The sequence below is a fragment of the Nomascus leucogenys genome, chromosome 17, assembly GCF_006542625.1.
Source record: "Nomascus leucogenys isolate Asia chromosome 17, Asia_NLE_v1, whole genome shotgun sequence".
Lineage (NCBI taxonomy): Eukaryota > Metazoa > Chordata > Mammalia > Primates > Hylobatidae > Nomascus > Nomascus leucogenys.
The window spans coordinates 89582741-89860688 of NC_044397.1; the positions used below are offsets into that span (position 1 = coordinate 89582741).

Below are 277948 nucleotides of genomic sequence, written 5' to 3' on the forward strand. Positions count from 1 at the left end.
GGACAGACCTCCACTTTTAGCTGGAGGCCACACAATCCCCAGAGCTGGGGAAGGAAGGGGAAAGAAGGGAAATGGACTCAGAGAGAGGCAAAGAGCAGCCCAATGTCACACAGCTAGGCAGGCCCTTCCAGTCAACCCAAGCAACAGACAGCCGGCGCAAGGGTGTGTATTTCTGGCACCTTCCTTGGTGATGCCAGGAAATGTTGCTCATTATCCTTCTGCACAGGCAACGCCCTGGCACCCTCACCCCCCTTCCCACCAAACTCTCCAGGGGACACCTGCCGGGCACACCCAGTCCCAGGGGTAAAAGCCTCTGTCCTACATAACTCCTGGTCTCAAAGAGTGGCACCTGAGAGATGAAGAAGGGGAGGGGGACCCTCTCTCCATGTAGGCATCTCTTCTAATCTTGGGGAGGCCTGGAATTGGGGCCTATCTTAATTTGACAAACTCCTACTCTACCCTGAAAGCCCTAGTTCCTACAGCCCCTCCACCAGAAACCCTTCCCTGCTACCCATCTTGGCCACCTCCAGCCATGGGTCCCTTCCTCTTGCCCAGCCCTGTGAGCATGGTGTCTGTGCCCATGACTGTCTTTGCGGGATGGGAGTTTCTAGAGGGACATCTTGGCCTGAGTTTTTGCAGGGCACAGGGCTGACTTCGAGAACTCAGTTTACAGAGGCGTGAGCTTGCTGCAGATCCCAAGTCTGCACACTTTTGCCTGTGGGGATGCTGCCCTGCACACACTTCTCCTTCCTCTCCATTTCACTCCTGGTCCTCCTGTGACTCAGTTTCCCCATATTTTTTTTTTTTTTGAGATGGAGTCTGGCACTGTTGCCCAGGCTGGAGGCTGGAGTGCAGTGGCATGATCACAGCTCACTGCAACCTCCGCCTCCCAGGTTCAAGCAATTTTCCTGCCTCAGCCTCCCGAGTAGCTAGGATTACAGGCATGAGCCACCATGCCTGGCTAATTTTTTTGTATTTTTAGTAGAGACGAGGTTTCACCACGTTGGCCAGACTGGTCTGAAACTCCTGACCTCAAGTGATCCGCTCGCCTAGGCCAAAGTGCTAGGATTACAGGCATGAGCCACCGCGCCCGACCAAACTTTTATATTTTTTAGTAGAGACAGGGTTTCACCATGTTGGCCAGGCTGGTCTCAAACTCCTCACCTCAGGTGATCCGCCCGCCTCGGCCTCCCAAAGTGCTGGAATTATAGGCGTGAACTACTGTGCCCGGCCTCCATCTGTTTATTTTAGAATAAAAAAAAAATTTTTTTTAATACAGACCAAGTCTCGCCATGTTGCCCAGGCTGGTCTCGAACTCCTGGCCTCAAGCAATCCTCCCATCTTTGCCTCCCAAAGTGCTGTGATTACAGGTGTGAGCCACCATGCCTGGCCTCCCATCTTCAATAGGGCACGAAGGGTGCCACCCAGCACTGTAGGAATGCCAGAGAGGACCTGGAAGAGCTTGACCAAGTGGCTCTTGGGCTCTTGCCACTGCCCATGGGTAGAGGATGCCAGGCCGTGAAGCCAGCACATGCCAGTGGGGAAGTGCCCGTGTGTGTGAACGCCATGGCATACACGTGTTTGTGCGCCTGTGCCTCTTGTTTTCCTCAAGTGCTGATAGCGTGAGGGCTCACGGCTGGGCCTGTTCCTAGGGCAAGACTCGGCCAGGGGTCTGGGCCTCTCGAGGCAAGACTCAATAATTCTGCAAAACGCAAAACAAATTCCACAGCCCACAAAAATGTGCCCCCTCCCTCAGAGGGCCCCAGGGCCTGGGCCCACCCCATGGGGGGATGAGGCGGCCAGGACAGCCGTGAGCTGGCGACACACATCTGGGGGCAAACCAGGAACATCTGGCAAGCACAGCTGGTTCTGATACTGGATCTGCGGGGGCCAGAGGCCAACCTAGGAGCGGCTTCATGTGTCAGGGGGTGCAGACACAGACACCCCCAGCCGCCCCTTTCAGGTCTGCCGGGGAAAGAGGTCCAGGTCCAGCCTCTCCTCTTCTTCCCCCAGCACAGAAGCTGAGTGCTGCCCAACTGCTAGAACTATCACTGGCTCCCTGCTACCCTGGGCATCAAGTCCCAGCCCATGAGCTTGTCTTGAGGGAATCTGGGTCTGTCTTTGCCAAAGTGAAGCTGAGGGCTCGATGGTCAGGGATAGTGGTTTCTGGGGAGGAGTATGGTGGCTCCTTTGTGGTAATAATAGTGGTAAAAAAAAGAAAATAATAATAATAATAATAATAATAATAATAATAACTGGGCCGGGCGCGGTGGCTCACGCCTGTAATCCCAGCACTTAGGAGGCCGAGGCGGGCGGATCACGAGGTCAGGAGATCGAGAGCATCCTAGCTAACACGGTGAAACCCTGTCTCCACTAAAAATACAAAAAAATTGGCCGGGCGTGGTGTCAGGCGCCTGTAGTCCCAGCTACTTGGGAGGCTGAGGCAGGAGAATGGCGTGAACCTGGGAGGCGAAGCTTGCAGTGAGCCGAGATTGCACCACTGCACTCCAGCCTGGGCAACAGTGTGAACTCTGTCTCAAAAAAAAAATAAATAAAATAATAATAATAATAATAATAATAATAACTGGGCCGGGTGCAGTGGCTCACAGCTGTAATCCCAGCACTTTGGGAGGCCAAGGCAGGCGGATCACATTAGGCCAGGAGTTCAAGACCAGCCTGGCCAACGTGGTGAAACTCCATCTCTACTGAAAATACAAAAAAAAAAAAAAAAAAAACATTAGCCGGGTGTGGTGGTGCACTCCACCAGTCCCAGCTACTCGGGAGGCTGAGGCAGGAGAATCACTGGAACCCAGGAGGCAGAGGTTGCGGTGAGCCAAGATCATGCCAATGCACTCCAGCCTGGGCAATGGCGAGACTCCGTCTCTAATAATAATAATAATAATAATAACTGAAACTAACACTCATAAACAACACTATTAGTGCCATTCTAAGCACTTTACCTGTAGTAACTTGTACCAAGGTATGGACTATTTTATCTCCATTTGGTAGGCGGAAAACTGAGGTCCAGAGAAGTGAAGTAACTTGCTCAGATTCAAACAACCTAAGTGGCTGAGCTGAGATTTGAACACAGGTGGTCAGCAAACTCCTACTCATTCCTCAAAGACTCACTTCCAACACTCCTCCCTCCATATTCTTTTTTCTTTTATTATTCAATCAATGGCTGCAAAACCTCTATTTTTTTTTTTTTTCAAGATAGAAGTCTCGCTCTGGAGTGCAGTGGCACCATCTCGGCTCACTGCAACCTCCACCTCTGGGGTTCAAGCGATTCTCCTGCCTCAGCCTCCCGAGTAGCTGGGATTACAGGTGCACACCACTACGCCCAGCTAATTTTTTTGTATTTTTAGTAGAGACGGGGTTTCAACATGTTGGCCAGGCTGGTCTTGAACTCCTGACCTCAAGTGATCCTCCTGCCTCAGACTCCTAAAGTGCTGGGATTACAGGTGTGAGCAACCGCGCCCAGCCTATAACCTATATATTCTTTTTTTTTGAGACGGAGTCTCGCTCTGTTGCCAGGCTGGAGTGCAGTGGAGCGATCTCAGCTCAGTGCAACCTCCGCCTCCTGGGTTCAAGGGATTCTCCTGTCTCAGCCTCCCAAGTAGCTGGGATTACAGGCACGAGCCACCATGTCCAGCTAATTTTTGTATTTTTAGTAGAGATGAGGTTTCACCATGTTGGCCAGGATGGTCTTGATCTGACCTCGTGATCCGCCCACCTCGGCCTCCCAAAGTGCTGGGATTACAGGCATGAGCCACTGGGCCCGGCCGTAACCTCCATATTCTTAACCACATGCTTGCTGGCCTCTCTAACAATAACACCACCAATAATAGTAACTCCCAGCAATGTTGGCTATTCCATTTATTTAGAGGCAGACACTGTGATGAGTGCTTTCCCCTACATTTAATTCTCCCACAGTCCCTGAAAAACATGTTATTATCATTATTAGCCCTGTTTTCCACGTAGGGAAACTGAGGCTAAGAGAAGTTAAGTAACTTGTTCAAGGGCACACAGCAAGTAAGTGGCTGAGGCCGGTCGTGGTGGCTCATGCCTATAATCACAGCATTTTGGGAGGCCAAGGTGGGAGGACTGCTTGAGGCCAGGAGTTCAACACCAGCCTGGCCAACATAGCAAGACTGTCTTTACAAAAAAAAATTTTTTTTTTTTTTTTGAGACGGAGTCTTGCTCTGTCCCCAGGCTGGAGTGCAGTGGCGCGATCTCAGCTCACTACAACCTCCGCCTCCCGGGTTCACGCCATTCTCCTGCCTCGGCCTCCCAAGTAGTTGGGACTACAGGCGCCCACTACCACGCCCGGCTAATTTTTTGTATTTTTAGTAAAGACAGGGTTTCACCATGTTAGCCAGGATGGTCTTGATCTCTTGACCTTGTGATCCACCTGCCTCGGCCTCCCAAAGTGCTGGGATTACAGGTGTGAGCCACCGCACCCGGCCAAAAAAATTGTATTAAATTAAAAGTAACAAGTGTCTGAGCTGGAATTGGAACCTGGATCCACCTCCAAACTTGTTCTCTCCCGGACTCCACAACTACTGCCTGGGAACCCGCTGGCCTGTGTTAACAAGAGGAGAAGAGGAGAGGTGAGAGAGGGGCGTAGGCCCTGCTGTTTGAGAGAACAGTGGCGCTGAGACCCAGGGAGGTATGAGATTTGCTTAAAGACACACAGCAGAGCAGATCCAGCAAGTAAAAGGCCCTAGTGGCAGAAAGCCCAGAGTGCCAGGCTGGGTTCCACCTCCAGCACACGAATTAACCTGACAAACACTTATTGAGCACCTACTGTGTGCCAGGGCCTGGCTGGGGACCAGTGACTCAGTGGTAACCAAGGCCACCCTGGGCCCCTCCCCAACAAACTCACCATCCAGTCGGGGAGACAGATAATAAATGTGAAATAAGGTAATTAGATGTCAAGAGCACATAAGCAACAACAACAAAAAACCAGGATGGGGCTGGGCGCAGAGTAGCTCATGCCTGGAATCCCAGCACTTTGGGAGGCTGAGGTGGGAGGATTGGTTGAGCCCAGGATTTTGAGACCAGCCTGGGCAACATAGCGAGACCCCCGTCTCTACAAAAATTTTTTTTTTTTTTTTTTTTTAGACGAGTCCCTCCCCGCCGCCCCCCCCCCCCCCCCCCCCCCCCCCCCCCACACCCCCCCCCACCCCTTGAGAAACGGTCACTGGCCGGGCCGATCCCCCGATCCCCGCCCGCCCCAGTGCGGATACAGCTACCACCGCCCAAAAATTTTAAAATTAGCTGGGCTTGGTGGCATGTACCTGTAGTCCCAGCTACTCAGGAAGCTGACGCAAGAGAATCGCTTGAGTCCAGGAGGTGGAGGCTGCAATGAGCTATGATTGCGCCACTGCACTCTAGTCTGGGCGACAGAGCAACGCCCTGTCTCGGAAAAAAAAAAAAAAAAAAGACTCGGGATGAAGCCATAGTGACTGGAGGCTGCTTCTAGACTGGGGAGTCAAGGAGGGCTTCTCAGAGGAGGAAGCATTTGAGCTGACACCTGGATGACAGTAAAGAAGTCACCACTGGCCGGGCGTGGTGGCTCACGCCTGTAATCCCAGCACTTTGGGAGGCCGAGGCAGGAGGATCATGAGGTCAGGAGATCAAGACCATCCTGGCTAACACAGTGAAACCCCGTCCTTACTGAAAATACAAAAAAATTAGCCGGGCGTGGTGGCGGGCGCCCGTAGTCCCAGCTACTCAGGAGGCTGAGGCAGGAGAATGGCGTGAACCCGGGAGGCAGAGCTTGCAGTGAGCCGAGATCGCGCCACTGCACTCCAGCCTGTGCGACAGAGCGAGACTCCATCTCAAAAAAAATAAAAGAAGCCACCATTGAAGATCTGGAAAGAGTGTTCCAGGCAGAGGGAGCTGCACGTATAAAGGCTCGGAGGCAGGACCGTGCCTGTTCAAGACGACCAGAGTGGCTGGAGTGCCAGGAGCCAGGGGACAGTGCAGGGAGATGAGGTGGGAAGTAATGAAGGCCCTGTGGCCTGCAGGGTCAGTGCCCCGCAGTCCCCCGCCGGCATCTGGAGCTCTCTCTTCCTGCACGCACCACCCAGCTGTGTCTGGGGAGGGAGGCTGGGGAGCGTGTGTGTGCCAGCTTCTTAGACCCACCGTTTCTGGCCCTGGCCCTCTGTGGTTGGGCTATAAAGTTGCCACCTTGACCACACCAGTCTCTTGGGGCTGGCCAGGCTGCCCCAGGGCTGGCCTCGGAGGCATCTGGAGCTGGCAGGAGGGGGGTCCCCTGGGTGGGATGACAGGATCAGCCTAATGAGGCCTGGCATGGCTAAGCAGCTGGCACAGGGCCCAGCGGGTGGCTTGAGCGACATGGTTCCTCCGGGAGTGGCTGGGACACCACAAGATGCTGGCCATCTGATGGAAAGAGAAACTGAGGCACAGACCCCAGATGAAGGTTAAACCCTAACACTGGGTGAGACTGGGAACCACCCTTCAGTTTCCCGGGAAACAGGTCGGCTCAATCATCTTGTCTTTTTGTTTTGAGACAGGGTCTCACTCTGTCACCCAGGCTGGAGTGCAGTGGCACGATCTCAGCTCACAGCGGCCTCAACCTCCTGGGCTCAAGAAATCCTCCCACTCCAGCCTCCCGAGTAGCTGGGACCAGAGGGGGATGTCACCACACCCGGTTAATTTTTGTATTTTTGGTAGAGATGGGGTCTCGCTATGTTGCCCAGGCTAGTCTGGAACTCCTGGGCTCAAGGGATCCACCTGCCTTGGCCTCCCAAAGTGTTGGGATTACAGGCATGAGCCACTATGCCCAGCCATCATCTTTTCCGTCTCCCCAAATTCAAATTTTGCCTTGGGTCCTGACACACTGCGCTATTTATGCATGAACAGTGCCCTCTCTCTGGGCCTCAGTTTCCCCACTTGGGAAGTGAGGGCCACATGCTGCAAGCTGGGCCCACTGTCTGATGTCTTCCAGGGCTCGCCCGAGGCCTGATTTCATTTGGATTTGACAGAGAGACCCCTCCATCCCAACATCATCATCTCCGAGACACCCTTCCTGCAGGCATGCCCCATTCACGTCCACTCCCTCTTCAGGCTTCCTTCAAGGCCATTATCAGCCCTGCAAGTCCAAGGCTGGTTTGGGAGCCTCCTGTCCATCTCCCAACCCCGACCCCCGGCCACCACTCCACCTTGAGGCCCCAGAGCCTCTGCCTCAACTTGAAGGGAGATGCATCAGCGGAGGAAACCCACAGCCCCCCAGCAAAGATAGTCCAGCCCAGTGACTCCAGATACATTAACAACTTGCGCCTCTCTAATCTGTGTATTCAGCCCCTACCTCCAGGGATGCAATCTTGAGTGCCCCAGCCCAGTTCTTCCTCTGCCAACCTTCTAGAACAGTCTCTCCCACACTCACCAAGGCGCCTTGACTATTCCATGCCTCCAGATCTTTGCATGCACAGTTCTGGCCACCTGGAATGCCTTTTCCTTTCCCACTTAGAAAACTCCTACTCATCCTTCACAGCCCCACCTCTGAGGCCCTTCCTCCAGGAAGTCTTCTCTGACCCTCCTACCCTGAGGTAGAGCCCTCCATCCCCACTCTGAGCTTCCCCAGCCCTGTGTCCCTGGGTCTAAATCTGGCTCCCTTGAAGGACAGCACCCAACAACCCTGACACCAGTCAACCACGCGTTTGTCATCAACACACATTTGTCAAAACAATCTTTTGATTGTGTTGTGCCCAGCTGCAAACTTTTTGAGTCCCTTCTGCCCAACTCTTGAAAGCTGTCTCCTCCATTCGCTCCCTGAAAACTGGGGCCTGAAACCCGAGGGGCCAGTGCTGATGGTGGAATTTCAGACGCAGTACCCAGCTGAAGAGGGGTTTATTTTCTTCCCTGAACCCCTAGAAGAAGCTTTTTGCAGCTCCCTGGGGATGGAGTTGGCTTCGGAGCTATGAACCTCAGGAGTCTTAGGATGAAGGGAGGAGGGAGGGGTGTCCAAAGGGCCCCAAGGCAAGAAGCTGGGGGTGGGAGAAGCCGGCAGTGTGGGTGGGATCATGCCCCTCACTGACATCCTCTGAGGCTGGTCACACCCCAGCCAGGCTTCCTCAGCCCGGGGCACTCAGAGACAGACAAAGAGGGCCATGGAACAGGGACAAGGATGTAGAGAACAGGGAAAGGGCAGGGGAGACAGGCAGGAGGGAGGAAAGTCAGGGGTCTGGCCTCCTGCATCCCCCTGCTTTAAGCCTCTGGCCCCGCTCCCCAAATCTGGACCAATTACCAGCCCTACAGGTAATCTCAGGCCTGTGGGCAGGTCGAATGCGTTCTGGGGAGAGGGCAGTGGTGGCATTCACCCTGGGAGAGCCGTTTCTCTCTCCAGCACACCCCCCTCCCCACTAATCTGTCTGCAGCCCCCTTGGGCCTAATGACTCTTAATCCGCAAACCACCTCCTGGGACAATTCCGGGCTATCCCCGTGCAGGAGACACCTTTTATAAAAAGCAGGAAAGGCAGGCACAGCCTCCCCCCACTTCGCATCCAGGCTTTGCCCTTAAGGGACCCCCACCCCCAACACCAAAGGGTTTCACGCCCTCTGGTGGCTGAACAGGCTGCTCCGGGAGCCGAGAGGGCCTGGCCCTCACCGGAGGACACCGTGTCCCCGGCGGCGGCGGCGGCGAGCAGGGAACGCGCCACTGACAGATGTTTACTTCTGTGCGCAGCTGGACCGCGACGGCAGCCCCCCGCCCGGGCTCTGCAGGATCCGGAAGCTCCCCAACGGCCCCTTGGAGACCACATGGCTAAAGGGGTGTCTGGGTCTCGCCCTCCTAGAGGCTGAGGGGATTCTGGGGAGGGCACTGTGCCTTCCTCAGATGCACACTTGGAGGTTTTAGGAGACAGGGGTGCGCCCGCCCCATCGGACAGGGACACCGCGGCCGGATTCGGGCTTGGAGAGCCGCTTAGGATCCGGCTTCGCGCCCCCGCCCCTCCCCACGCGCTGACCTGTCGTCCCCCTGACCCCACTCTCATACACCCGCTGGCTCTGCTGCAGGAGGGAATCCCCTTGTCTACTCGGAGTCCTCAGTACCCTCCATGCCCCGTCCATGGGGCGGGTCGTCCCCGTCGTACCCTGCTGCCCCCCACCTGCCCCGCCTGCCCCTCGCTTACCTGCTGTGGGCGCCGGACTACCCGTCAGTGGCGGCCGCGCCGGCCCCAGCCCCTGCCCCTGCCGCCGCGACCGCCATCCGGGCCGCCTGGGCCCGCGGTGCCCGGGGGGGCCCGGGCCAGAGGGGGCGGCCGCGGGCGGGGTGCGGCGCGGGCCGGCCCATGGGGCCCCCCCGGGCTCGCTTAGCCGCGGGCTGCGGCCATCCCGGCCCGGCGGGGGCTGGGGCTGGGGGTGGGTGCCCTGGACGGCCGGCGGCTCGGAGGGCGCGGGGCGCGGGGGCGCACGGACGGCGAAGGCGGCCTCGGCGTGCAGCGCGGGACTCCCGGGCGGCGGCGAGAGGGACCTGGGCACTCGGAGCGGCTTCACGGCGCGCTCTCCCGCCGCCTCCGCCGCTCCCGCCGCGGACGGCTCGGCCGGCGCGGGGCCGGGGGCGGGGCCGGGGGCGGGGCTGGGGGCGGTGGCTCGGGTTTCCCGGGCCCTCCCCGCCCTCCCCGCCCCCGCCGGAGGGTGACCGGAGGAGTGCAGGTGGCAGAGGCGCGGGAACCAACCACAGAGCCCCCCTTAGACGGCTTTCTTCCCCGGTCCCGGGGACCCCGACGGCTCCCCTTCGGGAAAGCCGGGACCCCAAGACACCCCCTCCGAAGGTGTCTAAGAGCCGCAGCTGTCCCGACCCAGTGCCTGTGGCCCTTGGCGTCCCCAACATTCTATCGAGGATCTGACCTTTCTGCCAGACCTCCCAAACCTGTCCCAGGTCCCCTTCCGGAGAACGAGGCGCCAAGAAGTCCCTTCACTAAGGAAGCCCCTCAAGGGAAGCCCCCAGAGCTGCGCCCCCCCCAAACTAGCTGTTTCCCATCCTCACTCCGGGGACCCCTGACGGCTCCTCTTGCCTAAATCCGGTGCCCCAAGACGCTCCCCCGACCCCTTCTGGCGAACTAAGACCCATGGCCCCCACCCCGACAGCTATGGCCCCCGCATACAGCTCCCCCCACCCCACTGAGGATTGGGGTGTCCCCCTCCAATCTTGTCCCAGGTCCTCCTTCCCCAGAAGCTGAAGAAGCCCCCTCCCAAGAAAGCTCTTCCAGGGAACTGAGACAGAAAGTCTTCCCCTCGGATGGATGACGACACCCGCTGTCCTCAGCGCCCCCCATCAAGCAGTAAGTCCCCCCAGTATGGCCTCAGAGCCCTGCAGGGGATTTCTCGCTCCTAGCTCCCGCCGGCGCCCCCTCCTGGCACCAAGGCTTGCGGGCAGGGGAGCCCAAACCCACCCGGTCTCCTCCCCGACGGCTCCGCTCTCCCACAACGCCCCCTGGCGGCGTCGGGCTAACTCGGGGGGCGGGACTGGGATGGGTGGGCGGGGCTGGGACTGCCGCGGCCCCGCCCCCGCCCCGCTGGGTGACCGAGAAACTCCCGCCTTGCAGACTCCTCCCCGCGCCGCCTGCGTTCTTGGGGCCCCCGTGCTCCGGTTTCTCGCTCCCGCCGCCTAGGTTCTTGGGGCCTCCTTCTCACTCCGGCCCTGGCTGCCTGCATTTTTCTGATTCTAGCAGCCTGGGGGTTCGCATGCAGATTAGGCCTTCCTGGAAGATCCCTAACCCCAACATATGCATGTCCCCACAAAGGGCCTGTACAACTTGCGGGGCTGTGCAGTGCGCGCGGTGATGGGGACACTCACGCAGCCTCTCCTCCTCCTGCACGCGGGCTGATGCACGCGGTGCTGTGCACGTGCGCAGGGTGCGTGCTGGAATGTGAGTTTGTGGGTGGGGGGACGAGAGAACGGGCCTATGTCAGAGAAGTGGCAGCCTGTTCCCAGATCTAGGATGGAAGATAACAGGGATCTGTGTTCTGTGTGGCCTTGGGCCTTCCCGCCGTGCCTCAGTTTCCCCACTTGTAACAGGGCATTACTAGTAGATCTTCACTGCGTTCTAGTAAGGATTGAATGAGGCTTGTGTAAGTAATGAGTAAATGTGAATAAGTGAGTAAGCCTGGCAAGTTGGGGTGATGTCCCAATGTCTGCCATTACTGGTGTTCCCAAATGTTCACTCCCAGAAACCCACTCCCAGTGACAAACACACGCTAACCTCAAACACACACCCTCAAACCTTTGTTCCCGGTGGGGTCACCCCGCTGCCATCTCTCCATTTTTTTATTTTTTTTTTTGAGACGGAGTCTTGCTCTGTTGCCCAGGCTGGAGTGCTGGAGTGCAATGGCGTAATCTCGGCTCACTGCAACCTTCACCTCCCAGGTTCATGCGATTCTCCTACCTCAGCCTCCCAAGTAGCTGGGACTACAGGCGTGCGCCACCACGCCCAGTTTAGTAGAGACGGGGTTTCACCACTTTGGTCAAGATGGTCTCGATCTCTTAACCTCGTGATCCGCCCGCCTCGGCCTCCCAAAGTGCTGGGATTAGAGGCGTGAGCCACCGCGCCCGGCCTATCTCTCCTTCTCACACATACCTAGACGCCCTAGTGAGCACAGACATTCCTGCACAGTCACACCCCGCCCCACCCGGGTCCTCACTTGCAGACACACGCTGACACAACCTCTCCACGAGTATCTCACAAGGTCGCGCGTACACTCTCCTGCGGGGGTCCTTCCTTACCCCACGCCCTTCTGAATGCACTCATGCCCACAGACCCGGGGTTCACTCAGCCCCTGACACACACACACACACATACACACACACACTCTCTCTCTCAGCAGATGCTTACACACCCCCACGCTGCCTGGCACTGGTTAGTACACACACACACACACACACACACACACATACCTCGGGCCCCGTCTGGGAGGCACAGCCACCCCTGCACACACACAGCCCGGCCTGGATCCCACCCCCACCCCAGCCCTCCATCATTAAGCTGTCACCAGCTGCCCCTCGGCCGCCTCCCGCTCACCCCACACCGCCTGTGCCCCCCTCCCCGCCGCGGCTGGGGGCCATGGGGGCGGGGGCCAAGCAGACACACGGGGCGCAGGACACACACACATGTGCCCACCATGTGGACGCTTGTAAAACGGTTGCCCCGGCAACAGCGACTTGAAAGAGTTGGTTCTTCCTCTGGGATTGGGGGGAGATGCTAGGGGCGGGGCCAAGGTGGGGGGCGGGGCGCAGGAGGTGGGGACGCGAGGACCCACGCCCAGCTACAGCCATTCCACTCAGGGACACACACGCTGAAATAACCACACACGTGGGCAGAGACCCCGTCGCACCGGGGGACAGGGAGACCCTGCCTTGCTCAGCCCTATGTGGTCACACCAGAAACAGTTCCTTCCATCCTGACACCCTCCCAAATCACCCGCACACTCTCTGTCACCAACCCACATGCTATCTCACCCCCTGTGACAGGCGGTGACAGACACCCTGTCACACTCGCTGACCCACACCAAAGCCGGGAACTGAGGTGCACAGGGACACACGGGCCCCTCCAGGATCCCTCCACCCCCTATCCCAGAAAGGAACCCCAGGGACCAGAACTCTCCATTAACACCCCTCTGTGAGCTAGGTGCAGTGGCTCATGCCTGAAATCCCAGGGCTTTAGGAGGCTGAGGCAGGAGGATCAATGGAGGCCAGGAGTTCGAGACCAACCTGGGCAACATCCTGAGACCCCCCCATCTTTACGAAATAAAACTTTTTTCAAATAAGCCGGGCGTGGTGGTGCACGCCTATATTTCCAGCTATTTGGGAGGCTGGGGCAGGAGGACCCCAACCCAGGAGGTCAAGGCTGCAGTGAGCTATGATCGTACCACCGCACTCCAGCATGGGTGACAGAGCAAGACCCTGTCCCCCCAAAAAAACCAAAAAACAGCCCTCTGATTTCCACCTCTTTCCAAGAAACTGTCTGGGCTTGGCTGCCCGGGAGGCCAGGGAATTCAGAGGCTGGCTCTATTTGCAGGAAACACGGGTATTTACAATGCTTTATTTTTAAATCTTTTTTGTCCCAGACTTGGGCTGCCGCAGGGCGGGCCGGATGTCGCCAAGTACTGAGACTCTCTCTCTTCAAGTGCAGCCCGTGGGTAGGATCTGTGGTCTTCCCAGAACACAGATATGGGGAAACTGAGGCTCAGAGAGGAGCAGGAAGGCACCCACAGGCACCTGACCTTTTTTTTCTTTCCTTCTTTCTGGAGTCAGGCTTTCTTGTCACCCAGGCTGGAGTGCAGTGGCTCCATCATAGCTCACTGCAGCCTTGACCTCCTGGGCTGAAGCGATCCTCCTACCTCAGCCTCCGTGTAGCTGGGACTACAGATGTGCACCACCGCACCCAGTTAATTTCTTAATTTTTTAGAGAGATGGGGTCTTGCTGTGTTGCCCAGGCTGGTCTCCAACTCCTGGGCTGAAGTGATCCTCCCATCTCGGCCTCCCAAAGTGCTGGGATTACAGGCATGAGCCACCGTGTCTGGCCCAGGCACCTGACCTCTTTGACTGATTCAAGCCTGCTGGCATCAGGGTCAAGGCCGAGGCAGGGGTGGAACCGTGCAGGGGCGGCTGAAAACCATATCCCGAAGCCTGCCTGCCCTTTCTGGTGTTTGCCTGGAAATTAGTTCCACTCGTTCACTGCCTCCACTCACTGCAACACTCACCCCACCTCCGCCTGCTCTGTGCCCACTTGGTGGTTGTGAAACTCAGGGATCAGAGAGGTCAAGCCACTAACCTAAGGTCACAAGTAAGGAAAAAGCTGCAGAGTGGGGCTGGATGACTGTACCACGCTCCGCCCCTGTCCTCCCGGAGGCTGGCCCCCTGCCCTCCCCGGGAGGCCACTGCTCCCAGAGGGAGTGATCTGTTCTTGGGTGGAGACTCCAGGGCAGAGGTTCTGGGAGGCCGGGGGCCGCTGGCCAAGACTCAGACTTGGCTGCTGGAGAAGTTTCCATCTTAGCGCCAGGAGTTGGGCCAGGTTCCGGGGGCTTGGGCTGCACCTCAGGACCCCCACGGACCAGCCCTGTGGGGGTGGAGGTGGCTGGATGCCCACTGTGTCCCCTGGCTGGAGCACTGGCCATCCTAGCACACTGAGCACCACCCCAGCCTCCAATGTGTTGGTGTCTGAGCTTACGGGGTCTCAGTTTCCCCATCTGCCAAATGGCTCCCACGTTTGTTCTGTGCCCAGTACTAGGCACGTAATATGTCATCAGAGGTGGGTGCTGTCATTCTCCCGTGGAGAGAGAAAGGGACTTACCCAGGACACTGGGGCAGCTCAGGGCTCCCCAAAAATGATGCTTTGGGGCTACCGATTCAACAGTCACTCTCACCCCAAGCCCGACCATGCCGAGCACACACAGAGGCCCCAGCTCAGGCGGAGGACACAGAGCTGGAGACACACTCCTGGGCGGGGGTCAGGCTGGCCTGGAGCAAGGTCCCCAGGAGCTGGGGTAGGAGCCCGCCAGGTGGGGATGGGAGCCACAAGGCCTGTGGGCGGCAGGAAGGGGCCGGCCCGTTCCAGGTGAGGATGGTAAAAACAGGGCCAGCAGCTGTCCCCACAGGGCCATTTACAGCCACAGGTCGCAGGTCAAGGGGCCCGTCCCTGGGGGCCTTAGGTCAGCAAGGTGGGAAAACCATCAGGCCCATCCAGGAGGCCAGGGCAGGGAAATGGGGTCTCGGGAGCAAGGTTGTGCAAGCAAGGAGCTGGGCTGGGGTTGTGCGGTCTTGTGTGGGACACAGCAGTGGCTGAGTGGCTCTTCTCGGGAACTCACAGTGGCACCAGCATTCATGCACACCCACCCACACACACACAGACACACACACAGAGTCATACACAGGCCACAGCCACCAAGGTATATACACAATCCCTCATGCACCTTCATAACACACTAGACAGACACACAATCACGCAGACACACAATGGCACACACACAGGCCTCCCCCAAGTCATGCATCCACGGCAGTCTGGCGCCCACACGCACACATACTCAGCGACACGCGCTCACACCCGGCTCCCCCACTCTCTGCCACCTCCCGCCCACCCGCCTGCCCTGCCACCTCACGTCCTTGGCCCGGGCTGCCCTAATCCCGGGCTCCTGTCCTGAAGCCAGGAGATAAGGAGCAGCTGCAGCCACAGATAAAGGAGTCACAGCCACAAATCCGGGGCGGCCGCGGCAGCCTCGGGCACTGAGCCCAGGGCCGCACCTGCCCTGCTGCTGCCACCCCCATCCGGCCTGGGCAGGCTGCAGGGAGGGCAAGAGGGGGACACAGAGTAGGGGAGAGACTGAGGAGCATGGAGGGAGGGGGAGCTAGAGAGAGAGAGAGAGATGCAGAGAAAAATTCGAGAGAGGTTCGAGAGGGTCACAGAGAGAAGGAAATACAGAAAGAACAAGAACTGTTTTCTGAGTTAGAAACAGGAAGAATAGGTTGGGCACAGTGACTCATGCCTGTAATCCCAGCAGTTTGGGAGGCTGAGGTGGGAGGATTGCTTGAACCCAAGAGTTTGAGACCAGCCAGGACAGCATGGCGAGACCCTATCTCTACAAAAAATACAGAAATTAGCCAGGCATGGTGGTGGGTGCCTGCGGTCCCAGCGACTCGGGAGGCTGAAGCGGGATGATTACTTGAGCCCAGGAGGTTGAGGCCACATTGAGCCGAGATCATGCCACTGCACTCCAGCCTGGGTGGAAGAACAAGATCCTGTCTCTAAAAAAAAAAGAGAGAAACAGTGGCCGGGCACGGTGGCTCACGCTTGTAATCCTAGCACTTTGGGAGGCCGAAGTGGGCGGATCACTTGAGGTCAGGAGTTTGAGACCAGCCTGGCCAACATGGTGAAACCTCATCTCTACTAAAACTACAAAAAATTAGCTGGGCGTGGTGGCGGGCACCTGTAAGCCCAGCTACTTAGAAGGCTGAGGCAAGAGAATCGCTTAAACCCGGGAGGAGGAGGTTGTAGTGAGCCGAGATCGCGGCACTGCACTCCAGCCTGAGCAACAGAGCGAGACTCTGTCTCGAAAAATAGTAATAATAAAAAGAATGAAAGAGAAAGAAGGAAGGAAGGAAGGAAAAGAAAGGAGGGAGGGAGGGAAGGAAGGAAGGAAGGAAGGAAGGAAGGAAGGAAAAGAAAGGAGGGAGGGAGGGAAGGAAGGAAGGAAGGAAGGAAGGAAGGAAGGAAGGATGGATAACGGGGAGAGAGAGAGAGAGGAAGACAAAGAACAACCAGCTGGCGACTGAACAAAGAACCACCAGCTGAGTCCCCAGGCCCTGCTCCACCCCTACCTGGGTGCTTCAGTCTCCCCACCTGCTCAGGGGCCCCAGGACCACCGACCTCCATCCTGCTTCCTCTAGGTTAGTCAAGGACAGTCCAGGCCTGGTCCAGGATCGGGGGGCATATTCCTCGGTGTCCCCACACACTGGACAGTGACACCAATAGCTTGAGCCAGGGCCATTGGGAAGCCCTCAGCCCCCTCCCTCAGCCTCAGTGAAGGTGGGATGCTCCAGGGCAGGCTCTGCACCCCTGTGCCTCAGTTTCCCCAGTCACGGTAAGACGTATTCACTCGGCAAGTGTCCACGGAGGACTTCCTGTGTTCCAGACCCTGTGCTGGGCCCTGGGGACACAGAGTGACTAAGCTAAGCCCATTTCCTACCCTCTCTGGTCTCCTTGTCCAGTGGGAAAGATGGGCATGTGGCCAGGCATCCCCAGTCCTGCTGGGGCCCTGATGGGGGGCCATTCAGAAAGCTGCAGAGCCCAAGCCAGGTGTGGTGGCTCATGCCTATAATCCCAGCACTTTGAGAGGCCGAGGCAGGCGGATCGCGTGAGGCCAGGAGTTCGAGACCAGCCTGGCCAACATGGTGAAACCCCATCTCTACTAAAAATACAAAAATTAGCTCGGCGTGGTGGTATGCACCTGTAATCCCAGCTACTAGGGAAGCTGAGGCAGGAGAATCACTTGAACCCGGTTGGCAGAGGCTGCAGTGAGCTGAGATTGCACCACTGCACTCCAGCTTAGGCAACAGAGTGACACTCTGTCAAAAACAACAACAACAAAACAAAGAAAGCTGCAGAGCCCAAAGTGGGCACTCAACCCACCCTGAGCAGGGGACAGTTAGGGAGGTTTTTTTTTTTTTCGATACAGAGTCTAGCTCTGTCACCCAGGCTGGAGTGCAGTGGCCCGATCTCAGCTCACTGCGGCCTCCACCTCCTGGGTTCAAGCGATTCTCATGCCTCAGCCTCCCAAATAGCTGGGATTACAGAGGTGTGCCACCATGCTCGGCTAATTTTTGTCGTGTGTGTGTGTGTGTGTGTGTTTGAGACGGAGTCTTGCTCTGTTGCCCAGGCTGGAGTGCAGTGGCATGATCTTGGCTCACCAGAACCTCCACTTCCCAGGTTCTAGTGATTCTCCTGCCTCAGCCTCCCAAGTAGCTAGGACTACAGATGTGCCCCAACCTGCCCGGCTAATTTTTGTATTTTTATTAGAGACAGCGTTTCACTATGTTGGCCAGGCTGGTCTCGAACTCCTGACCTTGTGATCTGCCCCCTCCTTGGCCTCCCAAAGTGCTGGTATTACAGGCATGAGCCACCGCACCCAGCATCCAACTTTTTTTTTTTTTTTTTGAGAGGGAGTCTTGCTCTGTCGCCCAGGCTGGAGTGTAATGGCATGATCTCGGCCCATTGCAACCTCCACCTCCAGGGTTCAAGGGATTCTCCTCAGCCTCTTGAGTAGCTGGGACTACAGGTGCGCACCACCACGCCCGGCTAATTTTTGTATTTTTAGTAGAGACAGGGTTTCGCCATGTTGGCCAGGCTGGTCTCGAACTCCTGACCTCATGATCCGCTCACCTCGACCTCCCAAAATGCTGGGATTACAGGCATGAGCCACCGCCTGGCTCCGGCCTCCAACTCTTTCTGCTTGATTGCTTGAGGCCAGAAGTTCAAGACCACCCCGGGTAACACAGCGAGATCCCATCTATAGGAAAAATAGAAAATTTAGCCAGGCAAGGTGGCATAAGGCTGTAGTCTGAGCTACCTGGGAGGCTAAGACAGGAAGATCACTTAACCTTAGGAGTTCGAGGTTGCAGTAAGCTATGATCCTGCCACTGCACTCCAGCCTGGGCCCTGTCTCTGAAAAAAAAAAAAAAAAAAAAAAAGGAGAAGAAGGAGAAGAGGAGAAGAGAAGAAGGAGAAGAAGGAGAAGAAGGAGAGGGAGAGGGAGAAGGAGGAGAAGAAGAAGGAAGACAGAAGAAGGAAGAGAGAAGAAGGAAGAGAGAAGAAGAAGAAGAAGAAGAAGGCTTAGAACGGGGCCTGGTATACAGAAAGTGTTCAGTAATTGTTCAGCTACTGGTAAACAATATTATACCACTCTAATAATATAATAATGGCCAGGCGTGGTGGCTCACACCTTTAATCCCAGCACTTTGGGAGGCTGAAGCGGGTAGGTCACGAGGTCAGGAGTTCGAGACAAGCCTGTCCAGCATGGTGAAACCCTGTCTGTACTAAAAATACAAAAAATTAGCCAAGCATGGTGGCACGCGCCTGTAGTCTCAGCTACTCGGGAGGCTGAGGCAGAAGAATTGCTTGAACTTGGCAGGCGGAGGTTGCAGTGAGCTGAGATCGGGCCACTGCACACCAGCCTGGGCAACAGAGTGAGATTCTGTCTCAAAAATAATAATAATAACAATATAATAATAATAATAAATGATAATATGTAACAGTAAACAGTGGATGTTATTTTATTCATATTAATATCATACTTAGCAATGGCCAATCCACAGCCCTCCTCCTACAGGAAGCCTTTGGGGATTGCCTTACACTGAGGAGGTGGAGATATCACAGGGCACAGCCAGGCAGCCCTGGGAGATCTCGTCTTCAAGACTGAGGCCCAGAGAGAGGAGGCCACATTCCTGAGGTTGCCTTTTGTGGGCCTCAGTTTCTGCTATCTGACAACTGTCTTCTCAAAGCTGTCTGGGGTAGTGGTGACATGATGAGAAAGAAAAGTGGGAGAACCTCAGAGGGGAACGGATGGGCACCCCTGGAGGGAGGAGTACCCATCCCTGGATGGTGGACAAGCCCAGCTGGACAAGAAGTCTCACCCCGGCCAGGCGCGGTGACTCACGCCTGTATTCCCAGCACTTTGGGAGGCCAAGACGGGCGGATCGCCTGAGATCAGGAGTTCGAGACCAGCCTGGCCAACATGGTGAAACCCAGTCTCTAATAAAAATACAAAAATTAGCCGGGCGTGGTGACGGGTGCCTGTAATCCCAGCTACTCAGGAGGCTGAGGCAGGAGAATGGCTTGAACCCAGGAAGCAGAGGTTGCAGTGAGCTGAGATCGCGCCATTGCACTCTAGCCTGGGCGACGAGCAAGACTTAATCTCAAAAAAAAAAAAAAAAAAGTCTCACCCTGACTGCTTTGGTTTCTTCTGGTTTTATTGATTTATTTTTAATTTTTATTTTATATATATATTTTTTTTTTTGAGACAGGATTTCACTCTGTTGTCCAAGCTGGAGTGGAGTGGCACAATCTCAGCTCACTGCAACCTCTGCCTCTCGGGTTCAAGTGATTCTCATGCCTCAGCCTCTCCAGTAGCTGGGATTACAGGCGCCCGCCACCACACCCAGCTAATTTTTGTGTATTGTTAGCACAGACCAGGCTGGTCTTGAACTCCTGACCTCAAATGACTCAACCGCCTCGGTTTCCCAAAGTGCTGGGATTACATGAGCCACCACACCTAGCCATTTATTTATTTATTTTTAGAGACAGGGTCTCTCACTCTGTTGCCCAGGCTGGAGTGCAGTGGCGCAATCATAGCTCACTGCAGCATCCACCTCCCAGGCTCAAGCAATCCTCCTGCCTCAGCCTCCCGAGTAGCTGGATCCACAGGTGCATGCCACCATGCCCAGCTAGTTTTTGAATTTTTTTTTGCAGAGAAGGGGTCTCCTCTCTAAGTGGCCAAGGCTGCTGGTCTGGAACTCCTGGCCTCAAGCAATCCTCTTGTCTGCAAAGGGCTAGGATTACAGCATTAAGCCAAGGTGCCTGGCCTTTTCCAGTTTTAGATTCCTGGGTTCCACCGTTTTATTCCCAGATTGTCCTACAGAGGGCAGCCAAGGCCAGAGATGGAAGACAAAAATGCCCGCTCTCCCCTCCACTTTCTCCCAGGTCCTGGAAAAGCAGGTTCCAAGCCTGCTGTGGCCTCGGACAAATCCCTTCCCTCTTTGGGCCTCAGTTTCCCCACCTGTTTTTGTTTTGTGTTTTTTTTTTTTGTTTTGAGACAGAATCTCTCTCTGTCACCAAGCTGGAGTGCAGTCGCGCGATCTTGGCTCACTGCAAGCTCCACCTCCCATGTTCAAGCCATTCTCCTGCCTCAGCCTCACAAGTAGCTGGGATTACAGGCGCCCGCCACCACGCCCGGCTAATTTTTGTATTTTTAGTAGAGACGGGGTTTCACCATGTTGGCCAGGATGGTCTCGATCTCTTGACCTCATGATGCGCCCGCCTTGCCCTCCAAAAGTGCTGGGATTACAGGCGTGAGCCACTGCACCCAGCCTAAGGGAGATAATTTTATCTGGCCCATTTTATTGATGAGGTGACTGGGGTATGAGAGAGGCTAAATGAGATGCCCAATGTTTCCAGCTGGTAAGCGCAGGGGCAGGGATTCAAACCTGGCTGAGTCCAGAGCGCTGAATTTCCTGTGCACACCAAAACTTCTCCAGGAATAAGGAGTTTTAGGGGGCACAACAGGGCTTGGTGGGGACTCTGGCAAATGCTGAGTCGATCCAGCTTTCCTTGGTGCACAGCCTTCCGTGGCTCTCATTCCCCTCATGTATGATGAAAGCCCAAGTCCTTCTCCAAGCACACTGGGTCCTGCAAAACCTGCACCTTTTCACCTCCCTTCCCTGGCCTCCTCCTTCTCACCCCTTAGACTCTCTGCTCCAACCACATGGGCCTCCTCAATGTTCCTCCAACATGCCAGGACTTTTCCTCCTGCCTCAGGGTCTTTGCACTGGCTGTTCCCTCCACCTGGGACACTTTTCCCTCTGATATCCCTACAACTGTCTCCCACAGCTCTTCCAAATACTCTCAAACATTACCTTCCCTAGAAAGCCTTCCCTGGCCAGCCCGTTAACAACTGCAACTGCAGCAGTGAGCTATAATTGCGCCACTGTACTCCAGCCTGGGCAACAGAGCAAGATTCTGTCTCAAAAAATAAAAAAATAAGTCTATTTTAAAAAATAAATAAGTAAATACACAAATTTAAATAAATAAATAAACTCTGTCTCTCAAAAACAATTAAAATTTGGCTGGGTGCGGTGACTCACACCTGTAATCCCTGCATTCTGGGAGGCCAAGGCAGGTGGATCACTTGAGGCCAGGAGTTTAAGACCAGCCTGGCCAACATGATGAAACCCCATCTGCACTAAAAATACAAAACTTAGCCAGGCATGGTAGTGGGCGTCTGTAATCCCAGCTACCTGGGAGGCAGAGTCAGGAGAATCGCTTGAACCGGAAAGGGGGAGGTTGCAGTGAGCCGAGATCGCGCCACTGCACTGCACCCTGGGTGACAGAGCGAGACTTCCTCTTAAAAAAAAAAAAAGAAAAAGAAAAAAATTCCAACAGCCAAGGGTGGTATTCCCAATCCGCCTTACTGCTTTGTTACCTCCTCACTTACGGTTTAATTTACTTATGTACAGTTGACCCTCGAACAATGTGGGTTTGAATTGCATCCATCCACTTATAAGTGGTCTTCAAAAAATAAAATACAGTTGGCCATCAGTATCCGGGGGTTCTTTAACCCCTACCAAATGCGAAGGCGGGATGGGAAAACTGCGGATACAAAGGGCAGATTTTTCCTATACAGGGATTCTGTTGGGCAACTGGGGGACTGGAGTATACGCGGATTTTGGTATATGCGGTCTTGGAACCAATCCCCAAAATTCCGAGGAGTATTATGTTTCTCGTCTGTGTTTCCGACTCCCAAGTTAGCTGTTAAAGGCAATGATTTCTCCGTTTTGTTTACTACCACACCCCCAGCATCTAGCACAGCATCTGGCATACAGATGCTCAAATTATTTGTTGAAACTAATGTCCTGCATAAAAGTAGTGTAATTTACTTTGGTTTTTTTTTTTTTTTTTTTTTTGAGATGATGTCTTGCTCTGTCGCCCAGGCTAGAGTGAAATGGCCCGATCTCGGCTCACGGTAATCTCCGCCTCCCGGGTTCAAGCGATTCTCCTGCCTCAGCCTCCTGAGTAGCTGGGATTACAGGTGCCCATCACCACGCCTGGCTAATTTTTGTATTTTTAGTAGAGACGGTTTCGCCATCTTGGCCAGGCTGGTCTCGAACTCCTGACCTCTGGTGATCTGCCCGCCTCGGCCTCCCAAAGTGCTGGGATTACAGGCGTGAGCCACGGCACCCGGCCTTATTTATTTATTTAGACAGTCTGGCTCTGTCGCTCAGGCTGGAGTGCAATGGCGTGATCTCAGCTCACTGCAACCTCCACCTCCCGGGTTCAAGCGATTCTCCTGCCTCAGCCTCCCAAGTAGCTGGGATTACAGGCATGTGCCACCACGCCCAGCTAATTTTTTATATTTTTAGTAGAGACGGGGTTTCACCACGTTGGCCAGGCTGGTCTCAAACTCCTGACCTCCGGTATTATAGGCGTGAGCCACCGCTCCCGACCCCTAATTTACATTTTTGAAAACCCTAGCAGGGGCCGGGAACCATGGCTCACGCCTGTAATCCCAACGCTTGGGAAGCCAAAATGGGAGAATCGCTTGAGCCCAAGAGTTCCAGATCAGCCTGGGCAACCTGGCGAGACCTCGTCTCTACAAAAAATTTAAAAATTAGCCAGGCCTATTGGTGCAGGTCTGTAGACGCAGCTACTCTGGAGGCTGAGGTGGGAGGATCGCTTGAACCCAGGACGACGCTGCGGTGAGTCGTGATCGTAACACTGCACTCCAGCCTGGGCGACAGAACGAGACCGTTCCAAACAGAACAACGAAGACAAAACCCCCAAAACACCCTAACAGGTAAATTTCCTCAGTCCAGAAGCCGATTACAGTCCAGTTTGCAATAGCGCAGGCTCTAGTTCATATAGGAACTGAGGCTCCACCCATGTGCAGGCACCGCCCACGTGGCGTCACGAGCGCGTAATGGCGTCATTGGAACGACATGAGCATGCGCACTTCCCCAGCACAATCCGGGAAGACACGCGTGACCCGGAAGGCCTTCCCGCCACACTCCAGAGCGGGCGTGAGGGGCGCCGATGGCGGAGGGAACGGCGGCAGCCCCTCTAGAGAATGGTGGTGGCGGCGACTCAGGAGTCGGAGCTTTGGAACGGGGAGTGGCGCCCATTAAGCCTCAGTGAGTAGCCGGGGCAGGAGGGAAGCTCAAGGACCCTTTCCGGCACCCATAGCGCGGCCCCAGCTGTGCATGCCGGGAGATTAGCAGCGGCTGAGGGCGAGAAGCCACCGGCTCTTCATTCTGGGCCGTTCTTCCGCCTGCAGCGTGGTCAGCGGAGGTACCTGAGATCGTGCACGTTGGGGACTGTCACATGCGCGAAGGACACCACGTGCATGCTAGGGCAGGTGGGATTTGAGGCCAGGCCCGCGGTGCATACTGGGGATTGTAGTCCCTGCATATGGACGTACGGCGCATGTGCTCTGCCAGCGGCCGTTACTGGCGGGTCTTGGGTTTGAAGCTAGTGCCGCGGGGCGTGCTGGGGCTTGCGGTGTTTGAAGGGCCGAAAGGCGTGCTGGGAAATGTGGTGGCTTAGACTCCGCTTCAAGGCATGCTGGGAATTGTAGTTTTTCCTAGCCTAACGAGCGCAGGGACGTTCTTGACTGAACCTGATAATAGTTTCGCGCAACGCTTTCGACAGTGAGGACCCAGGGACAAAATAGGTATTTTTTGAGGCCCTGAGGGGCTCCCGGAGCTGGCTGGTTCTTAAGTAGTGAGCTCCCCATCAGCAGAAGGATTTAAGCACGGGCAAGTGTTTCTAGCCTCCTTTCCCCAGTGTTTATTGACTCTGTGTCAGGAGGGTTTTCCTTTCCCTTTCTGTCGGCAGATACCTCACCACCAAGGAGCAGTTTCACCAATTCCTGGAAGCCAAGGGGCAGGAGAAGCCTTGCCGGGAAACCGAGGTAGGAGAACCTGCTGGCAATGACCTGGCTGAGCCTGAGGCTAAGCGGATCCGACTGGAGGATGGACAGACGGCGGACGGGCAGACGGAGGAGGCAGCAGAGCCTGGGGAGCAGCCGCAGACTCAGAAGAGGGCCCGGGGACAAAACAAGGGCCGGCCCCATGTGAAGCCCACACACTACGACAAGAACAGGCTATGCCCTTCCCTGATCCAGGCGAGTGCGGCCACGTGAGCATTCCTGCTGGGGCAGGCAGGAGCAGCGGGTAATTGTTAGAAAGCTCCTGGGCCTTCAGCAATGAGCAGTGAGCTTGCTCTGATGCATTCCGTCTTCATCCTCCTCGGGATGTATTGTAGGGCTTGTCATTGTTCTCATTGTACAAATGGAGATGCAGAGGCACGGTGAGGTGCCTGCCTTGCTCAGGGACACAGAGCCAGGAGGGATGATCTAGAGTTTGAACCCTGGATGCTGGGCTGCCCCGGGGTCTCCCTGTCCCCCCTCACTCCTTCCCTGTTTCCTCGCAGGAGTCGGCTGCTAAGTGTTTCTTCGGTGATCGCTGCCGCTTTCTGCACGATGTGGGGCGCTACCTGGAGACCAAGCCGGCCGACCTGGGCCCCCGCTGTGTGCTCTTCGAGACCTTCGGCCGGTGCCCCTATGGCGTGACCTGCCGCTTCGCTGGGGCCCACCTGGGGCCCGAGGGACAGAACCTGGTGCAGGAGGAGTTGGCGGCCCGCGGGGCCCAGCCCCCGTCCGTCCGCAACGGCCTGGACAAAGCCCTGCAGCAGCAGCTGCGGAAGCGCGAGGTCCGCTTCGAACAAGCTGAGCAGGCCCTGCGCCGGTTCAGCCAGGTCCAGCCGCCGGGCCCCACACCCGCTGCCGCTGTCGCCGAGGGTGCTCCCAGGCAGGACAACTGTGGCGCCCAGCAGGTCCCCGCAGGGCTGGGCACTAGCACCCCTCCCAGCAGCCCCGTGCGGACCTGCGGGCCCCTGACGGATGAGGACGTGGTCAGGCTGCAGCCCTGTGAGAAGAAGCGGGTACGTGTTGAGGACAGTGTCAGTAGCAGACCTGTCCATCTGGTGTTCATCTGTTAGGCAGCAGCTGTGTCCACGTTCCTGTTCTAGCTGCCTGGGAGTCAGAGGCTGTTCCTTGAAGGAGCTCCCGGCTAAGTCTCCTTCTCTGTGCTCTGTCCTGGGCCCAGCCCTCAGGAGGTTGCACTCTGGTGGGGACAGAAAGAGCTGGACAGGACCGGGTGCAGTGACTCATGCCTGTAATCCCAGCACTTTGGGAGGCCAAGGCAGGCAGATCATTTGAGGTCAGGAGTTCAAGACCAGCCTAGCCATCATGGTGAAACCCTGTCTCTACTAAAAATACAAAAATCAGCCGAGCATGGTGGCGGGCACCTGTAATTCCAGCTATTCAGGAGGCTGAGGCGGGAGAATCACTTGAACCCAGGAGGCGGACGTTGCAGTGAGTCAAGATTGTGCCACTGCACTCCAGCCTGGGCGACAGAGCAAGACTCCATCTCAAAAAAAAAAAAAAAAAAAAAAAAAGCTGGACACACTCTAAGTCTCAGAGGGTCAGGGTTGGGCAGCGGGGGACAATGTGGAAGGCTTTCTGGAAGAGGGGGCATTGGACTGGGTTTGGATGGTTAAGTAGAAGGTCTCCAGTGGAGGAGACTGAGGAAAGGAACATTCCTGATGAAGGGATTGATTGGCACATGCAGAGACTCAGAAAAGGAGCCAGGGCCGGGCGCGGTGGCTCAAGCCTGTAATCTCAGCATTTTGGGAGGCCCAGGTGGGCGGATCACGAGGTCAGGAGATCGAGACCATCCTGGCTAACACGGTGAAACCCCGTCTCTACTAAAAATACAAAAAATTAGCCAGGCGTGGTGGCGGGCGCCTGTAGTCCCAGCTACTCGGGAGGTTGAGGCAGGAGAATAGCGTGAACCCGGGAGGCGGAGCTTGCAGTGAGCCGAGATCACGCCACTGCACTCCAGTCTGGGGGACAGAGAAAGACTCCGTCTCAAAAAAAAAAAAAAGAAAAAGAAAAGGAGCCAGACCATTTGGGCCGAGTGTGTCCTAGACTGCGGGAGAAGGGAGGCTCCAGGGCCTCAGCAGCTGGGGTGGAGGGCCAGGCTTCACTTATGTGTATTCTTTTTCCTCCAGCTGGACATCCGTGGCAAACTTTACCTGGCCCCCCTCACCACGGTAGGACCTGGGTCAGGTGGCTGGTGGGGTGGCAGGGTGGCAGTGTGGTCATTTCAACAGGGCTTAGTGTCTGTCCCCACCTGCTGGATTGTGGGGCTGGGGCGCATATTCAGGGTCCTGCTGTGTCTGTGTGTGTGTGCGTGCGCGCGTGCGTGTGTGCATGCACGAGCATGTGTGTCTGTCCTGCTCCCCGCGCAGTGCGGGAACCTGCCCTTCCGACGGATCTGCAAGCGCTTCGGGGCGGACGTGACATGTGGAGAGATGGCCGTCTGCACCAACCTGCTGCAGGGCCAGATGTCCGAGTGGGCCCTGCTCAAACGCCACCAGTGTGAGGACATCTTTGGCGTCCAGGTCAGTGCCCGCCCCGAGGGAGGGAGAATGGAGGGGCCCTAGGCCGCCCTGTCTCACAGCCAGGTTCCAGGTCTGCCCTGGTTGCCTCCCCGACCCCCTGGCCTCAGCTATGGAGTGGGGGTGATACCCTGATCCACCTCTGGGGGCTGATGGCCGTGGCTGGGGACCGGTGCCTTGCAGACAGACCTTGGCTCCTTCCGGGGAGGCCCCGAGAGAGGAGGCTGCTGGCTCAGAGCCCCCCAGTGAGGAGGGAATGGCCAAGTGGGGACAGTTCGGACTCTCCCCTCACCCCCCCGTTCTGCTGCTGCCCACCACAGCTGGAGGGCGCCTTCCCCGACACCATGACCAAGTGTGCCGAGCTGCTGAGCCGCACCGTGGAGGTGGACTTCGTGGACATCAACGTCGGCTGCCCCATCGACCTCGTGTACAAGAAGGTAGCGGCCCTGGACGTGTGCCTCGGTTTCCCCATCTGGGCAGGGAGGCACTGAGCCAGCCGGCGATGTCCTGGATGGAGGGCCAGGGGTTTGGGCTCAAGTGTGGCCCTGGAGCCCCTGCCTTTCCTGCGGGTCGGCGTCTCCTGGCGGTGGCCTCCGGGCAGCAGGGGTGAGGGGTCTTGGGGCAGCCCACATCCTGCCCTCCCTCCACCCGCCTGTCTCTTCCAGGGTGGGGGCTGTGCCCTCATGAATCGCTCGACCAAGTTCCAGCAGATTGTCCGTGGCATGAACCAGGTACAGCCAGCCACATGCCCGCATTGACTCCCAAACAACTCCCCCGGGCCCTGCCTCCCACCACCTCCCAGCACCTCCCACCGTCTCCCCAGCACCTCCCAGCACCTCCCACCGTCTCCCACCTCCCAGTCTCCCCACCACCTCCCAGCCCTCCCACCGTCTCCACCACCTCCACCGTCTCCCACCCACCTCCCCACCGTCTCCCACCACCTCCCACCGTCTCCCACCGTCTGCCAGTGTCTCCCACTACCTCCCACCACATCCCACTGTCTCCAAGTGTCTCCCACCGTCTCCTACCACCTTCCACCATCTCCTACCATCTCCCACTGTCTCCCACCACCTCCGTCTCCCACCACCTCCCACCGTCTCCCACCACCTCCCACCGTCTCCCACCACCTCCCACCGTCTCCCACCACCTCCCACCGTCTCCCACCACCTCCCACCACCTCCCACCACCGTCCTGTAGGTGCTGGATGTGCCGCTGACTGTGAAGATCCGCACAGGCGTCCAGGAGCGTGTGAACCTGGCGCACCGCCTGCTGCCCGAGCTGCGGGACTGGGGTGTGGCACTCGTCACGGTGGGTCTTGGGACGCCTCGGGCATCGGGGCCTCGGGGTCGACCCCGCGTCCCTTCCTAACGGCTCCTCTCCTCCCATCCCTCCCTCTTCACCTCTGCACCTCCCTCTGTCTCCGCCTCTGTCTCTGTCTCTCTCAGCCTGGCTCTCTCGGTCTCTTTCTCTCTGCATCTCACTCTCTGCCTCCTACCCTGCGTGGCGGCTTCTCCCCCAGCTCCACGGCCGCTCTCGGGAGCAGCGCTACACCAAGCTAGCCGACTGGCAGTACATCGAGGAGTGCGTGAAGGCCGCCAGCCCCATGCCCCTGTTCGGTGGGTGTTCCAGGAAGCCACCTCCCTCCCCTACCACCCCCAAACACTCACACCTCTGAGCTGTTTGCCTTCCCACCTGGGACCTCCTCCTACCATCCTGATGGGAGCCACTGGGTCAGCTACAACTCCTGAAGGGCCGGTGAGCAGAACCCCAGGGTCCCGTCTGCCCGTGTCTCCCTGAGACCCTAGCCTCTGTCTCCTCAGGAAATGGGGACATCTTGTCATTTGAGGATGCCAACCGTGCCATGCAGACTGGTGTCGCCGGGATCATGATTGCCCGGTAAGTGCCCAGGGATGTTAGAGATCCAGCTCCAGCTTCGTGCACAGCAGCAGTGCCCTGAACCCGACACGCCATCACCCACCCCTGCTCTGTAGTGGGCTGTTGGTCCCAAGATGGGAGGGGCACAGAGCGATGTCAGGAGTTGCAGCTGTGTTGCGGCAGAGGGGACTGGAAATTGCTGCTGCTGTGGGATCTGATGATTGTGAGTTGAAAGTCCTGGGCTTTGGCCAGGTGCGGTGGCTCACGCCTGTAATCCCAGCACTGTGGGAGGCCAAGGCACGCAATTTGAGGTCAGAAGTTCAAGACTAGCCTGGCCAACATGGTGAAACATCTCTATTAAAAATACAAAAATTAGCCAGGTGTGGTGGTACATGCCTGTAATCCCAACTACTAGGGAGGCTGAGGCAGGAGAATTGCTTGAACCCGGGAGACGGAGGTTGAATAGTGAGCCAAGATCTTACCACTGCACTCCAGCCTGGGCAACAGAGCCAGACTCTGTCTCAAAAAACAGAAAAGAAAGTCCTGTGCTTTGAAGGTTGTGTGCACACAGCTGGGAGGCTTACTAGGCTTGTAGGTTTCGTGGTCTGGGCTCTGGCTCAGGCCAGGCCATGGAAGCAGAGGCCACACGATCCCAGGCAGGCTGGTGGCTGGGCCCACTGATCGTCACCCGTCCCACAGTGGCGCCCTGCTCAAGCCATGGCTGTTCACGGAGATCAAGGAGCAGCGGCATTGGGACATCTCGTCGTCTGAGCGCCTGGACATCCTGCGGGACTTTACCAACTACGGCCTGGAGCACTGGGGCTCGGACACGCAGGGCGTGGAGAAGACCCGGCGCTTTCTGCTCGAGTGGCTGTCCTTCCTGTGCCGGTGGGCACCAGGGCTGGCTGGGGTGGGTGGCGCATGGGCCGAGGTTGGCTAGGGCTGCCTCAAGTGTGTTATGCTGCCCGCCCACCCGCCCGCAGGTACGTGCCCGTGGGGCTGCTGGAGCGCCTCCCACAGAGGATCAACGAGCGGCCACCCTACTACCTGGGCCGCGACTACCTGGAGACGCTGATGGCCAGCCAGAAGGCAGCCGACTGGATCCGCATCAGGTGCCTGGGTGGACTGGAGTTGGGGGGCTGGAGTCGGGGGCCCTGGGTCATGGAGGGTACTTTGCAGGCCCTGGGCCTGACCTTGCTTTCCACCTGCCCTCCCACAGTGAGATGCTCCTTGGGCCGGTGCCCCCAAACTTCGCCTTCTTACCGAAGCACAAGGCCAACGCGTACAAGTAGTCTCAGGCTTTCCCAGGGGCACCATGGGGCGAGGAGAGTACAATAAATTTTATTCTTTTAAAATCCAGGCCTTTCTGTGACCCTGAAGCAGCCCTTCCTTGGCCCCCACCTTCCCCAAACCTCTTAGCCTCCTCCATGGGCCCTGCCCCAAGCTGGGTGCTGCTGGTACCCAGAGAGGCCTTGACCCCCAAGAAGGTAGCAGGTGCAGGACCCGGGGGGCCTCAGCCTGTGTGGGTGTGGATCAGGGCAGCCTGCCTGGAGGAGGCAGCCTCAAAGCTGTTAGGGGGGTGTTGCTGGAAGAGGCAAAGGCCTGGCCCAGAATCCTCCCTCCCATGGTGATGACCATCTCTGCCCGCCCCCAACACCCAGAACCCCAACCAGTGGGCAGGCTGCAGGCTGGAACCCGCTGCCCCGGGTAACCAGGCAAACAGAACCCCACCAGGTTCTCAGCCTGTTCTCTGGTTGGGCCACCTGCGCTCCCACTGCCGCCCTCCTGGCCTGTCTGGACCGGGCCCCTTGCTGCCCCATGCAGCACCCCAAACCGTTCTATGCCCCTGCAGCTCCCCAGGAAGGTTTCAGCCCCCAGAGTCTGGAGGGGGCCGAGGTGCTGGGCCGCCAGCCTGCTCCTACCTGCGCCGAGCCTCCTCCCGCTGTGGGTACGATCGGGTGGGTGGGGGCACCTGCTGGAGAGGGCTCAGGGGCCCACCCGCCTAAGGGCCCTACCCACCCGGGCACCTTTGTCCACAGGCTCCTTGAACCTGTATCATCCCCCAGACCCAGAAAAAGAGGTGTTTCCAGCCCCTCCAGCAGGTACCGGCCTCCCCCGAACCCTTGACGAGGCTGGGAGTGGGTTTGAGCGTGCAGGCCCATTTTGCCCCTGCCCCGTCCCTAGGTGGGAGCCCGAAGGCATGGCCTCTGCTCCCCATGCTTCACACAGGTTCCCCAGATGAGCCCCAAAGACAAGCTCTGTGTCATCCATCACCCAGCCAGGGCCCCAAAGCAATATCTATGTCGTCCCCCAAAGGGGCCCCCCAACGACAAGGTTCTCGTGGCATCTCCCAGACAGGCCCCCAGGCTTAGGCTGGGCCCCTCAGGCAGCGGCTGCTCTCAGGGCACCCGCCTGCCGCCCACAGGTTTCCAGATGGCCCCGTGCGGGTGCTTCTTTGACCCCCGCATCTATCAGATCGAGTGGACCACCCCCGACCTGGGCCAGTCAACCCTGTACAAGCTGGCGGCAAGCAGTGGGGGGCCAGCGGGGGTCCCCTCTGCCCCAGGCAGCTACCTCCTGGAGCCACAGCCCTACCTCAAGGCCCCGGGGCTGCCCCCATATCCCCACTGCCAGCTGGCACCCAGGGGTCCCCAGTTTCTCTTGCCCTACTTCCCGCCCGAGGGCCCCGGGCCAGAGGCTCTGGGCTTTGTGGGGGACGCAGGGTCCGCCGCCTTCGTGGAGCTGCCCCTACCGCCCCTAGAGGAAGGCCCGGCCCCGCCGCCACCCCCACCCCCCAAGGAGAACAAGCCGCCCCCTGTACTCATCATGCTGCCTGCAGAGCCCACACTGCCCCCGGACGCCTACAGCCACCTCCAGGGTTACCTTGGCCACTTCCCTGGGCCCGAACCCCTGGCCTTCCCCGTCAAGGAGCTGCAGGGCAGCGGGGTCCGACCTGGGGTGCCCCTGTACCCACCGGGCCTCAGTGAGCTCAAGGTGGCTGAGGTCAAGGAGGGGGCCCTGCTGGGGGCAGGCGAGGCCAAGGCCCCTGAGACGCCCAGAGCTTTGGCACTGCCTGACAAGGTTCTGCTGGAGGACGCCATGAAGCTCTTCGACTGCCTGCCAGGCGCCTCTGGGCCTGAGGGTTCCCTGTGCGAGGCGCCCGGGCCGGCCCTGCCTGACAGCAGTGGTGAGAACTCAGCCGATGACATCCGCTCGCTGTGCCTGCCGGAGGAGCTGCTGTGCTTCGACTACAGCGTGCCTGAGATCCTGGAAGCCGTGTCCAACGTCGACTACTTCAACTTCAAGGCGCTCGATGAGGAGCAGCCGCCCAGCCCGGGGCCCCCTGCTGCCAACACCCCGGCCCCCATTCTGCCCAGCAAGAGAAAGGCCTCAACGGCCAAGAAGGGAAAGCCCGGAGGGAAGGCCAGGCAGCCGGCAGGCCCAGCCAGCGCCACTGCCCCCGGGCCCAGGCAGGACCTGGGAGCCACCCCCCATTAAAGCACATTTGACCTTTCAGCTCCATGTCCACGTGGTGGCCTTGGGGATGGGGAGGGGGCTGGAGGTACACGCCTGGCCCCTCATCCCGTCATCCCGCGCACTGGCAAGACGGCGCCCGCGGCCTCACAGTGAGACCTCCAGAGCCTAGCAGAGGAGCCCCGGAATCAGGACACCCTAAACTCCTTGAGTCCCAGCCCTGGAAGATCAGACTCCTCTGGCAGAGGCAGTGGCCTCCTGACCCAGACTCAACGTGTTCTAAGGGTTTTCACCCCTTTGGTGGGGAAAAGCAAGGCTGCCCAGAGAGGGGCAGGAACTTCCCTGGAGACACACAGCTATCAGGGCAGGGCTTGAGGAGCAGCCTCCAGATCCCCACCCAGCCGCCTCCTCTCCCCAGGAAGCCACAGCCACTGCAGGCAGGGCGGGAAGGGCCATGCTCTTGTTCAGACAGACAGGTGGGTGCAGGGGCTTCACCTGAAGGTCTGAGGGTGGGGGCTGGGGCAGGGACCGGGAGACAGTGCCCACGCGTGAAGGAGTGGGGAGCACGTGGCCCCCAGGGGACCTGGCATGTTCACCTGAGATGGAGACAGGAGACGGCACCCGGAGCCCAGGAGAGGGTCAGGGGCCCCACCCGGCCGCACTTCGGGGTCCAGGGTGGCAGGGACAGCCCGGCTACCGGTTCCAAAATGGGATGGACCCAGCCTCGGAAGAACGACCTCCAGGGTGCTGGTTCCCGTCACCGCTCACCCACATCAGGGTCTCGAGAGCCCTCCTGGGGGTCCAGGCAGTGGCCACCTGTACCCTCCTCCCCTGAAACGCTCATAGCGGCCCTGGAGAGGCTGACCCCATTCCCTCAGGGACACGTAAGGAAACAGGAGGCCGAGTGCCGTCCAGCGCCTCCTGGGATGAGGACACCCCTCTGGGATGGGAACCTTCAGCCTACCCCTTCCCCAGGCTGCAGGCTGGATCTCCTGCGCCTCCGGAGTTTGGGTTTCAAGGTCGGCTGGGGGAGGCCCTGGGAGGCTCACCTAGAGTCCAGGAGGCTGATGGGTGTTTGGAGGCAGAGCAGAGATCATGGTCCTGGCCCTGTGCAGGGCACTGTGCCTTCTGCTCTCTGAAGCTACTCTCCCAGAAACCCTTATTCAAAACACTCAGGAGGAGGCCAGGTGCAGTGGCAAACACCTGTAATCTCAGCATTTTGGGAGGCTGAGGCAGGCAGATCACTTGAGGTCAGGAGTTCGAGACCAGCTTGGCCAAAATGGTGAAACCCCGTCTCTACTGGAAATACAAAAATTGTCCGGGTGTGGTGGCTCAAGCCTGTAATCCCAGCACTTTGGGAGGCCGAGGTGGGCAGATCACGAGGTCAGGAGATCGAGACCATCCTGGCAAACACAATGAAACCCCGTCTCTACTAAAAATACAAAAAAATTAGCCGGGCGTGGTGGCGGGCGCCTGTAGTACCAGCTACTCCAGAGGCTGAAGCAGGAGAATGGCATGAACCCAGGAGGCGGAGCTTGCAGTGAGCCGAGATCGCGCCGCTGCACTCCAGCCTGGGCAACAGAGCGAGACTCCATCTCAAAACAAAAAAAGAGAGAGAGATGGCTAACCCTAGTGCACTGGCCCATCCATAATCCCAGTACTTTGAGAGGCTGAGGCAGGAGGATCGCTTGAGTCCAGGAGTTCGAGACCAACCTGGGCAACAAAGTGAGACCCTGTCTCTACAAAAACTAAAAGTAAAATTAGCCATGTGTGGTGGTGGTTCCTGTAGTCCCAGCTACTCAGGAGGCTGAGGAGGGAGGACCACTTAAGCCTGAGAGTTTGAGGCTGCAGTGAGCTGTGATCACACCACCGCACTCTCAGCCTGGGCAACACAATGAGACCACACTGATACTAAAAAAACAAAAAACAAAAAACAGGCCAGGCATGGTGGCTCATGCCTGTAATCCCAGCACTTTGGGAGGCCGAGCCGGGTGGATCACGAAGGTGAGGAGATCGAGGCCATCCTGGCTAACACGATGAAACCCTATCTCTACTAAAAATGCAAAAAAATTAGCTGGGCGTGGTGGCGGGCACCTGTAGTCCCAGCTACTTGGGAGGCTGAAGCAGAATAATGGCATAAACCCGAGAGGCGAAGGTTGCAGTGAGCCGAGATCGCGCCACTGCACTCCAGCCTGGGCGACAGAGTGAGACTCCGTTTCAAAAACAAACAAACAAAAAAACGGTGAATGCCTACCGCTTCCTGCTATGTTACATTATACTTTATTTGAAGACAAGGGGTCGGGATCCTGTGGACCGGCCTCAGTGGTCAGACCTGCCTCCGTGAGGAGTTCGGTGGCGTCCCAGGGGCTCTGTGCCTGCCCTGGCTGTGGCCGAGGCCCTGAACTGGCAGACCGTCTGGCATCTCCTACACAGCTGTGCCGCAAACCTCTTGATCCTGCGGCCGCGTGCTGTGCATAGCAGCTTGGGGGTCTTGTAGGCCAGCCAAATGGACCCCAGGATGCTGGAGATGAGCAGTAGGATGACGACTCCAGCAGAGACCAGCTGCACGGGGAATGCTCCATACACGTAGATGCTAAAGATGGTCTCCAGTTGACAGTAGCTGCAGGGGGGAGGCGGGGAGAGGCTGTTGGGCGTTGCCTTTGGGGGACTTCGCCTTATCTCTGGCAAAGGTGTTCAGACCCACAGGAGGGAGAATCAGGCCCACAGCAGTGACCGGGTATACCCACTTCTGTTTCCAACCATTATGCCTTTTTTTTTTTTTTTTTTGAGTCGGAGTCTCTGTCGCCCAGGCTACAGTGCAGTGGCACGATCTCCGCTGAATGCAACCTCCGCCTCCTGAATTCAAGCAATTCTCCTGCCTCAGTCTCCCAAGTATCTGGGATTACAGGCACCTGCCAATCATGCCCGGCTAATTTTTGTATTTTTAGTAGAGACGGGGTTTCACCATGTTGGCCAGGCTGAAGATTCCTGAATATTTGAGAGTCTGCTCCTGGTGAGCCACTTTGAGCCAGCTCTAGCCCGCAGCCATCAGCACACCCTAGCCATGGGGAGTAGGAGAGGGCGACTCGGGTGCGCCAGGGCAGCGGCACGGCCTCCGGTCACTGCTGTTCCCCCAGCACTCAGTGCAGGACTCTGAAATGAGCATTTATTTCACACGGGAACAAATGTCACCCAGAACTTAAAACATCACTTGTCCTGGGGACGGCCTGGGCCGTTGGGGGAATTCAGGTTTAGCCAGGACCTGCATGTCCCCCGAAACATAGGTGACCGGCACCAGGCGTCCCCTGTCGTAGGGGGAAATGGGCCCACTCACCTGTAGTACGGATCCACAACAGAAATGTAGAAGACATAAAAGCCATTATTGTGGCCGAAAATGATCTGGTTTGCTGTCCGGCCGCCCAAGATCTGATACTGGACATCTGGCCACCTCAAAGGGGCATTGTTGTTGGGGTCGTGGCAGCTCACGTAGTTCTGTGGGGGACAGAGGCGTGCTCACTGGCCCTGGGGGCTGGGGAGGGAGCCCTGAGCCTCCCTCCTCCCTGCAGAAGCCCTGCACCCACCCCAATCCTCATTAGGCACGCATGGGTGGGACTCTGGGGCCAAGTGCCCATGGTGTGGGCAGGTTCGTGCTCCCTGCAGAGGAGAGTGGACGGAGGCTGCTCAGCCTCCATCTCACCTGCCTCTGTTGGAGGCCGAAAGATTGAGGGTCGTGATCAACTCAGTATACCACTGGAGGCTGTATGAGTAAACAGCAAACTGTTCTCATAAAAGCAGAATGTTGGCAAACTGACAAACTGCGTCTGCCACCCAGAAGGAATGCTGAGGGCAGTCACGAGCCAGGCACAAGTGTTTCTTGTGATTAGGTACATCTGAAGCCTTTTAGTAATAATATGAACCTGTGATCAATTAAGCGGCTGACCAATCGTTACCTCCTCCTCCCTGCTCTTTCTTTCTTTCTTTCTTTTTTTTTTTGAGATGGAGTTTCACTCTGTTGCCCAGGCTGGAGTGCAGTGGAGCGATCTCGGCTTACTGCAAGCTCCGCCTCCCGGGTTCATGCCATTCTCCTGCCTCAGCCTCCCGAGTAGCTGGGACTACAGGTGCCTGCCACTGTGGCCAGCAAATTTTTCTTTTTTGTATTTTTAGTAGAGACAGGGTTTTACCAGGTAAGCCAGGATGGCCTCAATCTCCTGACCTTGTGATCCGCCCACCTTGGCCTCCCAAAGTGCTGGGATTACAGGCGTGAGCCACTGCGCCTGGCCCCTCCCTGCTCTTTCTACCCAATAAATACAAAGGTCTGCGGAAGCCTAGGGGCGCCGCCTTTGCTCACTAGAAGCAGGGAGCGCTCTCTTCTTCGCCATGCCTCTTCCGTAAAACGGTTTCTTTTGTCTTAAGTTTTCATTTCTACATTGGTTCCCCCTTCGTTCAGTCTTGTAATGAAGGTCTCAAGTAGTAACGGTAGTAACTGTTGGAGTGACCGTCTCAAGCAGTAACGGTAGCAGCCTGCCACATGCCTCCTTTCAGGCCTTCCTGGGCTGTGGACGCTGGAGGCTTAATAACTCAGTCTGAGTGAGAGTCAGGCGCTGCCAATGACTTTTTTATTTTGAGACATTGTCTTCCTTTGTCCCCCAGGCTGGAGTGCAGTGGTGCGATCTGGGCTCACTGCAACCTCTACCTCCCAGGTTCAAGCAATTCTCCTGCCTCAGCTTTCCAAGTAGCTGGGACTACAGGTGGGTACCATCATGCCCTGCTAATTTTTGTACTTTTGGTAGAGACGGGGTTTCACCGTGTTGGTCAGGCTGGTCTCTAACTCCTGACCTCAAGTGATCCATCCACCTCGGCCTCCCAAAGTGCTGGGATTACAGGCGTGAGCCACAGTACCTGGCCACTCTTTATTTATTTTTTAATTTTATTTTATGTTATTTTTTTGAGAAACAGCCTCATTCTGTTGCCCAGGCCGGAGTGCAGTGGTGCAGTTTCGGCTCACTGCAACCTTCACCTCCTGGGTTCAAGCGATTCTCTTGCCTCAAGCTCCCCAGTAGCTGGGATTACAGGCGTGCACCACCATGCCCAGGTAATTTTTGTATTTTTAGTAGAGACGGGGTTTTGCCATGTTAAGCTGCTCTTGAACTCCTGTCCTCAAGTGATCTGCCCACCTTGGCCTCCCAAAGTGCTGGGATTACAGGCGTGAGCCACCGTGCCTGGCCAGGAGAACTTCATATTCTACAAAAGCAGCCACTCACCACAGCTGATGGAAAAAAAATAGTGATGGGGCCATCTCTTAAACGTACTCAGGCAATTTGCAGTGAGACAGCCCATATGAAGAATGCATATAGAAATACCAACAGAGCCGGCCGGGCGCGGTGGCTCACGCCTATAATCCCAGCACTTTGGGAGGCCGAGGTGGGCGGATCACGAGGTCAGGAGTTCAAGACCAGCCTGGCCAATATGGCGAAACCCCGTCTCTACTAAAAATACAAAAATTAACCGGGCGTGGTGGCAGGTGCTTGTAAGTCCAGCTACTCAGGAGGCTGAGGCAGGAGAATTGCTTGAACCCGGGAGGTGGAGGTTGCAGTGAGCTGAGATTGCGCCACTGCACTCCAGCCTTGGGGACACAGTGAGGCTCCGTCTCAAAGAAAAAAAAAAAAAAAAAGCAAATGCAAAAAAAGAGCCATGACACCATCTGCTGGTGGCTTTGCTGCATGCACTGTGTTCCTGATACAAAACATTGTGTCCCGGGAAGATACACGTGGACTGATGCAATCTCTTCCTTGTAGGGACAGGACATCACACTCCCATTGCTCCGTAGTGCATGCACCAACCCGCATTATAGAAACACACTGAGGCTGAGCGTGGTGACTTGTGCCTACAATCCATGGGAGGATCGCCTGAGCCCAGGAGTTCAAAGCCAGCCTGTGTTACACACTGAAGCCCTGTCTCTACAAAAAAAAAAAAAAAAAAAAAAAGATAAAAAAATTAGCTGGGCATGGTGGCGCACACCTGTAGTCCCAGCTAATTGGGAGGCTGAGGTGGGAGGATCACTTGAGGCTTGAGTCTTCAGTGAGTTGAGATTGCACCACTGCACTCCAGCCTGGGAGACAGTGTGAGACCCTGCCTAAAAGAAATGAAAATAAAACAGATGCACACTGAGTAGGACAGCCTGGGAATTCCATCCATCCCTCAGTCGCAAGCATTAGGATGGTCCCCAGGCATTTCTCATCATCAGCAAAGCCCCCTGAACACCTTGGTGCCTGCATTGCCCGTCCTTCGGTCAGTTCCTTAAATCCTCACAGGCCTTGTACACCCCTAAAAGGAATTGGAGTTCCCGCTAGATCCCTAAAGGACCTTCCAGTCTTTTGCAGTTGTGATCTCTGCTCACTGCAACCTCTGCCTCCTGGGCTCAAGTGATTCTCCTGAGTAGCTGGGAGTACAGGTGTCTGCCACCATGCCCGGCTGATTTTTGTATTTTTAGTAGAGACGGGGTTTCGCCATGTTAGCCAGGCTGGTCTCAAACTCCTGACCTCATGATCCGCCTGCCTTGGCCTCCCAAAGGCTGGGATTACAGGCGTGAGCCACCACACCCGCCCAAGTCTTTCATTCCGTACTCAGTTCCATGGCCACGCGGTATCCTCATGCACTCTCCCACCCCCTGGGGGGCTGCTGATTCTTCTGGAAATGATCCTAGGGTCCTGTTACCTCTCTGTTCCAGAAGAAGGGCCCTCCGAATTCCCTTATCATGGTGGTCCAGTTCTGCGGCTGGGAGGTGCACATTGCTGACTGGGCTGTCAGGGAATAGGAGTACGAGAACTGCCCGTTCACCTCCAGTAACACATACTCGGCGTCGACGACCTCCTGGAAACTGTCTTTTCGCCACCTAGGACACAGGCACGGGACAGGGCTGTGCGGGGAGCAGGGACAACCCAGGAAGACCCGGGCCACAGCCACCTGGACGGCTGCAAAACCGCTTGTGGGGTGGGAGGTGACAGAGGAAACCAAAGGACGCCTGCCACTCCCAGGTGAGGATGCCGTGTGTGGGCTGCGGGGAGGCCGGGAGACAGAGCTGGGTGGATGGGGAGATGGGCAGCAGCCAGCACTGAGCACTGATAACAGGGAGGAAGGAAAAGTCTGCTCGGAGCCAGGCCCGCGGCTCACACCCGTAGTCTCAACACTTTGGGAGGCCAAGGCGGGAGGATCACAAGGTCAGGAGATCGAGACCATCCTGACTAACACAGTGAAACCCCGTCTCTACTAAAAATTAAAAAAAAAAAAAAATTAGCCAGGTGCGGTGGCAGGCGCCTGTAGTCCCAGCTACTCAGGAGGCTGAGGCAGAAGAATGGCATGAACCCGGGAGGCGGAGCTTGTGGTGAGCCGAGATCGCACCACTGCACTCCAGCCTGGGCGACAGAGCAAGACTCTGTCTCAAAAAATAATAATAATAAAAAAAATTAGCCGGGCATTGTGGTATGCAACTGCAGTCCCAGCTACTTGGGAGGCTGAGGCAGGAGGACCGCTTGAGCCTGGGAGGTTGAGGCTGCAGTGAACTGTGTTCATGCCACTGCACTCCAGCCTGGGCAACAGAGCAAGACCCCAACACAAAAAAAAAGAAAAAAGGAAAGAGAGAGAGAGAGAAAGGAAGGAAGGAAGGAAACGAAGGAAGGAAGGAAGGGGAGGAAAGGGAGGAAAAGAAAAGAAAAAAAGAAAAAAGAAAAGAAAAAGCTATATGAGGTCATAGGATGTAGGGTGGGCCCTGATCTGATAAGACTGGTGTCCTTATAAGAACATGAAGATGGCCAGGCGTGGTGGCTCACACCTGTAATCCCAGCACTTTGGGAAGCTGAGGCGGGTGGATCACGAGGTCAGGAGTTCGAGACCAGCCTGACCAACATGGTAAAACCCCATCTCTACTAAAAATACAAAAACTAGCCAGGCATGGTGGCACGTGCCTGTAATCCCAGATACTCGGGAGGCTGAGGCAGGAGAATCGCTTGAACCCTGGAGGTGGAGGTTGCAGTAAGCCAAGATCATGCCATTGCACTCCAGCCTGGGTGACAGAGCGGAAAAAAAAAAAAAAAAAGAACAGGAAGACAGCAGGAGTGCACAGGCATAAAGAAAAGACCATCGGCCGGGTACAGTGGCTCACGCCTGTAATCCCAGCACTTTGAGAGGCCAAGGCAGGCGGATCATCTGAGGTCAGGAGTTCAAGACCAGCCTGGCCAACATGGTGAAACCGCATCTCTGCTAATTAGCCGAGTGTGGTGGTGGGCACCTGTGGTCCCAGCTGCCTGGGAGGCTGAGGTGGGAGGGTTGCTTGAGCCCAGGGGACAGAGGCTGCAGTGAGCTGAGATCATGCCACTGCACTCCAGCCTAGGTGACAGAGCAAGACCCTGTCTCAAAAAGAGAAAAGGTGTTCCAGGGAGAGGGCCCTGGGGGCCAGTGGGGCTGGGGCAGGAGCACGGTGGGAAACAGTGACCGTCATCATTTTGAGGGATCTAGGGGAGCCTGGAGGGCCAGGCTGGTACCCCAGTGTCAGGGAGCATGAGGCCCTTCCACCGTCCCCACCCTGCAGCACCCCCCTGGGGCCTTACAGCTCCACCACGGGCTTCCATGGGGTGTCATAGTAGACGAGGAGAGGACAGCCCAGCTGCTGGTAGGAGTAAAACACGTGCAGGTCCTCGGAGGACTGCTGCCCCTGGAAGCCGGGGTCGTAGAATTCCCTTCAAGACACCAAGAAGCAGAGATGGGGAGTCTGTGAGTTCCTGCCCAGTCTGCCAACCCTTCACAGCCGCGGTTTCTTTTTTGCAAATGGGGATCGTCCATGAGAGTGGGTGCAGGTGGCATCTGAGGTGGGCGATTGAGAGCCACGGACCAGATAATACTGGAACTTCCATTCTAGTTAATTTTTTGGCTGGAGCACAGTAATGCAATCATGACTCACTGCAACTTCCACCTCCTGGGCCCAAGCAATCCTCCTACCTCAGCCTCCCCAGTGGCTGGGATTACAGGCACGCGCCACCACACATGGTTAATATTTTACATTTTTGTAGAGATGAGGTCTTGCTGTGTTGCCCAGGCTGGTCTCAAACTCCTGGCCTCAAGTGATTCCCTCACCTCAGCCTCCCAAAGTGCTGGGATTACAGGTGTAAGCCACCAAGCCCGGCGAAATTTCTGCTCCTTAAATTAGATCAGTGCAAAAGTAATCGAGGTTTTTGCCTTTTTTTTTTTTTTTTTTTTTTTTTGAGATGGAGTTTCATTCTTGTTGCTCAGGCTGGAGCGTAGTGGTGCAATCTCGGCTCACTGCAACCTCTGCCTCCCGGGTTCAAGCGATTCTCTTGCCTCAGCCTCCTGAGAAGCTGGGATTACAGGTGCCTGCCACCACGCCCGGCTAGTTTTTTGTGTTTTTAGTAGAGACGGGGGTTTCATCATGTTGGCCAGGCTGGTCTTGAACTCCTGACTTCAGGTGATCCACCCACCGCAGCCTCCCAAAGTGCAGGTATTACAGGGGTGACCCACTGAGCCTGGCTGGTTTTTGCCATTACTTTCAATGGCAAAAACTGTAATTACTTTTTTTTTTTTGAGACAGAGTCTCGCTCTGTTGCCCAGGCTGGAGTGCAGTGGCGTGATCTCGGCTCACTGCAACCTCCGCCTCCCGGGTTGAAGAAATTCTCCCACCTCAGCCTCCTGAGTAGCTGGGACTACAGGCATGTGCCACCACGCCTGGCTAATTTTTGTATTTTTAGTAGAGATGGGGTTTCGCCACATTGGCCAGACTGCCCTGGAACTCCTGAGCGCAAGTGATCCCCCCGTCTCGACCTCCCAAAGTGCTGGGATTACAGGCATGAGCTACCACGCCCGGCCAAAACCATAATTACTTTTGCACCGACTAATAAATCACCCAGTTTAAGGTATTTTGTAATACAGCCCACATAGACTAAGATGACACTCCCCTCTGTCCTCCACAGGTTCCACAGTCACTGCCCCTTAGCAGCCCAGAAGCACCAGTTTAGGCCTCAGTTCTAAATGGGTAACTGACTCTTGACTTGCATTTGAGGGGTCAGGTCTTACAAATCACATGGAAGCGTGCACTCGCATGGCAAGGAGCTCCCCCATGCTGGGTGCAATGAGGGGCCTTGATATGGTTTGGATATTTGTCCCTTCCAAAGTTCCTGCTGAAACTGGATCCCCAGTGTTGGAGCGGGGGCCTAGCCAGAGGTGTTTAGGCCACAAGGGCAGAGCTATGAATGGCTTAGGGCCATATTTATGGTACTGAGTGGGTTTTCAATCTCAGCTTCCATGAGAACTGGTTGTTTAAGAGCCTGGCACCCCCTCCCCCCATTCCCCCCCCATTTTTTTTTTTTTGTCTCTAGGTTGCCCAGGCTGGTCTCAAACTCCTGGCCTCAAGCAATCCTCCTGCCTCAGCCTTCCAAAGTGTTGGGATTACAGGTGTGAGCCACTGCGCCCAGCCTCCTCCCCCTTCTCTCTCTCTCCTTTTTTTTTTTTTTTTTTTTGAGACAGAGTCTTGCTCTGTTGCCCAGTCTGGAGTGCAGTGGCTCAATCTTGGCTCACTGCAACTTCTGCCTCCCAGTTTCAAGCAACTCTCCTGCCTCAGCCTCCCAAGTAGCTGGCATTACAGGAGCCCATCACCATGCCTGGCTAATTTTTGTATTTTTAGTAGAGATGGGGTTTTGCCATGTTGGCCAGGCTGGTCTCGAACTCCTGAGCTCAAGTGATCTGCCTACCTTGGCAGGGATTACAGGCGTGAGCCACCGCTCCCGGCCATAACTCTTTTCTTTATAAATCACCCAGCCTCGGGTAGTCTTTTAAAGCAGCACAAATTGACTGAGGCCCAGACTCTCGTATCGGCGTGGCAGCACAAGCTCACTGAGCGGGACAGCATGTGGGACCAGCCAGCTGAGGCAAGAAGATCACTTGAGCCCAGGAGGTCGAGGCTGCGGTGAGCTATGATCGCATCGCTGCACTCCAGCCCGGGCCACAGGGCCAGACCCTATCTCTTAAAAAAATAATAGGCCGGGCGCGGTAGCTCACGCCTGTAATCCCAGCACTTTGGGAGGCTGAGGCGGGCGGATCAGGAGATCAGGAGATTGAGACCATCCTGGCTAACGCGGTGAAACCCCCTCTCTACTAAAAATACAAACAAATTAGCCGGGCCTGGTGGCGGGCGCCTGTAGTCCCAGGTACTCAGGAGGCTGAGGCCAGAGAATGGCGTGAACCTGGGAGGTGGAGCTTGCAGTGAGCCGAGATGGTGCCACTGCACTCCAACCTGGGCGACAGGCAAGACTCCATCTCAAAAATAATAATAATAATAATGATAATAATAATAATAAATAAATAAAATTCCTAATTTGCTCTTGGCTTTTGCAGGCCCAATGGTCGCCTTGGGTGTCAGGTGTTGCTGGCTTACTTCTCGATGATGAAGCTGTAATTGTCTTGCAGGGTCAAGGGGTCCAGGATGCCCTTGGAACAGGCAGAAACTTTGCTGCAAGCAAAAGTGGACATTGAGCAATTGCATGACCTCACAAGGAACCAAACCATTATGGATGGGGCAGAAAGGGAGGGGCTGGGCGTGGTGGCTCAGGCCCAGCACTTTGGGAGCTGAGGCGGGCGGATCACCTGAGGTCAGGAGTTTGAGACCAGCCTGGCCAACATGAGGAAACCCCGTCTCTACTAAAAATACAAAAAGTTAGCCAGGCGTGGCATCACGCGTCTCTAATCGCAGCTTCTTGGGAGGCTGAGGCAGGAGAATTGGTTGAGGCTGGGAGGTGGAAGTTGCAGTGAGCTGAGATCGCGCCACTGCACTCCAGCCTGGGTGACAGAGCAAGACTCTGTCTCAAAAATAAATCGATAAAAATTAAAATAAAATAAAAAAAGGAGGGCAGGCCGGGCGCGGTGGCTCATGCCTGTAATCCCAGCACTTTGGGAGGCCGAGGCGGGCGGATCAGGAGGTCAGAAGATCGAGACCATCCTGGCTAACACAGTGAAACCCCATCTCTACTAAAAATTCAAAAAAAATTAGCTGGGCGTGGTGGTGGGCAACTGTAGTCCCAGCTACTCGGGAGGCTGAGGCAGGAGAATGGCGTGAACCTGGGAGGCAGAGCTTGCAGTGAGCCGAGATCGTGCCACTGCACTCCAGCCTGGGCGACAGAGCAAGACTCGTCTCAAAAATAATAATAATAATAATAATCAAAATAAAGGGAGGGCACACCTTTGTGTCCAATGCATGAGCAGTTGCCAAATGAGCAGATATGGAAAAAAAAAAAAAACCTGACACCAACTCTGAGAGTGGCATGGCAGGAAATGGGTACAGACAAGGTTTCACTGTGTTAGTCAGGATGGTCTCAATCTCCTGACCTCATGATCTGCCTGCCTCGGCTTCCCAAAGTGCTGGGATTACAGGCATGAGCCACCACTGGTCTGGCTTTTTTAAAAATTTATTTTAAAAATTGTGTTAGGCCAGGCGTGGTGGCTCATGCCTGTAATCCCAGCACTTTGGGAGGCTGAGGCGGGCAAATCACTTGAGGTCAGGAGTTGGAGACCAGCCTGCCCAACATGGTGAAACCCTGTCTCTACTAAAAGTACAAAAATTAGCCAGGCATGGTGGTGGGTGCCTGTAATCTCAGCTACTCAGGAGGCTGAGGCAGGAGAATCACTTGAACCTGGGAGGCAGAGGTTGCAGTGAGCCGAGATCGTGCCACTGCACTCCAGCCTGGGCGATAGGGCAAGACTGCATCTCAAAAAAAAAGTGCATATCACCAGCAGGTGAAGGAGAGGAGGCTAATGTGCTGGAAACAAACTTAACCTATTAGGGTGAATCATTTAACTTTTTATTATGGAAATAGTAAATATATGCAAAACTAAACAGAATAATCGAAAGTCATCCACCTCAGCAATTGTTACCATGTGGCTAATCACGCCCCATCAACTCCCCTCCTCCCCTCTCCCCACTCCACTCCAATATCAACATACTTACTTCTTTTTTTTTTTTTTTTTTTTTCCGAGACAAGACTCTTGCTGTCTCACCGAGGTTGGAGTGCAGATGCAGTGGCTCAATCTCAGCTCACTGCAGCCTCCACCTCCCAGGTTCAAGTGATCCTCCAGCCTCAGCCTCCCAAGTAGCTGAGATTGCAGGTGCCTGCCACCATGCCTAATTTGTTTTTTCTGTTTTTTTTTTTTTCAGTAGAGACGGGGTTTCACCATGTTGGCCAGGCTGGTCTTGAACTCCTGACCTGAAGTGATCTGCCCACCTCGGCCTCCCAAAGTCCTGGGATCACAGGCGTGAGCCATGGTGCCGGGCCTCAACATACTTACTTCTGGATGACGATCTTTTTATCCAGGTCACAGCCAACTGAAATCAGTGTCGACTGCAGAGGAGAGAGATGGAAATGCGGACCCAGGTCAGTGAGGGTCACCCAGACACAATGAACCCTATACAGGGACACACTCCTGTGGGAATGGTTTGGAAACCATGTGGCCTGGATCCCAGTAGCATGTCCCTGGATGCCTGGGATGCACTGTAACTGCAGCTGGCCCTGCGGAGCTTAAGCTCTGAGAGGCTGGGCTATGGCTAAACTCCTGGTGTTGCCTGACGAGCTTTTAGTGGCTTCACGGAGACCAGAATTAACTTTTTCTTTTAATTAATTAATTTTTTTTTGAGACAGAGTTTTTGCTCTGTCACCCAGGCTGGAGTGCAGTGGCCCAGTCTCGGATCACTGCAACATCCTTCCCCTGGGTTCAAGCAATTCTCCTGCCTCAGCCTCCCAAGTAGCTGGGATTACAGGTGCCTGCCAGCACACCTGGCTAATTTTTGTATTTTAAATAGAGACGGAGTTTCACCATGTTGGCCAGGCTGGTCTCCAACTCTTGACCTCAGGTGATCCACCCGCCCGGGCCTCCCAAAGTGCCAGGAATACAGATGTGAGCCACCCTGCCAGGCCCAGAACTAATTTATGAGCCCAGCATGATCCTTGGTACACAGAGAGCATGGGGAAAAGAAATGCATGCACGCATGTATGAATGAATGAATGAATTAATTAATTAATTAATCAATGGCCTAGAATGAATAAACAAAAAGGAGAAAGAAGACAGAGAGAGCAATTGGGGGTTACTCTACAGCCTTAGGGACATGCTTCTCAAACTGCAGTGCATCGCACCCTCAGAGTTATACAATGGAGTCTAAAAGCCACAGGACCAAGGGACTTTTAGTATTTGAAAACTGTTTTGTATTGGCCAGGCACGGTGGCTCAAGCCTGTAATCCCAGCACTTTGGGAGGCCGAGGAGGGTGGATCACGAGGTCAGGAGATCGAGACCATCCTGGCTAACACGGTGAAACCCCGTCTCTACTAAATATACAAAAAAAAAAAAAAAAAATTAGCAGGGCGTAGTGGCGGGCGCTCCGAGTATTCCCAGTATTCCAGTAACCCAATACTCCCCGTATTCCCAGCTACTCGGGAGGCTGAGACAGGAGAATGGCGTGAACCCAGGGGGCAGAGCTTGCACTGAGAGGAGATTGCGCCATTGCACTCCAGCCTGGGCGACAGAGCGAGACTTCGTCTCAAAAAAAAAGAAAACTGTTTTGTATTAAGACAAACATGGGCCAGGCGCAGTGGCTCACGCCTATAATCCCAGCACTTTGAGAGGCTGAGGCAGTAGGACTGCTTGAGGCCAGGAGTTAGAGACCAGTCTGGGCAACATAGTGACACCTCGTCTCTATGAAAAATAAAATTTAGCCAGGCGTGGTGGTGCACGCCTGTAATCCCAGCTACTTGGGAGGCTGAGGCAGGAAGATCACTTGAGCCTAGAAGGTTGAGGCTGCAGTGAGCTTTGATTGTGCTACTGCGCTTCAGCCTGGGAGACAGCGAGACCCTGTATCTAAAAATAAAAAACAGCCAGGCACCGTGGCTCACACCTGTAATCCCAGCACTTTGGGAGGCCAAGGCGGGCAAATCGCCTGAAGTCAGGAGTTCAAGACCAGCCTGGCCAACGTGGTGAAACCCCATTTCTATTAAAAATACAAAACATTAGCTGGGCGTGGTGGAGCTTGCCTGTAATCCCAGCTACTTGGGAGGCTGAAGCAGAATTGCTTGAACCCAGGAGGTGGAGGTTACAGTGAGCCGAGATTGCGCCACTGCACTCCAGCCTGAGCAGCAAGAGCAAAATTCCGTCTCAAAAATAAATAAATAAATGGCCGGGCGCGGTGGCTCACGCCTGTAATCCCAGCAGTTTGGGAGGCTGATGCGGGCGGATCACGAGGTCAGGAGATTGAGACCATCCTGGCTAACACGGTGAAACCCCGTCTCTACTAAAAATGCAAAAAAAATTAGCTGGGCATGGTGGCAGGCGCCTGTAGTCCCAGCTACATGGGAGGCTGAGGCAGGAGAATGGCGTGAACCCGGGAGGCGGAGCTTGCAGTGAGCTGAGATCGCGTCACTGCACTCCAGCCTGGGCGACAGAGTGAGACTCCATCTCAAAAAATAAAAAAATAAAAAATAAAATAAAATAATAAAGCAAACCAAAAAGCAAGACAAACATGGATTTACCTTAGAACAGAATGCAAGATTCATATTTTAAAAAAAAAAATTGGCCAGGTGCAGGGGCTCACACCTGTAATCCCAGCACTTTGGGAGGCTGAGGCAGGAGGATCACAAGAACAGGAGTTCAAGACCAGGTCAGGCGCAGTGGCTCATGCCTGTGATCCCAGCACTTTGGGAGGCTGAGGCAGGCAGATCACTTAAGGTCAGGAGTTCGAGACCAGCCTGGCCAACATGGTGAAACCCAGTTTCTTCTAAAAATACAAAAATTAGCTGGGCATAGTGGCGCATGTTTGTGATCCCCGCTACTCGGGAGGCTGAGGTTAGGAGAATTGCTTGAATCCGGGAGATGGAGGTTACAGTGAGCAGAGATAGCACCACTGCACTCCAGTCTGGGTGACAGAGCAAGACTCCATGTCAAAAAAAAAGGAGTTCAAGACCAGCCTGGCCAACATGGTGAAACTCCATCTCTACTAAAAATACAAAAATTGGCCAGGCACAGTGGCTCACGCCTGTAAATTTGGGAGCTTTGGGAGACCGAGGTGGGCAGATCACCCAAGATCAAAAGTTCAAGACCAGCCTGGTCAGCATGGCGACTGCCTGCATTCAACTGCCTCAATCATCCCCTTCCTAAGCCCCTGACACCCCCCATCCTACTTTCTGCCTCTATGAATCTGATGACTCTAGGGACCTCCTAAGAGTGGAATCACACAGGATTTGTCCTTTCGTGCCTGGCTTCTCTCACTGTGTGGGATCTCGAGGTTCATCCATGTGGAAGCATGCGTCGATAAATTTTTTTATGCCATGAATGTTTATTTTTATTTTTAATTTTTTTAGTTTTTGAGGCAGAGTTTCACTCTGTTGCACCCAGGTTGGAGTGTAGTGGCAATATCTCTGCTCACTGCAACCTCAGGGCCAGGTTCCATGAGTCTTAACACTTACAACACCGAATATGGGACAGCAAAGGTTTGGGACCTACCAGTGGCTTGATATCCACACATGAAATTTCCTTGTTTGCTATGTCCACAGTTAAGGTAGACATGGTGGCTCTCTTTAAGCTGCAAGGCAACGGAACTTGTGTTATTAGAGAACAGCCCCCCTGTAAATGACACAGCTGCATTCCATTCATCCTTCAATCCATTCAGTCATCCATGCATCCATCCATCCATCCATCTCATCCATCCTTCCATCCATTCATTCCACTCACCCATTCATTCATCCATCCATCCATCCATCCATCTCATCCATCCTTCCATCCATTCATTCCACCCACCCATTCATTCATCCACCCATCCATCCATCCATCCACCCTTCCATCTCTCTACCCATCCACTCATCCATCTACCCATTTATCCGTCCATTCCATTCACCCACCCATCCATCCATCCATTCACTCATCCATCTATCCATTTATCCATCCATCCATCCATCTCATCCATCCTTCCATCCATTCATTCCACCCACCCATTCATTCATCCATCCATCCATTCATCCATCCATCCACCCTTCCATCTCTCTACCCATCCACTCATCCATCTACCCATTTATCCATCCATTCCATCCACCCACCCATCCATCCATCCATTCACTCATCCATCTATCCATTTATCCATCCATCCATCCATCTCATCCATCTTTCCATCCATTCATTCCACCCACCCACCTATCCATCCATCCATCCATCCACCCATCCATCTATCCATCCACTCATCCATCTACCCATTTATCGATCCATTCCATTCACCCACCCATCCATCCATCTATTCGCTTATCCATCTATCCATTTATCCATCCATCCATCCATCCATCCACCCATCCACCCATCCACCCAACCATCTATCCATCTCTCTATCCATCTATCCACTCATCTATCTACCCATTTATCCATCTGATATGGTTTGGTTCTATGTCGCCACCCAAATCTCATCTCAAATTGTAATCCTCACATATCAGGGGAGAGACCTGGTGGGAGGTGATTGGATCATGGGGGCAGTTTCCCTCTTGGTGTTCTTGTGATAGTGAGTGAATTCTCACAATATCTGATAGTTTAAAAGTGTATGGGGCCGGCCTCAGTGGCTCATGCCTGTAATCTCAGCACTTTGGGAGGCCGAGGTGGGCGGATCACCTGAGGTGAGGAGTTCGAGACCAGCCTGGCCAACATGGCGAAACCCTGTCTCTACTAATAATACAAAAATTAGCCAGGCATGGTGGCGTGTGTCTGTAATCTCAGCTACTTGGGAGGCCGAGGCACAAGAATTGCTTGAACTTGGGAAGTGGAGGTTGCAGGGACTGGTGATCACACCACTGCACTCCAGCCTGCGCGACAGGGTGAAATTGTGTCTCAAAAAAAAAAAAAAAATGTATGGCAGGCCAGGCGCAGTGGCTGTCGCCTGTAATCCCAGCACTTTGGGAGGCCGAGGCGGACACATCACCTGAGGTCAGGAGTTCAAGACCAGCCTTGCCAATATGGTGAAACCCCACTTCTACTAAAAATACAACAACAAAAAAATTAGCCGGGTGTGGTGGCACACACCTGTAGTCCCAGCTACTCGGGAACTATAGTCCCAGCTACTTGGGAGGCTGAGGCAGGAGAACCGCTTGAACCCAGGAGGTGGAGATTGCAGTGAGCCAAGATCGTGCCATTGCACTCCAGCTTGGGTAACAAGAGCGAAGCTCCGTCTCGAAAAAAGAAAAAGAGAACGTATGACAGTTTCTCTCTCTCTGTCTCTCCTGCCGCCATGAGAAGACGTGCCTTGTTTCCCCTTCACCTTCCGCCATGATTGTAAGTTTCCTAAGACCCCCAAGTCATGCTTCCTGTTAAGCCTGAGGAACTGTGAGTCAATTAAACCTCTTTTCTTTATAAATTACCCAATCTCAGGTAGTTCTGAAAACAGTGTGAAAGCAGACTAATACACCAGCCAGCCAGCCAGCCAGCCAGCCATCCATCCATCCATCCATTAATTTCTGAACACTGGCCAGGTGCGGTGGTTCATGCCTATAGTTCTAGCACTTTGGGAGGCTGACGCGGATGGATCGCCTGAGGTCAGGAGTTCAAGACCAGCCTGGCTAACATGGTGAAACCCCGTCTCTAGTAAAAATACAAACATTAGCCGGGCGTGGTGGCACATGCTTATAATCCCAGCTACTCGAGAGGCTGAGGCAAGAGAATCACTTGAACCCAGGAGGCAGAGATTGCAGTGAGCCGAGATCATGCCACTGCTAAGGCAGGAGAATGGCTTGAACCCAGAAGGTGGAGGTTGCAGTGAGCCAAGATTATGCCATTGCACTCCAGCCTGGGCCACAAGAGCAAAACTTCGTCTCAAAAAACAAACACACAAACAAACTTCACAAAACTGACTCAAGAAGCAGTGAAAACTCGATAGAAGGCTTTCAGTCAGCATTCAGACATTTTTTTTTTTTTGAGATGGGGGTCTCGCTCTGTCGCCCAGGGTCAGGGTCTTGCTCTATTGCCCAGGCTAGAGTGCAGTGTCATGCCCATAACTTACTACAACCTGAAACTCCTGAGCTCAAGCAATCCTCCTGCCTCAGTCTCCTGAGTTGTTGTGGATCTCCTGAGTTGCTGTGATTATAGGCATGAGCCATCACACCGGGCCCCAAATTTTCCATCTTAACCATTTTAAGTGCACAGTTCATCAATATTAACCACATTCACAGAGTTGTGCAACCGTCACCACCATCCATCTCCAGAATTTTCTCATCTTCCCCAACTGAAACTCAGTCCTCATGAAACACTCACTCCCCATCCCCCTCCCCAGCCCCTGGCACCCCCCATCCTGCTTCCTGTCTCTGTGACTCAGACCATTCTAGGGACCTCCTAGGAGTGGAATCACACAGGATTTGTCCTTTTGTATCTGGCTTATTTCACTGAGCATGTTGTCCTCAAGGTGCATCCAATCTAGCCTGTATCCTGCGTCAGGATTCCCTTACTTCTTTTTTTTTTTTTCTGTCACCCAGCATGGAGTTCAGTGGCACAATCTCGGCTCACTGCAACCTCTGCCTCCCGGGTTCAAGCGATTCTCCTGCCTCAACCTCCCGAGTAGCTGAGACTACAGGTGCCTGCCACCATGCCTGGCTAATTTTTGTATTTTTAGTAGAGACAGAGTTTCATCATGTTGGCCAGGCTGGTCTCGATCTCTTGACCTTGTGAGCCGCCCACCTCAGCCTCCCAAAGTGCTGGGATTACACCTGCCTCAGCCTCCCAAAGTGTTGTGGGCCACGGCCCCTGGCCTTTTTTCTTTTTGAGATGGAGTCTCACTCTGTCACCCAGGCTGGAGTGCAGTGGCACAATCTCGGCTCACTGCAAGCTCTGCCTCCTGGGTTCAAGCAATTCTGCCAAAGCCTCCTGAATACCTGGGATTACAGGCGCCCACCACCACGCTCGGCTAATTTTTGTATTTTTAGTAGAGATGGGGTTTCGCCATGCTGGCCAGGCTGGTCTCGAACTCCTGACCTCAGGTGATCTGCCCGCCTTGACCTCCCAGAGTGCTGGGATTACAGATGTGAGCCACTGCGCCCGGCCCAGGACTCCTTCCTTCTTAAGTCTGAGTCCTATTGTGATGTGCGGAGGGACCGCGCTGTGTTCATCCTTTCATCTGGTGATAGACCCGTGGGCTGATTTTTGCCTTTTCGCTATTGTGAATCCCGCTTCTATGAGCACAGGTGTGCAAACAGCTCCCTGAGTAGCTGGGATTACAGGCGCCCGCCACTACACTTGGCTCATTTTTGCTTTTTTTTTTTTTTTTTTTTTTTGACACGGAGTTTCACTCTTGTCGCCCAGGCTGGAGTGCAATGGCACGATCTCGGCTCACTGCGAGCTCCGCCTCCCGGGTTCAAGCAATTCTCCTGCCTCAGCCTCCCGAGTAGTTGAAATTACAGGTGACTGCCACTATGCCTAGCTGATGTTTTTTTGTATTTTTTAGTAGAGACGGGGTTTCACCATGTTAGCTAGGCTGGTTTCGAACTCCTGACCTCAGGTGATCCACCCACCTCTGCCTCCCAAAGCACTGGGATTCCAGGCGTGAGCCACCGCGCCTGGCTCTTGTAAAGTGTTTTAACCGCCTTGTTTTACTGTTCTGGAGCTGGGGGTCTGGTCTCAGCTCTGCTTCTGTTCGCTCCTGCTAAGGGAACCCCTGTAGGCAGCCCGGTCCCCGCCTCTGCCAGGAGACAACATACCTGGAAGTGAAGTTGGAGTCCGTCCTGCCCCAGTGCTGCTGCTGTTTTAGGAAAATATCCTGTGGGGTAAAATCCCAAATGTATCCGTGCAACACCATGGGCATCCCCCAGCTAACTCAGATCTCCGGCCACCCTCCCCGGGCTGGGTAAGGCTCCTCCCTGTCATGCCATCCGGGTCTCTCCCGCGTGACACTTTAATGAGGTCAAGCATGTGGGTGATGGCTGCCTGATCATCTTCCCACCGCGGGGCATGGCTAGGGGCTATGTACCCTGGAAACGCCTCAGTTTTTATGCTGATAAGGGAAGGAGGAAGAGGGGGCCCCTCAAGGGACAGGCGACAGGGTTTGGTGGGGACGCGACTCACCAGTTTGTACTTGGTGTTCCCGTCTAACGTGTAACCGCTCTCGTAGAAGGTGGCCTGGAACCCCAGGGAGTGGGGGTTGCTCACCATCACCTGGGAGTGGGAGAGAGCAGCTCAGGCTGTACAGAGCCAGCAGGCAGGATGGGGCGACAAACCCCCGCAGTGACCCCAGCACACCTTCAGATGAAAAATCAGGACCAGGAGTAGTGGCTCATGTCTGTAATCCCAGCACTTTGGGAGACCAAGGTGAGAAGACTGCCTGAGCCCAGGAGTTCAAGAGCAGCCTGGGCAACACAGCGAGATCCTGTCTCTACAAAAAAAAAAAAAAAAAAAAGTTGGCCAGGCGCGGTGGCTCATGCCTGTACTTCCAGCACTTCGGGAGGCTGAGGCAGGCGGATCACCTGAGGTCGGGAGTTTGAGACCAGCCTGACCAACATGGAGAAACCCCATCTCTACTAAAAATACAAAATTAGCCAGGCATGGTGACGCATGCCTGTAATCCCAGCTACTCAGGAGCCCGAGGCAAGAGAATCGCCCAAATGGAAACTCTGTCCTCATGAAGCAATAATTTACCTACTTTTAAATTTTTTATTTTTATTTATTTATTTATTTATTTATTTATTTATTTATTTTGAGATGGAGTCTCACTCTGTCACCCAGGCTGGAGTGGTCTCAGCTCACTGCAACCTCCACCTCCCAGATTCAAGTGATTCTCCCACCTCAGCCTCCTGAGTAGCTGGGATTACAGACATGTGCCACCACATCCAGCTAATTTTTGTATTTTTAGTAGAGATGGGGTTTCACTATGTTGGCCAAGCTGATCTTGAACTCCTGGCCTCAGGCAATCTGCCCACCCTGGCCCCCCAAAGTGCTGGGATTACAGGTGTGAGCCACCGCGCCTGGACAAATTTTTTATTTTTTTAAGAGATGAGGTTTTGCTCTATTACCCAGGCTGGAGTGCAATGGCATGATTATAGCTCACTGCAGCCTCAACCTCCTGGGCTCAAGTGATCCTCCTGCCTCAGCCTCCTGCCTCAGCCCCAAGTAGCTGGGACTACAGGTGCATGCCACTACACCTGGCTAATTTTTATTTTTTAAATTTATTTTTATTTATTTATTTATCGAGACAGAATTTCACTCTTGTTGCCCAGGCTGGAATGTAATCGCATGATCTCGGCTCGCCACAACCTCCGCCTCCCGGGTTCAAGTGATTCTCCTGCCTCAGCCTCCCGAGTAGCTGGGATTACAGGCATGCGCCACCACACCCGGCTAATAATTTTTATATTTTTTTGTACAGACGGAGTCTCACTATGTTGCCCAGGCTAGTCTCGAGCTCCTGGGTTCAAGCGATCCTCCCACCTCAGCCTCCTGAAGTACTGAAATTACGGGTGTGAGCCGCCGCGCCTGGCTCTCATGTAATTTATTGAATCCTATACTAACAGTGAAAAACAGAAAGGTTATATCAGTACTGGAAGTACAGCTTCTACTGAATGTAATCGGTTTTGTGCTGTTGTAAAGTCAAAAACTTGTGGGACCATCTGTACTTGCAATTAATGTCTAGGCTTAGACACTTGGATTTTGGATCGAGAAACATCCAAGCACTTCCTGCTGGGTGGGGGAAGGCCACAGGGGTCAGGGCTCTTAGCTGCTAGCAAGAGAAGCCAACTCAGGCTGAGTTCAGAAAATGAAGCCAGCAGGGTGGCTCACACCTGTGATCCCGGCACTTTGGGAGTCTGAGGTGGGTGGATCACCTGAGGTCAGGAGTTCAAGACCAGTCTGGCCAACATGGCGAAACCCCGTCTTACTAAAAATACAAAACTTAGCCAGGCATGATGGCATGCACCTGTAATCCCAGCTACTTGGGAGGCTGAGGCAGGAGAATGGCTTGAACCTGGGAGGCAGAGGTTGCAGTGAGCCAAGATCGTGCCACTGCACTCCAGCCTGGGCGACAGAGCAAAACTCCATCTCAAAAAAAAAAGAAGAAGAAGAAGAAGAAAACAAAAGAAAAGAATAGAAAATGAATTTATGGGCAGCTCAGAAGGATGGAGGAGCCACAGAGACAGCACAAGAGCGGCCAGGTGGCCAGCTGGAAAGCCACAGTCTCATCACGCCCAGACATGCAGAGGCTCTTCGAGGGGGAAGACACACAGAAATGGCTGGGCATGGTGGCTCACGCCTGTAATCCCAGCACTTTGGGAGTCCAAGGTGAGCAGGTCACTTGAGACCAGGAGTTCAAGACCAGCCTGACCAACATGGGGAAACCCCATCTCCACTAAAAATACAAAATTAGCCAGGCATGGTGGCACATCCCGGTAATCCCAGCTACTCGAGAGGCTGAGGCAGGAGAATTGTTTGAGCCCGGGAGGCACAGGCTGCAGTGAGCCGAGATCACACCACTGCACTCCAGCCTAATGGACAGAGCGAGGTTCTGTCTCAAAAAAAAAAAAAAAAGAAAGAAAGAAAGAAACATAGAGACAATTTCTGTGCAGAATTGTGAGTGTGTGAGTAGCGTCTCTCCTTGTGGGGGATGCCAGGGGATTTCCAGAATCTGGGAGTGGGCACCAGGCTGTGGCTGAGAATCCCAGATAGCAGAAACATCAAGATGTACTTACCAGAGGAATCAGGGATGTGCCTGGCTGCGGTATCAACGAAGCAGTCAATTCCAGCTGGCTGTGCATGTCAATGGTATACATCCTGTATATAAATTCTCCTGTCAGAACCTCTATCTAGTTAGGAAGGCAAAGAAGAAAGACAATCATGCTCCTGTTCCCAGAAAGAAAGGGCAAGGAGGCGGGAAGGAGGAAGGGACCGTCCTGGTGCTGCAGCCTGAATCTCCACTTGCGCCTCTGTCTTCCCCACTAGACTCTGTATTTCCAGATGGGCACAATGCCAGCCCCTCCCTTCTCTCCAGAAGTATCCCCCAACCCTGACATTTGCAGTAATTGCTTCTTTCTGTTCCTTTCTTTTTTTTTTTTTTTTTTGAGACAGGGTCTCGCTCTGTCACCCAGGCTGGAGTGCAGTGGTTTGATCATGGCTCACTGCAGCCTTGACCTCCCAGGATCAAGCAATCCTCTTCCCTCAGCCTCCCAAGTAGCCGGGACTACAGGCGTGCAACCACCATGTCTGGCTAATTTAATTTTTTTTTTTTTTTATAATAGAGACAAGGTCTTACTATGTTACCACGCTGGTCCCAAACTCCCGGGCACAAGCGATCCTCCCATCTCGGCCTCCCAAAGTGCTTGGGGTTACAGTTGTGAGCCACCGCGCCTGATCTCTTTCTGTTTCTTTCTTTTCTTTTTTTTTTTTTTTTTGAGACGGAGTCTGGCTCTGTCGCCCAGCTTGGGGTGCAGTGGCACAATCTCGGCTCAATGCAAGCTCTGCCTCCAGGGTTCATGCCATTCTCCTGCCTCAGCCTCCCAAGTAGCTGGGACTACAGGCGCCCACCACCAAGCCCAGCTAATATTTTTTTTTGTATTTTTGGTAGAGACGGGGTTTCACTGTTAGCCAGGATGGTCTTGATCTCCTGACCTTGTGATCCACCCACCTCAGCCTCCCAAAGTGCTGGGATTACAGGCGTGAGCCACCATGCCCCGCCCCTCTTTCTATTTCTTTTTTTTTTTTTTTTTTTGAGATGGAGTCTCACTCTGTCACCCAGGCTGGAGTGCAGTGATCTTGGCTCACTGCAAGCTCCGCCTCCCGGGTTCACGCCATTCTCCTGCCTCAGCTTCCTGAGTAGCTGGGACTACAGGCACCCGCCACCATGCCCGGCTAATTTTTTGTATTTTTAGTAGAGACGGGGTTTCACCGTGTTAGCCAGGAAGGTCTCGATCTCCTGATCTCGTGATCCGCCCACCTCAGCCTCCCAAAGTGCTGGGATTATAAGCGTGAGCCACCGTGCCTGGCCCCTCTTTCTGTTTCTTTAGAGTAGAGCTGCCCTAGTATGCATCTCAAGATCATATCTTAGTCTTGCCCCTTCCCCAACACAGGTATGCCTTTTAATCTTCTTTCAATCTACAGGTTTGTTGGCTGGGTTTAGTGGCTCACACCTGTAATCCTGAGGTGTAGAGAATCACTTAAGTTCAGGGGTTTGAGACCAACCTGGACAACACAGGGAGACTCCTATCTCTACAAAAACTACTTTTTTTTTTTTTGACATGGAGTCGCACTCCATCACCCAGGCTGGAGTGCAGTGGCTTGGTTTCGGCTCACTGAAACCTCTGCCTCCCAGGTTCAAGCGATTCTCCTGCCTCAGCCTCCTGAGTAGCTGGGATTACAAGCATGTGCCACCACGCCCATCTAATTTTTGTATTTTTAGTAGAGACGGGGTTTCGCCATGTTGGCCAGGCTGGTCTCGAACCCCTGACCTCAGGTGATCCGCCCACCTCGGCCTCCCAAAGTGTTAGGATTACAGGTATAAGCCACCACGCCCGGCCCCCTTTTCCTTTCCATGGATTTTGGAAGCCCCCACGCTGTTGGGCCTGTAGCATTTCTCAAAATCTGGATTTCCCTGGTGCAGGTGAACCCATTCCTCTGTCTTTTGTATTTCTGGCAAATTTGCATCTGGATTGATGCTCGCCTCATCAGATTGAGTTTGATCGTGTTGGCAATGGTCAATGGGTGATGTGATTGATCTCTTATTGGTGATGAATACTATCTTGTTGTCTCTTATTTTGTTAATTTCTTTTTTTAAATTGGTGTTTTAGAAATGGGGGTCTCATTTTGTCACCCAGGCTGGAGTGCAGTGACTCCATCATAGCTCACTGCAGCCTCGAACTCCTGCGCTCAAGTGATCCCCACACCTCAGCCTCCCCAGTAACTGACAGTACACACCACCAGGCCCAACTTATTCATTTATTTTTTTTTTTGAGACGAAGTCTCGCTCTGTCACCCAGGCTGGAGTGCAGTGGTGTGATCTCGGCTCATTGCAACCTCTGCCTCCCAGGTTAAAGAGATTCTCATACCTCAGCACTCCAAATAGGTGGAATTACAGGCACCCGCCACCACACCAAGCTAATTTTCATATTTTTAGTAGAGATGGGGTGTCACCATGTTGGCCAGGCTGGTCTGGAACTCCTGACCTCAAGTGATCCACCCGCCTCAGTCTCCCAAAGACTCAGTCTCCAAAGTCTCCCACCGTACCTGGCCAACGCCCAGCTTTTAAAAAAAATTTTAGAAATGGGTGTATGTTGCCCAGGCTGGTCTTGAACTCCTGGCCTCAAACAACCCTCCAGCCTCAGCCTCCTGAGCAACTGGGGCTACAGGCGTGCACCACCATACCCAGGTTGAATTTGTCTTTTTTAAAAAGTGCATTGAACATTGATCTAAACAGTTAGGATCACATACCTTGCACTTCCCAACGTGGAGTTCAGGGTCCATGAGAAGCGCCTGGATATTCACGAGGCACTTCTGGAAATCAAAAGCTGGAAAGGCTGCGTCACGCAGTGGGGTCAATATTTCCAGAATCCCTGGGCTCTGGAACATCAGGGCCGCCTCTTCTGACCAGATGTGTTGGTCTGCAAACTAAGAAGAAAATGATGCCTGAGGTCTAATCATTCTAATTGCTTTTCTGGAGATTTAAATTGTATTGCCGGGCGCGGTGGCTCAAGCCTGTAATCCCCCCACTTTGGGAGGCCCAGGTGGGCGGATCACGAGGTCAGGAGATCGAGACCATCCTGGCTAACACAGTGAAACCCCGTCTCTACTAAAAATACAAAAAATTAGCCGGGTGTGTTGGCGGGCGCCTGTAGTCCCAGCTACTCGGGAGGCTGAGGCAGGAGAATGGCGTGAACCCGGGAGGCGGAGCTTGCAGTGAGCCGAGATCGCGCCACTGCACTCCAGCCTGGGGCACAGAGCAAGACTCCGTCTCAAAAAAAATAAAAAATAAATTGTATTTAATGATGCTTTTTTTTTTTTTTTTGATACAGAATCTTGCTCTGTAGCCTAGGCTGGAGTGCAGTGGCAGGATCTCAGCCGATGGCAACCTCCGCCTCTTGGGTTCAAGCGATTCTCTTGAGTCACTGGGATTTACTGGGCTCACTGAAATCGCGCACCACCACGCCCGGCTAATTTTTAATTTTTTTTTCTGGAGACGTGGTCTCCCTATGTTGCCCAGTCTGGTCTTGAACTCCTAGCCTCCAACAGTTCTCCTGCCTTGGCCTCCCGAAGCTCTGGGATCAGAGACAGGAGGAACTGCGCGTAGCCTAATTCCTATTCACAGATTGTGGATAAGAACCTCTCCCCAGCGTACAGCCTGGCCCCACCAGAACGTCAGGGTTAAGGCTCCTAAGAGATGGTTCCTCTGTGCTCCACACCTAAATAATCCATCTTATTCCACTGTCAGGCAACTTCCAGGAATTATAGTGGCTGTAGGCTGTAGTCTAGCTGGAAAAACACTGAAGTAGAAGTCAGTAGACCCGGGGAACTCTTTTGGCTCAGCCACTAACAACTTATGTGGCCTTGGGAAAGAAAGAAGCTGGAGCAACCATGCCTATAATCCCACACTTTGGGAGGCTGAGGTGGGAGGATCACTTGAGCCCAGGAGTTCAAAGGCAGCCTGGACAACATAGCAAGACCCCATCTCTACCAAAAAAAAATTCCAAAAATTATCCAAGTCTGGTGGTGTGCCCCTGTAGTCCCAGCTACTCGGGAGGCTGAAGTGGGAGGATCACCTGAGCCCTGGAGGTCAAGACTGCAGCGAGCCAATATCACGCCACTGTACTCCAGCCTGGATTTTGAAGTGAGACACTGTCTCAAAAAAGAAAAAAAAATAAAAGCTGGAGCTTTTGATTTTCTCATTTGTAAATGTCTCCTTCACGGAGTTACTGTGAGGATGGAAATACAACTATTATTATTTTTTTCTTTCCTTTTGGAAATACAATTAGATAGGCACAGTGGCCGGGCGCAGTGGCTCACGACTGTAATCACAGCACTTTGGGAGGCCTAGGCGGGTGGATCACCTGAGGTCAGGAGTTGAAGACCAGCCTGGACAACATGGTGAAACCCTGACTCCAGTAAAATTACAAAAGTCAGCCTGGTGTGGTGGCATGCACCTGTAATCCCAACTACTCGGGAGGCTGAGGCAGGAGAATTGCTTGAACCCAAGAGGTGGAGGTTGTAGTGAGCCGAGATCGTGCCATGGCATTCCATGCTAGGTGACAGAGTGAGACTCCATCTCAAAAAAAAAAAAATTAGATAGGCGTAATGCACAAGAGGATGTCAGATGACACTTGTGCCACCACTTAGTACCACTTTGAGCCTGGACAGACGATTTAGGTCTCTGTGCCTCAGTTTTTCCATCTGTCAAATAGGGACGATATGAGGAGCTACTCCTAAGATGATGGTCAAGGTTAAGTAATGTAATACACGAAGGTGCCTAGACCAGCACCTATCGTATTTTAAATACTCTTCCCCTTTTAGCTGTTGTTGTTGTTGTTGTTATGATTTTACTAACTAGAGTGATTTCTAGCCTTCGAAAAAAGGTTCAGAAGTTTGTGAACAAGACCATTATTCCTCACCAACTGATTCATAACCCCACTTTCTTTCTTTCTTTCTTTTTTTTGTTGTTTTTGTTGTTTTTGTTGAGACAGAGTCTTACTCTGCCTTCCAGGCTCAAGCAATTCTCCTGCCTCAGCCTCCCAAGTAACTGGAATTACAGGTGCCCACCACCATGCCCAGCTAATTTTTGTATTTTTAGTAGAGACAGCGTTTCACCATGTTGGCAAGGCTGGTCTTGAACTCCTGACCTCAGGTGATCCTTCCACGTCGTCCTCCCAAAGTGCCGGGATTACAGGCGTGAGCCACTGCACCCAGCCCATAACCGCACTTTCTTTTTACCTACTTTGATTATGGAACTTGGCACGATGCCCAGATTGCCATAATACAAATTATCCTCCCGAGTTATAACTGCCAGTTCGTTTTCATCTAGGAAAAACAAAACAAGACAAAACGAAAATTGAAATGCTGGTCATTTCTGTGGACAAAAACAGAAGTATGGTCGGGTGCAGTGGCTCACGCCTATAATTCCAACACTTTGAGAGGCCAAGGGGGGCGGATCACTTGAGGCCAGGAGTTTGAGACCAACCTGGCCAACATGGTGAATCCTCCTTTCTGCTAAAAATACAAAAATGAGCCGTGCACCACCTGTAGTCCCAGCTACTTAGGAGGCTGAGGCAGGAGAATCACTTAACCCGGGAGGCAGAGGTTACACTGAGCAGAGATTGCACCACTGTACTCCAGCCTGGGCAACAAGATTGAAACTCCATCTCAAAAAAAAAAAAAAAAAGAGTAATATGACAGCTATTTTCTGGTTATAATCACAAAGTTCATGTGGAAAAGCCAAGCAATATGAAAAAAATATAGAGTTGAAACTTTTTTTTTTTTTGGAGTCTCACTCTGTCGCCCAGGCTGGAGTGCAATGGTGCGATCTGCTCACTGCAACCTCCACCTCCCGGGTTCCAGCGATTCTCCCTGCATCAGCCTCCTAAATAGCTGGGATTATAGTTGCCCGCCACCATGCCCGGCTTATTTTTGTATTTTTAGTAGACAGGGGGTTTCACCATGTTGGCCAGGCTGGTCTCGAACTCCTGATCTCAGGTGATCCACCCGCCTCGGCCTCCCAAGGTGCTGGGATTACAGGCATGAGCCACCGCACCCGGCTGATTTCATGTTTTGGCTGGGTTGGGTCTGGCAGGCCTATGGTTAATAAGCCAGGTCTAAATATTTCTAGGCTACCAGTGGGTCGGCTACGCACTGACAGCAATGCTGTGGATGGTGATCTTGGCTTCAAAAATGGAAGAAAACAAGGTCTGGTCTCCTTTTTTCACCCGGACGGTATCAACGAGCTGACCTAGAAGGTAACAGTACAGGTGCATGTACATAGTACGTGTACATCCTGGGAAAGGGGATGTCTACTACTGGGACCCCACCCACCCCGCCACCACCCAGCCCACCCAGCCAATGGCTCTTCGATGTTCCTTATAGCTTTTGAGAGGTTCGCTATTCAAAGGAGAATTAATCAAGGAAAATATAGCACTGAAACACAATTTTGTTAAGCATGACAAGGAATATGCTTCGGTTTAAGAAAACCCAACCCTTCTGCCAGGCGCAGGGGTGCACGCCTGTAATCCCAGTACTTTGGGAGGCTAAGGTGGGCAGATCGCTTGAAGTCAGGAGTTCGAGATCAGCCTGGCCAACGTGGCAAAACCTTGTCTCTACTAAAAATACAAAAAAATCTGGGCATGCTTGCACGCACCTGTAATCCCAGCTACTTGGAAGACTGAGGCAGGAGAATCACTTGAACCCAGAAGGTGGAGGTTGCAGTGAGCCGAGATCATGCCACTGTACTCCAGCCTGGGCGACAGAGCCAGACTCCATCTCAAAAAAAAAAGAAAAAGAAAAAAAAGAAAACCCGATCCCCATTAATCTTCTCTATAAGCAAGCTCAGAGGGATGGCCATTGAGTTTTTTGTCAACCAGGGGCTTGAACACAACGGAATGTCTTCTAATACAGGTGACCACTATAAGGAATGGTGACCACTATAAGGAATGGTGACCACTATAAGGAATAAAACAGGCCGGGTTTGGTGGCTCTCATCTGTAATCCCAGAACTTTGGGAGGCTGAGGCCGGAGGATTGCTTGAGCCCAGGAGTTTGAGACCAGCCCGGGCAACAGGTGAAACCCCGTCTCTCCGAAAAATAAGTTAGTTACGCATGGTGGCACACCTGTAGTCCCAGTTACTGGGAGGCTGAAGCAGGAGGATCACTTGAGCCTGAGAGGTGGAGGCTGCAGTGAGCCACGATTGCACCACTGCACTCCAGCCTCCATGACAGAGTGAAACCCTGTCTCGAAAAAAAAAAAAAAAAAAAAACAAAAACCATTGTGAGGATAAAACAGGCTGAGTACAGTGGCTCACAGCTGTAATATCCAGACTTCGGGAGGCCAAGGCAGGAGGATTGCTTGAAGCCAGGAGTTTGAGACCAGCCTGGGCAACACAGGAGGACCCAGTCTCTATAAAAAATACAAAAAAATCAGCCAGGCATGGTGGCACATGCCTGTAGCCAGCTACTCGGGAGGCTGAGATGGGAGGATCGTTTGAGCCCAGGGAAGGTGGAGGCTGCAGTGAGCCATGATTGCACCACTGCACTCCAGCCTGGGTGCAGAAGTACAATCAGGACTCAGCACAGCTTCCACCTCCACAGAGTGAGACCCTGTCTCAAAAAAAAAAAAAAAAAAAAAGGAGCTTTACTGTGCATGAACTAAATTCTCCCAGGAATACAACCATTAGCCTTCCCCCATGTTAAAGAAATGTTGGCCGGGCGCTGTGGCTCATGCCTGTAATCCCAACACTTTGGGAGGCCGAGGCAGGTGGATCAAGAGGTCAGGAGATGGAGACCATCCTGAGTAACACGGTGAAATCCCGTCTCTACTAAAAATACAAAAAAAAATTAGCCGGGCGTGGTGGCGGGCGCCTGTAGTCCCAGCTACTAGGGAGGCTGAGGCAGGAGTATGGTGTGAACCCAGGAGGCGGAGCTTGCAGTGGGCCGAGATCGAGATCGCACCACTGCACTCCAGCCTGGGCGACAGAGCAAGACTCCGTCTCAAAAAAAAAAAAAGAAAAGAAAAAAAAAAGAAAGAAATGTTAAATATGAAGCCTCCTGGAACTCTGGAAAAGCAGCCTCAGAGGTGTCTGACTGGCGTTTTTCCCGGATGCGACCTAAAGCTGGCGGAATAAACCTCCATGACGGAGACTCTTGTCACCGTCACTTATTTCAGTTGTCACTGTCTACCCAGCCCTAAGTATCCTGCAAGCCAGGAAGCTAGGGAGGATGCAGAGAGATCCACTAAGTGATTATGGGCTTGTGGTCCACTCTGAACATGGAAGAGAAAAAATAACCCAGTGGTCAAGGGGGTCGCTCTTTCCCCTCCTCTTATCCAGGCTGTACTCGGCCCCTCTGGAGGAGGCCACCAGGCGGCAGCCCCACCCTGGGCCCCTGGGCTCACCTGCATTATGGGAAAACAACAGGCTGTTCTCAAACCACAGGAGCAGGATGCCTGTCTGGCCGGGGGCGATGAGGATGTCGAGAGTCCCGTTATAGTCAAAAGACAGCCCGAAACTCCGGTTGAGGGGGTGCTCTGAGTACTTGAACATGCCCTGGGAGAGAAAGACACCACTCAGCCTCTCCCCAAACCCTACTGTGGAGTCCCACTGAGTCCTAATGAGGGAAGAGGAGTCCGGCTAGTAGGTGCAGGGGAAAGCAAAGAAAGCAAAGAAGCCGCAAGTCTACCTTTCTTTTTTTATTTTTATTAAATACAACTTTATTGTTTTGCTAGGGTTACATTTCAGTTTAACCATTGAAAATTTAGCTCTGAATAGAGAATTACTCTAAGTGTCAAATGCACAATGCATTTTGAAGATTTATTTTATTTTATTTTAATTATTTTATTTATTTCATTTCTTTTTTTTTTTTTTTTTTTTTTTTTTTTTTTTTTTTTTTGAGACGGAGTCTCGCTCTGTCGCCCAGGCTGGAGTGCAGTGGCGCGATCTCGGCTCACTGCAAGCTCCGCCTCCCGGATTCACGCCATTCTCCTGCCTCAGCCTCTCCGAGTAGCTGGGACTACAGGTGCCCGCCACCACGCCCGGCTAATTTTTTTGTATTTTTAGTAGAGACAGGGTTTCACCGTGGTCTCGATCTCCTGACCTCGTGATCCGCCCGCCTCGGCCTCCCAAAGTGCTGGGATTACAGGCGTGAGCCACCGCGCCCGGCCTATTTATTTCATTTCATTTCATTTCTTATTTTATTTTATTTTATCTTATCTTATTTTATTTTATTTTATTTTATTTATTTTATTTTATTTTAGAGATAGAGTCTGGCTCCGTTGCCCAGGCTGGAGTGCAGTGGCATGATCTCGGCTCACTGTCACCTCCATCTCCCAGGTTCAAGTGATTCTCCTGCCTCAGCCTCCCAAGTAGCTGTGATTACAGGTGCCTGCCACCATGCTGGGCTAATTGTTTTGTGTTTTTAGTAGAGACGGGATTTCACCATGTTGGCCAGGCTGGTTTCAAACTCCTGACCTCAAATGATCTTCCCGCCTCGGACTTCCAAAGTGCTAGGATTACAGGCATGAGCCACTGCACTCAGCCTCATTTTGAAGATGTAGTAGAGAAAAATGTAAACTATCTCATCCATGAGTTGTTTATATTGATTACATACTGAAATGGTACTATTGGGCCAGAAGCACTGGCTCATGCCTGTAATCTCCGCACTGTGGGAGGCCGAGGCAGGGTGGGGGTTACTTGAGGTCAGGAGTTTGAGACCAGCCTGGCCAATATGGTGAAACCCTGTCACTACTAAAAATACAAAAATTATCTGGGCATGGTGGCAGGCACCTGTAATCCCAGCTATTCAGGAGGCTGAAGCATGAGAATCACTTGAGCCCTGGAGGCAAAGGTTGCAGTGAGCCTAGATTACACCACTGCACTCCAGTCTGGGTGACACAGTGAGAATCAATCTCACATAAATAAAAAAAAGAAAAGATACTATTTTAAAATGGTTAAACAAAAATACATTATTGATGCCGGGCACCGTGACTTACACCTGTAATCCCAGGACTTCGGGAGGCCGAGGTGGGTGGATCACTTGAGCTCAGGAGTTCAAGACCAGCCTGGCCAACATGGTGAAACCCTATCTCTACTAAAAATACAAAAATTAGCCAGGCGCGGTGGCACGAGCCTGTAGTCCCAGCTACTCGGGAGGCTGAGGCAGGAGAATTGCTTGAAGTTGAAAGGTGGAGGTTGCAGTGAGCTGAGATCGCGCCACTGCACTCCGGCCTGGCTGACAGAGTGAGACTCCGTCTAAAAAACATTAAATAAATAAATAAATACATTTTTAAAAATGTGTGAGTTGTAACAAAAACCCGGGCTTGGGCAAAGGTCCTCTGAGTAGTTCTTCCCTTTGCAAAGTTACTTACCTTCCCTTGATCCACTACAAGCATCGCAACCTGTGACAAAGAAAAAAAGTGGAAGATTCCGCCTAAAGACCCAACGATTTCTGCCTATGAAACAAACAGAAAAGACTTCAGATGAATAAATCTTAATACACATGCGTTTGTCGGTTTAACTTCGGATTATCTATTAAGTTACAATGAAGGAAAGTCTTTTTTTGAAAAACGAATAATGCCCTCTGTGAAAATATGGCACTCAACTGGGCGCAGTGGTTCACGCCTGTCATCCCAGCACTTTGGGTGGCCGAGGCGGGCGGATCACCTGAGGTCAGCAGTTCGAGACCAGCCTGGTCAACGTGGTGAAACCCCATCTCTACTAAAAATACAAAAATTAGCCAGGCATGGTGGTGGGCACCTGTAATCTCAGCTACTCAGGAGGCTGGGGCAGGAGAATCACTTGAACCCGGGAGGCAGAGGTTGCAGTGAGCCACAATCATGCCACTGCCCTCCAGCATGGGTGACAGAGTGAGACCTTGTCTCAAAAAAGAAAAGAAAAGAAAAGAAATGTGACACTTGGGGCAAAAACTTGAAAGAAGACAGCTTTGGTTCGGGTGTTTGGAGAAAATGATATGACCCAGACTGCTAGAAGGCTGCCTGAGTCTTTCATTCCTGACTAGGAGTCCTCATTCCTGATTGTTGGCTGGACAGCAAAGTGTCTAGCAGCTGACTTGGAACATGAATCGGGGCCCCACCTAGGGACAGTGAGACAGATTTCCATAGCAGCCCAGCTGGCTACCTCCCACGTCTTGCAGAGACAGAGAGAGAGAGAGAGAGGAAGAGAAAGAGAGAGATAGAGAGACAGAGAGACTAAGACCGCTATCTTTTTTCTTTTTTTTTTTTTCTTTTTTTGAGATGGAGTCTCACTCTGTTGCCCAGGCTGGAGTGCAGTGGCACAGTCTCGGCTCACTGCAACCTCTGTCTCCTGGGTTCAAGCAATCCTCCCTGCCTCCCCATCTCCAGTAGCTGGGACTACAGGCACCTGCCACCACATTTGGCTAATTTTTGTATTTTTTAGTAGAAATGTGGTTTCGCCATGTTGGCCAGGCTGGTCTTGAACTCCTGACCTCAGGTGATCCGCCCACCTCGGCCTCCCAAAGTGCTGGGATTACAGCCATCAGCCACAGCGCCCGGCCTTGTTTGTTTGTTTTTGAGACAGAGTTACACTCTTGTCGCCCAGGCTGGAGTGCAATGGTGTGATCTCAGCTCACTGCAATCTCCGCCTCCTGGGTTCAATCTATTCTCCTGCCTCAGCCTCCCAAGTAGCTGGGATTACAGGTGCCCACCACCACACCTGGCTAATTTTCTGTATTTTTAGTAGAGATGAGGTTTCACCATCTTGGCCAGGCTGGTCTTGAACTCTTGACCTCCTGATCCACCGGCCTTGGCCTCCCAAAGTGCTGGGATTACAGGCGTGAGCCATCGAGCCCGGCCTCAAGATCCTTAATTTAATCCCACCTGCAAAATTACTTTTGCCATGTCAGGAACCATATTCACAGGTTCCAGGAATTAGGATGTGGACACACCTTTGGGGGTCTATTATTCTACCTGCCTTCAAGACCCTCCCTCCACCTATCCCATTAGGCAATTATGGGATCCATCTGGCCCTGGAAGGGACTCTAGATCCTGCTCCATCACTCCAACCAGTTTCTTTTCTTTTTCTTTTTCTTTTGCAACAGGGTATCTCTCTGTCCCCCAGGCTAGAGTGCAGTGGCGCAATCATACCCCACTGCAGCGTCAGTCTCCCAGGCTCAAGCAATCCTCCAGCCCCCTGAGTAGCTGGGACCACAGGTACCTACCACCATGCCCAGCTAATTTTTTTCAATTTTTTATAGATATGGGGGGCTAGGTCTCACTATGTTCCCCAGGCTGGTCTTGACCTCCTGAGCTCACGTGATACTCCTTCCTCGGCCTCCCAAAGTGCTGGGATTACAGGTGAGAGCCACTGTACCCATCCATCAATATATACAATTGATAGCAATAGGGATTGACTCTTGTCCTGGCTATAGCAATGCTGAGCTCGACTATTCTCTGAGGTCACCTCTCCTCTTGAAATGTCCATGATAAAAACAATTCCACCGCCACACACACAAACATACATGCACGTGCACACACATACACACGTACACACAAAGGCTATTTTAGTAATAATTGGGGATTTTAGTGATGCTAGGTTTTTTTGTTTTTTTGTTTGTTCTTTTTTTTTCTTTTCTTGAGACAGAGTTTCACTCTGTCACCCAGGCTGGAGTGCAGTGGCACGATCTGGGCTTACTGCAACTTCCTCCACCTCCCAAGTTCAAGTGATTCTCCTGCCTTAGCCTCCCAAGTAGCTGGGATTACAGGCACGCCAGGTGCCACGCCCAGCTAATTTTTGCATTGTTCAGTAGAGACGGGGTTTCACCAAGTTAGCCAGGATGGTCTTGAACTCCTGACCTCAAGTGATCCGCCCCCACCTCAGCCTCCCAAAGTGCTGGGATTACAGGCTGAGGCACTGTGCCTGGACAGCGGTCATTTGATTTGAAGGCCACCTGATTTCAATGTGACCTCATCCTAGCTTAACTGATTACACCTGCAAAGACCCTACTTCCAAGTCAGTTTCCTGCTATGATTTGAATGATGGCTTCCCCTCCAAAATTTATGCTGAAATCCCCAGTGTATTATCAATGTATGCTCTTTGGGATGAGCATCCTTATAAAAAAGCTCTGGGTTGAAGGGGGCACGGTTTGTTGGTTCTTCCGCCTTCCGCTGTGTGAGGATGCGGCTTTCGCCCAGAGGACCCCCCAACATAGGCACCATCTTGGGAGCAGAGTGCAGCCTTCACCAGAAAGCAACCTTGCTGGCACCTTGATCTTGGACTTCCCAACCTCCAGAACCATGACAAATCAACTTCTGTTCCTTATAAATTACTCGGTCTCAGATATTTTGTTATAGCAGCAAAAATGCCAAAGACAGTTAGAGTCTGAAGTTCCAGGTTGAGATAAATTTTGGGGGGACATTGGTTCAGCCCACTACAGTTTTCTCATCTGTAAAGTGAGCATGGTGATGAACTTGATGGTACCAATCTTCAGGTGGGCATGTGGATGTGTCATAAATTAATATGTTGCCTTTACTAGGGCATTAGCTTTTTTTTTCTTTTCTTTTTTTTTAAGACAGAGTCTCACTCTATCGTCCAGACTGCAGTGCAGTGGTGCTGTCTTAGCTCACTGCAACCTCCACATCCCAGGCTCAAACAATCCTCCTGCCTCAGCCTCCCAAGTAGCTGAGACTACAGGCATGCACCATCATGCCCGGCTAATTTTTATATTTTTGGTAGAGACAGGGTTTCACCATGTTGCCCAGGTTGGTAGAGACAGGGTTTCACCATGTTGCCCAGGCTGGTATTTAACTACTGGACTCAAGCGATCCACCTGCTTCAGCCTCCCAAAGTGCTGGGATTACAAGTGTGAGCCACCATGCCCCTACCCAGCTGGGCGCTAGCTTTTTTTTTTTTTTTTTCTTTGAGACGGAGTTTCTCTGTTGCCCAGGCTGGAGTGCAGTGGCGCAATCTTGGCTCAAGCAACCTCTGCCTCCTGGGTTCAAGCGATTCTCCTGCCTCAGCCTCCTGAGTAGCTGGGATTACAGGCATCCGCCACCACACCCAGCTAATTTTTGTATTTTATTTTATTTATTCGTTCATTTTTATTTTATTTATTTTTTTGAGATGGAGTTTCGCTCTTGTTGCCCAGGCTGGAGTGCATTGGTGCAATCTCGGCTCACTGCAACCTCCGCCTCCTGGGTTCAAGCGATTCTCCTGCCTCAGCCTCCCGAGTAGCTGGGATTACACGCATGAGCCACCACGCCCAGCTGATTTTGTATTTTTAGTAGAGATGGAGTTTCTCCATGTTGGTCAGGCTGGTCTGGAACGCCCGACCTCAGGTGATCCGCCCACCTCAGTCTCCCAAAGTGCTGGGATTATAGGCATGAGCCACTGCACCTGGCTTATTTAATTTAATTAATTTATTTATTTACTTTGAGACAGTGTTTTGCTCTTGTTGCCTAGGCTGGAGTGCAATGGTGTGATCTTGGCTCACCACAACCTCTGCCTCCTGGGTTCAAGCGATTCTCCTGCCTCAGCCTTGCGAGTAGCTGGGATTACAGGCATGAGCCACCACGCCTGGCCCATTTTGTACTTTTAGTAGAGACGGGGTTTCTCCATGTTGGTCAGGCTGGTCTTGAACTCCCAACCTTAAGTGATCCGCCCACCTCAGCCTCCCAAAGTGCTCAGATTACATGCGTGAGGCACCGCACCTGGCCTGTCACTAGCTTTTTATAAGCACTACATAAACGGCATGAATGGTGCCATGATTTTGCCTGACCTAAAACTTTTTGTCTCCTTTCTAACTTTCTAGGCTCCTGAGCTGACTCCATTGACCTGGAATTTTCTCTAACCTCGCAGCCAGTTGGACTTTTTGTTTTTGAGATGAGGTCTCGCTCTGTCACTCAAGCTGGAGAGCAGTGGTGTGATCATAGTCACTGCAGCCTCAATCTCCCAGACTCCAGTGACCCTCCCACCTCAGCCTTCCAAGTAGCTAGGACTAAAACACATGCCACCACACCTGACTAATTTTTTATTTTTTATTTTTTGTAGAGATGGGGTCTTGCCATGTTGCCCAGGCTGGTCTCAAACTCCTGGGCTCAAACTATCCTCCTGCCTCAGCCTCCCAAAGTGCTGGGATTACAGGCATGAGCCACCACCCCTGGCCCAGTTGGACTCTTAAAGAGGAAAAAACCCTTGTGCACCCATTGACAGCAATTACTACAATCACAAGGTACATATATATTTATTTTCACATTCTTACCAAATTTAACATACCTGTCTGTCATAGTGATACTTCCAAAAACTGAATCCCCCAGTATTCGAATAATATATATAAGTCTGGGATATCTGATCTCCACGGAAATATGCAAAAACCAAATTACTGACATGCTATATAAAAAAAAAAAAGAATGAATGAAAGAAAGATGCCAGCAAGTACACTCTGAACATTTATCCCAGAGAAATGAAAACTCATGTCCGCACAAAAATGTAGATGTCTGGACGTGACTGTTCGATGGGGCTGTTTCTAATAGCCAAAAAGTGGATACATGCCAGGCGCAGTGGCTCACGCCTGTAATCCCAGCACTCTGGGAGGCTGAGGCAGGCAGATCACTTGAGGCCAGGAGTTCAAGACCAGCTTGGCCAACATAATGAAACCCCATCTCTCCTAAAAAATACCAAAGTTGGCCGGGCACGGTGGCTCATGCTTGTAATCCCAGCACTTTGGGAGGCCGAGGCGGGCGGATCACGAGGTCAGGAGATCGAGACCACGGTGAAACCCCGTCTCTACTAAAAATACAAAAAATTAGCCAGGCATGGTGGCGGGCGCCTGTAGTCCCAGCTACTCGGAGAGGCTGAGGCAGGAGAATGGCGTGAACCCGGGAGGCGGAGCTTCCAGTGAGCAGAGATGGCGCCACTGCACTCCAGCCTGGGCGACAGAGGCGAGACTCCGTCTCAAAAAAAAAAAAAAAATACCAAAGTTAGGCCGGGCGTGGTGGCTCACACCTGTAAACCCAGCACTTTGGGAGGCTGAGGCGGGTGGATCACTTGACGCCAGGAGTTCAAGACCAGCCTGGCGAACATAATGAAACCCTGTCTCTTCTAAAAAAAAAAAAAAAAAAAAAGTTAGGCCGGGCGTATTGGTTCACACCTGTAATCCCAGCACTTTGGGAGGCCGAGGTGGACCAAGCACTTGAGCTCTGGAGTTCAAGACCTGCCTGACCAGTATGATGAAACCCCATCTCTACTAAAAATACAAAATTAGCCAGGCGTGGTGGTGCATGCCTGTAACCCCAGCTACTCGGGAGGCTGAGGCAGGACAATCGCTTGAACCCAGGAGGTGGAGGTTGCGGTGAGCCAAGATAGCGCCATTTTACTCTAGCCTGGGCAGCAAGAGGAAAACTCCATCTCAAAAAAAAAAAAAAAAAAAAAAAAATTAGCCAGGCCTAGTGGTGTGTGCCTGTAACCCCAGCTACTTGGGATCCCAGCTACTCAGGAGGCTGAGCCAGGGGAATCACTGAAGCCTGGGAGGCGGAAGTTGCAATGAGCCGAGATTGTGCCACCGCACTCTACCCTGGGTGACAGTCATAGACTGTTTATGTTATTAGTAAGGCTTCCAGGCAACAGTAGGCTATTAGTAATTAAGTTTGTTTTTTGGTTTGTTTTTGTTTTGAGACAAGTTCTGGCTCTATTGCCCCAGCTGAGTGCAGTGGCATGATCTCAGCTCACTATAACCTGCGCCTCCTGGGCTCAAGCCATCCTCCCACCCCAGAGACCCGAGTAGCTGGGACTATAGGTGCGCACCACCGTACCTAGCTATTTTTTTCTTTTTCTTTTTCTTTCTTTTCTTTTTTTTTTGTATTTGGAGTAGAGACAAAGTCTCACCATGTTGCCCATACTAGCCTCGAATTTGTGAGCTGGGATTACAGGTGCCTGCCAGCACGCCCAGCTAATTTTTTGTATTTTTAGTAGACACGGGGTTTCACTATGTTGGCCAGGCTGGTCTCGAACTCCTGACCTTGTGATCTGCCCGCCTCAGCCTCCCAAATTGCTGGGATTACAGGCATGAACCACCGCACCTGGCCAGTAATTAAGTTTTGGGGAAGTCGAAAGTTACCCGTGGATTTTCAACTGTGCGGGGTGGAGGGTGGTACCTCTAACCTCTACATTGTTCAAAGGTCAACTATAGATGGATGTATTTATAGTGTGTCAGCTGGTGGATCTGAAAACGTCCCCAAATCCTTTTCCATCTCCCAACCGTGCTCTGAGCCCATGGGAAATAACACTGACCAAGTTCTTGAGACCCAGTCTCAAGCCTTACACTGTCCTTATTTCTTTTTCTTTTTCTTTTTTCTTTTTTTTTTTTTTGAGACGGAGTTTCACTCTTGTTGCCCAGGCTGGAGTGCAATGGTGCGATCTCGGCTCACTGCAGCCTCCACCTCCCAGGCTCAAGAGATTCTCCTGCCTCAGCCTCCTGAGTAGCTGGGATTACAGGCACACGCCACCATGCCTGGCTAATTTTTTGTATTTTTAGTAGAGACAGGGTTTTGCCATGTTGGCCAGGCTGGTCTCGAGCTCCTGGCCTCAGGTGATCCACCCACCTCGGCCTCCCAAAGTGCTAGGATTACTATAGGAATGAGCCACCGTGCCCAGTCTTTTTTTTTTTTTTTTTTTTCGACAGTCTTGCTTGTTGCCCAGGCTAGAGTGCAGTGGCGTAATCATGGCTCATTGCAGCCTCGAACTCCTGGGCTCAAGCAATCCTCCTGCTGTAGCTGGGACTACAGGCACATGTCATCAGACCAGGCTAATTATGTTATTTTTTTGTAGAGATGGGGTTTCACTATGTTGCCCAGGCTGGTCTCAAACTCCTGGGCTTCAGCAATCCTCTTGCCTCTGCCTCCCAAAGTGCTGGGATTACAGGTGTGAGCCACCACGCCCAGACTTTATGTCTACTCATGATTATTTGTGTTCAGAGGAGAGCAAAAAAAAATGAACAATTATATACTTACACTTACCACACAAAACAAACTTCCAGTATAACAACAATTATCGCCAGAGACATGTGTAACAGGGTGTTTTACACCTGAAAGGCAAATATAATTTTGAAATGTTTATGAGTTCCCTGAAGTTTGGAGAAAAGTTTTTTGTTTTTTGTTTTGTTTTGTTTTTGAGACGGAGTCTTGCTCTGTCGCCCAGGATGGAGTGCAGTGGCGAGATCCCAGCTCACCGCAAGCTCCGCCTCCTGGGTTCACGCCATTCTCCTGCCTCAGCCTCCCAAGTAGCTGGGACTACAGGCACCCGCCACCACGCCAGCTAATTTTTTGTATTTTTAGTAGAGACAGGGTTTCACCGTGTTAGCCAGCATAGTTTCGATCTCCTGACCTCGTGATCCACCCGCCTCGGCCTCCCAAAGTGCTGGGATTACAGGCGTGAGCCACCGCACCTGGCCTGGAGAAAAGTTCAGAACAGGGTTTCTCATCCTCAGCACTACTGAAATTTGGGAGCAGATGGTTCTCCCTTGCGAGGAGTTTCCTGTGCATTGTAGGTTGCTTTTTAGCATCTGTATCTCTACCCACCACTCAATGCCAGTAGCACCTTCCTCTAGTGTTGACACCAAAAATGTCTCCAGACATTGCCAAGTGTCCTCTTGGGGGACAGAACTGCCCCCTGTTGGCCCGACTCAGTGGTTCACACCTGTAATCCTAGCACATTGGGAGGCAGAGGTGGGCAGATCTCCTGAGGTCAGGAGTTCAAGACCAGCCTGGCCAACATGGAGAAACCCTGCCTCTATTAAAAATACAAAATTAGGCCGGGCATGGTGGCTCATGCCTGTAATCCCAGCACTTTGGGAGGCCGAGGCGGGCAGATCACGAGGTCAGGAGATTGAGACCATCCTGGCTAACATGGTGAAACCCCATCTCTACTAAAAATACAAAAAATTAGCCGGGCATGGTGGCAGGCACCTGTAGTCCCAGCTATTCAGGAGGCTGAGGCAGCAGAATGGCGTGAACCCAGGAGGCGGAGCCTGCAGTGAGCCGAGATCACGCCACTGCACTCCATTCAGCCTGGGCAACAGAGCGAGACTCTGTCTCAAAAAAAAAAAAAAAAAGGAAAAAAAATTAGCCAGGCCCGTGGCTCACGCCTATAATCCCGGCACTTTGGGAGGCCAAGGTGAGGGGATCACGAGGTCAATAGATCGAGATCATCCTGGCCAACATGGTGGAACCCCATCTCTAGTAAAAACATACAAAAATTAGCTGGGTGTGGTGGCACGCACCTGTAGTCCCAGCTACTCGGGAGGCTGAGGCAGGAGGATCACTTGAACCCGGGAGGAAGAGGTTGCAGTGAGCCAAGACTGTGCCACTGCACTCCAGCCTAGTGACAGAGCAAGGATCCGTCAAAAAAAAAAAAAAAATTAGCTGGGCATGGTGGCACATGCCTGTAATCCCAGCTACTCGGGAGGGTAAGGCAGGAGAATCGCTTGAACCCGGGAGGCAGAGGGTGCGGTGAGCTGAGATCGTGCGATCGAACTCCAGCCTGGGCAACAACAGCGAAACTCCATTTCAAAACAAACAAACAAAAAATTAGCCAGGCGTGGTGGCAGGTGCCTGTGATCCCAGCTACTCAGGAAGCTGAGGCAGGAGAATCGCTTGAACCCAGGAGGTGGAGGTTGCAGTGAGCCAAGACTGGGCCACTTTATTCCAGCCTGGGTGACTGAGTGAGACTCCGTCTCCAAAAAAAGAAAAGTAAGTTTTTTTGTAAAGATGGCATTCTGCTCTGTTGCCTAGGGTGGACTTGAACTCCTGGGCTCAAGCAATCCTCTTCTTTTCTAAAGCTAACATTTGCCTCATCTTCACTTTTCACATCTTTCCTCCTGCATCAGAGTCCTCATCTCTCTCCCTCTTCATAAAGCTCGCCTTCTCTGCCGTCCCCTAGCCCTCATGAGAAGTGTGTGAGAGGGACAATGGTCATAATCCAGCTTGGTTACCAGACATCTACTGGTTATCTTCAGTTTTCCCTGGTCCTCCCCTGACACCAATCCATCACCAAGACCCGCTGATGTCTCTCGATTTTTTTTTTTTTTTTTTTTTAGACAGAGTCTCACTCTGTCACCCAGGCTGGGGCACAGTGGCCCAATCTCAGCTCACTGCAACCTCCACTTCCTGGGCTCAAGGGATCCTCCTGCCTCGGCCTCCAGAGTAAACTGGGATTACAGGCACACACCACCACGCCCAGCTAATTTTTTTTTTTTTTTTTGAGACAGAGTTTTGCTCTTGTTGCCCAGGCTGGAGTGCAGTGGCACAATCTCGGCTCACCACAACCTCCACCTCCCAGGTTCAAGCGATTCTCCTGCCTCAGTCTCCTGAGTAGCTGGGATTACAGGCATGCACCACCACGCCCGGCTAATTTTGTATTTTTAGTAGAGATGGGGTTTCCCCATGTTGGTCGGGCTGGTCTCGAACTTCTGACCTCAGATGATCCGCCCGCCTCGGCCTCCCAAAGTGCTGGGATTACAGGCATGAGCCACCGCGCTCAGCCTAATTTTTGTATTTTTAGTAGAGACCGGGTTTCGCCATGTTGGTCAGGCTACTCTCGAACTCCTGACCTCAGATGATCCGCCTACCGCAGACTCCCAAATTGCTGGGATCACAGGCGTGAGCCACCGCACCCTGCCAATGCCTCTTGTTTGTTTCAATCAGTCCAAGTGGCTTTTGTGGCTTGTGACTACAATGCATGATGGGAACACTAGGTTCCCAGTCTATGGATGGGGCCTCAGGCCAATTTTCATTTTGGTTGGAAAGGACAAAGTAACGTCCTGGGGCTGACATCCAAGTAGGAGCATCGCTTATACTTCCAACACTAATACCCTCTTCTCTCATGTTGACTACACTCAAACAAAATTTAAAAATACAAAATGTACATACCTAAAGACATGCTCCAAGAATTATTTTCATAATCATAAATATAGACTTTTTGATCCACTACTAACAGCAATAATGAACCAGCAAAATGTGCTGATGTCACTTCTGGTACGCCGACCTAAAAGTTATCATATGGATGATATCAGTGAAAGCATCTTTTCAAACATTGATTCAGAAACGCCGACTTCTAGACATGCATTGAAAAAAAAAAAAAAATTTATGGACGGGCACAGTGGCCCTCGCTTGTAATCCCAGCACTTTGGGAGGCTAAGGCGGGTAGATCACCTGAGGTCAGGAGTTCGAGACCAGCCTGGCCAACATAGTGAAACCCCGTCTATACTAAAAATACAAAAATTAGCCAGGTGTGGCAGCAGGCGCCTGTAATCCCAGCTACTCGAGAGGCTGAAGCAGGAGAATCGCTTGATCCTAGGAGGTGGAGGTTGCAGTGAGCCGAGACTGGCTCAGTCCAGCCTGGTGACAAGAGCAAAACTCTGGGAAAGAAAGAAAGAGAAGAAAGAAAGAGAGAGACAGAAAGAAGGAAGGAAGGAAGGAAGGAAGGAAGGAGAAAGAAAGAAAAGAAAGAAAGAGAAAGAAAGAAAGAAAGAAAGAAAGAAAGAAAGAAAGAAAGAAAGAGAAAGAAAGGAAAAGAAAGAAAGAAAGAAAGAAAGAAAGAAAGAAAGAGAAAGAAAAGAAAGAAAGAAAGAAAGAGAGAGAGAGAGAGAGAGAGAGAGAAAGCAAAAAAAAGAGAGAGGAAGGAAGGAAGGGAGGGAGGGCGGGCGGGACCGGGCACGGTGGCTCATGCCTGTAAACCCAGCACTTTGGGAGGCCAAAGCAGATGAATCACCTGAGGTCAGGATTTCAAGAACAGCCTGGCCAACATGGTGAAACCCTGCCTCTATTAAAAATACAAAAATTAGCTGAGTATGGTGGCAAGTGCCTATGGTCCCAGCTACTTGGGAGGCTGAGGCAGGAGAATTGCTTGAACCCGGGAGGTGGAGGTTGCAGTAAGCCAAGATTGCACCATTGCACTACAGCTTGGGCAACAAGAGCGAAACTCCGTCTTGAAAAAAAAAAAAAGAAAAAGAAAAAAACATTTATGGCCGGGCCTGGTGGCTCACGCCTGTAATCCCAACACTTTAGGAAACCAAGGCAGGCAGATCACTCAAGGTTAAGGGTTCAACACCAGCGGGCCAACATAACAAAACCCGGTCTCTAGTAAAATGCAAAAAAATTAGCCAGGCATGGTGGTGCATGCCTGTAATCCCAGCTATTCAGGAGGCTGAGGCACGAGAATCGCTTGAACCCAGGAGGCAGAGGTTGCAGTGAGCCAAGATCGCACCACTGCACTCCAGCCTGGGTGACAAAGACTCCATCTCAAAAAGCAAAAACAAAACAAAACAAAAAAACGAAACAAAAACAAAACACCATTTTCCATCCTGGCTGACATGGTGAAACCCCATCTCTACTAAAAATACAAAAAATTAGCCGGGTGTGGTGGTGAGCGCCTGTAGTCCCAGCTACTCGGGAGGCTGAAGCAGGAGAATGGCGTGAACCTGGGAGGCTGAGCCTGCACTGAGCTGAGATTGCGCCCCTGCACTCCAGCCTGGGCGACAGAGACTCTGTCTCAAAAAAAAAAAAAAAAAAAAAAAAAAAAATTAGCCAGGCTTGGTGGCTAATTTTTGGGATAATTCCAGCTACTCGGGAGGCTGAGGCAGGAGAATTGCTTGAACCCAGGAGGTGGAGGTTGCAATGAGCCGAGATCATGCCACTGTACTCCAGCTTGGGTGACAGGGGGAGACTCCATCTCAAAAAACAAAAACCACAAAATCAAACAAACAAAACAAAACCTTCTTGGATGACAAAGCCTAAAGTATAAATGATGAATGACTAGCATTAACTGCTAAGTGTCGCTTTTAGGAGAAATATTGGTATGTCGAGAATTGACAAAACTTTATTTTTATTTATTTATGTTGAGATAGAGTCTCAAGCTGTCACTCAACCTGGAGTGCAGTGGCACAATCATAGCTCACTGCAACCTCCAGCTCCAGGCTCAAGCAATCTTCCCACCTCAGGCTCGTGAGTTGCTAGAACAACAAGGCATGCACCACCACACCACCACACCAGCTAATTTTTCAAAATTTCATATAGAGTTGGAGTTGCCCTGGCTAGTCTTGAACTCCCGGGCTCAAGCAATCTGCCCACCTCAGCCTCTTAAAGTGCTGGGGTTACAGGCGTGAACCACCATGTCCAGCCCAAAACTTTATTTAGCATAGGTGTCGATGGTATAATTTCTCAAATATTCACTAAGGGTGTGGTTTTCCTGCTTTGGTTTGGGACAATTTTGGGGGGGGGCTCTTTTTTTTTTCTTTCATAAAGACAGTGTTCTCCCTATGTTGCCCAGGCTAGTCTTTTTTTTTTTTTAGACGGAGTCTTGCTCTGTTGCCCAGGCTGGAGTGCAGTGGTACGATCTCGGCTCACTGCAAGCTCCGCTTCGCAGGTTCAAGCCATTCTCCTGCCTCAGCCTCCCGAGTAGCTGGGACTACAGGCGCCTGCCACAACGCCCGGCTAATTTTTTGTATTTTTAGTAGAGACGGTGTTTCACTGTGGTCTCAATCTCCTGGCCTCATGATCCACCCGCCTCGGCCTCCCAAAGTGCTGGGATTACAGGCGTGAGCTACCGCACCCAGCCGCCCAGGCTGATATTGAACTCCTGGACTCAAGTGATCCTCCTGTCTTGGCCAATCAATGTGCAGGGATTACAGGCATGAGCCACTGTACCTGACTGAGGGAGTCTTGAAATTACTGCATGTAAAGTAAGATACCATCCCACCTGTCTATTATTTATTTATTTATTTATTTATTTTATTATTATTATTATTTTTTAAGACAGAGCCTCCCTCTGTCGCCCAGGCTGGGTGCAGTGGCTCGATCTCGGGCCACTACAACCTCAACCTCCTGGGTTCGAGCGATTCTCCTGCCTCAGCCTCCCAAGTAGCTGGGACTACAGGCCTATGCTGCCACGCCCGGATAATTTTTGTATTTTTAGTAGAGACGGGGTTTCACCATGTTGGCCAGGATGGTCTCAATCCCTTGACCTCGTGATCTGCCCGCCTCAGCCTCCTAAAGTGCTGGGATTACAGGCATGAGCCACTGTACCTGACCGAGGGAGGTCTTGAAATTACTGCATATAAACTAAGACAGCATCCCATCTATCTATAATATAACCAATGTAAGGAAGAGCACCTACATCCACTCTCTTTTTCTTTTTCAGGAATAAAAAGCCTATTTTGATAGTAGGGGCAGAATAAAACCAACCCTTCTTTAGGCTTAGAAATTGCCCTTAATGTCTTTAAGAGGTACATTGTAAAATAAACCTCTAAACTAACAAAAACAGACCAGTCTGATATCTCTGAACTGTATTTTCCCCCAAATATAACTTATACTAGCATCCTTTAGATCACTCAGTAAAATAACTACCTGCATTGATGTAGGGATGGTAAATGGAAGGAGACTAGTCTCAAAGTTATCTGTTGTGAAAAAAACTTGTTTCCTGAAATAAACAATAAATAAGTTAAATTAGGATAATGTCACACAAGGAAAGAAAAAAGACAATAGAAGTACTCTAAAATGTCTCCATTCAAACAAAATTTGCATTGTAACCAGGAGTCATTTAGATATAATTTACTTATTTTGCATAAATAAACGTCTGTAGTCCAGGTGTTTGACTTCTAGAAACAATAGTTTAAATGTGTGACTACATCAAATATAAAACTATATAAAATGTACATTGAGTGGCAGGATGGACTTCAGTTTTATAAGTTATATGGCTCTAGTTCCACTAAAGTAAATAGTTTTAGACCAGGAATGTGTATATAAGAAAGAAACAATTTGTTCCTTCATATAGGAAACTTTTAAATAGGAAAAGGCCATCCATGAACATGGTATATCATTTCATTATCCAGATCTCCTCCCCCAACTCCCCAGTAAATTTTCTGGTTTTCAACACATAACAATTACTGCGTTGTCCAGGTGCGGTGGCTCATGCCTGTAATCCCAGCACTTTAGAAGCCAAGGCAGGCAGATCACTTGAGGTCAGGAGTTCGAGACCAGCCTGGCCAATATGTTGAAACCCCATCTCTACTAAAAACACACATAAAAATTAGCCAGGCGTGGTGGCGCACACCTGTAATCCCAGCTACTTGGGAGGCTGAGGCAGGAGAATCGCTTGAACCCCGGGAGGCAGAGGTTGCAGTGAGCCAAGATCACGCCACTGCACTCCAGCCTGGGCGACAAGAGCAAAACCCTGTCTCAAAAAAAAAAAAAATACTGAGTTAATTCCTATTCCTTTTAAATTTTTTGTTGCCATCATGAATGGTATTTTTCATAATAGCCTTAAAAAAAAGAAAAAAAGAGAGAGAGAGATGGATGGCTGGGTGCGGTGGCTCATGCCTGTAATCCCAGCACTTTGGGAAGCCCAGGTGGGTGGATCACCTGAGGTCAGGAGATAGAGACCAGCCTGGCCAGCATGGTAAAAACCCTGTCTTTACTAAAAACACAAAAATTAGCCAGGCGTGGTGGTGCACGCCTGTAGTCCCAGCTACTTAGGAGGCTGAGGCAGGAGAATCGCTGGAACCCAGGAGGCAGAGGTTGCAGTGAGCTGAGATTGTGCCACTGCACTGCAGCCTGAGCGACAGAACAAGACTCCATCTCAAAAAAAAAAAAAAAAAAAGAGAGAGAGAGAGATGGGTCTTGCTGTGTTATCCAGGCTGGTTTTGAACTCCTGGGCTCAAGGAATCCTCTTGCCTCAGCCTCCTAGCCATAATTACGTTTTAAAATTGGTCATGGCTGATTTATAAAAGAACTGCTGATGACAGAGACGGTCTCTGTCATCTAGACAGGGTACAATGGTGTGCTCATGGCTTACTGCACCCTTGAACTCCTGTGCTCAAGTAAACCTCCTACCTCAGCCTCCCAAGTAGCTGGGACTACAGGTGCACACTGCCACCCCCAGCTAATTTTCTTTCTTTCTTTTTTTTTTTTTTTTTTTGAGACAGAGTCTCACTCTGTCGCCAGGCTGGAGTGCAGTGGTGCGATCTCAGCGATCTCAGCTCACTGCAACCTCTGACTCCTGGGTTCAAGTGATTCTCTTGCCTCAGCCTCCCGAGTAGCTGGGACTACAGGCAGGCACCACCACGCCTAGCTAATCTTTATATCTTTAGTAGAGATGGGTTTTCACCATGTTGGCCAGGCTGGTCTCGACCTCTTGACCTCGTGATCCCCCGACCTCGGCCTCCCAAAGTGCTGGGATTACAGAGGTGAGCCACCAAGCCCGGCCCACCCCCAGCTAATTTTCTGTATTTTTTTTTTTTTTTGTAGACACTGGGATCTTGCTATATTCCCAGGCTGGTTTTGAATTCCTAGCTTCCAGCGATCCTCCAGCGATCCTAATGCCTTGGCCTCCCAAAGTGCTGGTACTATAGGCATGAGTCACTGCACCTGGCCTCCGGTCCCCTTTTTGATGCTGCCAGATTGATGTCTTGAATACAAACATGCAGCCCCACATCGTCCACTACCCTCAGGGTGAGGGTAAGCATCTTGGCATGGTGGACATACCTGGTTTCCTAACCTGCTACCCTTACGAACTCACGCGCATGCTGGGCATGGTGTTTTCATTCCTTTGCATGCTCTGCTCTCAGCCCATACACATCTGGTTGCTCCCACCATCCCGGTGAACTCCTATTCATCCTTCAAAACCCAGTTTTGTCATCGACTCCCCAGTGGAAACTTCCTAGGCATTTTTCCCTGAGGCATCCCAAGAGTGCTTATATCAAGCATCTTTGACAGGTGGTACCACACTATACTGCAGTTATTTTAGTTGCTGGCTGATCTCTTCATCTCCCTTCCTCCAATTCCAGCTCCTGACTATGGACTCCCTACAGGCCAGTAACTAGCAACACAGGACAGAGCCGTCTTCTTTACTGTTTGTTGAACGAATGAATGAGGGCAAATCTAAAAGAAGGTAATTGCAAACGAAGGTAACTTTAATTTCAAAGGAAGATTCCTTTAATTTCAAAGGAAGGTAACAGTACATAAAATTGCCGCTTACCCTAGATATAGTGCTATATTTTTCTCGCAAGGATGTTTAATCAAACGCGTTGTTGTAGACTGAAAATACAGGCGGTCCTAGAGAGATAATCACAAAATCTTAATATCAATAACCATAAACAGCTGATAGAAACAATTTTTTTTTTTCGAGACAGAGTCTTGCTGTGTCGCCCAGGCTGGAGTGCAGTTGCCCAATCTTGGCTCACTGCAAGCTTCACCTCCCAGGTTCACGCCATTCTCCTGCCTCAGCCTCCCGAGTAGCTGGGACTACAGGCATCTGCCACCATGCCCGGCTGATTTTTTCTATTTTTTTTGTAGAGACAGGGTTTCACTGTGTTAGCCAGGATGGTTTCGATCTCCTGACCTTGTGATCCACCTGCCTTGGCCTCCCAAAGTGCTGGGATTACAGGCGTGAGCCACCGCATCCGGCCAGAAATAATTTTTAATACGCACCATTATCAACATAAAGGGTGAAATCCGAATTAGGTAGGTGGAATGTACCAATGTCATCTTCCTGTTTTGACCTTGTACTATGATCATGTCAGATGTGACTGCTGGGGGAAGCTGGCGGAAGGGCTTGGGACCTCCCTGTACTGGTTTTGCAACTTGCTGCAAATCTATAATTATGTTCAAATAAACAGTTTTTTTTTAATTCACAGGGTGGGCCAGGTGCGGTGGCTCACGTCTGTAATCCCAACACTTTGGGAGGCTGAGGCAGGAGGATTTCTTGAGGCGAGGAGTTCGAGACCAGCCTGAGCAGCATAGCAAGACCACATCTCTACAAAAAACATAAAAATTAGCTGGGCATGGTAGTGCATGCCTGTAGTCCCAACTACTGGGGAGACTGAGGCAGGAGGATGGCTTGAGCCCAGGAGTTTTAGGCTGTAGTGAGCTATGATCTCAGCACTGCACTACATCCTAGGCAACAAAGAAAGACCCTGTCCCTAAAAGAAATGATAATTTAAAAATTAAAAAAATTCAGGCCAAACGCTGTGGCTCACCCCTGTAGTCCCAGCACTTTGGGAGGCTGAGGTGGGCAGATCATGAGGTCAGGAGGGAGTTCGAGACCAGCACGGCCAACGTGGTGAAACCTCGTCTCTACTAAAAATACAAAAATTAGATGGGTGTGGTGGCGCATGCCTGTAATCCCAGCTACTTGGGAGGCTGAGGCAGGAGAATGGCTTAAACCTGGGAGGAGAAGGTTGCAGTGAGCCGAGGTTGCACCACTGCACTCCAGCCTGGGCGACAGAGCAAGACTCCGTCTCAGAAAAAAAAAAAAATTAACAGGGTAATTATTCATATCACATCTCATACCTATACACGTTACTATTTGTTTACAGATGATTAGTTATTTGAAAGGCCAGAGAATGATGAATATTAAACATGTTAGAAACCAGTCACTTGAAGATTGTTTCACAATGCTGACACCATTTTGAAATTATGCATTTTTTTTTTTTGAGACAGTCTTGCTCTGTCGCCCCAGGCTGGAGTGCAGTGGCGCGATCTTGGTTCACTGCAACCTCTGCCTCCTGGGTTCAAGCAATTCTCCTGACTCAGCCTCCCGATAGCTGGGATTACAGGTGCGTGCCACCATACCAGGCTAATTTCTGTATTTCTAGTACAGACGGGGTTTCACCGTATTGGCCAGGCTGGTCTTGAACTCCTGACCTCAGGGATCCGCCCGCCTCGGCCTCCCAAAGTGCTGGGATTACAGGCATAAGCCACCTCGCCTGGCCAAAATTATGCAATTTTGTCAATAGGAAACGAATTTGAACTGACAGAGTATTTTTTCTTCATGTATTTTAAGCATGAAGTAAACTACATTTCCTGTGACATTATATGAGGTAAACAAAGTAATAGGGTTTGCTTCTACTGTTACTATGCATTTTAAAATCTCCTATCAAGGCTGGGCACAGTGGTGAACGTCTGTAATCCCAGCACTTTGGGAGGCTGAGCCAGGTAGGTTACTTAAGTCCAGGAGCTCGAGACCAGCCTGGGCAACATGGCAAAACCTCGTCTCTACAAAAATACAAAAATGAGCTGGGCATGGTGGCACACATCTGTAATCCCAGCTACTAGGGAGGGCGAGGCATGAGAATCACTTGAGCCAGGGAGGCAGAGGTTGCGGTGAGCCAAGATCGCGCCACTGCACTCCAACCTGGGCAACAGGTCAAGACCCTGTCTCAAAAAATAAAATCTCCTATCTGAGAGAGAAGTAAACAGAACACTCGATAAAAACTCAGACCATCTTAGTTCTATTCCCACTCCTTCCTCTTGGTGTTGTTCAGGTGACTTGATCTCTCTAAACTTGTTTCTCAGTGAAATGGGAAAGATTAATCCCTACTTCAAAGGGGAAAGAATTGTAAAGGCTGAATGATCTTAAATGCTTGACAACACCGGCACCCAAGAAATACAAAGAAGTGTTACCTCTGATCCTGTACTTACACAAAAGTAAAGGATGAATTTAAGTGTGGAGCCACATACCCCTTGAATGTCCTGTATGACAGTAAACACTTTTCCTGTCCTCACTGTGCGAGCACTAGAAGTGACAAGAAAGACCATCTGTCAATTTTTATTGAATATTTAGCATGACTCCCCCTACTCAGCCACCTCAGGGTCAACCCTAAAGTATCTGTTCTTTTTTTTTTGGGACGGAGTCTCACTCTGTCGCCCAGGCTGGAGCGCAGTGGCACGATCTTGGCTCACTGCAACCTCCGCCTCCCAGATTGAAGTGATTCTCCTGCCTCAGCCTCCCGAGTAGCTGAGACTACAGGCGTGCACCACAACACCCAGCTAATTTTTTATATTTTTAGTAGCGATAGGGTTTCACCATATTGGCCAGGCTGGTCCTGAACTCCTGACCTCGTGATCCGCCTGCCTCTGCCTCCCGAAGTTTTGGGATTACAGGCATGAGCCCGGCCAAGTATCTGTTCTTGATGCTCTTCGGGTTATAGGAGGCCCTAGAAAATTGGATGAGGCTGGGCATGGTGGCTCATGTCTTTAATCCCAGCACTTTGGGAGGCCGAGGCAGGTGGATCACTTGAGGTCAGCAGTTCAAGACCAGCCTGGCCAATTTGTTGAAACCCCATCTCTACCGAAAATATGAAAATTAGAGCCAGGTGCGGTGGCTCACACCTGTAATCCCAGCACTTTGGGAGGTCAAGGTGGGTGGATCAGCTGAGGTCAGGAGTTTGAGATCAGCTTGGCCAACACGGTGAAATCTCATCTCTACTAAAAATACAAAAAAGTTAGGCACGGTGGCTCACACCTGTAATCCCAGCACTTTGGGAGGCCGAGGCAGGTGGATCACCTGAGGTTGGGAGTTCAAGACCAGCCTGAGCAACATGGAGAAACCCTGTCTCTACTAAATATACAAAATTAGCCTATTAATATACAAAATTAGCATGTGATGGTGCATGCCTGTAATCCCAGCTACTCAGGAGGCTGAGGCAGGAGAATCGCTTGAACCTGGGAGGCAGAGGTTATGGTGAGCCAAGATTACACCATTGCACTCCAGCCCGGGCAACAAGAGTGAAACTCCATCTCAAAAAAAAAAACAAAAAAAACAGGCTGGGTGTGGTGGCTCACGCCTGTAATCCCAGCACTTTGGGAGGCCGAGGCAGGCGAATCATGAAGTCAGGAGATCGAGACCATCCTCGCTAACACGGTGAAACCCCGTCTCTACTAAAAATACAAAAAAATCAGCTGGGCGTGGTGGTGGCACCTGTAGTCCCAGCTACTGGGGAGGCTGAGGCAGGAGAATGACATGAACCCGGAAGGCAGAGCTTGCAGTGAGCCGAGATTGCGCCACTGCACTCCAGCCTGGGCAACAGAGCAAGACTTCGTCTCAAAAAAAAAAAAATTAGCTGGGCAGGGTGGCGGGCGCCTGTTATCCCAGATACTCAGGAGGCTGAGGGCTGAGGCATTAGAATGGCTTGAACCTGGGAGGCGGAGGTTGCAGTGAGTTGAGCTCTTGCCACGCTGCACTCCAGCCTGGGCGACAGAGCAAGCCTCCGTCTCAAAAAATAAAAAGAAATTTGTATGAAACTCCTCTCCCAGAAACAGACATAAGTACACACAAAATGTAGAAATGATTTCTGATAATTTCTTTTTTTTTTTTTTTTTTTGAGACAGAATCTCGCTCTGTCACCCAGGCTGGAGTGCAGTGGCGCGATCTCAGCTCACTGCAAGCTCCACCTCCCGGGTTCACGCCATTCTCCTGCCTCAGCCTTCTGAGTAGCTGGGACTACAAGCGCCTGCTACCACACCGGCTAATTTTTTGTATTTTTAGTAGAGACGGGGTTTCACCGTGTTAGCCAGGATGGTCTCGATCTCCTGACCTCGTGATCCGCCCGCCTCGGCCTCCCAAAGTGCTGGGATTACAGGCGTGAGCCACCGCGCCCGGCCAAGAATTTCTAAAGGCTCCTTCACAGACCCCAGTTGAGGAAGATTATGAAGTCCTGCAACAAGGTATTTAGGGCTCCTTTAGGGAGTGTGTGGTGACTGGAAGGACGGTATAGTTTACAGCAGAGGTGCTCAATCTTGAATATGCATCAGAATCACTGGCGGGGTGGGGGGGTCTTGATAAACCACCGTTTGCTGGGTCCCACTGCCAAGTCCCCGAGTCAGTAGGTCCAGGGAACTGCATTTCTAACCAATTATAATAAATTCCCCGGTGATCTTGATGCTGCTGATCCAGGGACCATTCTTTGAGAGCCTGTGTGGGGAAATGAGAGAACTGGATATAACCCACCTTTTCAGACCTGGAGACAAATCCTACTAGTAAATTTCACTGGAAAATGTTTCTCCCCACTTACTAGCTAAGTGTTGTTAGGCAAGTGTGTCTTTAATTTTCCTAGGTATGCTTTCATATCTATAAAATAAGGGTATTGGCCAGGCACGGTGGCTCACGCCTGTAATCCCAGCACGTTGGGAGGCCGAGGCAGGTGAATCACGAGGTCAGGAGTTCAAGACCAACCTGGGCAACATGGTGGAACCCTGTCTCTACTAAAAACACAAAAAATTAGCTGCACGTGGTGGCAGGCGCCTGTAATCCCAACTACTATGGAAGCTGAGGCAGGAGAATTGCTTGAACCTGGGAGGCGGAGGTTGCAGTGAGCCGAGACCGTGACATTGTACTCCATCCAGCCTGGGCGACAAGAACAAGACTCCGTCTCAAAAAAATAAAATGAAATAAAACAGGGATATGGCTGGGCGAGGGTGGCTCATGCCTGTATTCCCAACACTTTGAGAGGCTGAGGCAGGAGGATCACTGGAGCCTAGAAGTTCAAGACCAGCTTGCCGGGCGCGGTGGCTCACGCCTGTAATGCCAGCACTTTGGGAGGCCGAGGCGGGTGGATCACGAGGTCAGGAGATCGAGACCACGGTGAAACTCCGTCTCTACTAAAAATACAAAAAATTAGCCGGGCGCGGTGGCGAGCACCTGTAGTCCCAGCTACTCTGGAGGCTGAGGCAGGAGAATGGCGTGAACCTGGGAGGCGGAGCTTGCAGTGAGCCAAGATCGTGCCACTACACTCCAGCCTGGGCGACAGTGCAAGACTCCGTCTCAAAAAAAAAAAAAAAAAAAGACCAACCTGGGCAAAACAGTGAGACCCCATCTCTTTTTTTTTTTTTTCCTTTGAGACAGACTCTCCCTTTGTCACACAGGCTGGAGTGCGATCTCGGCTCACTGCAAACTCCACCTCCTGGATTCAAGCGATTTTTCTGCCTCAGCCTCCCATGTAGTTGGGATTACAGGCACCTGCCACCAAGCCCGGCTAATTTTTGTATTTTTAGTAGAGAAAGGGTTTCATCATGTTGGCCAGGCTGGTCTGGAACTCCTGACCTCAAGTGAGTGATCTGCCCACCTCCATCTCTCAAAGTGCTGGGATTACAGGCGTGAGCCACTGCGCCCAGCCAGTGAGACCCCATCTGTACAAAAAAATAATAATAAATAAGGTTAAGGAATCATTAGGAATCTTCCTGTAAACATCAAATGAAGCCATACACCCTAGGAATACAGCTCACAGGTCCCTACTGAATGTGACAGTTTAGTCCAGGTGGGAGTTCCCTGAGGGCAGGAACGGAGTTTCAGCAACTGGTCCCCATGGCAGGCTGGAGTATCCACTAACATTTACTGAAATTTCAAAATGTGCTGGGTAAGGCTGGGCGCGGTGGCCCACACCTGCAATCCCAGCACTTTGGGAGGCGGGGGTTGCAGTGAGCAGAGATCGCGCCACTGCACTCCACCCTGGGCAACAGAGCAAAAACTCCGGCTCCAAAAAGAAAAATAAGTGGGAGGGTTAGGCCGGGCACGGTGGCTCACGCCTGTAATCCCAGCACTTTCGGAGGCCGAGGCAGGTGGATCACGAGGTCAGGAGATCGGGACCATCCTGGCTAATACGGTGAAAGCCCCGTCTCTACTAAAAATACAAAAAAAAATTAGCAGGGCGTGGTGGCGGGCGCCTGTAGTCCCAGCTACTCGGGAGGCTGAGGCAGGCGAACGGCGTGAATCCAGGAGGCGGAGCTTGCAGTCAGCCGAGATCGCGCCACTGCACTCCAGCCTGGGCGACAGAGCGAGACTCCGTCTCAAAAAAAAAAAAAAAAAAAAAGAGGTGAGAGAGCTTAATATTGGGCTGGGAGGATGGGGTGGACTAGGGTGAGCGAGGCGTCAAGTTCGATTCCTAAAAAGAGTAAACGGGGAGCCTCAGTGAGGTTGGGGAGCAGGCCTCGGCTCCAAGATGAACCAGCACCCTCCCGACCCACGGCAGCACACCAGCCCCAGGAGTCCTGGCAGCCCCACCGGCAGAGCTGAGCTGTGACCAGCGGTCGGAGCCACATGGTCACAGCCGCCACCAGCATCAACATCAGCCTCGACTTGGGCTTCCGCCGCCACCACTGCCCCTCAACCGCCACGGGGAGTCGCTGCACAATCCGAGTACGTGCAGACTGAAGACTGCGCATGCGCATCAATGAGTCCCGGGGGCTGGCCTCCGCTCACTGCAGCCCCGCGCTCCGCCTGAACCTTGAGCATGCGCAGACGAATCCCAGGAAGCCCGAATCTGCGAACCCCAAAGCGCGCTCAGAGCCTGAGTATGCGCACCCGGCCACCCGTGGCCAGTCTAGAGTCTGAGCATGCGCATGTCGTCCGCGCGCCTAAGCGTGTGCACAGGCTGCTCATGAGTTCCTAAACGTTGCGTTTGCAACACTACCAATGTTTCCTACGCGCGCTGGCGCAGGTCCACGGCCTTCCACATGACCGGAAAAGGCCTTCAACACTTAAAGCGGGAGACCGGAAGAGGCGGAGAAGATCCGGCGCTCGAACTCCGCCCCCTTATCTTCGCGTATGCCCCGCTCCCTGAAGCGGCTGTTTCGGGCCACGCCCCCATCGGGTACCGAGGCACGCGCCGGGCGTCACGTGCGTTCCGCGGCGAGCGGAAATGACGCGAGTTGTGTGAGCCGTCAGTATGGCCGGGCTATGGCGGCGAGCACGGGCTACGTGCGCCTGTGGGGAGCGGCGCGGTGCTGGGCGCTGCGGCGGCCGATGCTGGCCGCCGCCGGGGGGCGGGTCCCCACTGCAGCCGGAGCGTGGTTGCTCCGAGGCCAGCGGACCTGCGACGCCTCTCCTCCTTGGGCACTGTGGGGCCGAGGCCCGGCAATTGTGGGCCAATGGCGGGGGTTTTGGGAAGCGAATAGCCGCGGCGGAGGCGCTTTCTCGGGGGGCGAGGACGCCTCCGAGGGTGGCGCGGAGGAAGGAGCTGGGGGCGCGGGAGGCAGCGCGGGCGGCGGGGAAGGCCCGGTCATAACCGCGCTCACGCCCATGACGATTCCCGATGTTTTCCCGCACCTGCCGCTCATCGCCATCACCCGCAACCCGGTGTTCCCGCGCTTTATCAAGATCATCGAGGTAATGGGAGTCCCCGCCTCGGCCTCAGGTTTCCCACCTCAGCAAGCAGCGGGCTGAACCGTGGGATCACTTGAGCGCCCTCGTGTTTCGCAACTTTTTCAGACATGAAGTTTCTCAAAGGGTGCAGTTCGAATCCTTGTCTGCTCACCACTAGCTTGGGAACCTTGAGCCAAAGTCCTCTCCCTTTCGGATTTCTTAGGATCCGTTAGATGAGAGGAGTTGAACCCGATGAGCCTAGGATTATCCACTTAGAACCCCGGTCACAGAAATCCGGGGCCGGGAGGGACCTGAGTAGTGTTATGGCGCTGTTAGTTTTCTGCTTACTTGGCACGAGTTTTGTAATACCTCCTCGCCCCAGGCGCTCTGCCGTCTGTTTACGAGCCTCACTGGGATCAGAATTCATTCCTTTCGTAGACAAATACTTCTTGATTGTTTATTATTTGCCAGAGAGTGTTCTAGGTTCTGGGGATATGGCAGTGAACAAAACAGACAAAAATTTCTGCCTTTGAAGCTGGGCATGGTGGCGCGCGCTGTACTCCCAGCTACTCTGGCGGCTGAGGTGGAAGGATTGCTCGAACCCTGGAGTACAGCCTGGTCAACATGGCGAGACCTTGTCTCTTAAAAAAAAAATCTGCCTTGGAGCTTACATTCTGGCAGGATGAGATAGGCAATAAAGATGTTTAGTAACGATATTGTATTAGAAGGCAATAATTAAGAGAAATAGTAGAGCATGGATGGGACAGGAGGCTTAGGAGGGTGGGAAGGGGTGGGTTATTCAGTGTGTTCTTGACCTCCTACCACGTAGCAAGTGCTGAGAATACTGTAGTGAACAAGTCATTCCGGTGGTAGAAATTAGATCATTTCAGACTAAGAGCCTTGGGGGTGGGGAGGGAGCAGGATGATGTAATAGAGAGAAAGCAGTGAGTGTAAGGAACTTGAGCTTTTAGAGTAGGAAGGCCCCAAAAGCCGCCTCCCCCAGCTCCCCTTCCCTTAAAAAAAACTACTGATGTGGAAAGTGGGATCTATGGGAAGGTTATCTCTTAACTGGCGGAGCAAGGTCACACAGTGAGTCAGCCTCTGCGCTCACCCCTCCAGACTCTTCTAAACAAATCTCAAGGATCTGTTGGGAAGGGAAAGGCCATTTCAGAGGAGCAGCAGCCAGTAGAGAGGGGACAGAGGGAGCTTCTCCAACGCTGCTCCAAGATTTTTTTTTTTTTTTTTTTTTTGAGACCAAGTTGTACTCTGTCATCTAGGCTAAAGTGCAGTGGCGCGATTTCACCTCACTGCAACCTCCACCTCCCGGGTTCAAGTGATTCTCCTGCCTGAGCCCCCCGAGTAGCTGGGATTACAGGCACCCGCCACCATGCCTGGCTAATTTTTCTATTTTTAGAAGAGACAGGATTTCACATTGTTGCCCAGGCTGGTCTCGAACTCCTGACCTCAAGTGATTCAGCCGCCTCAGCCTCCCAAAGTGCTGGGATTGCAGGTGTGAGTCACTGCGCCCAGCCCCAAGGCCTTTCCTTGATGTTAAGTAGTGATTAGTGATGCAGGCCTCAGAGCAAGACCCTGTGGGGTCCTATCCTAGCTCCGTAACCTTCAGCAAGTTATTCCTTTGGCTTCCATCTTCTCTGTGACCTGGACATACTAGTGTCTTATTACAGTTGTTCTGGGACTTAAATGAGGCCATGTGGGCTGGGCACGGTGTCTCACATATATAATCCCAGCAGTTTGGGAGGCTGAGGCAGGAGCATAATTTGAAACCAGTATGGTCAACATAGACCCAGTCTCTACAAAAAAAAAAAAAAAAAAGAAAAGCCGGGCACAGTGGTGTGCACCTGTCTTCCCAGCTACTTGGAAGGCTGAGGCAGGAGGATCACTTGAAACTGGGAGATCAAGGCTGCAGTGAGCCATGGTGTCACCACTGCACTGCAGCCTGGGCAACAGAATGAGGCCCTGCCTCAGCAATAACGTGATGCTGTTTCCGCTTTGGTGTACTTCTGACATTTCAGGACTCTGCCCCGGAGGCCTTTTTCCCATCCTTGACTTCACCCCTGGCAGTTCTCTTTATGCTCCCAGGTTTCTGGGCCCAGGATGGTGTTCATCAGCCCTGGTCCCCTCAGTTCTGCAGAGGGACAGATGCGCCTTGCTCCCGGTGCCTGAGCAGAGAGATGATTCTTCTAAGAGAGTTCAGACTGCCCACGTGGAGCTAGCCAGGAGGGTTAAATGAGTGGCTGCGGATAGTATTTGGGAGACTGGCAGGTGGTTTTCATTGTATTTCTGGTTGATGATGCGTTGTAAATCATAAAAATGGATCCTGCCAAGGCCAGGAGGCAGATGCCAAGGATGCAGCTATCAGCTGTTGGCAGAGGGGAAATTGGGGGGCAACTTCTTTGGGACCTAGTAAATGTTTCTGAAATTGTTAGCAAAGCTTGATTTACTCTTCAGTTTGTGCTTGACTTGTCTGGCCAACTTGCTGTAGAAGCTTCTCTCCTGTTAGCGACTTGAGTATAGAACAATGGCTCTTAATTTTTGGTGGGTATTAAAGAATAAATCGTAAGTGTTAGAAGTAATAGTTTCTGTTAAAAACTAACTTCGTGGGCCAGGCGCGGTGGCTCACGCCTGTAATCCCAGCACTTTGGGAGGCTGAGGCGGGCAGATCACGAGGTCAGGAGATCAAGACCATCCTGGCTAACACGGTGAAACCCTGTCTCTACTAAAAATACAAAAAAATTAGCCGGGAGTGGTGGCAGGCGCCTGTAGTCCCAGCTGCTTGGGAGGCTGAGGCAGGAGAATGGCATGAACCCAGGAGGCGGAGCTTGCAGTGAGCTGAGATAGCTCCACTGCACTCTAGCCTGGGCAACAGAGCGAGATTCTGTCTCAAAAAAAAAAAAAAAAAAAATTGCTTCCCTCCTTTGTTCAGGTGTGCTCTGCTCTTGCCATTGTTCCATCTGCGAGGAGCACCCTTTCTTCAGAAAGTAAAATTGTCTTGCTAAGAAAACTTTTTGTCCAAATGCTGCTTTTTCCTTGCAGTACAGAGGTACAAGCATTCTGTCTCTAAATAAACATTTTACTTATAACAGTGGGTCACATACCCTCCTGTCAGATGTTATCGACTTTCTTCCCAGAAAAAAAAATTATGTATCTATAGGAATTTCTGGACCACAGGTTAAGAGCCTGTGTTAGGGAGTGAGTCAAAACACTGGCTCTCAAAGGATGGTTGTGGACCAGCAGCATCAGCATCATGTGATGCTCTTTTGTTTGAAATGCAGATTTTTGGACCCACCCTAGAACTGAATCGAAAACTCCAAGGGTGGGGCCCAGCAGTGAGCTTCTTAAAGTCCTTCAGGTCATCCTGGTGCCTGCAAAAGTTTGAGGGCCATTACCTTATATATGTATATATTTTTTAACTTTATTATATAATAAAGAATTTAAAAATTCAAAAAGAAAATAGAAATGGGGTCTCACCGTGTTACCCAGGCTGGTCTGAAACTCCTGGGCTCAAGCATTTGTCCCGCCTGAGCCCCACAAAGTGCTGAGATTACAGGCATGAGCCACCCTTACCGGGCCAGCCAGGCCGTTACCTTTAATCAAGGTCTGTCCAGTGAATTAACAAAGGCTTGAAAGAAATCAGGTGAGCTCCTTGCTCCTTCACATGCCTCCTAGAAGACATCATTAGCTGTGGACGTGCCATTGAGAATGAATGTGCTGTGATCCTGGGGATCTTGATCATTAATGAACAGCATATGATGTGATAAGGAAGTAACTTTCAATGAAAATTGGAGGGACCAGGCATGGTGGCTCATGGCGAAACTCCATCTCTACTAATATACAAAAATTAGCGAGTGCAGTGGCGTGTGCTTGTAACCCCAGCTACGCGGTAGGATGAGTCGGGAGAATCGCTGGAACCCAGGAGGCGGAGGTTGCAGTGAGCCAAGATGGCACCAGTGCACTCCAGCCTGGGCGGCAGATTGAAACTTTCTTAAAAAAAAAAAAAAGGAAGTTATCAACCTCTTGAGTGGGCCACATTTGAATTACTTATGTTTATTCTGACATGAATAAAAGCAGAATGGTTTTGATTTTCAAACCAAGACAGTTTGCCCTGGACATCCCTTTTGAAGCTGGATGTTAAATCAATTTCTGGGTTCTGACTATTCGTCTGCTTTGAATTTCCTTTGGGAATGGGGGAACCACTAAGAAGAATCCAGCTAGTCAATTCTGCCTCACTGTATTCACCACCACAGTCTCCTGGCCTCCAGCCTTTTTTTTTTTTTTTTGGTTTAGGTGTTCCCAAACCATGTTGATTATTATCCCGGATCCAATTAGCATGTCCCCAGAGAATAATCTAGACAACGTTAGAGCTGCTATCAAAAAATGTCAGCTAGAAAAGCCACCCTGGGAGGCTGGGTGTGGTAGCTTACGCCTATAATTCCAGCACTTTGGGAGGCTGAGGCAGATGGATCACAAGGTCAGGAGTTAAAGACCATCCTGGCCAAGATGGTGAAACCCCGTCTCTACTAAAAAATACAAAAAAATCAGCCGGGCGTGGTGGCGGGTGCCTGTAATCCCAGTTACTCAGGGGGCTGAGGCAGAGAATTGCTTGATCCCAGGAGGCAGAGGTTGCAGTGAACTGAGATCGTGCCACTGCACTCCAGCCTGGGCGACAGAGCGAGACTCCGTCTCAAAAAAGAAAAGCTACCCTGTGCTGCGTTTGGTGGCTCACGCCTGTAATCCCGGCATTTTGGGAGGCTGAGGCGGGTGGATCACCTGAGGTCAGGAGTTCCAGACCAGCTTGGCCAATATGGTGAAACCCCCTCTCTATTAAAAATACAAAAATTAGGCGGGGTGCGGTGGCTCACGCTTGTAATCCCAGCACTTTGGGAGGCCAAGGCGGGCGGATCACGAGGTCAGGAGATCGAGACCACAGTGAAACCCCGTCTCTACTAAAAAAAAAAAAAAAAAATACAAAAAATTAGCCGGACGTGGTGGCGGGCGCCTGTAGTCCCAGCTACTCGGAGAGGCTGAGGCAGGAGAATGGCGTGAACCTGGGAGGCGGAGCTTGCAGTGAGCCGAGATTGCACCACTGCACTCTAGCCTGGGCGACAGAGCGAGACTCCATCTCAAAAAAAAAAAAAAAAATACAAAAATTAGCCAGGCATGGTGGTGCATGCCTGTAATCCCATCTACTCAGGAGGCTGAGGCAGGAGAATCCTTTGAACCCAGTGGGGACGGAGGTTGCAGTGAGGTGAGATCACGCCATTACATTCCAGCCAGGGCAACAGAATGAGACTGTCTCAAAAAAAAAACTACTCTGCATTTCACTTAGGGGTCATTGTCATGCTAGGTTAAAAATAAGAAGTTGGTTGAGCTGCTAAGAAGGAAAGTTCGTCTCGCCCAGCCTTATGTCGGCGTCTTTCTAAAGAGAGATGACAGGTAAGTGTGATTCTTCCTTCATTCCCTTGTTGACATTGCCCTAGAGTCCAGCTCACCACAAGTCCCACTCTGTACTTTGCACCTTTGACCCTTGACCCCAAGGAAACCAAGGAAGACCTCCAGAGTAAAGGCCAGAAGCCACACAGGCTACCTTTTCAGCCTGGGCTGAGAACTCACCTTGTAGTACTAAACTTCATGCATTGTTAAGATGTGGGGGAAATTAACTTCAGGGACCCTTAGTGATGAAATGTTCCACGAGGCTGCCTGAAAGTCGAGCTAGCCGCTCGGAGATCATGGCTCCACGTAGAAATGAGTTCCATGGGCCGGACGTGGGGTCTCACACCTGTAATCCCAGCACTTTGGGAGGCTGAGTCGTGTGGATCACCTGAGGTCAGGAGTTCCAAAGCAGTCTGGCCAATGTGGTGAAACCTCGTCTCTACTAAAAATACAAAAAATCAGCCAGGCGTGGTGGCAGGCACCTGTAATCCCAGCTACTCAGGAGGCTGAGGAAGGAGAATCACTTGAACCTGGTAGGTGGAGGTTGCAGTGAGCCGAGATGACACCATTGCTCTCCAGCTGGGCAACAAGAGCGAAACTCCATCTCAAAAAAAAAAAAAGTTCCATGCATGCATTCGAAGCAGGCTCTGTGATAGGAGCATAGAAGAGACTCATCAAAGTCCCACCTGGACCATGTCTTTGTGGCTGACTTAGCGAGGAGCCACCCACCCGGTCCTGTGACCACTGGAGCAGCCCTGACGTGGCAGAAGCTCCCCAGGCTCTGGGGCTCCTGCGGGAGCCAAGGAGGCCGCTCTTGGTTTTCAGTAGCATTTGGTAGGGGCCGGAGACATCCTGCCTAGTATGAAAGCCATGTTCCAGCGTTCCTCTGTGCTCCTCTCCCACAGCAACGAGTCGGATGTGGTGGAGAGCCTGGATGAAATCTACCACACAGGGACGTTTGCCCAGATCCACGAGATGCAGGACCTTGGGGACAAGCTGCGCATGATCGTCATGGGACACAGAAGGTGGGTGGCTGGCGGGGGGCAGTGGGGGGTGGAGGGCAGCATGATCATCATGGGACACAGAAGGTGGGTGGCTGGCGGGGGGGCAGTGGGGGGTAGAGGGCAGAGTAGCACGCGGGAGACCAGCCAGCATGCCTCAGGCCCCAGCATCAGCCTCTGCCCTGTCCGTCAGCCCCGTGGCTTTCTCACTAGCACTGAGGCCAGAGCTGGGGGTGAGAGTGAGACATGTCACCTCTGGACCCCTCCTGTCTCAGAAAGGGGCGAGCTGCAGGGCCGGGCACAGTGACTCCTGCCTGGAATCCCAGCACTTTGGGATGTCAAGGCAGTTGGATCGCTTGAGCCCAGAGTTTGAGTCCAGCCTGGGCAACATAGCGAGATCCCATCTCTGCAAAAAATATAGAAGAATTAGCTGGATGTGGTGGCTCATGCCTGTGGTCCCAGCTACCCAAGAGGCTGAGGTGGGAGGATCGTGTGAGACCAGCCTGGGCAACACAGCAAGACCCTGTTTCTATAAAAAATAAAAAAAAGTTAGACGTGACAGCGTGTTCCTGTAGTCCCAGCTACTTGGGAGTCTGAGGCAGGAGGATTGCTTGAGCCCAGGAGGTAAAGGCTGCAGTGAGCTATGATCACACCACTGCACTCCAGCCTGGGCAACAGAGCGAGACCCTGAGTTCAGGTGGTGCTAGGTGCTCTGAGGGGAGACACAGACAGCTTGAGAGGTGGAGGTGGGTAGCTTTCGTGAAGTGTTTGGGGACAGTCTTTGCGATGGTGTCCTTGAAATCGAGACCTGAACGACAGGAAGGAGCTGCTGTGAGCCGAGTCCAGGGCACAGAGTCTCAGAGACCAGCCTGTGCCCAGCCAGGCTGACACCGTTTTCGACAGGAGGCCCTGGGGCTTGTCACTGCAGCTTATCCACGATGCTTAGGGTGGGGACAGTGATGCATTGGCGTGGGATGCAGGGAATGCCTGAATTTGGCTGGAGTCTAAGGGGTGGACGGGACACTGGTTGGGAGGCCCTGAGAAAGCAGCTCATGTCTCCAGCCTGAGGACCCCATAGCCACCCTGTGGCTCCAGAGGTCTGGGCTCAGCGGGACCCTTGGACCACCTCTGCCACCAGGGAGGCCTCAGCTGGGGCCAGGGCAGCTCCCAGCCTCAGCGGCTGCTTCACGCCTGCCTTGCTCCCGTGTCAGAGTCCATATCAGCAGACAGCTGGAGGTGGAGCCCGAGGAGCCGGAGGCGGAGAACAAGCACAAGCCCCGCAGGAAGTCGAAGCGGGGCAAGAAGGAGGCGGAGGACGAGCTGAGCGCCAGACACCCGGCGGAGCTGGCGATGGAGCCCACCCCTGAGCTCCCGGCTGAGGTGCTCATGGTGGAGGTAGAGAACGTCGTCCACGAAGACTTCCAGGTCACGGAGGAGGTGAAAGTGAGTCCGTGCGTCACGCAGGGTGGCCACGGCCGCCTCCCCCATGGGCTCCCTTGAGCCGTTCCTGCATCCTCTCTGAGGAGTCATCTCCCACCCTGAGCCCCTTAGGAAGGGTCTAGCCTGTCTGGAACGCGATTCTAATGGAACATACAGGGTGCTTTTCCTCCCGGAGGTCTTTGGATGACTCCGGGATGGGAAAGGCACAGGAAATTCGCTGGAGCCTGTAGCTGCTCAGGAAGGAGACAGAGACAGGATTGGAACCCAGGTCCAGCCCCAGCCCATGTCCCCTGTGCCAAAGCCTCCAGTGGTTACCAAGACACCTTCCAGCCCTGGCTCCTTCCCACCAAGCCTGGGAAGTCGGTACCCGTGGTTGCAGGACAGGAAGCAGCCTGTTGGCCACCCTGATCCCCCAGCCTAGGCCGTCCTGCCTGCCAGGTGGCACAAGGAGTCAGCTTCGAGGTGGGCAGGCTCTTGGCGGTGCCACCTGCCCTCCCGCTCTAGGGGCAATCAGCGAAGCTAACCGAAGGCCTGAAGGGTGTCAGCTCCTTACCTTTGTGCCTGGTGTCATCGGCCTCCTCCCCAGGCTGCTGCAGAGCCTAGGGGGAAGTGCTGTGAGCAACTGGTGATGTCTGCTGTGGGCACTGGCAGGGGTGGACAGTCCTGTCCACAGGCCCACCTGGGTTCTTGGGTTCTTGAGGTCAGCACTTCTATCCTGCCCCACTACCCCCTGCGAGGTTTTGTTTTTTTTTTTGAGACAGAGTCTGGCTCTGTCACTCAGGCTGGAGTGCAATGGAACAATCTCAGCTCACTGCAACTTCTACCTCCTGGGTTCAAGTGAGTCTCATGCCTCAGCCTCCCAAGTAACTGGGATTACAGGCACGTGCCACCACACCCGACTAATTTTTGTATTTTTAGTAGAGACAAGGTTTTACCATGTTGGCCGGGCTAGTCTCAAACTCCTCACCTCGGGTGATCTGCCCACCTCAGCCTCCCAAAATGCTGGGATTACAGTCGTGAGCCACCACGCCCGGCCACCTGTGAGTATTGAGACTTGAAGTAGAGCTGCTGTGGCCAAGGAACAGAATGGAACATTTTATTGGCTGGGTGCAGTGGCTCATGCCTGTCATCCCAACACTTTTGGAGGCCAAGGAAGGAGGATCACTTGAGTCCCAGAGTTCAAAACCAGCCTGGGCAATATTGAGATCCCTGTCTCTACAAAAAATAAAATAAAATCCTTGGGCATGGTGGCACACACCAGTGGTCTAACCTGTGGGAGGATCGCTTGAGCCCAGGAGGTTGAGGCTGTGGTGAGCTGTGATCGCATCACTGCACTCCAGCCTGGGCAACAGAGTGAGACCCTGTATCTAAAAATTAAAAAAGTTTAGGCCAGGCGCAGTGGCTCACGCCTGTAATCCCAACACTTTGGGAGGCCGAGGTGGGCGGATCACCTGAGGTCAGGAGTTCGAGACCAGCCTGACCAACATGGAGAAACCCCGTCTCTGCTAAAAATACAAAAAAAAAATTAGCCTGGTGTAGTGGTGCATGCCTGTAATCCCAGCTACCCAGGATTACTGAGACGGGAGAATTGCTTGGACCTGGGAGGCGGAGGTTGTGGTGAGCTGAGATCGCGCTATTGCATTCCAGCCTGGGCAACAAGAGCAAAACTCTGTCTCCAAAAAAAAAAAAAAAAAATTCAGACAGCCACCAGCGGCTACACTGTCCTGGGCAGCTCAGCACTGGCGTTCCTGTGAGGATCTTGCAGCAGGGGGAAGACAGTGACCAAACTTAGAACTTGCTCATTTTTTTTTTTTTTTTTTTTTTTTTTGAGATGGAGCCTCTGTTGCCCAGGCTGGAGTGCAGTGGCGCGATCTCGGCTCACTGCAAGCTCCGCCTCCCGGGTCCATGCCATTCTTCTGCCTCAGCCTCTTCTGCCTCAGCCTCCCCAGTAGCTGGGACTACAGGCGCCTGCCACCACACCTGGCTAATTTTTTGTGTATTTTTTAGTAGAGACGGGGTTTCACTGTGTTAGCCAGGATGGTCTCGATCTCCTGACTTCATGATCCGCCCGCCTTGGCATCCCAAAGTGCTGGGATTACAGGCGTGAGCCAGTGCGCCCAGCCGAATGTGTTCTTGAAGCAAGTGCCCCGGACCTCCAGTGGGCCTGTTCTGGTGCCTTCTACCAGGGTCAGCTCAGACAGTTCAGGGTCAAAGCCAAAGACTAGAGACCAGGTGATTACGGTTTCTTTGGAGACAGAGTCTCACCCTGTCACTCAGAGTGGAGTGCGTTGGCGCAATCTTGGCTCATGGCAACCTGCGCCTCCTGGGTTCAAGCAATTCTCCTGCCTCAGCTTCCTTAGTAGCTGGGATTACAGGCACCCACCAAAGTGCCTGGCTTTTTTTTTTTTTTTTTTTTTTTTTTTTTAGCGGAGATGGGGTTTCACCATGTTGGCCAGGCTGGTCTTGAGCTTCTGGCCTGAAGTGATCCACCTACCTCTGCCTCCCAAAGTGTTGGTGTTACAGGTGTGAGCCACTGTGCCCGGTCAAGACCAGGTGATTAAAATTTGGTTGTAGGCAAGCGCAGTTGCTCATGCCTGTGGTCCCAGCTGCTCCGGAAAATGTGCGGGGAGGATCGCTTGAGCCCAAGAATTCAAGGCTGCAGTGAGTCATGATTGCACCACTGCACTCCAGCCTGGGTGACAGAGCAAGACTTGGTCTCTTTAAAAAAAAATAATAAAGGAAAGAAAATACAGTCTCTTTTCTTCCCCCAAGATAGCTTGTCCTAAGGCCAAGGCTCTGAGGGGTAAGGAGACAGGGTTTGGTTTTAGTTTTGACTCTCTTGGTCCCGTGTCCCTGGGACTGGTGAGCCCACCAGGGACTGCACTCTTCCATCTCCGAGGCCACTGTGGCCAGGGCCAGTTGGCGGAGGGGAGGGAGTTGATGGAGCAGCTGGTGGGTGGGGCTCCCAGGGCCACGCCTCCCACCCACCCCACCCCCTGCTGGAGCACTGTTGGACCCCAGTGACCCTGCCCCCGTACTTGGCAGGCCCTGACTGCAGAGATCGTGAAGACCATCCGGGACATCATTGCTTTGAACCCTCTCTACAGGTGGGCCTCCCTGCGGGTGGCTGGCCAGGAGGGGGCATCTCTGCAGCTCTTTCTGCTACTGGGTGGGTAGAGGGCTTCCTCAGCGTCCTCCTGGGAGGAAACCTTGCCTGGGGCAGGGATTCATGGCCCAAGGAGTGGCCTGTGCGGAGGAGCCTGTTGCTCACTGGGGCATGGGGCAGGTGGGAGGCCCGGGGCCGACTCAGCAGGCCCAGTTTCCTTGTCCCCTTTTGCTGAGGCCGGAAGCTGTTGGTGGCATTGGCTGGGGGAGTGGGGAGCAGACTGCTGAGGTGAGGTCACTGCACAGCTCCCGTGGGGGCTGCACATGGGGATGCCGCATGCCTTTCCAGCCCAGGACGGGTGGGCCCTGAACTCTGGGGATCAAGCAGCAGAGCTGGCTCCCAGCGAGCACCCAGTAGGCCGTGCCCATAGCTACAGGGGACAAGGACCCTGAGGACCGGGTCCCCGTCGGGGGCTGCAGTGCAGCAGAGCGCAAGGCCCTGGTCACCAAGGCAGCTCCCTTTGTCCCTCAGGGAGTCCGTGCTGCAGATGATGCAGGCTGGCCAGCGGGTGGTGGACAACCCCATCTACCTGAGTGACATGGGTGCCGCGCTCACTGGGGCTGAGTCCCATGAGCTGCAGGACGTCCTGGAAGAGACCAACGTGAGTGCTACCCACCTCCACAGCCCCCCACGCCTGGCTGCAACCCCCTTCCACTATGCGCCGCCCATGCCCGGCTGCCCCCGTTCCTCCTCAGCTCCCCCATGCCTGGCTGCCCTCGCCCCTCCACCATGCACCATCCACACCCAGCTGTGTGTCTCTGGCTCTGTTTTCGAGATGATTTCCCGCTGCGTGCCTTGGTCCACATCTATCCACCTTTCGGTGGCTTCATAGCCTTCGGTTGGGAGTCACCGTTGCGGGTTCAGTGGATCCTCTGGGCCGTGTACCTGGGGCGTTGCCAGTCTTTTGCTGTTGTGAGCAGCACTCCTGAGAGCATCCCCATGCACGCAGCTGGAGGGCCTGCGGAGGTATCCGTAGGATGCGTTTCCAGCACGGGATTTGTCGGGGCAGAGGGCACGCACGCCTCTGTGCTGGGTGCAGCGTGGCCAGGTGCTCCCGGTGGCATCTCTCAGGGTGCGCCTTTTCCCCCAACCTCGGCCCTACATGCACAGACGCCGACTTCTGCTCATCCTTTCTGTCTCGGCAGATTCCCAAGCGGCTGTACAAGGCCCTCTCCCTGCTGAAGAAGGAATTTGAACTGAGCAAGCTGCAGCAGCGCCTGGGGCGGGAGGTGAGCCCGAGGCTGAGGCGCAGCCACTCTTGGGGGCCTTCCCGTCGGGCCACGTGACATCAGTCAGGCTCTGGAGCACACGGAGGGACCAGTGGCATCGGCCAGGGCAAGCCAAGAAGGCCTGTCTGGGTTTTGAGGGCTTCGTGCCATCATCTGCTCTGTCGTCCTGGGCTGTGGAACTCTCCGCGTTGAACAGGGAAGCTTAAAGCTGGTCCCAGTGTAATGAGCCCACGGTGGAGCAGTCTCAGGACCATCCCACATTAAGGGAAGAATTCCTCTGCCTTTGTAATCTTGGGGACAGTGTTGGAAATTGGGAAGCAGCCTGAGAAAAGTCAAGATGCTGTTTCTTAAGACCCAGCGACTGAGGCTCGCTGTCGTGATTTTCGGCAGATCACAGCCTGCCTGATGGCCAGTCACTTCACAGTTGTAGCATTTTTCGGGATTTTTTACTTTAAGATGGTCTCAGTCGGCCACCTAGGTTGGAGTGAAATGGCGCAATCTCAGCTCACTACAGCCTCCACCTCCAGGGCTCAAGCGATCCTCCCGCCTCAGCCTCCTGAGTAGCTGGGATTACAGGCATGCAACACCACACCGGCTAATTTTTGTATTTTAGTAGAGACAGGGTTTCACCATGTTGACCAGGCTGGTCTTGAACTCCTGGCCTCGAGTGATCCGCCTGCTTCAGCCTCCCAAACTGCTGGGATTACAGGCGAGAGCCAACGCGCCTGGCCCCATCTCTACAAAAAAATTTTTTTTTTTTTTTTTGAGACGGAGTCTCGCTCTGTCGCCCAGGCTGGAGTGCAGTGGCGCAGTCTCGGCTCACTGCAAGCTCCACCTCCCAGGTTCATGCCATTCTCCTGCCTCAGCCTCTCCCGAGTAGCTGGGACTACAGGCGCCCGCCACCACGCCCGGCTAATTTTTTGTATTTTTAGTAGAGACGGGGTTTCACCGTGGTCTCGATCTCCTGACCTCGTGATCCGCCCACCTCGGCCTCCCAAAGTGTTGGGATTACAAGCGTGAGCCACTGCGCCCGGCCGAAAAATTTTAAAATTAGAGCCAGGTGTGGCAGGTGCCTGTGGTCCCAACTACTCAGGAGACTAAGGCAGGAGGATCGCTTGAGCCCAGGAGGTAGAGGCTATGATGAGCTACGATGGTGCCTTTGCACTCCAGTCTGGGCAACAGAGGGAGACCCTGTCTCAAAAACAAACAAAAAAAGATGGAAGGAACCAAAGGCTTCGTGCCCTGGGTTTCGTTTCTGTTCTCTGAGTCCTGAGGGAGCAGAGGGTCCCCATTCGTCCGGGGACGCACACACTCACCCACCTTCCCGGACCCAGGGCCTGACGGCAGCGCCTTACCCCACAGGTGGAGGAGAAGATCAAGCAGACCCACCGCAAGTACCTGCTGCAGGAGCAGCTAAAGATCATCAAGAAGGAGCTGGGCCTGGAGAAGGACGATAAGGATGCCATTGAGGAGAAGTTCCGGGAGCGCCTGAAGGAGCTCGTGGTCCCCAAGCATGTCATGGATGTTGTGGACGAGGAGCTGAGCAAGCTGGGCCTGCTGGACAACCACTCCTCGGAGTTCAAGTGAGTGCCAGGCCCGGGGCAGCCCGGCCCTCAGGGGCGACCCCTCCTCAGCCCCCATCTTAGGTAGGCCAGGGGACCCAGCGGGTGGTCCTGTGGCACCTTCTTGCTGTGGTAGGTGTGGGCTAGGAGGCACTCAGTGAGCATCAGTCCTGTGCCTGGGCAGGACACGTCATCACCATCTCCATTCTACAAGGAAATCGAGGCTCAGGGCTGTTGAGTTGCTGGCCAGGGCCTGTGAGCTGGTAGGTGATGCCAGGGATTTGAGCCCAGGAACACCTGGCTTCAAGCCAGGGCTGCTTTTCTTTTTTGAGACGGAGTTTTGCTCAGTTGTGCAGACTAGAGTGCAATGGCACAATCTTGGCTCACTGCAACTTCCACTTCCCGGGTTCAAGCAATTCTCCTGCTTCAGTCCCTCAAGTAGCTGGCACTGTAGGCATGCACTACCACGCCTGGCTAATTTTTTGTACTTTTAGGAGACATGGGGTTTCACCATGTTGTTCAGGCTGGTCTCGAGCTCCTGACCTCAAATCCGGCTGCCTTGACCTGCCAAAGTGCTGGGATTACAGGCGTGAGCCACTGCGCCTGGCTTTTTTTTTTTTTTTTTCAGACAATGTTGCTCTGTCATCCAGGCTGGAGTGCAGTGGTGCAATGTTGGTTCACTGCAACCTCCACCTCTCAGGTTGAAACGATACTACTGCCTCAACTTCCTGAGTAGCTGGGATTACAGGCATGTGCCACCACACCCAGCTAATTTTTAGTATTTTTAGTAGAGATGGGGTTTCGCCATGTTGGCCAGGTTGGCCTCAAACTCCTGACCTCAAGTGATCCGCCCACCTGGCCCTCCCAAAGTGCTGGGATTACAGGCATAAGCCACCACGCCTGGCCGAAGCCAGGGCTTCTCGCCAGGACCAGGAGTCCCCATGGCTGTCTTTCCAAGGCTACCCCTGGCTTCTGTTGCCCGTTTGAGAGTCAGCCAGGAAGTGACCATGCCTTCCCGCAGCACTGGCCTTGCCCAGGGGCCACTGTCCTGAGCATGCCATGAGTCAGGGTGGCTGCCCCAGGTTTGAGGGCCTCAGGCACCTCTGAGATCCTTTCAGCCATGCCCACATCCAGCCAGGACAGAACCCACCTGGCCACTTCCCACGCAGCATGCTCTGTTTCCAGCCCAGGAACCAGTTGTCGTGCCAGGGCAGCTTCTAGGCAGGAGAAGTCCCCGGGGCAGGGCTGGGCAGGCCCTAGGACAGCGCTTAGAGGGAAGGCATGAGTTTCTTTCCTGGCTGCTGGGCCAGGACCCCGCCTCAGATTTGAATGTTGCGGTCGCCGGAGTCTCCCCCAGGACCCTGAGAGGCACTGGTTGCCTGCGAAGGCCGTGGCTTCCCCCCCCAGCACACCCCAACTTTTGTGAATGGCCTGTGAGCGCCCATGGCTGCTCCGACGGTGCCACAACTTAGTGCACAATGCCAAGCCCTGAGATCCCGCTGTGGGCCGGGCCCGTCCCTCCCAGAGGCTCCAGGGGAGAATCCGTTTCCTGCCTTTCCCAGTATCTGGAGGCGCCCGCATCCCTCGGCTCGAGGCCCCTCCCACCTCCTGTCGTGAGGACTCGGTGAGGACCCTGGGCCCCCGGGTCACCCAGGATGCTCTCCTGTCTCGGAGACCCTCACTCAGCCCCATCTGCAGTTCCCTGCTGCCATGTGAGAGGCCTGTGCTGCCATGTAAGAGGCCTGTGCCGCCGCCTCCTGTGGGGAAGAATGTAGATATTTTGGGGGTTCTTCTGTCTCCCAGCGAGCACCTCAGCCACCCTCGGGCTGGTGGAAGTACCTGCTGAGACCGGGCCTTGTCCTGCAGAAGCAGATAGCTCCTTCCCCCAGGAGCTGAGCAGGTCTGTAAGGCAGGTTCTGTCCTCAGGTCCTGGGAAGTCACAGGGGACAAGCCCTCAGTACCTGCATGTCACCAAGATGCCTGCAGCAGGCCGGGCGCGGTGGCTCACGCCTGTAATCCCAGCACTTTGGGAGGCCGAGACGGGCGGATCACGAGGTCAGGAGATCGAGACCATCTTGGCTAACATGGTGAAACCCCGTCTCTACGAAAAATACAAAAAATTAGCCGGGCATGTTGGCGGGCGCCCGTAGTCCCAGCTACTCGGGAGGCTGAGGCAGGAGAATGGCGTGAACCCAGGAGGCGGAGCTTGCGGTGAGCCGAGATTGCGCCACTGCACTCCAACCTGGGGGACAGAGCGAGACTCCGTCTCAAAAAAAAAAGATGCCTGCAGCAGGCTGCCAACTGCCTCTCCCACCCCGAACGTTCTCTACAGTGTCACTGCCTATGTCACTTCCACAGTGACTTCATGTGTCCCTAAACTCCAGCATCCGTGTGGCCCAGCTGGCCTGTCCCAGTGCATCTCGTATGCCAGCTTGGTGGCAGTGTGCCCTGACAGTGTCTGCTCATGGGGCCACCTGGCCTTCCTCGGAAGCTGTCCTCTTCCTCTTCCCCAGTCCTGCCCTGCGCCCTCGCAGCCCTCACTCACTTGCTCCTGGCCCACAGTGGCTGCTGCTCACAGCTGCACGGCTCCCAGCTTGGGGACCAGTGTGGAGTTGCCCTCCCAACCTGCAGCGTCACTCTGCCAGCAGGGGACCTGGCCTCCATTTCCCCACCTGCCCTGGGTCAGGCCTTGTCCCCTTTTCTAAGCCTCGTCCCCTCTGTGGTTCTGTTCACTCAGCCCTGGGCAAAAGCCAGTGCCGTCTCAGCTCTCCTGACGAGTCAGCAGTGGACCTCCAGCCGTCTCTGCCTTCCTGTGCTGGGTGCTTTGGACAGGGCAGTTTGTAAATTTTTTTTTTTTTTTGAGATGGAGTCTCACTCTGTTGCCCAGGCTGGAGTGCAGTGGCGCGATCTCGGCTCACTGCAAGCTCCGCCTCTCGGGTTCACGCCATTCTCTTGCCTAAGCCTCCTGAGCAGCTGGGACTACAGGCGCCCGCCACCATGCCCAGCTAATTTTTTGTATTTTTAGTAGAGACGGGGTTTCACTGTGCTAGCCAAGATGGTCTCGATCTCCTGACCTTGTGATCTGCCTGCCTCGGCCTCCCAAAGTGCTGGGATTACAGGCATGAGCCACTGTGCCTGGCCTGTAAATTGTTTTTAGAGATGGGGTCTTGCTGAGTTGCTCAGGCTGGTCTTGAACTCCTGGGCTCAAGTGATCCTCCCACCTGGGCCTCCTAAAGAGCTGGGATTACAAACGTGAGCCACCGCACTCAGCCTCACACATGGTTTCAAGCCCCTTGCAACCACACAGCCAAGTCCAGCAGAGACACGGGCAGCTCGTGAGCTCCACTTAGCATCTCTCCATCTGTCCCCTGGCAGTGTCACCCGCAACTACCTAGACTGGCTTACGTCCATCCCTTGGGGCAAGTACAGCGACGAGAACCTGGACCTGGCGCGGGCACAGGCAGTGCTGGAGGAAGACCACTACGGCATGGAGGACGTCAAGAAACGCATCCTGGTGAGCCCAGTGTCTGGCCTGCTGTGGATTTGCATGTGGGTGCCTGGGCCCAGGACTCTGTGTGCTGTGGTTTGAGATTTCAAAGGAGCCCCCTGGTGAATTTGTAGGCCTGGGGGTGCTGGTCGGGGGGATCCCAGCAGAGGGAGCATCCTACCCTGCCCCCGGGGGCTTGAGGATTTCCCAGGTGGACTGAAGTCATGCCTGATGGGCCGGGCATGGTGGGGCTGCTTGTAGTCCCAGTTAGGAGGCTGAGGCGGGAGGATCACTTGAGCCCAGGAAGTTGAGGCTGTGGTGAGCTGTGATCGCGCCACTGCACATCAGGTTGGGTGACAGAGTGAGACCCCCATCTCTACAAAAAATTTTAAAATTGGGGCTGGGCGCTGTGGCTCATGCCTGTAATCCCAGCACTTTGGGAGGCTGAGGCATATGGATCACCTGAGGTCGGGTGTTGAAGACCAGCCTGACCAACATGCAGAAACCCCATCTATACTAAAAATACAAAATTAGTTGGGCGTGGTGGTGCATGCCTGTAACCCCAGCTACCTGGGAGGCTGAGGCAGGAGAATCACTTGAACCCAGGAGGCAGAGGTTGCAGTGAGCTCATATCGTGCCATTGCACTCCAGCCTGGGCAAGAAGAGTGAAACTCCGTCTCAAAAAAGAAAAAAAAATTTTTAATTAGCCTGGTGTGGTGGTGGGTGTCTGTAGTCCCAGCTACTCGGGAGGCTGAGGTGGGAGGATTGCTTGAGCCCTGGAGGTGGAGGCTTCAGTGAGCTGTGATGGCACCACTACACTCCAGCCTGGGCGACAGAGCAAGACCTTGTCTGAAAATTAATTGTAAATTAATTTTTAAAATATCACTCCTGAGACATTAGAAACCAGGTAGGCAGGTGGGAGTCAGAGGCTAAAAAACAGGAGTCAGAGCCTGGGCGTGGTGGCTTACGCCTATAATCCCAGCACTTTGGGAGGCCGAGGCAGGTGGATTACAAGGTCAGGAGTTTGAGACCAGCCTGACTAACATGGTGAAACCCTGCCTCTACTAAAAATACAAAAAAAGTAGCCGGGCGTGGTGACTCGTGCCTGTAATCCCAGCTACTCAGGAGGCTGAGGCAGGAGAATTGCTTGAACCCAGGAGGCTGAGGTTGCAGTGAGATGAGATCGCACCAGTACACTCCAGCCTGGGCCACAGAGCAAGACTCTATCTCAAACAAACAAACAAAAAAAAACAGGAGCCAGAGGCATTGGCAGAGGGCAGAGAGTGGAGCATTTGTGGTCTTCAGGGTCCCTGGGAACTGCTGAACGGGCCTGGCACTGCCAGCTGGCCGTGGTCTCCTGGCACCTAGTTGTCCTGTTGGTGTTAAATGGAGCCCTTGTCACAGGCTGCCCCTCCCCGTGGCCAGTGGCAGCTCTGATGTGCTCAGCCTCCCGGACAATCCTGGTCCTTTCTCGCAGCCCTCAGACGTCTGAAAGGCAGTGTACAGGTGGCGAGAGTCATGCGCGGGCCCCCAGCTTGCCCAGCTCACATGCCCACTGAACCTGCCTCTGTCCACAGGAGTTCATTGCCGTCAGCCAGCTCCGCGGCTCCACCCAGGGCAAGATCCTCTGCTTCTATGGCCCGCCTGGTGTGGGCAAGACCAGCATTGCCCGCTCCATCGCCCGCGCCCTGAACCGAGAGTACTTCCGCTTCAGCGTCGGGGGCATGACTGACGTGGCTGAGATCAAGGGCCACAGGTAGGCCTGGCCCCGACAGCTCTCCCCACGCGCTCCCCTCAGCTGTGCTGCTGGGCTTTGTCTACTCCGGTCACCCTTTGACATCTGGGAGAGCAATCCGGGTTGTGGGCAACCAATTCCACTCACGCTGGAGTAACTGAAAAGTCCAGCCATGTGGCGGACTTCAGTCCCGCCTGATTCCAGGTGCTCAAACAGCCCTGGCAGGAACCTCCATGGCTTGACCCCTGGGAGAGAGACCTCTCCAGCCGGCCCTCAGCAGACACCCCCGGTAGTTCCAGCTCAGGTCCTGCGATGCCCCAGCCAGAGCTGCAGGGCCGGCATTTGCCGTGCAGATGCTGGTCTATGTGGGCTGTGGCTGATGCCCCAGGACGAGGGGTGGTGTCGGCCCCACCCCAAAGCCTGTGGGCTGGAGTCAGAAGAGAGAGTCTCCAGTGAGGACCAGGCTGTGCACACCAGAGAAACCTCAGTGCCTCTGTGGGCTCACTCCTCCCGGCCGGCCTCAGGCCCAGAGCAGGGGCCACAGCCCTCAGCGTTCAGTGCCCTCCCACCTGGCCCTTTGGGTGGGCAGCCGGGCACGGCTTTTCTGGGACTTCCCTCCTCGCCAGCCTCTGTAGACAGTGGTTCTTTGGAAACCGTGGCCCCAGTGAGAGCCGAGTGTGAGGCATCTGCTGAGTCCGCCACCTGTTTCCATCCTGCAAGGCGTTCACTTGAGTCCGGGTTTAAAGTGAACATTGCTGGCTTATAAAAACATCCCAGGCCGGGCATGGTGGCTCACGCTTGTAATCCCAGCACTTTGGGAGGCCGAGGCAGGCGGATCACGAGGTCAGGAGATCGAGACCACAGTGAAACCCCGTCTCTACTAAAAATACAAAAAATTAGCCGGGCGTGGTGGCGGGCGCCTGTAGTCCCAGCTACTCGGAGAGGCTGAGGCAGGAGAATGGCGTGAACCTGGGAGGTGGAGCTTGCAGTGAGCCGAGACTGCGCCACTGCACTCCAGCCTGGGCGACAGAGCGAGACTCCGTCTCAAAAAAAAAAAAAAAAAAAAAAATCCCCAGCTCCGGACCTCTGGGTTCGGGCCTTCCTAGCGTCTGCCTACCCACTGCACGCTGGTCCACGCCGTGTCCAGTCCCCAGGGGGCGGCCACTCTCACCAGCCAGGAGTTGGGAGGAGCTGGAGGAGGTGGGGCCGGTGCAGTTTTGGGGGTCCCAGATTGACCAGGGGGGTGGGGGCCCAGAGGATGAAGGGGTAGGGGTGTGAGGGGGAGGACAGGGGACCTGTTTTGCAGGCCCTTGTTCGGGGTGGGGGTCTGAGCAGGAAGGAGCAGCTGGGTGAAGGTGGGTGGGTGTTGGGGGCGCCCAGTCCTTCCTGGGCACGTGGTTTGAGGTGGTCCCGAAGCCTCTTGGACCCTGGTTCAGGGATGGCTAGAGGTGCAGGCAAGGCCCACTCACTGCCGGAGGAGAGACCGTGGCGGGGTTCTGAACAAGCCTGGGCGGCCTCTGGCCTTGGGAGGGAGTCACCAGGGAGCTGGGGCTGCAGGGAGGGCAGGCTCAGGCAGGCGTCTGTGCTGACGTCTCTGGGTTCCTGAGACAAGGACAAGGACAGGAGACTGGCTGCGGGGAGATGGATCATTGTTGATAACAGCAGCAAAACCCTCCTTTGCCCCCAGCTCTCCAAGGCTGTAAGCCCAAGTTCTCACTGCAGCCCACAGGACCCTGCATGACCTGCCCCACACCCTCCTCCCTCTCCCTCTCTTCTTCCTCCCCTACTCCACCCCTCCTCCCTCTCCCTCTCTTCTTCCTCCCCTACTCCACCCCTTCGTCCCTCTCCCTCTCTTCTTCCTCCCCTACTCCACCCCTTCGTCCCTCTCCCTCTCTTCTTCCTCCCCTACTCCACCCCTTCGTCCCTCTCCCTCTCTTCTTCCTCCCCTACTCCACCCCTTCGTCCCTCTCCCTCTCTTCTTCCTCCCCCTCCTCCCTCTACCCCTTTCCCTCTCCATCTCCTCCCTCTTCCCCCTCTCCTCTCTTTTCCCTCTCCCCCTCCTCCATCTGCCTCAGCCTCACGGCCTCCTCGCTATTCTTCTAACACATCAGGCGTGATGCTGTTTCAGGGCCTTTGCACAGGGTGTGTCCTGGGCCTAGAACACATCTCTCAGACCCTCATGTGGCTCTCTCCTCACCTGCGTTGCTCGGGGCCTCTCCCTAAGACACTCCTTACCCCCCCCCCCGCACACTTAAAGTGTCACACACATCCCAGTGGCATCTCAGTCCCTCCGTCCCTGCCTCCCTGTGTCTTCATCCTGCAGACAGAGCCTTCCTCACTGCCTCTCGTGGGGCCTGTGACTCTTCTGTCCCTGCCGAAGGCCAGGCCCCTGTGCTGGGGCAGAGCACAGAGCTTGCAGGAAGCCCTCCTAAGAGCCAGTGCTGGCCATGGCTGGTGTCACCCCAGCCCCTGAGGGCTGAGGCGTACCTGGTGTCCCGCAGTGAGGAGTGGGGGCCTTCTGCTGCCAGCACCTGGCTGGCTTTCACCATGGTGCCAGCTGAGGGATGTGACTGAGGGAGATCTGGCTTTGAATCGGTGACCCCGGAATCTGAGCTGGCGAGTCAGGGCAAGTGACCAGCGTGGCTGCAGGTGCCACACATCCGGCGGCTGCCAGCATTTCCGCCCCCTGCATCGTGGCCACGTCTTGTGGGTGTCCAGGTGGCCTCTCCCCCATGGCCCTGGAGGGTGCATGGTGTCGTCGTGGCTGAGCCAGGCTACCGAGTGACCTCTGACCCCGCTGTGTGCCCGCAGGCGGACCTATGTGGGCGCCATGCCTGGGAAGATCATCCAGTGTCTGAAGAAGACCAAGACGGAGAACCCCCTGATCCTCATCGACGAGGTGCGTGCCGAGAGGCCCTGAGACCCCCTAACCCATAGCCCCAGGCAGCCCTGACCAGGCAATGCCGTGTGCAAGATAAAGCCCGGAGCCCTCTGGGTCCCAGGATCCCCAAGTCAACTCAGGGGCCGTTGCCATGACGCTGGCCCTGATGGCACAGACGGGTCCCTCCCACCCACAGCCATGCCCAGCAGGCTGCCCGTCCAAGGCAGGGTGTGGGTGCTGCTCTCAGGGCCTCCCCAGCCCCGACCCCGGGGTCATCCCACTGGGTGGGCTGGCCAGGGGCACGGCGAGGGGCACCACCTGCTGTCTGCTGCCCCAGGTGGACAAGATCGGCCGAGGCTACCAGGGGGACCCCTCGTCGGCGCTGCTGGAGCTGCTGGACCCAGAGCAGAACGCCAACTTCCTGGACCACTACCTGGATGTGCCCGTGGACTTGTCCAAGGTGGGGGGCCCTTCCAGGGCCTGGGCTCGGGGGGAGGGTGAGCGGCCATCCCCCAGCACCTTGCTGCTGCCCCCAGGTGCTGTTCATCTGCACAGCCAACGTCACGGACACCATCCCCGAGCCGCTGCGAGACCGCATGGAGATGATCAACGTGTCGGGCTACGTGGCCCAGGAGAAGCTGGCCATCGCGGAGGTAAGCCCAGTCCCTCCCCACTGCTGCCCCCTTCCAGAGCAGGGGGCGCCCCCCAGAGCCTGCAGAGGCCGTGCCTCTGGGAGCTCCCGGGCCCGGGAGGGACAGGTGGGACCTGCAGCCGAGAGGAGCAGATGGGGCCGTGAGAGACACACCAGACACTTGCGAGCAGCTGCGGGTGGCGTGAGTGGGCGCAGGGTTTAGGGCCCAGGACTGTCCAAAACACTCCCCGCCACTGTCAGGCCACACGGCCGCCAGCTGTGAGTGCCACACACTCCGTCTCCCGGGGCCTCCAGGCTGCCCCTTGGCGGGGCCCCCACCTGGACCAGAGTGTAGGGAAGGTTTCTGGCAGCCCGGAAGCAGCGGGGCCTGTGGCTCCCACCCAGAATGAGGCTTGGAGGCGGGGTGGTGTCAGTGAGGAGCATGCGCGGTCCCGTGTTTTTCATGTGTTTTCTTTCTGGAAAGGGGTTGAGTGCGTTGCTCCCCTAGGAGCCCTTTGACAGCCAGTGGTGGGCACTGGTCCCTGCCCTTGAGGCCTTCCCAGCATCCTCGTGTTCCTTGGGGGCTTCAATGCCCACTGCTGGGCACAGCTCCCAGCCTGACTTCCCCAAGGGGTGGGCCTGTAGTTCCTGGGGGCAGGACTGGGGGGCATGGGGAACCCTCACGGCATCAGGAGTGCCCCCCAGTATCAGTGGCAGATGTAGAGTGGCCTGCGTGGCTCTGTCCGTCTCACAGATGCCCTCCCCCGATGCCGTTAGAGCTCAGAACTGTGGCAAGAATTGTGTGGGGCTGTGGGTGACCCTAGAGCCCCCGACCCAGTCCCCTTCCTCATGTGCTGAGGGCAGCAGCCATGTAACCAGTCAGCTACCCTACAGGCTTCTGTGTATGGGGCCAGCTCAGGGGCAACCAGGCTGCCTTCCTGGAGGAAGCGGCATCTAAGATGCCATTGGGGCATAGGAAGTGGATCCAAGCAGAGAACGCAGCACAAGCAAAGGTCTGGGGCCTCTGGGCATGGTGGGTGGCAGGGCCGGGTGTCCAGGCCCTGGTTTCACCATCGGGGACCTCGTTCCCAAGCCAGGGTCTGGGGGCCATGGGAGAGGCATTGGCTTCCAGGTTCTGGACTGAGCTGGTGGGCAAGGTCCCTCCAGACCCAACCCTGACGGTCACCCTTGCAGCGCTACCTGGTGCCCCAGGCCCGCGCCCTGTGTGGCCTGGATGAGAGCAAGGCCAAGCTGTCATCGGACGTGCTGACGCTGCTCATCAAGCAATACTGCCGAGAGAGCGGCGTCCGCAACCTGCAGAAGCAAGTGGAGAAGGTGAGCGGCCGCCCCGCCCTCCTGGCACCTGCCACCCACCCCACCATCCCGCGTTCATCACCCCACCTTCCTGCGCCAATCACCCCATCATCCCGCACCCATCACCCCACCTCCCCGCGCCTGTCACCCCACCACCCCACGCCCATCGTGTTGCCCTGACCGCCCAGGTGTTGCGGAAGTCGGCCTACAAGATCGTCAGCGGCGAGGCCGAGTCCGTGGAGGTGACGCCCGAGAACCTGCAGGACTTCGTGGGGAAGCCCGTGTTCACCGTGGAGCGCATGTACGACGTGACACCGCCCGGCGTGGTCATGGGGCTGGCCTGGACCGCAATGGGTGAGCGTGGTAGCGGGAGAAGACCCCAAGCCATTCCCATTTCTACCCGAGAACAAGCAGGTCCCACCTTGTACACCTGTGCAGTTGGCCTCAGGTGGCTCTGAACGGCCTCTGGCTGGGGGTGGTGTGCAGGGAGCCCAGGGGGTCTGGGGCTGACGGAGGGGAAGGCTGTGAGCACACTGGGGTGGCAGCACACCATGGGCCTTATGGATTTGGGTGACACTTTGATAGGCTTACAGATGGGGACAAGGGGTCCCTTAGCATGAGCTCATGTAGACGGGCCTTGGGGCCACCTCGCACAAAGGAGGCTAGAGGGCAAAGGGGATGGTGCGGGAGGGGCTGGAGAGGGGCTTGTATCTCTGGTCAGGGCAGCAGCAGCTGGGCCTTGTAGCCCTGGGCGTGTCCTCTGCAGCTGGCAGCTGCTGGGGGCTGCCCTGTGGGGCGTACAGAGCCAGGAACCTGCAACGCAGCAAACGTGGAGGCCAGTGTTGGCTCATGATGGGACACCAGCCCCTGCCCAGGGGCGCCAAGATGCTAAGCTGGGGCAGGAGCAGTCAGAGTGGCCCCGAGGGGTGGGGTGAGCGCGAGCCCAGTCTCTGAGGCCTCCCGTGTTCACAGCTCCACACCTGTTTCAGGAGGCTCCACGTTGTTTGTGGAGACATCCCTGAGACGGCCACAGGACAAGGACGCCAAGGGTGACAAGGATGGCAGCCTGGAGGTGACAGGCCAGCTGGGGGAGGTGATGAAGGAGAGCGCCCGCATAGCCTACACCTTCGCCAGAGCCTTCCTCATGCAGCACGCCCCCGCCAACGACTACCTGGTGACCTCACACATCCACCTGCATGTGCCCGAGGTGACCACGCCATCCGCTCCCACCTGCTCCCGCCCAGTCCCTGGGCCGCTGGCCACCTGCTCACCTGCTTTCCCCACATGTCCCCACAGGGCGCCACCCCCAAGGATGGCCCGAGTGCGGGCTGCACCATCGTCACAGCCCTGCTGTCCCTGGCCATGGGCAGGCCTGTCCGGCAGAACCTGGCCATGACTGGCGAAGTCTCCCTCACGGGCAAGATCCTGCCTGTTGGCGGCATCAAGGAGAAGACCATTGCAGTGAGTGTCCTTGTCTACCCCACAGCACTGGCAGGGCCCACACCACCACGGGACAGGCCCCGTCCCCGCCATGCAGCCTCTGGGCCAAGGAGAGGGAAGCCTGGGCTTTGGACCCAGTTCTCCCTGGCCCGGAGCTGGCCTTAAGCTGACCGCCCTAGCTGCCTTCTCCCCAGCAAGTCCTGTGGAGAACATTCTAGAGCCTCCACTGGCTTCCCCAGTAGGATTCGGGGGGTGGCTCCTGCTTCCTTTCCCAGGCAGCCCAGCGCCAAGGGAGAGGCTGGAGATGGGGACGAGGTTTAGGATCGCTGGTGGCAGGGGTGTTTGGAGCCCCCGGCCCAGGGGCTGCCAGGGGCTGGCCTCTTCCGAGGGTGCTGAGCAGGTTGGAGCACCACTGTCCCCGCTCTTCCCTCCCATCCCTGCCTGTCCCCAGACTGGACCACACCTGCCGTGTGTCTAGGAAGCCTGGTGGAGTCAGGAGATGCCACCATGAGGGAGACGTGGTCAAGTGGCTGTGACCACCTTGAACTGGACACCACGCACAAACTTCCTAGATCATAAAATAGTGGGGGCAAATTGGGAGGCTCACTGTCCCTGGAGGCAGTGTGTGGTGACAGCGGGAACTGCTGTCCTTTCAAGGGGCTGTGCCTGGCATCTACTCCAGATCTGTGTAGCCTCTGGAGGTGAGGAGGGGTGACGCAGGGCCTGGGGGCAGAGAAGGCCGGGCTCGGATGCAGATGCTCACAGGAACCCTGTTCAGGCCCCAGACACTGTGCCTGACCCCTGGATGTGAGGCCGTGGCTGTGTGGCTCATCCAGAGCCCTGAGACTGCTCCCACTGAACGGCTAGACTTTCTAGATAAGGGGGTGGGGACGCCCTGGCTCCTCAGACTGTTGGAGCCAAGGCCAGTGGTTTTGCCTTGAGCCTGTCTCCCCATGGGAGACGGGGATCCTGGTGAGTTTCGGGACTTACTGCTTAGAACCCAGCATCACCGTGTGTCACCGGTCCCCAGGAAGCCCTTTCGTTCCTGGAGGATAGCACACCTGCTGCCCTCCCACAGGCCCAGGCAGGGCTGACCCTCATTCTGCCCCCAGGCCAAGCGCGCAGGGGTGACATGCATCGTCCTGCCAGCCGAGAACAAGAAAGACTTCTACGACCTAGCAGCATTCATCACCGAGGGCCTGGAGGTGCACTTTGTGGAGCACTACCGGGAGATCTTCGACATCGCCTTCCCGGACGAGCAGGCAGAGGCGCTGGCCGTGGAACGGTGACGGCCGCCCCGGGACTGCAGGCGGCGGATGTCAGGCCCTGTCTGGGCCGGAACTGAGCGCTGCGGCGAGCGCGTCCGGACCTGGACCTGGCAGCGGAGCCACCGAGCGAGCAGCTCGGTCCAGTGACCCAGATCCCACGGATCAGAGTGTGGCTTAGAAGCTATTTAATGATTAAAGTCATTTCCAGTACAGCGGCCTCCTCATCTGCTGCCCCGGGAAGGGTGGGCGGGCCACGGCTTTTGATTCCCGACCAGGCAGCACACGGAGAGGGTGTGGCTCAGAGCGGGCACCAGACGGGACAGCGGACGCCCCCCCACACACACACCCACCCACCCACCGACAGCAGCAGAGCCAGGGCTTCTGTCAAGCTGTTCTTTATTTCAGGGAGGGCGGGGGAGGGGCTCAGTCTTTCTTGGCAGCAGCTTTCCTCATGGCGGCCAATACGTTGCTCAGCTCCTCCCGCTTCCTCTTGGCGCGGATGTGCGTCCCCACCTGCCAGGGACGAGGCCGCCGTCAGCCCGGCCCCGACTCCCATCCCACCCCGCCCCTCGGCCGGCAGCGCCCACCTACCCTTTTCTTGATAAACTTGAGGGCCCGTTTGTCCTTGGAGACCTTCAGTAACTCCATGGCGCGCCGCTCGTACGGGGCAAAGCCACACACCTCCCGAATCATGTCCCGCACGAACTTGGTGTGTTTGGTCAGACGCTGGCCGGGGGAAGGGGCGGCCGTCAGGGTAGGGGAGTCCCTGCATTCTAGTTAAGCAGCTTCTCTCGCGCTGCCGCGATTTCCCTGGCTACTTCCTCCCCTCTATGGGTAGCTGTGAGAACCAAGGTATTAACCCCTAGAGCTTTTCACCGCGCCCGGGGCAGCTCCCATCCTCCCCAAGTCCCAGTCTCCGCAACACCGGCAGGACGCAGCTGTAGTCCGGGCTGCCTGCTGAATAAAGGAGCCCAATACACTGACACACCTGAAATCCCTCAACCTCACACACCGCAACCTCGGGCCAGCTCCATGAGCGAACTCCTACTCCTGCGTCAGAACCCCAAACCCGCTGCCCCGCGTCGCTCTCAAGGTGCTCCCTCTGCCCCAGCGTGGAATGCACGCACGGTCAGGGAAAACCCAGATGGGTGCCCGCCTTCGAGCACCAGGCAGGAAGTCCCACTCCCCCACCCCATCTCTTCCATTCAAGCCCCGCTTAGTTCTGCGCCCGAACGCGCGTTCTTTCAGGCCGAGAGCCTTTGCCCAAGCCATGCCCTCCGCCCTCCAAGAAACCCCCGACAACCTCCGCCCGGCCCCCGCACTCACCCCGCGGCGGCGGCTGTGCCTGGGCTTGCTCACGTTCTTGGTCACTTTGTGGCCCTTGTTGAGGCCCACGGCCATAGGGTAGCGTAGAGCCATGGCTGCGGACAGCGACGGGGAGAAGGGGCGGAGGTGAGTACCGGCTCGGTTCCCGAGGCCCAGAGCCCCGCGTCCCGGCTCCTTCAGCCTCGCTCGCCACAACCAACCATCTTCCAACCTGCGCAGAAAACCCGGGAGTCCGGATGGCGGCGGATCCCGGCAGTGCGGGAACCCACTTACCTGCTGCTCTCCAGAGGCGGCCGTGGCGGAAGGGCTGGCGTCGCGCGGAACTCTGGGATATCTACTCGGCTCAGGAGACGCAGGCCAGAGAGGCAAGAACGGCACGCGCTCCCCCTGGCGGCTGGAGTCTTCCTAGCGGTTGCGCTGAGCATGCGCGACCGAGCTCCCTGAGCATGCGCGTTTAATCCTGCGAGCCCGAGAGCTGGAGTCGGAACCAGTGGGGGTGGCTATGGCTTCCCTCCTCCCTCTGCCTTTGAAATGAGTTCGAATCCCAACTCCGCCGATTTCGGGCCGACCCTGCATCGACGGCATCACCTCCCAGAATTTCTTCACTTGTAGAACGAGAATAATAATACCAAACTGTATGAACTGTTAAAACGCCCATTAGGCCGGGCACAGTGGCTCACGCCTGTAATCTCAGCACTTTGGGAGACCGAGGCGTGTAGATCACGAGGTCAGGAGCTCCAGACCAGCCTAACACGGTGAAACCCCATTTCTACTAAAAATACAAAAAATTAGCCAGGCGTGGTGGCAGGCGCCTGTAGTCCCAGCTACTCGGGAGGCTGAGGCAGGAGAATGGAGTGAACCCAGGAGGCAGAGCTTGCAGTGAGCCAAGATCGTGCCACTGCACTCCAGCCTGGGCGACAGAGCAAGACTCTGTCTCAATAAATAAATAAATAAATAAATAGCCAGGCGTGGTGGCATGCTCCTGTAATCCCAGCTACTCAGGAGGCTGAGGCAGGAGAATTGCTTGAACCCGAGAGGCAGAGGTTGCAGTGAGCCGAGATCGCACCACTGCACTCCAGCTTGGGCGACAGAGCGAAACTCCGTTTAAAAAAAAAAAAAAAAAAAAAAAAAAAAAAGGCTATTAATGAGGTTATTGGTCAAGCTCTAGACTACGTCTGAATACAGCAACGTGTAGTAGTGCCCCTTGGGGACATCTGATGTAATTTAGATGGTGTAGGGACGGGACGCTAAATAACTGAATCAGGTGGTGGAAAACACACAAGTTTCCAATTTTTCTCCTTTAATGCTACTAATATACAAGAGAGAGTTTCAATTTAGCGCTGCTCTAATTGGGGTTAGCGCTTTCATGTTTTTTCCAGACAGGGTCTTGCTCTGTCGCCCGGGCTGGAGTGCACTGCTGTAATCATAGCTTATTGCAGCCTTGACTTCCAGGGCTCAAGTGATCCTCCTACCTTAGCCTCCTTAGCTGGGACCACAGGCGCATGCCACCACGCCTGGCTAATTTTTTAATTAAAATATTTGTTTGTGGCCGGGTGCAGTGGCTGACACCTGTAATCCCAGCACTTTGAGAGGCCGAGGCAGGAGGATCACCTAAGGCTAGGAGTTTGAGACCAGCCTGGCCAACATGGTAAAACCCTGTCTCTCCTAAAACTACAAAAAGTCAGGCGTGGCCGGGTACGGTGGCTCACGCCTGTAATGCTAGCACTTTGGGAGGCTGAGGCGGGCGGATCACGAGGTCAGGAGATCCAGACCATCCTGGCTAACACAATGAAACCCTGTCTCTACTAAAAATACAAAAAAATTAGACAGGCGTGATGGCGGGCACCTGTAGTCCCAGCTACTCAGGAGGCTGAGGCAGGAGAATGGCATGAACCCGGGAGGCGGAGCTTGCAGTGAGCCGAGATCGCGCCACTGCACTCCAGCCTGGGCTACAGAGCGATACTCTGTCTCAAAAAAAAAAAAAAAAAAAAGTCAGGCGGTGGTGACCCACACCTGTAATCTGAACTATTCGGGAGGCTGAGGCACAAGAATCACTTGAACCCTGGAGGCAGAGGTTGCAGTGAGCCTAGATCGCACCACTGCACTCCAGCCTGGGCGACAGAGTGATACTCCGTCTAATAAATAAATAAATAAAGACAGGGTTTCACCATGTTGGCCAGGCTGGTCTCAAACTCCTGACCTCAAGTGATCTGCCCACCTTGACCTCCCAAAGTGCTGGGATTATAGGCGTGAGCCACTGCTCCTGGCCCTCTCAGCCTCCATTTCCCCACCTGTGAAATGGGATTGAGAGTCAAGGCCCTTGATACACACACCCCCTCCCGCTGCCCGCCGGCTGCTAGCAAATTGGAATTACCAAGGAATTTGAACGACAGATATGCAAGAGAAGAAGAGTTTTTACTCTCAAACCGGAGGCTGGGTCCAGCTCAGAAGACACTCTTTCCCTCCTCCTCCCGCTCAGACCCTGCCACCAGGTAGATGAACAGTGTAGACGTCCCTGCAGGTGTGAAGAGTACCAGAGACCCCAGCTAGGGGAAGCTGGCAGGAGTTGTGGGGGTTCCTCCCAGGTGGAATGAGTGGAAAGAATAAATCAGGGACTTAGAGGTGCAGGCAGGAGATGGAGAGGGGTCCATGGGTGGCTCATGGGTGGCGTGACCTCTCTGAGCCTCAGTTTCCTCATCTGCAAAATGGAAGAAGTCATATCATCCATCATGGCCAAACAGGTGAGGCCTTGCAAGTCCCCGACAAAGGCGCCTAACACGGGGCACCTGCACCTCCGAAGCTGTGATTGGTTCCAGGTGCCCGTCGATTTTCTCGGTTTTGCTTTTCTGTCTTGATGACTTCATCTTGGGCTGTGGCCACCCTCTCAGGGGTGTCTCTGTGAGTGTTCTAGCTCCAGGGACAATTGGAGAGAGGAACGCTGTCGTCTGGGACGTGGAAGGGCACCCCCGGGTGCTCAGGCTGCAGCCGCAGCCGTGACGTTGAGCTCCTGGCGGATAAACCAGGCCCGCGGGCGCGGCAGCCAGCGCCGGAGCAAACACAACAGGTGGAAACGCCACGGGTAGAAGACGCCGGCCGCGCGCGTGGCGCCGCCGCGGATCACGGCCAGGGCTGCCTTGGGCCCCGGGGCCGCCTTGACCCTCGTGACTCCCCTGGGGACGGGAGAGCACGGTGGGGACTGCGGCTGGGGCTGGGCAGCCGCCCATGGCCCCCAGCCCAGCCCCCAGCTCGTCCGGGCCTCACCTGACTGCCTCGGCGGCGGAGGCGCGATCTCGGAGGCCCAGGACGCACATGGTGATGGCCACGTTCACGTCCTGCACGTCCAGCTCCCGCCGCAGGGAGCCGAAGAAGCCGTCCAGCGCGAACTTGGCCGCCGAGTAGGGAGTGGAGAACGACGTGGGCACGCGGCCTGGGGGCGCGGACAGCAGCGGCTGAGTGGCTCCTCCTCGTCCGGGAAGCCTGCCCAGACACTCCAGGCTCACCCGCATCGAGCTCCCCACTCCCCGTCCCGCAGAGCCGGGGCCGGGTGCACGCACCGAGCAGCGAGGACACCACCACCAGGGAGCCTTTGCTGTCTGTCAGGCTGGGCAGCGCCCGCGACGTCAGTTGCACGTAGCTCAAAAAGTTTACCTGCAGGCGGCACTCTCGAGTCACCGGCAGAGGCGGAGCCCAGGGGCAGGGCGGGGCCAGAAACCCAGAGGGTGGGGTCAGAGGCGGGGCCAGAAACCCGGAAGGCGGGCCCGAGGGCGGGGTCAAGGCCGGGGCGGGAGCTTGGGCTAGGAGGGGCGTGGCCGGGGCGGGACGGGTGGAGAGCCCGCCCGGGAGAAGGCAGAGCCCCGACAGCGAAGGGAACGGACCACCGGTCCCTGAGATAGAGGGGCGGGCCGGGGCCGCGGAGGAGCGGAGCACCTGCATGAGCCAGCGCGTCGCCTGGGGGCTGCGGGCTCGCGTGCCGGCTGGGGCGCCACCGATGTGGTTCAGCACGAGGTAGTCCAGCCCGCCTGGCCCAGAAACGCCGGTCAGCCCCGGAGGCCCCCAGCCAAGGACTCGATCAAACCCCGTCCCCGAGCTTAGCTCCACCCAGAGCGCTGGTGCAGTGAGCTCTGCCCCAGGTAACTCCCCCTACCATCAAAGACACCCAGCCTTGGCCTTACTCCCTGGATCTAGCAAGGTTTCGTCCCCATTCAATGAGGCCCCGTTCAGAGCTCTTCCCGCAGACGCAATGAGACTCCACCCCGACCACGCCCCCAGTCCCCATACGTCTCCTCCCTGAGACACCTATTACTGTAGCCACACCCACAGCCCAATTCTGGTCCTGTCCCTAAGGCCTAGGCCACGGTCCCGGACTCCAGGCTTCAGGCCCAGCCCCTCACCCAGCTTGTCCAGCGCAAACTGCACCACGCTCTCGGGCGCCTCGGGGGAGGCCATGTCCGCTGCGATGTAGAAGATCTTGGGGGCGCCCAGCTTCCGGCAGTTCCCTACCACCTGGGGGGGGCCAGAGCTGCCCGTGGGCCTCTCCTCTGCAGCAGCGCTCCCCCCTCCACCGCACCTGCTGGCCATAGGGAGGCCCCTGCCTGAAAACCCCTCCCCTACTCTGAGCCTCGGGCCCCATTCAACATCATTCCCAAAAATTTACCACTGCTGGGGGGCGCAAAGTGGAGGCCTGCGGGCCAGAATGCTGGCCAATTTGGTGGTTAATCAATCACCAACATCTAAAACAGGACATTTCACCTGCAATTTCCAGATTGCTAGCTTCTCTTGAAATATTGAAAGGTTTGTGCCCAAGAGCCATACCCTTCCTTGAAGTAACAATGGGCTGTTTGTTGCTAAGAAGTGCCCATCCTTCCCTTCGAGTTTAAGAACCCTGGCTATCGGCACAGGCTTGGACACTCAATACTCTCATTTGATAAGAAACACTGAGCCTTCTAGTCACCGTCTCACTGCATTGGCACAACATCCTAACCCATGAGAAGGTGGGTTTTTTTGTTTGTTTGTTTGAGACAGAGTCTCACTTTGTTGCCCAGGCTGGAGTGCAGTAGTGCGATCTCCGCTCACTGCAACCTCTGCCTCCGGGGTTCAAGTGATTCTCCTGACTCAGCCTCCCACGTAGCTGGGACTACATGCCCGTGCCACCATGCCCTGCTAATGTTTTTTTTTCTTTTTTTTTTTTGAGATGGGAGTATCGCTGTGTCACCCAGGCTGGAGTGCGGTAGCACGATCTCAGCTCACTGCAACCTCCACCTCCCAGGTTCCAGCAATTCTCCTGCCTCAGCCTCCCCAGTAGCTGGGATTACATGCCGGCTAATTTTTTATTTTTTATTTTTATTTTTGTATTTTTAGTAGAGATAGGGTTTCACCATGTTTGCCAGGCTGGTTTTGAACTCCTGACCTCAACTGATCCGTCCGCCTTGGCCTCCCAAAGTGCTAGGATTACAGGCGTGAGCCACCATGCCTGGCCTAATTTTTGTGTTTTTAGTAGAGACCGGGTTTTGCCATGTTGGCCAGGCTGGTCTTGAACTCCTGACCTCAGGTGATCCACTTGCCTCGGCCTCCCAAAGTGCTGACTACAAGCGTGAGCCACCGTGCCTGGCCAGAAAGTGGTTTTATTGTCCCTGTTTTGCAAATGAGGAAACTGAGAGGCTCAGAGAGGTTAGGCAACTTGCCCAAGGTCACACAAGAAGCCTGGATCATTGCAGGGATTCAAACCCAGGCTCTCTTCCCTCCTGCCACGAGCACCCCCACCATTCGTCTAGACATGGGGTGGCTCACCTTCTGCAGGAGAGCCTCAGTGTGGGCAGTGAGCACCAGGTGGGAGCCCAGACGCGCGTAGTGATAGGCCAGCTCCTCACCAACACCAGCGTTGGCCCCTGTCAGCAGCACTCGCGCTCCCTGGAGGCTGGCTGGCCATAGCCGGGATGGTCACTCTGGGCGGAGGACAGGACAGCTGGCCCGGTTTCTCCCTCCCTCAACCCCAGGTGCTCACCTGGGTCGAAGTTGTCATCCCAATAATAGGCGAAGAACAGGGCCCCCAGCCCTGTGAGGAGAAGCACCTTCATGGTCCTCTGTGGGCCTGCAGAGGGACAGGGGACAGAGGTGGCCAGCACAGGCCTGGCCCACAGCCACCCGTGTTTGGTGGGTGCTTGGTGATGCCACCACCTTGGATCCATGCCTTCCTCTCCACCTCCACAGCCACCACCTGTCCAGGCCACCACGGTGGCTCCATGAACCACCGCACCTGCACCCTCCCCCTCCACCCTTCTCAACCCTCTCCATCCGCACACCTTGCCTCTCCTGGACTGAAAATCCTTCCTGTTCCAGTTAGAATAAAAACCAGACTCCTTGGTGGCTACAAACGCCCTGTATGGACCTGTCCTCCTTGCTCACTTCGCTCCACTAAAACAGACCCTTCGCTGTTCCTTGAAACCAGCCAGTCACCATCCTGCCTCAGGGCCTTCACATGGGCTGTTCCTACTGCCTAGAATGCCGTTCCTGGATATAACCCAATGGTTTGCTCTCTCACTTCTTTCAAGTCTCAGTGCAAAAGTGACCTCCTTTAGCTGGATGTGGTGGCTCACACCTGGAATCCCAGCACTTTGGGAGGCTGAGGCGGGCAAATCACTTGAGATCAGGAGTTTGAGACCAGCCTGGCCAACATGGTGAAACCCCATCTCTACTAAAAATACAAAAATTAGCCGGGCGTGGTGGCAGGCGGCTGTAATCCCAGCTACTCAGGGGCCTGAGGCACGCACATGCCTGTAATCCCAGATACTTGAGAGGCTGAGGCAGGAGAATCGCTTGAACCTGGGAGGTGGAAGTTGCAGTGTGCCAAGATTTGCCATTGCACTCCAGCCTGGGCAACAAGAGGGAAACTCTGTATCAAAAAAAAAAAAAAAAAAAAAAAAGTGACCTCTTTCAAGCAAGGGCCTCCTTTTTTTATATATTTTTTAATTTTTAATTTTTTTTTTTTTTTGAGGCAGAGTCTCACTCTGTTGCCCAGGCTGGAGTGCAGTGGCGTGACCATAGCTCACTGCAGCCTGGACCTCTTGGGCTCAAGCAATCCTCTTGCCTCAGCCAATGGAGCAGCTGGGACTACAGGTGGGTGCACCAGCACGCCCAAGTAATCATCGTATTTTTTGTAGAGATGGGGTCTCACTATGTTGCCCAGGCTGATTTCGAACTCCTGGGCTCAAGTGATCCTCCCACCTCAGCCTCCCAAAGTGCTAGGATTACAGGTGTGAGCCACCGTGCCCAGCCCAAGGATCATCTGTTACTCGTTCCACCATCCTTCTCCCTCTGTAGACCATCACCTCCATAAGGGCAGGAAGGAAATGGAAATCTGCTATTTTGTTCACTATTGGGTCTTCAGGCCCCAAAACTGTGCCAGGTACACAGTAGGTGCTCAATACTACCAGATTGATCATGGAGTGATACGAGGCACGTGGGAGGCGAGAGGTGAGGAAGCCAAGAGACAGCTCCCTCTCTGGGGACGCCCAGAAGGAGTTTGACATGTGGGGTTGGGTTGGAGACAGAGGTGCCTGCGTCATCCAGATGAAGATATGATTTCAGCTGTGGGAGCTGATTCACTAATTCCAGGGAGAAGGTGAAAGGGAGAAACAGTCCAGGTTCTTTTTTTTTTTTTTTTTTTTTTTTTTTTTTTTGAGACTGAGTTTCACTCTTGTTGCCCAGGCTGGGATTACACCTTGTAATCCCAGCATTTTGGGAGGCCGAGGCGGGTGGATCACTTGAGGTTGGGAGTTCGAGACCAGCCTGACTAACATGGAGAAACCCAGTCTCTACTAAAAATACTAAATTAGCCGGGCATGGTGGCACATGGCTGTGATCCCAGCCAATGGAGCAGCTGGGACTACAGGTGGGTGCACCAGCACGCCCAACTAATCATTGTATTTTTTGTAGAGATGAGGTCTCCTGCTGAGGCAGGAGAATTGCTTGAACCCAGGGGGGTGGAGGTTGCAGTGAGCTGAGATCGCCCCACTGCATTCCAGCCTGGGCAACAGAGCGAGACTCTGAAAAAAAAAAAAAAAAAAAGTCAATGGGACAAGGGGAAGGGGACTTCCAGAACCAGGAAGCTGAGACAGACCAGATGGAGGGGATCGTTGAGGAGTCCCTAAATCTCCCATCTGTAGGTCCAGCCCTAGGTTCTTTGCCTCTGCTGTCCTCTGGGTATCTCCTCTTGACAACCTCCGGGCCCCTTAGAACCAGCAGGACCCAATCCAGGCTCAGCATGTAACCCCATACCTGCTTCTCTTCCCAGCTCACCATCACAGAAATAGCCCCACTGTCCCCTGTCCCTAAATGGGAGACCCAGGTATTGTCCTCACCTCCTTCTATCCTTTCACCCCCATGAGCTCATGGTTTTCAGATCTTATCAGTTCTCCCTCTCCAATCTCTCCCCAGCTGTCCCTTCCTCTCTCTCTCCAGGGCTCCCAGATCGCCACCTCCCTCCTAGACCCTACCCCTGGCCTGACCACCCCCATCTTTCCTCTGGCCTCCCTTCCATCTCCTACTTGGTCTCCCCCACCTCCACACTGGCTTCCCCATGTCCACACTCATTCCCTCCCTGCCTCTTCTGTCAATGCAGCCAAAGGTGTCTGTGTCAAAAGCAACATGGCCATGGCCCTTCCTGCTCCAAACCCTCTCAGGGGTCCCCACTGCAACTGATGGAAACCAGGCTCCTCACTGCACCCCATGAGGCCCTGCAGGTATAGCCCCTGACTACCTGTCTATCCTCCTGTCCCACGGCCCCATCTATGAATCGTTCAGTTCTCAAAATAATGAACTCCTCACCTTCCCCAGACACACCAGGCATGCCCACAGCAAGAAACGAGCTTCCACCTTTTCCCCTTCCAGGGACAGCCCATGAAGCCCCTCTGCTCATCCCTCTTTCCACCCCCAGCTCTACACTGACTGCAGCAGCCCGGCAGGGGGAAGTGGGACCAGATGGACAGACGGGTAGACGGATGGGTGGATGGTTGAATGGATGGATGGACAGATGCATGTATGGATGCATAGATAGAAGGATGGATGGGTGGATGGCCAGATGAATAGATGGATGGGTGGATAGATGGATGAGTGGATGGATGTATGAATGGATAAATGGGGGGAACACATAAATGGATGGAAGGATGGATGTATGGACGGACGGATGCATCGATGTATGGATGGATGTATGGACGGATGGATGAGTGGATGGCCAGATAAATAGATGGATGGGTGGACAGATGGATGAGTGGAAGGATGGGGGGAACAGATGGATGAATGGATGGGTGGGTGGATGGGCGGACAGATGGATGAACGCTTGGGTGGATGGATGGGGAGTCAGATGGATGAATGAAAGTGTGGATGGATAGATGGAAGGATAGATGGCCAGATGGATAGACGGATGGGGGACAGATGGATGGATGGAAGGATGGACGGATGGATGGGCAGATGAACGGTTGAAGCAGCCCGGCCGAAATGCGGGAGAAATGGGGGGAGTCCCTGCTGAACACATCGGCCCCTTCTTGACCTTGGAGGGCCTTAGCTTCCCCTCTGAACAAAGCGGGCGTGTGACCCTCTGCGCACCCCTAAACCGTGAACTCACCCACTCAGGTCTCAGTTTCCCCCACTGTCCAGCGGGGGTGGGGTCCCGGCCTGGGAGCCACGCGAACGCCCCCACGGTCCTCTCTTCTCGGCCGCCTCCTGCCGCCCCGACCGCACCCCCTCCCGTAGGGCAGGGGTCACGTGACTGGAAGCCCACCTCCTCCAAGGGAGGGGTCGGGCCTCGGGGACCCAGCGCCGGAGCGTAGCCGGGCAACAGTCCCCGCCTGGTCTCCACCTCCCAGCAGGGGCCCGGCCCCGCCCCCTGGGCGGACGCGCCGCCTTCGAATCGATCACATGAGGGGGCCGCCGCTCTCGAACAATCCCGCCCTCTCGTTGCCGTGACAATCGCCTTATAGGCACACTCTTCCTAAGTCCGGGCCCTTGGTCCCCCGCGCGGGCGCGGGTGGATCTCTCGGGCTCTGACTTCTTTTCGGGTCACCTTCAGGCTTCAGCCAGGCACCTGACGCCTCTTTCCCCTCACGCTGCCAGGGCCAGGCAGGGCCGGGCCGGGCCGAACTACATTTCCCAGGAGGCTCCGCGGCCAGGTGCAAACAGCGCCGTGCTGACTACATTTCCCAGACAGCCTTGCGGCGGCCCGGGCCTTAAAGCGTCCATTTCCCAGCGGCCCTCCGCTGCGAGACCACAGCTCTTCTCTGGAGTCTCAGAGCCGTAAGACACTACGACTCCCAGAGGACCTTGCGTCGGGCAAGAAAGACTACACCTCCCAGAGGCCTCGCGGCGCCGCGACAGGAAGCGGCGGGCGAGTCGAGTGTCCTTGCGCGTGGATCCGAGCGACCATGGTGGCCCGGGTGTGGTCGCTGATGAGGTGCGTGGGGGCGCCGGAGGGGACCCGAGTCCCCGAAAAAGCCCCTTTTTGTGGGCATCCCTGTCTCCAGTCTGGTCCCAATCTCCTCTTCGCTTCCCGTAGAGTCACTTCCCCTTCGTCCTTCGCCTATGGGCCAGATAGGGAAACTGAGGCGTCAGCGGGGTGGGGCTTCCCGAGGTCGCCAATCCCCTCCCTCCTGCTTCCCAGCGAGCCCTTGGCGTTCCACTCGTGGTGTCAGCCTCCGCCTCCGAGCCTCAGTTGTCTTCTCTGTGAAGTGGGAATGCCGGTGAATCCTGCCGCTGGCGTGGATGAGAAGTGAATGCGTGCTCAGAGCTGCAAGTGACAGTGGGCAGGAGGCGCCCAGGGACACTTGGTTTCTCCAGGGCTGGAAGGCTTCTAGAAGGTCAAGATCTTACGTCTTCACTGCCCCTGCTCACTGTGGGACTTTTGAGTGACTCACTCTCCCCCTCTGGGTTTCAGTTTATCAGTTAAAGTGGCGTCCAGCCGCCCTGCCTTGCACGTTGTAAAACGAATGCTGTGTATAATGGGGGTATGGGTCGACGGTGCTACACTACAGAGTGTCACTCCGTGGACGGTGAGCCCTCAGGAGGGTCTCACTCTCCCCGTGGGCCTTGGCCCCTGAAGGTGGCGGTCGGTGTCCGCTGAGCTTCTGCTCCTGCTGTCCCTGCCCGCAGGTTCCTCATCAAGGGAAGTGTGGCTGGGGGCGCCGTCTACCTGGTGTACGACCAGGAGCTGCTGGGGCCCAGCGACAAGAGCCAGGCAGCCCTACAGAAGGCTGGGGAGGTGGTCCCCCCCGCCATGTACCAGTTCAGCCAGTACGTGTGTCAGCAGACAGGCCTGCAGATACCCCAGGTACTACGGGCTGGGAGCGAGGCCAGGGCTTGGCGGGTGGTCAGCTCTGGGGGGTCCCTCCAGCCCTGCACGATGTTGTTCTCCATATTGATGCTGGCCTGATTTTCCAGCCTGTCCTCCTCCCTCCGCCTCTGGGGATGGGCTGCTGAGCCTTTTCACCAGTTCTTTCTGCCTATCTCTTTTCCCAGCTCCCAGCTCCTCCAAAGATTTACTTTCCCATTCGTGACTCCTGGAATGCAGGTAAGGCACCCAGTTTCTTTGCTTGGAGGGAGACACCCCAGTCTAGCCCCTCTCCCCACTTCCTGGCCATTCCTTTCTGTCCATCCCCCTTGCTGCCCGACACATGTCTCTTAGGGATCTAAAAGGGAAAGGAGGCTGAGCACCGTGGCTCACGCCTGTAATCCCAGCACTTTGGGAGGCTGAGGTGGGCGGATCATCTGAAGTCAGGAGTTCGAGACCAGCCTGGGCAACATGGTGAAACCCCATCTGTACTAAAAATACAAAAATTAACCGTGCGTGGTGCGTGCCTGTAATCTCAGCTGCTACTTGCGAGGCTGAGGCAGGAGAATTGCTTGAACCCAGGAGGCAGAGGTTGCAGTGAGCCGAGGCTGCACCACTGCACTCCAGCCTGGGCGACAGGGCGAGACTCCATCTCAAAAAAATATATATATATACAAAAATTAGCCTGGTATGGTGGCGCACTTGTAGTCCCAGCTACTTGGGAGGCTGAGGCAGGAGAATCGCTTGAACCCGGGAGGCGAAGGTTGCAGTGAGCCCAGATTGCACTACTGCACTCCAGCATGGGAGACAAAGTGAGACTCCGTCTCCGCCCCCTACACCCCCCACCGCCCAAAACAAACTCTAGAGTTTCCCAGGGGTTGGAGGCTGGGTGAGGCTGGGAGGAGAGCATCACCAGTGGCCATCCCTTTCCCACAGGCATCATGAAGGTGATGTCAGCTCTGTCGGTGGCCCCCTCCAAGGCCTGCGAGTACTCCAAGGAGGGCTGGGAGTATGTGAAGGCGCGCACCAAGTAGCGAGTCAGCAGGGGCTGCCTGCCCCGGCCAGGGCTACCACTGACCTGAAGACTCCGGACTGGGACCCCATTCCGAGGGCAGCTCCCGGCCTTGCCGGCCCAATAAAGGACTTCGGAAGTGTTCCCTGACCCGTTTGCTGGCCCCAGGGGGCACAGGGTCGGCCTGGTGGTGCCCAGAGCACCAAGGCCTGGGCTTCTGGCTCCTGATGGCTTGTCAGGGCTTGACCTTGACCACAGGCCATAGCTCTCCCCTTTGCCATCTGCTCCGGTGCCGGGGGTCAAAGGTCAGAGCGGTTGCTTCCAGCGCTCCGCAGACCGAGCTCTGGGGCCGGGAAAGTGCTTTGGCCAAGCCTGGGTTGTGGAGGGTCTTGGTTTTGGAGGGCTGAGACCAGCATAGGACAGTGGAAGAGCCAGAGTGGACAGAAGTGGGGTCTGCTTCCCTGCGGGACACAGGGCAGCAGCCCCCGGGGCCACTGGTTCCTGCCCTCCTCAGCCCCTATCCGCAGTCCTGTCCTGGCCCTTCCTTGGTCGGACTCCACCCTCATTCCACCCTCTCCCCGACAACCCTAGCAGGGGACTCCTGGCCATTGAAGGAAATCCAAGTGTTTGTTGCCATTCAGAGGGTCTCCTGGACATCCCCTCTCCCCTGGGACGCCTTCCCTGACACCCCTGCCGCACACTGGACGGGCTACCTGGCAGCCTGCACAGGTCCCCGCATCAGGCATGAGCCTCGGGAGGCCAGGCCTGTTGAGGGGCTCCCTCAGAGGCTCCCAGCACCAGCCACAGAGGGCGCTCCCCAGGGTTGGTGATGGCAAGAGGCCTGTGCCCAGAAACCAGTCTGGCGGCTCCAGACAGATGGGGGTGGCAGGGGGCTTGGGTGGGGCCAGAGGCCTCCGTAGGATGCTGCCCTGGGAGCAGGGAGCAGACGGGTGATGCTCGCAGAGCTGGGACAGGGTCCCCGTTCCCACGGGTTCAGGAGTTTATGTTGCTTGGTGTAGGGGACTGAGCTCAGGAGGGGACAGCTATTACAGAGGAGAGGAGCAGAGACTAGAGGCCGGGACATCTCCCCCACTGTCCCACTCAGAAAGGAGAAGCCACTGGCCTGAGCAGGGCGTAGGAGGGGTGTGGCTGGCATCAGCGGCCTAGTCTGGTGGAAGGGGAGCCCACAGGGCCTGCCCACCCCATTCCCCGCAGGAGCGTGGTCCCCGGGGCAGGTCCTCCACATCTGCTGTGCCACTGTCCTTACTGGGCCTTGGCAGTGGTGGGGGCAGGTCTAGGGTGAGGAGGGATGAGCAGGGCAGGGGAGCATCCCTGACCCTCGGTGCTGCGGGAGGAAGCTGGTGCTCGCCGTCCTGGCCAGGAGCACCCACACACCCACTGTCCCCTGACACCATCCACCAAGCCCTTCCCGAAGCCCCAGGAAGGAGCAGGCTTCTGGCCCATTTTACAGATGAAGAAACTGGCGCAGACAGACAGTTTTGTCTGCCCAGCCTGTCCGGAGCCCAGGCTGTTCACCACAAACCCTCGCGGGGGATGCAGAATTTCCAGTCGCCTTGCACCCAGGTACCCAGCCCCAGCCCAGCCTGTGAGGACAGGAGGGGTTTGCACTCAGTGCTGTGATGCCATGGCTGGGCCAGGGGACCTCAGCCTGCTCCAGGACGCCTCTGCAGCCTCACACCTGTTGCCATCACTGTTAGAGGGGAAAGACTGGATGAGGCCAGTGAGCAGCTGCCTTCTGGCCCCTCCCCTCCATCCAGGCGGCCGGGTCTTGCAGCTCCACAAATGGGGCTTAGTTCTTCCCTGGGGTCACAGGCTTTATCCCTTGAGTCCATCCTCGCCCATCCACTGGTACCTGTGTGCAAGAACGTGCCTGGGTTCAGGGGAGTTGGGGGGCCGTGAAAGCGGAGCTCCAGAGAGCAGAGGTGGCTGGGGCAGATCTAGGGGTGACTTTAGGAAGGCAGGAAGGGGCTGGGGAAACACCAGACCACACCCACAGCCAAGATCACAGAGCAAGGCAAGTCTGGCATGTGGCACAGTGCCATTTGACAGCTGGGGTCACTCAGTAGCTGGAAGCAGGATGGGCTAGGAACGGAGTCCAGGGAAAGCTAGCCTGTCTCGATGTGGGCTGGGCAGAGCTAGAAGAGAGAGCAGGGGGAGTCCATAGGCGGAGGCTAGCTGGGGCTGGGGCGTGGGGACACCGAGTGGCTGTCATCAGTGGCTGCCCTTCCTTTCAGCTGTCACCACAGCTGCCCATGGTCCTACTCCAGCCTTGAGCGTACCTTGCCTGGCCCTGGCCTGGAGTGAGTGCTAACTCCATCCCAAGGAGTAGTGGGTGCAGCAGAAATGGAGGTGATTAGCTGGGTGTGGTGGCATGTGCCTGTAGGCCAGGCTGAGGCAGGAGGATCACTGGGACATTGAGTCTGCAGTGAGCCATGACTCTACCACCACACTCCAGCCTGGGTGACACAGTGAGACCCTGTCTCTTAATAATAAAGCCAAGGTAACCAGGAGCAACGTGAGCCCTGAGGGTCCCCAACCCTGGCTGAGGGGATGCTTGGCTCAGGGTCTCCGTGGTACCAGCCCAGAGCACATTCAGCCCACCCTTGGCCCCATCCATCCGGTGTCATATGGGCCAGCGGCAACCTGGCTTCTTCCTGTGTGGACTGAGGGCTGAGCAGCCAGTTTTAATTAAATCTGAAAGGACAAGGTGACAACCGAAGCAGTTGACAGCCACGCGTCTTCCCATCTAACGTGGTCCGGGAAATGAGTTTGCTGTCAGTAGAGATGTAGGATTTTTCTTCTCAGTCGCTTTGCAAGCCAGGGATCTCCAGCCGGCGACGCCTAGCCTGGGCCTCCCTTGGTCATGCTAGCATTGCCCCAGAGGCCTGTGTTATAGCTTGTACCTGCGTTCTGTGGTTCCCGAGCTATTGTACTGCGCCCAAGAAGAATGAGGATACGCTGGACATTGAAGGCTGAGGAAGGAGAAGAATTTTATTGAGCGACTGAACAGCTTTCAGGGGAGGGAGGATGCGGGGGGTGGTTCTCTTCTCCTCCTCCTTTCGTAGCTGGGTCCGGGACATTTTATAGGCCCAGAATAGGAGAGGGGCAGGCCATAGATAGTATTGGAAAGGGCAACATTCGATTGGTTAAAAGGCATTGTTCAGAAAGAATCAACCAGGAAAGGGTAGGCAAACAGGAACAGAAGTTCTCACTCTGGGTGGTGGGTTTCCTCCAGGACCAGCAGTCTGGTCTTTCAGCTTTCAGGCTATTTTTGGCTTGAAGGTGGGGTTTCACTAGGACCTGTCCCTATCTGCCTAGACACTTGGCTGCCTCCTGTCACTTTCAGTAGTGATCCCAGTGAATTTGGACTTGAGAGCTGCCCTATGCCTTGGTAGAATTCGGTTTTTGGAGCTGGAGGGAGAGGGAATGCAGTTCTACGATGGTGCCCTTCATCCCGCAATCCTAAGTAGCCTCATTTTACAGGTCAGCAAACGGGGGCTCAGAAAACTGCAAGAACTTACCTGGAGGCAGGCGATGGCAGAGGCAACAGTGGAAGCTCTGTGTTCTGACCCCTCTGCTGGCCTCTGGCGGCACTGAGGCCACTGGAGGGCTGGTGTCTTTCATCCTCAGGGATGGTCTCTGGAAGAAAGAAGAGGCAGGCCAAGGGGAGGGGTGGTTTCCTTGAGGCTGAGGCTGGGAGAGAACTTCCAGGCCTCAACCCCCACACCACCTCTGCATTCCAGGAGCACCAGGTGCCTCATCTCACCTTGCAGGAGAGTAAGACACCTCCCGTCCTCATCCTGGCAGACTCCTCTCCTACACGCAGGGTCACCGTGCCCCTGTTCTGAGGCAGAGTTCAGCACCTTTTCTTCTTGGGCATCACAGTTTGCTTTTGTGTGACTTAGCTCAACAAGATGCAGGCTCCCTGAGGGAAGGGACCATGTGTTAATAGCAGGCGTGTTCCCAAACCTCAGCATAGAACCTGGGGTATAGAAGATGATTAGTAAGCATGGGCTGGGCGCGGTGGCTCACGCCTGTAATCCCAGCACTTTGAGAGGCCGAGACGGGTGGATCACCTGAGGTCAGGAGTTCGAGACCAGCCTGGCCAACATGGCAGAACCCCGTCTCTACTAAAAAAATACAAAAATTAGCCAGGCGTGATGGCACATGCCTATAGTCCCAGCTACTCGGGAGGCTGAAGCAGGAGAATCACTTGAGGCGGAGGTTGCAGTGAGCCAAGATTGTGCCACTGCACTCCAGCCTGGGTGACAGAGTAAGACTTCGTCTCAAAACTAAATAATACTAATAATAAGAAGAGGCCGGGCGCGGTGGCTTGCGCCTGTAATCCTAGTACTTTGGGAGGCCGAGGCGGGCGGATCACAAGGTCAGGAGATCGAGACCATCCTGGCTAACATGGTGAAGCCCCGTCTCTACTAAAAATACCTAAAATTAGCCAGGCATGGTGGGGGCACCTGTAGCCCCAGCTACTTGGGAGGCTGAGACGGGAGAATGTCATGAACCTGGGAGGTGGAGGTTGCAGTGAGCTGAGATCGTGCCACTGCACTCCAAGCCTGGGCGACAGTGTGAGACTGTATCTCAAAAAAAAAAAAGAAGAAAGAAAAAAAATGAAAAGAAGATGATTAGTAAGCATGGATGAATTAATGGATGAGTATAGTCAATGGCTTGATGGATTAATGAGTGGATGGGATGAGTGGTTAGATGGGTAGATGCATGCATGGGTGAGTGGGTAGATGGATGATGGGGTAGATGGGTAGGTAGGTGGATTGGGTGGATAGGTGGATGGATGGATGTATGGATGGATGGATGGATGGATGGATGACTGGGTGGGTGGATGGATGGATGGATGGATGGATGACTGGGTGGGTGGATGAATGGATGGATAGATAGGTGGATGAATGGGGTAGATGAATGGGGTGGGTGAGTGGATGGATGATGAATGAATGGGTATGTGGATGGATGGATGGATGGATGGATGGATGGATGGATGGGTGGGTGGATGATTGGGTGGATGGATGGATAGGTAGGTAGATGGATGCATGGGTTAGATGGAGGATGCATGGATGGATGGATGGATGGGTGGGTGGGTGGATGGATGGTTGGGTGGGTAGACGGGTGGATGGATGGGTGGGTGGGTAGACAAGTGGGTGGATGGGTGGGTGGGTGGATAGATGGATGGGTAGGTGGGTAGGTGGATGGACGGATGGGTGGTTGGGTCGGTGGATGGTTAGGTAGGTAGATGGATGAATGGGTTAGATGAAAGATGGATGGATGGGTGGGTGGGTAGGTGGGTGGATGGATGGGTGGGTGGGTGGATGGATGGGTGGGTGGGTTGGTGGATGGATGGTTGGGTGGGTAGGTGGGTGGTGGATGGGTGGGTGGGTAGATGGGTGGATGGATGGGTGGATGGGGGGATGGATGGGTGGGTGGGTAGATGGGTGGATGGATGGGTGGGTGGGTTGATGGATGGGTGGGTGGGTTGGTGGATGGATGGTTGGGTGGGTAGGTGGGTGGTGGATGGGTGGGTGGGTAGATGGGTGGATGGATGGGTGGATGGGGGGATGGATGGGTGGGTGGGTAGATGGGTGGATGGATGGGTGGGTGGGTGGATAGATGGATGGATGAATGTGTTGGTGGATGGATGGATGAGGACTGGTTTGTCTACTCCACTTACCCACAAAGCACTGGTCCATCTTGGTTCAGAGAGTCTTGCCAGTGAAGGCCTGTTGTTGGGGAGAGCCTGGCATTGTTGGGCTGGCTGCCACTAGAGTCATGGCCAACAATGAAGACGTTGCCCTGGCTGAGGTGCAGGCCGAAGTGGACACTCATGTGCGTCGCCGTGCTGAAACCAAGGGCAAGGTCTATCCCTCTGGGACCTGGGCTTCAGCTGCTTCCTGGAGACACGTGTAAGAATGGGGACCAGATTTGGAGGGAAAAGTCTCCTCTTACTGTATAGAATAACCTCAAGAGACCACCAAGTGGCCCATGGCCAGAGACTTTTCACTCCCAGAGTGTTAAAAATACATGGTGCTGTCCCCTGTGGCCATTCCCTCTTCCCCCAAAGCCTTCTGGCAGTTTCTCCCACAAGCTTGCTCCTGTTGGCCTCAGAGCCTTCGGTGTGTTCCCCCAGCCAGGAAACACCTCCATTCCTTCTGTGGCCAGGGCAACCTGTACCATCAAGCTGCACTTTTTTTTATTGAGACAGAGTCTCACGCTTCTCCCCCAGGCTGGAGTGCAGTGGTGATCTTGGCTCACTGCAACCTCCACCTCCTGGGTTCAAGCGATTCTCCTGCCTCAGCCTCCTGAGTATCTGGGACTACAGGCGCGCGCCACCACTCCTGGCTAATGTTTGTATTTTTAGTAGAGATGGGGTTTTACTATGTTGGCCAGGCTGGTCTCAACCTCCTGACCACAAGTGATCTGCCTGCCTCAGCCTCCCAAAGTGCTGGGATTACAGGCATGAGCCACCGCACCTGGCCTTTTTTATTTTTTCAAGATGGAGTTTTGCTCTGTTGCCCAGGCTAGAGTGCAGTGGTATGATCTCGGCTCACTGCAACCTCCACCTCCCGGGTTCAAGTGATTCTCCTGCCTCAGCCTGCTGAGTAGCTGGGATTACAGGTGCCCACCACTGTGCCTGGCTAATTTTTTCTATTTCTAGTAGAAGCGGGGTTTCACCATATTGGCCAGAGTGGTCTCGAACTCCTGACCTTGTGATCCGCCTGCCTCGGCCTCCAAAAGTGCTGGGATTACAGGTGTGAGCAACTGCGCCTGGCCTAAGCTGCACTTCATAAGCTCACTACGTGCATGTGTGCCCGCCTTGAGGGCAGGTACTGATTGGGTCTGTTGTGTGAACACATCTGGTCAGTGCCGGGGACCCTGCTTGAGAGGGGGGCTGTGGAAATGGGAGTTGAATGAATGGGTGGTTTGAAGCTTGGATCTTTTCCACTGCCAGTTGAGGGTCCTCACTCGTCAGTTCACCCTGCTAGGCATCAGTTTTCCTGTCGGCAAAATGGGGTTGTACAGCCTCCTGGGGTTATATTGAGGATGGTGGGGAAGAGCAGGTACAGCTCAGTGCCTGGCTGACAGCAGGGCCAAATCCCCATCCTTCCCTGTGTAGCAGGACAGCAAGGGTGCTGCCTGGGCGTTAGAAGTAGAACATCCCATGCAAATGACTCAAGACTGTGGCCAGGGAGAAGCGCTCCCAGGCATCTCTCCTGCCTAGGAGACTGGGCTGCCTGCATTGCCTGGTGCCTGGAATCCTAGCACGCTGGGAGGCCAAGGAAGGCGGATTGCTTGAGGACAGGAATTCAAGACCAGCCTGGGCATGATGAAACCCCATCTCTACAAAAGACACAAAAATTAGCCGGGTGTGGTGTCACCCACCTGTAGTCTCAGCTACTGGGCAGGCTGAGGTGGGAGGATCGCTTGAGCCCAGGAAATGGAGACTGCAGTGAGCTATGATTGCACCACTGCACTCCAACCTGGGTGACAGAAGGAGACTGTCTCACACACACAAAGCTTGTAGCAATTTGTTACAGCGGCCCTAGAGAACTCGGTAACTGCCATAGATTCTGATTTCGTAGGTCCATGTAGGTGATGCAGTAAGGGTTTAGAATCATTGCTGTGGGCATTTGGTTCTCACAGGTACAGTGTCCAATCTGTGCCCTCAGTTTTCTCTTCTGTTAACTGGGGCTGATAATGACACCTGGGAGGAATGTATGAGGCCATGTAAAGCAGAGTTAAAAGGGAGTCTGGGCCGGGCACGGTGGCTCACGCCTATAATCCCAGCACTTTGGGAGGCCGAGGCAGGAGGATCACGAGGTCAGGAGATAGAGACCATCCTGGCTAATATGGTGAAACCCCGTTTCTACTAAAAATACAAAAAATTAGCCGGGCGTGGTGGCGGGTGCCTGTAGTCCCTGCTACTTGGGAGGTTGAGGCAGGAGAATGGCATGAACCTGGGAGGCGGAGCTTGCAGTGAGCAGAGATCGTGCCACTGCACTCCAGCCTGGGCGACAGAGCAAGACTCGGTCTCAAAAAAAAAAGGGGGAGTCTGTAGGGACATTCCCCAGATGTTCACAGACCTCATCTCTCTCTGCTAGTGGAATCTGTCATTTCTTTCTTTCATTTTTTTTTTTTTTTTTTTTTTTTTTGAGACGGAGTCTCGCTGTCGCCCAGGCTGGAGTGCAGTGGCGCCACCTCGGCTCACTGCAAGCTCCGCCTCCCGGGTTCACGCCATTCTCCTGCCTCAGCCTCTCCGAGTAGCTGGGACTACAGGCGCCCGCCACTACGCCCGGCTAATTTTTGTATTTTTTAGTAGAGACGGGGTTTCACCGTGGTCTCGATCTCCTGACCTCGTGATCCGCCCGCCTCAGGCCTCCCAAAGTGCTGGGATTACAAGCGTGAGCCACCGCGCCCGGCCTCTTTCTTTCATTTTTATTTTTATCTTTGAGACGAAGTCTTGCTCTGTTGCCCAGGCTGGAGTGTGGTGGTGCGATCTTGGCTCACTGAAACCTCCTGGGTTCAAGTGACTATCCTGCCTCAGCCTCCTGAGTAGCTGGGACTAGAGGCATGCACCACCACACCTGGTTAATTTTTGTATTTTTAGTAGAGACGGGGTTTCACCATGTTGCCCAGGCTGGTCTCAAAATCCTGACCCCAGGTGATCCACCCACCTTGGCCTCTCAAAGTGCTGGGATTACAGGCGGGAGCCACCGCACCCGGCCTGTCATTTCTTACTTCAAAAAATACCCCCGAAAACCCAAAGAAATGGGGTCTTGGTATACTGTCCAGGCTGGACTTTAACTCCTGGCCTTAAGCAATCTGTCTGCCTTGGCCTCCCAAGTAGCTGGGATTGATTACTGGCATGCACAACTGCATATGGCTCAAAAAAAAAATGGGGCCGAATGCGGTGGCTCACACCTGTAATCCCAGCACCTTGGGAGGTCGAGGCAGGCAGATCACCTGAGGTCAGGAGCTTGAGACCAGCCTGCCCAATGTGGTGAAAACCCATCTCTAGTAAAAATGCAAAAATTAGCTGGGCGTGGTGGTGGGTGCCTGTAGTCCCAGCTACTCAGGAGGCTGAGGTAGGAGAATTGCTTGAATCCAGGAGACAGAGGTTGCAGTGAGCCAAGATCGCACCACTGCACTCCAGCCTGGGTGACAGAGGGAGACTCCGTCTTTAAAAAAAAAAAAAAAAAAAAGTACAGAGAATGTGAACTGTTTGTGTGTTAAAAAAAAAAAAAAAAAAAGTATGAGAGGAAGGCTGAGAACATGGCTGCTGGGGGTTACCACTGGGTTCATTCCTGGATGTCACATCCCTTCTGAAGCGCAACATTCCGTCTTCGCCAGGGACGGGTTGCAAGAAAGGCGAGCACAGGACCGACCGTGTTCTGGCTAAGTAGCCTCAGGGGTAAGTTTGCCAAGAGGCCTGTGAGTGCAAGTCCCCGTTCCTGTCCTTCCTTCTGCTGGATAGGCCCCGATGATGCCCACACTGTGGGTGGATAGGATTTTTGAAGCCGTTTCAGCCATCCATCATCCATGAGAGCCCCAAAATCCTCAGAAACAGAGCCTGAGGTGGGCTGCAGTGAGCCCTGGGAACTGCCTACTTACAGACTTCCCGTTAACGCAGGGAAGGGCCCCCCTTTACCATCTAAGCCGCCACTGGTATTGGTGGGGTCTGTCCTTTGCAGCTGAAGGGATCCTAGAGCGTCACTGGGGCTCCGCCATCTTCCTCTCTGCTGGACACTGCTTCCTCCCTGCTGTCCGCTACAGTGAGGCTTACAAAATGGGGGAGGCACTCGCTTCACAGTTTGAGGTATGTCCCAAGTCTGGCCTGGCTTCCTGGATTAGGACAGGTGCTGGATCCCAGATGCCATGGCTCCAGCCTGCTGTTGGGTGTGTGGAGGGTTGGCGTTGGGCTTGTCCCTTCCGGCTGACGCAGAGGCCAGCCCTGGGCTGGTCAGAGCCCCATCCTGGCACGAGGGGGCTGGGCCTGCGCACAAGCACACCGCAGGCCTGAGATGCTGCTGATGACCTTCAGCCTTCACTGCTTCCACCCGACTCTGCCGTGAAAATAGTTTGTCCTCTGAGTAAAAGGTAATGCAGAAGCATCCACATGATGATGGTGACTGGGCTTTGGCAAGTCAGTGTGGAGAGTGGCAGCTGGAAATCTTCGCAGGCTTGGTTCGAGTGTGATCCGCAGGGGAAGCATCCGCCAGTGTCCATCAACAGGGTGTGAGACCCCCATACCCTGACAGGGATGCCACCCAGTACCCAAGAGCAAAGCAGCCCCATCTGTGCTAACATTAAAGGAGTGGAGAGCTCGCTGATCTGAGAAGCCAGGCAAAACCTGCACCGCACAGGCCCATTATGCGAAAACCAACCATTCTCACTGGAAAGCCTGTTCCACACCCGGATGCCTTCCCAGAGGTTTTCTATCACATGTGTTTCATACAGTTAGAAATAAACAGAGTCGGCCAGGCGCGGTGGTTCACGCCTGTAATCCCACCACTTTGGGAGGCCGAGGCAGTCAGATCACGAGGTCAGGAGTTCGAGACCAGCCTGACCAATATGGCGAAACCCCATCTCTACTAGAAATACAAAAATTAGCCGGGTGTGGTGGCGGGCGCCTGTAGTCCCGGCTACACGGGAGGCTGAGGCAGGAGAATCACTTGAACCCTGGAGGTAGAGGTTGCAGTGAGCCAAGATCGCACCACTGCACTCCAGGCCTGGGTGGCGGAGCGAGACTCCATCTCAAATTAAAAAAAAAAAAAATAATAATAATAATAATAAAAAGGAACAATCAGTGTATATCAATACAACTAAAAGACACTCTAATTTCGTTTCATTTAAAGAGGCAGAAATAAAGAAATGACACTTTAAATAAAGGGTATGTGAACGGAAACACATTTATTACAAAAAAAAAAAAAACCCAAAACGAAAAACAAATTCACATTGTATTGAGCTACAATATGGCAGCAGATTAAAAAAAAAATATTTTTACACAGTTTAAGGTAACTCCTAACAGAACATAGCCTTGTTGCCACATGACAGGGACACAGGATTCCAAGTACTCAGTAGCGGCGAGTGAAGCGGGCATCGCTGGGCCTGCTCCCCCGGCTCTGGCCTCCGAACCCGCCTTGCATGCCACCATGTGGGATGGGGTGGCCCCGGGAGGCCCCGCCTGGGGCAAAGCTGCCGCGCCTAGGAACAAATTTACATTGGTTTGACTGCGAAGTCCTCCTGCTCCCTGGCCCATCCCAGCCTGCACAGCTTCCCTGGGTGTTGCCTGCAGGCAGGGCCCCTTCCTGATGCCCTCCCCTCCTGAGTGGCAGCAGGCTCCACAGTACCCCATGCCTGGCCTCACGTCACACTTGGGGGAGGGGGCGTTAGCTGGAAGGACTTGGTTGTTAAGCCTCCCGCAAGGTAGGCCAATATGCCAAGCAAGGGAAAGGGGCGCCGCCCCCAGCATGCCTTACCCTGACATTCCTCCTCGGTTCATCATGTGGCCAGGCCCGGAGTGACCAGACATGCTTCTCTCGCCACCTGGAAGACAGACGTGCTTTCACACAGGGAACCTGCGCACACGGTGTGGAACCCACAGCACATTTAGCTCACTCCACTCCCTTTGGTGAGGCCCCCAGGTACCCAGAACTAGCAGGTCCCAGGGACCACAGATGTCCAGCTTCCTCTCAGCAGAGAGGACTTGGGAACGCTCACTGTCCAACTCCTGGGCCGGACCATCAGAGAGCAGGCGGTGTCTGGAGTGCTCTTCACTCCTCATTCCAGCACTGAGGGCAGAGCACCTCCTGTGCTCCCCTGAGGAGTGAGAGAAGGCACGGCCTCCATCTTTCCATCACTCCCCAGCACATCCTGGTCCCAGCCCAGAGCTGCTCACCTTGCCACCTCTTGTGATCCCTGTCCATCATGCCCCCATCAGCCGTGCCCTGCCATGCCCGGTCATCCTCTCTTCGGCCATGGTCCCCCCAGTCACGTCTGCCCCTTGAAAAAGAGACATCTCTGATTTGGATTGCCCCCATCTCTGGCTCTCGTGCTAATAAATGTGGTGGCTTCTGGAGGGTGAATCTCTGTGTTTCCCACCCTGTGCCCACATCCCAGCTACTTGGGGGCCCCCTTGTGAGGGGCGGGGGGGGGGGGGACAGGTACTGTGGGGTGTGGGACACAAACCTGGGGGGAGGAGGCAGCCCCCGGCCCTCACTCATTCTCTTGTCGGAGCCATAGCCCCCCCAGCCATCGCGGGAGTCCCGGCCGTGGCGCTCTGGTCCTCCATGGCGTTCTGGGTAATGCTGGACATCACAGACCCAGAAGGGAAAAAAAAGCTTCAGTGTCAGCCCCCAGACCCCAAGGCTTTTCAGGCAACATGCTAACGATGACAACAACAGTCACTCAGGACAGAAGTGCTGGCAGGCTGTATTGGTTCACACGACACAGCTGCCTCCCTGAAATCTGCAGACCAGAGGCCCTGTGCCCTAGGCTCATGGCCTGGTACACAAAAGGTACTAGTACCAAGGCAGGTCCCCACGGCACCACCAGAGCCGGGAGGGCCACCAGGGGTCACCCACTAAAGATGATGCTTATAAGAGAGATTCCCTGGGTCCCACAGCTCAAATGGTTAGTGCCCAGAGCCAACAGTATTCTCTTACTGTCTTCTACTAAGGAAAGGTCAGGTTTATAAACCTTTAATGTGTGCATATTCTGGAAATAATTTTTACAAATTTCTTCCTTCCACAGTGAAGGAAGTATCAAACAGAGCCCTTCATCCGACCAATTGCTAGGTAAGCATCCTTCCTCACAGTCAAGTTTCTTGGAAGTTTCTGCTGGGTTGCCCAGTCCAGGACCTTGCACCTTGCTCTGCTCAGGATATAAGACACAGGACACTGAGAGATAAACGGCTGACCGTCCGCTTGGCCAGTCCCACCTTTCCCTCTTCTGTGTCATTGTTTTTGTAAACCACGTGGCTAACACAAACCAGGAGTTCTTGACCCTGCTATTTCAGGGAAGACCAAGAGAGGGCGAGTCACACTCTCTGCCTACTTATTTGATGGCCAAGGTTAATATTTACACCCACAGCCTATTTCTGTGGCTGGAAGCACTTTCCAGCCTGACTTTCACAAAAGCTAGTGAGGTAGCTTTGGCTCCACAGTCCTGTTCTTTCTCTTTCCACAAATACGTTATGTGGCCTCTGGGTTTTTTGCCCCATGACCACATTGTAGGTGAAACGAAACTAGAAAGGAGTCCTGGTAAGGAAACCCCCTTGACGCAGGCTAGTCGTTATCCATGTCCAAGTTCACCTCCCCGTTCAACGGAGAGCTCTGCCAGGGCGAAGGCAAAGATGGCAGCATGCTCTACCACGTGCAAGATGTCCCATGTTACCACTGCCTGCTTCTCTGGCCTATTCTCCCAGCGTATGCTCTGATGCCTCCCCCCAACAAAGTAAGAAAAGGGACTCCTGAAATAAGCTCTTAGTATTTGAAAATTGAACCAACATTTTTCTGTCCAACCAACCCACGTAACAGTTCAATGAGGCCCATAAGTTCTGTGCTAGTTTTCTCTGTAGGGAGATGTCACCATTTGCCTTTGGGGTAACTCTGATGACTCATTTATGACTGTGTATGTGAGGAGAAAGGATCAAACCACCTTCCACTGTTAGGAAAGCATATCTGACACCTGCATGAAAATAGCTGGTGGCCAGGTGTGCTGGCTCACATCTGTAATCCTAGCACTTTGGGAGGCCGAGGTAGGAGGATCACTTGAGCTCAGGAGTTCAAAACTGGCCTGGGCAACATAGTGAGATCCCGTCTCTATTAAAAAAAAAAAAAAAGTAGCTGGCAATGATAAACATGTTTGTACAGACACGCGCCCACCTCATGTAAACCCACCACCACTCCACCCTTTGTAGGAGGAATATCACCCTCATTTCACTGCTGGGGAGACAGGCTCAGCAGGAAGGGGTGACACCAAGGTGTGACTCCAGTTCTGATTCTGGAGCCTGTACATGGAACCACTGGTGTATGCTCCTCCACCAAAGAAAATCCACAAGACTAGTTCTACGTTTTGCTGCATATAATTTGCCTCCAGGAGCAGGGAAAAAGGAACCCCATGAGGCTGATGGAATTCCTGAGGATCCCGAGACAGAGCCGCGTACTTGGCTATGCTCTGCCACATTAAGGAACCAAGGGGGACAGAAACGGGAAGCTTATGGTGGAGTCCAGAAAACGCTGGCAGGAGGAGGAAGGGCTCATGAGTGGAGTCCTCAGAGAGGAGGCATCTTCCACACAGCAATGTGCTGCCCCCAAGTTTATAGAGAAAGCCACTAGAGGTCCAAGGCTCTCCTGGGAAGTCTCAGTCTCAATGTAAGATGGAAGGAGAAAATGGAACTTATTGTTCTAACGTGCTAGCCCCCGAAGGAGAACGAGCACAGACCAGAGACCTGGTTGTTTTCCAAGGCTAAGCGGGGCCCTGGGGTGATGAAGGATGTCCTTACTTTCCAAAGAGGGCAGGCACTCGAGGACAGACACAGCAACCACAGCCTCCCCAGATGCACCTGTCTGAGTCAGCTGTGCGGCTCACTAGACACTTCCCAGCAGAGCCAGGTCACTCTCCAAGGTTCCCTGGCACTGTTGCATGTGTGTGGTGAGTGTGGCACACAGAACCCCGGGGTCAAGGCTAAAAACAGCTTCAGAGTAACCGTTTGGACTGACAGCCAAGACTAACCTCAAATAATCCCCAATTTCCATCCCACAAGCCTAGACTTTTCTAGTGCTATACTTTTCTCTTTCCTCATTTTGCCTCTTGCTCGAGGAAAGGGCAGGAAGAAGGCACGCTGAAGGGAAAAGAACCCATTCTACGGGAAATTCTGTGGCTACCACTGTAGCTTCAGACTTACCTGTCCTTCTCGTTCTCCCATCATTGACCTTGAACCTTCTCTCCTGAAAAGGCAATTTAAATCAAATCGTAAAGGGAAGAAGAGGCTTGTTCACAAAGAGAGGACCATCAGTCCCCCAATGAAAAGCACAATTTCCCCAACTGAAGGCAGGAGACCCGCGGGTCTGACTCAGCATACACCTGATGAATGGAGTGGGTTCAGAGAGCCCAGGAGTCCTTGTTCTCAGTCAGAATGAGCCAGGAAAAAGAAAACCCACACGCCCAGCAGGGGCCCAACTGACCTGTCCACCGAGTGGTCGGGGTAGCGGCCGCGGTCCCTGTGGTCAAAGTCGTGGAAACGGTCCTGGCGGTTAAAGTCAGAATGGTAGCGCTCATCCAGGGCGGCCCGCTTGGCTTCCGGCCAATAGGCATCATCTCGCCTGTGAGGGGACGTGAGACAGAGATAGAGGGATCCCTCACCCCAAATGTATCTATCACCCTTTGTGGGAGCTGGTCCCTAGCACTTCACAGAACCAGGATGACTTTCACCAGGAGTGTTCTCTGCTATAGGAGGCAAGATCTGATTTGACGCGTGACTGCACAGCTGTTTTGTTTTGTCCCAAGCACCCACCTCCCCAGATGCAAAGCGGCCTAGGTTTTCCAAAGAGGGAACCATTAGTTAAGCAGTCAGTCCTATGGGCTGCCTGCAGATGGCTTCTGGAGCCCTACACAGCCACCTCCGCTCAGGAAGGCCACGTGAGCCTCCACCCCGAGGGGCTCTGTCAAGCGCATCTGCCATCTCTCTCGCCCCAAGGCTGACCTCCTGCCCTACCAGCAGCACCGGCCATGTACTGCTGCAACACACAGATGACCATAATGAACTCTCATCAGAAGGATTTCATATCAAGGCATAATAGATCCTAGAACAGTTTACAAGGCTCTTTATAGAAGTTGCATTGTATATGACCTGGGCTCCTCTTCAACCCATGCAATAGAAAGAAACAACAAACAGCAATTTTTGCCAGGTTGCAGTGCACGTGTAAAGCCTGACACAGTCACTGCTGGAATTAGGCACCTGACTCCTCACAGCAGCCATACTCAGCATTTTGTGTTCATACCTCCTCTTCAGTATGTTTGAGAAATTAAAATTAATCTTACTGCCGGGCGCGGTGGCTCATGCCTGTAATCCCAGCACTCTGGGATGCCAAGGTGGGTGGATCACCTGAGGTCAGGAGTATGACAGCCTGGCCAACATGGTGAAACCCGGATTAGCCCGGTGTGGTGGCACATGCCTGTAATCCTAGCTACTTGGGAGGCTGAGGCAGGAGAATTGCTTGAACCCAGGAGGCGGAAGTTGCAGTGAACTGAGATCACGCCATTGCACTCCAGCCTGGGCAACAAAAGCAAAACTCCATCTCAAAAAATTTTTTTTAAAATTCTTTTATTTCCAGAATAAGCAAAAACAAATTACAATGGATTAAAAAAGCCAGGACAAGGCTGGGCGCGGTGGCTCACACCTGTAATCCCAGCACTTTGGGAGTCTGAGGTGGGTGGATCACCTGAGGTCAGGAGTTCGAGATCAGCCTGACCAACATGGCAAAACCCCATCTCTACCAAAAAAAACAAAAATTAGCCAGGTGTGGTGGTGGGTGCCTGTAATCCCAACTACTAGGGAGGCTGAGGCAGGAGAATCGCTTGAACCCAGGAGGTGGAGGTTACAGTGAGCTGCGATTGCGCCATTGCACTCCAGCCTGAGCGACACAGACTCTCTCAAAAAAACAAACAAACAAACAAAAAAACACGAAAGGGCCTTAAAGGAGGTACAATTGGGCACTTGTGACGCTCTACATCCCTGAGCTTCCCTCCTCAGGAGGTCTGTGCCACCCTTGAACCTGATTAGTTAACCAGCACTACTTTATCCAGCCTCCTGTCTCTAATTTTTTTTTTTTTTTTTTTGAGACGGAGTCTCACTCTATTGCCCAGGCTGGAGTGCAGTGGCACGATATTGGCTCACTGCAACCTCTGCCTCCTGGGTACAAGTGATTTTCCCGCCTCAACCTCCCGAGTAGCTGGGATTACAGGTGCCTGTCACCACGACCAATTTTTTGTATTTTAGTAGTGACGGGGTTCTGCCATGTTGGCCAGGCTGGTCTTCAACTCCTGAGCTAAGGCAATCCGCCCACCTTGGCCTCCCAAAATGTTAGGATTACAGGTGTGAACTAGGGCGCCCAGCCTATGCTTCCTTTGAATGAAAGATCTCAAGCTGGCCGGTTGCAGTGGCTCACACCTATAATCCTAGCACTTTGGGAGGTCGAGGCAGGTGGAACACGAGGTCAGAAGATCGAGACCATCCTGGCTAACACAGTGAAACCCCGTCTCTACTGAAAATACAAAAAAATTAGCCGGGAGTGGTGGCGAGCACCTGTAGTCCCAGCTACTCTGGAGGCTGAGGGAGGAGAATGGCATGAACCCAGGAAGCAGAGCTTGCAGTGAGCCAAGATCGGGCCACTGCACTCCAGCCTGGGCGACAGAGCGAGACTCCGTCTCAAAAAAAAAAAAAAAAAAAAAATCTCAAGCTAATTCGACTGTGAGGTCCCTAACAGGATTCTGAACGCCACATGCTAACGGCAGCATGGATCTGCTTACCGGTCCAGGTCGTAGGGCCGCCGCACCGCGGGCCGCCGCTCCTGCTCATAGCGCAGTTCCTGCTGGCGCCGCAGCTCCTCGCGCTCACGGTGGATGCGCTCCTGCTCGCGCCTGCGCTCGTGCTCCACGTGCATGCGTTCGCGCTCCAGCCGCTCCCGCTCCATGCGCTCCCGCTCCAGCCGCTGGCGCTGGAAGGCCAGCCTCTCTCGGGCAATCTCCAGCCGCTCACGCTCCTCGCGCTCCCACTGCGCCTGCATGCGTTGTTCGCGTTCACTGCGTTCACGCACCCTGCTGCACAACAGTAGCGCTACAGAAGGGGGCCTAGACACCCCCAGCCAGGTCCCAGGGCTGACTTTAAGTAAGACGCTGGGTCGCACAGTCTCCAAGGCTGTGCGTCCACTACGTGGTCTGCAGAACCGTACACTCCAGCGGGGAGAAGGCTTCTGGGGCCCAAGGGAGGAGCCCAGGAAGCTCTCAGGAGTGAGGCCCAGGCTCTGTGTATGATCAGAACTGGGCCTCCTTTCTCCAACATTTCCTGGAGCTTGACAAGTGATTTCAGGAAACAGCCAGTCAAAAATAAGCAACAGGCCGGGCGCGGTGGCTCACACCTGTAATGCCAGCACTTTGGGAGGCTGAGGTGGGTGGATCATGAGGTCAACAGATCGAGACCAGCCTGGCCAACATGGTAAAACTCTGTCTCTACTAAAAATACAAAAATTAGCTGGGCGTGGTGGCACGCACGCACCTGTAGTCCCAGCTACTCTGGAGGCTGAGGCAGGAAAATCAGTCGAGCCCGTGAGGCAGAGGTTGCAGTGAGCCACTGCACTCTAGCCCAGCAACGGGAAAAAAACAAACAAACAAACAAAAAAAGCAACAGAGTATATGCTTCATAGTGAGTGAGTGTGAATTGGAACCTTCACTCCCTAGACCACAGGATAAAATGAGTCTTTGTGAGGTGGGGCTAGCAGGCCCCCCAAGCGTGAGGACATTAGCAGCTCTATCTTTTGGATGCAGATGACATTTTAGTGCATTTCTCCAGTCTTTGTACATAAAACAGAACAGACAGGAGCCAGACTGTCTCTCTCTCTCTCTTTTTTTTTTTAGATAGAGATGGTTGCCCAGGCTGTTCTCGAACTCCTGAGCTCAAAACAATCCGCCCACCTCCACCTCCCAAAGTGCTGGGATTACAGGCATGAGCCACTGTGCCCAGGCTCAGATTTTCTTCTTTTGATCCTTTACCTACAGTTATAGATATACAGCCTGGGCAATATAGTGAGACCCCGTCTCCACAAAAAATATTATTAGCCAGGAGTGGTAGCTACCTGGGAGGCAGAGGTGGGAGGATCAATCACTTGAAACCAGGAGGTAGAGGCTGCAGTGAACTATGATTGCACCACTTAACTCCAGCCTGGATGAAAGAGACCCTGTCTCCAAAAAAAAAAAAAGGTACGTGCAGGGAGCTACTTAAAAAAGAAGCACCTCAGTGCAGTATACCAACTGCTGATACAGCATTTTCATTGTATTAGAAGTTATCTAGAAGTGATTTAAAGTGTACAGGAGGATGCACATGGGTTATATGCAGAAATACCACACGGTTTTATATCAGAAACTTGATCCTCTGCAAATTTTGGTATCTACAAGGGTACTGAGGCCAATCGTCTCTGGGACAACTGTGTGTTTCTGTCCCAGCAGAAATGTATAATCTTGCCTCAGAGTGTTCTGGACCCAAATGACTGCAACTTCCTTAGTTCACCCAACATGTCTTGGATCCTCCCACGCCTGCCTCTCTGGATCTCAGCACTTTCTGGAGGAGCCCCTAGTATGAAAGGGCTGTGGTTTACGGCAACTTTTCAGTTGTGACCAAATGCTCACAACCTGACAGGACACCCAAGCCCACACTTCCTTGTTCGTACGTTCCTCTAGGCCAGATATGGAGGGGGGCCTAGGGTCTGGAACATTCTAGTGTTTAGCATAGCAGGCTCCTGTGGGGGCCCCCTAGGCTGCCCGTGTTCATTACTCGCCCAGCAGAAATGCCACCTGCCAACGCCTACATTCACAGGACTATGGGAGACTTTATGTTTTTTTTTTTTCTTTTTAAAGGAATAGGCCAGGCGCAGTGGCTCACGCCTGTAATCCCAGCACTTTGGGAGGCCGAGGCAGGCGGATCACGAGGTCAGGAGATCGAGACCATCCTGGCTAACACGGTGAAACCCTGTCTCTAATAAAAATGCAAAAAATTAGCCAGGCGTGGTGGCAGGCGCCTGTAGTCCCAGCTACTAGGGAGGCTAAGGCAGGAGAATGGCATCAACTTGGGAGGCGGAGCTTGCAGTGAGCCGAGATCGTGCCACTGCACTCCAGCCTGGGTGACAGAGCAAGACTCCGTCTCAAAAAAAAAAAGAAAAAAAAAAAACAGGGAATAAAAGGGTGATTACCTTATAGGCAGAGCAGTGCCCTCTCCCCCTCCTTTTAAACTAATCGTCCGTATTTTTTATTTGAGACGGCGTTTTGCTCTTGTTGCCCAGGCTGGAGTGCAATGGTGGGATCTTAACTCACTGCAACCTTTACCTCCTGGCTTCAAACGATTCTCCTGCCTCAGCCTCCCAAGTATATGGGATTACAAACATGCACTACCATACCCAGCTAATTTTTTTTTTTTTTTTTTTTGAGACAGTCTTGCTCCGTCATGAAGGCTGGAGTGCAGGGGTGCGGTCTTGGCTCACTGCAACCTCCACCTCCTGGGTTCAAGTGATTCTCCTGCCTCAGTCTCCCAAGTAGCTGGGATTACAGGCACACACCACCATACCCAGCTAATTTTTGTATTTTTAGTAGAGATAGGGTTTTGCCATGTTGGCCAGGCTGGTCTTGAACTCCTGACTTGTGATCCGCCCACCTTGGCCTCCCAAAGTGCTGGGATTACAGGTGTGAGCCACCGCGCCCGCTCCCCCCCTTTTCTTTTTTGAGATGGAGTCTTGCTCTGTCGCCCAGGCAGGAGTGCAGTGGCGCGATCTCGGCTCACTGCAAGCTCCGCCTCCTGGGTTCATGCCATTCTCCTGCCTCAGCCTCCCCAGTAGCTGGGACTACAGGCACCCGCCACCATGCCCAGTTAATTTTTTGTATTTTTAGTAGAGATGGGATTTCACCATGTTAGCCAGGATGGTCTCGATCTCCTGACCTTGTGATCCGCCTGTCTCAGCTTCCCAAAGTGCTGGGATTACAGGCTTGAGCCACCGCGCCTGGCCTACACGTCCAGCTAATTTTGTATTTTTAGTAGAGACTGCGTTTCACTATGTTGATCAGGCTGGTCTCGAACTCCTGACCTCAGGTGATCCGCCAGCCTCGGCCTCCCAAGTGTTGGGATGTGAGACACTGTGCCCGGGGGTCTTTACTTTTAAAACTTAAGTTAACAAAGTATTTCTTCATAGAAAAGATAAATTAGCTGTAATTTGCCAATAACGTTTGTATTTAGTTCTTTCTTGACTTATTTAAGAATGAGGCCCTGTCAGTCCTGGAGCAGTGGCTCACGCCTGTAATCTCAGCATTTTGGGAGGCCCAGGCAGGCAGATCACTTGAGGTCAGGAGTTCGAAACCAGCCTGGCCAACATGGCCAAACCCTATCTCTACTAAAAATGCAAAAATTAGCCAGGTGTGGTGGCTTGCGCCTGTAGTCCCAGCTACTCAGGAGGCTGAGGCAGGAGAACTGCTTGAACAGGGGAGGTGGAGGCTGCGGTGAGCTGAGATCACGCCACTGCACTCCACCCTGGGTGACACAGAGACTCCATCTCAAAAAAAAGGAAGCCCTCTCAGTGCCCTCGCTGGGTCTACCTCACTGTCTCTTTTCCTGCTTTCAAGTCTTCTGGAGCAAATTTGGTATTTTTTGTTGACGAGCACTACTGACGCTGGAAGGCATTCCATCACCCTGCCTTTGTTACCTTCTACAATCTTTGGGAAGAGACTTATTTGAAAAGAGCTGTAGGTAGGCCGGGCGCAGTGGCTCACGTCTATAATCCTGGCACTTTGGGAGGCCAAGGCATGTGGATCACCTGAAGTCAGGAGTTTCAGACCAGCCTAGCCAACATGCTGAAACCCCGTCTCTACTAAAAATACAAAAATTAGCCAGGTGTGGTGGCACATGCCTATAGTCCCAGCTACTAAGGAGGCTGAGGCTGGAGAATTGCTTGGGGGCAGAGGGTGCAGTGAGCCGAGGTCACGCCATTGCACTCCAGCCCAGGCGCGACACAGCAAGACTCTGTCTCCAAAAAAAAAAAAAAGAAAAGAAAAGAGCCGAAGGATGAAAGTTAAAACATAACAAGTCTATGAACTGAAAGCTGAAGGAGCAAAAAGGTTGACAGTTCTATCCCACCCCAGGGAACTCTGCAAACGTCCCTCCAGGACACAGTCATGACCACATTCTAGGAAAAACACCAAACCGTTCCTGGATCCCTACTCACCTATGGGACTCTGAGTCTCTCGACTTCCGAGGCTCCTTGACCTTATCAAAGGACACGACGGACCGCTTCTCCCTGCTGGCTGATTTGCGATCCTGGCTTTTGGAAGCCTAGTTCACCAAAGAACATTAAAAAGTTAAAGCAGAGGCTGGGCACGGAGGCTTATGCCTGTAATCCAAGCACTTTCAAAGTTCAAGGCAGATGGATCACTTGAGATTGGGAATTTGAGACTAGCCTGGCTAACATGGTGAAACCCTGACTCTACTAAAAATATAAAAATTGCCAGGCGCGGTGGCTCACGCCTGTAATCCCAACACTTTGGGAGGCTGAGACGGGCAGATCACGAGGTCAGGAGATTGAAACCATCCTGGCTGACACGGTGAAACCCCGTCTCTACTGAAAATACAAAAAAATTAGCCAGGCGTAGTGGTGGGAGCCTGTAGTCCCAGCTACTTGGGAGGCTGAGGCAGGAGAATGGTGTGAACCCAGGAGGTGGAGCTTGCAGTGAGCCAAGATTGCACCACTCGACTGCAACCTGAGCGACTGAGACTCCGTCTCAAAAAATAAATAAAAACAAATAAATAAATAAATAATAAAAATTAGCTGGGCATGGTGGCCCATGCTTGTAATCTCAGCTACTTTGGAGGCTGAGGTGGCAGGATCCCTTGAACCTGGGAGGCGGAGGTTGCAGTGAACCCAGGACGCGCCACTACACTCCAGTCTGGGCGACACAGCGATACTCTGACTTAAAAAAAAAAAAAAAAAAAAAAAAAAATTGCTGGCACAGTAGCTCACGCCTATAATCCTACCACTTTGGGAGGCCGGGGCGGGTGGATCACTTGAAGTCAGGAGTTTGAGACCAGCCTGACCAACATGGTGAAATCCTGTCTCTACTAAAAGTACAAAAATTAGCCGGGCATAGTGGCGGGTGCCTGTAATCCCAGCTACTCAAGAGGGTGAGGCAGGAGAATCACTTAAAAACCCCTGGGAGGTGGAGGTTGCAGTGAGATTGTGCCACTGTATTCCAGCCTGGGTCACAGAGTGAGACTGTCTAAAAAAAAAATAAAAAATAAAATAAAAAATGAAAAAAGTTAAAGGAGGTGTGATAGGGGAACAGGAGGAATCAGGTATATTTATCCATGCCTAACCATCAGATGTGGAAGTCCTACATGAAGAATAACTTTCAGTGAAAAACAGATAATGAGCTGTTTAATCCAAACAAGGCTTACATTTTGCTTATCATAATTGAAAGACACAGAATTTCATCAACATTTAATGCTAAAATATGATCTAACAGTACTTTTAATAGAGAAAAAATGGAAATGAGTATTGCCCCCAAAAACTTCATATAAGATCAACACACCACTTTTTTATGTCTTTTGCTTCAAAAATAAATTTCTTAATTTTCCTTTTCCTTCATAATTAAACACACAATGAGTTCCCAAATGAAGCACTTCTGGTACACTTGACAAGTACCTTATTTGTGCCGATGACATTTTTAAGAGACCTACTCATTTTTATCCCTAGAACCAACACTTTCCTTTTTCCACTTTCCAAAGGTGTTTTATAGAACAAGGGTAAAAGGCTATGACATATTATAATACTGGCACAGAGACTGAAAGCTCCTAAGCAATCTGCTCCATTCACCAAGTGAAAGGGTTCCTCCTCTGTGCAGCTGAGGGTTGACTGGGCAGGTCCAAGGTCCCTCTCCTTCCTTAAGCAGGGGCTGCTGGCAAGATTGGTCCTTGGCTGGCAACTGGGAAGTTGGCTCTGAGAGTGTCCCCAGTTGACAGTTAACCAGTAAGGGTGGCTTGGTGTGCACAGACCATGCGAATAATAGATGGTTTTTTTTTTTGAGATGGGGTCTCGCTCTCTCCCCCAGGCTAGAGTGAAGTGGAATGAACGTGGCTAACTGCAGCCTTGACCTCCTGGGTTTAAGTGGCATTCTCCCACCTCAGCCTTCTGAGTAGCTGGGACCACAGATGCATACCACCAAGCCTGCCTAATTTTTAAATTTCTTGTGAAGATAAGGTCTTACTATGTTGCCCAAAGTGGTCTCCAACTCCTGGGCTCAAGTATCCTCCCAGCTCAGCCTACCAATGCTGAGATTACAGGCATGAGCAATCATGCCCAGCTCACACCGCAGCCCAGCAAGAAGAGTACAGGAAGGAGTCAAGGTAGAGAGCAGGCTAGAGGGAGGCTGGCGAGACGGGCCAAGTCACCATGGCATGCTCCACACTGCTGGGTGTAGGAATACATCATGGGGAGTGCTGACACTTTCAGGGTAGACAGGGAATGTGGACTGCCACACACCAACTCAGGGAAAAGCCAACACTCCCATATGTAAATTTTAAAGTTAGCTTTAGAAAATAAGTTAACAGTTATCAGAGCAAAAGTAAGGATAAAGGAAAGCTTTCTGCATTTCTTAAAATAATTTGAGGCCGGGCGCAGTGGCTCACGCCTATAATCCCAGCACTTTTGGGAGGCCGAGGCGGGCGGATCACCTGAGGTGAGGAGTTCGAGGCCAGCCTGGCCAACATGGTGAAACCTTGTTTCTACTAAAAAGATAATGGCGTGCGCCTGTAATCCCAGCTACTCGGGAGGCTGAGGCAGGAGAATCGCTTGAGCCTGGGAGGCGGAGGTTGGAGTGAGCCAAGATTGCACCACTGCACTCTAGTCTGGGCAACAGAGTGAGACCCTGTCTCAAAAAAAAATAGTTTGAGATTTCTACATTTTTGAAACGGCAGACAAAAGCTTTTTTCAAATGAAGCTTAGTAATTCCCTAAGATGCACACAGAAATAAATACAAACTGAAAAGAAGAGCAAAATACCCTAGTTAGAAAATTAATACTCACTCTCTCTTTGGACCCGGATGTTTTTACACTAATCACAGGCACCCCTTTGGATTTATCCATTACTACAGTCCGCTCCGTCCCTCGACTTCCTACAGAAAGGCGGGGAAAGTGTAAGTGGAAAACCATGAATACCCCGATGAGAAAAACCCTCTGCAACATGAATCTAGTTTCCATTGCCAGCTAATCACAGCAAACTAACAAACCCAATCAGGCACAGAAACAAGACAGAATCTCCTGGGCTCATCAGCTGCCTACCTGACTTTGTGGCTCGAGATCGCTCTGAGGGGCCAGGTTTCTGATCATCTTGGTCCTTACTCTTTTCTCCACTTCCGTCGTCACCCTTCTTAGCATCGTCTTTTCTGTCACATTTATCATCCCTCTTAAGGTTTGCAGATCTATAAAAAAACAGACGTGTTGGCGCGGGGTGGTGGCTCATGCCTGTATTCCCAGCACTTTGGGGGGATGAGGCGGGTGGATCACATGAGATCAGGAGTTCGAGATCAGCCTGGCCAACATGGCGAAACCCCGTGTACTAAAACCACAAATGGGCGTGGCTATAATCCCAGCAAATCGGGAGGCTGAGGCATGAGAATTGGTTGAGCCAGGGAGGTGGAGGTTCAATGAGCAGAGATCTTGCCACTACACACCAGCCTGGGCAACAGAGTGAGATTCTGTTTAAAACACCCTGCCCCGGCCAGGCACGGTGGCTCACGCCTGTAATCCCAGCACTCTGGGAGGCCGAGGCGGGCGGATCACAAGGTCAGGAGCTCAAGACCAGCCTGGCCAATATGGTGAAACCCCATCTCTACTGAAAATACAAAAATTAGCCGGTGTGGTGGTGCACACCTTAGTCCCAGATACTCAGGAGGCTGAGGCAGGAGAATTGCTTTAACCCGGGAGGTGGAGGTTGCAGTGAGCCAAGATCACACCACTGCACTCCAGTATGGGCGACAGAGCAAGACTCCATCTCAAAAACAAAACAACAACAACAAAAAACACCCTGCCCCTTTAATTTAGCCAGGGAGGAGGGGTACCTGTCACTGTTGCTCGACTTCTCCTTTTTCCCGTCACTATCTCTTTTGTCAGAGGTTTTCTTTCCCACAGGTTCATTTTTGGCCTGAAAAAGAGAATCAGGTGCAAGTATTACCTCATTTCCTAATGTGGACTATATCCTGGGAAGAAAACGACCACTCACTTTCTCCACGGAGATCATCTTTCCGTGGAGCTCCGTCTTGTGCAGGTGGTTAATGCATTTTGTGGCCTCTTCTGCTGTGGACATTGTGACAAAACCGTAACAGCGAGCTCCAGGACTCCGGGCATTTGTCACAACCTTGGCGCCCACCACCTCAAAGGAAAGCAGGCAAATATGACTCAGACATGAAGCCCACTGAGCGGGGCATGGGGATATGAACACCCCATAGGGAAGTCTGCTCATCAGGGGTCTGACAAGTGTTAGACTGGGGAGGACAATGCTACTAATGCTTCTGTTTCACTGTTGTTCCTCCAAGGACCTCTGGCCAGTTCTAATCGGTCATCTAGTTCCTCGAGGGCACCAGGAAGGCAGTGTAGGGGAACAGACGAAAGGGAAATAAAACAGGGTTCTGCCAGTGTTCCTTTAATATGGTCTAAAACTTGTGAAGAAATGATTCCAGGCCAGGCGCGGTGGCTCACGCTTGTAATCCCAGCACTTTGGGAGTCTGAGGCGGGCGGATCACAAGGTCAGGAGATCAAGACCACGCTGAAACCCCTTCTCTACTAAAAATACAAAAAATTAGCCGGGCGTGGTGGCGGGCGCCTGTAGTCCCAGTTACCAGAGAGGCTAAGGCAGGAGAATGGCGTGAACCTGGGAGGCGGAGCTTGCAGTGAGCCGAGATTGTGTCACTGCACTCCAGCCTGGGCGACAGAGTGAGACTCCGTCTCAAAAAAAAAAAAAAAAAAAAGAAATGATTCCAAATATACAGTCATGCTACGTAGGTGGTAAATTATGAAGTGATGTAATGTGGGCAAAAAAAATAAAAAAAAAAAAGAAAAGAAAAAAAAGACTTCGGCACAGACTGATGCAAGGAAAGGTCTGTGAACCACGCTCTCGAACTCAGACCCGCCCTATCATTGACTGTAACAAAACTCAGTGACGTGTTTCAGTTACTGTAGACGCATCCTTTCCAGTCTACTTGGTTCTCTCAACTCCAGCAGGCTGCAGTTAGGGTCGCCCTTTGATGGCAGAAGACACCATGGCTCAGGAAAAGCCCCGCAGCAGCCAGTGGCCGAGGCTGGTAATCATGCTCATCATGCCACATGGAATCCTAGTCCCAGAGAACATTCTCAGAGAGGCCCGGTCCTCTACTTAACCCACATCAGGCCTGCTGCGCTCAAGACACTATAGTCTCCAGGGCAACACTTCCCCACTGAGCACACCCACCCGCTGGGGGACGCCGTGGAGTCAGGAAAGGGGGTCTAGTAGGGGAGACTTGGCGCAGGTGTTGCCAGCCACACACCTTGTATCACTGAGGCCCAAGAAGCCTTTAGTTATGTCCGTAATAATGACATATTTAGTTTTATCTTTTTTTTTGAGATGGAGTCTTGCTCTGCCCCAGACTGGAGTGCAGTGGCACGGTCTCGGGGCACTGCAACCTCCACCTCCTGGGTTCAAGTTGTTATCCTGCCTCAGCACCCCAAGTAGCTGGGATTACAGGTATGCGCCACCACGCCTGGCTAATTTTTGTACTTTTAGCAGAGACGGTTTCATCATACCGGCCAAGCTGGTCGAACTCCTGACCTCATGATCCACCCACCTCGGCCTCCCAAAGTGCTGGAATTATAGGCGTGAGCCACCACGCCCAGCCTGTTTTATCCTCTTTTAAGTTCTTCGAAGTCAGTATCAGGGAAAACACTTGGTTTTCTATATTGCAATGTGTTGAACCTTCACTGAGTAACACAAACGACTGGATTCCTTCCTCTGGCGGTCCCCGAAACTGACTCTGAGAGAGACAAGGAGCCTTGGATACAGGAGGCTGTTTGGGAGGCAAGTCTGGGAAACACCAGGGAAGAGGGGAGTTAGAAAGCACAGGGAGGAGGGCCAGGCGGCTACGCTGGGCACTGCAGGTAGGGGACTGGTGCCATCAGCCCCACCTTCATGGGCTCAGGAAAGGCAGGTGTTGCCGACAAGAGGCAGCTAGAACTGCCCCCAGTGGTGAACTGAGGCAGCAACTTTGAGAGCCCCCAGCTGCTGAGGTGAGGTTCAGTCAATGGATACAAGACACCCGTGGTGGTCAGGACCCCTATCATCAGACCCCAAGGTCCCTGTTCTGAGTTCTGAGTTCCAGCATCACGAACGCTGTTCTAAGAACACTGCTGCCTCCCAGACATGCTGACCAGCACCCCCACCAGCCAACCCTAGCAGCCCAGCCTGAGTGCGATGTCCTGAGGACACAGAAATGGATCCACGAGCCATCACAGGGAAGGGGGCAAGCTTGCAGAGAAGGGGGGAAATACAGTGGTGATGTGGGCTCTGGAAGCTTCCACACCACTCTCACCTCTACCTGTGGAGGGGCAGACCCTCCCCAGCCATTAGCAAGTGTAAGCTCCTGGTATCTCTCAAAGAACTCAATGAGGGGAGAGGACCTGCATGTAAAGGTCACACAATGCTGGTTTCAAAGTATCTTCTCCAGAAAAGCTCTGGCACTTACCTTCCCATATTTGCTGAAAAGATTCTTCAAATCTGTAGCTCTGGTTGTAGAAGAGAGTCCACTAACCCAGAAATTTCTACCACAACTGCTGCGACCTATTTCAAAAGAAAATTCTAGTAAAAACCCAAATACCCACAAGATCTTGAGTCTTAGAGACAACCTTTCCAAATCAGACATGGTTCCCACTTTTCCTGAGGCAGTGGCAGCATTAAAAGCCAAATGGGGCCGTGGGCCTGACCACTGTCCTCACCAAGACCCTCCAGTGCAACACCAGGCCCAGCAGCACTACCACAGGGCCCATCACAATACTGAGTGGGGCTGTTGGGACCATGCGAGCTTTCCTAAGAAAGTTAGCAATCGTGGGCCGGGTGTAGTGGCTCACGCCTGTAATCCCAGCACTTTGGGAGGCCGAGGTGGTCGAATCACGAGGTCAAGAGTTCGAGACCAGCCTGGCCAACATGGTGAAACCCCATGTCTACTAAAAATACAAAAAAACAGCTGGGTGTGGTGGCGGGCACCTATAATCCCAGCTACTCGGGAGGCTGAGGCGGGAGAATCTCTTTAACCCGGGAGTCGGAGGTTGCAGTGAGCTGAGATCGCGCCACTGCACTCCAGCCTGGGCAACAGAACAAGACTCCGTCTCAAAAAAAGTTAGCAATCGCTTAATTACAGGAGGAAGTGCAGTGTGCAGCAGCCACGTAGCAAAACAGCCAATCTTGGTGTCAACAATGCACCGTTTCTCTTTCCACCTACAGCTCTGTATCTATCCCATGTTTTTACTCCTTTAGAACACTGATTAAGAAGGAATTTGGTAGGGTAAAATTATTTCTCAGTTAATGCATTTAATGAAGGGTTACAGGATGAATGTGCTCCCAACACAAGGATCTGCACCAAATCAGCCTATTAACTCTTAGGACCTGGTATGCTTCCTACAACCCAGAACCTGTAGAGGTAACAGCAGAGAAGGAGAAAGACTGCAGAAAAGTCTCAGGAGTCTCCTGGGTAAGGAGCATAGCACGCGATGAACCAGAATCAAATACCCGCCACTGTCCAGGCCATACATGCTCCAAGGGACTGGTATCGCCGAGGTGACCTACCCTTTTCCTCTTTGGAAAGCCTTTTTGTATCCGAGTCATCTTCGGGAGAACTAGAGACAAAAGATAATGTCACTCCACAAGGAAGAAGCATGGAGGAAACAAACTCAAAACCATAAAATTCGTGCTGAGTTTGCATACCTACCCGAAATTTAGTTCTGAAAAAATGATACCCCGACAAACTTGTATTGAAAATCTGACCTAACCATAAGATTTCACACCCACAGGAGTTAATTAATTCTGCTGGGCTAAAGGTAATTAGGAAGAATTAAAGAACACAACCATGGTAGGTTGAGAAAAGAAAAAAGATTATGTAATCAGTGTAAAATACACAAAGAGAAACGAAACATTCTTTAGAAGCAAAACTACAATTTCGTCAGTCTGGCTGGCCAATTGCAGAAAAAAACAGCTTATGTGTGTCATTAAATGACCCATGAAAAGGAGATAGCGTCTGGTCTAAAACTGAGAAAAAACAAACCTCATTTTCTGATCAGCGCCCTCACTGGTTGAGGACTCTTTAGGAGCCGGAGGGACTTCATTACAAGCGTCAAAATCAAACTTCCTCCCGTCTTCTTTGCTATCTCTGGCTTCTGGGCTTGGGGCTTCCGTGGGTGCTTCCGCGAGCTCCTCGCTAGAGGCCTCCGCGAGCTCGGAGGCCGCACTACTCTGCTCAACTGCCGGCTCTAGCCCTACAGGCTCACAGTCCGTCCTCTCGCCATCGCCTGGCTGCTCCGCGGGCTCCCTTTTCACTACCGCTAACAGGCTGTCTGCCTTGCTCGACTGAGCGTGTGCTGTTGACTCGCTGGCCAAATCTAAATCACCCTCTTCCGGATGGGCGCTGTCAAATAGGTCCTCTTCCTCCGCAAGCTTTCTGTCTGGCCCCACGCTACTTGTGTCCTGTGCAAATGGCTGCTCCAGCTCGGAACTTTCTTCTTTTACTGGCTCAGATTTACAAGTTTCCCCCAAAATGTCGAGTATTTTCTCATTTTCTACGGATTTAACAGGAATAGAATGGCACAAGGTTTAATTACCAGGGAAATAAAGCAATCACAAATGTGGAACTGGCACGGCTGCCACACTAACACGAAGAGAACTGCTAGCTACACAGAGATTGGAAAACCCGCGGGTACACAAAGTTATACTGGTTACACTACCTGCGCTGCGACCGCCTCTAGGTAAGCCTCTACGCTACACGGAAGAGAAAAGCATCCCAGAGATTTAACCCCCAAAACCTTCTGGCTGATTCTTGACAGTCTTCATTCTGTCGTCGTTTAGATATGACTCTTCCAAATTTAGCTTCCAAAGTCCAAGTTGCTTAACTGAATGTATCACCATTCACTGAACAGCTCAATTTCCAAATTTCTTTGAATTTCTTTTAACAGAACAGTCCAACATGAAAACCAGAATCTCTTCCATCCGTGCTCTGAGATATTTGCAGTCCAGAAAGTGAACAGTGTTTGGAATTCTCATGAAGACACTCTTTCCTCTTCTGGAATCCAGTTATGTCTCAAATTTATGTTTTAAAATGTATCTGCCTACCACTACCTGAGCTGCCTCAATTAAAAACCACAAAATTAAGCTACTGCCCAATATCACAAGATCTGTTTTGTGGGTGCAGAGGTATTAACTCTCAAGAGAGGCATCCAGAACTCTATGTATGATTCAATGCTGTTGATATTCAAAAAGGCATGAGATACTTTCATCTCATCAATACATTTTGTAAAATGAGAAGTGAGCCACTTTCACAGATCTGGTGATATGGCTGGGTTTCCAATCTCTATGATCCTGGTAGGTTTTGGATTGTAAACCTTTAGAACAATGTATACTATAGTAAGGTAACTTTTAAAAATCAAAGAATTCAAATTAGAGAAGGTGGAAAACTAGAATGGTTCCAAACCCCCGCTGGTAAGTTTTTCATTTAACAGTACCTGGCTCCAGGGATGGCTCTTCAATTTCCTGCAAGAAAAAACGTAAATAAGACTGTGCCAGATGAATGACACCTACAGTTTATTCAAATGAAAACCCAGAATAACTAAAGAGGGAATTTTAAAAATCCAGGGAGGGAAACTCACAAACGCAAGAGGTGGAGAACCTGCTTGTTCTAGGAATGGCTCCATAATACTGGCATCCACTTCACTCAGCCCACCCTCCATTCAGTCTCCCCTGCAGGGGCCTGGGACTGGTCTCACTTCATGGTGAGGCACTCATCATAAGCATGCCTGACCCTCTAGATTGAACTCTCAAATTCAAGGAGAGTAGTGTTTTCATTTTTCTACTGTTAGCATCTAGAGGAATGCATGGCACATTAACAGTCACTTTTTCACTCAATGAAGCTACTTCTTTCTGATATTCAAAAGACTGAGGGAATATGGGCCCAGGTGGTATGACTCCTGCTCTTACTTGCCATGGGTGGTGCCAGCATGAATACCTTTGTAAATACCCTCCCTCCTTCATCTCCTCTTCCAATCAATGTCCCCACCAGGCCAGCTCTGGAAGTCATTCAGACTCTTCCCAGGAAGCCCTGTCCACTCAGGCTGGTGCTATCCTTGCCTATTGTGGCATCTGGTTCTATTATCCCCATCCCATCTCTCTGCATCTTGTGTCCACAGTAAGCTCATGTCCCTCTATGGCCTTCAGCCTTCAGCCAATGGATCCCTATGCCACCTCCCTCCCTGACAGGCCCAGCCCTCCCCTGCCCCATCCAGCCAAGTCATCCACATCCCTCAGTATCCAGCTCAGTGGCATCTCCTTTCAGGAAGGCTTTCCCTATTTCCCTCTAACCCAACTCCAGCTGTGCCCCACTAAACAAGGGAGCTTTTCCCACATGATGTGATCCCCCAGCCATTATGTTTCCTGTGCACACAAGGTACACTCCTCTGGAATTCCAGTCAACTGATGGGCACTGACTAGGTTCCAGGCACAAATGTAAGCACCTTACATACACACAGACTCGTCATCGGTCGCAGGTCGCAGGAGGTCAGTCCTAATGGTAGCACCCTTCTTTTTACAGAGTAACAGACTGTGACCAGACAGACTGAGTAACTTGCCCGAGGACACACAGCAGGTGGGAAGCAGAGACAGGCTCTGAGCAAAGGCCGTATGAGTGTGAGTCTGCACTGTTAACCATCAGGCCAGGCCCCACGAGCATGGGGACCACCCTTCCTTCTCATTCATCTATGTAATGCTGGTAGTTAATGCCACACCTGACACATCACAGGGGCTTCACATATACCCAATAAGTAGGTGTGACTGAATTATAACTTCCCCTGGGAACTGCCCTGCCATTCCAGGATGCTCTATGAAACTGTACACTTTCCTCGTGGTTTCACTTATTGTTAATCAGTTTTTCCCCATGTACCCTACCCCATGCTGGGAATTCAGACCATACGACTGAAGCAAATCATCAATGTTGGCAGAATAATTCTTCCTCATTTTCTCTAAAGAGAAGCAAATACATTCCTATTTGTTTAGGAGAGACTGTAGGTTTCCCATTTTAACATGGGAGACTGTGACCAAGAAAGACCCGGGGGAAAGTGACAAGATCTGGCTCCTCCTTTCCTTTCTGAGTCGGGAACGGCTATGTCAATTCGCAGGTGGAGAGACGGCAGCTCTAAAAGCGAACTGGGTTTCACCACGTTTTCTTGAGATTTGCGCCCTCCTCAAGGCTGGAGCTCTGGCTTTTCAGTATCTCCCTTGCCTGGCAGAAGCAATTGGAGATCTTTTCCGAAAGGGGATTTCTAATTACAATAGCATAGATGACATTTAAAAAGAAGACAGGGGAAAAAAAAAAAAAAGGCTGGGAAAAAGCTGACTCGATCTTCATTTCTCCACAAAAAGTTCTCCTAAAAATTAGACAGCTACCTAGGTAACTGTGTTCTAACAATTTATACCTACGTAGGCTGGAAAAAAAAAGGAAACTCAAGACCCACAAATAATAAAAATCATACCTGGAAATTCTCATCTGTTCTCATCTAAGATTTAATATTTACAGAGATGCTAATGCAACAGGTAGGATGATACAGTCATTAAAAGAAATCTGGGCAATTTCATAAAAAAAACTTCCCAAAGACAAGACCAGAACCCCTGAGACCCCACCTTCCCCAGCAGGGCTCTGTCAACCCTCAATCCCCATCTGGGCCCTATTCATCTTTCCCAGGCAGCCATGCCCTCTTGCTGTGTCATCAAATCATCTTTCTGCAGAGGATGCCACCCAGAGTAGATGAGACAGGCTGCCTTCCCCCACCAAGCAATGAAATTAAGAATGCCACAAAACACGTCTCTAATGACTGCTGGTAAGCCACAGTGCTTGGAGGCCACTCGTCGAAGCCTAGAGTTAAGTCCCTGGCAATGCGTACATTATATTTGGAGGAAAGCAGAAAGCAAACACCCGCTAACGATCCTGACAAGGGAAAAACCCTTGTGGTGATTATTAGCTGGAACTGACGTATGGTGTCTGAAATGGTTTCCAGAAATTGTGGTCTGACCTTTCATTCTAAAAGTACTGAGATATACAACAGTTTACCTGTAATATAGTGAAGTCAGATGATGAAGTATCTACATTGTTTATAGTTTCTTTGTCCTCTATCTGCAAAATAAATGGAGAAAGTACAGTTCATCACACCAACAATAACGTAACATAATGGTACATCTGTACAATGAAAAGTGAACAGTTATGAAAATAATTTACAACAAAATTTTAAACCCAGGGCAGAAATCCAAACACTATTATAATTGCAGCTAAACTGAAAAAGTGTATGTAAATGTCCACCTGCACAGACTAGAAAATCTACTAATATGGTATCTGTGTAGGTTTTAAGATGCAAACCAAAGGAAAAAAGTCTAAGTCAAGCAGAAAAGAGATGAAAATGAGTGCACAGACTCTAAGTGGATCTGAGCACATGGTGAGGGCTGTTCTTCCAGGAGCAATGGCTAGAGTCCTGCTGAAGTGGAGCCTTCAGCCACCGCTGCTCGCCCAGCCTGGATGCTGATGATGTGGGACCTGCTGCCCCTGGGATAGGTACGTCCTTCAACGGAACAGCATCTCCCAGCATGAGGGTGGGAACAGGAGCTCGAGACTGGCAATATCCTATGCCCTACTTGCAGGGGAAGAATAGCTTTTATTCTAAGAAGTAGGCTCTGCCCAATAAGGCAAAGGATTCCCCAAACAAAGAGCGTTCAGATAATTTGTGACTGAAACCAATTTTGGCCGTCTGCCCTAAAGCCCTGAAGTTTGAGATATACTTAGGGGGAGACTTTTTCAGATATTTTATAACCAGCATGTATTTTTATCACTATTTCACTAGGAAAGACACGCACATGATCAAAAGACTCAAAAGGTACAAAAGCCCATTCACTGAAAACCACCCTCCACTACTCCTTTCTTCCTGCCATGCAGCTGTCATCGCTTATGCTACACACGTGTTTAAGCGCCAAAGGCCATCTCCCCTTCGACATCTGCATGAGGGGCAGCACATCATTCTGAACCCTCCCCAAGCGTCACTTCTCTTTTGGAGATCGTTTGAGTTCACACAGATGTGCTTAGTTCATTTTGATGGTTACACAGCAGTAAGAACTGTATTCATGGTGGTACACTTCATAATAACTCTGTGGTGCTTTCTAGATGCTAGGCATTGCACTAGGCCAGGGAAACACTTTGTTGGAGCTGCATAGTAAATTCTTCAGGAATTGCAGAACAGATGAGTCAGGACTCCTCTCTAACACTAAAGCACAAAAGCAGCCATAGACAACAGTATCAATAGGTGTGGTTGTGTTCTCAGAAAACTTCATTTACACAATGAGACCCTGTCTTGAATAAAAGCAAAACAAACGAACAAAAAAACCCCAAAACAAAAAAACCCCAGGTGACAGCCAACTTGACGACTTCTGCTTTAAGTGTATGATAAACATCCATCCATTGAATCTTCCGAAAACCTCTTGCAAGTGAGGAGCAGAGGTTAAGGAGTTTGTCCAGGGACACACAGAAATTGATCCATCTCCAGAATCTACCTCTGAACTCTTTTTTTTTTTTTTTTTTTTGAGTCTCACTCTGCCGCCCAGGCTGGAGTGCAGTGGCACAATCGTGGCTCACTGCAACCTCCGCCTCCCTGGTTCAAGTGATTCTCCTGCCTCAGCCTCCTGAGTAGTTGGGATTACAGGAGTGAGCCACCGTGCCCAGCCAAGCCACCGCACCTGGCCTCAACTCTTAAAACTATACTGCTTCCAAGCATTTAGGATGTTTCCAGCTTTTGTTACAGAATGTATTATTTTCTACTTAGGAGGGAAAAAAAAAACAGCCTTAAGAAGATGCAGCCATTCAGGAAGGGTAAGTAACTCCTGCTGCTGTGCAAGTGTTTCTGCTACTCCTTTTTAGAAGCTGATGAATGGGACTCACCAAAAATTGCACACCCTATTTGTATCAGAGTAACTCTCAGCCACTTCTCAGACTCAAATCCTCCATTCAAATATGATAATCTGCTACCTCTAAGGATACTTGGAATCAGTTCCAAGAGGAAATGCAAAAGCATTCTGAAGAAATGCAGAAGTGGATTGACTGGCATAAAACAAGGCTTCTGTCCACCAAGATTGCTTGAGAAGCGCTCACTGCAGAAGACCTGAGGACCAGGACAAGAACAGGGCCTCCCACGAGCCAACACAGAAAGGGCCCCACAGAGATGCCCCACGGCTTCTCATATGCATCACTTTTTCTGTCTGACAAACATTAATCATCAGGTAAATGAAATTAATATCAAATTAATGGCACCAAGACAACATCGTACGTAAGTTAAGTACATGGCCTCTGGAATTAGCCTGACCTTAGTTCTTATTCTGTTATGAGCTGTGTGTCATCTGGAGATATTTTTTAGTTCTTACCTTCCCAATTTCCTCAACTGAAAATGAGGAAAACAGCATCTCATGTTGCTATTAAAAGAATTAAAGGGCACATGCTGGGCGCAGTGGCTCACACATATAATCTCAGCACTTTGGGAGTCTGAGGCAGGCGGATCACCTGAGGCCAAGAGTTCAAAACCAGCCTGGCCAACATGGTGAAAACCGTCTCTACTAAAGATACAAGAAAATTAGTCGGGCTTGGTGGTGGGCGCCTATAATCCCAGCTACTCACTTGGGAGGCCGAGGGAGGAGAATCACTTGAACCCAGGGGGCAGAGGTTGCAGTGGGCAGAGATCGCGCCACTGTACTCCAGCCTGGGCAACAACAGCAAAACTCTGTCTCAAAAAAAAAAAAAAAAAGAAAGAAAGAAAGGGCATAATACCAATGCCCGGTAGGTAGTATTCAGGAAATACTACCCACTATAATCTTACTATTCATTTGATATGTTTCTAACAGGAAAAGTTTAGGTTTAAAAACAATATCCAGGTTAATATTTGAGGTTAACTCTTAAGATAGGTAGCAATTGGCTGTGTTTTTTTTTTTTTTAAACAAGAGATAGGGTTCTGTCAGACTCTGCCACCCAGGCTGCAGTTCAATTGCACAATCATAGCTTAGTACAGCCTTGAACTCCTGGGCTGCTCCTTCTGCCTCAGCTTTCTGAGTCACCGGATTACAGGAGTGCATCAAGGCCCCAGCTCAACAATTGCTTCTTAACAGGAAAACACCAACTTCTAACCTCTTCCTAGTCCAATGCTTTCAAGGTACCTAGGCCGTAACACCACAGATCAAGTCCTGCAACAGGAAAGGTCTGAATGGTTGTCCTCAAAATGTCTCATACTGTATGCCGCAAATGGATGGCAAGTACGTTGAATGTTATAAGACATCACTTTTCAACAAAACAAATTGGTTCAGAATCATCTGAACCAATTGACCCTTATTCTACTGAACTGGCATTACAGAACAACTTACTTCCCAATATGAAACTGATCACCTATTTTAATTGTGGAACTGATACATTCAGGGCACATTCTAGAGACATTGCCGGTTACCTACAGCATGTTCCTGAAGCTGCTCCGGAAGCTCTTTCATTTCCCCCTCGACTAGCTCTCTACTATCCGACAGGGACTCCTGGAGGTTATCAGCATCATCGTCTTCGACACAATCTGCAACGCTTCCATTATCAATTTCTGCTTCATCCAACACACTGATATCCATGATGTCGATGTCCTGCAAGTTCTCCAGACTGGTCTCAACATCCTCCTGTGACACAACCAGACCAAACCATCATGTGACGGCCACTGGTCCATCCACCACGCTACTCACTCGCAAGGCTGCACATACCTGTCCATCCCCAGAGTTTTCCTCCAGCCCGTTATCTTCCACACCCTCTTCTTCTGGTTTGCGCCCTGAAGACAGAATCATTTACAGCATGAGATCAAATGATACGCACATTACAGAAGCAACAATGCCCTGAGCACTACGGAAGTGGTCACTTCATAAACATCTGAGACACTTCACTACTTAGGGACACTTCCTAATCCAGGAATGAGGCATTCCGGACAAGACAGCCCTGCCCCAACCCCAAGCAGAAGAGGTTCTGTTCTTGTCTGAGCTGTGGAAGTAGAAGTGCAGAAAACAGGTTCTTAGTAAAGTTGAACAGGATCAGACCTGTCCTCAGCTCTGCCCTTCTTCCTATCCCAAGTGTCCTTGTTTGAGGGAAAAAGTATTTGTTGCAAATGTGCTGCCTTTTAGTTAAGGAACATGTTTTCCCACAGAAACTGCGCACGCCCGAGTATGCATATTTTTAATGCTTAAAAAGAAAAAAGAAGGACTGGGTGCGATGGCTCACGCCTGTAATCCCAGCACTTTGGGAGGCCGAGGTGGGCGGATCACTTGAGGTCAGGAGTTCAAGACCAGCCTGGAAAACATGGTGAAACTCCCTCTCTACTAAAAATACAGGACAATCACTTGAACCCAGGAGGCGGAGGTTGCACTGAGCCGAGACTGCGCCACTGCACTCCAGCCTGGGCAACAAGAGTGAAACTCGGTTTAAAAAAAAAAAAAGAAAGAAAAACAAAAAACCTACATACTATCAAGATACTCCAGAGGGGCGGGGCACAGTGGCTCATGCCTGTAATTCCAGCACAATGGGAGGCCGGAGACAGGTAGATCACTTGAGGTCAGGAGTTTGAGACCAGCCTGGCCAACCTGACGAAACCCTGTCTCAACTAAAAATACAAAAAGCTAGCTGGTTGTGGTGGCGGATGCCAGTAATCTCAGTTACTCAGGAGGCGGAGACAGGAGAATCGCTTGAACTCTGGAGGTTTAGGTTGCAGTGAGCTGAGATCATGCCACTGCACTCCAGCCTGGGTGACAGAGCAAGAAGACTCTTGTCTCAAAAACAAAACAAACAAAACAAAACAAAACAAAACAAAATTGCAGAGGCAGGTTTTTTTTTTTAACTTATACATTTCTATCAACAGCGAATTAAAAAGTGCCAATCTCATGCACTTGTAATCCCAGCCACTCAGGAGGCTGAGGCAGAAGAATCACTTGAACTCGGGAGGCAGAGGTTGCAGTAAGCCAAGATCATGCCACTGCACTCCAGTCTGGCAACAGAGCGAGACTCCGTCTCCAGAAAAAAAAAAAAAAATTTTTTTTCTTGAATCTCTATTAAAAATTTGCTATTTTTCTTTATCTTTGGCAATATGCTAGGTAAAAAAAGGAATACTGTTTTAACACGAATTTATCTCCTGACTACTCAAATTGCTTTGAGTCATTTGCTTTTTGTTGTTGATCACCTGTACTTTTCTAAAAATTTCTGACTTATACCCCACTATTTAAAAACTTCGGCTCTGGCTGGGCGCGGTGGCTCACGCCACCCAAGTAATCCCAGCACTTGGGAGGCCGAGGCAGGCAGATCACCTGAGGTCAGGAGTTCGGGACTAGCCTGACCAACATGGAGAAACCCTGTCTCTACTAAAAAAAGAAAAATACAAAATTAGCCAGGTGTGGTGGTGCATGACTGTAATCCCAGCTACTTGGGAGGCTGAGGCAGGAGAATTGCTTGAACCCAGGGGGCAGAGGTTGTGGTGAGCCGAGATCGTGCCGTTGCACTCCAGCCTGGGCAACAAGAGCAAAACTCCGTCTCAAAAAAAAAAAACAAAAAAACAAAAAAACAAAAAACAAAACAAAAAAACCAACAACAACAAAAAAACTTCGGCTCCATCCCCCATCATTTGAAGTTTATATATCGTATGTACAAAACATATTTTCCCAGTTCTTTACCAGTTTTTTAATTTTGTTTACAGGTTTTGAGTACACTTCACTTTTTTTTTTTTGGGACAGAGTCTTGCTCTGTCACCCAGGCTGGAGTGCAGTGGCCTGATCTCAGCTCAATGCAACCTCTGCCTCCTGGGTTCAAGTGATTCTCCTGCCTCAGCTGCCTGAGTAGCTGGGATTACAGGCACCTGCCACCACACCCAGTTAATTTTTGTATTTTTAGTAGAGAAGGGGTTTCACCATGTTGGCCAGGCTGGTCTCAAACTCCTGACCTCAGGTGATCCACCCGCCTCAGCCTCCCAAAGTACTGGGATCACAGGCGTGAGCCACCGCGCCCTGGCCCATTTCACTCTTATGTGGCCAAGCTATTAATTGTTTTTAAAATGTAAATGGTTTATACCTTCATGCTTGGATGTCCTCCTCCATACTGAAGGCTAAATAATATACACCTGTATTTAGTTCTTTTGAAGTTTTAAACATTTATTCTCTCAGTTTCATGTTGATTGAGGCTATTTTCCCAATAGTTGTCCCATTTGGAAACTGATTTCCCAGCACCACTGACTAAATAGTACTTGCCCCTGACCAATTTGAAATGTTGGCTTCCTCAGTATTATATTTGTATTTATGTCTGGGATTACTTCTTTCCATTCTCTTCCACTGATCTGTTATTCTTGTTCCAGTTTTAGATATGTAGCATTATCATGTTTTTCTAAATAGAAAATACTTGCCGGGCGTGGTGGCTCATGCCTATAATCCCAGCACTTTAGGAGGCCAAGGCGGGTGGATCATCTGAGGTCAAGAGAAGAGTTTGATAACAGCCTGGCCAACGTGGCAAAACCCCATCTCTACTAAAAATACAAAAAAATTAGCTGGGCGTGGTGGCAGGCGCCTGTAATCCCAGCTTGGGAGGTTGAGGCAGAAGAACTGCTTGAACTCGGGAAGTGGAGATGGCAATGAAGCAAGAACACACTATTGCACTCCGGCCTGGGTGACAGAGCAAGACAGACTGTCTTAAAAAAAAAAAAAAAAAAAAAAAAAAAAAAAAAGAAAAAGAAAAAGACTAAGATTAACTATAAAAACAAGAAACTGGCCGGGCGCAGTGGCTCACGCCTGTAATCCCAGCACTTTGGGAGGCCGAGGCGGGCGGATCACGAGGTCAGGAGATGGAGACCATCCTGGCTAACACGGCGAAACCCCGTCTCTACTAAAAATACAAAAAATTAGCCGGGCGAGGTGGCGGGCGCCTGTAGTCCCAGCTACGCGGGAGGCTGAGGCAGGAGAATGGCGTGAACCCTGGGGGGCGAAGCCTGCAATGAGCCGAGATCACGCCACTGCACTCCAGCCTGGGTGAAAGAGCGAGACTCCGTCTCAAAAAAAAAAAAAAAAAAAGAAACTAAAAGACGATTGGAAGGTATGGCTTAACTCCAGGTTTTTCTTCAAGAGTTTAGTAATTTTAGGCTGGGCGTGGTGGCTCACACCTGTAATCTCAGCACTTTGGGAGGTCGAGGTGGGCGGGTCACCTGAGGTTAGGAGTTTGAGACCAGCCTGGCCAACATGGTGAAACCCCATCTCTACTAAAAATACAAAAATTAGAAGGACATGGTGGCAAGTGCCTGTAATCCCAGCTACTCGGGGGGGTTGAGGCAGGAAAATCGCTTGAACCCAGGAGGCGGAGGTTGCAGTGAGATGAGATTGTGCCACTGCACTCTGGTGTGGGTGACAGAGACAGATTCTATCTCAAAATAAATAAAATAAAAAGAGTTTGGTAATTTAAAAAAATGTGAAAAACATCAAGAGGCTGCATAACTTCTTAGGTTCATATTTCTCCTGTCAGCCAACAATGCTAAGAACAGGGAAGTCATTTCCCCAACTCCCCTTGCGCAGCCTCCCAATTTTTCTTACTAATTGATGATTTATAACATTTGCAACAGTTCACAGGGGCAGGCATGCTGGCACCTTCATCCAAACAGCAGTATTTATATAGTCATTTGCTTTTTCATACAAATGATAAAATGAATAGAGAATAGAAAAATGTAAACGATGATACCAGAAATAACAGAACTGAAGCAAAGATGGAAGTCATTAGGCATGGCAAAAATGAAATTTCTGGTGTCAAGAATAGGCGTGCTCAAATTAAACTCTTTGACTATCTTCCATGTGAAGAATAAAATCACATGGATGAAATCCATGAAATAGACTCTGGAAGACCACATCTCAAAGGCAAGGCATAAGGTAGCATCATTTCGTGTTTTAGAGCTACTGCCAGCATAGCTTCCTAGCATTCCTCATAGAAGGCGGTGCTCAGCTTTTTGAAGAACATGGGAGAAAAGTTGATCAAACACACAACCTTGGGAAAACTACTTCCTGCCAGGCCTCTTTCCCAATGTGAAGAATAGTCTCTTTTTTTTTTTTGGAGACAGGGTCTGATCCCGTCACCAAGGCTGGAGTGCAGTGGCATGTCTTGGCTCACTGCAGCCTCTGCCTCCCAGCATCAAGGGATCCTCCCACCTGTCTCCCAAATGGCTGGGACTACAGGCACATGCCACCATGCTTGGCTAATATTTGTATTTTGTGTAGCAGTGGGGTCTCACTATGTTGCCCAGGCTGGTCTTGAACTCCTAGGCTCTCAAGTGAGTCTCCTGCTTGGGCCTCTCAAAGTGCTGGGATTACAGGCACAAGTCACCATATCCAGCCTGAAAATCAATTTTTTTTTTTTTTTTTTTTTTGAGAAGGAGTCTCACTCTGTTGCCCAGGCTGGAGTGCAGTGGCGCGATCTCAGCTCACTACAAGCTCCGCCTCCCGGGTTCATGCCATTCTCCTGCCTCAGCCTCCCAAGCAGCTGGGACTACAGGCGCCCGCCATCACGCCCGGCTTATTTTTTGTATTTTTAGTAGAGACGGGGTTTCACCGTGTTAGCCAGGATGGTCTCGATCTCCTGACCTTGTGATCCACCCGCCTTGGCCTCCTGAAGTGCTGGGATTACAGGCATGAGCCACCACGTCCGGCCGAAAATCAAATTTTTTAAGGCTAAGTGTTGTTTCAAGCAGTATTAAGGAAACAAGGTCTGGTGCCGTGGCTCACACCTATAATCCCAGCACTTTGGGAGGCCAAGGTGGGTGGATCACTTGAGGTCAGGAGCTTGAGACCAGCCTGGCCAACATGGTGAGACCCTGTCTCTACTAAAAATATAAAAATTAGCCAGGCGTGGTGTCAGGCACCTGTAATTCCAGCTACTCGGGAGGCTGAGACAGGAAAATCACTTGAACCCAGGAGGCGGAGGTTGCAGTGAGCCAAGATTGTGCCACTGCACTCAGCCTGGGTGACAGAGTCAGACCCTGTCTCAAAGAAAAAAAAAAAAAGTGAACAAGACATTAATTTGTCTATACTAGAAACTATTCTTGTAACTGGATAAATATGTAACATCCTGGGGGGAGAAAAAAAGAAAAGCCAAAGACACAAATTCCAAACCTAATTATTTGTACTGTAATTGAGGTTTAATATTCTAATTTCATTCGCATTTTTAGAATTACCTTATTTACAAAGATAGGGGACTATCAAACTAATAACAGAATTCAATACATGATGTTTTGGTCAGCTGGCTGGGAAATCCATCTCCATTTTATACCATTATTTCTTTGGCAAAACATGCCTCGAGGTCTATAAAACAGCTGGAACTCAACCCAGTGGTCTCTGTAAACATGCTGGGAAGAGATATCAGAGCATTGCCACAGAATGATTATATTTGATAAAGTTGCTACCATTCTACGATACGTACATTGGTTTCTGTCCAATCCTATTCCAGATAATAGGAAAAATCTACTAACTTATCAGAAACTTGCTGCCCTTCATACTGTGTTCTCTCTTTCTCAGGAGGGGTACTAGATTTTCATCAAACAGAATCAGGGTTTTCCACTTCGATGACCATTTTTCTCCCAAGCAGTATGTACAGGTACACTGCAGCCAAATCCTTCTCAGGGGAAAACTCCCCCGAGGTAAAAAGTGACTGGAAATGTCGAGAGAACATGCAATCTTCAAAATGTTTAATCTTCAACATATAAAGCACATCCCTGACTGGAATGTTTATTAATCATCACTACTTGAGGAAAGACAGTATTCTCCAGAGAAGAAAAACAACATCTAAAAAAACCAAAAATGAATGCAAATGGGAAAAGTATAACTCTCTGGCAAAAACTAAAGAGCCATTGATTTGTCTTTAGTATCATGGCCAATGTGCCCTTCGAATCCTTCTACCCGAGCTCTTCACCCTAGTTCGTGGTCTCAGCTATGGGCATGACCGTCGTCGCCTCTATCGCCTGCTCGTAGCTCCCTGCCTGGGATTCCATCTCTTCCCTTCTGTTAAGCTTCTGCCTCAGAGACTGTCCAATCTCACCGCTGACTCTGCTGCCCTGGACTTCTGCTGGGATGCTCCCATAGTACCCAGGGCCACATGTGGGTGGTTTATTACTTTTTGATTTGATTACACAAACACACTTCCCTAATTATGCAAATATACCCATTAAACTTTACTGCAGTAACAGAAGATTCATCCTCCCAAGTATAGGAAGTATAAAGCTATAATACCTTCCCTTTTCCCTACTGTCCTCTTAAGAGGTTACCAACGTTCCCAGCTTGGTGGTGCTTCAAGACATCGTCTTGGGTCTATATACATTATATGATACATATGGAAATAAGCTTGTGATGAGATGAAATCTTAGTGAGCAATGACACAAGTTACAGAAACTAACAGGCCTTGGACTTTTTTTTTTTTTTGAGACGGAGTTCACTCTTGTTGCCCAGGCTGGAGTGCAATGACACGATCTCAGCTCACCGCAACCTCCGCCTCCCGGGTTCAAGGGCTTCTCCTGCCTCAGCCTCCCAAGTAGCTAGGATTACTGGCATGCACCACCATGCCCAGCTAATTTTGTATTTTTAATAGAGACAGGGTTTCTCCATATTGGTCAGGCTGGTCTCGAACTCCCGACCTCAGGTGATCCGCCTGCCTTGGCCTCCCAAAGTGCTGGGATTACAGGCATAAGCCACCACGCCCGGCCGCCTTGGACATTTTTATGTACTGCATATTGATCCACCCCCATCTTTGACTCCGTGCTACGGCAGTTCCCCACATTAGCTGCCTTCTCAAAAAGGCTGTAGCAATTTATTGTCTCCAACACCTACACCTTCCCCATTACCCTTGCCCATGTGGGAGAACAGGAACTGTGTAAAAAAATTTTTTTTTTGAGATGGAGTTTCGCTCTTGTTGCCCAGGCTGGAGTGCAATGGCGTGATCTCGGCTCACTAGAACCTCCGCCTCCTGGGTTCAAGCGATTCTCCTGCCTCAGCCTCCCGAGTAGCTGGGATTACTGGTACGCGCCACCATGCCCAGCTAATTTTGTTTTTTTTTTTTTTTGTAGAGACGAGGTTTCTCCATGTTGGCCAGGCTGGTCTCAAACTCTTTATTTACCTCAAGTGACCCGCCCACCTCAGCCTCCCAAAGTGCTGGGATTACAGGTGTGAGTCACCGCAGCTTGCAGAATTGTGTAAATTTTTACCAGTTTGATAGGCAAAAATCTTATGTCATTTCAAAATTTGCTATTCTCCAATTACCAGCAAGGGAATCTTTTGGTCTCTAGGCCACATCTGCTTTTTCATTTATCTGTGAATTGCCTGTTCATAGTCTCTGCTCCTTGTTGACTGGGTTGCCTGTTTCCCTTACTGATTTGTCAGAACATCCAATGCTTTCTGGATATTAGTCTCTTCCTTATTCTGTGCTATAATATTTTCTCTCAGACTATTGCATACCTTATGGGTATCTTTCTTAACAGAGGCTTAAAACTTTTATGTAGCCAAATTTCTCTTTGTTGTTTCTCAGTTTTATTCTTACTTCAGGTCTTTCTTATTACTATATTATAAAAAGCACTAAACTAGCTGGAATTTCTATTTTACACAAGAAGAGGTAAGATTAGAGCTTTCCCCCACCATCAAACGAACAAACCCTCAAACTTTCTATTGTTTGCAATATCCTATCATCAAAATTAGAGGAAATCCCTGTATTTCCCCCCAAGAATTTTAGTTATTCTTGTGCATTTTCTTTTTAGACTATTACGGAACACATTATAAAATTTCCTTTCGGGTTACTCTGGAGAAAATTGACAATTTTTTGATAAAAAGTCATCATATCTAGGAAAATTTTCTCTGATAAAAAGTCATCACATCTAGGAAATTTTTCTCCAATTAGTGATTTCGCAGGACTTGAAAATTTCCTATTAATCGTATTTACTATTTAAGAATGTTCTGTACATTTCAATGTCAATCTGGCAACATGCTTAATTCTTTGATTCACTAATGATGTAACTGTCACCTAAAAAATCCTGGAGAAGTGATTAACAATTGTAACCAGCTAGCAAGTTTGGCAAACTTTTCACGAGGGCTTTGTCACCTTTCTTAAGTTGTCTTTGGCTTGCTTCAGATTGCTTTAACAGTACTTAATTTCCTGAGGTACAATCAGCCCAGTAGATCTCACAAACCAAGCACTGGCCCAGGAGTTGACATCCTAGTAACAAAAGTACATCTAAGTTCCAAGACCCTGGTTTCTTTTTTTTTTTTTCTTTTTTTTGAGACGGAGTCTCGCTCTGTCGCCCAGGCTGGAGTGCAGTGGCGCAATCTCGGCTTACTGCAAGCTCTGCCTCCCGGCTTCACGCCATTCTCCTGCCTCAGCCTCCTGAGTAGCTGGGACTATAGGCGCCCGCCACCACGCCTGGCTAATTTTTTGTATGTTTAGTAGAGATGGGGTTTCACTGTGTTAGCCAGGATGGTCTCGATCTCCTGACCTCGTGATCCGCCTGCCTCGGCCTCCCAAAGTGCTGGGGTTACAGGCGTGAGCCACCGTGCCCGGCCCTAGACCCTGGTTCCTAATAGCTCTCCTCAAAAGGGCCCAGGGCAACTGGAAAAAATGGCTGATTCTGGGGAAAAGGCAGGAAAAGCATAAGATGAGACTCAAGTACCCTGCCATTCCAGAAGGTAAAAAAGTGTCCAAAGAATGGCATGAACATGTGGAAATGACAGGGGAGCCTGTCTGACAGGGTTCCCAATAGAACGTTTTGCACATTGTAGTAAATAAGCATAAAGGCTTTCAACCTATGGAATAAAATAATCTAAGTTCACACAGATAAATTAGGGTGAAAGGCAAGCTATTCCTTATGGCAGTAAACCAAGTAATAAACAAACAATAACAAAATTTAAAAAATCACCATTTGGCAACCAGCAGAATAAATGAATAGACAGGAACTGGTGGTTGCTGAAACTAATGGAGGATGAGCAGGATATTTACAAAGTCTCAGAGTATCTTCCCCACAAATGTAACTGTGAAAAGGAAGACAGTAACTTACCAGTGGAGAAACCTGGCCAATAGCATTTCAAGTCAGCTAACATGGCCAGTAATGGTTCAAACTGACAACATGTGCCTCTGGATAGTATACTCTGATGACAATATAGGCGGGGCGTGGTGGCTCATGTCTGTAATCCCAACTCTTTGGAAGGCCAAGGTGGGAGGATCGCTTGAGCACAGAAATTCAGGGTTGCAGTGACCTACGATTGCACCACTGCACTCTGGCCTGGGCAACACGACAAGACCCAGTTTCAAACCAAAACAAAACAAAAAACAGGAATACAACATGTCTGGTGTATTTCTGACAAGCGTATAACTTGATCCTTATTATGGGGCGGGGAGAACCCAAAACAATTCAAATAGAAAAACAAGCTACAAAATACGTGTAAGTGTTCAAGATTAAAGAAAACTAAGGAAACATGACAACCTGATTCAACGTGTGACTCTGGACATTTTTTGCCTGAGTTATAGAGAATATTATCGGAACAAACTACTGAATCTAAATGAGGACTAAGAGGAGATGGCAGTATTGTATCAATGTTAATTTCCTGATCTGGACATCTACAGTTAGGTAATATCCTTGCTCTACCGCAGTATGTAGGGCAAAGGGGCATATGCGCCCTGCAACTTACCTAGCGGCGTAGTAAAAATATACATACAAGGAGAGAAAAGGACAAGGCAAATGTCAGATGGCAATATTTGGGGACTCTGGGTAAAGGGTATATGGGAATTCCTTGCATTATTCTTGCAACTTAAGTATGAAATTGCCAAAATGAACAAAAACTAAACAAAACAAGCCAGCAGCACAGGATTGGGTAATACTTAACCAAGCAAACAGGCCAACTTTGCATCACCAGTTACAAAACATTCTCAAACACATAAAACATCCTACTAATTTGTACTTTGTGATGACACTACAAATAAATTTAGTTTCCTGGTAATTATTTTATTTTTTCGAGACAGGGTCTTACCCTGTTACCAGGTTGGAGAGCAATCACAGCCCAATCATGGTTCACTGCAACCTCAAATTCCTGGACTCACGCGATCCTCCCACCTCAGTCTCCTGAGTAGCTGGGACTACAGATGCATGTCATCACATCTGACTAATTTTTCTAATTTTTTGGAGAGATGGGGGTCTCACTATGTCACCCAGGCTGCTCTCCAACTCCTGGGCTCAAGTGATCCTTCTCCCTCGGTGTCCCAAATTGTTGGGCTTACAGACGAGAGCCATCTCGCACAGCCTGTGATAATTATTTCAAGAGTCTGCTAAGATGGTGAGAGTCATGTCATGTGGAATGTGACTTTTACTGTATAAGCAGTTTTTAAAAGAAATGTTAAAGTGACAATTCTGTTTTGGCCAAGTGCTGTTTAAAAGGGATGTTATTTTCTCCAAGTCCAAGCAATAGGAGGAGTACTGAGATTACTTGAGATATGCTTTCTGGAATTTTAAAGCATTTTGAATTCTTACGTTACAGCGGTCCCTATTTTCAGTTAAAATCTTGATAAAACCCACTGATAAAGTAGTTGAAAATAATTCAAGAAAACTTACAGATCTGCCCTATCAGATATCAAAATGTACTGTAAATTTCTAGAATAAAACTGATTACAAGAAGCAAAACAAAACAACAAATGAGACACAAAAGAGCTAGTACTGCATGGCTCCATTTTACATGAAGTTCTAGAATGGGTAAAACTAATATTTGGTGAAAGTAATCACAACAGCGACTTTTATTTTTGCAGGGGCGGGGAGGGGAGACACACTGGGAGGGGCAGAAGTAATCTTTCTGATGATAAATGTTTCTTTTCTTTTTTTTTTGAGACAGTCTTGCACTGTTGCCCAGGCTGGAGTGCAGCGGCATGATCTCAGCTCCTGCAACCTCCGCCTCTCAGGCTCAAGCAATTCTCCTGCCTCAGTATCAAGCGATTCTCCTGCCTCAGTCTCCCGAGTAGCTGGGATTACAGGCATCTGCCACCATGCCCAGCTAATTTTTGTATTTTTAGTAGATGGGGTTTCACCATGTTGGCCAGGCTGGTCTCGAACTCCTGACCTCAGGTGATCTGCCCACCTCAGCCTCCCAAAATGCTGGGATTACAGGTGTGAGCCACCATGCCCAGCCTAAATGTTTCATATTCTGATCCCTACCTACCTCACATCACATGCAAAATACATTCTAAATGAATTAAACCTCCAAATGTAAAATGTAAAAATAAAACCATAAATATTATTCTTTCTCTATATAACATAGTTATATAGTTTTTTTATTTTTTTTATTTTTATTTTTTTTAGACGGAGTTTTACTCGTCGCCCAGGCTGGAGTGCAGTGGCGTGATCTCGGCTCACTGCAACCTCTGCTTCCTAGGTTCAAGCGGTTTTCCTGCCTCAGCCTCCCAAGTAGCTAGGATTACAGGCGCCCGCCACCACACCCAGATAATTTTTGTATTTTTAGTAGAGACGGGGTTTCACCATGTTGGCCAGGCTGGTGTTGAATTCCTGACCTCAGGTTATCCACCTGCCTCGTGGGATTACGGGCGTGTGCCACCGCACCTGGCCTTACAGTCATATTTTTTATAATTTAAAAGCAAAGAAGTTCTTTTATTTATTTATTTTTGAGACGGAGTCTCGCTCTGTCACCCAGGCACCCAGGCTGGAGTGCAGTGGCGCAATCTTGGCTCACTGCAAGCTCTGCCTCCTGTGGTCACGCCATTCTCCTGCCTCAGCCTCTCCGAGTAGCTGGGACTACAGGCGCCCACCACCACGCCCGGCTAATTTTTTTTGCATTTTTAGTAGAGACGGGGTTTCACTGTGGTCTCGATCTCCTGACCTTGTGATCCACTTGCCTCGGCCTCCCAAAGTGCTGGGATTACAAGCATGAGCCACCGCGCCCGGCTTAAGAAGTTCTTTTAAAGCACAACATAATATCTAGAAGCCTAGTGATCAAAATACCACAAGTCGAATCAAATGACAGATTAAAACAATGGAAACATTTTATATGAGTCCTTATAACTCAATAAGACAAACAACCCAGCACAGAAATCAGCAAAGGGCATGAAAAGGCCATTCAGACAACACAAATGTCCAATTATCAGAAGCAATACAATCTGTGAAGAAATGCAAACGAAAATCTCACCTGCAGAAAAATGCAGATAAATACAATGAAATACTTTTCTTCTATATAACAGGCAACAAGGTAACAGGCAAACAAGGTAAGTTTGATGTTGAGTTTAGTGAAATAGGCACTCTCACCCACTGTTGGTAGGGTACAATCTGTTGGGACAGCTTTTTTTTTTTTGAGACAGCCTCACTCTGTCGCCCAGGCTGGAGCGCAGTAGCACTATCTTGGCTCAATGCAACCTCAGCCTCCCAGGTTCAAGCTATCTTCTTGCCTTAGCCACCTGAGTAGCTGGGATTACAGGCGCCCACCACCACACCTGGCAAATTTCTGTATTTTTAGTAGACATGGGGTTTCGCCATGTTGGCCAAGCTGATCTTTTGATCCGCCCACCTCAGCCTCCCAAGGTGCTAGGATTACAGGCATGAGCCACTGAGCTTGGCCGGGACAGCTATTTGTAAACTAGCTATGTGAAAATAAAAGGCCATATCCTTGGAGTCTAGAATTCTCCTTTCACTAAGTTATCAAAAATCACATTACTTTGACCACACAAAGTTATTTATCTCTGGTTCATGCAAACACTGAACATTGGAAGTACCGAGTGATAATTGGAAACAAAAATCTCCAAATGTCTAGTAATAAAAAGACTGATGGGCTACAATGTGGTATATTTATTCACACAGAAGATTATTAGCCTGTTAAAAAACGAGATTTTGTATAGCAAGATCACGGGTTTTTTAATGAAAAAAATATATGCATACAGGTGTGTGCACATACCTATATATTTACTGTCCCCCCTCCCCCGTGCCCAAGCTGGCATGTAGAAGCACACTCACAGCTCACCGCAGCCTTGACCTCTTGGGCTTAAGCAATCCTCCCACCTTGGCCTCCCTAGTAGCTGAGACTACAGGTGTGTGCCACCATGCCCGGCTCATTGACTTTTATTTAACTTTTTGTTTTTCTAGACACAGGGTCTTGCTCTGTAATCCAGGCCTAAGTTTACTTTTAAACATTGTACATACACACACAGTCTGGAGAAGTATACCTAACTTTTAGTAGTGGGCTGTCCCCTGACTGTGAAGGAACTTCTGCTTTTTACTCCCATGCATGTATTTTAAAACCTGCCGGGTGCAGTGGCTCACACCTGAAATCTAAACACTTTGAGGGGCTGAAGTGAAAGCACTGCTTGAGGCCAGGAGTTCGAGGCTGCAGTGAACTATGACTGCGCTACTACCCTCCATCTGAGTGACAGAGTGAGAACCCATCTCAAAAACAAAACAAAAACGCAATAAAAGCCTGTAGTACAAGTATTTGCTTTTTTCAGAAGAAAAAGGAAAACAAAAAAGGAGATCCACAGGCTCTGTTTTTTGCTTTTATGATTTCTTTCTCCATTGGTTTTCCAGGACTTTTTGCCTTGGCAGAAGTTTACTTGAGTAAAGGCAAAAACACGCAATGTATCATGAGCCACAGAAGTGACTTCATTCTGCTGTTCTCCCAGCACTTACCCCAAACACTGTGGCTGACACTGGGGCCTGACTCTCAGATATTTAAGCCCAATACTTCACCACCAAGTATTAGTTATTATCTCATTTAGTTTTGGGCCCTGAGAACCAGGCCTTCAATTACACGTTGGGCAACCCTATCTGAAACTCTGAAATTTTCTGAGCACTGACATATTTTTGCCACAAGTAGAAAATTCCACACCTGATGTGTGGTGGGTTGCAGTCAAAACATTAGTGAAAGCTTTGTTTCATGCACAAAGTTATAAAAAATATGGTATTAAATTATCTTCAGGTATATGAGAAACAAATTTCTTGTTTAGATTTGGGCCCCAATCCCAAGATTATCTCATTATGTGTACGAAAATACCGCACAAAATCCAAAAAACGAAACCCTTCTGGTCCCAAGCATTTCAGATAGGAAAAACTCTACATGAACCAAGAGAACATTCGGTCTACAAGCCCAGCTTCAGCTGATTCTTTTTTTTGGGGGGATGGAGTCTTGCTGTCTCCTAGGCTGGAGTGCAGTGGTGCGATCTGGGCTCACTGCAGCCGCCAACTCCCGGGTTCAAGCAATTCTCCTGCCTCAGCCTCCCGAGTAGCTGGCATTACAGGAGCCCGCCACCACGCCCAGCTAATTTTTATATTTTTAGTAGAGACGGGATTTCATCATGTTGGCCAGGCTGGTCTCGAACTCCTGATCTCAGGTGATCAGTCCTCCTCAACCTCCCAAAGTACAGGGATTACAGGTGTGAGCCACGGTGCCCTGCCTTCAGCTGATTCTTTCTTAAGCCAATAGTTGAGTGTTACCAAGTTAAACCATTGAAGGGGAAAGAAAGACAAACAAGACACAGCCCTAGTCCTCATCAATCTGGTCTTGACAGAAGGCAAGATGACATAAATATTAAACCAAGGTATAAGGAACTACCACAGGGGGACAGAGGACCCAAGGAGACGAGTTGCTATTGGTGGGATGGATCAGTTGTCTTTTGAGGAACTAGGTCTCTAAGGCAGACAGATAGGGACGGGTGGGCGGAGGAAGTCACAGAAAACCAGGAGAGTAAATCATGTGTTTGGGGCCTGACTAAAGCACATGGTGTGGGGGATGGGCAAGAGAGATTTCGGTAAGATGGTGAGAGTCATGTCATGTGGAATGTGACTTTTACTGTATAAGCAGTTTTTAAAAGAAATGTTAAAGTGAAAATTCTGTTTTGGCCAAGTGCTGTTTAAAAGGGATGTTATTTTCTCCAGGTCCAAGAAATAGGAGGCTCAGGCAGTCCTAAACACTTTTTGGACTCCATGTTGGAGTTCAGTGGTGCCATGATAGCTCAGTGCAACCCTGAACTCCTGGGTTCAAATGATCCTCTCGCCTTAGCCTCCCAAGTAGCTGGGAAAACAGGCATGCCTCGATGCCTAGGTACTTTTTTTTTTTGGCGGTGGATAAATGCAGCCCAGGCTGGTCTCAAACTCCTAGAGTGAAACTATTCTCCTGCCTTGCATTCCCAAAGTGTTGGGATTACAGCTGTGAGCCACTGTGCCCCCCACCCGGCCTTTTTTTTTTTTAAGAGACTGGGTCTTGCTCTGTCACCCAGGCTGGAGTGCAGTGATTCAATCGTTAGGTCATTGCAGGCTTGAGCTCCTGGGCTCAAGTGATCCCCCTCCTGAAACTCCCAAGTAGCTGGGACCACAGGTGCATGCCATCATGCCTGGCTAATTTCTTTTTGGTGGAGATGGGGGTCTCCCTATGTTGTCCAAGCTGATCTCAACCTCCTGGGGTCAAGTAATCCTCCCGGCTCAGCCTCCCAAGCAGCTGGGACCACAGATGCATGCCACCACACATGGCCTTTGAAAGTTTTTTTTATAGAGCTGGGTTTTGCTACGTTGCCCAGGCTGGTCTTGAACTCCCAGGCTCATGTGATCCTCCTACCACAGCCCCGAGTCGCCTGGGATTACAGGCACACACCACTGTGACTGACTCCCGAAAGACTCCTTATTTAAGGACCGCTGACAATCTACAGAGGAAAATGAATAAAGGACAAATACTCCTTCCATCCTCCGTTGGAATTCCCAGATACCAAGAAAACAAAACACAGTAGAGAGAGATCTTGAAAGAAAATGCAAAGCTTAGCTGAAGGCTCCCAGTTCAGAGTGGTTCACAAGTCCAACACACAGACAAGTAAACGAGGCACATTAGCAATGTATTCGTTTTGAAGAAAGCACTTAACATGAAACTTGCTTATGAAATCCTCCATACCTTTGCTGGACCTCTTTGATGTTTTCTTGTTTCCCTCGGAGGTAATTTCAATTTCGTCAGGATTACCACCTTCATCTTCAATTGCCTAAAAAGAAGGGAAAAGTAAAGTTGATCCAAAAAGCCAGCACACATTCTGCTTTCAGAGAGCCTTCAGGTGACAAGGAAACTGTATTTTTAAGATCAAAAAGCTGCTGCCGCCCTCACCGCCCAGGGCCTGTGGCCCATCCACTCATCTGTTATCTCGCTCTACACTGGAGACCAACTGACGCCACCAGTTCTTAGCTGGGTGGTCCCAGGCGGGTTTACTTAGGTGCTCAGTTTTTGCTTCTTCCTCCGGAACATGCGGCTAATAATAATATAGTACTTACCCTGGAAGGCAGTTGTGAGGACTCTATTAGCCATGAAAAGGAAGCACTCAACAAACAGTAGGCTTATCTGGTTCATCTTCTTCCTAAGCCCAGAAGAACTCAAAAAGGGAAAGGCACACTCTCCATTTCTTCTGACTTTACTCACAAAATACTCTTTAACCCTCCAGGGACTCCCTCCACACCGTGCCTGTACTCAGTACTGTGTGGATGGAATACTAACGCTCACTGGCTAGGATCCTACTGTGTGTTACGCATGAGACCCGTCACGACACGCATGACCTCATCCGATCCCCATCATGTACATTCACGACCGACTCCAATACCTCATTCTCAACCACTACGTGATTGTGCCTCATCGGATATTGAATTATAAGAATTTCTTGGCACGCCCAGCCTCCCACCCCAGGACTGTCATTCACTTCAACTATGCCCATCCTCAGCACAGTGCCTGGCATCAACTAAGCCATCAGTACCGAACACGACAATCACGATGACATCCCTAGAAATTCAGCTTCAGGTTAAGTTTTACTGATAACTTTTCCAGTCTTTACTCTCCTGTCCCATGAGCACAAGTTTTGTTTACATCATTTCATCTACTGTGTTTTATTTGCAGAGGTTTGGAAGCCTCAAAGTTTCCCAGGTGGGTAAGTCTGAATTGAGATAGGGCCTGGGGGTTCCACACCTCATCTTTACCAGCAGCAACAAAAATCTCTCCTCTCAGAAGCCAGAAAAGGGACTGAAGTTCTTTCCTGGGATCAAGGAAAAGCACAATCACCAAGTCCCTCACTCTTTTCCCAGGGACAGGCAATTGTGAAACACCACCAGGAGAAGAGAAGCAATGCCCTAGGCAGGTGTCCTGTTTCCCCTTTTTGCTCTTTTGCCCTTCTTGGAAAAATAAACCAAGAAAGGGACACCAACAGGATGACAGAAACGGGAAGAGAATGAGATCAGGAACTCCAGACGGGCTTGGCTGAGTAGCAGACAGGGATACGGGCTGGCGGTATTCGTGTTTTGGGACATCTTGAAGAAAATGAAAAGGAGAAGGAAAAAGGAACAAATCTGTGCTCTCAGAGATGACAGTGAGTGATGGGAAGTCTCAGTCACCAGCTTGACAGGAAGATCACAGCAGCTTTTCAGGCCTATGGACCGTCCAGGGAGAAAAAAAGGATAAAGCCTCTTAATTTGGCTTAGCTGATGGGAGGCCCTGGTGGCAGGGCACCACACCTGACCAGCCGCCAATCTCCACTTTCTGCATTTTCTCTGGGTAAATATGTAGATCAATGGACTTCTTGCCTTATCTGAGTAAAGAGAGAATCCATAGTGAAAAGAAACACAAGCCTGAGCTTTTAAAAGGCCCATGTGACTCTGGCGGAGACAACTATCCACCCTTGAGCCCAGGGTTTTTCATCAGGAAAAAAAAATAAATAATCACTACTTCTTCTCATCACCAATTAATAATAAAGCCCTGTGATCTCTGTAGTTCCGGAGCCAGGATGGTGGAATGTGTCACCAGCCCCACTGCCTGCAGGGACTGGGGGGTGGGCGGCCAGGCGGAGCAACTACAGGGGAGAGGTCCCAGAGTAGCCAGGTGGAAGAAAGGCAGAGAAAGAAACCGACAGGAATAAGGAAACCGCAGGTGGCTAACTTTTACTTGACTCTGCTTTTCCTAGGGATCCCTTTGAATCTCCTAAGGTAGGCGTTAGAGCCCCCGATCTGCAAATGAGGACTTGTGGTGGCATAGAGAGGAGAAGCGAATCGTGATGGCAACCACACACCGAGTGTTTACATGCGCCAGGCAGCACGCCAAGCCTGCTCCACGCAACCTTATTTAATCCCCAAACCAAACTCCTATTGCTTTTTTTCTTTTTACAGGAGCAAAAAAAAAAAAAAAAAGAAAGAAAAGAGGACTCAGAAGGGGTTCAAGGTCTCCTATGCCCAAGATCAGGCCACTGAGAGCTGGCAGGGTCCCCGAGTCCAGAGAGACTGACCGACCTGGGGGAGCCCAGGCTCTGCCCGCCTCCCGGGCAGTTCTGAGGCTGGTTTTAAAGTCCACCCCAGGTCTCCCCTCATTTCACATTTCGGCTCGCTACCGTCAAGACCACTTTTCCTTCCTGCTATGTTACTTCACCGGGCGAGTACCAGCAAACCGTGAAAACTAGGTTGGGGTCGTTTTTTTCTATTTTTCCCTTTGAGTATGTCCTACGGGTGTTTCCTCTGTAAATCAGCCCGGATTCAGGCTGGTCGGTCCCCCGTGGGTCACAAAGCATCTTCCCTGGGGAAACCAAGCAGCCGGCTCGGGGCCTGGGTTCAAATCCCGACGCCGCCCGTCCTCGGCCGTGTGACCTTGGCCAAGTCCCTTCCCCTCGCCTAAAAAGTGAGGGTTTCAGGGTCTCCCCTCTAGGTACGGAGGCGGGGACGAGATGAGGGGAGAACCCTCCTCTCAGTGGACGATGTCACCCGTCACCGTTTCTCCTGCACGCGTGCCGTTTTTCTGGTTCTCCTGGTCCCAATGCGGCGTTAGGATTTGAACCCCGGCCAGGCCGGCCAAGGAACTCTCGCCGGGGCCTCGGAGGAGCCGGGGGACGCGAGAGCGCCAGGTCCGGGGAGGCCGCGAACGGGGCCGGGGGCGGACGCCAGGGCCCGCGAGCCACCGTCGCGGCCAAGAGGACCCCAGACCCACCCTGTGCCCGCCCTCGGGGCCCCAAATCCACCTTCTTCAGCCGCTCCATCAAAACGCTCTTGTTGCCGCTCGAGTCCACATTCCGTTTCCTCAGCTCCGCCCGCAGATCGATCACTCGCAGGTCGCTGAGGCGCCGCGTCCCGGTCTCTGACGAGGCGGAGCTCAGAGCCGCCGCGCCCGCCGCTCCAGAATCACCTAGGCCTGACAGAGTCTCCGCCATTCCAGGGACCCTGGCTCCGCCGCCCACTTTCCACAGAACCGGGCCGGTTTTATCAGGCTCCTAGCACAAAATGGCGCCGCCTGCTAGGGAACCGCTCCAGTCTCCCCGGCGCGCCTCGCTTCTGCGCAGGCGCACCAAGCGCAGGGTCTACTATCTCGGTTGCAACTGCACATGCGCAGTGAGAACAACGCGGGGATGTGCGCAGGCGCGTTGGTCCTCGTCAGCCTCCCGCCGGGAACTGCCGGGACGCATGCGAGCTGCAGATTCAGCGCCTGCGCGTTGTGCCGGGGAACGCGCGGTTGGTCGACGCGCGAGCGTCCTTGCTGCTAAGTGCGCTGGTGGGGGCGGTGCGCGTGCGCGTGCGCGTGCGCGGCCGCAAAGCGGGGCGGGAGGAAACGAGTGCGTTTTCCTGTTAGGCGGCGCCATTTTGTGTTCAGAGCCGCTACAGCTGCCGGCGGTGTGCGACTGAGTTGGTGGCGAAGACAGGAACGCGACGATGGCGGAGACTCTGCCCGGGTCGGGCGACTCGGGCCCTGGCACGGCTTCTCTCGGCCCGGGCGTTGCGGAGACTGGGACGAGGCGGCTCAGCGAGCTGCGGGTGATCGATCTGCGGGCGGAGCTGAAGAAGCGGAACCTGGACACGGGCGGCAACAAGAGCGTCCTGATGGAGCGGCTCAAGAAGGTGAGGCGGCGCGGGGCTCGGGGGTGGCGCAGGAGGCCCGGGCACGCCCCCGCCAGCACCTGTCACCGCGGCTCCCGGACCCGGGGCGCCCTGGGTTCGCCCCGCGTCTTGGCCGACCCCGGCTCGAGTTGTCGGGCACCCAGGGGGCCGGCTGTGTGACCTTGGCCCGTCACCGCCCCTCTCTGTGCCTCCCATCGTATCCTCCTTCCACCTTTTCTCCTCAAGCGCGCTCAGCGTCCGGTCTTCTCGACAACCAGTGTGGCCCCGGGACCCCTCCCTGGGGCTCCTGATCGAGCCTTGGCTCTGTGACCTTGGGCAGGTGCCTTTCTCTCTGTGCCTCAGTTTCCTCCTCCGGAGAATGGGTGTCTGGCGGACTCCAGAGCATTTACAGGAAAGGGGGCGGTGCTTGTTCTTGCCCCAGGGACTTGGCCTTTATGAAGCTGCCCACCTGGGTCCCACAGATCTTCTCGTGGCCGGCCCCTTGTTGTCACTTTGGGTCTGCCTGAGACATCACCTTCCTGAGCGTCCTCCCTAATGCGCCGCCCCATCTCCTTGCCAGCTCATCCTGCGTTTGTGTCGCACCTCGCTGAAAGTAGGGGCTAAATGCAAAATATTAAGGAATTGGGAATTGTCTGTCTCCGCAACTGGAACAAACAACTTGAGCATAGGGAGGGAGCTTGTGGGTGCCCAGTCCTGGACCCGGCAGGTGGCAGACACTGAGGGACCTGTTGAATCTCCCCAGGCTGGGTGCTGTTCCTTCTCACCAGCGGTGGCCAGCCCTTCACCGAGGCCGGGCCAAGTGCAGCCTCTCTGTTCTAATTTGTCCCATCATATAACTTTAAAGTCGAAGGTTGGGCAGTGTCGAGTGGAGTTGCCATTTTGGAACTGGTCCTTGACCCCAATTCTGGAGCTCCTGCTCACAGCCTCCCTCTGTCATTTGGACCCAGAGAGACCCAGGTTGTGCGGGGTTCCTCCATCGCCTTTTGGGCTTGCGGCCCAGTTAGCTGACCCGGAGTTGCTCTTTGCAAGGACGGGTTTGCCTTTGTTTCATGGGAGGTTGTTACTTGTAAGGAACAGTGTGTGCCCTGCAGCTCTTAATGATGTTGTACAACTCATCTCTCCCTAATAGGCGGTTAAAGAAGAGGGACAAGATCCTGATGAAATTGGCATCGAGTTAGAAGCCACCAGCAAGAAGTCAGCCAAGAGATGTGTTAAAGGTATTGTACATATGCTGCTTGGGGCTTGAGTGTTCAGAGAATTTAGAGAAATGATGTGGAGTGCTTGCTCTTCCCGCCCTCTAGGCTGGGAGAATTTCTCTGGTCCTCGGTGTCCCCCCACTAAGAGTTAGCTTTGCTCGTCACCACCTGACAAGTAGCTCTGTCAAGGGCACAGGGAGGAGGAAAGAGATGTACAGGTGCCAAGTGCAATGAAAATATACGAAAAACGTTTCAGCTTCTGCCATTGGGATTAAAAGTCAACTAGAGAAAGACAAGCTCTTAAAGCTACTTCTACGGGTCTGAGGAACCAAATGTACCTACTTGGCTTCCTACCTGATTCAAAAATTAGGTCTTAACCCAAAGAAAAGGACATCAACCTGAGACCGAATAGAACTCAGCTTTGCTAGGGTCCAAAATAGATTGTTGGGGTATTTGCACTCAGCCTATTTTTTACTATTACGGTTTTTGAATGTGAAGATTTAATTCACAGACCGCTAAATTCATCAGGTTAAGGTGTACAATTCAGTGCTTCCATACACAAGGCTCTGCCACCACCACCACCGTCTCCTTCTGGATTTTCATCACCCAAAAAGGAAACCTGGTCCTCATTAGAAGTTAGTCGCCTTACTTTTCTCCCTCCAGCCCCTGGCAACTACTAATCCACGTTCTGTCTGCATAGATTTGCCTATTGTGGACATTTCACGTAGATGGAATTGTACAACATATGGCCATTTGCATCAGCTTTCACTTAGCATAATGCTTAAAGTTCATCTGTGTTGTAACATGTATCGATACTTCATTCCTGTTTATGGCTGATACCAGCTATTTTTGGAAGCACTGAATTCCATAAAACTTTGAAGCTTTGACTATCCCAGTTGGTATTGTTCTCATTGTTAGGTTTTATGGTGATAAGGATAATATAATTTAGGTTTCCTGTGCAGGGGGCCTGTTTTCTTGAAAAAGTGCTAAATTCAGGCAGTGGAGGATCTGCTTAGAAAGTAGAAAGAAATTGTAGCATTTTTAACAATTTCATTTTGTTTTTTTAATAGCTTTTTCTTGTTAATGTGTCTCATAACACATTAACTGTTTAAAACATGTGCATGTGGTTTGAAAGGTTAAATCTTTTAGTTAGGTTGCATAAGAGCTTTAAGTTAAAGTTTAATTTTGAAACATGGATGTGTTTTTACTGTTCTTGTGACTGTCTGTATTTCAGCTAGAAGGCCTAGCCTGAGCAGATTCAGAATGTGAGAGACTGGTCTACAGCAGGAAATATAGTTTATCTCTTCTGCTTAGGTGTTAACTCATGCATGATGTGAATTTTCTTTTTTTAATGGTTGGGAAAACTGCTTAACAATAAAGTCTGAAAGTTTTTTATGTAGGTGCTCATTTTAAAACTGTAAAGTTCAAGACTTACTACTCAAAATATTCTTGGCTTTTGGCAGGAATTTAACAGGGATTTTTGTGTGTGTGTGTGATGGAGTTTTGCTGTTGTTGCCCAGGCTGGAGTGCAGTGGTGTGGTCTCGGCTCACTGCAACCTCCGCCTCCAGGGTTCAAGCAATTCTTCTGCCTCAGCCTCTCGAGTAGCTGCGATTACAGGTGCCCGCTGCCACGCCCAGCTTATTTTTTGTATTTTTAGTAGAAACGTGGTTTCACCATCCATGTTGGCCAGGCTGGTCTCGAACTCCTGACCTCAGGTGATCCACCCTCCTGGGCCTCCCAAAGTGCTGGGATTATAGGCATGAGCCACCACGCCCGGCCTAGCAGGGATCATTTCTAATGATCTTTGCATCATTAGAAAAACCAAACTTTAGCTGAATGCTTTGAAGACCTGCCTGAATGTCTAGATTAAAGCTTAGGTGGATTCAAAACTACTTGGAGTTAGTGTTTTGTCAGGAAAGCTTGCATGATAAAGTTGCTATAAAAAGGACTTTTGTAGCCTCAGCTCTAGTGAGGATTAGAAGGGCTTCTGATCCCTTCCCACTCCTTTTTCAGAGAAGTAACCAATCCCAGAGAGAGCCCAGGTCTTCAGGTGGTGCTCAGCCCCTGCAGGCCTCATCTTCCATCCAGAGCTGGTGATGTTCTCTAGAGGTGTCGGGGCACCTCTAGAGACTTTGTGGTTGCAGTTAGGGCCTTTGATTACATACAACTGTTAGATCAGGAGGAATTCACCAATTAATTTTCGTTTCGAGCACTATGCAGCAGTGTTCAGTTGAGTCCAAAGTTGGACTCATTCTGGGAACTCACCAGTAACTGCTTCCTTGCAAAAATTGAAGTAGCCAAACTGGTTGAGGGAAAGTGTCCTCATTATAAATTAGAGTAAGAGTCTTCACCAAGATTAGGAGTCCTAGGCAACATTGTGGGTGGGTTTGGAAAAAATAAAACTTGGATTAAAAATTTAAGTTTTAGATGCCATGTGGGCTTAAAGTTGGATTTTCTTACATCTGTGTCCCCGACAGCGGCAGCTTTTTGTTGGCCAATGCCAGGTGCTGGGGATTGGGGCGTCGCCTGTCTGCACCACATTAGCTTTTCGGTGATGCTTTTTGGTCAGCATTTCTCCTATTTCCGGCCTATGTGGGCACTGCAGGCTACTATTTAGGGGCCTAGAAATTGGGTGCAATTACCAAACATTTTTAGACAACGTATTTCAAAAGGATATGCTGTGTTTAGATATAATGGGAAGTGGGACAGCTGAGTTTTAGAGTGCCAGCTTTGGAGCTCAACCAAATTCTCATGTGTCAAATGCAGATAATAAAACCTGCTAGCGTTGTTAGGCGTCTTAAATGATAGACTGGAAAAAGCTCACGTTGCGAGACATGCAATTAAACTGCATTTCTTGAGTGATTAACAGTGGTGAGTGAGACTCTTAAAGTGTGGACCCTGCAGGTTTTTTATGTTTAATTTTCTTTCTTTTTTTTTTTTGAGATGGAGTCTCGCTCTGTTGCCCAGGCTGGAGTACAGTGGTGCTATCTCGGCTCACTGCAAGCTCCGCCTCCCGGGTTCACACCATTCTCCTGCCTCAGCCTCCCGAGTAGCTGGGACCACAGGTGCCCGCCACCATGCCCGGCTGTGTTTTTCTATTTTTAGTAGAGACGGGGTTTCACCGTTTTAGCCAGGATGGTCTCTATCTCCTGACCTCGTGATCTGCCCGCCTCGCCTCCCAAACTGCTGGGATTACAGGCGTGAGCCACCGCTCCCAGCCTAATTTTCTTTTTTAAACAATTTATGGAAGTAATAGTTTTAGATAATTTGGAAAATGTAAAAAGTATGCATGTGAAAATAAAATTCTAATCTTACCCCTGAGTATTTTAACTATTGTTGATGATTATCTTCGCCATATTCACCTGGATTTTATAAACATATCCTTGCATATACACTCGCATGTATACAAATAGACACCGGCTTTTAAGAAAAGTATATATTTTTTTCTGTTTGATTTTTCTTTATGGGTGTGTATGTTAGAGAGACTCGGTCTTACTCTGTTGCCCAGAGTGGAGGGCAGTGGCATGATCGTGGCAGCCTCAAGCTTTCAGGCTCAGAGCATCCTCCCACCTCATTCTCACCGGTAATTGGGAGTACAGGTACATAACACCATGCCTGGCTAATTTTTGTATTTTGGGTGGAGATGAGGTCTCACTTTGTTGCCCGAACTTGTCTCTTAATTCTAGGCTCAAGCGAGCCACCTGCCTTAGCCTCCCAAAATGCTGGGATTATAGGCGTGAACCACTGTGCCTACACTATGGGCATTTTTTCTGTTTCATTAAATATTCTTTAAAAGCATACATTCTTTAAATATTGTGAGACACTGGATGGTGTCCCACAGGGTTTCTCAGCATTGGCACTGTTGACAATTTGGGCCGAATAATTCTCTGTGGTTGGGGAGTATCCTGTGCATTGTAGGGTCATGACCAGCATCACTAGCTACTGATGCTAATGGCATTTCCCCAAGTCATGACAACCAACAATGTCTCCAGACATTGCCAACCATTCCCCCCGCCCCGGTTGTGAGCCACATCTGAATGAAAGTGTGCTGTAATTTGTTTCCCTTTTGGGTGTTTAACAGGTATAATAGGACAGATATCTATGTTTTGAACTCCTTGTCAGATATCCTAAGACTCAAATTCCTGGAACAAAGGGTATGCACATTTGTAAGGTTTTTGATACGTATGGAGCCTCAAGTTTATTCTCAAGGTTTCCACTCTTGATGTCCTCCAGCCTTCTTTTGCAATTCCTAGCAGAATTCTATCAGATAGTTATTTTGTGGTCACAAAACCCAGGATGATTCTCGACTTTATGGCAGCCTTTGCCTTTTTGCCTTGGGGGAAAAAAAGGTTCTTGAGCTGAAAAATGACAAAGACCTACCTGAAATGGGTGGAATACAGGGAGAGCCAGCAAATCACTAGCTCAATGTTATTTTATGTTGCAGTTCTTTGGTTACTAGATGGGTATTGCATTTTTTGTTGGTTTGTTGAAAATGCCTGTTTTTATCCTTTGCTTATTTTTTTGTGATTTTTTTCGTAGGTTTGGAGTGTTTTTAAAATATTTGGAAACTTTTAGATATTTTGTGGAAAATCAGACTACTCTGATAATCTGACAGGAATCCTAGATGTTCATCTCCCTGTTGATGGCTTACTTAGAACACCAGTTTAGGCCGGGCACCGTGGCTCATGCCTGTAATCCCAGCACTTTGGGAGACCGAGGCTGGTGGATCACGAGGTCAGGAGTTCGAGACCAGCCTGGCCAATATGGTGAAACCACGTCTCTACTAAAAATACAAAAATAAGCTGGGCGTGGTGATGCACACCTGTAGTCCCAGCTGCTGAGGAGGCTGAGGCAGGAGAATCGCTTGAACCCAGGAGGCAGAGGTTGCAGTGGGCCGAGATCGTGCCGCTGCACTCCAGCCTGGGCGACACAGTGAGACTCCATCTCAAAAAAAAAAAAAAAAGAAAACAAATTGAGACAAAATTATGTGTGACAGGAAAGAGGAGACTTTTAGTTTATCTTGTAATGTGTTCTGTTTTAAGGTTGAAATCTATTCTGCATAAACTAATTATGAGGTAGAACTTGAGTGTTATCTGATTGAACAATTATTCTGTAATTAGGACTGAAGATGGAGGAGGAAGGCACAGAAGATAACGGCCTGGAAGACGATTCCAGAGACGGGCAGGTAAGTGATGTCAGGGTAGAGACGACAGGCAGCAGCTCCCTGTCCTGGTCCAGGTGGTCGTTAACGACTCTTCTTCCTCTTTACAGGAGGACATGGAAGCAAGTCTGGAGAACCTGCAGAATATGGGCATGATGGACATGAGTGTGCTAGACGAAACTGAAGTGGAGAATAGCAGTGCTCCAGATTTTGGGGAGGATGGCACGGACAGCCTTCTCGATTCCTTTTGTGATAGTAAAGAATACGTGGCTGCACAGCTGAGACAGCTCCCGGCTCAGCTCCCAGAGCATGCTGTAGGTAACTTGGAGACACGGCAGGATGTGCCCATAGCCCTGAGGCATCTGGCGCTCACGTGCTGCTCATGTGAGGGAGAACACAGCTAAACCGCCATGAACACATAGTTCGGTTTCTAAACCCTGGTGTTAAAACCATGTCCATTTAAACGCTGTGTAGGTCAGGGATTTACTAATAGATAGCTTTTCTGTAGTACTGGGGAGTGTTTTTATAATTGGCTGGGAGACACTTTCAAAGCATGTGGTAAGTCATAAAATAGAAAGCTCTGACATAAAAGATTTTTCTTTTCTGAGATGAGGTCTCACTGTTACCCAGGCCAGTCTTGAACTCTTGGGCTCCAGCGATCCTCCTGACTAGCCTGGCTTATTGGCACAGGCCACAGTGCCCAGTTAGTTTTTTCCTTTTAAAATATAGTTTTAAGAAACAAAGATGATTTATTTATTTAGAGACAGGGTCTTGCTCTGTTGTGCAGGCTGGAGTGCAGTGGTGTCATCATAATTCACTGCAGCCTCAGCCTCCCAGGTTCAAGCAATCCTCCTGCATAGCTGAGACTACACAGTGAACCACCACGCCCAGCTAATTAAAAAAAAAATTTTTTTTTTTTTTTAGCGGTGGGATCTCACTAGATTACCCAGGTTGATCTTGAACCCCTGAGCTCAAGCAATCCTCCCGCCTCAGACTCCCAGAGTGCTGGGATTATAGGTGTGGTCCACCTTGCCCAGCTCAAAAATGGTTTCTACTGTCATCATGTAGATATTTCTCTTAATGTTGTGTTTTGTTTGTTTGTTTGTTTGTTTTTGAGACAGAGTCTCGCTCTGTCACCCGGGCTGGAGTGCAGTGGCAAGATTATGGCTCACTGCAACCTCCGTCTCCCTGATTCAAGCAATTCTTCTGCCTCAGCCTCCTGAGTAGCTGGGACCACAGGCACGCGCCACCACGCCCAGCTGATTTTTTTGTATTTTTAGTAGAGATGGAGTTTCACCATGTTGGCCATGATGGTCTCCATCTCCTGACCTCGTGATCTGCCCACCTTGGCCTCCCAAAGTGCTGGGGTTACAGGCTTGAGGCACTGCACCCAGCCACCTGGCTAATTTTTTAGATTTTTGGTAGAGATAGGGTTTCATCATGTTGGCTGGGCTGGTCTCGAACTCCTGACCTCAAGTGATCTGCCTGCCTTGGCCTCCCAAAGTGCTGGGATTATAGTAGTGAGTAACCACGCCTAGCCTGTTAATGTTGTTTTAAGCAAGGTTAGGGAGTTACATTAAAAGATGTAAAGTACAGTGAAGACAAGTACCAACCCTGCTCCCCAAAGGGACTGACTGTGAGCATCCTTGTATGTAAAGGAGGAACTTTGCTCTGTTAGGGCTTTCCCAGCTTTTCACTTGTAGTGTTTCGGCGTAGAGCTCTCTGGTGGGGCTGTTCAAATACCACAAGCCGTCACTGTCTTCTAGCTGATCTTCATTTTAATCTGACTGACGTCACGTGCCCAGTAGGTTGTTTTGTTTCCTTAACGCATTGCAGCTTTCAGCTTGGGGGTGGAAATGCCTCCGTAGGACTGAACCTTAAACCTTATGGTCAAAAGTCATTGCCTCCAAATTTACCATCCTTTGACCTAGGGCAGCACTGAGCAACTGATTCGCCGCCTTGCTCAGTCTGGCACTGCTGTGTGTTTATTGTTTTCAGGGTGTATACTTCTCAGTTAATGGAGGCATCCCGGGTCATGAGTTCAAATCTAGAAAAGGAAGAAAGAAAACATTTGGGAGCACTCTTTTTGTAGTTCACTTAAAAAGAGCTTCAAATTTAGTAAAACTTGGTGTTAACAGTTTTTCTTTTGTTTGGCATGTAGTAAAGAGAAAATGACCAAGTTAGATGTTTGTTTTTAATAAAGTAGGCTAGGAGGGCCAGGCGTGGTGGCTCACGCCTGTAATCCCAACACTCTGGGAGGCTGAGGTGGGCAGATCACCTGAGATCAGGAGTTCAAGACCAGCCTGGACATGGTGAAACCCTGTCTCTACTAAAACATACAAAAAATTAGCCAGGCATGGTGATGCATGCCTGTAATCCTAGCTACTCAGGAGGCTGAGGCAGGAGAATCGCTTGAACCCAGGAGGCGGTGGTTGCAATGAGCCAAGATCGCGCCATTGCACTCCAGCCTGGGCAAAAAGAGCGAAACTCCATCTCGAATGAGTGAATGAATAAAGTAGGCTAGGAGAAAGCGCTCAGTTAGTGTTACCTTAAGAGTATTGCTACCAGGTGAAATTGGAGGAGTGCAGTTTATCATTTTGAGTTCTGTTTTGGAAATCCTGTGGTTGGAGGGTTATGTGTTAATCACCAGTACTTAGAAACTGCCTGGGAAATTCATTCGTTCATTCACCCAGTACAGACAGGGCATACCCACCTGCAGGCCACTGCCAGAGGCGCTGGTGGAGCAGAGTCGTGGAGTGTGTGTTCTGGCGGAGAGGCAGGCACTGAACTGAATGACCCAACAGTAGACTTGCAGATGGCAAAAGGTGCCGTGAGGGAAATAGACACACAAGTTGCCTAAGCGAGGTGTCGGCCTTGGTTTTCACAGCTCCAGCCTCCACAAAGTCATCTTCCATTTTGTTTTTCAGGTGGATGGGGAAGGAGTCAAGAACACTTTGGAAACTTCATCGTTGAGCTTCAAAGTAACTGCGGTAAGTTACCATCTGGTTCTGCATCGCTGGAAATGTTAATCGAGTGGTTGATTTTCCATAGTGAAAGAGCAGTGTGTGTGTATATGGAAATGACTGGATACTGTGCTGGATGCTGGGGTTAAGAGGTTAGCAGAGCAGAAAGAGTCTCAGGGCTGGCCATCTAGCAGGGGCAGTGGGATCAAACCAAGTATGTAACCAGAAGGGAGAAAGAAGTGTGATGAGGGAGCAGTTCTGGTGGTTGGACTTCAGAAGTGCCTGGAACTCTTCCCAGAGGTTTGACGGATAGGTTGAAGAGCGAAAGAAGAATTTGGAGCAGAAAGTTTGGGTGGTGTCTTTGATGCAAAAGAGAGAGGGGAGCACACAGGGTTGGGTAGAAGCCACAGGTGTTGCAGAGCAGCTGGGCCTGCCTCGCTGAGTCTGGGCCACCAGAAGGATTGTACCTGTTGTCCTAAGTGAGCCAGATGCTGGAAAAGGTTTTCAGCAGAGTAGAGAGATCATTTTGTTATGACAAGTTTTGGTTACAAATAAGTTTATGTTGGGAGAAGTATTTTTTTCTTAAATCCACTGTGACCTCTTCTCTGACAAAGGGGGTCTTTGCCAGCTGCAGCAGCCACCAGGTCAGCTTGGTCATGGGGTGGGTGGCATGGCAGGGCAGGGCCCAAACTCGGGAGAATGGGACAGACTGTTATCACTAGGGACCTGCTGTTACCAGGGAAACTGTTAAAATGAGCTGGTTTTCATCAAGTTATTGTAGGATGGAATACATTTTTTGGAGAGAAGAAAGTTTTGTGGAAACAGGCATTTATTCACAGATGATTGAAAGCCATATTTGCTGGTTAAATGTATCTGCCCCGTATTTAAAGTGACTTGTGGATTTGCTTTTTCTTTTTTAAATAGGACATTGAAGAATCCCTTTTGGAGCCAGGTACTGATAAGAGAAACATGACAGTTATGGTTTGAAAGTTTTCACTCTATTATTTTAAAGCTGTCTATATTTTAAGCTGTGTTATGATCTTGTAAATTGCTCTAATGGTGGACAATCCAGATCATACAAGGATCAGAGATTGGAAACCCATTCGTATCACCAGATCTGTGGAAGAGCCATTCTGGCTTCTTGAGGTCAAATACATTTGGTGCAATGTAGTGATTATTTTCATCTCTAACCACGTAGAGTGGCATTTAATTCCCCCCGTCCCCATGATTCCTCCATGTGTTTCTACACATGAAACAGATCTTGTGATATTTTGCTGCAGTCGTTTTGATTAACGCAGTTAAGGCAGGATAAAGCTGTTGTCAGGGCACTTACCACCTGAGAAGTGACTGGATTCCAGAAGAGGAAACAGAGTTTCTTCGTGAAAATTTTCAACATATTATTCCCCTTCCGGACTGCATTTATCTCCCACCGTCAGAAGAGATTCTGATTTTCATATTGGATTGTTCTGTTAAAAGAAATTCAAAGAAATTTGGAAATTGAGCTGTCATTGAATGGTGATTGCATTCGGTTCAGCACCTTGGACATTGGAAAATCAGTCAGAAGACCCAGACTTGAACAAAAACTCGAAGAAGACTATTGAGAAGCAGCCGCGTGGTTGTAGGTGTTTAAATCTGTGGGGGCCTTTTCTCTTCCGTGTAGCGTAGAGGCTTACCTAGAGGCGGTCGCAGCGCAGGTAGTGTAACCAGTATAACTTTGTGTACCCGCGGGTTTTCCAATCTCTGTGTAGCTAGCAGTTCTCTTCGTGTTAGTGTGGCAGCCGTGCCAGTTCCACATTTGTGATTGCTTTATTTCCCTGGTAATTAAACCTTGTGCCATTCTATTCCTGTTAAATCCGTAGAAAATGAGAAAATACTCGACATTTTGGGGGAAACTTGTAAATCTGAGCCAGTAAAAGAAGAAAGTTCCGAGCTGGAGCAGCCATTTGCACAGGACACAAGTAGCGTGGGGCCAGACAGAAAGCTTGCGGAGGAAGAGGACCTATTTGACAGCGCCCATCCGGAAGAGGGTGATTTAGATTTGGCCAGCGAGTCAACAGCACACGCTCAGTCGAGCAAGGCAGACAGCCTGTTAGCGGTAGTGAAAAGGGAGCCCGCGGAGCAGCCAGGCGATGGCGAGAGGACGGACTGTGAGCCTGTAGGGCTAGAGCCGGCAGTTGAGCAGAGTAGTGCGGCCTCCGAGCTCGCGGAGGCCTCTAGCGAGGAGCTCGCGGAAGCACCCACGGAAGCCCCAAGCCCAGAAGCCAGAGATAGCAAAGAAGACGGGAGGAAGTTTGATTTTGACGCTTGTAATGAAGTCCCTCCGGCTCCTAAAGAGTCCTCAACCAGTGAGGGCGCTGATCAGAAAATGAGGTTTGTTTTTTCTCAGTTTTAGACCAGACGCTATCTCCTTTTCATGGGTCATTTAATGACACACATAAGCTGTTTTTTTCTGCAATTGGCCAGCCAGACTGACGAAATTGTAGTTTTGCTTCTAAAGAATGTTTCGTTTCTCTTTGTGTATTTTTAATGGGTGATTCAATTCCTTTTCTTTTTCTCAACCTACCATGGTTGTGTTCTTAAATTGTTAATTGTTATCTTCAGCTAAATCGAATTGACTTTTACAAATCTGACATTGTATTTTTGGGGTCAGATTTTCCAATATAAGCTTGCAGAGGTGTCTGTTAAAATTTTATTTCAGACTAATTTTCTGGTAGGTATTCAGTTTTAGCACATAATCATATTTTTAGTTTTGTTCTCTTTCGTTTCTTTCCTGTATGAGTAACATTAACTTTTGTCTCTAGCTCTTTTAAGGAAGAAAAAGATATAAAGCCAATCATTAAAGATGAAAAAGGTATGATTTAACTTAACGTGGTAGGGAGCCATGTATGGTTTCCTTATTTTGGGAGGAGGGGCCTGGAGATATACACACTTTGGATTCAGTAATTTGTTTTGTTATGGGTTACTGGAATCAACCACCTAATGGTTTCTTGAGAGACTAGTTTTAGAAGTTCGCAAGCATCTGCATTTTATGTTTCTCTTGTGGTTGTCATCTATGGGATGGTGAAAAGCACATTACAAGAAAGGAATAATTCTGCTCATTGAAGACTGTTTCAAGGATTTTAGAGACTGCCGTCTTGGATGAGATCTGATCATCAAAAGACATTTCAGTTGATAACTGACATGGGCATGATTATTCCTTGAGTAAGGAAACTCAGTTTTTGCTGTCCAGATTTTCAGCCTTCTGTGTGTTGGCATGTGTGTGTGCATTAAATTCTTAAGTCAGCAGTTGGGATTGGGCGTCGTCAGGGTTTTTAAAGAGGGCTGCGATCTTAAGAATGGTTGTGCTTCCTGTTAGGCCTTGGGGTGATGCCTAAGAATCTCCCTCTCGTGCCAGGTCGGGTCGGCAGCAGTTCTGGTCGGAACCTGTGGGTCAGCGGGCTGTCCTCCACAACACGAGCTACGGATCTCAAGAACCTTTTCAGCAAGTATGGGAAGGTATGCCTTCCCTTGCCTCATACCATCCACTGTGATTCAGGAAGCTCTGCTGGGCGCGGTGGTTCACGTCTATAATCCCAGCAGTTTGAGAGGCTGAGGCAGGAGGATCGCTTGAGCCCAGGAGTTCAAGACCAGCCAGGGCAACATAGCAAGACGTTGTGTTTACTAAAAAAATCAAGACAGCAGCAAAGCTCGCCCAGTCTTGTGCAGTGCACCTTGTTTCCTGACTCACAGTAACTAGGGCGCCGAGCAGGGCAGGTGGTTGGTCATATCACAGCAGTGCTCAGAACAGCTGTATAAACAGCTTCCCTCTCAATGTTTTTGGGGTTCTTTCTAACTGGTCTCAAAGAGACTGGTGGTCTTTTGTCCTGTGCAAAACTTAAAGCTTACATGATGAGATTTTTCCCTTAAGAATAAGTTGGGAGGCTGAAGCGAGCGGATCACCTAAAGTCAGGAGTTGGAGACCAGCCTGGCCAACGTGGCGAAACCCTGTCTCTACTAAAAATACAAAAATTAGCCAGCCGTGGTGTTGTGTGCCTGTAGTCCCAGCTACTTGGGAAGCTGAGGCAGGAGAATCACTTGAACCCAGGAGGCAGAGGTTGCAGCGAGCCAAGATTGTGCAACTGCACTCCAGCCTGGGTAACAGAGTGAGACTGTGTCATTAAAAAAAAAAAAAAAAAGAATGAAGTGAATAATTGACTTTCATATCATTTAGCATTTTAAGTATATAGTCTGATAACTAGAACATGAACGTGGTTCAAAAATAAATCACTAAGATGCTGCTCATGGGGGCGGGAGAAAAATAGTACAATTCAGCAGCTTTCCAAAGGAAGTTGAGGACAATTTAAAATGATTCCACTGTTTGAAATTAATTAATGTAAGAGTCTTCTTTTTTTGTTTGTTTGTTGTTGTTTTTTTGAGACTGCGTCTCGCTCTGTTGCCCAGGCTGAAGTGCAGTGGCGTGATCTTGGCTCACTGCAACCGCCGCCTCCCAGGTTCAAGTGATTCTCGTGCCTCACCTTCTTGAGTAGCTGGGATTACAGGCACCCACCACCATGCCTGGCTAATTTTTGTATTTTCAGTAGAGATGGGGTTTCGCCATGTTGGCCATACTGGTCTCCAACTCCTGACCTATGTGATCTGCCTGCTTGGCCTCCCAAAGTGCTGGGATTACAGGCGTGAGCCACTGCGCCTAGCCAAGAGTCTTCTGGTAAGCAATTGGCACTGTCCTGGTCTCCTGGGTGCCTCTGGGGAGTGGCTTCCGAGGGACAAGGTTTGGACCCTTTAGTGTCTGGACGGTGCCCTGATTCCAGGCATAGTGGGGCCTGTCTGACGCAGCCTTCTGGCTACAAGAAAAAAAAAAAGCCGTTTTTTTTTTTTTTTTTTTTTTTAAAGCCGTTCCTTTGTCTGGGTCTTTGTCACCCAATCAGGTGTTGGTTAATGTTTCATTGCTTAAGAAGCAGACAGGACTCGGAGAAAGCATGCTGTTCAATTTTTCTCTTTAACAGTCTGTATGTTCAACAAGGGCTTAGGAAATTCTTATAGCCATGAATAACCTGTTTATTCAGTTACTTTGTTGACTTCACTGAGACACTGATGATTAAGCAGAGGTAAACATACATGGTCACTGTCATCACAGATTTTTTAGTCTGGCGGGAAAAAGATCATTTAAGAAATAAACACATATGATGTGTTGTGATGAGCATATTAAGGAATATTAGAGCACGCCATCAGTGTGTTGGGGAGACCATGTTTAGATTCGGGAGGCAGCTTCAGCAGACCTCGCTGAAGAAGTGACATTCAGCCGAGGCGTGAGTGATAGAGTTGGCCTTATCTATAGGGCTCAGCTCTGGACAAAAGCAGAAGGACGTAGGAAGGCCAGAGGGGCAGGACACCACTCAGCTACTTGACTGAAGTATGCAGAGGCTGCCGAGACAAGCTCCAGGGCGGATGGCACAGCTCAGGGATAGGGACATATAAGCTTAGTATGGTGCCTGCTCTCATTTGGGTTTTGTCTGTCATCAGAAGAGATGCCGTTGTAAGGATGATTAATTTGATGGGAAGGTAGAATGACCCCAACATTGGCTTCAGCTCTGATATGGGAAGTGGCATCTGTGTTTCTCTCAGGAGAGTCTTCTGTCCCTTTGGCCCTGGACAGATTCAGGCAGAGCCTCGACTCCTCCATTTGTGTGGTCAAAACCAAGGACGTCAGAGTCTGATGGGAACTTCAAGCGTGTGGGTTCCACCTTGTCATTTCACAGCTGGGGCCATGAGGTCCAGAGATGAGGAATGCCTTGCTTAGGTTGATGCACTGAGTCAGAGATGAGGCAGAGACCAAGACTCCTGTGTCTCGGGGCGATGTTTACTCTGCGCGCCAATGGTGGTGGTGTTGGCGTTAAATCTACTGTCTTGCTCTCTGTTTTCTGTTCATGTTTGTTTATTGATCTCTTTTTCCCATTTATCTGCCTTCTTGTGGGTCGAGTCCTTTTTATGACTGATGGCTTATTTGCTCTAACTCTGTGTCATTGTGGTTTACTGTAGGATTACAGTACACATCTTCCCTTACAATCGTTCTGCAAGTGGTGCTCTGCTTGTTTCAGTGTAGTGCAAGAACTCTGCGGGAATATACTTGCATTTCCCCTCCCGTTGATCTTTGTGATGTTATTGTCATACAGTTTACTTCTCTTAAAGAAGTCACCCAATATTTTATTGGCTTTGACTTGTTGTGGTTTGGCTTTTTTGCTTTGAACAGTTGTGTTTTTTTGTTTTGTTTTTTTGTTTTTTTTTTTGTTTTTGAGACGGAGTCTCGCTGTGTCGCCTAGGCTAGAGTGCGGTGGCGCGATCTTGGCTCACTGCAAGCTCTGCCTCCCGGGTTCACGCCATTCTCCTGCCTCAGCCTCCCAAGTAGCTGGGACTACAGGTGCCCGCCACCAGGCCTGGCTAATTTTTTGTATTTTGAGTAGAGACGGGGTTTAACTGTGTTAGCCAGGATGGTCTCGATCTCCTGACCTCATGATCCTCCCACCTCGGCCTCCCAAAGTGCTGGGATTACAGGCGTGAGCCACCGCACCCAGCCGAACAGTTATATTTTAAAGAGACCCAGAAATGACAGGAAAAAATCATGTTCACCTCACCAGGTGCTGTTCGTTGCTTTTTGTTGTACATCCAAGTTCCCATCGGAGATCATCTTCCTCCCTCCTGAAGGAATTGAATGTTTCTTGTAGTGCAGGGTTGCTGGTGATGCGTTCTTGTTTCTTTTGCATGTCAGAAAAAGTCTTTACTTTGTCTTCATTTTGAAATAAATTTTCACTGGGTATAGAATTCTAGGTTAACTTAATCTTTGTTCCTTTGGCTCCCCATTTGTGTCTTTTCTGTCTCTTTTCCTGTGGCTGCTTTTAAGTTTCTTCTGTTTTTGTTTTGTTTTGTTTTGTTTTCCCTTAGAGACAGGATCTCACTGCGTCACCCAGGCTGGAGTACAGTGGTGCTCACTGCAGCCTCGACCTCCTGGGCTCAAGCAATCCTCTCACCTCAGCCTCCTGAGTAGCTGAGACCACAGGCACGCACCACTACACCCAGCTAATTTTTAAAATTTTTGGTAGAGATGTGGTTTCTCTGTGTTGCCCAGGCTGGTTTTGAACACCTGGCCTCAAGTGATCTACCCGTTTTGGCCTCACAAAGTGCTGAGATTACAGGCATGAGCCACTGTGCCCAGCCTGTGCCTGGTAATTTTTTACGGGATGTTGTGAATTGTATTTTTTTGGGTGCTAGTTATACTTGTATCTCTACAAATACCCTTGAGCTTTTTTCTGGTACACAGCTGAGGTACTGGACACACACTAAGGCAGCGCCAGAGTAGCCTTCAGTTTGGGCTGATTTTGTCTCACCACTGGGCAGTGCCCTCTGAGTAGTGGATCTGATGGCCCGTGAATTACCAGCCTTTCCACCGTGGCTATTGGGAAGAGCAAACCATTTGTGGCCCTGAGTGCCCCTCCAGTGGTTGTTCCCTCTGCCCCTGATTGTTCCCTCTGCTCCTTATGGGTGGTGCTGTCCCAGCCTCTGGTTTCCTCGCACACATGTGCACTGGGCAGGAGGAACCCTCTGTGGGTCTCTTCAGCTTGCTCCATGTGGCTCTGTGTGGCTGTGTCCTCTTTGATACTCAGTTCTATGCTTTCTCTCTGCCTTGGTCTCAGAATCTCAGTGCTGTCTTACCCATCCCCCATCGCCTGGGAACTCCAGGCAGTGAGCAGGGGCAGTCAGGGAGCTCTCAGGGATCGCTGTCTGGGGCAGCCTGATGTCCAGGATCTGAAAACCGTCGTTGCCTACGTTTCATTGCATTTGTTAGTTGTTTCAGGCAGGAAGACAATGCTTAGTTCTCCCATCTTGGCCAGAAGTGGAAGTCCTTTCCCCATGGGGACATTTCCGACAGTCCGTGTCTGTGTCAGAGCTCTTCTCGGGCCCAGCTGGAGTGGATGGTGCATTTCTTAGTAGCCCCACAGCTGTTTGTGGGCTCAGTGGAAATAGAGAAAACAATGTGGATGGGTAGGACTTTGGTTATTAGTTGTGAGTAATGAAGTTTAATGGTTTTGTAACCTTGCATATTTGTGTGTTTTCCTTGAGATGACTGATCTTGTATTAAAAGCAATTGTATTTAGTGGCTGGGTGCAGTGTCTCATGCCTGTAATCCCAGCACTTTGGGAGGCCGACTTGGGTAGATCACTTGAGGTCAGGAGTTGGAGACCAGCCTGGCCAACATGGAGAAACCCCATCTCTACTTAAAACACAAAAATTAGCCAGGCATGGTGGCGGGCGCCTGTAATCCCAGCTACTTGGGAGGCTGAGGCGGGAGAATTGCTTGAACCCAGGAGGCAGAGGTTGCGGTGAGCCGAGATCGCGACACTGCACTCCAACCTGGGTGACAGAGCGAAACTGTCTCAAAAAAAAAAGCGATTGTATTTGGATAGGTCAGGATTAATTAGAATCAATTCAGTAACTAAAATGGAAAACTACCAATATGTGGAGAGGTGACAAATAGTGAAAATGATTCTGATTGTCAGGTAATAACTTTAGCAAGTTGTGTGGTCATTTGTATGAGAGAGTAAGAGTGCCCTTTTTCATGAAGGTTGTTGGGGCCAAAGTGGTAACGAACGCCCGCAGCCCGGGGGCTCGATGCTATGGATTCGTCACCATGTCGACATCTGACGAGGCGACCAAGTGCATCAGCCATCTCCACAGAACTGAGCTGCATGGACGAATGATCTCCGTAGAGAAGGTGAGGCAGTTCTCGTCTATGGTAACTCGCAAATGGAGTTTGCAAGTGAGAAGCCCTGGGCCACACATCATTTCTGTCTATTGTATTTTAGGCCAAAAATGAGCCTGCTGGGAAAAAGCTTTCTGACAGAAAAGAGTGCGAAGTGAAGAAGGAAAAATTATCGAGTGTCGACAGACATCATTCTGTGGAGATCAAAATTGAAAAGTAAAGTGAATTTTCAAACCTCCTCTTGGAATCCCTGGGAGGAGGGCAAGGGCAGCCACCGTGGGCCTTGAAGAACATGCATCTGTCCCCACCTCTACCCACGCAGCCTTGCCAGCTTCCTGCTGGAGTCTCAACTGATTTTTGTGTTCTGCTGCCACTTCAATATTCAGCTTTTATTTATTTTTTGGAGACAGGGACTCACTGTGTCACCTAGGCTGGAGTGCAGTGGCACTGCAGCCTCCACCTTCCAGGCTCAAGTGATTCTCCCACTTCAGCCTCCCAAGTAACTGGGACTACTGCAGGCATACACCACCCAGCCAGGCTACTTTTTGTAGAGACACGGTTTCGCTGTGTTACCAAGGCTGGTCTCAAACTCGAGCTCACGTGATCTGCCCGCCTTGGCCTCTCAAAGTGCTAGGATTATAGGTGTGAGCTACCACGCCCTGCCAGTCTTCAGCTTTCTGTGTAAAGCTATTTAACGAAGTAGCCCATGTCTTTAAAAAGTGGATACAGTTGATCCTCAGCATGTAGTTGTGTCCTGATAACTGATTAGCCTTTTGAAAAAACAGTATACACAAAATGTCGTTTTCCATATTCTGGTCCCTTGTACAGCCTCTCAGACCTTGGAATCATTTCCTCATCCACGTTGATTTTCATGCAGTTCTCACTTATTAATCACAGCAACTGTCATAAACCCAGTTTTTCAAAGATAAAGCATCATCCAAAGGAATGTAGCCTGGTCTAGTGTTGCAGTGAATGACCTTGAGTGAGTAGTTGGTGCTGTATCTGACAGATGGCAAGTATTGCTGTGTTTACTTCAAAATTAAAAATATTCCAAGGCACCCTGTGAGTTCACGGTGGCACCCTGGGGTACCTTGGCGTAGTAGTTGGGAACCATGGGTCTGAGGTTCTATTTTTGTAAAGGAGTGATTTATATCTTTAATCAAAATGGAGGTAGGGACAGATCTTTCAAGGCGGGTGTGGGTTATTTATATTTTTAATACAATCGTAGGTTTCTCTTTTGAGAAGGTAGATTTCGGTGGTATATCTGATCATGGCAGTGTCTCAGAAGGCTGAATGTCTGCCTTCAGTTTACGTTGTCAATGCAGTTTAGAGGGTAAACATGTCTGTGGACATAGTTGAACTGGGTTTTTGAAGATGTAATTACCAATTTACATCATGGCCAAATTGGAATTATTATTTTTAATTGGAATTATTATTTTTAAAAAACATTTTACTTTTTGAGACGGGTCACCCAGGCTGGAGTGCAGTGATGCAGTCATGGCTCATTACAGCCTCTACCTCCCCAGCCCAAGCCTCCGTAGTAGCTGGGGCTACAGGTGTGGGCCACCACTCCCAGGTAATTTTTAAATTTTTGATAGAGACAAGGTCTTGCTCTTTTGCTCAGGTTGGTTTCCACCCTGGCCTCAAGCAATTTTCCCACCTTGGCCCCACAAAAGACTGGGATTATAGGCGTGAGCCACTGCACCTAGCCCCAGATTGAAATCAGTAGGCCCCTGAGTAATGGGTGTCAGATGAGCCTTCATGAACTTGGAGGAGGGGTTGGGGGGGGGGGGGTGAGCCCCCTAATTTAATCAGCAACTTCAAAAAGACACATCCCATCAGCATTGCTAAGAAAAAAAAAAAGTCTATTGGTGGAAGATGGGGAACTGTTGTTGCAGGTTTGCGGTATGCTTGGTATCTTGGGTGTTTCGTTAATTGTTTTTCTGTATTTGTGGGAAAGGTGGTAATAATTAGCTAACAGTATGGGGTGGTCCTGTGGCCAGCACTGGGAATGCAGCAGTTTCCTCCATCCTTGTAGTAGCCCTGTGAGGTACTTGCTCTACGTAGGAGAGGATACAGGCCTAGAGAGGAGAGCGCGCCCTGCCTGAGTTCGCTGGGAAACGGCAAGGCTGGGATTCAACCTATGAAGGTTGCTTGGAGCCCCATGGCTCTTAACTGGGTGATAAACTTAAGATTTTTTTTTTTTTTTTTGAGACAGAGTCTTGCTCTGTCGCCCAGGCTGGAGTGCAGTGGCATGATATTGGCTCACTGCAAGCTCCGCCTCCCGGGTTCACGCCATTCTCCTGCCTCAGCCTCCTGAGTAGCTGGGACTACAGGCGCCCGCCACCCCGCCCAGCTAATTTTTTTTGTATTTTTTAGTAGAGACGGGGTTTCACCGTGTTAGCCAGGATGGTCTTGATCTCCTGACCTCGTGATCCACCCACCTCGGCCTCCCAAAGTGCTGGGATTACAGGCGTGAGCCACCGCGCCCGGCGAACTTAAGATCTTTAAGACCAAACTGCCTGCAAGTTGTTTGCCTAGGAGGTTGAGCATTTAAAAATTTGTTTTGACCTTATTTTTTTCTTCAAATTAACACCTTCATTAGCCTTCCCTTCCATTTGAAGGATTTCTAGGTGAGTGGTTGGCCTTGTGAAATAGAGAAGCTTTCCAAAGAGGGGAAGAAGAGGGGCTCGCCTTTGCCATCTTGGATGAGTGGTGGTTTTTATACAGTTGTTATACAGAAAGCACATGTAAATGTCAGGTGTAATCCCAACACCTGGGGATGATGCTTTTTGTTGGATATCCTTCCAGTCTTTTTTCCAGCATATGTATTTATCTACTAGAAGGAAAGCAGATGAATAAACACAGAATTTTGTGCAGCAGGTGAAAGGAGTCAGACCCTTTTTGTTCCCCCTAAGTTCTGTCTCAGGATCTAAAGGCCCTTCTTTTTATTTATTTATTTATTTATTTGTTTGTTTGTTTGTTTGTTTTGAGACGGAGTCTCTCTCTGTCGCCAGGCTGGAGTGTAGTGGCGCGATCTCGGCTGACTGCAACCTCCACCTCCCGGGTTCAAGGAATTCTCCTGCCTTGGCCTCCCGAGTGGCTGGCATTACAGGCATGCACCACCACGCCTGGCTAAATTTTTTTGTATTTTTAGTAGAGACGCGGTTTCACAATGTTGGCCAGGCTGGTCTCGAACTCCTGACCTTGTGATCCGCCTACCTTGGTCCCAAAGTGCTGGGATTATAGGCATAAGCCACCGTGATCAGCCTAAAAACCCTTCTTTAAAGCATACCATGTGGTGACAAAAGTAAGCTGTAGAGCAGTGTATGAAGTATAGCCTCGTTCATGTCACTCCTAAGACACTCTATAAAATGTCACTGTAGATTACCAGGGTCAGGCAGACCCAGTGATTGACACTAAGGCCACCCTAGTGGTTGTCGCAGGGATGAGGGAGAGGAGATGAGATGATTTACAATAGTCAGTTCTGGGATATACCATTAATTACTATGGTGTGTATTTAAAATTTGTCTCAAAATGAGTATTTTTTTTTTTTTTTTAAAGACAACTCCATGATGTGGAGGTTGAGAAGGGCAGGGGAGACGGAGCCTTCAGAGAGGCTTCCCTCTCTGGAAGCTCTGCCGGGAACCCTGCCTGGGTTGGTTGGAGGAGAGGCCAACAGGTGCTTGCTGGAGGGCCTTGCAGGGGCCTGACTTTCCTGCCTGGACCCTGGCACGTCGTTGGTGTTGAGTCAGTGTGCAGTTTAATTGCCTGAGACAAATGGCATTAGGGAACGCAGCAGCTGAGCTTGAGTGGCGAAGATGATTTATTTCACCGCTTAGGAGAAAGTTGCCTTTGATTGAAATGGCACTTAACACCTTCCCGTATTCACTGGCACATAACACATCATTTTAACTCCCTAAAAGTATGCAGCAGTTAGCGGTCGAGGGGTGTTGGCCTCACGGGTAGATGGCCTGCCGCTCTGTGCAGTAGGGGCTTGGTGTCCTGCCACTGTGCCTCCATCCTGTTGAGGCTGTATTGGGAAGAAATGCTTTTCCCTATAAAGCTTATAAACAATGTTCCACACATACATGATGAAACATTAAAATAAACTTTTCAGAAGTGTTCTCATGTCAAGTTGGCGTGTTTTTTTTTGTTTTGTTTCGTTTTTTTTTTAGACGGAGTCTCGCTCTGTCACCCAGGCTGGAGTGCAGTGGCGCGATCTCGGCTCACTGCAAGCTCCGCCTCCCGGGTTCACGCCATTCTCCTGCCTCAGCCTCTCCGAGTAGCTGGGACTACAGGCGCCCGCCACCACGCCCAGCTAATTTTTTTTGTATTTTTAGTAGAGACAGGGTTTCACCGTGGTCTCGATCTCCTGACCTCGTGATCCACCCGCCTCGGCCTCCCAAAGTGCTGGGATTACAAGCGTGAGCCACCGCGCCCGGCTAAGTTGGCGTGTTTCTCATGTCCACCTGCACGTCACTGTTGCGTGCCAGCCTGTCTGACATTTTGGAAATGCATCCCCAGGAATTTCATTGTGCATATCCCTCGATTTAGCACATAATAGAAGTGGAAATACAGCCTGTATCTAAAGAGGAGTACTGTTATTACTATGGTTTTCAAATAATTTTTCCCACCTAATTGCTGCTGGGGTGATTTGTTTTGTGTGGACATCTGAGTATGTGTGAGTCGAGGCTCTGGGTGAGCCGTTCCTGTTACAGAGTCTTGTGAACTCAAATTTGATAACCATGTTTTTAAATAGAACCGTAATTAAGAAGGAAGAGAAGATTGAGAAGAAGGAGGAAAAAAAGCCTGAAGACATTAAGAAGGAAGAAAAAGACCAGGATGAGCTGAAACCTGGACCTACAAATCGGTCTAGAGTCACCAAATCAGGTGATGAGAGCCTTTTAAGAGCTGTGGAAGGGGAAGGCCTGGCACGGGTGGTGAGTAGGTGGGGTTCCGAGGGAAGGTGAGGACAGCAAGCTCTGGTGACATGGCTGTTTGGCTGTTGATATGTCACTGTTAAACGAGTCTGTTGATGAAATGGCTTAAAGGAGTTTCCATACAACATCGGGAATCCAGAAGTGCTTGGGACTCAGGGCTTACATGTATTGCTGAACTGAGTTTGGGCTTTTTCAGGGCCTTTGGCTGATTGTAGCGTGGGATTTGCAAGAGTGAGTTGTCCGAGTTTCTTATGACTAACCTGATGCTATTTTGCAGGTGTGCAGTAAAGTTTTCCCCACATTATGTTAAAGCTGGAGGTAGTAAAAACAGAGAAAACTGAAACCTCCAAGCATCTTTTGAAGTGGTTCCATTTGGACGATGCCACTTCTGTCGTCATTTTATAAAAGTTCATTGTGCTTTACACCTTTGAATCTGTATGAGACTCAGAATGTTTTGTGGCAAAAAAATAAGCCAACTCCACCTCCCCCATCAAGGAAGAGAAAAATAGAGACAAAACCCAACCATCTGGAGCATTGAAATTTGGTACAGCACATTACAAGCTGGATCTTCAGCTCTCGGGCTAATTTACCCCGAGTCTCACGAGGAACGTGTTTTTAAAATGTTCCTCAAGTATTATAAATCTCCCCAAATAAGTCATTGTTCCAGTGGTTAGAGCCTGGTGGTTCTGTCGTCAGGAGAGATAATTGGTTTGGAAGCCTTTATTGCTGGAGATGAATGGAGGGAAGCCCACCCATCTGGCAAGGCACTCTCTCAGAGTTGCAGTGATTCCAAGCACGGGCTGGATACTGCGGAGCTTCATAGAATGTCAGGGAGGAGTGACAGCATAGACCAGCTCCGGAGCTGTGTGGCTTTAGAGTGGAGGGTCACGGAGGGCTCTGCAGGATGGCTGTGCTTGTGTGCATGCTGCAGGTTTAAGCTGTAGGTTGGGAACAGGTCCCTCTAGTTGTGTAAAGACCTGTGAGGGTGCCTCCGTGATTCTGTGCCCGTGTTACCATGTTGCTCACAATAGATGAGAAATAGAGGCTCCCAAGGCTAGTGTCAGTCACTTGACTCATGCCTTGTGTGTCCAAAGCCCAGGGTCCATCAGAGTGCTGTTTACTGAGGGAAGTTGGGGCGTCCACAGGTTTTGATAGTTTGCTGTGTTTTTTCCTGAAGGAAGCAGAGGAATGGAGCGGACGGTCGTGATGGATAAATCGAAAGGAGAGCCCGTCATTAGCGTGAAAACCACGAGCAGGTCCAAAGAGAGAGTGAGTATTGCCTCTGCCATCTCAGGGCCAGCTGTTTATCATGATGGCTCCACGACCCTTTTAATTCGCATTATGAAAACAGCACTGTTTTGCCTTTAAAATTGAAGTTTGTAGGAGGCGCGATAATTGTGTAGGTTGCAGATACAGACACACACATTAATCCCGGTGCTTTCTGCAGAGCAGTGCCCATCCGTGTTTGCTTTCCTTACTGGCTCCTGACCGGGATATGCTGCCTTCAGACAGAGCATTGGTTCACACAGCAGCTCGCCATAGGGTGGGATGGGCCAGACCCAGGCGTTTCGAGCCGGAAGGCAGGTCCTACTCTTTGGTTGACTTAATAGCAGGTTACTTTCTTTCACTGGTTTTCTAGTCTCCTATTAAATTAACCAAAAAGGTAGAGACCAGCCTAGGACAGAGTGCTGGTCATGTTACCAGATCAAGAGCTGCACCTCTCGAGTTGTGCACACAACTAGACGAAATAGCGTCTGATTTGCGTTTTTCACTCTGGGAAACAATAAGAACATCTGCTTCCCAGCTGCAGATTCTAGCTAAGATATTCATGAGGTGACAGTACTTTTTTAATGAGTGCAGAGTTCACTGTATTCAGCCAGGACCACTTTGTGTTGTTAAGACTTAAAATTATTTTTTTATTTTTATTTTTTTTGAGATGGAGTCTTGCCGTGTTGCTCAGGCTGGAGTGCAGTGGCGTGATCTCTGCTCACTGCAACCACTGCCTCCTGGGTTCAAGCGACTCTCCTGCCTCAGCCTCTCGAGTAGCTGGGATTACAGGCAACAGGCACGCACCACCACACCAGGCTAATTTTTGTACTTTTAGTAGAGACAGGATTTCGCCATGTTGGCCAGGCTGGTCTCGAACTCCTGACCTCAAGTGATCCACCCGCCTCAGCCTCCCAAAGTGCTAGGATTACAGGCATGAGCCACCGCGCCCAACCAAGACTTAGTTTTTAAAATGAACATTTGGATTTTATAAAGTATCAGTTCCTAATGTCATTTTTCACATGAAAATCATAAGATAGAGAAATCTAGAGTAGAACATTGAAAAAGACCCATAATCTTACCCCCATGTAACTGTGACGTTGAAAATAAGTAGTGATGACACGTGCGTGATTAGAACATCTGGTCAGCTTGGGGAGCTGCAGCACGGGCATACTAAAGTCTCCGTGTGTCCAGTTGGGCTCCTCGGCTTCCTCTGCACACATGTCTCCTGTGCGTGCCGTGGGACCACAGGCAGAGGATGTGCTGGAGCTTGCACTTTCTGTGTAGTATGCCTTGGAGGTCTCTACATACAGACACATGCGGTTTGGCCTTTTTCCTTTTTGCTTTTTTTTCTTTTAGCTTTTATATATATTTTTTATTTTATGCATAATATTTACCTATTAAAAAAAATAAAGGGTGGGGGCGTCTCACTTTGTTGCTTAGCCTGGCTTCAAGTGTTTCTCTCGCCTTCACCTTCCAAACTTGCTGGATTACAGGTGTGAGCCACTACTCCCAGCCTCTTTTAACTTTTGTATTTTGAAATAAAGGGCTGTTCAGAAAGGTTGTGGAGGGGACTTAAGTCTCCTGGGTGTGTTGCACCTGCCAGGTCACTAGTAAGTGGCTAAGCTGGCCTGAGAACCCAGGAGTCCCGTGCTGGCACTGTTGCCTGCTGTGCTGCCCACTGTGCGGTGGTATGTGGGCATCTGTCCCCTTCTTACTCTACTGCAGTGTGTGTAAGACAGCTGCCTGTCTCATAGGCAAAGCTTGCCATCAAAGTGCTGGGTGATGTGTGTCTCTCCTGTGTGTGTGTGTGTGTGTGTGTGTGTCCCTTTCTCCCCAGCCTGCATTTTATTAATAATTAGTGTAATGTCTCGTCTTGACCTTTGCCTGTCTTTCTGTTGGGTTGGTTGTTTTTCACTGCTCACTCTTTCTCTCCTATGGGAGCTAATTACGGAAATAAACTGAGTAGCTTTTTTAAAATGCCATTTCCCAGGCCCCTGCCCCAGAGATTCTGTGTGGATCAACAGGAGGCCTCAGGTTCTGTGTTGTTTAAAAGCTTCCTGGGAGGGTCTGATGTGTAGCCAGTTTGGGTGAGGCCTTGGAGAACCTTGGAAATGGGAGTCAGTTGTTACAGCTCTGAGCTTTATGCCACAGATAGAAAATGATGAATATAGGCTGGGTGCAGTGGCTCACACCTGTAATCCCGGCACTTTGGGAGAATGAGGCAGCAGATCACTTGAGCTCAGGAGTTTGAGACCAGCCTGGACAATAAGGCGAAACCCTGTCTCTACAAAAATACAAAAATTAGTCAGGCATGGTGGTGTGCACCTGTGGTCTCAGCTACTCAGGAGGCTGAGGTGGGAGGATCACTTGATCCTGCAGTGAGCTGTGATTGAGCCACTGCATTCCAGGCTGGACAACAGAACAAGACTGGGTCTCAAACCCAAAAACCTACAAAAAATAAATTATGGAAGTTGGCTATTAGTGTTCTGTACCTTATTAGGAGCACTGTTTTGCATTAAAACATTTTGGCATATTCTCTTTATTTATTTATTTGAGCTGGAGTCCTGCTCTGTCGCCCAGGCTGGAGTACAGTGGCGCAATCTCGGCTCACTGCCACCTCTGCTTCCCAGGTTCAAGCGATTCTTCTGCCTCAGCCTCCTGAGTAGCTGGGATTACAGGCATGCGCCACCACGCCTGGCTAATTTTTGTATTTTTAGTTGAGATGGGGGTTTCACTATGTTGGTCAGGCTGGTCTCGAACTCCTGACGTCGTGATCCGCCCACCTTGGCCTCCTGAAATGCTGGGATTACAGGTGTGAGCCACTGCGCCCGGCCTGGCATATTCTATTTAGAGCTGTCTGCCTGAGTCCTGAGCCAGCAGTTGAGACGTGAAACATGCAGTCTGCCCTCCAGCTGTCCAAACAGCTGGTCTGACTGCTGTCCCCCTCTGAACTAATGGCCACAGTGGCCCTGTGCGGATGTGCCCGTGGCTCTGAGAGGCCTAGGTTTGCTTTGGATTATGTGAGTCCTTGGCTGTGCTGTGCTAGAAGAACTGTGCCTGTAGGTTTTCTGAGGCGTGGGCCAACCTCTTCTCTTCCATGAATGCCCCTTGACATGTGAAAGGAGGATTCTGGATTAGGCAGTAAAACGCAAACTTGGAGGGAAGCAGCCTATGCCTGGGCCTCTGGTCTGGAGACCACAGCCTTCCATCTACACCATGTGGGACCAGAGAATCTTAGTCTCATGCACATGCGCATAATCTCCGTTGTGTGTTTGTTGCAATCATTTTCCTGACATTAATAAACCAGTTTTGGTAAACAGAGCTCCAAGAGTCAGGATCGCAAGTCAGAAAGCAAAGAAAAGAGAGACATCTTGTCGTTTGATAAAATCAAAGAACAAAGGGAGAGAGAGCGCCAGAGGCAGCGGGAACGGGAGATCCGAGAAACGGAGAGGCGGCGGTGAGTGGAGCTGGGTGGGGTGGTGGGCTGGTTTTTTCCTCTTGGGGTGGCTGTCCTTCTCCCAGCTGTACTTGGAGTGCGGAATCTGTGTGCCCGAGAGCCAGTGCCTGGGCTGGCAGGTGTCGTGCTTCACCTGGGTCCTCGAGGCAGGGGCCAGCACCTGTTCACACGTGAGCCAGACATGTCAGGTGGCATGAAAGTCATCAAAGGGCCAGGTGCAGTGGCTCATACCTGTAATCCGAGCACTTTGGGATGCTAGGGCCAGAGGATCACTTGAAGCCAGGAGTTCAAGATCATCCTAGGCAATGTAGCAAGACCCCACCTCTACAAAATATTTAAAAATTAGCTGGGCATGGTGGCGCGCACCTGTAGTCCCAGCTACTCAGGAGGTTGAGGTGGGAGGATCACCGGAGCCCAGAAGCTCAAGTCTGCAGTGAGCCGTGATCACAACAGTGCACTGCAGACTGGGTGACAGAGTGAGACCCTGTCTCTTAAGAAGTCATCGAAGCCCTTTACAGTATATGGGGTTTGGCTGTGTTGCCAGGCTGATAACTCCTGGGCCCAAGCGATCCTCCTGCATCAGCCTCCCTAAGTGCTGGATTACAGGCTGAGCCTTCTGCTGGCTCAAAGTCTATTTTCACCCCTCTGGTGTTGGACCTTGCCCCATGCGGAAAGCCCAGCCGTGTGTGGCTTTGATGGGATAAGATGGTCCCTGGGTGCTGAGGCCTCGATCTTCCCTGTTGAAACCTTTCACATGAGGTCAGAAACTGCAAGCAGAGTCCAGTTGTCATTTTGCCGCGGCTCCGTTCTGGGCTGTGGTCTTGAAGGAGGCTTGTCCCTCTGCCTTGACATTCGGCCTTTTCATGTCGGGATGCCTGGCGTTCTCTTGTCGCTTTTCCTCAAATATTGCTCAGTAAAGCGAAAGCTGTGCTCATAGCGTTTGGAAAATGTTCTTGAGCTAACCTAGAAATGTTGCCAGCTGTGCTGCCTTTGCTTTTCTTAAGGTAACTTTGTTAAGTAAGGTAACCCCCTGCACGCGCAACTTCAGGGAAGTCCGGTGAGCTTTTGGATCCATTTCTTTTTTCTGCTTCCAATACACACCCAGTTTTGGGCACCGGGCTTTCTCCGTGGAGGCTCACGCAGGGAGTTCAGGGCAGCCTCGCCAGGCTCACGCAGGGAGTTCAGGGCAGCCTCGCCTGTCCCCGCAGGGAGCGTGAGCAGCGGGAGCGGGAGCAACGCCTCGAGGCCTTCCATGAGCGGAAGGAGAAGGCCCGGCTGCAGCGGGAACGCCTACAGCTCGAGTGCCAGCGCCAGCGGCTGGAGCGGGAGCGCATGGAGCGGGAGCGGCTGGAACGCGAGCGCATGCGCGTGGAGCGTGAGCGCAGGAAGGAGCAGGAGCGCATCCACCGCGAGCGCGAGGAGCTGCGGCGCCAGCAGGAGCAGCTGCGTTACGAGCAGGAGCGGCGGCCCGGGCGGAGGCCCTACGACCTGGACCGGTGAGTCCCGCCCAGAGCGCGGGCAGGACGGAGGCCAGCGTGGCAGCGGTGTTCACCTTTCCAGCAGAACAGCGGCTTCCCTTCCGTCCCTGTCTGTGGGGAGAATGAAATTTGATATGGAGCATGCGCCCTGGGGACCCCCCGCAGATCTCATTGCGCTGCTGCGGGTTTATTAGTTCACTGTCCCCACCAGAGGCTGTGTAGCATCTTCCCGAACTTGAGTTATTCTGGGAAACTTGATGGCTGCCACTTGCTGAAGGGGTTGTGATGCTTTTCCTCTCCACTTACCCGTGGAGCATAGGTGTTCTCTGTCTTGCGAGACAACCAAACGCCCATTAGGCCCAAGTTGGCCACCACTGTCTCTGCCGGTCTCATGTGTCCTTGTAGACAGGCAGAGTAGGCGCTGTGGAAAAGGAAATTGCCTCTGATTTAGAAAGTAGGTTTATTGGTCTCTAGCTACCCCAGGCGGCTTAATTGACAGTCACCCTTCACCCCCCTCTCCGTGAGCCTAGTTTTCTGGTAAAAATCAGGAAGAAGATAATTGGATGCCGTCCAGAGCTGTGTGTAGTTCACTATCACCCCATCTAATTCTCTTTGTTTTTGCAAGAAACTCAAAGGGAGACTCAGGCTCCCGTGGAAGGCAGGGAAAGTAAAAGTGTGGCAACTCTAATGCCATTCCAGAAGAATCAAATATTTCATTTCAGTTGCATTTGTGCTCATGAGGGGGGATCAGGGTATTAACAGCCTCACGAGACAATGAGCTCACAGCAGTGCTCCTTTCGGGACTGTTGGATGAGAACACAAGTGTGCCTTTCGGCTGTTAATGGCGGTTTTAATTTATCAAATCAAAGCAGTGATGATCGAATGTTTAGAGATTAGCCCTGCAGGACATTTTAAACGATATTGGGTCGGGGGAGAGAGCTCCCCTCCCCACCTCCACCTCCTCCTTTTTTCCTCCTCCTCCCTCATAAATGGAATTTGCATTCTTTTAAAATAAAAACCAACAGACGAGATGATGCCTATTGGCCGGAAGGAAAGCGTGTGGCGATGGAGGACCGATATCGTGCAGACTTTCCCCGGCCGGACCACCGCTTCCATGACTTTGATCATCGAGACCGGGGCCAGTACCAGGACCACGCCATCGACAGGTCAGCGGTCCCATCCCCTCCTTTAGCTACAGTCATTGTGGGCACCGGGGCATCCAGCTGACCTCGTTCTCAGCCCAGTGCAGGGGTTCCTGTGTGCTCTGAAGCCTCGTTTACTTCTGAGATCCACAGTGGATGACTCTGGCCTTGCACAGAACTTGAGCGAGTTGCTGGAATCCCCAGCTTGCCTCATAGGAAGGCATCTCAGAGCTTGTTCCATCCACCGACTCTTTTCACTGGTGGGCCAGGGAGGGGCCTGAGTGCAGGCTGTCTACACCGAGCTCTCTTGTGAGGCAGCAGTGTTTGTCAGCACAACCTGGTTGTGCCCAAGAGCTACCAGAGAATTGATGGAGGACGTGCAGAATTTCTCATGAGGCCTGTTTTGTATTTTGAGGGCCTGGGTGGGTTTTTTAGCCTTTTAAAATGAGGAATACATCTAGTTTATTAAAAAGGCAGCCCTTGGTTCCACTGTAAGAATTCTGTCTTTGGGCTCCCCTCGGCTGCACATCTCTGACCCATTTCCCCATTCATTGGCTCCTTCAGTCAGAATGTCAGAGCAGGAAGAACAGGAAAGGGAGGCTGAGAGGCCACACTCTTAATTCTGCTGGAGTTTGGGGTGGAGTTGGTGTGAATTTCGATGAGTCCCACGCATTGGGTCAGACCAAAGATGAGGGATCATTGGAGGCTTCTGTTTGTCCCTGTTCCCCTGAGATCTCCCCGAGGAATTTTAGCTCAGTGAGATCTTTATTCCCACCTCTTTAGGATCTGACTTCGTTTCTGCCCCTGGGGAAAAGCCTTTTGATTTGAGCTAGCTTTTTTCTTTTTTTCCCAGGCCAGTTATAGTTTTTATGTGATGGGATGGAATAAGTATCCCAGTCGTGAAACTTGCCTGACCTGCAGAAATGCGTAGTCGTGCCTGGCGCTGTTTGAACGGGATCTTTTCCTTTTGCAGGCGGGAGGGTTCGAGGCCAATGATGGGAGACCACCGGGACGGGCAGGTGAGTAGAGCCCCGATGCCAAGCCCTGGGGCCACTGTACTGCTGTGCGGGCATCGCGGACCATTTCTAGCCAGGCGGCCGCTTGATCCCCGAGAGGTGGCAACCAAGTCAGCATGTGTGGCGGGTATGCAAGTGTGGGTTCTGGCCAGCGACTAGAAGTATAAATATTTAGTCGGATGTGGTGGCTCATGCCTGTAATCCCAGCACTTTGGGAAGCTGAGGTGGGTGGATCACAAGATCAAGAGTTCAAGACCAGCCTGGCCAACGTAGTGAAACCCTGTGTCTACTAAAAATACAAAAAATTAGGCGGGCATGGTGGTGAGTGCCTGTAATCCCAGCTACTCGGGAGGCTGAGGCAGGAGAATCGCTTGAACCCGGGAGGCGGAGGTTGCAGTGAGTCGAGATTGCACCATTGCACTCCAGCCTGGGCAACAAGAGCGAGACTCTGTCTCAAAAAAAAAAAAAGAAGTGCAAATATTTGATTGTTTTGTAATGTGCAAGTTTCTGTCATTTTCAAATATGTCGGGCTTGTTCTTGCTTCATTTTATCCAGTAGAAACCTCAAGTGTCTCTTCATTGTCCACTTGCTCAGGGAGCCTTTGGGTCTTGGTGCCTGTGGGGTTCCCCCAAGAACCCAAATGGTGGTTATCATTTAGCCCACATGTGCCAGGGTCGGGGAGATGGGGGAGCCCGGGGTTCCCCATGTTTCAAGTCCATGCTGGGTGGGCACGGGGGGCTGAAGACCACAAGAGTGGTCCCTGAGTCTCTGTGGTGCCATGCGGGTGCCCCGTGCGTGGTGGCAGGGTGTGAGTTCTGAGAAAGCAGCAGCCCAATGGAGAGGTGGGAGGTGGGTGGCAGAGTAATGGCCTATAACAGCAGGCAGCACCCGCCTGCTTCCTGGCTGTTGGCTGCTCTGTGCAGAGTTGGTTGGCCAGGGAGGCCGGAAGCGTGGCCCTGCCAGAGCACATGGGGGCTGACCCGCCAAGGGCCCTCCTGTTATCGGAAAGGAGGCAGCGCCCGACTTCTCAGGGAAGACAGGGTTTGGTGACGTCTTAGTGGACCTTGAGCAGAGCTGTTGAGGGCAGTAATGCCAGGGTGCCCCAGCTCCTGGAGCAGCTCAGGTAGGGCAGTGGTGCTGCTGTAGGGGTGCGAGGAGGGGAGCCAGGGAACAGAGGGTCAGTGAAGCAAGGCCCAGCAGGGCTGAGGCCGCGCCCTGCAGTCCTCTCTCAGCTCCGCCCCACCTGCCGCCCTGGGGCCTGCGGTGGACAGGCCTCCCAGGAGGTGGGCCTATGTGGGTGACGTGGTCAGTGTCACCCTGTCCCTCTCTTGCCTTCCAGCACTACGGAGATGACCGCCATGGTCACGGAGGACCCCCAGAGCGCCACGGCCGGGACTCCCGTGATGGCTGGGGAGGCTACGGCTCCGACAAGAGGCTGAGTGAAGGCCGGGGGCTGCCCCCTCCCGCCAGGTTAGTGAGTGAGCCCCAGCCGGGTGGGGAGCATCTGTCCTAACCTGGGAAAAGGTTGGTGCCTGGCAGGGCACGTCCCCAAGGTTTGATTCAGCTAGGGCAGCTTTAGGACGGGCTACCAGGGGTCCTGCCATTTGAAACCCCTGACTTAGTCCAGGTTCTCAAGAAGAAAGCACAGAACAGACTCTCAGGGATGGAGCTGTCCAGGTCGCCCAGAGTGGCCCATCCCCATTCTTGAGCTGGGGGTCGCCTGCAGTTGTGAATGTCTGGATCTCGGGCTGCGTACACACTGGGAGAGACAGCGCTGAAGCTCTTAGTCCTGCCCCGTCCGTGGTAGAGCAGCCTCGCCCCTGCCTCCACGTTGCCTCTTTACACGTGTCTTCCTTGGGTTTTGTCTCTGACCCCTAGTTGGTCTGGGGTGGGGCTTCTCAACCCTGCCCTGCCTATTAGAATCACTTATGAGGACCCTCCACCCAGGACTCAGGGCTGAGGACACTGGGCCAGGTCCTCCACAGGTGTCCAAAGCCACCTTCACCAGCACTGCAGTGGGGGTGCCGTTCTGAGCCTTGTCAGCGTTGTTGGGGTGCAGGCTTGTCTGGGAGGACTCTGGGTGCCTCTCTAGTTTCTTTGGCCAGCTGCAGTCACCCCTGCCTGTTTGTCCTGTTGCTGCCTGGGCTGGCCGTGAGGAGGCTGGTGGCGGGACCGCTTTGCGGCTGCTGCCCTGCTTTCCTCTGTGAGTTGAGTGTCCTGTCTTGTCTCCAACCCTGGCCCAGGGCTGCCTCGGCCTCTGCCCAGTGCCACAGGGTGGGTTTTGGCCCCCTGTGCTGCCCCGTTCCATCCCTCCCTTCGCACTGAGAGGCACTTCACCTCTGCCAGGGACTTTGACTCGGAGCTGTGCCGAGTGTCCCAGGACACCCGAAGCTTCTCCTGAATCTCTGGGCAGCACAGACAGTGGCAGTGCTCTGATCAGTAGGTGTGAAGTGTTCTCTTTTGTGCGACTTCATTAGCACTCTTGTCCTGTCACTTGGTGGGTTTTATGGTAAATACCTCGGGAGTGTAAATGGGAAACTCATCCACAGTGAGCAGCGGCTGGGCGCCATCGGGTCACCGAGGGCAGGTTCCACACGGGAGCTTTCTGCTCCCTCCAAGGTGGTATTGCACTTGCCTGGCAGGTGCACACTGGGGGCTCTTCTGGTGGCCCCTCTCGGGCTTGTGGGCTGGCTCACTTGGCCTGACTGTCACTGCAATTGGCAACCCACAGCAGTCAGGCACTCATGCAGATGGGTCTGGCTGCTTTCCTGCACGGCCACTCAGACAGAAACTCTGACTCGGATTTTCATCTCCCAGAGTTTCTGTCTGAAACTTTAAACAAATAGCTTTCTTTAAGTATAATTCACACGACACACACTTCCCGTTTCACGTGTGCAGTCAGTGGAGGTTTGCATGTACGTGGATCTGTGCAGCCATCCCCGCGGCCGATTCTGAAGCATTTTCATCACGTCAAAAGAAACCCTGCCCCTCTTAGCAGCTGCACCCCTTCCCCCCTGCCCTTGGTAGCCACAGGTCCCTTTCTGGCTCTGGATTTGCTGTCTTGAGTCATTTCTTGGCCTGCGCGGTGTGCCTGCTGGGCCTGGCTTGTGTATTCCCTAAGCCTGGTGTATTCAGGGCTCATCTCCACATGCTGCCTGGGCCAGCGCCTCCTTCCTAGTTGAGGCTGAACACTCCATGGTCCAGAGACACCACATAATGTTATCCGCTCATCAGCTCATGGGTGTTGGGGTCCTTCTCCCTTTGGCTGTTAGGAATCCTGCCGCTAGGAACATTCATGCATAGGTGTCTTTGGCCGTGTTTTCATTTCTGGCAGGTAGGAATGGGTTTGCTGGGTCATGGTAATTCTGCGCTTAACTTTTTGAAGAACCACCAAACTTTTCCACAGTGACCACACCATTTTACATCTCCACCAGCAGTGGACGAGGGTTCTTCCCTTTCCTCGCACCCTCCGCAGTGTGTGTTACTGTGTGATTCTAACATCCCAGCCGCGGGGAGGTAGCATCTCGGTGTGGCTCGGATTGGCATTTCCGGGTGGCGTTGAGCGCCTTCTCACGTGCTTACTAGCACATCTATCTTTGGGGAAATGTCCCTTCCCATGATTTGCCCACTTGACATGCAGCCCTTGCTGTGTGGCGTGACCCACCATGCAACTGAGGTGAGGGTGGGTGCGCCTGCTCCCGACACAACCCTGGAGGCTCATCAAATGGCTGCATGTCTGCTTTTTCTTTTGGCAAAGGGGTGGCCGTGACTGGGGAGAGCACAACCAGCGGCTGGAGGAGCACCAGGCACGCGCCTGGCAGGGTGCCATGGATGCAGGCGCGGCCAGCCGGGAACACGCCAGGTGGCAAGGTACGGGACTGGCTCCAGGGATGAGGGTGGCTGCGGCCCCCACATGTGTCCAGGGGCTTCCCCAGGGAGAGAGTATTTGCAGACCCTTCTTCTCTTCTAGGTGGCGAGAGGGGCCTGTCTGGGCCCTCGGGGCCGGGGCACATGGCAAGCCGCGGTGGAGTGGCGGGGTAAGGCGTGTTGTCCGTGGAGGACGGTGGTTCGCTCCTGCTCCTCACTTCCTCTCCCTTTTTTGCATGTTTGATCAGCTGGCTGGGTTGGATGTTTTGAAAACAAAGCAAAAAGCAGCTCTTTGCAATTTATGCAAATAACGCTCTTGAGTTACCTGGAATACAATGTGTGATGATGATTTTTCTCACCTGGAAAAAAAACCCAAGCGCTCTAAAGGCCGCAGGACCGTTACTGAACCCATGTTACGATGAAAACGCTGAGCACTTCAAGGGGAAAAAAATGTCTGACTTTGTTCCTAGGCGAGGCGGCTTTGCACAAGGTGGACATTCCCAGGGCCATGTGGTGCCAGGTGGCGGACTGGAAGGTGGCGGAGTGGCCAGCCAGGACCGGGGCAGCAGAGTCCCGCACCCACACCCCCATCCCCCCCCATACCCCCACTTCACCCGCCGCTACTAAGTCCCACTCACTGCGAGTTTTCAGGTGGGCAGACGCACTGTTGAATCTGGTAGCCAGGGTTCCCTTGAACTTGAGGGATCTTTTTAAAAGCAGTAAATCCTGCCACCATGTTGTAGCTCAATACAATGTGAACTCACTTTTTTTTTTTTTTTTTTAATAAATGTGTTCTTGTTCTGCCATTTTTAAATCAAGGTTTCTGTTAACGAGGCATTCCATTTTCCATTAATAAAGTTTACCATTCGCAGTCTTGCGTGCGTGTGCACGTGCATGAGTCCTGGTGGCCGTAGAGCTCGAGATGGGACCAACCCTGGGTGCAGTGGTGTGACTGCATGGTGACTGTGGGCTCTGCCAGGCGCTGCCAAAGTCTTTTGCCTGCATCATCCTGCTGAGTTGTCATAACCGCCCCAGGAAGTGGGCTGTCCAGGTCCCCATCATGGGATGAAACTGAGGCTGGGGAGTCAGCCCATGGGAACTAGGAATTCTTGAGGGGGTGCTGTGCACCGTGGGGCCCTCAGACCAACCCCTTTACCCCGAGCCTGTCTCTGCGTGGGTAGTGGTGAGGGCGTGCCAGGCCCTGGGGAGCCCTCCCCCTGCCACCTCAGTCTGGGGCTGTGTCCCGTGCTGGTGTGTGGTGGGCTGTCAGGGATGGTCCATGTGTGGTGGGCCCGCCCTCCCCTGGCTGCCAAGTGTGTCCTGCCAGCAGCTGGGCAGGAGTGGGACGGCGCTGACTCGGTGATGGGCCCAGGTGGTAGAGCTGGTCCCTCCGTTCTTCGGGAAATGTCCATTTGTCTGCAAAAGTGCATTTGAGTGTGATGCCCATTTTCTTCCTTAAAGACTGTGCCAGATGAGGCACTTCATTGGCCGGGATAGCCCGCAGGCTGCCGGCCCATGCGTGCAGCTCTCCGTGCCAGGGCCCTCCAGGGGCCGGCCACTGTGAGGCGCAGCTGTCCTGTTCGGAACTGCTGGTGCATGAGCGGAACTGGTGCTGGCCAGGGGTGGGGGCTGCAGGCATCTTGGGGCAGAGGATGGTGCATGGGGTCAGCCTCGTGCCCTCTCGGCGGGAGGGGCAGCCCAGCCGGGTGTGGTGTGGTGAGAGTTAACTGGCAGGGCCACCTGCTGGGGACCTCTTTCCCTCCCCTCCGTGTCTAGGACAGCCACCCGCAGGCCCCTCCTCCAGCCGCCAGTTCTGCTGGAGTTCCCGCGCCCCCGCTGGGAAGTTAAGTTTTAAAAAAGCCATGTTAAAATCCAGCCCAGCTTGCTGCAGACACCGGAGCATGAAAGGCAGGTTGGCTCTGGCCCTCAGCGTCCTGTCTGGGCCTGAGCCACCGTGAACGCATTCCGGAGCCTCCCCAACGGTGGCGGCTTCTGGAGTCATTTTCCAGTGGCAGGTGTACTGGTTGTCACACCGCCTCCGTGTTGCACACGGGTTCTTCGCGGCTTGCCTGTCTCCCCGACAAGCCAGAGTCTAGAAATCGGGGTTGAGAGCTTCCCTGTTGGGCAATAAAAGGCAGGCTCAGCCTGTGTTGAGAAGGCAGCCTGGGATTGGGAGCAGGCCCTGTTTTCAGACCTCTGTGTCTCAGACGTCACGGAGCACCCCTTCCTGGAGGTGGGTGTGGCCTCCTGAACTATGAAGCAGGGGCTCAACCCCTGCCTGCCAGGGTGCCCCATGGGAGCTGGAAAGGGAACCAGTCCCACTGGACATCCTATGGGGGCAGAAGAGCCCTGCCCTTTCCAACGAGCTGGGCCTGGAACCAGCTGTTCCACGCAGAAACAAAACACTCAAGTTACCAGGACGGCTGTCACAAAGCACCATAGACTGCCTAAGGAAGCTCATTGGCTCTCAGTTCTTGAGGCCAGGAGTCTGAGATCTGGGTGTAGGCAGGGCTGCATCCTTCCCAGGCTCTGTCCTGAGCCTCCTGGCTTCTGACAGCTGCCGAGCACCTCCGGGCATTCCTTGGCTTGTAAAAACATTGCCCAGTCTCGGCCTCCATCTTCATCATGTGGCCTTCTTCCTGCAAGCGTGTTTGTGTCCTGGTTTCCCCCCCTCCCTTTTTTTTTTGGTGACACAGTCTCACTCTGTCACCCAGGCTGGAGTGCAGTGGCGAGGATCTGGGCTCACTGCAGCCTGCGCTTCCCAGGTTCAAATGATTCCCCTGCCTTAGCCTCCCAAGTAGCTGGGATTACAGGTGCCCGCCACCACACCCAGCTAATTTTTGTATTTTTAGTAGAGATGGGGTTCCACCACGTTGGCTAGGCTGGTCTCGAACTCCTGACTTCAAGTGATCCGCCCATTTTGGCCTCCCAAACTGCTGGGGTTACAGGCGTGAGCCACCGCGCCCAGCCTGTTTCTTTAATAATTGAGTGTAGGTACGTTATATTAACTCTTAACTTTTATTTCAAGAGAGAAAAGGTGGGTGGAACAAAATATGTGTTACGAAAAGGAGATGCTGATGGACGTGTGGGTGGTTCCCCCCTGTGGGCAGTTGTGTGTGAATCACACTACTGTGAGCATTTATGGATGTGTATGTGTTTGAACACCTGTTTTCCATTCTCCTGTGTATATACCTGGGACTGGGATTGCTGGGTCCTATGCTGACTTATAACTGCCTGTGTTTTACTTCTGGAAGTATAGCCAGACTTTTCCACGGTGGTGGTACCATTATACATTCCTACCAGCACTGTATGAAGATTCCAATTCCCTTTTTCTACGAGACAGGGTCTCGCTGTGTCTCCCAGGCTGGAGTGCAGTAGTGCGATCATAGCTTACTGCAGCCTCGAACTCCAAAGCTCAAGCCATCCTCCCACCTTGGCCTCTCAAGTTGCTGGGTCTACAGGCATGAGCCACCATGCCTGGCCTTGGTATACCATTTGGTGGTGAATTTTTGTTATGTATCATTTCCCATCATTTTAAAGACATTTTTAAAGGGGAGGGGGAGCTGTGGGGCATCACGGGAATGAGAGCCACTGGAGCAGAAACAGGGAGCTTCTTGAGAGCAAGTTTAGGAGCCAACTGCCTGGCACCCAGCCTTCTCACTACCTACCTGCCCATGGGCAGGTCATCATTACTGTCTGCTTTAGCTGCTTTAACTGGAAGGAGGGAGTAATCATTGTAGTTGCCATATGGGATCTTTACAAAGATTAGTTAATCCACATAAAAAGCCTGGCATACAGTAAATGCTTAATACATGTTGGCAGGCCCTGGGGAGCCTTACAGGAATAGAGCCTCGGATGCTCACGTTTCACAGGGGCCCTGGCGAAATGCGATGCCAGAGGTCTGGAGGGGGTCCCGGTGAGGAAATGACCAGCTCCAGCCATACAGAAAGAAAACAGCAGAATCAGAATTAAGACCTTATGGCCTGGCGTGGTGGCTCACACCTTGAATCCCAGCACTTTTGGAGGCTGAGGTGGGTAGGTCACCTGTGGTCAGGAGTTTGAGACCAGCCTGGCCAACATGGGGAAACCCCATCTCTACTAAAAATACAAATATTAGCCAGGCGTGGTGGCGGGTGCCTGTAATCCCAGCTACTCGGGAGGCTGAGGCGGGAGACTTTCTTGAACCCTGGGGGGTGGAGGTTGCAGTCAGCCGAGATCGCGCCACTTCACTCTAGTCCCGGGTGAAAGAGCGAAACTCCATCTCAAAAAAAAAAGAAAGAAAAAGTAGAATTAAGACCTTCTGAAATGTCTCCACAGCTACAAAATGTGTCAACTTCACCAACTGCTAAATTTTGTATTCATAAAGATTTCATTCCATTTCAAAACAGCTCCTAGGTTAGATTTTCTCATTCCCAAGGAACTCCCAAGGCTCCACGATGATTGCCAGTCTCAAATTGCATGCGTGACTCCTAGTCACATAATTTGAAAGGCAAAGTTAGAACAGGGCCTTTTGATTCCAAAAAAACCCAACAGCCATAAAGTGGATGTTTAATGGGGATGCCGTGCCTTTTAACAGGTTTGCTGGATTGAGGGGCAGGGCTTCCTTGAGTCCCAGTGACCCACGGGAGAGGTGAGGCTGTTCCTACCTGGTCATACGATGGTGACAAATCAGGGTTCGGATTCTGCTCTCGCTGCTGGGTGGGTTCAAACCTCAGCCCTTCAGCCACTTCTTTGGTCAGCTGGGTGGACTACGGGAGCTCTTCTCTTTTTTTTTTTTTTGAGATGAAGCCTCACCCTGTCGCCCAAGCTACAGTGCAGTGGCACAATCTTGGCTCACTGCAACCTCCGCTTCCCGGGTTCAAGCAATTCTCCTGCCTCAGCCTCCCAAGTAGCTGGGATTACAGGTACCCGCCACCATGCCTGGCTAATTTTTGTATTTTTAGTAGAGATGGGGTTTCCCCATGTTGGCCAAGCTGGTCTCAAACTCATGGCCTCAGGTGATTCTCCCACCTTGGCGTCCCAAAGTGCTGGGATGACAGGCATGAGCCACCACGTCTAGCCACGGATTCCTTCACCTTAATCACCTCTGCAAGTTCCCTTTGTCTTGGAGACCAATGTGTTCATAGGTCCTAGGGATTAGGACGTGGGCATCCTTGTCCGTCACCCTGGGGTACAACAGAATCCACTTTGGGAAGCACCCGATGTGCTTACCAGTCAAGCAAGTTAGACATCTCTAGTCCCCCTGGCCAGCCACCGATTTATACGAGGACACCTACGGACGCCACACAACATCACCAAACCCAGACATACCCCGGTGCAGCTTCTCGGGAAACCAGAGTCAATTCCTGGGAAAGTCAAGCATGGAAGAAGGTTCTGAGCCCGAAGGAGGCTGAGACCCACCCAGAGGTAGTGAGCCATGGAGCCGAGGCTGCAGCCCAGGGTCCCTTCTCAGCCTCCCCGGGTGGCAGGGCGCCCCATGCCGTGGTCGCACGGTGGTGAAGGGATAGGTGTTTGGGACACCAGTGAGCAAGCTGCGTACGTGAGTGTGTACATAATTTTGCACATGCGCTTGACCTTTAGAGTTGACCCCAAGGATAACTACACGTCCTGCAGTGCTTCCAGAGACAACAATACTGGGCCAGAAACTGCCCCTAAATTACTCCCCGGAGCTCCAAGAGCCGCTTCTCCGTACTCCTCAAATCCTCGTGAGATGTAGCCACCCTGTGTTTGCCTCCACCTGCAAATACTGACACAGCAGCTGCCGGGTTCAGTGGAGCATAAGCTACTGAGGACCCAAGACACTGCCCTCCTGGGAGAACTTCCTGGGCGGTCTGTGAATCAGGGCCCGATGGCTCACGCCTGTAATCCCAGCACTTTGGGAGGCTGAGGTGGGAGGATCACTGGAGCCCAGGAGTTTGAAAGCAGTGTGGATAATGTAGCAAGACCCCATCTGTACAAAAAAATAAAATTAGCTGGGCTGCTGGTGTACACCTGTGTAGTCCCAGCTACCCACGAGGCTGAGGAGGGAGGATCACTTGGGCTCAGGAGGCAGAGGCTGCAGTGAGCTGTGATCATGCCACTGCACTCCAGCCTGGGCGACAGGCTGTCTCAAAAAAGAACAGTGTGGCACTGGCTGTGACTGAGGAGACCAGCCACACATGCCCAGCCCCTTCAAATTCTGCCCCCTGCAAGAGGTCTCCTCTGACCACCGGATCAGCAGCGCCCCATCACCCTCTGCCTTGTCCCTGTCACACCTGCCTGTCCTCGTGGCTCTGACCACTCGCTAAAGCATTGTTTATTGTCGGCACTCTCCACCACATAAGCATCGTTGGGCAGGCATCTGCATCTCCCCAGTGCACAGCCTTTTAAAATACAGGTTTTGGGCAGGTGCAGTGGCTCATGCCTGTAATCCCAGCACTTTGGGAGGGTGAGGCGGGTGGATCACCTGAGCTCAGGAGTTTGAGAACAGCCTGGCCAACATGGTGAAACCCTGTCTGTACTAAAAACACAAAAATTAGCCGGGCGTGGTGAAAGGCACCTGTAGTCCCAGCTACTCAGGAGACCTCTGAGACAGGAGAATTGCCTGAACACAGAGATGGAGGTTGCAGTGAGCTGAGGTCGCGCCACTGCACTCCAGCCTGGGTGACAGTGAGACTCCATCAAAAAAAAAAAAAAAAAAAAGGCCGGGCACGGTGGCTCAAGCCTGTAATCCCAGCACTTTGGGAGGCCGAGGCGGGCGGATCACGAGGTCAGGAGATCGAGACCATCCTGGCTAACACAGTGAAACCCCGTCTCTACTAAAAATACAAAAAATTAGCCGGGTGTGTTGGCGGGCGCCTGTAGTCCCAGCTACTCGGGAGGCTGAGGTAGGAGAATGGCGTGAACCCGGGAGGCAGAGCTTGCAGTGAGCCGAGATCGCGCCACTGCACTTCAGCCTGGGGCACAGAGCAAGACTCCGTCTCAAAAAAAAAAAAAAAAAAAAAAAAAAAGCAGGTTTTGGCCGGGCATGGTAGCTCACGCCAGTAGTCCCCGCATTTTGGGAGGGTGAGGCAGGCAGATCACCTGAGGTCAGGTGTTCGAGACCAGCCTGGCCAACATGGTGAAACCCCGTCTCTACTAAAAATATGAAAATTAGCTGGGCATGGTGGCGCATGCCTGTAATCCCAGCTACTAAGGAGGCTGAGGCAGGAGAATCGCTTGAACCTGGGAGGCGGAGGTTGCAATGAGTCAAGATCGCACCACTGCACTCCAGCCTGGGAGACAGAATGAGACTCCATCTCAAAAAAATAAAAAGTGCTTTATGCAATATCTGGCATACAGTAAGTGCATAGCAAGTGGTTGCGGTTCTTTGAATTTTTTTAGCAAGACACAGATCTAAACTAGGGCTTCCCACCTCCTTGCCCGACAGAAATCCCTCCCCTCTGTCCTCTAGGAAATTAAGTGTGGCCCACAGACTTAGGGAAGGGGAATCATTTGGGCTCGATTTCCATCACAGCTGTAATCTATAATGTTGCATTACAGTTTTTAAAACAAGAGGCCCCGTTTTGGCCTCTCAAGTGCTGCACGCTGTGGAGTTAAGTACTGGAAGCTACTGATGGTGTCTCCGCTTCTTCCAGTCTTGCAATCGTAGCCACCTCGTGCCAACGAGCTGTGAAACTACTGGGGTGCCCCGTGTACCCAGCCACGGAAAATGCACATCAGGCCTCGCGGGGAGCTCGTAAAAGGCACTGAAGCTTCCCCTGCGTGGATGCTGCCAGCCACAGCAGACCAAATATTTACAGACTCAGCTGAAATGAAACCCAGCAGGGTGGATCTCACAAGTGGTCCGGGAAAGGTCCCCATTGCTGGGGAAACAGTGCACAGAGCGGGAAGGAAACCCACTTGGCCATGGCCCCCTGCCGAACAAGTCAAGATGAAATCCAGGCTCAAGAGCTGGATTCTGAGTCCTTTTTCTTGCTCATTTAGCTTAGCAAACGCTTCTTGGGTACTTACTGCGAGCAGGGCTCCATGGCCGGGATGCAACCGTGACTGAGACAAGCCTGCAGGTTCCTGCTGTCTGGGGGTGGAATGAGACTGGCTTCCTGGATGAGGGGACCGGGCAGACCTGAGCCATGAGGAGTGAAGGAGCCCCGGAAGGGCTTTCCAGAAGAAGAAACAGGATTTGCAGAAGCCCCCAGGAAGGAAAGGACATGCCTCCCACCCTTTTTTTTGTTTTTCAGAGCGACGGGGTCTTGCTCTGTCGCCCAGGCTGGAGTACAACGGCGCAATCATAGCTCACTGCAACCTTGGGCTCCTGGAAGTAATCCTCATGCCCCAGCCTCCTGAGTAGCTGGGACTCCAGGCACGAGCCACTGCATCCGGCCTAGCGCCTTTGAGCAACAGAGCAGGCAGGAACATGGGGACCTGGGGCTGCAGTGGCTGATCAGGGATGGGACCACCAGCCTGTAGGGTTTTTAGCCCTTGAGAAGAAGAGAGCCAGCCCTCCTCGAAGGGTTCGAGGGTAACACTCAAATGTCTCTCTTCAGGCCTTTCCTTGCTTGAGATCCAAATCTTCACTGTCCCTGTGCTCCTGGTCTCCCCATGCCATGAGCACTTTCACCTCCAGGAAGCTAGCACCAGCCAGCTCTGGGGAAGGAGGGGCGAGCCACACTGGACTCAGGGCCCTGGCTCTTTTTGGACAAAGACACAGCAGGGGGCCACAAGCCACCTCCAGTTTGGGGATCCCTGCCCCAAAGACCAGAACATAGGAGGAAGCAGGCTGGCAGAACTGGTGGGCACAACTGGGCATGGTGCCTCACACCTGTAATCCCAGCACTTTGGGAGGCCGAGGTGGGCAGATCACTTGAGACCAGCCTGGTCAACATGATGAAACCCCATCTCTACTAAAAATACAAAAATAAAAATACAAAAATTAGCCAGGTGTGGTGGCACACGCCTGTAATCCCAGCTACTCAGGAGGCTGAGGCAGGAGAATCACTTGAATCCAGGAGGTGGAAGTTACAGTGAGCTGAGATCACACCACTGCACTCCAGTCTGGGTGACAGAGCGAGACTCTGTATAAAAAAATAAATATAATTAGCCAGTCGTGGTGGCTCATGTTTGTAATCCCAGCACTTTGGGAGGCTGAGGTCGGTGGATCACCTGAGGTCAGGAGTTCGAGATCAGCCTGGCAACATGGCAAAACCTTGTCTCTACTGGCCGGGCGCAGTGGCTCACGCCTGTAATCCCAGCACTTTGGGAGGCCGAGGTGGGCGGATCACAAGGTCAGGAGATGGAGACCACGGTGAAACCCCGTCTCTACTAAAAATACAAAAAATTAGCCGGGCGTAGTGGCAGGTGCCTGTAGTCCCAGCTACTCGGGAGGCTGAGGCAGGAGAATGGCGTGAACCCCGGAGGCGGAGCTTGCAGTGAGCCGAGATTGCGCCACTGCGCTCCAGCCTGGGCGACAGAGCCAGACTCCGTCTCAAAAAAAAAAAAAAAGAAAAAAACAAAACCTTGTCTCTACAAAAAATACAAAAATTAGCAGGGCGTAGTGGCGCATACCTGTAATCCCAGCTACTCGGGAGGCTGAGGCAGGAGAATCTCTTGAACCTGGGAGGTGGAGGTTGCAGTGAGCTGAGATTGTGCCACTGCACTCCAGCCTGGGCAACAGAGTGAGAGTCCGTTGGGCATCACACTCCCCCCCACTCAGCCCCTGGCTGAGTCATAGCAGGTGGACACTCATGGGGACCACGATGCCGTCGAGGGATGGGGCCCAAGAGATGTGGCTATAAGTGGGGTGTGCTGGGTCACTGGAGATGCCTGGCTTGCTTATTGAGAAGCCTCAGGCTCTGGAGGTGGGGGAAGTCGTGGGGGAGGGAAGGGGAGAAAAAAGAGGGAGAGAGAAAGACACCGAGACACAGAAAAAGAGAGATTCAGAGAGAAGAGAGACAGACTGAGACACAGAGTGAAACAGACACACACACACACAGGGACGCAAATAGACACAAAAGCAGAAACAGATGAACCCAGGACATGCGGAGATGTGGATCGCCCTTGGGTTAGCCGGGCCCTCTACTCCATGCGCCCACTAGGTGGCGCCCAAGAGCCACGCTCTGCAACGCAGCCGACCCGGCTGGGCCCCTCCTGTTGCGGGAGCCCCCATCTGTCTGCCCGCCCTGCGTTTCCCCCACGGGCCCAACACCACCTTAGCGGGAGGCTCTGGAGGCGCAGGTGGAGGCTGGAATGGGGGCTTCCTCAAGGGTCGAGGGTCCCCAGAGCCTCCCAACCCGGCCCCCGGTAAGCGAAGGCCCTGTTTGTGTGTGTGTCTGTGTTTCTCTTACAGTGAGTTTGTATTGGTGTCAGGAGTGGACGTGCCTGCTTCTGTCTGGGGGTGTGGATCTGGTGAATCTCCGTGTGTGAGGCTTAAGGCCGTGTGTCTCTCTGTGTGCATCTGTGTTTGTCATGGGGCGTGTGTCCCTGTGTGTATCTGTGTTTGCTCTGGGGGACATGTGTCTCTGCGCATGTGACTGCGTGTCTCATTTTTCTCTTGCTACATATCATGGCTGTATTTGCCTTGGGTGTGTCTGTGTCTCTGTGTGACGGACTTCTCCTCATGGTGTGTACATTTTGGTGTATCCAGGCTGGCGAGTGACTTGATGTGTGCCTCATGCCTCCACGCCCCTTGGAAAGCTGCCTCTCCCGCCCCTGCTCACCTTTCCTAGTGGCTCTGTATAGAGTCACCAAAGAATTCAAGAACTGAAACATTTATGAATTGCTTCCTGGGGCCCCCTGGAGAGACAGGAGCGACTGTTCATGGAGCTGTGTGTCTGTGGGTCTGACCAAACGAGATTTAGATACTGCTCAAACTAAGCACCTACTATGTGGCCAGGCCTTGGCTCAGGTACTGACTTCATGCTATGCATTCAGTTTCCTTATCTGTAAAATGGGCCTGATATTCGCCCGGGCACAGTGGCTCACGCCTGTAATCCCAGCACTTTGGGAGGCCGAGGCGGGCGGATCACGAGGTCAGGAGATCGAGACCATCCTGGCTAACGTGGTAAAACACCGTCTCTACTAAAAATACAAAAAAATTAGTGGGGTGTGGTGGCGGGCGCCTGTAGTCCCAGCTACTTGGGAGGCTGAGGCAGGAGAATGGCCTGAACCCGGGAGGTGGAGCTTGCAGTGAGCCGAGATCGAGCCACTGCACTCCAGCCTGGGCGACAGAGCAAGACTCCGTCTCAAAAAACAAAACAAAACAAAATAAATTATTTTTTAAAAAATGGGCCTGATATTAGCACCTAAGAGTTGAGGTTTGTAAAACCTTGAACACTGCCTGGCGCATGCTAAAGACTCAGTGTGATAAATTATCTCAGGCTGGGTGTGGTGGCTCATGCCTGGAATCCCAGCACTTTGAGAGGCCAAGGTGGGCAGATTTGTTTTGAGCCCAGGAGTTCGAGACCAGTCTGGGCAACATGGCAAAACCCTGTCTCTACAAAATAATAATAATAATAATAATAATACAATAATTAGCCACGTGGGATGGTGTGCACCTATAGTCCCAGCTACTTGGGAGGCTGAAGTGAGAGGATCACTTGAGCCAAGGAGGCGGAGGTTGCAGTGAGCTGAGATCACGCCGCTCTACTCCAGCCTGGGTGACACAGAGCCAGACCTTCCCTCAAAGAAAAAAAAAAAGGAAAGAAGAATCACCTTATTTAATTCTAGTAACTACAAGCACATCTGTTGACCTATGGGTCAGTGGGGAGCCCCTGAGAATTCTTCACTCACTGCTAAGAACTTGAGGGTTGTCAAAAAGGCCTAAATAGATTGGATGCTTGGACGTCTGTCTGCATGAAAACTTTCCTTTTAGCTTAGCTCAGTCAGAAAACTGAGTAGATGGAATCATGCTGGGTAGAAAAATCAGGGGCATGAGTTGTTTCAGACACTGGGAACTCAGCGGTGAACAGAACAGACCAAATAGCCGTTGGGGAGTTTCTGTTCTGATGGGGAAAAGATAATAAATGAGGTTGTCACTCAACAAATGTGAGTCATTATGGTTATTTTCCATCAAAGACTTTCAATATACTTTGCCATTTCGCCTTCCAGAAAGATGGTACTTGGTACTAACTTATCCCAGCAATGTATGCAAGTGCTCACTGCCTTGTACCTTCACAAAAACTATTATTGGATCTTTTTGTCAAATATTAGAGTGGTGAAATTCTGTTTTTTTTTTTTTTTTTTGAGATGGAGTTCACTCTTGTTGCCCAGGCTGCAGTGCAATGGCACGATCTCGGCTCACTGCAACCTCCACCTCCCAGGTTCAAGCGCTTCTCCTGCCTCAGCCTCCCGAGTAGCTGGGATTACAGGCATGCACCACCATGCCCGACTAATTTTGTATTTTTAGTAGAGACAGGGTTTCTCCATATTGGTCAGGCTGGTCTTGAACTCCCGACCCCAGGTGATCCGCCTGCCTCGGCCTCCCAAAGTGCTGGGATTACAGGCGTGAGCCACCACGCCTGGCAGTGAAATTCTTTTTTACGAGTCTTTTACAATTTCCCACCTATGTCTTTTGTGTGTCCAAAGTGTATGCACGTTCTTTGCACATGTTGCTTTATTTTTATTGATTTCTAACAACTCTTTTTATATGAGGAATGCTACTTTGTTTAAACATGTTGATGGCAGATAGCCTTTGTTTCTAATAGAATGAGGCTAGAAAAACACAACTTGCCAAGAGGGACCACCATAAACCTTCATTTGCCCAACAAACATCCTGGAAGTGAATCAATCAATTAATTCCTTCCTTCCTTCCTTCCTTCCTTCCTTCCTTCCTTCCTTCCTTCCTTCCCTCCCTCCCTCCCTCCCTCCTTCCTTTCCTTCCTCCCTCCTTCTTTCCTTCCTTTCCTCCCTTCTTCCCTCCCTCCCTTCCTTCCTTTAGATGGAGTTTTGCTCTTGTCTCCCAGGCTAGAGTGCGGTGGCACGATCTTGGCTCACTGCAACCTCCGCCTCCTGGGTTCAAGTGATTCTCCTGCCTTAGCCTCCAGAGTAGCTGGGATTACAGGCACCCGCCACCACAACCGGGATTACAGGTGTGTGCCTATAGTCCCAGCTACTCAGGAGGCTGAGGTGGGAGGATCGTTTGAGCCTGGGAGGCTGAGGCTGCAGCGAGCCATGATCATGCCACCGTACTCCAGCCTGGGTAACAGAGTAAGATCCTGTCTCATAAAGTAAAATAAGATAAAATAAAATAATAACACAGGCCAGCCGGGCACGGTGGCTCACGCCTGTAATCCCAGCACTTTGGGAGGCCAAGGCAGGCGGATCATGAGGTCAGGAGATCGAGACCATCCTGGCCAACATGGTGAAGCCCCGTCTCTACCAAAAATACAAAAAATTAGTTGGGCGTGGTGGCAGGCGCCTGTAGTCCCAGCTACTCGGGAGGCTGAGGCAGGAGAATGGCGTGAACCCGGAGGCAGAGCTTGCAGTGAGCCAAGATCGTGCCACTGCACTCCAGCCTGGGCAACAGAGCAAGACTCTGTCTCAAAAAAAACATAAATAAATAAATAATAATAATAACATTGGCCAGAATGTCTGTTCATCAGAGGCTGGGCAGCAGGGAGAAGTGTGGGTGGGGGGGCCTGCATATTCCACCAATCCTGTAGGCAAATAGGGAAGGAGGGTGGGTGCCAGGCCCACTTGCCCCCATCTGTAACATATCCACTGCCCTTAGCATTGCCACATTCTGGAATTATAGATACTTTGCCTCTTGTAATGTAGAAGAGATTTCTTTCTTTTTTTTTGAGAGAGGGTCTTGCTCTGTTGTCCAGGCTGGAGTGCAGTGGTGCAATCATAGCTCACTGCAGCCTCCAACTGCTGGTCTCAGGTGATCCACTTGCCTCAGTCTCCTGAGTAGCTGGGACTACGGGGGCGCACGGCACCACGCCCAGCTAATTTTAAAATTCTGCTCGGGCATGGTGGCTCATACCTGTAATCCCAGCAGTTTGGGAGACTGAGGCAGGTGGATCACTTAAGGTCAGGAGTTCGAGACCAGCCTGGCTAACATGATGAAACCCCGTGTCTACTAAAAATATAAAAATTAGCCTGGTGTGGTGGCGCATGCCTGTAATCTCAGCTACTCAGGAGGCAGGAGAATCGCTTGAACCTGGGAGGTAGAGGTTGCAGTGAGCTGAGTTCATGCCACACACTCCAGCCTAGGTGAAAGAGTGAGACTCCGTCTCAAAAAAAAAAAAAAAAAAAAATTGTAGAGTCAGGGCCTTGCTGTGTGGCTTAGGCTGGTTTTAAAATCCTGGCCTCAAGCGATCCTCCTGCCTCGGCCTCCCAAAGTGCTGGGATTACAGGGAAGAGCCACCGTGCCTGGCCTCTGGCCCATTTTTAAAAGCCTATTCCTCCTGCTTCCTGCTGAATTTTCTTAAAACTGACTACTGCATTTTTTTTCCTCTAAGACAGCCAGAGGGGATGTATGGTGATTACCGCTCAGAGCCCCCACCCACCCACTAGAGAGCTCTGAGATTCTACCATGTTCAGGAGGACTGAACACCAGCTATTCTAAGATCCTAACAGTCTACATGTTCAGTGATCCCACGATTCTGAACCTCCCAGACGCCGGAGCTCAGCGATTCTCTGAGCTTGTCACTGTCTGCCTGGGTCTTCCGTAATTGTCCACAACAGATAATACAGTGTCTCGAGGCAAAAACCATGATCCCTCTAATCCACAGACCCAGGCAGAGGGGCCGGTCGCTGGCAGCCACCGGGCTTTTCCTAACAGCTTAATGAGAAAGTCAGAATTAACTGGAAGTGGCACCTAGCACTCCCAGGGCTCATCGTGGCCTCCCTGTGTTAAAGCCGAGTGTCCCCGGGCCTCCCTTTGACCTTCTTGGACACCAGCAATTATAATGGGCGAGGCCTGGAATTCAGCCTGAATAGGGAGGTGGCTGGGGCCATGGTGACCTAGTTCTTCAGGTTAAGCCAGCCCGCCCACCTTTCCCTGAGAATGACCAGCCCAGCCTGGGTTCTCATTCTGCCACTACTCCTCTCCGGGCCTCAGTTTCTCTCCTTTGTTCAAGAAGGTCAGGGATCATGCCAGCCTCCTGCTTTGCTGTGTTACATGGAAATCTCTTGGCACATGTATTACGTTATCATCTGTCTTTGTGCACACGGATGATACCTTCCCGGAAAGGACACTGCTGGCTTATACCTTCTTCAAACAGCTATTGTCAGAGAGCTTACACCGTTTCATACTCTGAACCCCAACAGCATGAGGCTGCTCTTTTCCCAAAACCCTGAAAACACGGCGAATGCTCAGACTTTTTCATCTTTACCAGCCAGACAGATGAAAAGAAGAAAAAGACATTTCATGGTAGTTTTATTTTATATTTAGGTTACCATGAGCGAGAATGAACTCCCTTGACTATGCCCAGAAGACGTTTGTATTTCCTTTTCAGAAAACCGTTTATGTGCGGTGGCTTATGCTTGTAATCCCAGCACTTTGGGATGCTGAGGCGGGAGGATTGCTTGAATCCCAGGAGTTCGAGACCAGCCTGGGCAACATGGTGAAACCCCGTCTCTACTAAAAATACAAAAAATTAGCCGGGAGGGGTGGTACACAGTTGCACTGAGCCAAGATTGCACCACTGCATTCCAGTGTGGGGAACAGCAAGACCCTAGCTCAAAAACAAAACAAAACAACAACAACAAAAATCCATTCATGTCTTTCACCCTTTTTTTGACTGGCTTGTTAATCCATATTGATTTCTAGATGCTTTTTACATATTAAGGATATCAGTCTCTTGTCTATCATGTTTTGGAAGATTTTCCCCCTTGATGTTTCCTCTTGATCTTCTAGTATGTTTTATTTGTTTGTTTTGTTTTTCTTTTTTCTTTTTTTTTTTTTTTAGACGGAGTTTCACTCTTGTTGCCCAGGCTGGAGTGCAATGGCATGATGTTGGCTCACCACAACTGCTGCCTCCTGGGTTCAAATGATTCTCTTGCCTCAGCCTCCCAAGTAGCTGGGATTGCAGGCATGCACCACCACACCCAGCTAATTTTGAATTTTTAGTAGAGACAGGGTTTCTCCATGTTGGTCTCAAACTCCCTACTTCAGGGGATCTGCCTGCCTCGCCCTCCCAAAGTGCTGGGATTATAGGCGTGAGCCACCGTGCCCGGCCTGTTTTGTTTTTCTTAAGACAGTCTCTCACTCTGTCGCCCAGGCTGGAGTGCAGTAGTGCAATCTTGGCTCACTGCAACATCCACCTCCTGGGTTGAAGCCATTCTCCTGCCTCAGCCTCCCAAGTAGCTGGAATTACAGGCACCCACCACCACACCTGGCTAATTTTTGTATTTTTAATAGAGACAGGGTTTCACCATGTTGGCCAGGCTGGTCTTGATCTCCTGACCTCAGGTGATCCACCCACCTTGGCCTCCCAAAGTGCTGAGATTACAGGAGTGAGCCACTGTGCCCAGTCTCTCACCCCTTTTTCAATTGGCTTGTTAATCCTTATTGATTTCCAGATGCTCTTTACGTATTAAGAAAATCAGTCTTTTGTCGGTCATGTTTTGGAAAACTTTCCTCCTTGATGTTGCCTGTTGATCTAGTATTTTTTTAATATGCATATGTGTGTAGGAATTTTATATTTGTAGTCAGTTATTAATCTTTTAATTAAAGGTTTCTGGGTTTATTTTTTTTTATTTTTTATTTTTTTTTGAGACGGAGTCTCGCTCTGTCACCCAGGCTGGAGTGCAGTGGCGCAATCTCGGCTCACTGCAAGCTCCGCCTCCCGGGTTCATGCCATTCTCCTGCCTCAGACGCCCGAGTAGCTGGGACTACAGGCGCCCGCCACCACGCCCGGCTAATTTTTTGTATTTTTTAGTAGAGATGGGGTTTCACTGTGTTAGCCAGGATGGCCTCGATCTCCTGACCTCATGATCTGCCCGCCTCGGCCTCCCAAAGTGCTAGGATTACAAGCGTGAGCCACCGCGCCCGGCCAGTTTCTGGGTTTAATATGCTTTAACCCAGTAAGATTATTTTTATTTTTATATTTTTTTGAGACAGAGTCTCACTCTGTCACACAGGCTGGAGTGCAATGGCGTGGTCTCGGCTCACTGCAAGCTCCACCTCCCGGGTTCAAGTGATTCTCCCGCCTCAGCCTCCTGAGTAGCTGGGATTACAGGCATGCACCACCACACCTGGCTAATTTTTGTATTTTTAGTAGAGACAGGGTTTCACCATATTGGCTAGGCTGGTCTCGATCTCCTGACCTCTTGATTCTCCCGCTTCGGCCTCCCAAAGTGCTGGGATTACAGGCGTGAGCCACCGCGCCCAGCCCAGATTATTTTTATTTTTAACTCCTATGTTTTCTCCTAATAGTTGTATAGTTTCTTTCGCTGAGGGCAAGGGTTGAAGGGGCCATCTGGAATTTAATTTGGTTTGAGTTATCTTTAAAATGTCCATCTGAAATAAAAAAAAAAAAAAAAAAAGGCTGGACGTGGTGGCACACGCCTGTAATCCCTGCAATTTGGGAGGCCAAGGCAGGCGGATCACTTGAGGTCAGAAGTTCGAGACCAGCCTGGCCAACATGGTGAAACCCTGTCTCTACTAAAAATACAAAAAGTAGCCTGGCGTGGTGGTGCACACCTGTAATTCCAACTACTCAGGAGGCTGAGGCAGGAGAATCGCTTGAACCTGGGAGGCGGAGGCTGCAGTGAGCCAAGTTATTGCCACTGCACTCCAGCCTGAGTGACAGAGTGAGACTCCATCTCAATAATAATAATAATAATAATAATAATAATAATAATAATAATAACTAGAAACCTCCATTTGAACTCTCATGGTTGTATAAGAGTGATGTTTGTGGGCTGGGCGTAGTGGCTCCCACCTGTAATCCCAGCACTTTGGGAGGCCGAGGCGGGCGGATCACCTGAGGTCAGGAGTTCGAGACCAGCCTGACCAACATGGAGAAACCCCGTCTCTACTAAAAATACAAAAAATTAGCCAGGCTTGGTGTCGCATGCCTGTAATCCCAGCTACTTGGGAAGGCTGAGGCAGGAGAATCGCTTGAACCTGGGAGGTGGAGGTTGCGGTGAGCCGAGATCACGCCATTGTACTCCACCCTGGGCAACAAGAGCGAAACTCTGTCTCAAAAAAAAAACAGGCCGGGCGCGGTGGCTCACGCCTGTAATCCCCGCACTTTGGGAGGCCGAGGCGGGCGGATCACGAGGTCAGGAGATCGAGACCATCCTGGCTAACACGGTGAAACCCTGTCTCTACTAAAAATACAAAAAATTAGCCGGGCGAGGTGGCAGGCGCCTGTAGTCTCAGCTACCCGGGAGGCTGAGGCAGGAGAATAGCGTGAACCCCGGGGGGCGGAGCCTGCAGTGAGCCGAGATCGCGCCACTGCACTCCAGCCTGGGTGAAAGAGCAAGACTCTTTCTCAAAAAAAAAAAAAAAAAAAAAAAAAGTGATGTCTGTGTAATGAATGGATTACAACAAAACTGCTAATGCTAGGTGGCCTGGGTTTGAATCCCAGCTCTGCCACTTTTCTCTCTGTTTCCTCTGGGAAATCCCTTATCTTCTCTATGCCTCAGTTTTCTCACTTGTAAAACAGGAAGTTATAGTGTCATGAGAAAAATAAGAGATGCTTCCCCCACCCCAATAAAGTACCTAGAAGACTGTCTGTCACTTAGCAGGTGCTCTTTTCTTTTCCTTTCTTTTCTTTTCTTTTTTTGTTTTTGAGACGGAGTTTCCCTCTTGTTGCCCAGGCTGGAGTGCAATGGCTGATCTCGGCTCACCACAACCTCCGCCTCCCGGGTTCAAGCGATTCTCCTACCTCAGCCTCCTGAGTAGTTGGGATTACAGGCACCCACCACCGCGCCTGGCTAATTTTTTTGTATTTTTTGTAGAGACGGGGTTTCTCTGTGTTGGTCAGGCAGATCTCGAACTCCCAACCTCAGGTGATCCGCCCACCTCGGCCTCCCAAAGTGTTGGGATTACAGGCGTTAGCCCCTGCACCCGGCCTTTCTCTTTTTTTTCTTTTCTCTTCTCTTCCTCTGTGTCCCTCTTTCTTTCTTTTTTTCTTTTTTTTTTTTTTTTTTTTTGAGACGGACTCTCGCTCTGTCGCCCAGACTGCAGTGGTGCCATCTCGGCTCACTGCAAGCTCTGCCTCTCGGGTTCACGCCATTCTCCTGCCTCAGCCTCCTGAGTAGCTGGGACTACAGGCGCCTGCCACCACGGCCGGCTAATTTTTTGTATTTTTAGTAGAGACGGGGTTTCACCGTGTTAGCCAGGATGGTCTGGATCTCCTGAACTCGTGATCCGCCCTCCTCGGCCTCCCAAAGTGCTGGGATTACAGGCGTGAGCCACCGCACCCGGCCTTTTTTTTTTTTTTTTTTGAGACAAGTCTCACTCTGTGGAGTGCAGTGGCACAATCTCGGCTCACTGCAACCTCTGCCTGCCGGGTTCAAGCGATTCTTCTGCCTCAGCCTCCTGAGTAGCTGGGAGTACAGGCACGTGCTACCACGCCTGGCTAATTTTTGTACTTAGAGACGGGGTTTCACCATGTTGGCCAGGTTGGTCTCGAACTCCTGACCTCAGGTGATCCACCTGCCTCAGTCTCCCAAAGTGCTGGGATTCCACGCATGAGCCACTGCACCTGGCCTAAAAGTAATTTTTTTTTTTTTTTTTTTTTTAATGTAGGCTGAGCGTGGTGGCTGAGGGTTATAATCCCACCGCTTTGGGAGGCCGAGGTGGAGAATCACTTGACGTCAGGAGTTCAAAACCAGCCTGGGCAACACAGCCAGGCCCCGTCTCTACAAAAACTACAAAAGTGAGCTGGGCTTGGTGGCAGCGCCTGTAGTCCCAGCTACTCGAGAGGCTGAGGCGGGAGGATCGCTTGAGCCCGGGAGGTCAAGGCTGCAAGGAACCGTGATTGCGCCACTGCGCTCTAGCCTGGGCAACCGAGTGAGATTCTGGCCTTAAAAAGATCAAATAAAGTGGCCTCCCAGCCTCCCTCCCTGGCGCCTCCACCATGTAACCCCCGGACATGCGCGTCTCCTTGGCTGGGATGACCTCGCTGATGGCTCTGTCGTGCGTGGCCACCCCGCCTCTAGACCCCTGGGCGCACTCTGGAGCCAGCAGTGGGGAGCGGACGCCTGAGGGGACCGTGGCACCCGCCCCGCCCCGCCGGGCCGGGCCTGCCCACTGCGTGCCGGGCGTGTCCGGGCGGGCGGAGCGCGAGCGCGGCGGGGGCGGGCGGCCAGGCTAGTTGGGCGGGTGCGCGGGGCGCTCGGGGCCCGGGGCCAGAGCTGGAGCCGGAGCCGGGCGGGCGCCATGGAGGGGCTGCGGCGGGGGCTGTCGCGCTGGAAGCGCTACCACATCAAGGTGCACCTGGCGGACGAGGCGCTGCTTCTACCGCTGACCGTGCGGCCGCGGGACACGCTCAGCGACCTGCGCGCCCAGCTGGTGGGCCAGGGCGTGAGCTCCTGGAAGCGCGCCTTTTACTACAACGCGCGGCGGCTGGACGACCACCAGACGGTGCGCGACGCGCGCCTGCAGGACGGCTCGGTGCTGCTGCTCGTCAGCGACCCCAGGTGGCCGCGGGGCTCGGGGTGCGGTGGAGCGGGGGCGGCGGCTGGGGACCCCCGGAGAGCGGCGGGGGAGGCGGGCGCCCAAGGCGGCCTCCCGGGCCGGCACTGCTTTCCCACCTCGCGCTGCCCGCCCGGCCTCTCTCCTGACCCGGCCTTGCCGGTGTCGGGTCTTGCTTTCGGACTCTCTGCCTGTGTCTGTTTCTCTGCCTGTTTCTGACTCTGCTGTTTTTCTCCCTCTCTCTCTTTTGTCTCTGTCACTCTCATCTTTGTCACTCTCTTGTCTCTGTCTCTCATCTCTGTCTCTCTTCTTCTCTCTTTTGTCTCTGTCTCTCATCTCTCTCTTCTGTCTCTTGTCTCTGACTCTTATCTCTGTGCCTCTTTGTCTCTTTCATCTCTCTCTTGTCTCTGTCTCTTTTATCTCTGTCTCTTTCATCTTTGTCTCTCTCATCTCTCTTGTGGCTCTAATCTCCATCTCTTATCTCTGTCTCCCTGTTTTGTTTCTGTCTCTTGTCTCTGTCTCTTTTATCTCTGCGTCTCTCATCTTTGTCTCCTCATCTCTCTCTCTTTTGTCTTTGTCTCTGTCTCTCTCCCCATTTTGGTCTCTGTTTTTTTGTTTGTTTGTTTGTTTTTTGAGACAGAGTCTCGCTCTGTCGCCCAGGCTGGAGTGCAGTGGTGCAATCTCGGCTCACTGCAAGCTCCGCCTCCTGGGTTCACGCCATTCTCCTGCCTCAGCCTCTCTGAGTAGCTGGGACTACAGGCGCCCGCCACCACGCCCTGCTAATTTTTTTGTATTTTTAGTAGAGACGGGGTTCCACCGTGGTCTCAATCTCCTGACCTCGTGATCCACCCGCCTCGGCCTCCCAAAGTGCTGGGATTACAAGCGTGAGCCACCGCGCCCGGCCTTGGTTTCTGTTTTTTCCTCTCTGTGTGTCTCTCTCCATCTCTGCCTCTGTTTATTTCTTTCCCTGATGATTTGGTTGCCTGTGACCTGTGATTGTCTCTGTCTCTGTCTCTCTTCTCTCTGTCTCTCTGTGTCTCTGCCCACTTCTCTCTCTGCCGTTTTCCTCCGTTTCTCCCTCATCTCTGTCTCCCTCTCTCATTTCTGTCTCCCTCTCTGGTCTCTGTCTCTCTCCCCATTTTGGTCTCTGCTTTTTTCCTCTGTGTGTGTGTCTCTGTCTCTCTTCCCCTTTGTCTCTTTGTGTCTCTGCCCATTTCTGTCTCTGCTGTTTTTCTCCTTGTGTCTCTCTGTGTCTCTCTTTTGTCTCTCTGTCTATTTTTGTTTCTATTTTTCTCTGTGTCTATGTGTGTGTCTCTCTCCCTGTCTCTCTGTCTCTTTGTCCCTTTGTCTCTGTCTCTGCTGTTTTTCTCTCTGTGTCTCTCTGTGTCCCTGTCCATTTCTGTCTGTGTGTGTGCGCGCATCTCTCTCTGTGTCTCTGTGAGTCTCTGTCTCTTTTGTCTCTGTTTCTCTCTGTGTCTCTGCCCATTTTGGTCTCTGCTTTCTTTCCTCTGTGTGTCTCTCCGTTTCTGTCTCTCTCCATTTCTGTCTCTGCTGTTTTTCTCTCTGTGTGTCTCTTTTGTCTCTCTGTTTCTCTGCGTGTCTCTGTCCATTTCTTTCTCTTCCCGCTGTGTATGTCTCTCTCTGTGTCTCTGTCTCTGTTATTTTGGTCTCTGCTCTTTTTCTCGCTGTGTGTCTCAACATGTGTGTCTGTCTCTGTCTCTCTTTATCTCTCTGGTGTCTCTGTGCATTTTTCTCTGCTGTTTTTCTCTGTCTCTCTGAAGCTCTGTCTCTCTCCTCCTTCTCTGGTCTCTCCCTACTCCCTTATCTTTCCCACAGTCCCACTCTAATGTCCGTTACCCACACTCACACTCAGATATCTGGGTCCCCAAAGAGGTCCCCTGGCCAAGATGACCCTCAAGTGGGGCGTCTTCTGGCCCAGGGAGGGGTCTGCAGAGAAGGGCGCTGGGGCCACGGGAACAGCTCACTGCTGGGCTGGGGCAGCTCTGGGAAATGGGTCGAGGGTGGCTGTGAGGTGGTGAAGATGGCGGGGCCTCGTCTCAGAGCCTGGGACCACCACCTTGGAAGCGTTGAACAGGAGAGGGACAGGGGCCGTAGGAATTACCCCGGATTTTATGGGGGTCACATTCACCAGCCTTCTAGAGGCTTGAGTCACCAAGCCTGGGTTGATGTTTTGAGGGCAGGAGCCTCAGATGCCACCCTGTTGCAGGAGCCTGGGGCTGCAGTGGGGGCAGGAGAGGCCCCCTCCCCAGGCCCTCTTGAGGGAAGATCTTAGGGGGGACGGGGAGACTGAGAGGATGATGAGGGATGGAGGTTCAGAGCTTGGGGCTAGGAGTGGGTGTTCTCAGCAGTGGACCTTCTATGAGGTCTGGGGGCTGGATGACCCTCAGACGTCCAGACTGTAATTATGCAGTACACAGTCAGCATTTATTGTGTGCCTACTGTGTGCCAGACTCCATGCTGGACACGGAAATTCAGCAGTGACCCAGAGAGACCGGATCTTGCCTTCACAGAGCCTAGAGCCAAATAATAGCACGGGAGAGTGTCAGCTCGCAATTGGCGCTGTGGGGGACGCAGGGAAGGTGGAGGGGGTCAGTGACTGGGGGACGCCTCTCCGGAAAGGTGCCATGTCAGGCTATGACGTGGAGGAGGTGGTTAAACAGAGAGTCAGGGAAAGGTGTTCCAGGCAGTAGGAACAGCCTGTGCAAAGGCCCTGAGGCAGGAGTGCACCTGGCATGTTGGAGGAACAGTGAGGAGGCCCGTGTGGCTGGAGCAAGGGGGAGAGAGGGAGGAAGGGAGGGCGGGGAGGAGCCAGGGCAGTTCATGCAGGGCCTTGCAGACTGCAGGGAGGACTTGGGCCTTGACTCCGAGGGAGGTGGGAGCCATAGAGGGCTGTGGGCAGAGGAGGGACAGGACCTGACTCAATGCTCAACCCCTGGCTGCAGCAGGGAGAACAGACTGTGATGGGAGGGCTGGAGACAGGAGACCAGGGTGAGGTCCCAGTGAGCCATGCTGGAGGCAGAGAACAGAAGCCTTCAGAGGAGACAGTTTTGGCTGGGTGCAATGGTTCACACCTGTAATCCAAGCACTTTGGGAGGCCAAGGTGGGTGGATCACCTGAGGTCAAGAGTTCGAGACCAGCCTGGCCAACATGGTGAAACCCTGTCTCTACTAAAAATACAAAAATTAGCCAAGCATAGTGGTATGCGCCTGTAATCCCAGCTACTTGGGAGGCTGAGGCAGGAGAATTGCTTGAACCTGGAGGCGGAGGTTGCAGTGAGCTGAGATTGCGCCACTGCACTCCAGCCTGGACAACAGAGTGAGACCCCGTCTCAAAACAAAAAGAGTTTCAACCTCCTCTGGGCTCCCACCCTGTCCTAATGCCCTGCCCTTTGCCCCATCCCTGACCACACACACAGCTGGGGTTGATGGCGGAGTCCAGCTTTGTCTTCCCCAACAAACAGGGGCCCCTATCTGCCTTTGCTGTTCACTGGCTGTGTGTCCCAAGGCAGCTAACCCACCCTCTCTGGGCATCGAATGGGTTCTGAGCTCCCCAGAACACTCCCAGACCTCTAGAGGCAGAGCAGGGGCTACTAGCGGATGGTGCAGCAGCAGCTGGGGAGGCCTCAGCTTCCCCATCTGAGAAATGAGAAAAACACTTGGGACCTGTCAGCGCAGATGGTACCCTAGGGGGAGGGAAGCTGCGTGGGCTGCTCGGGACAAACCTGCCAGGCCCTCTCTCACTTCCGGGTAGATAGGGCCCCCTCTTCTCCCTCCCCCAGCCTCTCTTGCCACCTCCTGTTTCTACACTCTGTGAAATGCAGTAGTGACAACATTTTCTGCCTCGAGGCAGCAGCATTGCAGGGAGACAGGTCGTCATGGGGGCCAGCAGGCACTCAGTCATGGTCATGCTTTGAGAGCCTTTGAGATGCTAGGGGCTTTTCATGTGGCCTTACCGCTGTCCCCTGGCGAGGATGCTTTTATTTATTTATTTATTTATTTATTTATTTATTTATTATTTTTGAGACAGGAGTCTTGCTCTGTCGCCCAGGCTGGAGTGCAGTGTTGCAGTCTCAGCTCACTGCAACCTCTGCCTCCCGGGTTCAAGCGATTCTCCTGCCTCAGCCTCCCAAGTAGCTGGGATTACAGGTGCCTGCCACCACGCCTGGCTAATTTTTTTTTATTTTTTATTTTTAGTAGAGATGGGGTTTCACTGTGTTAGCCAGGATGCTCTCAATCTCCTGACCTCCTCATCTCTCGTGATCTGCCCGCCCTCCTCGGCCTCCCAAAGTGCTGGGATTACAGGCGTGAGCCACCACACCCGGCCTTTTTTTTTTTTTTTTTTTTAGACGGAGCCTTGCTCTGTTGCCCAAGCTGGAGTGAAATGGTGCAATCTTGGCTCACTGCAACCTCTGCCTCTTGGGTTCAAGCGATTCTCCTGCCTCAGCCTCCTGAGTAGCTGGGATTACAGGCGCCCGCCACCATGCCTGGCTAATTTTTTGTATTTTTTTTTTCGAGACGGAGTCTTGCTTTGTTGCCCAGGTTGGAGTGCAGTGGCGCGATCTCGGCTCACTGTAAGCTCTGCCTCCCAGGTTCACACCATTCTCCTGCCTCAGCCTCCTGAGTAGCTGGGACTACAGGTGCCCGCCACCACGCCCGGCTAATTTTTTGTATTTTTAGAAGAGACGGGGTTTCACCGTGTTAGCCAGGGTGGTCTTGATCTCCTGACCTCGTGATCTGCCTGCCTCAGCCTCCCAAAGTGCTGGGATTACAGGTGTGAGCCACCGCGCCCGGCCAACTTTTTGTATTTTTAGTAGAGACGGTTTCACCATGTTGGCCAGGCTGGTCTCAAACTCCTGACCTCAGGTGATCTGCCCACCTCAGCCTCCCAAAGTGCTGGGATTACAGGCGTGAGCCACCATGCCCGGCCGGGTGCCATTATCATTGGCGGTTTACAGGTGGAGAAACTGAGGCAGAGTAAGATTAAGCTGGGAAGGGGCAGAGCCAGGGTTTAAACCCAGCTTTAAAGCCACGCCCTTCATCACTTAACCTTCTCCCTGCTCCATTAGTGGGAACAGTTGTTATTATTCTGATTTCATTGGCATCAGTCTATTCCTCTCTTCCTCCCAAGCCCCTCTATCTGTCCTTCAGCTGGTTCCATCAGCTCCGCCTTCAAAGTCTAACCATAATCCTCCCACTTCTCAACCCCGGCCCAGCCCAGTCACCCCCACCTAGGTCCGCAGCCGCTGCTCTTGTCCCCTACAAGTCTGTCCTACCCGTAGCAGGTGCCAGAGGGCGCCTGTGAGCCCCTGAGTCGGGGCCTGTCCCTCCTCTGCCGGCAGCCCTCCATGGCTCCCACCTCCCTCAGGGTCAAAGCCCAAGTCCTTCCTGAGGCTTGCAAGACCCCGGATGACCTGCTGTATTCCCTCCCTGCTTGCTCCTGCTCCCTCTCCTCCCCTTGCTCACTCTGCTGCAGCCACACAGGCCTCCTCGCTGCCTCAGAGCCTCTGGACAGGCTGTTCCTTCAGCCTGGAATGCTGTTCCCTCAGGTCCCCAACTCCCTCTCTTCCTGCAGCCCTCCCTGACCATCCTGTTTAAAATTGCATTCCAGCGAGGCGCAGCGGCTCACACCCGCAATCCCAGCACTTTGGGAGGCTGAGGCAAGCAGATCACTTGAGTCCAGGAGTTCAAGACCAGCCTGGCCAACATGGTGAAACTCCATCTCTACTAAAAATACAAAAATTAGCCGGGCATGATGGCGCATGCCTGTAATCCCAGCTACTGGGGAGGCTGAGGCAAGAGAATCGCTTGAATCCGGGAGGCGGAGGTTGCAGTGAGCTGAGACCATGCCATTACACTCCAGCCTGGGTGACAGGGTGAAACTCCGTCTCTAAATAAATAAATAATAAAATTTTATTTCACGCCATCCCCTGCTTTCTCTCTCCCCATCACTTGTCAGCAGCCAACTTCTCTACGTTTTACTTATTTTTTTCACCTGTCTCCTGCAGTAGACTGTAAACTCTGTGAGGGTACTGCCGTCCATCTTGTTCACTGCTGGATTCCCAGTTCAGTCCCTGGCACATAGTAGGTGCTCAATAAATATTAGTGAGATGTATTGTCTCTGGAGGCAAGGATTGGGCTGCTCAGAATATTCTTCTGGAACTCTAGGGGTGCTTGGATGCAGGGGAGGGAATTTCTGGGTCAGAAGTGAGCCCTGGCAGGGGGCAGGAAGAGGCACCAGCCAGACACTGGGCAGAATAGGGAAGCCTCGAATGCCAAGGCAAGGGCTGTGTTTTTCCTGCAACCTGTGTCTTTCTGTCTCCCTCTTTCAGATAGTCTGGGTTGGAGGAGGCAGAGCCGTGACCGAGGGGACCTGGGTACTGGCTGAAGGAATAGGCTGGGGCAGAGGGCACTTTTGGAAGGCACTTCTCCCGCCTCCCGGGAGCCTAGATCTCACTCCAGGTAAGTAATTGTAGTAGTTGAGAAAGAGAAAGGACCTTAGAGATTGTGGAGACCATAGATGGGGCAACTGAGGCCCAGAGAGGAGAAGAGACAGATGTTATTGACCATCACCCCCGTCCATACACCTATGCTTCTGGCCCCTAGGGTAGGGACATGGCCTTGGTGTCTCATTTCTTTTTGGACTAACACGTGGACCAGAGCCGGGTTGCTCCTGACTTGCTGGGTGACCTTGGGAAAATTGCTTCTCCTCTCTGGGCTCTGTTACCTGTCTCCTTACAATGAAGAATTGAGCTTTGATTTGGTTTTACTGCACTCTTTGCCTGCAATTCCTGTGACGGCCATCAGGTGGCAGAAAACAGCCAAGTTCCAAGAGAATCGCTTGAACCCAGGAGTCCGAGGTTACGGTGAGCCGAAATCACGCCATTGCACTCCAGCCTGGTGACAGAGCAGGACTCTGTCTCAAAAATAAGAAAGAAAAAGAAAAGAAAACAGCCAAATTAACCAGGGGCCATCCCTGTTCCTCTTAAAGGACACAAGGGACATCCACAGGAGGGGATGACTGCAGATGTCACTGTCTTTGTCAGGGATGTTAGGTAAAGGAAAGGACAAATGGCTGGAGAACTGGTGTTTCACCCTTCCCTGGGCCTGGATTGAAACGGGTTTACCCTTCCCCTCCTGTTGTTCCAGGGTCTGGGCTCCCAGGTGGACCGTGAAACCCTGGCCTGACCAGCTGATGCACACTGCTTCAGACACTCCCGCTGGAGCCCCAGTCCCTGACATGGACCTAGGACATTTTTGCCCCTGCCCAGCCTATTGGGAGGGAGCCTTGAGCCTTTCAGCTCTGCTGTGTGACTTTGAGGTTGTTGCTCCCCTCTTGGGGCCCTGGGTGCCCTGTCTCAGTGGAAAGCACTCAGTGCCCTTGGAAAGCTCCCATGGGCAGCCAGAGGGCATCGCAAGAAGAGAAGCATAGAGAGGGCAGGAGAGGCACTCAGAGGCACTTCCCTCTTGCCCAGGACATTCTCCCAGCCACACCTTTGCCCAAGCCGTGCCCCCTGCCTGGAGCACTTTTCAACCTCTTCTCTGCAGCTCCAATACACCTGGGATTAAAGTCTCCTCCAGGAAGTCTTCTCAGATTCCCTCCTTCCCAGCCAGAGAGCACCTAGCCCTCTTTGGGGCCCCCACAGACCCTTTGTGCAGTGAACAGCCCTGGCTGGGGGTTGTGCAGCCAGTCCTGTCCAAACTCTTCAATGACTAAGCGGGGAGATGCGGATATCCCAGCTCCTTCTCAGGCCTCCAACTGCACCCCATTTCCACCCCCAAATACCTCCCCAGGAGGCACCCGTGCCCACCCCCTGGTCGGTTTCCCCCTTCCCCTTAAATCCGGATGGCTCGTTGTCTGCATAGGGTCTTGGGGCGGCGGAGGGGGCGGGGGTCTGAAGAACTCTGGCCAAGAGGACGAGGATCTGGGGGTGGGGAACTGGGCCTAGGCGTGGGAGGTCATCGCTGGGCATTGCAGGGAGTGCGTTGTGGGAATTCCGGGTGGAGACCCTCAGGGCAGTGTGCCGGGCCTCCGTTGCACCTCTGACCTGCAGCCGAGTCACCATTGCGCAGCCCCTGGGGAGGGTCTTTGGGGAGGTGGTGCAGGGGCTACGCGTGTCCTTGAGGGCCATGTTCACTCTCCGGGCACCATGGGCGGAGGCGCCGGAGCCTGGGAAGAAATAATGTTTTAATTAAGAGTCCTGTTGGCCGCAGGACTCAGGGCGTGGACAGGTGGATAGTAAATCACCACCATGGGGACAGCCGCGCCCAGACGGTGCGTTTGCTTAGCTCGGGGACGGCACTTGGCCCCGGGGGCTCCTGCTTGCCTCCCCTCAGAGCATCTGCCAAACTTCGGGCATCTACCCTCCAACTCCCTCTTGGCCGAGAGGAGGGGGAGAAGGAGGGGAAGAGAGAGGAGCCCCACTTCACTCCGGCGGGCAGACCTGCTGGAGCTGCTTTGCAGAATGACTTCGGTCTTGCTGGCCCCTGGGTGTGCCTGGAGGAGGGTCTTCCTGTCCCCCTCCACCTCTCCCCTTGGCGCCTAACCCAGGACTTTGTCCCCAGAGACCCACTGTGTGCCCCCTGGAGCTCCTCCTAGAGCAGAGTCTTCTGCTCTCTGTTCTGCAGAGGGTAAACTGAGGCCCAAGGAGGTTGTCAGGGACACAGAGCAGGGGGAGGCAGCCCAGATCCCTGCTCATGCATGGTTTGGGCCTCTGCTAACAGCTGGGCCACATGCATGTATCTAGAGCCTGGGTCCCCTCTGCCCTCATTTCCTTGTGCATATTCAGGGACCTGCCTCCGTCAGGGTTTGGCAAGAAAATGGGGCATTTGGTCATCTCCCCAGTTCCATTCCTTCGTCCTTACTCCGTGTCAGGACTTGTGCATGTCTTTTTGGAGCCCTGTCTCACTCGATTGACAGCTGGCCAGGCGCGGTGGCTCACGCCTGTAATCCCAGCACTTTGGGAGGACGAGGCAGGCGGATCATGAGGTCAAGAGACTGAGACCATCCTGGCTAACACGTTGAAACCCCATCTCTACTAAAAATACAAAAAGGCCGGGCGCAGTGGCTCACGCCTGTAATCCCAGCACTTTGGGAGGCCGAGGCAGGCGGATCACGAGGTCAGGAGATCGAGACCATCCTGGCTAACACGGTGAAACCCCGTCTCTACTAAAAAACACAAAAAAATTAGCCAGGCAAGGTGGCAGGCGCCTGTAGTCCCAGCTACACGGGAGGCTGAGGCAGGAGAATGGCGTGAACCCCGGGGGACGGAGCCTGCAGTGAGCCGAGATCGCGCCACTGCACTCCAGCCTGGGTGAAAGAGCGAGACTCCTTCTCAAAAAAAAAAAAAAAAATACAAAAAAAATAGCCGGGCCTGGTGGGGGCGCCTGTATCCCAGCTGCTTGGGAGCTGAGGCAGGAGAATGGCGTGAACCCAGGAGGCAGAGGTTGCAGTGAGCCGAGATTGTGCCTCTGCACTTGCAGCCTGGGTGATAGAGTGAGACTGTGTCTCAAAAAAAAAAAAAAAAAAAAAAAGATTGACAGCCTCACTGCTCAGGGGCCAGGATAACAGCCCATTTTACAGATGGCTTTCGGCTTGCCCAATGTCACCATCCTCTGGAGTAGTGCCCCAGTAGCCTCTGAACTGAGGTGTCCCCAACCCATGCCGGGAGCTGGTGGAGGAAAGGGGGAAGGGTTTCCCACTTCTCAACTAGGGGTGGAGGTGGGAGAAAGCATTTTCAGGGAGTTTTGACATTTAACAAACAGTATGCAAATCACATGCAAATTGCATGCAAATCATCACCCATTTCTTAAGCCTCGACAGCGCTGGCATGTTCTGAAATAATAATGTTGGACCTGTCCCTTGGTGATGACCTGGGTGGGGAGATGCACAGCCTTTTCCTTCCTCCCTCTTCCCTTCCCTTCCCTTCCCATCCCATCTGTTCTCCCTTCCTTCCCTCTCCCTCCCTGTCTTCCATTTTTCTCTTCTTCCTTCACATCATTTGTCCAAGGCCTCCCTGGCCTGAGATGAACATAAGCTGCAAAAGTGGCTTTCTGCAGCCCATTTTCCAGGTTGGGAAACTGAGGCATGGGCCTAAGGTCCCACAGCCACACCGAGGAAAGCAGCCCCCACTGAATGTCACCATGCACCAAAGTGCACGGTCCTCATGACACAAGGAGGGGAGATGACAGTGGCTGGAGTCGTCAGAGCTGCTTTGAGGAAGCTCCAGGCCTGACAGGCTTGACAGGGCCAAGGGGAACTATTGTGGAATTTCTTGGCCTTGAATGACAGGCTGCTGATTTGGGATCTGGAGAAAGCTCACACTGACTGTTCCTGCTCCCCCAGTCTGTCTTTCTCCTGCTACTCCATCCATGTATCCCTGAGTTCGGGCCACAGTTCCTCCACTTGGTTTGCATGTCCCACCTTCTTTGTTTGGCAAGCTCCTATTCATCCTTCAAAGCCCTAGCTTCAATACCCGCTTCTTCATGCAGCCGTTTCTTATCCTTCAAGAAGAGCCTACTTCCCTCAAGGCCCCTGCTGCTTCCAGTCTCACCTTCTGACTCACTCGGGATCCACTGAACTGGGAGGTCTGTGTCTGCTCCCAGGAGAGTCATCACTACCTTTGGCACCACAGGATCACCCAGCTTGGAACTAGATACAGAAATGCTGTTTTGAGAGTGTACTGAATAAAAGATTGAATGTTTGAAAACAAGATTGAGTTTAAACTTCCTAACTTGGCCTTGGCGCTCTCTTGGGCTTCATTCTACCCCATCTACGATTTTAGGCTGAGCTCTTCCACCTTCCTCTCACTCCCCTCCAGGCCTTTGCACATGCTGTTACTCCAGGTGACACTGTTACTCCAGTTGACCCCAGGCCAGTCCCCTCCCATCTCTGGGCCGTGAAACTCAGGGAATCCTGCCCGCTCCCCGCCAGGGCCTCTCAGACTCTGGGCTCCACCCTGAGCAAGTCTGGGCTATGAGGAGTTTCGGGTGAGACTTGGCAGCTGCCATCTCGCTAAGGCCCGCGGCGTTCCGGGGAGGGGCCACCTCCCGACTTGGCCGCCCACCTAGTTTGTGCTCCAAGAAGGTCCAAGGGAATTCTCCTAGGGGGCAAGTGAGGCCAGGCGGTTCCCAGAGGAGATGTCAGCGGTTTAGCCAGAAACTGCCAGGACCTGGAATTGCCACTTCCGTCCTGCCCTGCCTCTATCTCTCTGTTCTCTTTCTGTGCGACTCCAGGCTGGCCTCTGGCATATCTCTTAACTCTGAGCATTCATTCAATGAGGGATATGAAGACAGATGCTGCTCCGGCTGCCACAGACAGTGGGGCAGGTTGTTCACCGCACAAGAGGACCCGGCTGCAGAGGTGAGAGGGCCCCAGGAAGGGGCCCTTCTTTGTAATTCATCCAACAGCTCCCATACAAGTTAGTGCTGGTTCTGACCTTGCCATCTTTCTTTCTCTCTCTCCTCTCCCTTCATCTGTCTCTGTGTCTCAGTCTCTTATTTTATTTTTGTTGAGACAGGGTCTTGTTCTGTTTTCCAGGCTGGAGTGCAGTAGCACAATCACAGATCACTGCAGCCTCAACCTCCCCAGCTCAAGCGATCCTCCCGCCTCAGGCTCTTGAGTAGCTGGGATTATAGGCACACGCCACCACACCCAGCTAATTTTTAAATTTTTGTAGAGATGCGGTTTCGCCATGTTGCCCAGGCTGTTCTCGAACTCCTGGGCTCAAGCGATCTACCCGTCTCGGCCTCCCAAATTGCTGGGATTGCAGGCATGAGCCACTGCACCCGGCCCCTTTTTCATCTGCTCTCTGTCGCTGTATTTCTGTCTGTGGTTCTGTTTGTATCTCGTTATCTCTCCCTCTCTTCAATGTCTGTCTCTCTGGGTTTCTCAGTTCGTCTGCATCTCAGTCTCTGTCTCTCTCCATGTCTCTGTATTTTTTTCTCAAATCTCCTATTGAAAAAGACCCCCCTTTCCCTGGGCCAGGCTCAGTGGCTCACGACTATAATCCCAACACTTTGGGAGACTGAGGCAAGAGGATTGCTTTAACCTAGGAGTTCGAGACCAGCCTGGGAAACATGGCGAGACCCAGTCTTTACAAAAGCATTTAAAAATTATCCGAGTGTGGTGGCATGCCCTTGTGGTCCCAGCTACTTGGAAGGCTGAGGCAGGAGGATCACTTGAGCCCAGGAGTTTGAGACCACACTGAGCTATAATTATACCACTGCACTCCAGACTGGGTGACAGAGCAAGACCCTGTCTCTAGAAACAAAAAAAAAGAAAAAATAGGCCGGGGGCGGTGGCTCACTTTGGGAGGCTGAGGCGGGCGGATCACGAGGTCAGGAGATTGAGAACATCCTGGCTAACACGGTGAAAAATTAGCCGGGTGTGGTGGCGGGCGCCTGTAGTCCCAGCTACTCTGGAGGCTGAGGCAGGAGAATGGCGTGAACCCGGGAGGTGGAGCTTGCGGTGATCCGAGATTGCGCCACTGCACTCCAGCCTGGGTGACAGAGCGAGACTCTGTCTCGAAAAAATAAATAAATAAATAATAAAAATAAAATAAAAAATTAAGAAATATAACATTAAAATTTAAAAAATAAATAATGAAAACATTAGTTGGCTGGACACAGTGGCTCATGCCTGTAATCCTAGCACTTTGGGAGGTCAAGGCTAGAGGATTGCTGGAGGCTAGGAGTTCGAGACCAGCCTGGACCTGGGCAACATGGCAAAACCCCGTCTCTACTAAAAATACAAAAAAATAGCCAGGTGTGGTGTTGGCGGGCACCTGTAGTCCCAGCTACTCGGGAGGCTGAGGCAGGAGAATAGCGTGAACCCGGGAGGTGGAGCTTGCAGTGAGCTGAGATTGCACCACTGCACTCCAGCCTGAGTGACAGAGCAAGACTCCATCTCAAAAAAAAAAAAAATAAAAAAAAATAAAAAAAGAGCCCCCTTTCCTTCCGATATCGTAAGCATGACCTCTGGGGTGTCTTCAGAAGCTGCTGGGATCATGCGTTCCACAATCACTGATTAAGCACCTCAGTTTGCTCTGAGGACAGCATGGTGACTAGGATACCCAGTCAAGCTCCCCACGGAGTTCACGGTCCAACAAAAGACACAGAAGCTGCAGGGCAAGCTCATGGCCCCTGAGACTCCCCAGAAACCTCTCCCACACGCAACCTTCCTCTGAATGGCCTTGGGTGTTCTTTGTCCCTCGCTGGGCCTCAGTTTCCCTGCCTGCCCAAGGAGGGAAGTGTTTGGGATGGCCAGGCCAGGAGCTGCTTGCATGGCATTGGGTGTTTGCTGGCAGACAAATCCTGACTCATCCCCGTGCCCAAATGGATTTGAAAGAACCCTCAGCCGGGTGCGGTGGCTCAAGCCTGTAATCCCAGCACTTTGGGAGGCCGAGGTGGGCGGATCACGACGTCAGGAGTTCGAGACCATCCTGGCCAACATAGTGAAACCCTGTCTCTACTAAAAATACAAAAAAATTAGCAGGGCGTGGTGGCGGGCGCCTGTAGTCCCAGCTACTCGGGAGGCTGAGGCAGGAGAATGGCGTGAACCCGGGAGGCAGAGCTTGCAGTGAGCTGAGATGGTGCCACTGCACTCCAGCCTGGGGGACAGAGCCAGACTGTCTCCAAAAAAAAGGAAGAACCCTCAAAAAGGAAAACAGTCATAAGAAAACAAACAAACAAACAAACACGGCCAGGTGCAGTGGCTCATGCCTGTAATCCCAGCACTTTGGGAGGCTGAGGCGGGCATATCACGAAGTCAAGAGATCAAGACCATCCTGGCCAACATGGTTAAACCCTGTCTCTACTAAAAATACAAAAATTAGCCGGGCGTGGTGGTGGGCGCCTGTAGTCCCAGCTACTTAGGAGGCTGAGGCAGGAGAATTGCTTGAACCCGAGAGGCGGAGGTTGCAGTGAGCCGAGATCACGCCACCGCACTCCAGCCTGGCAACAGAGCGAGACTCCGTCTCAAAAACAAACAAACAAACCAAAAAAAAAAAAAAAAAAACATACAACAACAACACAGAGCCGACCACTCACCTTGCAGGGTGACGCACCTGGGGCGGAAGCAGCCTCACTACCACCCCTTGGAGCATCACGGAAACTTACCCATCTCTTTCCTTGGTGGCCCCTGGCTATCCACTGAAGGCTGCTGGCCTCACTATGAGGGCTCCAGGCCTGGCCCTGAGGTCTCCTGACTTGGCACTGACCTCACACTTGTGCTTTAAGCTTCAGACCTACTAAACCCCTTGCTGGGCCCCAGCCACAAGGTTTTTTTCACAGGATATTTCTTTTCTTTTCTTTTCTTTCTTTCTTTTTTTTTTTTTTTTTTGATACAGAGTCTAGCTCTGTTGCCCAGGCTGGAGTGCAATGGCGCAATCTTAGCTCACTGCAACCTTCACCTCCCAGGTTCAAGCGATCCTCCTGCCTCAGCCTCCTGAGTAACTAGGACTACAGACACTCATCGCCATGCCTGGCTAATTTTTGTATTTTTAGTAGAGACGGGGTTTCACCATGTTGGCCAGGCTGGTCTTGAACTCCTGACCTCAGGTGATCCGCCCACCTTGGCCACCCAAAGTGCTGGAATTATAGCTGTGAACCACCACACCCAGCCTGCATGGGCTATTTCCGTATATGAAATACCCTCTCCCAACCTTTCACCTTTCATCTTTCACCCTGTGATTTGCAGGTTCACTGTTACTTCCTTGGGGGGGCCCCCAAAACAAGCTATGTTCCTGTTGTTTTGTATTCTCACAACATCTCGTTCTTTTCCTTTGTAGCATTAATTATTTATATTATTATTCATTTAATGTATGTTTTCCCCACTAGCCTGTGGGCACCATGAAGAAGGGGAAGAGGTCTGGTTTGGTCACTGCTGCAGTACACAGTGTTTAATAACCCAGCGCCAGGGAGCGGTGGGGAGCCAGGAACACCCTTGCTCCCTTCCCAGGCTCAATGAGGCCCCCTCTCCACCCTAGTTCCTGCCACCACTGTGCCTTGGTCCAGGTGACCAACGGGCACGGAGGCTCGGGATTGGGATTCCAGGCACTCTGGCTCCTGCCGCCATGATAAATGGGGAGAATTCAGAATTAATTACTGACTGCTCCGCTGAGCTGGCCCGATCTGGGCAGATAAAGAGCGTGGGCGCCACTGCATCTGCTCAGCGCTTCTCAGGAGTTTATTAGAGGATGGGAGGCAGTTGGCTGATGGGAGAAGTCTGGAATGCATTGGAGCCAAAGCTGCTGGGTGCAAGGCTGTGGCTCTGCTGGGCCACTTGGGGCAACATGATCTCCCTCTCTGAGCCTTGGTTTTCTCATTTGGAAAAAGGGAAGTAAAAAAGAAAATCCTACCTCAGCAGTTTGGGAGGCCAAGGTGGGTGGATCACCTGAGGTCAGGAGTTCGAGACCAGCCTGGCCAACATGGCAAAACCCTGCCTCTACTAAAAATACAAAAATTAGCTGGGTGTGATGGTGGATGCCTGTGATCCCAGGTACTTGGGAGGCTGAGGCACTAGAGTCCTTTGAACCCAGGAGGCGGAGGTTGCTGTGAGCCGAGATTGCACCACTGACCTCTTTGAGCCTTGGTTTTCTCATTTGGAAAAAGGGAAGTAAAAAGAAAAAAAGAGCTGGGCGCGGTGGCTCACGCCTGTAATCCCAGCACTTTGGGAGGCCGAGGCAGGTGGATCATGAGGTCAGGAGATCGAGACCATCCTGGCTAACACAGTGAAACCCCGTCTCTACTAAAAATACGAAAAAGTAGCCGGGCGTGGTGGCAGGCGCCTGTAGTCCCAGCTACTTGGGAGGCTGAGGCAGGAGAATGGCGTGAACCCGGGAGGTGGAGCTTGCAGTGAGCCGAGATCGCGCCACTGCACTCCAGCCTGGGCGACAGAGCGAGACTCCATCTCAAAAAAAAAAAAAAAGAAAAGAAAAATCCTTATGTTGAGATAAGTTTTTTGGAGAATCACCAAGAGCAAAGAAAGCAAAGTACACAGTAGGTATCTAATAAATGCTGTAGCTCACGCCTTTAATCCCAGTAATTTGGGAGGCCAAGGCAGGCGTCTCACTGGAGCTCAGGAGTTCAAGACCAGCCTGGGCAACATAGTGAAACGCTGTCTCTATAAAAAATACAAAAATTAGCCTGGTATGGTGTTGCACACCTGTGGTCCCAGCTACTCGGGAGGCTAGGGTGGGAGGATCACTTGGGTCCAGGAGGTGGAGGTTGCAGTAAGCCAGATTGCGCCACTGCACTCCAGCCTGGGTTACAGAGCCAGATCCTGTCTCAAAAAAAAAAAAAAAAAAACAAAACAAAACTGCGGAATCTGTGAGTTGACTGCAGGCCTCATTCTGTCCCCCACCTAGCAGGATAAAATGGTGTGAGGATCAGCGGCAGACTCCCTATCTCCAGGCAGATTTGTCTCCCTTAGATGCTGAAAGATGCCAGATGGCAAACGTGTCTCAGTTGTAAGAACTGATCTAAGACAACAACCACAAAGGACTGATTGTCAGCTTGAACTACTTTCTTTTCCTTCAGATTCCGGATTGCCTGATCCTGCCACAAGGGCACAGCACTCTCTGGTGGTCGGTGCAAAGGCTGCAGCATCTTAGAAATGCAAATGCCATCAATGTGGGCAATTAAAGATTTCCTGGTAGCCACAAGAAAAAAACAGTAAAAAGAAGGCTGGGCGTGGTGGCTCATGCCTCTAATCCCAGCACTTTGGGAGGCTGAGGCGGGCGGACCTCCTGAGGTCAGGAGTTTGAGACCAGCCTGGTCTCTACTAAAAATACAAAATTGGCTGAGTGTGGTGGTGCATGCCTGTAATTCCAGCTACTTGGGAGGCTGAGGCAGGAGAATCGCTTGAACCCAGGAGGTGGAGGTTGCGGTGAGCCGAGATCACATCATGCCATTGCACTCCAGCCTGGGCAACAATGAGTGAAACTCCTCAAAAAATAAAAAAGAAAAAATAGTAAAAAGAAACAGGTGAAATTAGTCTTAGTAATGTGTTTTATTTAACTCAATACAGCCAAAATATGATGATTTAAGCATGCAATCTATAGAAAAAATTGTGAATGAGCTATTTTTTTCTGGGGTGTGTGTGTGTGTGTGTGTGTGTGTGTGTGTGTGTGTGTGTGTTCTGAGAGAGTTTCGCTCTTGTCGCCCAGGCTGGAGTGCAGTGGTGCGATCTCGGCTCACTGAAACCTCCATCTCCCAGGTTCAAGCGATTCTCCTGCCTCAGCCTCCCAAGTAGCTGGGATTACAGGCACCTGCCACCACACCTGGCTAATTTTTGTATTTTTAGTAGAGACGGCGTTTCACCATGTTGGTCAGGCTGGTCTTGAACTCCTGACCTCAAGTGATCCACCCGCCTCGGCCTCCCAAAGTACTGGAATTACAGGCATGAGCCACCGCGCTCGGTCCAATAGTCACGTTTTAAGTACTCAATAGCTACATGTGGCCAGTGGCTCCCACGTTGGACAACGTGGCTTTAGGTACATGATTGTCACTTTCCCAGACCAATGCAATCACCTCCCTTCACAATCTGTTGCCGCTGTAACCCCCAGAGGGTGCCTGTGAGCACCTGGGTCTGGCAATGTCTCTCCTCTGTCCAGAGCCCTCCATGGCTCCCATTGCCTTCGGGATGAAGCCAGAACTTCTCACCAGTGCCTGATTGATCCTTGGCTGGCCCCACTACCCCTGTTCTTTCCACGCAGCCAGCCACATCCACCCACCTGCTTGCCTATTCCCCCGCATCCATATTTGTTGCCCAGGCTGGAGTGCAATGGTGCGATCTCGGCTCACTGAAACCTCCGCCTCCTGAGTTGGGAGAGAGGATCACTTGGGTCCAGGAGGTGGAGGTTGTAGTGAGCTGAGATTGCACCACTGCACTCCAGCCTGGGTTACAGAGCCAGACCCTGTCTCCAAAAAAAAAAAAAAAAAAAAAAAAAAGCTTTGCACCCAGCTCCAATGTCCTCCCCTCCAAGGTCGCTCAGCACCAGCCCTGACTCTACAGAGCTTGGGTGTCTGTGTCCAGCTCCATCCCACAGTCCACAGTCCCAGCCTGGGGATCCTTGGGGGCAGGGTCCCAGGCTGAGTCCTCTCTGGAGCCTGTACTGTGAGGCAGCAGGGCAGGGTTCAGAAGGATGTATCACCACGCAACCTTGAAGAAGCTGCCTCTGCTCACTCATTCCTTCAGTAATTCACAGATGCATTCCCTTCTGACCTGAGCACCTGGGAGCCAGGTCAGGTGTCGGAGGAAGCCGAGAAACTGGAAGATGGGGAGTGGAGCTGAGCCTGGGTGACCTTGTCACTGTGAAGAGGATGAATAGGATGACGTTCAGGCTCCTTTTCTGGCCTTCAAGGCCTCTCCAGCTTCAAGGCGACAAACTTATTAGTCCCTGAACAAGTCACACTCTCCTTCACTTCTCTAGGCTTTTGCATACACAGTAAAGCCCTTTCAGCAGATCCTACTCATACCTAGAAAACTCCTGTGGATGCGTCAAAGCCCCAGAACAAGTCCTCATACCTATGCTGGGCTTCCTTCAGCCTCAAGTTTCTCTCTCTCTATTGTAGTCCACATACAGGTGGGGGTGGCAGGAAGTGGGGAAGGATACTTGATAGATTAGTGGTGTCCCCCATAGACTAGATAAGGGTGGTATAAAGTGGGGAAGGATACCTGATAGATTAATATTAAAGTATTTGTTGGGGTTCTCTAGAGGGACAGAACTAATAGGATAGATGTATATATGAAAGGGAGTTTATCGGCTGGGTGCGGTGGCTCACGCCTGTAACCCCAGCACTTTGGGAGGCTGAGGTGGGTGGATCATCCAAGGCTAGGAGTTCGAGACCAGCCTGGCTAACATGGTGAAATTTCATCTCTGCTGAAAATACAAAAATTAGCCAGGTGTGGTGGTGTATGCCTGTAGTCCCAGCTACTCGGGAGGCTGAGGCAGGAGAATAGCTCGAACCCGGGAGGTGGAGTTTGCAGTCAGCCAAGATCATACCACTGCACTCCAGCCTGGGTGACAGAGTGAGACTCCGTCTCAAAAAACACAAAAAACAAAAATCAGCTGGGCGTGGTGGCAGGTGCCTGTAGTCCCAGCTACTTGGGAGGCTGAAGCATGAGAATTGCTTGAACCTGGGAGGCAGAGGTTGCAGTGAGCCGAGATCGCACCATTGCACTCCAGCCTGGTCTCAAAACAAACAAACAAACAATAAACAAAAACAAAAACAGCCAGAAAGGGTGCTCTGAAGCAGGTTGTATTGTCTCTGGATTCAGGACAGGCAGCAACCCCATCTCAGTAGCGTCTTGGGTTCAAATCCTGCCTCTGCCTCCCCTTAGCCAAGGAACCCAAAGCCAGTGACTTGACCTTCTGGGCCTCAGTTTCTCATCCATAAAATGGGCCCAATAACAGATTGTCCTCAGACAGCGGTGAAGCTGAAATGAGCTTCAGGTCTCAAGACGCTTAGGAGTTGCTGGCTTTGTGCGTGCGTGGAGTTGGGACCAGGATTAGGGTAAAGAGAGCAAGGCACCGCCTCAGTGCAAAATTTAAGAAGGTGCCATTAAACTCCGTCACCAAGATAAACAGTAGTTGGATGCAACACTGAAAAAAGTCATGAGGGGCCGGGCACAGTGGCTCACGCCTGTAATCCCAGCACTTTGGGAGGTTAAGGCAGGCTGATCACTTGAGGTCAGGAGTTCAAGGTGAGCCTGGCCAACATGGTTAAACCTCATACGTACTAAAAATACAAAAATTAGCCGGGTGTGGTGGTGGGTGCCTATAATCCCTCAGGAGGCTGAGGCAGAATAATTGCTTGAACCTGGGAGGCAGACGTTGAGTGAGTCGAGATTGTGCCACTGCACTCCGGCCTGGGCAACAGAGCAAGACTCCGTCTCAAAAAAAAAAAAAAAAGTCATGAGGAGACTGGGCAGGATGGCTCATGCCTGTAATCCCAGCATTTGGGGAGGCCAAGGTGGAAGGATCGCTTGGTTTCAGGAGTTCAAGACCCAGCCTAGGAAACATAGCAAGACCCCCGTCTCTATGAAAAATACAAAAATTAGCCAGGTGTGGTGGTGCACACCTGTGGTCCCAGCTACTCAGGAGGCTGAGGCAGGAGGATCACTTGAGGCAGGGAGGCTGAGGCTGCAGTGAGCCATGATAGTGCCATTGCACTGCAGCCTGGATGACAGAGTAAGACTTTGTCTCAAAAAAAAAAGTCACAATGATTATGAAAACATAGACGATGAACAAAACATCTAAGTGTGAAGTGAATGACAGGATCTGACCCTGCGTTTGCTCGACCCCGCCTCACTGAGCTCACCCTATTCCCGGTGCGGCTGTACACCTGGGAGGCTGTTCCTCTCAGGCAACCTTCTGATTAAACCTTAATTCCTGATGATTAAGCCCAGGGAACTGGGGGCCTGGTGGCTCAGCAGGAGGGAGGCTCTGGCAGGGGCGGGCCAGGCCAGGCCTCCCTGGGGGAGAAGGAGGCCAGGAGGGAGGCTGCTGAGTGGCTAGAGAGGAAGCTGGAATTTAATTAGCCCCTCAGGATTAATTACGGGGCCCAGGAACAGGCTGAGAAATCTATTACTCTGAGCGGTTCCTGACTCCAGGCTTCCTTCATTCCCACCATCATTTTTCTCTAAACCGACTCCTCCTCCCGTTGTTTTCTGACAAAATATATCTATTTCTAAAATGCACCCTTTATATCCTGCCATGAAAACCCAGATATATATCTTTTTTGAGTAGAGTAGATGCTGTATATAAATTTGGGGGAATATATACATTGAGATGAATATATAACTGTTTTAAAAACATGATCTACAAGGGCTGGTTTGGTGCCGTGGTTGCAAAAGCTGCTCTGCAAGCACTGAGTATGTGCTGGGGGTTTACACACTCTCCTTATCTCATTTTATCCTTATAATAGCTCTGGGGGGGTGCAAGCTATTATCAATCACCCCTATTTTGAAAGAGCCTTTCTGGCTGTGGGATTTGTCACTTTGAATGCACTGTAGACACCAGAGTGGGTTTTCTTTTCTTTTCTTTTTTTTTTTGTTTGAGACAGAGTCTCGCTCTGTCACCCAGGCTGGAGTGCAGTGGCGCAATCTCGGCTCACTGCAAGCTCCGCCTCCCGGGTTCAGGTCATTCTCCTGCCTCAGCCTCCCGAGTAGCTGGGACTACAGGCGCCTGCCACCATGCCCGGCTAATTTTTTGTGTTTTTTAGTAGACACGGGGTTTCACCGTGTTAGCCAGGATAGTCTCGATCTCCTGACCTCATGATCCGCCTGCCTCAGCCTCCCAAAGTGCTGGGATTACAGGCGTGAGCCACCGCACCTGGCCCAGAGTGGGTTTCTATATACTTTTATTTATTTATTTATTTTTGAGACGGAGTCTTGCTGTGTCCCCCAGGCTGGAGTGCAGTGGCATGATCTTGGCTCGCTGCAACCTCTGCCTCCTGGTTTCAAGCAATTCCCCTCCGTCAGCCTCCCAAGTAGCTGGGATTACAGGCACCCGCCACCACGCCTGGCTAATTTTTGTATTTTTAGTAGACGGTGTTTCACCATATTGGCTAGGCTGGTCTTGAATTCCTGACCTCAAGTGATCTGTCTGTCTTGGCTTCCCAAAGGAAGTTTGGGATTTTTTTTTTTTTTTTTTTTTTTTGCTTTTTGCCTCTACGTGTTTGTTTGCCTCAGCTGTTCCCCCCACCGGGAGTGTCTTTATTTACCAGGTGTAAACACTCTTTGTCTGTAGGGGGCCCCGTGTACTCAGCCACCAGATCCCCCTGCACAGGGCCTGGTTGTTTGGGCTGTGAGGTTTCTGTCTGGTTCTGTCTCCCCCAGGCTGGGAGCCTCTCTAGGGCTGGGTCTCTGAACACGGCATATCCCAGCTCAGGTGGGATCCTATAATGGTGGGATACTCCTGGGGTCTTTCGAGTCTGGGGAGGTGGAGGGGCTGTGAATGAGGAAAACATTCTTCTTCTTCTTTTTTTTTTTTTTTTGAGACAGGTTCTTGCTCTGTCTCCCAAGCTGGAATGTAGTGGTGTGATCTTGGCTCACTTCAACCTCTGCCTCCCAGGCTCAAGCGATTCTCTTGCCTCAGCCTCCCAAGTAGCTGGGATTACAGGCACACACCACCACGCCTAGGTAATTTTTGTATTTTTAGTAGAGACCGGGTTTCACCATGTTGGCCAGGCGGGTCTCGAACTGCTGACCTTAGGTGATCAACCTGCCTCAGCCTCCCAAAGTGCTGGGACTACAGGCGTGAGCCACTGCACCCAGATTTTTATTTTTTTTGGAGACAGAGTCTTGCTCTGCTGCCCAGGCTGGAGTGCAGTGGCATGATCTTGGCTCACTGCAACCTCCGCCTCCCAGATTCAAGTAATTCTCCTGGCTCAGCCTCACTAGTAGCTGGGATTGCAGGCATGCGCCACCACAACTGGCTAATTTTGTATTCTTAGTAGAGACAGGGTTTCACCATGTTAGCCAGGCTAGTCTCAAACTCCTGACCTCAGGTGATCCTCCCACCTCAGCCTCCTAAAGTGTCGGGATTACAGGCATGACCTACAATGCCTGGCCTTTAAAATTAAAAAAAAAAATTTTTTTTTTTTTTAGCGATGGGGGTCTCATTCTGTCACCCAGGCTGGAGTGCAGTGGTACGATCGTAGCTCACTGATCCTAGTAGAGGGAGGGACTGTTTCCAGCTGGGAGACTGACCGAGGCCCCTGCCTCTCACTCCCCTGTCTTCTCCCCATCTCTCACCTCCCTTCCTCTCTGCAGAAAGACTTAAAGTTGCTATCAGCGGGCTGCTGGAGAGATTTCACCATTTCTTGGGCTAGGGTCCGGGAAATGAATTTCACCGGTACAGGGCCAGGTGGCGGGCGTCCCGGAATGAGATCCTGACACCGTCTTCCCTGCCCCCAACAAGACTGTCTCCAGTCACCATTGTCCCATCTCCTGGATCGGAAGACTGAGGTCCAGAGAGGAGAGGAGCAGGCCTGAGGTCTCCCTCCTCTCTCTCTCACCCCATCCAAAAGCCCAAGACCTCATAATGCTTCCAGCCTGAGTTTTGACTCCAGCCCCCCGCCCCAATCCAGGGTTCTCTCCTAGGGAGTTGGCCATATTCGTGAAGGTGTGAGTGACTAATAGTGGTCTGTTTTTTCTTTTTTTCTTTTTTTTTTTTTTGAGGCAGGGTCTCACTCTTTGGCCCGGGCTGGAGTGCGGTGGTACGATCATAGCTCACTGCAGCCTCTATCTCGTGGGCTCAAGTGATCCTCCTGCCTCAGCCTCCCAAGTAGCTGGGACCACACCCATGCACCCCCATGCTCAGCTAATTTTTTAATTTTTTTGTACAGACAGGGTCCCACTATGTTGCCCAGGCTGGTCTTGAACTCCTGGCCTCAAGCGATCCTCCCTCCTCAGCCTCCCAAAGTGTTGGGATTACAGGCATGAGCCACCGCACCCAGCCTGATAATGGTGTTTTTTTTTTTTTTTTTTTTTTTTTGAGATGGAGCCTCACTCTATCTCCCAGGCTGGAGTGCAGTGGCGCGATATCCGCTCACTGCAAGCTCCACCTCCAGGGTTCATGCCATTCTCCTGCCTCAGCCTCCCGAGTAGCTGGGACTACAGGCACCTGCCACCATGCCCGGCTAATTTTTTAAAAATTTTTTGGTAGAGACGGGGTTTTACCGTGTTAGCCAGGATGGTCTCAATCTCCTGACCTTGTGATCCGCCCACCTCAGCCTCCCAAAGTGCTGGGATTACAGGCGTGAGCCACCGTGCCCAGCCCTGATAATGGTCTTAATGGAGCCATTAAGACCTCCAGGATCTGTGCCCTCCCCGTTGTGTCGCTTGGGCAGGTCACTGACTCTCTCCCAGCCTCAGTTTCCCTCCCTTATAAAATGGATGGATAATAGTTTTTGGAGTGGGAAAATGATGACCAGGAGGCCCAAGGATGTCCATCAATTTGCAGATGTTTCTAGACCTAAAGGATGCTTCCCTCATCCGCAGCCTCTCCACCTCCCCAAACTCCAAAGGCCCCAGAAGTGTCCCCCCATTATGGGAATCCCACCCGAGCTGGGCCGTGCGGGGTCCAGAGACCCAGCCCTGAGGGGCCTCCCAGCCTGGGAGAGACAGACCCAGACAGGCATGTTCACTGCAAACTGGACTGACAGGTTCCCATCAGCATGACAGTGGCTGGTGGCGGCTGGAATGCTGGAACCACAGCCACAATGCCCGGGTGCCCAATAGCGCTGTGGATGAGGGAGTCTGGGACTTGGTGACGGGAGGTTGGAACGGTGGCTTCCCATGAAGGTGTGAATACTGATGGTGGCAGTGGCAGCTTTTTTTTTTTTTTTTTTTTACACAGGGTCTCACTCTGTCTGCCAGGCAGAAGTGCAGTGGCATGATCTTGGCTCACTGCAGCCTCCACCTTTCAGGGTCAAGTGATCCTCCTGCCTTAGCCTCCTAAGTAGCTGGGATTACAGGTGCGCACCACCACACCCAGTTAATGTTTAAACTTCTTGTAGAAATGGGGTCTTGCTATGTTGCCCAGGCTGTTCTTGAACTCCTGGCCTCAAGTGATCCTCCTTCCTCAGCCTCCCAAAGTGCTGGGATTACAGGCGTGCACCACCGTGCTGGCTGTTAGCAGCTTTAATGGTGGCCTCCCAGCCCCACCGCAGGGCTGCTGGAGATGGGGCTGGAGAGTCCCCCCTCCGTGCCCCTTGTGGGGCTGCTACCTTCATCCCAGGGCTCCTAAGCCTTGAGCCTTCTCCAGGCCCGAGGGCCACCCCTTCCCCCTTGTGCCTGGAGAGTCGTGAGGATCACACACGTGTGCACGCGGGGACACAAGTGTACCTGCCACAGATGTCCACGGGCCCCACACAGCTGTTCCCACAGCCATGCCCAGTGAGTGTGTCCCCACCTCCCCCCGCCTCACACATCAGCCCTGTCCTCTGCCTGCTGCCCGGGAACAATTATAGTGTCAGGGACGACGCTGCTGCCTCCGCTGCTGCCTAGACAAGCCCAGCCTCATGTTTAATTCATCTCCAGGCTAATTATAGCCAGGCAGGGGGAGGGGCTCTGTAACCTTGGTCTCCCCTCCCTTCCCCTCCCCTCCCTGCTGCCAGGGTGACTGGGGAAGAGTGGAGGATGGGGGCGTGTGTTCCACTTGGGCCCCCAGCTCTGGGCAGCTCCAGCATCTCCTCCCAGGGGCTGCTACAGGTGCCATGGAGGCAGCACTAAGGGTAAAAATGCAGGCACTGGCCAGGCAGGGTGGTGGGAAGCGGGAGTGGGGAAGCCAGCTCAGGACAGCTGTGTGCCAGCCTTGGGACTCCTTTTTCTCTCTCCCTCTCTCTCGTGGTTCAGGGACGACCCTCAGACCTGGGATGAGGGCAGCTATTCCGCCACCTTCCCCGTGAGCCCACCGAGGCCTGATGTCCCGTGGCAGATGCGATCGGTGAATCATAATAGCTGACAAGTAGCATCACGTGACACTTGGCACTGTTTTTAGCGTGTGGCTCGCTGTATTTTATTTATTTATTTATGTATTTTTAGACAGGGCCTCGCTCTGTTGCCCAGGCTGGAGTGCAGTGGCACAATCATAGTTCATTGTAGCTTCGAAGTCCTGGGTTCAAGGGATCCTTCCACCTCAGCCTCCTGAGGAGCTGGGATGACCATGCTCAGTTAATTTTTAAACTTTTTGTATCTAAAAAATTACAATTTTGGCCGGGCGTGGTGGCTCATGCCTGTAATCCCAGCACTTTGGGAGGCTGAGTTGGGCGAATCACTTGAGGTGAAGAATTTGAGACCAGCCTGGCTAACATGGTGAAACCCCGTCTCTACTAAAATACAAAAATTAGCTGGGTGCGGTGGCTTGTGCCTGTAATCCCAGCTGTTTGGGAGGCTGAGGCAGGAGAATCGCTTGAAACTGGGAGGCGGAGGTTGCAGTGAGCTGAGGTCATACTGCTGCACTCCAGCCTGGGCAAGAGAGTGAGACTCCATCTCAAAAAATAAAAAATGAAAAAATAAAAAATATAAACAAATAACTTTTGCTTGTTATGTTGCCCAGGCTGGTCTCGAACTCCTGGCCTCAAGTGATTCTCTTGCCTCAGCCTCGCAAAGTGCTGGGATTACAGACATGAGCCATTGCTCCTGGTCAGTTTTAAAGTGTAACTTAATTTTTTTTAATCCCCTTCTCCCATTTCATTTCTTTTGTAGAGATAGAGTCTTGCTATGCTGCAAGACCCTGTCCCTACAAAAAGTTAAACATTAACTTGGTATGGTGATATGCGCATGTGGTCTCAGCTACATGAGAAGCTGAGGCAGGAGGATTGCTTGAGCCCACGAATTTGAGAACAGCCTGGGCAACATAGCAAGACCCCATCTCTATAGATGGGGAAACTGAGGCCTGGAGCGGCAAAGCAGACATGCCATAGGTCACATGGCTGCAGTCTCATGCACTCTGCCTTCCTGCCTCCGCCTCCCTTTCCTGGCCCAGGTCAGGGCTTTGTTCTTCCTGTCCTCCCTCCTTGGGCCTCAGCCTGTCCCAACTGACTGAGTGACACTTCCTGTAATAGCCCCTGGTGTCAGTTGTTGGCGGGCTGCCCTGCGTCACCCGCCCACGACCCCTCTATAATAGCTTTCCTCGGTGGGCGAGAGAGAGCCGAACTCCAGGGCTCTCAGCATTGGGCAACTTGCTACCCTCGTCTCTGCCTCAGTGTCCCTACCTGCACCCTGGAGGAGGGAAGCCTCTCACCCTCTGCACCCCCATCCAGTAAGCCTGGGTCCCTTCCTTGCCTCCACCTCTGGAGAGCCAGTTAACCTCCTGGCAGCAGTGGCTTCATCTGTGAATGCATAACCTGTAACATGCCTCTGGATTAAATTAATAAAGTGAATGCATAGAAAGCTTAGGGCAGGCTGGGTGCTGTAGCTCACACCTGTGATCCCGGCACTCTGGGAGGCTGAGGCAGGAGGATTGCTTGAGGCCAGGAGTTCAAGACCCAGCCTGGGCAACAAAGCAAGACTCTGCCTCTACAAAAATAAAAATAAAAATAAAAATTTAGGCCGGGGATGGCAGCTCACGTCTATAATCCCAGGACTTTGGGAGGCTGAGGCGGGTGGATCACTTGAGCCCAGGAGTTTGAGATCAGCCTGGGTAACAAGGTGAAACCTCGTCTCTACAAAAAATACAAAAATTAGTTGGGTGTGGTGGTGCGTGCTTGTGGACCCAGCTACTCCAGAGAGCGAGGTGGGAGGATCACCTGAGCCTGTGAGGCTGACGCTGCCGTGAGTCACAATTGCACCACTGCACTCCACAGCAAAACCCTGCCTCTTAAAAAAAAAAAAGAAAAAAATAGGAAAAAAGGCCGGGCATGGTGGCTCATGCCTGTAATCCCAGGTACTTGGGAGGTTGAGGCAGGAGAATCGCTTGAACCCAGGAGGTGGAGGTTGCAGTGAGCTGACATTGTCCCACTGCACTCCAGCGTGGGCGACAGAGTAAGACTCCACTTAGTCTCAAAAAAAAAAAAAAAAAAAAAAAGAGCTTAGGGCAATGGCTGGCATGCAGTAGGTGTTTAATGAGTGTTTGGAATTCTGAAATCACTTATTCCTCAGGGCCGGGTGCTCTCTGCAGTTAAATGAGGCGGGGGCTTGTTTTTCAGATGACAAAAAGAGGGCTCAGATTCTGGGACACTCCTGACCTTGCACCCCAAGTGGTTGGCCCAGCGGGGATTCAAACGTGCTTCTCAGCCTCCAGTGCAGGCCTTTACCTCTCTTGCCCTCTAAGGCCCGGAGAGGGGCAGCGATGTCCCGGCATCGCACAGCCGCGCAGTGACAGTGCTGGGAAGGCAGGCAGGGCTCCTTCCTGGCGGGGGGCAGCACGCATCATCCTGGCCCCGGGCTGAGGGGCGGGCAGCGCGGGCCGGGGCCGGGACCGAGCTCCTGGCGGTGGCGCGAGCGTTTCCATGGCAGCCTGGCGGGAGCCGGCCGGAGCGATTAGGCGTCCCGAGGAGCAGCTGCTAAAAATAGCTCGCGCCGCACCGGGCTCATTAGTGGCTGGGCTTTTGGCTGCCAGGTACCCCCTCCCGGCTCTCCTTCCTCCTTGCGCCCGGGCGCAGCAGAGGACGTGGCGAAGGAGGCACAGCCCCGTCCTGGGCTCTGAATTCAAGCCTTGTGCCCTCCGGTCCTTCCTCCTTGGAATCTTCCTCAAAGGCAAATCCAATCTCACTCCTCCCTTGCTCTAAATCCTTCCTTGGCTCCCTATTGCCCTTGAGATCAAGGCCCTGCTCTCGCCCCCAGCTGTGCAGGCCATTGGCCTCTATTACATCCATGGCTTTATCTCTTACTGCTCTGGCTGCCTCTTAGGGGCTCAAACCCACCCCACCCCACCTCGGAGCCTCTGCTCCTGCCGTTCCCTCAGCATGGACCATGCTACTTTCTCCTCTTCATCTTTCACATCTCAGCCTCCACGTCACCTCCTCTGGGAAGCCCAAGGCCCAGGTCAGGGGCCTCTTCTGGGTGCCTTCATCATAGTCTGACCTCACCCATGCTTCCCTCACTAGCCTGGGAGGAAGGGGGCAAGTGTGTTTTGTTTCCAGCACCCCAAATAGGACTTGGTACACAGCAGTTGCTCAATAAGTGTTTGTGGAACAAAGGAAGGAATGAGATCATTGAGCTACGATAGAAGGATTTGCTGGAAGAATAATGGGGGGCCCTGTGTCTGAGGGGCCCCACTGTCCTGTGTCCCCAGACCAGAAGGTTCATGGTCTCTGTCATCTCTTTTTTTTTTTTTTTTTTGGAGACAGTGTCTTGCTCTGTCACCCAGGCTGGAGAGCAGTGGTGTGACCTTGGCTCACTGCAACCTCTGCCTCCCAGGTTCAAGCAATTCTTGTGCCTCAGCCTCCAGAGTTGCTGGGATTACAGGTGTGCACCATCGTGCCCAGATATATATATATATTTTTGAGACAGGATCTTGCTCTGTTGCCCAGGCTGGAGGAGTGCAGTCGCAAAATATTAGCTGACCACAGCCTCCACTTCCTGGCCTCAAGCTATCCTCCCACCTCAGCCTCCTAGGTAGCTGGGACTACAGGCACCTGCCACCATACCTGGCTAATTTTTGTATCTTTTGTAGAGATGATGTTGCCTAGGCTGGTCTCGAATTCCTGGGCTCAAGTGATCACCTGCCTTGGCCTCTCAAAGTGCTGGGATTACAGATGTGAACCACCATGCCCAGCCTTTATCCTCTCCTGACCGGGCTCACTCTTCAGCTTCCTCTGGAGAGGATGACTTGGCTGTGTGACCCAGCCAGCCCATTCACCCTCTCTGGTCCCCTTTCTGCCTTACAGAGTCACCACAAACATAGAGGTTGAAAGGACCCAGCTTGGTTCTAGAGGAACTGCAAGTTTGGAAGAGAGAGGGAGGGAGATATGAAGATGAAGGAGTGTAGGGGAGGATGGATGTCCATGAACATCCATCTTGGATGATTTATCTTGGAATAAAACTAAATCTGTTGGAAAAAAACTAAGTGGACAGAATCAGGAAGAGGAGAGCCAAGGTCAGTTACCAGGCTGGCCACAAGGTGGAGCTTATGGCATGGTACAGCTTGGTTGCAGCAAGGTGGGAGGAGCAAGGCCAAGAGCCAAAGGAAAATTGGGAGGAGAGGAGAGAGGATGGGCGTTTTGCAACAGGGGAGTGTTAGCACGGAAGAGCAAAGGTCTGGAAGGCTGGGCATGGTGGCTTATGCCTGTATTCCCAGCACTTTGGGAGGCTGAGGTGGGAGGATCGCTTGACCCAGGAGTTCAAGATCAGCGGGCAACTCCCGCTAACTGCTTCAAAAAATTTAAAAATTAGCCAGGTGTGGTGGTGCATGCCTGTCATCCCAGTTACTCAGGAGGTGGAGGTTGGGGAATCACTTAAGCCTGGGAGGTCGAGGCTGCAATGAGCTATGATGGCACCACTGCACTCCAGCCTGGGTAACAGAATGAGACCCCTTTTCCACAAAAAAAAAAAAAAAAAAAAATCAAAGGTGGCTTAAACCTGTAATCCCAGCTACTCAGAAGGCTGAGTGGGAGTATTGCTTGAATCTGTGAGGTTGAGGCTGCAGTGAGCTTGTGATGGAACCACTGCACTCCAGCCTGGCAACAGAGCAAGACCCTGTCTCCAAAACAACAACAACAACAACAACAAAAACTCTGAAATCTGCAATAGGGGCAGTGAGAGTGCTCAAAACTTTTGATTATTCGGCCAGGTGTGGTGGCTCACACCTGTAATCCCAGCACTTTGGGAGGCCAAGGCAGGTGGAACATGAAGTCAGGAGATCGAGACCATCCTGGCTAACATGGTGAAACCCCGTCTCTACTAAAGAATACAAAAAATTAGCTGGGCATGGTGGCAGCACCTGTAGTCCAAGCTACTCATGAGGCTGAGGCAGGAGAATGGCATGAACCCGGGAGGCAGAGCTTGCAGTGAGTGGAGATCACGCCACTGCACTCCAGCCTGGGTGACAGAGCGAGACTCCGTCTCGAAAAAAAAAAACAACAACTTTTGATAATTCATGATCTACGTTGTCAGAAACCCATAAGACCATGGCTTAAACAAGGATGGCACTCATCACTCCTGTCCTCATACCTGGGCATCAACCCAGGCTGCGGCAGAGGCTCCACAATCACCAGGGACCCAGGGCTTCTTCGGTCTTGTTGCTCTGCCTCCTCAGCCCCCAACTTCTATCTTGTGGACCACAGAGGCTACTCCGGCCCCTGTGATGGTGGCCACCTTCCAGACACAGGCGGGGGGCAGTGGGAGAAGAGGAAGAAGAAGGCCTGTTCTTTTATTCTGAGGTTACACCTGCTTCTGTCCCATTGTTCACAATATGTCAAACAGTCACACTGACCTGCAAGAGAGGCTGGGCGACACAGTCTTTAGCTGGGCAGGTTTCATTTGTAAAGGAGAAAGTGGGGAATGGATGTTGGGGGCCAACCCACAATCTCTGCCATTGAATGGGTTGGGAAAAAGGAGTGGACACTTTTCACCATTTTAGTGACTACCTCAGGGAGATGCTAGAGTGAGAACATGAGGCTTCCGTCTCAGGGCATAAGCCAAAGTCTTCCTTGTCATCTCCAAGGCCCTGCACAATCTACCCTCCATCATTTCCCTGACCTCATCTCCTTCCCCTCTCCCTCTTGCTTGCTCTGCCCCAGCCACATGGGCCTCCTCACTGTTCCTCCAACACACCAGGCATGGTCCTGCCTCAGGGCCTTTGCACAGGCTGTTCTTCCTGCCAGGAATGCTCTTACCTTAGATCTCTCTTTGGCTCCCTTCTTCCTCTCCTTCAGGTCTCTCCTCTAAATCTTCTCCTCAGTAGGGCCTCCCTGAAGACCCTGTTTAAAATTGCAACCGGGAGGATCCCTGGAGGTCAGAAGTTTGCGGCCAGCCTGGGCAACATAGTGAGACTCTATCTCTACAAAATAAAACATAAAAATTAGGCCGGGCACGGTGGCTCATGTCTGTAATTCCAGCACTTTGGGAGGCCGAGGCAGGTGGATCACTTGAGGTCAGGAGTTCAAGTCCAGCCTGGCCAACATGACAAAACACCGACTCTACTAAAAATACAAAAATGGTGCCTGTAAATCCCAGCTACTCGGGAGGCTGAGGCTGGAGAATTGCTTGAACCTGGGAGGCGGAGGTTGCAGTGAGCTGAGATCGTGCCACTGCACTCCAGCTTGGGCGACAGAGTGAGACTCCATCTCAAAAAAAAAAAAATTAGCCAGGTATGGTGGTGTGCGCCTGTAGTCCCAGCTACTCAAGAGTCTGAGGTGGGAGGATTGCTCGAGCCCAGGAATTCGAGACTGCAGTGAGCTGTGATTGCACCACTGTACTCTATCCTGGGCAACAGACAGAGACCCCATCTCTTAAAAAAAAATTGCAACCTGCCCTCCATCTCCAATTCTTGTCCCTTCCTGATACTTTCCATGCTCTGATTTTCTTCACAGCACTTAGCATGCTCTAAAACCCTACAGATTTTCTTGATTTATTTGCTCATTGTCTGTCTGCCCAACTAGGCTGCCAGCACTTCCAAGACAGAAATTTCTGCCTGCTGGCCAGGTGTGGTGGCTCACGCCTGTAATCCCAGCACTTTGGGAGGCCGAGGCGGGCGGATCACGAGGTCAGGAGATCGAGACCATCCTGGCTAACATGGTGAAACCCGGTCTCTCTAAAAATACAAAAAATTAGCCAGACGTGATGGCAGGTGCCTGTAGTCCCAGCTACTCGGGAAGTTGAGGCAGGAGAATGGTGTGAACCCGGGAGGCAGAGCTGGCAGTGAACCGAAATCACGCCACTGCACTCCAGCCTGGATGACAGAGCAAGACTCCATCTCAAAAAAAAAAAAAAAAAAAAGTCTGCCTGTTTTGTTCTTTGGTGCGTCTTCAGTGCCTAGAACAATGCTTGGCACTCATTGGGGCTCAGTATATATATATATATGTGTGTGTGTGTGTGTGTGTGTGTATACGTATATACACAGACCCTGGCAAGTAGGATCTGTGTATATATATACGTATATATACACACATATATGTGTGTGTATATATACGTATACACACACACACACACACACACACACACACACACACACACATATATATTTTTTTGAGATGGAGTCTCGCTCTGTTGCCCAGGCTGGAGTGCAGTGGCACAATAATCTTGGCTCACTGCAACCTCCACCTCTTGGGTTCAAGCGATTCTCCTGCCTCAGCCTCCCAAGTAGCTGGGATTACAGGTGCCCACCACCATGCCTGGCTAATTTTGTATTTTGAGTAGAGACAGGGTTTCACCATGTTGGCCAGGCTGGTCTCAAACTCCTGACCTCAAGTGATCCGCCCATTTCGGCCTCCCAAAGTGCTAGCATTACAGGCGTGAGCCACTGTGCTCGGCCCTAAAGCTCTATAGATGTTCTTGATTTATTTGCTCGTTGTCTGTCTGCCCAACTAGGCTGCCAGCACTTCCAAGACAGAAATTTCTGCCTGTTTTGTTGTTTGCTACATCTTCAGTGCCTAGAACAATGCTTGGCACTCATTAGGGGCTGTCAATTTTTTTTTTTTTTTTTTTTTTTTTGAGATGGAGTCTCGCGCTGTTGCCCAGGCTGGAGTG

General features: G+C 52.0%; 10 protein-coding genes and 1 long non-coding RNA gene across 40 annotated transcripts; 6 read left to right on the forward strand and 5 right to left on the reverse strand.

Moving 5' to 3' along the window:
- The first annotated feature begins 23224 nt into the window (after positions 1–23224).
- Positions 23225–29980, forward strand: DUS3L (dihydrouridine synthase 3 like). The gene is made up of 13 exons (XM_003280583.4): positions 23225–23419; positions 24123–24411; positions 24720–25229; positions 26361–26402; positions 26601–26753; positions 27071–27187; positions 27416–27481; positions 27948–28058; positions 28270–28366; positions 28571–28646; positions 29325–29513; positions 29609–29737; positions 29845–29980. The coding sequence occupies exons 1-13, from the start codon at positions 23322–23324 to the stop codon at positions 29915–29917; spliced, it is 1950 nt and encodes a 649-aa protein (XP_003280631.1). The 5' UTR covers positions 23225–23321; the 3' UTR covers positions 29918–29980.
- A 95-nt stretch (positions 29981–30075) lies between these two features.
- On the forward strand, positions 30076–32141 carry PRR22 (proline rich 22). Of its 2 annotated transcripts, XM_030796294.1 has the most exons (3): positions 30076–30573; positions 30665–30727; positions 31051–32141. In XM_030796294.1, exons 1-3 carry the CDS (start codon positions 30444–30446, stop codon positions 32121–32123), a joined length of 1266 nt encoding a protein of 421 aa, XP_030652154.1. In that variant the 5' UTR covers positions 30076–30443; the 3' UTR covers positions 32124–32141. The 2 variants fall into 2 exon arrangements, with proteins under 2 accessions (XP_030652154.1, XP_030652156.1); XM_030796296.1 differs by having other exon boundaries at positions 30491–30569; positions 30665–32141.
- A 2222-nt stretch (positions 32142–34363) lies between these two features.
- Positions 34364–89779, reverse strand: CATSPERD (cation channel sperm associated auxiliary subunit delta). The gene is made up of 22 exons (XM_030796297.1): positions 89615–89779; positions 85297–85351; positions 82814–82890; positions 80185–80257; positions 76711–76825; positions 73801–73868; positions 71063–71176; positions 66181–66264; positions 64213–64363; positions 61964–62059; positions 61052–61134; positions 58558–58734; positions 55827–55940; positions 53218–53307; positions 52854–52912; positions 48640–48718; positions 45441–45493; positions 43537–43611; positions 40703–40831; positions 38814–38991; positions 35434–35591; positions 34364–34719 (listed from the first exon to the last, which is right to left on the reverse strand). The coding sequence occupies exons 1-22, from the start codon at positions 89773–89775 to the stop codon at positions 34419–34421; spliced, it is 2490 nt and encodes an 829-aa protein (XP_030652157.1). The 5' UTR covers positions 89776–89779; the 3' UTR covers positions 34364–34418.
- A 358-nt stretch (positions 89780–90137) lies between these two features.
- LONP1 (lon peptidase 1, mitochondrial) lies at positions 90138–117509 on the forward strand. The gene is made up of 18 exons (XM_030796261.1): positions 90138–90718; positions 96060–96148; positions 97051–97170; positions 98358–98589; positions 101632–101693; positions 102224–102353; positions 102898–102981; positions 104344–104564; positions 107919–108057; positions 109608–109786; positions 112577–112664; positions 112984–113106; positions 113183–113299; positions 114472–114612; positions 114780–114945; positions 115581–115798; positions 115888–116052; positions 117144–117509. Exons 1-18 carry the CDS (start codon positions 90158–90160, stop codon positions 117318–117320), a joined length of 3012 nt encoding a protein of 1003 aa, XP_030652121.1. The 5' UTR covers positions 90138–90157; the 3' UTR covers positions 117321–117509.
- Positions 117510–117678: 169 nt separating this feature from the next.
- Positions 117679–119002, reverse strand: RPL36 (ribosomal protein L36). Its single transcript, XM_003280578.4, has 4 exons — positions 118899–119002; positions 118626–118720; positions 117891–118025; positions 117679–117812 (listed from the first exon to the last, which is right to left on the reverse strand). Exons 2-4 carry the CDS (start codon positions 118716–118718, stop codon positions 117723–117725), a joined length of 318 nt encoding a protein of 105 aa, XP_003280626.1. The 5' UTR covers positions 118719–118720; positions 118899–119002; the 3' UTR covers positions 117679–117722.
- A 17-nt stretch (positions 119003–119019) lies between these two features.
- Positions 119020–128763, reverse strand: HSD11B1L (hydroxysteroid 11-beta dehydrogenase 1 like). Of its 23 annotated transcripts, none has more exons than XM_030796267.1 (8): positions 128245–128763; positions 124627–124751; positions 124413–124543; positions 123017–123128; positions 122553–122644; positions 121887–122273; positions 121412–121795; positions 121022–121323 (listed from the first exon to the last, which is right to left on the reverse strand). In XM_030796267.1, exons 2-8 carry the CDS (start codon positions 124697–124699, stop codon positions 121234–121236), a joined length of 1269 nt encoding a protein of 422 aa, XP_030652127.1. In that variant the 5' UTR covers positions 124700–124751; positions 128245–128763; the 3' UTR covers positions 121022–121233. The 23 variants fall into 23 exon arrangements, with proteins under 23 accessions (XP_030652129.1, XP_030652139.1, XP_030652127.1 ...); XM_003280582.4 differs by having other exon boundaries at positions 121022–121795; positions 121887–122052; positions 122180–122273; positions 124627–124713; positions 128245–128486; XM_030796266.1 differs by having other exon boundaries at positions 124627–124713; positions 128245–128324.
- MICOS13 (mitochondrial contact site and cristae organizing system subunit 13) lies at positions 128617–131097 on the forward strand. Of its 2 annotated transcripts, XM_012503451.1 has the most exons (5): positions 128617–129069; positions 129277–129472; positions 129765–129942; positions 130131–130182; positions 130879–131097. In XM_012503451.1, the coding sequence occupies exons 2-5, from the start codon at positions 129378–129380 to the stop codon at positions 130974–130976; spliced, it is 423 nt and encodes a 140-aa protein (XP_012358905.1). In that variant the 5' UTR covers positions 128617–129069; positions 129277–129377; the 3' UTR covers positions 130977–131097. The 2 variants fall into 2 exon arrangements, with proteins under 2 accessions (XP_012358905.1, XP_003280625.1); XM_003280577.3 differs by lacking the exon at positions 129277–129472.
- A 2342-nt stretch (positions 131098–133439) lies between these two features.
- LOC115830887 lies at positions 133440–137146 on the reverse strand. The gene is made up of 4 exons (XM_030796282.1): positions 136668–137146; positions 134742–134900; positions 134497–134614; positions 133440–133947 (listed from the first exon to the last, which is right to left on the reverse strand). The coding sequence occupies exons 1-4, from the start codon at positions 136684–136686 to the stop codon at positions 133866–133868; spliced, it is 378 nt and encodes a 125-aa protein (XP_030652142.1). The 5' UTR covers positions 136687–137146; the 3' UTR covers positions 133440–133865.
- Positions 137147–141878: 4732 nt separating this feature from the next.
- On the reverse strand, positions 141879–188456 carry SAFB (scaffold attachment factor B). Of its 6 annotated transcripts, none has more exons than XM_030796287.1 (21): positions 188102–188456; positions 185023–185107; positions 168835–168899; positions 168547–168753; positions 165128–165190; positions 162534–162561; positions 161084–161594; positions 160609–160658; positions 159512–159606; positions 157021–157170; positions 156860–156942; positions 156081–156220; positions 155826–155914; positions 152974–153080; positions 148526–148813; positions 146182–146319; positions 145902–145944; positions 143183–143301; positions 142893–142990; positions 142474–142540; positions 141879–142198 (listed from the first exon to the last, which is right to left on the reverse strand). In XM_030796287.1, the coding sequence occupies exons 1-21, from the start codon at positions 188288–188290 to the stop codon at positions 142069–142071; spliced, it is 2745 nt and encodes a 914-aa protein (XP_030652147.1). In that variant the 5' UTR covers positions 188291–188456; the 3' UTR covers positions 141879–142068. The 6 variants fall into 6 exon arrangements, with proteins under 6 accessions (XP_030652147.1, XP_030652145.1, XP_030652146.1 ...); XM_030796285.1 differs by having other exon boundaries at positions 142893–142996; XM_030796286.1 differs by having other exon boundaries at positions 148526–148816.
- Positions 188457–188568: 112 nt separating this feature from the next.
- On the forward strand, positions 188569–225088 carry SAFB2 (scaffold attachment factor B2). Its single transcript, XM_030796290.1, has 21 exons — positions 188569–188972; positions 190102–190189; positions 195290–195354; positions 195441–195644; positions 198258–198320; positions 199218–199245; positions 200153–200663; positions 201095–201144; positions 201688–201788; positions 206908–207057; positions 207149–207261; positions 211808–211938; positions 213166–213257; positions 216578–216714; positions 217923–218210; positions 219218–219358; positions 220308–220353; positions 221690–221820; positions 224108–224220; positions 224321–224387; positions 224688–225088. Exons 1-21 carry the CDS (start codon positions 188787–188789, stop codon positions 224842–224844), a joined length of 2862 nt encoding a protein of 953 aa, XP_030652150.1. The 5' UTR covers positions 188569–188786; the 3' UTR covers positions 224845–225088.
- Positions 225089–244626: 19538 nt separating this feature from the next.
- Positions 244627–253177, forward strand: LOC115830888. The gene is made up of 3 exons (XR_004026418.1): positions 244627–244794; positions 251139–251268; positions 251956–253177. It is a non-coding gene; the product is annotated as an uncharacterized LOC115830888 (long non-coding RNA).
- Positions 253178–277948: the final 24771 nt, after the last annotated feature.

What these genes read in the sequence shown, in the direction of transcription:
- PRR22 (XM_030796294.1), top strand. Translation starts at nt 30,444, where the DNA reads ATGCAGCACCCCAAACCGTTCTATGCCCCTGCAGCTCCCCAGGAAGGT. An exon ending in CGAGCCTCCTCCCGCTGTGG is followed by an intron (nt 30,574 to 30,664) that starts GTACGATCGGGT and finishes CTTTGTCCACAG; the next exon opens with GCTCCTTGAACCTGTATCAT. An exon ending in GTTTCCAGCCCCTCCAGCAG is followed by an intron (nt 30,728 to 31,050) that starts GTACCGGCCTCC and finishes TGCCGCCCACAG; the next exon opens with GTTTCCAGATGGCCCCGTGC.
- CATSPERD (XM_030796297.1), bottom strand. Translation starts at nt 89,775, where the DNA reads ATGCGCAGTCTTCAGTCTGCACGTACTCGGATTGTGCAGCGACTCCCC. An exon ending in AATATAGCACTATATCTAGG is followed by an intron (nt 80,258 to 82,813) that starts GTAAGCGGCAAT and finishes TGTTTATTTCAG; the next exon opens with GAAACAAGTTTTTTTCACAA. An exon ending in GTTGTTTTCCCATAATGCAG is followed by an intron (nt 62,060 to 64,212) that starts GTGAGCCCAGGG and finishes GTTACCTTCTAG; the next exon opens with GTCAGCTCGTTGATACCGTC.
- LONP1 (XM_030796261.1), top strand. Translation starts at nt 90,158, where the DNA reads ATGCCCCGCTCCCTGAAGCGGCTGTTTCGGGCCACGCCCCCATCGGGT. An exon ending in AACCACTCCTCGGAGTTCAA is followed by an intron (nt 104,565 to 107,918) that starts GTGAGTGCCAGG and finishes GTCCCCTGGCAG; the next exon opens with TGTCACCCGCAACTACCTAG. An exon ending in TGCAGAAGCAAGTGGAGAAG is followed by an intron (nt 114,613 to 114,779) that starts GTGAGCGGCCGC and finishes CTGACCGCCCAG; the next exon opens with GTGTTGCGGAAGTCGGCCTA.
- LOC115830887 (XM_030796282.1), bottom strand. An exon ending in GTGTCTTACTCTCCTGCAAG is followed by an intron (nt 134,615 to 134,741) that starts GTGAGATGAGGC and finishes TCTTTCTTCCAG; the next exon opens with AGACCATCCCTGAGGATGAA. An exon ending in CTGCCATCGCCTGCCTCCAG is followed by an intron (nt 133,948 to 134,496) that starts GTAAGTTCTTGC and finishes CTCCTTCCTCAG; the next exon opens with CCTTCAATGTCCAGCGTATC.
- SAFB2 (XM_030796290.1), top strand. Translation starts at nt 188,787, where the DNA reads ATGGCGGAGACTCTGCCCGGGTCGGGCGACTCGGGCCCTGGCACGGCT. An exon ending in CGAGAAACGGAGAGGCGGCG is followed by an intron (nt 216,715 to 217,922) that starts GTGAGTGGAGCT and finishes CTGTCCCCGCAG; the next exon opens with GGAGCGTGAGCAGCGGGAGC. An exon ending in CAGGACCACGCCATCGACAG is followed by an intron (nt 219,359 to 220,307) that starts GTCAGCGGTCCC and finishes TTCCTTTTGCAG; the next exon opens with GCGGGAGGGTTCGAGGCCAA.
- HSD11B1L (XM_030796263.1), bottom strand. Translation starts at nt 124,810, where the DNA reads ATGGATCCAAGGTGGTGGCATCACCAAGCACCCACCAAACACGGGTGG. An exon ending in CGACGCGCTGGCTCATGCAG is followed by an intron (nt 122,274 to 122,552) that starts GTGCTCCGCTCC and finishes TGCCGCCTGCAG; the next exon opens with GTAAACTTTTTGAGCTACGT. An exon ending in TCACAGCTTCGGAGGTGCAG is followed by an intron (nt 121,324 to 121,411) that starts GTGCCCCGTGTT and finishes TCCATTTTGCAG; the next exon opens with ATGAGGAAACTGAGGCTCAG.
- SAFB (XM_030796284.1), bottom strand. Translation starts at nt 188,290, where the DNA reads ATGGCGGAGACTCTGTCAGGCCTAGGTGATTCTGGAGCGGCGGGCGCG. An exon ending in AAAACTCTGGGGATGGACAG is followed by an intron (nt 168,754 to 168,834) that starts GTATGTGCAGCC and finishes GTTGTGTCACAG; the next exon opens with GAGGATGTTGAGACCAGTCT. An exon ending in CGGCCCTACGACCTGGACCG is followed by an intron (nt 146,320 to 148,525) that starts GTAAGCAGATCC and finishes GTCCCCTCACAG; the next exon opens with GCGAGATGATGCCTATTGGC.
- RPL36 (XM_003280578.4), bottom strand. Translation starts at nt 118,718, where the DNA reads ATGGCTCTACGCTACCCTATGGCCGTGGGCCTCAACAAGGGCCACAAA. An exon ending in GGCACAGCCGCCGCCGCGGG is followed by an intron (nt 118,026 to 118,625) that starts GTGAGTGCGGGG and finishes TCCCCCGGCCAG; the next exon opens with CGTCTGACCAAACACACCAA. An exon ending in TCAAGTTTATCAAGAAAAGG is followed by an intron (nt 117,813 to 117,890) that starts GTAGGTGGGCGC and finishes CGTCCCTGGCAG; the next exon opens with GTGGGGACGCACATCCGCGC.
- MICOS13 (XM_012503451.1), top strand. Translation starts at nt 129,378, where the DNA reads ATGAGAAGTGAATGCGTGCTCAGAGCTGCAAGTGACAGTGGGCAGGAG. An exon ending in GGCTGGAAGGCTTCTAGAAG is followed by an intron (nt 129,473 to 129,764) that starts GTCAAGATCTTA and finishes CCCTGCCCGCAG; the next exon opens with GTTCCTCATCAAGGGAAGTG. An exon ending in CAGGCCTGCAGATACCCCAG is followed by an intron (nt 129,943 to 130,130) that starts GTACTACGGGCT and finishes CTCTTTTCCCAG; the next exon opens with CTCCCAGCTCCTCCAAAGAT.
- DUS3L (XM_003280583.4), top strand. Translation starts at nt 23,322, where the DNA reads ATGGCGGAGGGAACGGCGGCAGCCCCTCTAGAGAATGGTGGTGGCGGC. An exon ending in GTGGCGCCCATTAAGCCTCA is followed by an intron (nt 23,420 to 24,122) that starts GTGAGTAGCCGG and finishes TTCTGTCGGCAG; the next exon opens with ATACCTCACCACCAAGGAGC. An exon ending in AGGACATCTTTGGCGTCCAG is followed by an intron (nt 26,754 to 27,070) that starts GTCAGTGCCCGC and finishes TGCCCACCACAG; the next exon opens with CTGGAGGGCGCCTTCCCCGA.